This window comes from Aristolochia californica, unplaced genomic scaffold, assembly GCF_029961685.1.
Source record: "Aristolochia californica isolate CCGP_79_NKW_82.1479 unplaced genomic scaffold, dmAriCali1.0.hap1 SCAF_16, whole genome shotgun sequence".
Lineage (NCBI taxonomy): Eukaryota > Viridiplantae > Streptophyta > Magnoliopsida > Piperales > Aristolochiaceae > Aristolochia > Aristolochia californica.
The window spans coordinates 19,796,790-20,031,152 of NW_027181837.1; the positions used below are offsets into that span (position 1 = coordinate 19,796,790).

Genomic DNA, 234,363 nt, shown 5'->3' on the forward strand with positions numbered 1-234,363 from the left:
TCAGGATTTTTTTCTTTCACATACTATGTGAGACCAAAACATACTTCAATATCTAAGAAATTTTAATAGCTTTATTTATACCAAAAACCTCAAAATATTTGGTTAGTCTGATGAACAAACTGAGATTGAACAGGATACACTCCGGTGCATCACCTCTGGGGAGTTTTCAATCGTCCTTCAGCATCTGTTCCTGCCTCCAGAAATGGGAGCAAGAGGCATCAGTGTTTTTTGGAAGGAGAGTCCTACAACAAATCAAATCATGCATGTGAAGTGATGCTAGAGGAAGAAGGTATGAGTGACTCCGGGGGAAGCATGAACGGTGGAGTAATCTCTGGAGTGCAAAGACCAACTCCTGTAAAGAGTGTAGTTAAAATGAATATTTCAACTACTGCAATTCCAAGGAACAGAATGAGATCAACTGGTTTTGTGTGTGACGATCAACAAACTCTGTTCAAACAAAAGGAACGTCAGAACGTGCCACTTGCTCGAAGTTTAGGGATGCAATAAGTGCAGAATGACTCCATATTCACGCCAATGCCCAAAAAGATCAATGCTGTGGTGGGCGTGGAAAAGAAAGGGGTATCCAGGTGGCAGATGCAGCTAGAACTGATCTCCATTCCTTTTCCCGTAGCATTCACAGTAGTAGTGCAGGTAACCTAACAATGCATGAATCTTTATGCCTGAGTCTCTCAAGGCCACAATATTCACTAAATGGAAACAAATGGATTACTGCTTTATCAAAAGAAGCACCAGAGAATGATGGTTGTGGCAATGATGAGGAACTTCAACTGACACTTTGCTTCAGATTGGTGGTTGGCTGCTACTACTGACACTCTGTAAAATTTCTGTACAGTGTTGAGTAGTTTGATCTTTCACAGATGCAACAGGAATACAAAACCTAATCAGGAGGTTAGAATGTCCCAACTAAGAGTTATTGGGTTTTGGTTTCTCTGAGCATTATTTCTTCAGTGTATTCTTTTATTACTTCTCTTGTTTATTTTGGTGCTTTGTACATATTATTGTGACTGTGATAGAAAATGAGATTTTTATTGCGTTTGTGCACTGGCAGGGGTTTTGTTATGCCTGAAAAGTGTATGCTGAAAGTTCATTTTTTCCTTTAGATGTGAATGTGATACAAACTTTTGCTTTTTGAAAAGTATAAAGTTTGAAAGGAAAAACCTTCCTGATCCAAGCTTCCTTTTGTTTAGATGAGATCAATCACATACATCTGTTTACAAATGAAGTATATGCTGATCTATTGCAACTTATTGGGCTAATGATGCAAGTCATTTTGAGAAGTGGATGCACTGTTCCCTTCCACTCGTCTTTTGAGCAACATTTTTATACCAAGGGTACGGGAAACTGTTAAGGTTTTATTTCATTTGAGATCTCTAACTTTAGTGATAACAGATTCCTGGAGAAACCTGGAGAAACATTCAGAAAGTGTGAGCTGGCCATGGTTTGTGAACAGGCTCTCAAAAAATCCTTTTTCCAGTACCATCATTCATTGTTATGCCTAGGTTTGTCTTTTGGCATGAGGGTGTTAGTTTTGTAACAATGCATTTCTGAGAAGGTATTGAGAAACCAGGAGGCAACTCCGGCAAACTCCTATCCATGCCCACCAGGCCACCACAGCATTGATCTTTTTGGGCATTGGCGTCAATATGTAGTCATTCTGTAGTTCTTGCATCCCTAAATTTCGAGCTAGTTTAACGTTCTGACATTTCTTTTGTTTGAACTGAGTTTGTTGATCGTCACACACAGAACCACTTGATCTCATTCTGTCCCTTGAAATTGCAGCAGTTGAGATATTCATTTTAACTACACTTTTTATAGGAGTTGGTCTTTGCACTCCAGCAATTACTCCACCGTTCATGCTTCCCCCAGAGTCACTCATACCTTCTTCCTCCAACAGCACTTCACATACCTGATTTGATTTGCTGTAGGACTCTCCCTAAAATTTCTCAGATATCGAAGTCTGTTTTGGTCTCACATAGTATATGAAAGTCAAAGTTCAGTGGAGTTCTTGCAAATCAGAAGACTAAGGGCTGGAACCCACAGAAAAGAAAAGAAAAGAAATAAAAGAGAGTTATTTTCTGTTGTTTTGCAACAGAGAATGATTGAGAGAAAAGAAATTAAGAAAGAAAATCACAATCTCTCTTAGTTAATAATTTTTTTCTCACGAACTGATAGAATATGGAGAGAAAAGAAAAGAAATATAAACTTGAGACAAAACTTTAGTCATCAAAGTTTTAAAATATAGCTAATTTTCTTTTCTTTTTCATTTTCCACGTGTATGAAACTATATTTCTCTTCCATTTTCTCTCTTATTTTTCATGGGCATCCAAACAAGAGAAAAGAAACCTCTTTTCTTTTCTCTTCTCTTTCTCTTTTTCTTCTCTTGAAGGGGTAGAAGGGATTCCTCGTCGGATTAAAGAATCGGACGTGAGGATTTTATTCCGACATGTGCTCCAGATAAAAAAATTTGCACGAGGAGGGGCAAGCAAGGTCCATGCGATGGCTACAGGATGATTGGTTTGTGGGTGGTTGGGGTAGCTTAGGAAATTATAAGCAGAGGAAGTAGAAAATGTACTTTGGGTGCAAGGTGTCCATATCAGAGTATCAGGCACAATTCGGGGGCTTACCGAGGATAGACAAGCGATGAGGTTGGATGCCACTAGAGCCTTTGAGTCCAAAGCCGCTCTCCGGAGATTTAAGTTCCATCCTCCAGAATCGGTCCATTGGTCTGAGATAGTGGCTTCCATATTTCTAGCCAATTTTGAAATCAAACTATGGCTGATGTTGATACCGTAGGGGCCCATCCACCAGTCTGACCAAAATTATGTCAGATTTCTCTTACCAATGTAGCATCTGACAACCTTTTTGAAACCAAGTAACAATATTACAATTTTTTTCCACACGGGGGGACAACCTATTACATCTCCTACCCTTAGTCCACCTACCAGATAATTTATTTGCTTTAGCAACAACTAAAGTCCTCCAAATCAAATCAGGATCCAAATTAAATTTTCAAATCCATTTAAGCAGCAAGATCGAATAAGTGGTAGCAGTATCACGGATCCCGAGACCTCCAAGGAGTTTAGGTTTGCATACCTCAGCCCATTTAACAAGACTTACTTCCTTTCACCGTTGGGTCCTCCCCATAGAAATTTCCTTTTGAGTAGTTCAATTCTTTTCCGAACAAAAGCAGGACATCGATATAATGAGAGGAAATAAGATGGGATACCGTGCAGGCAAATAAGAACAAGCTTACCTGCTTTGGAGAGAAATCTTCCTCTCTAGGAAGCTAGATGACCTTCCAGACGCTCAATAATAGGATGCCAAGAGTTTTTGGAAGGTAGAGTAGATGATAGGGAGGTGTAACAATTTTGCATCCCAGACACTCCCCCTCACGTGTAGACCATCTTTTGTTGCTCCACAAGTGGATAATTTAGGAGTAGGCAGTTTAGGTGTAGGCCCTCTTTTGTGGCTCTACAAGTGGATAGTTTTAGGTGTAGGCCCTCTTGTGTGGCTCTACAAGCAGATAGTTTTTAGGTGTAGGCCCACATATGAGTACCTGCTCTAATACCATGTTAAGTTAGGTCCAAGGCCCTATCCCAAAATGACTAGCCAACTTAGGAAACCACTTTCCCAACTAATAAACTCAAGATCCTTGTACTCAGTAATCCATGTGGGATTGTTCCTTGACAGAGTTCAACACATTAGGATCAATATTGAAGCCAGTGATGGAGGATTTTGTCCAGCTTACCTTTTGTCTAGATGAGAGTTTAAATAAGTTAAGCAGGGCTTTAATATGAGATATTTCATTCATTGTTCCTTCACCAAAGAGACTGGTGTCATCAGCATACTGAAGGAGGGCAATATCTTGTCTAGGGTCATCAGAGATGGAGCTAAGGCAACTAGAAATTTTTGCAAGACGGACCAAAGATGTCAGATGTTCTGCAATGAGAGTGAAGAGGAAAGGAGATAAAGGGTCCCCTTGCCGAATGCCTCTGGTTGCATTAAAATAACCACAACGTTTTCCGTTAATAAGGACAAAGTATGACACATTAGAGATACAACTTCTCATCCAGAATTTTCAGTGGGTCCCAAAACCCATTTTGTCAAAAAACTGGTCAATTAGTTTCAAGTTGACAAGGTCAAAGGCTTTTTCAAAGTCAAGTTTTAGGACGAATCTAGGCAACTTAGATTTTTTTAAGGAATCTAGGAGTTCATGGGCTGTCATTGCTGAGTCAAGAATATTTCGACCACGAATAAAAGCACTGTGACAATGGTTGATGATTTTGGGAAGGAGGGATCTGAGGCAGTTGGCAAGAATTCGACCTATGATTTTGTAGAAACTAGTGGTGAGGCTGATAGGTCTAAAATCTTGGAGAAGGGCTGAGTTGGCTTGTTTTGGAATTAAAGCAATGAAAGAGGCACCAACTGCTTTGTGAGTGATACTGACTTGGAGGAAATTTTGAACAAATGCATGTACATTATTTTTGACTACTCCCCAGAATTTGTGATAGAACTCATCATTGAAACCATCTGGACCACGGGCTTTGTCCTTAGGAAGGCCAAGAGAGGCCAAATCGATTTCTTCAGGACTGAAAGGGCGTTCTAGTTCATCCGCATCAGAAGAGGAGATATGCTTATATTCAAGCTGGTATAGCGAAGGACAGTTGAAGCATTCCTCGAAGTACAAATTTGAAAAGAACTTGAGAATGTTAGATATGGAGGGGTTATCCGTGATCACCTGGTCTCCATGACAAAGAGATGTGATATGGTTAGCCCTCCTTCTGGCCGAGGCAATAGCATAGAATTTTTTTGTATTTCCATCTCCCTCTGCCAGCCAGCGGAATCTAGCTCCCTGTTTCCAGTGCATGGTATCATTTCGAAGAAGATTTGAAAACTAAAGATTCAATTTATTTTTGAGAAGCAAATCAGGAGAAGAAAGGGACTTGTACTCTTCGAGGAGATCAAACTCAGATAAGCGGCAGCGGATCGAATCTTTTCGAGAGGCAGCAGCAACGCGGTGGTTGAGAGACCAAGTGCGGATCTTCGCTTCAAGGCTTTGAGTTTAAGGGAGAATGACCAACCCTGGTTTGGGTGATGAGAGAGTTCTTGCCACCATACAACAAGATCGAAATTGAAGGATTCATCAAGGATCCAGGAGTTCTCAAATCAAAACGGAGATCGACCCCAAGCTGGGGGCTGTGTATTGATTTGCATCGGCCAATGATTGAAGCCAATTTTATTGAGGACTTGGCCCAACGTGTTGAGGAAAAGATGGAGCCACTTATTATTTGCAAAAAATCTATCAAGTTTGGAGAGGACAGGGAGGTTCAGGCTGTTTGGCCAAATGAATTTTTTTCCAGAGAGTGGGATTTCAGAGAGTTCAAGGCTGCAATTGAGATTTGAGAAGGCTCTCATTGTGGAAAAGTTTCTAATGGCGGGAGGGCATTTTTCAGAACACTGAAGAAAGGCATTGAAATCCCCAGCAAGGAGGCAAGGCAGGTCCCAAAGTTGGGCGAGCAGGAGAATTTCTTCCCAAAAAGAGGCACGGTCATTGTGGTGAGTTGGTCCATAGATGCCAGCTAGGGCCCAGAATGTCCCCAAGGATTGGTCTCGAAAACAGATACCGATAGAGAATAGGCCTGGTTGAGTGAGAGTGGCTTCAACTCAATTTGGGTTCCTGATGACAAGGATGCCACCAGAATGCCCAATCGCGTCAACCTTCACCCATTTAGGGTCCGAGTCATACCAAAGATCACGAGCGATAGAATTATCAAAAGATTGTAACGTAGTTTCAACCAATATTACAATATTTGGCTTACATTCAAAAAGGGCCGCCTTGATAAACGCGCATTTACAGCGCTAGCTGATTCCTCTGACATTCCATGAGAGAACCATCATTGAGGGGGGGTAGGGTGAGATCCTCCTCTGGGCATTGGAGATACTCGTGCTCCTTATCTTTGAGGAATTGGTTGAAATCGTCTTGAGCCTCAGTCTGGGAGATCTGAGAGAAATTTGCTAGATAATCAGGTCTTAGAAGGAGGGAATTGGGTGGAGGGCTTTTAGGAGTGCTTGGTTTTGGCGGGCTATTTTCTTTGGCTTTGCTCTTTTTCTTCGTTTTGGAATAAGTGAAAGCAAAGGGAGTGATGGGGGGCTTTTTTTTCGGAGTTCTTCTGGAGTATGTGAGAGCAAAGGGGGAGATGGGAGATTTGTTGGCGGAACTTGAGGCCTCCATTGGATTATTAGACTTATGTTTAACAGTTGCCAGAGGGGTTGGACAAAGAATGTGGGGGGAGTTGGTATTTAAACAAACTGACAACCGTTTATTTGGCTGGGTGGAGTGACTGTGCCATTCAATAAGATTAGCACTATCCTTGGGGTTTGAGACCCACCAATCCTCTACATCATAGAAGGATCCTGAGTTTGACCTGTCGTCAGTTGGGGAATCATTATTCTAGGTGGGTAACGGAAGGATGGGGGATTGCCAAATGGTGTTACTGAGAGGACTATTTGAGGAGTTGGAGATTTGGTGGCTCAATGTCGCAAAGGTGGCGAAGAAATTTGGAGTGTGTATGAGATGACATGTAGACAGAGTCAGGTTCGGGACAATTGGAACAATCTCCTGTCCATCGTCAGGACAAGAGTCAAAAGGATAGGGTAGGTTTAGATCGCAGAAAATGGGTGGGTATTTCAAAGTTTTTTTCTGACTGGATGTCGGCGGGGTAGGGGAGGTTTGTGTTTTCGGGGAATGCGTAAGAGGCGCAGTACTTGAGTGGGGTAAGGTCACATTGGGAAGGGGGGGAGGGGTCTTTTCAGAGCTTGGGGGAGGGGCATTGATCGGGGGGAAGATATTCCTCAAAATTAGGGCAGGTGGCAGAAGAGTCGAGGAGGTGGAGAGGGCGGTGCTCGAGTGGATATCTGAGTAGGTAAAGGGGGTGCTGAAGTAGGGGGTTGAGAGGGTATGGATGGGACAAGTGTTAGGGGCGTGGCTTGAAGAGGAGGGATTTGTGATCTGATGGCGTAGGATTCAGGGGGGGGTGTAGTTCGAGGACGGTGCAAGGAGAAGATTTTTTCTTGGAAATTGGGCGATATCCTCCCCTTGTCAAGTGGCTGGGTGAGGTAGGGAGAATTAACTGAGGGCGGCGGTAGAGGTTTCAATGTGATAGGTAATGTTGATCTGGTTGGTGACATGTTTGGGATGGCTTGAGTGTTCAAGTGAGGTGTCAGAGCAAGTGGGGATATCGAAGTTGAAAGGGCACAAGATTCAAGGGGGTTGGTGTTCGGGGCATGTGCGAAGGGGAGATTTTTCGGGAACTGGGCGTTGTTAGCCCTGTTGACAGGTAGAGGTATGGTGGTGGGCGGTCTGACCGAGGATGCCGATGTGGTGGTGGGCGGTCTGACCGAGGATGCCGATGTGGTGGAGGGCGGTCTGACCGAGGGTGGTGGAAAGACATTTGATTTGGCAGGTTGGTTTGGTTCAGATGAGATGAAAGGGGGTGATTCTGAGGTTTTTTTTTTTAAGAATTTGAATTTGGGTTCGGAACAGCTTTCCCTGTAGGCTCCTTTGGTGATTCCCTGTTTGCCTTGTTCTAGTTTGACTCAGGGCCAGCCAGGTTCAAAGCTAACTCTGGATTGTTTTGAGTCAACCCAGACTGAGTTGGAATCGGTGGGAGACCTTTCGAGTCAGAAACCATGGCAGGGAGGATTACCAGGTTTTCGAACTCCAAGATGACCCAGGTAGTGGTTTCGCTGGAGATAAGGTTTACATAGTGAGTGCCACTTACCGGAGATTTTGGCCGGAGGAGTGTTTACATAGTGAGTGCCACTTACCGGAGATTCTGCCTAGATGGGCTCGCCGAAGATGCTCGCGAGGCATTCCAGAGTGTGTCTGCATCGCAGCTCCACGAGAATGCCTCAAACAACCACCCAGTGGCTTAAAAGGGGGGTTGTGAGGCCAAAGGTCCAGTCTTCCATGTGTTGGATTGGAGATCCCACTTCTTTCTTCAGTTTATGCATTTTTTGTTCGTTTTCTGCCGAGTTGAAGACTATAAGCCACTATCTAGCCTGAATCTGAGTAGTGGCTTGGACTTCAATCGTTGGTGCTCTTCCATGAATCCAGTGTCTTATTTGTTGGCCAGAGTTGCTTGATGGATGGGCAGAGATGACTACAACTAGGGATAGTTGGCGCACTCCTTCGGTCATAGCTTGGGTCGGGAGGGTAAGAGAATAGAGTTTTTCATGTTGTAGGTGTCAAGAGGCTGGCCAATACAACCTAAAAGACTAGTCGTTTAAGTGCGGAAAACCAACTTAATAAAGAGAGGTGGACCGGAACCACCCCGCCCCTTACCGCTCCTCACGGGATTCGAAGGAGGGACGTGTCGGACTTGGCTCTGATACCATGTCAAGAGGCTGGCCAATACAACCTAAAAGACTAGTCGTTTAAGTGCGGAAAGCCAACCTAATCAAGAGAGGTGGACCGGAACGACCTCTGACAGTAGGATTTGAGGGGGGGTTGAAGAGTGGCATTTGGTTTCGGACTCTGTAGAGGGGGTGGAAGTATGGGCGACTGTGGAGGGTTAGTATTTTTCTGGATGGGGGTAGTGGGAGGGGGAGAGGTTGGAATTTTGAGGACTCGCAGCAAGGTTAGGCGGAAATTTTTCCAACCAAGTTCAAAATTAGGGCTTTGGGGTAAGAAAACCATACTCATGGTCAACGATTCGCGGCGCATTCAACCTGGCCTCAGTGATATTTGGTATGGAATCGAAATTCCAGGTCCTGTGAAAAGGGACCTTCTGAAGCTTCTGCCCGTCTTAACAGTCTGGATCTTGTCAAAGATGGCTAGGAAAGCTTCCGTGGCTCTGATTGGAAGAGAGACGTAGGATTTCAATGGGCCGGATCGGGAGAGCATGCGAATGACATCCCCATTTTCTCTCGCGTTCGCCAGAAGGAAACGATTGTGTTTCCATTTCGGAAATCAAATTCGGACGTTTCTTCTAACCTTATTCTTCGTCTCGAGGTTCGGCTGATGATGGTTTGCAAACCCGGGTCGCAATCTTTTTGCTGTGTTTGATTTTCTTCTTCTTCTGCTTCGTTCCTCTGATGCTAGTGCTGCAGGGGCTGTGCTGCTTCTTTGGACGTGATTGATCGTCTCCACGATCTGAGCTGTGTCCCGCCCGAAGAGGTGGGCCAGAAAAGAGGGAGGGGGGGGGGGGGGACACGGTGCTCTCTGCCTTCCGCGTGGGGCCATGCCAGTGGGGTTTTTCAGTTGGGTTACTTTTTTGGAACTTCATAACATTATTCAGGGCATCCTATTTATTTAGCAGTTAGAATAATAAGAATAACCATAGCTTGGAGGCTTTTGAAGTAATGGATTATTTGTACAGGATGAAGTGTGCAATATTTGTGGTGTCACTGCCTATGCTGAAAAAAATAGCCACTTGTCATGGCTGCAATCTGGTTTTGGAAATAGTAAGTTTTCTCTATGTTTCTTTAAACTAATGAATGAAGTGTTATTCAACATGGAAACTTTGCATATTAGATTGTGTAAGGTGGATGTTAAAACAGCAAATGAGTCCATCATAGACTACTCATGGACCTTAGTAACCTTACAAGAGTTGTGAAATGTTATGGTGGATTTCCCATTGATTTTTGTTCATTGGATAACTTTTTTAACCAGTTTTTCTTGAAGTGGTATTCACTTGTCGGTTTTAGTGTGAATTCCTTGTTGTAGTGTTTGTGTATAATCAACATTCAAAAAAAAAAAAAAGATCATCTAGTCTTTTTGGGAGGAGCCTGCCCAGTTTTAACATGGTATCAACACCAACATGAACCTGTGTTTATGTTTTCTATGGCCTTTGTTTTCGTTCTTTATAATCTGTATGTGTATGGTTTTTATGTTTTAAGCCAAGTCATCTGTTTAGGGCAGGACATGAACGAGAGTTTAGTGGGTAAAAAAGGTCCACCAGTTCATAATTGTATATGTCCTCGCTGTCTTCAGTTGGTTGTTTGAGAGAGAGTTATTATATGTGAGAGAATAGTTGCACATTGGTTTGGGCTCTGAAAAATCTAATGTTTTTGTGTGGGAAATGTACCTTCTAACTTTAGCTAGTCATTTTTTAGGAGGAATCAGTAGACTTTAACAAAACTTATTTTATTCATTTTTATTTTTATTATTATTATTATTTTTTTTGAGGGGGGGTGGGTCACTGTTCTTGTTTTGTATTTTTAGTGGTTTAGGTAGTTCAAAATAAACTAAAGGGCAACAAGAAGAGATGGAGAAAGAAGGCTAGAGAAGCCATAGTCCTAAGTGCAATTTCTTGATCAGTTTTTTTTTTTAAATCATTTCTTGATTAGTATTAAGAATGGTATTTTCTGAAGATGAGGGTGGATACACTGCATTGTTTCATTCAACTAATCTTTGTTTCACTACAGATTGGACACGGTTGCTGTATTAATTTTGTTTGGAGGCATCAAAAGAAGAAGGCATGCAATACTATTTTATTTTGATCTTTTTCATCATTTTGGAACCATTCAATGTCTCTTTGAAAATGATTTGACTTACATGTTTCATATTCACGAGCCAGGAACAGGATATTACTTACGATTTTGTTCTTTATTTAACTTTACCATTGCTAAATATTGCATGAGGGCTCATCTTGTCAATGTTCCAGACATATGGTTCTGTGAAGCATGTCAAAAGAGGCGTGAATCAGACTCACAATGCCTAGCTACTTCTAACCTAATGGACCAGAAAGGAAGAGATCTTAAGTCTCATGCAGTCACCAATTTGGAGTTAGAGGAGAATATGGAGAGAAAATGGAAAAAACAAAAGAGGGTTGAAATTAGTAAGCCGATGGAGCAGGGCTTATTTATTCCAGATAAAAGAACGAAAGGATTTTCTGAGTTACCGTGTCCTTTGTATAAAGGGAATAAATCTTTCAGGTCTCTTGAAACTGGCAAAGTGAATTTCATTTCAGAAGCTGAGGTCACTCACCTGAATTCTAGTGCAAAGGCAAAGTTATCGTGTCAGACACCTGGAGCTTCAGCTTCATTGATGCTGAGAAAAGGTCCAAATAGTACTTTGCATGTGAACTCTGTTGTTTGTAGAACTGCCAAGAGGAGTTTCCCTGCAAGGTCTGATATGATCACATGTAAAGTATTCCAAAACAAGGACAGTTTTGATTCAGCGCTTATAAATGATACTACTGTGCTGCACCATAATGAGAAAAGAAAACAGCGGCATGCTTGTGTACAAGCTTCAGGTATTTTGTGTTTTGTATTTTTTTTTTTTTTGTTGTTAATTATTCATAGTACTTCCCAACTTTGAAATGCATGTCTTTGATGATTTAACGTATTTTATTTGGGAGATGAGCCCACATTTGTTTGCAGCATTGGACTGAAACTTGGTACAAGGGAACTAAAAATGGTTGTGTTTTTTGCATTGATGCTTGGTGTTGATTATTCTTATAACTGGTTCATCTTAACAGGCAGGTCTGTAGTGATGTACCTTATGTTCAGGAAATAGCCCTTCATTCATTTGAAGCATTGGCTAAATTTGCTAACTGTGAACTAAAATTGATCATAACAAATTTTCTGTGAAGGCCTGTGAACTTGAACCGTCTCATATTTCTCTTACAAGTTTGAGGCACTTAGCACATGAGGGGTCTATTGACATAAAAGTTTTATTATAGGTAAATTTGTGTTGTTTCTGCATGTGGATTTTGAATGGCTCTGTGAATACTTAGTTCTCTCTACTACTTTATGGTCACCTTTGGTTTGATGGTCAAATATCTATAATGAAGATTCACATTTAGCAAATTCAGATATGTCCAAAGGATGCTTTTATGTTCATATTGTACACACAGTGTGAATTGGTCCTTTGGCTCAATGGCCATATGGAGGGGATTATAGTTTACGATTTTAGGTTCAAGTCTTACTGAGGGAAGGGGTATAGGGTGTGTGGTTAATCATTATTCCAAAAAATACTAAGAGGGGTTTGAAATTTTCTTTTGTTTTTTTTTGGGTGGGGTGGGTGGGTGGGTTTCAAACCTAAATATTGCTTACTTTGTTAAATGCAATTAATTACCTTGAAAATTCTTAGCATTTCTTAATACTCTAATATCTTTATTGAAATTCTCATCATTCTTATGGAATATCACAACCCGAATCAGTCTCTGTTTTTGTGGCCCATTTATTGTCTTTTTTCAACCTCTTCCCCCTCCTTTTCTGCTTTGTGGTGTGTTAGCATGACAAAGATGAAAGGAAGGAATTCCTCTATAAAATTTCTCATTTCACTTTTTTGTTTATTCTGAATGTTGAGCATGCACACATTGACACGAGTGTGCGTGCATTCACGTGAGTGGATGCAATGTGCTCATTCATGCACACGCGCATGCGCATGCATGCACACACAAACACCAAATATCCCTAGTGAGACTTGAAGCCATGACCTCTTTTTTTATTTCATTGTAGTTCTTTTGTTTTGTTTTACTGCTGTCCTTGTTAACTGTAACATTGTTTCTGTCTAATAAATTTAAGAGCTACAAAAGAGGGCCTACACCTAAAATTATCTACTTATAGAGCCACAAAAGAGAGCCTACACCTAAATTATCTACTTGTAGAGCCACAAAAGAGGGCCTACACCTAAATTATCTACTTGTAGAGCCACAAAAGAGGGCTTACACGTAAGGGGGAGTGTTAAGGAATAGTCCCACATAGATTTGTGAGTACAAATATCTTGAGTTTATTAGTTGGGAAAGTGGTTTCCTAAGGTAGCTAGTCATTTTGGGATGGGCCTTGGACCCAACTTTACAGTTTCACATCTGTTATGTAGTGATCCACAACTTAGTCTCCAGCCTTTTCTCTGGACCTAGCTTTCAAGTATGTTAAAATACCAGTTCAGGGTATTTTGGTCATTTCCTACATTACATTTTCCTCTTATATATAATTGTTAGATAAACAATATCTTATTTCATCTATGGTTCAATTTTCATTCAATTTAGACATGTATTTAGGAGACAGTGTGACTGTTAGATAAAAGATGTCTTATTTTATCTATGAATATTGAGGGGCATTTCTGTTCTTTTGTAAACACTTAAACCCTGATTAAAAATAGGGGAGACGTGTTTTTTTGGCATGTACTCCAAGGCAGAAAGGCTGCTCTTCTCCTAGGTCTCCTTTTTCTCATATTTTCTCTTCTATTTTCTTCCCATATCTCATATTTTTCAGAGTTAGATGCCTTTCTTGATGACATCCGAGCTTGGTTTTGTCCTAGTCTGTGCTCTGTTTGTATTGTCAATGTTCTCAGGTCCAATTAAAGCTTCTTAGTTGGATTTATTAGAGCAGGCATGAACAGGATGACACTGTATTGGATGTCTTTCTTTCATTAAATCGGAGCCACACACAGGGCCCACACATGAGGGGAGTATTGAGAATAGTTCCATATCAGATTTGAGATAATGCATATCCTAGTCTTAGAAATTGGGTCAGACTCCTCCATTCTAAGCTCAGGTTTTGTAGTCATATGCATTTCTTCAAGAGCTTTATGTGAACTTAATTACAATCAGGTGTTTGTGAGAGACTTTGTACCAAGTGCATTAGCATTTTTTATGAATGGAGAGTCAGAAGTTGTCAATAATTTTCTTTTAAAAACTCTTCGTCTACAGTTCTTGGAGAAAACTATTGATAGATTCAAGCTAGGAGAAGGAGTCATGCCTGCAAGTTTTAAAGTATTTCATAATTCTGGATCATGAAGTACTTTAAAACTTGCAGGCATGACTCCTTCTTCTAGCTTGAATCTATCAATATTTTTCTCCCAGGACTAAAGACGAAGAGTTTTTAAAAGAAAATTCTTGACAACTTCTGGCTCTCCATTCATAAAAAATGTTAATGTACTTGGTACAAAGTCTCTCACAAACACTTGATTGTAATTAAGTTCTTCTTGAGAATGATCCAAAGAAGCAATGGTACCTACTGGTTGGCCATGGAAGTTGACCAATGACCGGCGTATAGCTTCCCATGCCTCAGTTAATGCTGGATTTGGTTCAAAGCCATGTTGTGAATTAGGAGTATGAAAGCCAGACCTTCTACCAGGAGAGTACATAGACTCAAGGTGGTCTCCTATTCTTAAATTTTCGATATTCCTGAAATAATGGTGAGGAGATAGACCAGTGGATAGCTCAGTCAGAGATCTTTCATCAAAGGATCTATTATGCTCTATGTGGAAGACTCTAGGCTTCTCAGGTAGCTTGGAGAAATCACATTCTTCAATCTCAACAAAGGTGCACAAGGTGTTGAAATTCCGTACACCTGTACCTTGAGACGCATCTACAACTAGCGTAGACATTTCACTCTCCTGAAGAATTTTATAAGAGTCACGAGAGTTTACAATCATTAATTGTCACCAAGTCCTTCAATGAGACAATAGGAGCTTGAGCGTCACAAAGCTGAACACCATAGAGTCCCAGATCCTTGCACTAGCGTCCTAACATCCGTTGCGAAGGTTAAAACTTAAAAGCGCATAACCAGTGCAGATCTCCGTGAGAGCATCGACGAAGAGAGTAGCAAGCATGGTGGAATCCGCCAAGTGGCGAGAACTTTTTTGGATCCATAGCTTGTGTGGATTTATCTTGCTTGTCTATGAGAATAGAAGTTATTTCTTGAGATTGCTTTTTTATAAGACATTTTTGTGGGATGGATTTTCAAAGAAACAAACCAGTCAATGTGGCAATTATGGTAGCTCCAATGAAGAACCAATGGTTGCCACAAGTAAAAAGATGGAAAAGCCTCGTGGCAAGTTGGTTGATGCATCAACATCCTTGGGATCCATAGTTGCTCGTCCAATGGGAGAAAGGGCCAGCAAGAGAGGTTCTCCATCTTCTACTAATGATCTGGTCAAGGATTCAGATGTTCAAAAACACCACTACTCTTCCACACTCCCAGAAATTTGAGGAGGAAACACCACTTGGAAGTAAGCATTCCTTCATTCCGTTGGTGACACTGAATAGTATGCATTTTCAAACTGTTGATTTTATTATTTTAATATTTGAAATAATTAAATAACTAAATGTTGGAAACTTTCTCTAGAGGAAGCTTCCAAATTCATGGGATGTTTTTTGAAGGAAATATCTATCATGGCATTCAAGCTTATCGTTCAAGTTCGATAGGTCATAAGGCATGTGAAGCTTTGGGAAGAATGCCTAGGAAATTGTTGGCTGAATTGTTACCTCATTATGATGTTTGGCCCTGGAGCTTTCAAAAACAGTCTCCTGATGCTGACGATGTTGCTCTGTATTTTTTACACAATGACTGCAACAGGTTTCATTCTAACCATTGGGTTGGAAAGTTTAATTTTATATTAAAAAAATGCACATGGTTTTTTTTTTTTTTTAATGAAGATGTATAAGCTATGACTATCCTCTTCATTTTTTTTTTTCAAGTTCCAAGGAGAGATATATTCGTTTCTTAAAGAACATTGATACAAGTGATCTGGCGATCAGATGTCACTTGAAAGGTAATGATTTGCTTATTTTCTCCTCAAGGCACCTTTCAGTGGACTCTAGGAGTGAGATTTTGCACATCCATTTAAACTTCTGTTTTATGGCATTAACTTTTTTGAACTAGAAACAATAATTAGAAGAATTTAAATATTTCTAATTTTTGTACATATAAAAGAGACTTGAAAAGTTCTTTCTTTCCTCCTTTTTTAAATGGATGTACAAAAACTCATTTTGGGAGTCCACTGAAAGGTGCCTCGAAGAGAAAATAAGCAAATCAGCACCTTTCATGTGACATCTGATCGTCAGATCACTTGTATCAATCTTCTTTAAGAAATAAATATTTCTCTCCTTGGAACTAGAAAAAAAATGAAGAGGATAGTTATAGCTTATACATCTTCATTCAAAAAAAAAAAACTATGTCCATTATTTTAATATAAAATTAAACTTTCCTACCCAATGGTTAGAATGAAACCTCTTGCAGCCACTATGTAAAAAATACAGAGCAACATCGTCAGCATCAGGAGACTGTTTTTGAAAGCTCCGGGGCCAATCATCAGAGTGAGATAACAATTCAGCCAGCAATTTCTCAGACATTCTTCCCAAAGCGTCATAGGCCTTATGACCTATCAAACTTGAATGATAAGCTTGAATGCCATGATGGATATTTGCTTCAAAGAAGATCTCATGAATCTGAAAGCTTCCTCTAGAGACAGTTTCCAACATTTAGTTATCTTATTATTTCAAATATTAAAATAATAAAATCAATAGTTTAAAAATGCATTCAGTGTCACCAATGGAATGAAAGAATGCTTACTTCCAAGTGGTGTTTCCTCCCCAAATTTCTGGGAGCGTGGAAGGGTGATTGTGTTTTCGGACGTCTGAATCCTTGATCAAATCATTAGTAGAAGATGGAGAACCTCTCTTGCTGGCCCTTTCTCCCATTGGATGAGCCACTATGGATCCCAAGAATGCTGATGCATCAACCAACTTGACAAGAGGCTTTTCCATCTTTTTACTTGTGGCAACCACCGGTTCTTCATTGGAGCAACCATAATTGCCACATTGACTGGTTTGTTTCCCTAAAAATTCATCCCACAAGGATGTCTTAAAAAAAGCAATCTCAAGAAATAACTAAAATAGACAAGCAAGATAAATCCACACAAGCACATATGGATCCTAAAAAAGTTCACAGCTTTTCACAAATAGATTGATTCAGATTATTTGACCTTCCCATAAAGCTCTTGAAGAAATGCAAATGATTACAAAATCTGAGCTTAGAATGGAAAAGTCTGACCCAATTTCTAAGACTAGGTCATGCATTATCTCAAATCTGATATGGAACTATTCTCAATACTCCCCTCATGTGTGGGTCCTGTGTGTGGCTTCAATTTAATGAAAGAAAGACATCCAATACAATGTCACCCTGTTCACAGGCCTTCACAGAAAACTTGTTATGACCAATTTTAGTTCACAGTTAGCAAATATTAGCCAATGCTTCAAATAAACGAAGGGCTATTTCCAGAACATGTGGTACATCACTACAGACCTGCCTGTTAAGATGAACCGGTTTTATAAGAATAATCAACAACAAGCATCAATGCAAAAAACACAACCAATTTTAGTTCCCTTGTACCAAGTTTCAGTCCATTGCTGCAAACAAATGTAGGCTCATCTCCCAAATAAAATACGGTAAATCATCAAAGACATGCATTTCAAAGTTGGGAAGTACTAAGAATAAATAACAACAAAAAAAAAAAAAAAATACAAAGCACAAAATACCTGAAGCTTGTACACAAGCATGCTGCTGTTTTCTTTTCTCATTATGGTGCAGCACACTGGTATCATTTATAAGCGCTGAATCAAAACTGTCCTTGTTTTGGAATACTTTACATGTGATCATTTCAGACCTTGCAGGGAAACTCCTCTTGGCAGTTCTACAAACAACAGAGTTCGCGTGCAAAGTACTATTTGGACCTTTTCTCAGCATCAATGAAGCTGAAGCTCCAGGTGTCTGACACAATAACTTTGCCTTTGCACTAGAATTCAGGTGAGCGGCCTCAGCTTCTGAAATGAATTTCACTTTGCCAGCTTCAAGAGACCTGAAAGATTTATTCCCTTTATACAAAGGACACGTTAACTCAGAAAATCCTTTCTTTCTTTTATCGGGAATAAATAAGCCCTGCTCCACCGGCTTACTAATTTCAACCCTCTTTTGTTTTTTCCATTTTCTCTCCATATTCTCAAATAACTCCAAATTGGTGACTGCATGAGACTTATGATCTCTTCCTTTCTGGTCCATTAGGTTAGAAGTAGCTAGGCATTGTGAGTCTCATTCACGCCTCTTTTGACATGCTTCACAGAACCATATGTCTGGAACATTGACAAGATGAGCCCTCATGCAATATCTAGCAAAGGTAAAGTTAAATAAAGAACAAAATCGTAAGTCAAATCCTGTTCCTGGCTAGTGAGTATAAAACATGTAAGTCAAATCATTTTCAAAGAACCGTTGAATGGTTCCAAAATGAAGAAAAATATCAAAATAAAATAGTATTGCATTCCTTCTTCTTTTGATGCCACCAAAGAAAATTAATACAGCAACTGTGTGCAAACTGTAGTGAAACAAAGATTGGTTGAATGAAACAATGCAGTGTACCCACCCTCATCTTCAGAAAATACCATTCTTAATACTAATCAAGAAATGATTTAAAAAAAAAAAACTGATCAAGAAATTGCACTTAGGACTATGGCTTTTCTAGCCTTCTTTCTCCATCTCTTCTTGTTGCCATTTTGTTTATTTTGAACTACCTAAACCACTAAAAATACAAAAAAATAAAGTAGTTATTTCAACTTGCCAAAAGTTAACAGTCTCCCCATCTCTCCACCCACCCACCCCTCCCCAACCAAAAATAAATAAAATAAAATGAATGAATAACATAAATTTTGTTAAAAATCTACTGATTCCTCCTAAAAAATGACTAGCTAAAGTTAGAAGGTACATTTTCCACACAAAAACATTAGATTTTTTCAAGCCCAAACCAATGTGCAACTATTCTCTCACATATAATAACTCTCACTCTCAAACAACCAACTGAAGACAGAAAGCACATCTACAACAATAAACTTGTGGACCGTTTTTTACCCCTCTCATGTCCTGCCCTAAACCGATAACTTGGCTTATAACATAAAAACCATACACATACAGATTATAAAGAACAAAAAAAAAGGCCATAGAAAACATAAACACGGGCTCAGGTTGGTGTTGATATTATGTTAAAACTGGGCAGGCTCCTCCCAAAAAGACTAGATGATCTTTTTTCTTTTCTGAATGTTGATCATACATGCACACTACAACCAGGAATTCACACTAGAACCCACAAGTGAATGCCATTTCAAGAAAAAACTGGTTAAAAAAGTTATCCAATGAACAAAAATCAATGGGAAATCCATCATAACATTTCGCAACTCTTGTAAGGTTACTAAGGTCCATGAGTAGTCTATGATGGACTCATTTGTTGTTTTAACATCCACCTTACACAAGTAAAATAAGAGAGAAAATGGAAGAGAAATATAGTTTCTCTTCCTTTGGATATGCGTGGAAAATGAAAAAGAAAATAAAATTAGTTCTATTCTAAAATTTTGATGACAATAATTTTCTCTCAAGTATCTATTTCTTCTATTTTCTCCCAAAATTCTATCATTTTGTGAGAGAAAATTAATTAACTAAAAGAGAAAGTAATTTTTAAAAAACAGAAAATAACTTTCTCTCCCCTTTTTTTTGGTCATGTGTTCCAAACAAGCTATTAGGGTCAGTTTGGAACCCTTAGAAAAGAAAAAAAAAATTGAATATTATTATTTAAAAAAATAGTTAGTGAAAATGAGATAATGATCAAATTTTCATCATTTTCTTTTCATTTATGTGGTTCCAATCTCACCCTTAGTCTTTTGATTTCCAAGAACTCCACTAAACCTTCACTTTTCCTTTTCATGTCAGGATTTTTTTCTTTCACATACTATGACCAAAACATACTTCAATATCTAAGAAATTTTAATAACTTTATTTATACCAAAAACCTCAAAATATTTGGTTAGTCTGATGAACAAACTGAGATTGAACAGGATAAACTCCGGTCACATACCTCTGGAGAGTTTTCAATCATCCTTCAGCATCTGTTCCTGCATCCAGAAATGGGAGCAAGAGGCAAAGTTTTTTTTTTTTTTAAGGAGAATCCTACAACAAAGCTAATCATGCATGTGAAGTGAAGCTAGAGGACGAAGGTATGAGTGACTCCGGGGGAAGCATGAACGGTGGAGTAATCTCTGGAGTGCAAAGACCAACTCCTGTAAAGAGTGTAGTTAAAATGAATATTTCAACTACTGCAATTCCAAGGAACAGAATGAGATCAACTGGTTTTGTGTGTGACGATCAACAAACTCCGTTCAAACAAAAGGAACGTCAGAACGTGCCACTTGCTCGAAGTTTAGGGATGCAAGAAGTGCAGAATGACTCCATAGCCAACGCCCAAAATGATCAATGCGGTGGTGGGCGTGGAAAAGAAAGGGGTATCCTGGTGGCAGATGCAGCTAGAACTGATCTCCATTCCTTTTCCCATAGCATTCACAGTAGTAGTGCAGGTAACCTAACAATGCATGAATCTTTATGCCTGAGTCTCTCAAGGCCACAATATTTACTATATTTACTAAAAGGAAACAAATGGATTACTGCCTTATCAAAAGAAGCACTAGAGAATGATGGTTGTGGCAATGATGAGGAACTTCAACTGACACTTTGATTCAGATTGGTGGCTGGCTGCTACTACTGACACTCTATAAAATTTCTGTATGGTGTTGAGTAGTTTGATCTTTCACAGATGCAACAGGAATACAAAACCTAATCAGGAGGTTAGAATGTCCCACCTAAGAGTTATTGGGTTTTGGTTTATCTGAGCATTATTTCTTCAGTGTATTCTTTTATTACTTCTCTTGTTTATTTTGGTGCTTTGTACATATTATTGTGACTGTGATAGAAAATGAGATTTTTATTGCGTTTGTGCACTGAATGGCAGGGGTTTTGTTGTGCCTGAAAAGTGTATGCTGAAAGTTCATTTTTTCCTTTAGATGTGAATGTGAGACAATCTTTTGCTTTTTTAAAAGTATAAAGTTGAAAGGAAAAACGTTCCTGGTCCAAACTTCCTTTTGTTTAGATGATATAATTCACATAAATCTGTTTACAAATGAAGTATATGCTGATCTATTGCAACTTATTGGGCTAATGATGCAATTCATTTAGAGAAGTGGATGCACTGTTCCCTTCCACTCGTCTTTTGAGCAACATTTTTATACCAAGGGTACAGGAAACTGTTAAGGTTTTATTTCAATTGAGATCTCTAACTTTAGTGATAACAAATTCCTGGAGAAACCTGGAGAAACATTCAGAAAGTGTGAGCTGGCCATGGTTTGTGAACTGGCTCTCAAAAATTCCTTTTTCCAGTACCATCATTCATTGTTATGCCTAGGTCTGTCTTTTGGCATGAGGGTGTTAGTTTTGTAACAATGCATTTTTGAGAAGGTATTGAGAAACCAGGAGGCAACTCCGGCAAACTCCTATCCATGCCCACCAGGCCACCACATTATTGATCTTTTTGGGCATTGGCGTCAATATGTAGTCATTCTGTAGTTCTTGCATCCCTAAATTTTGAGCAAGTGCCACGTTCTGACATTCCTTTTGTTTGAACTGAGTTTGTTGATCGTCACACACAGAACCACTTGATCTCATTCTGTCCCTTGAAATTGCAGCAGTTGAGATATTCATTTTAACTACACTTTTTATAGGAGTTGGTCTTTGCACTCCAGCAATTACTCCACCGTTCATGCTTCCCCCAGAGTCACTCATACCTTCTTCCTCCAACAGCACTTCACATGCATGATTTGATTTGTTGTGGGACTCTCCTTAAAATTTCTCAGATATCGAAGTCTGTTTTGGTCTCACATAGTATGTGCAAGTCAAAGTTCAGTGGAGTTCTTGCAAATCAGAAGACTAAGGGCTGGAACCCACCGAAAAGAAAAGAAAAGAAAAAAAAGAAAAACGGATTGAAAGTTATTTTCTGTTGTTTTGCAACAGAGAATCATTGAGAGAAAAGAAATTAAGAAAGAAAATCACAATCCCTCTTAGTTAATAATTTTTTTCTCACGAAATGATAGAATATAGGGAGAAAAGAAAAGAAATAGAAACTTGCGATAAAATTTTAGTCATCAAAGTTTTAAAATATAGCTAATTTTCTTTGCTTTTTCATTTTCCACATGTATCCAAACAAGAGAAACTATATTTCTCTTCCATTTTCTCTCTTATTTTTCATGGGCATCCTCTTTTCTCTTCTCTTCTCTTTGTCTTTTTCTTCTCTTGAAGGGGAAGAAGAGGTTCCTCGTCGGATTAAAGAATCGGACGTGAGGATTTTATTCCCATATGTGCTCCAGATAAAAAAATTTGCACGAGGAGGGGCAAGTAAGGTCCTTGCGATGGCTACAGGATGATTGGTTTGTGGGTGGTTGGGGTAGCTCAGGAAATTATAAGCAGAGGAAGTAGAAAAAGTACTTTGGGTGCAAGGTGTCCATATCAGAGTATTAGGCACAATTCGGGGGCTTACCGAGGATAGACAAGCAATGAAGCAATGAGGTTGGATGCCACTAGAGCCTCTGAGTCCGAAAGCGCTCTCCGGAGATTTAAGTTCCATCCTCCAGAATCGGTCCATTGGTTTGAGATAGTGGCTTCCATATTTCTGGCCAATTTTGAAATCAAACTATGGCTGATGTTGATACCGCAAGGGCCCATCCACCAGTCTGACCAAAATTTTGTCAGATTTCCCTTACCAATGTAGCAATTGACAACCTTTTTGAAACCAAGTAACAATATTACAATTATTTTCCACACGGGGGACAACCTATTATGTCTCCCACCCTTAGTCCACCTACGAGATAATTTATTTGCTTTAGCAGCAACTAAAGTCCTCCAAATCAGATCAGAATACAAATTAAATTTTAAAATCCATTTAAGCCACAAGATCGAATAAGTGTTAACAGTATCACGGATCCCGAGACCTCCAAGGAGTTTAGGTTTGCATACCTCAGCCCATTTCACAAGACTATACTTCCTTTCACCGTTCGGTCCTCCCTACATAAATCTCCTTTTGAGTAGTTCAATTCTTTTCCGAACAAAAGCAGGGCATCGATATAATGAGAGGAAATAAGATGGGATACCGTGCAGGCAAGACTTAAGAAGAACAAACTTACCTGCTTTGGAGAGAAATCTTCCTCTCTAGGAAGCTAGATGGCCTTCCAGACACTCAATAATAGGATGCCAAGAGTTTTTGGAAGGCAGAGTACATGACAGGGGGAGGCCCAGATAGGTACAGGGAGGTGTAGCAATTTTGCATCGCAGACACTCCCACTCACGTGTAGACCATCTTTTGTTACTCTACAGGTGGATAATTTAGGAGTAGGCAGTTAAGGTGTAGGCCCTCTTTTGTGGCTCTATTAGTGGATAGTTTTAGGTGTAGGCCCTCTTGTGTGGCTCTACAAGTAGATAGTTTTTAGGTGTAAGCCCACATATGAGTACCTACTCTGATACCATTTTAAGTTAGGTCCAAGGCCCTATCCCAAAATGATTAGCCAACTTAGGAAACCACTTTCCCAACTAATAAACTCAAGATCCTTGTACTCACTAATCCATGTGGGACTATTTCTTAACAGAGTTCAACACATTAGGATCAATATTGAAGCCAGTGATGGAGGATTTTGTCCAGCCTTTTGTCTAGATGAGAGTTTAAATAAGTTAAGCAGGGCTTTAATATGAGATATTTCATTCATTGTTCCTTCACCAAAGAGAATGGTATCATCAACATACTGAAGGAGGGCAATATCTTGTCTAGGGTCATCAGAGATGGGGCTAAGGCAACTAGAAATTTTTGCAAGACGGACCATAGATGCCAGATGTTCTGCAATGAGAGTGAAGAGGAAAGGAGATAAAGGGTCCCCTTGCCGAATGCCTCTGGTTGTGTTAAAATAACCACAAGGTTTTCCGTTAATAAGGACAAAGTATGACACATTAGAGATACAACTTCTCATCCAGAATTTTCAGCGGGTCCCAAAACCCATTTTGTCAAAAAACTGGCCAATTAGTTTCCAGATGACACGGTCAAAGGCTTTTTAAAAGTCAAGTTTTAGGACGAATCTGGGCAACTTAGATTTTTTGAAGGAATCTAGGAGTTCATGGGCTGCCATTGCTGAGTCAAGAATATTTCGACCACGAATAAAAGCACTGTGACAATGGTTGATGATTTTGGGAAGAGGGATCTGAGGCAGTTGGCGAGAATTCGACCTATGATTTTGTAGAAACTAGTGGTGAGGCTGATAGGTCTAAAATCTTGGAGAAGGGCTGAGTTGGCTTGTTTTGGAATTAAAGCAATGAAAGAGGCACCAATTGCTTTGTGAGTGATACTGACTTGGAGGAAATTTTGAACAAATGCATGTACATTATTTTTTACTACTCCCCAGAATTTGTGATAGAACTCATCATTGAAACCATCTGGACCAGGGGCTTTGTCCTTAGGAAGGCCAAGAGAGGCCAAATCGATTTCTTCAGGACTGAAAGGGCGTTCTAGTTCATCCGCATCAGAAGAGGAGATACGCTTATATTCAAGCTGGTATAGCGAAGGATAGTTTAAGCATTCCTCGAAGTACAGATCTGAAAAGAACTTGATAAGAATGTTAGATATGGAGGGGCTATCCGTGATCACCTGGTCTCCATGACAAAGAGATGTAATATGGTTAGCCCTCCTTCTGACCGAGGCAATAGCATAGAAATTTTTTGTATTTCCATCCCCCTCGGCCAGCCAGCGGAATCTAGCTCCCTGTTTCCAGTGCATGGTATCATTTCGAAGAAGATTTGAAAACTAAAGATTCAATTTATTTTTGAGATGTAAATCAGGAGAAGACACGGGACCTTTACTCTTCGAGGAGACAAACTCAGATAAGCGGCGGCGGATCGAATCTTTCCGAGAGGCAGCAGCAGTGCAGTGGTTGAGAGACCAAGTGTGGATCTTCGCCTTCAAGGCTCTGAGTTTAAGGGAGAGTGACCAACCCGGGTTAGGGTGATGAAAGAGTTCTTGCCACCATAGAACAAGATCGGAATTGAAGGATTCATCAAGCATCCAGGAGTTCTCAAATCGAAACGGAGATCGACCTCAAGCTAGGGGGTGTGTATTGATTTGAATCGGCCAATGATCGAAACCAATTTTATTGAGGACTTGGCCCGACGTGTTGGGGAAAAGACGGAGCCACTCATTATTTGCAAAAAATCTATCAAGTTTGGAGAGGACATGGGGGTTCTGGCTGTTTGGCCTAATGGATTTTTTTCCAGAGAGTGGGATTTCAGAGAGTTCAAGGCTACAAATGAGATTCAAGAAGGCTCTCATTGTGGAAAAGGTTCTAATGGTGGGAGGGCATTTTTCAGAACATTGAAGAATGGCATTGAAATCCCCAGCAAGGAGCTAGGGCAGGTCCCAAAGTTGGGCGAGGAAGAGGATTTCTTCCCAAAAAGAGGCACAATCATTGTGGTGAGTTGGTCCACAAATGCCAGCTAGGGCCCAGAATGTCCCCAAGGATTGGTCCTGAAAACAGATACCGATAGAGAGAAGGCCTGGTTGAGTGAGAGTGGCTTCAACTGAATTTGGGTTCCTGATGACAAGGATGCCACCAGAATGCCCAATCGTGTCAAACTTCGCCCATTTAGGGTCCGAGTCATACCAAAGATCATGAGTGATAAAATTATCAAAAGATTGTAACTTAGTTTCAACCAATATTACAATATTTGGCTTACATTCAAAAAGGGCCGCCTTGATAAACTCGCGTTTAGAGCGCCAGCTGATTCCTCTGACATTCCATGAGAGAACAATCATTGAGGGGGGGTGGGGTGAGGTCCTCCTCTGGGCATTGGAGATACTTGTGCTCTTGATCTTTGAGGAACTGGATGAAGTCGTCTTGAGCCTCAGTCTGGGAGATCTGAGAGAAATTTGCTAGATAATCAGGTCTTGGATGGAGGGGATTGGGTGGAGGGCTTTTAGGAGTGCTTGGTTTTGGCGGGCTATTTTCTTTGGCCTTGCTCTTTTTCTTCCTTCTGGAATAAGTGAAAGCAAAGGGAGTGATCGAAGGCTTTTTTTCGGAGTTCTTCTAGAGTATGTGAGAGCAAAGGGGGAGATGGGAGATTTGTTGGCGGAACTTGAGGCCTCCATTGGATTATTAGACTTAGGCTTAACAGTTGCCAGAGGGGTTGGACAAAGAATGTGGGGGGAGATGGTATTTAAACAAACTGACAACCGTTTATTTGGTTGGGTGGAGTGACTGTGTCATTCAATAAGATTAGCACAGTCCTTGGGGTTTGAGACCCACCGATCTTCTACATCATAGAAGGATCCTGAGTTTGACCTGTCGTCAGTTGGGGAATCATTATTCTAGGTGGGTGACGGAAGGGGGGGGATTGCCAAATGGTGGTACTGAGAGGACTATTTGGGGAGTTGGGGATTTGGTGGCTCAATGTCGCAAAAGTGGCGAAGAAATTTGGAGTGTGTATGAGATGACATGTAGACAGAGTCAGGTTTGGGACAATTGGAACAATCACCTGCCCATCGTCAGGACAAGAGTCAAAAGGATAGGGTAGGTTTAGATCGCAGAAAATGGGTGGGTATTTCAAAGTTTTTTTCTGACTGGATGACGGCGGGGTAGGGGAGGTTTGTGTTTTCGGGGAATGCGTAAGAGGCGTAGTACTTGAGTGGGGTAAGGTCGCATTGGGAAGGGGGGGAGGGTTCTTTTCAAAGCTTGGGGGAGGGCCATTGATCGAGGTGTGTAGTTCGTGGACGGTGCAAGGAGAAGATTTTTTCTTGGAAGTTGGGCGATATCCGCCCCTTGACAAGTGGCTGGGTGAAGTAGGGAGAATTAACCGAGGGCGGCGGTAGAGGTTTCAATGTGATAGGTAGTGTTGATCTGGCTGGTGACGTGTTTGGGATGGCTTGAGTGTTCAAGTGAGGTGTCAGAGCAAGTGGGGATACCGAAGTTGAAAGGGCACAAGATTCAAGGGGGTTGGTGTTCGGGGAATGTGCAAAGGGGAGATTTTTCGGAAACGGGGCGCTGTTAGCCCGGTTGACAGGTGGCGGTATGGTGGAGGGCGGTCTGACCGAGGGTGGCAGTGTGGTGGAGGCGGTCTAACCAAGGGTGGCGAAAAGACATTTGATTTGGCAGGCTGGTTCAGTTCAGATGAGATGAAAGGGGGTGATTCTGAGGTTTTTTTGTTTTTGAAATTTGAATTTGGGTTCGGGACAGCGGTCCCTATAGGCTCCTTTGGTGGTTCCTTGTTTGCCTGGTTCCAGTTTGACTCAGGGCCGGCCAGGTTCAAAGCTAACTCTAGATTTTTTTGAGTTAACCCAGACTGAGTTGGAATCGATGGGAGACCTTTCGAGTCAAAAACCATGGCAGGTAGGATTACCAGGTTTTCGAACTCCAGGATTACCCAGGTAATGGTTTCGCCGGAGATAAGGTTTACATAGAGAGTGCCACTTACCGGAGATTTTGGCCGGAGGAGTGTCTCACGGTGTAGGAACGTCGGCTGATCTTCTGCCCAGATGGGTTCGCCGAAGATGCTCGCAAGGCATTCCAGAGTGTGTCTGCATCGCAGCTCCACGAGAATGCCTCGAACAACCACCCAGTGACTTAAAAGGGGGGTTGTGAGGCTAGAGGTCCAGTCTTCCATGTTCAGGATTGGAGATCCCACTTCTTTCTTCAATTTATGCATTTTTTGTTTGTTTTCTGCCGAGTTGAAGACTATAAGCCATTGTTTGTCCTGAATCTGAGTAGTGGTTTGGACTTCGATCGTTGGTGCTCTTCCATGAATCCAATGTCTTATTTGTTGGCCAGAGTTGCTGGATGGATGGACAGAGATGCCTACAACTAGGGATAGTTGACGCACTCCTTCGGTCATAGCTTGGGTCGGGAGGGTAAGAGAATAGTGTTTTTCATGTCGTAGGTGTCAAGAGGCTGGCCAATACAACCTAAAAGTCTAGTCGTTTAAGTGCGGAAAGCCAACCTAATCAAGAGAGGTGGACTGGAACCACCTCTAACACCCACCCCGCCCCTTACCGCTCCCCGCGGGATTCGAAGGCGGGATGCCGGACCTGGCTCTGATACCATGTCAAGAGACTGACCAATACAACCTAAAAGACTAGTCGTTTACGTGCGGAAAGCCAACCTAATCAAGAGAGGTGGACCAGAACGACCTCTGACAGTAGGATTTGAGGGGGAGTTGAAGAGTGGTGTTTGGTTTCGGACACTGTAGAGGGGGTGGAAGTATGGGCGGCTGGGGAGGTTTAGTATTTTTCTGGATGGGGGTAGCGGGAGGGGCGGGGTGGGTAAGAAAACCTAAATTAGGGCTTTGGGTAAGAAAACCATACTCATGGTCAACGATTCGCGGCGCTGAGTGATGGCGCATTCAACCTGGCCTCCGTAATATTGGGTATGGAGTTGAAATTCCAGGTCCCATGAAAAGGGACCTTCTGAAGCTTTTGCCCGTCTTACCAGTCAGGATCTTGTCGAAGATGGCCAGGAAAGCTTCCGCGGCTCTGATTGGAAGAGAGACGAAGGATTTCTATGGGCCGGATCGAGAGAGCATGCGAATGACATCCCCATTTTTCTCTCGCGTTCGCCAGAAGGAAACTATTGCATTTCCATTTCGGAAATCGAATTCGGAGGTTTCTTCTAAACTTATTCTTTGTCTCGAGGTTCGGCTGATGATGGTTTCCCAACCCGGGTCGCTATCTTTTTGCTGAGTTTAATTTTCTTCTTCTTCTGCTTTGTTTCTCTGATGCTGGTGCTGCTAGGGCTGTTGCTACTTCTTCGGACGTGATTGATCGTCTCCATGATCTGAGTTGTGTCCCACCCGAAGAGGTGGGCCAGAAAAGGGGGGGGGGGTGTTGCAGGGGGAGGAAAGCGCCGTGTCCTCGTGGGCGCAGTGCTCTCTACCTTCCGCGTGGGGCCATGCCTGTGGGGGTTTTCAGTTGGGTTACTTTTTGGAACTTCGTAACATTATTCAGGGCATCCTATTTAGTTAGCCGTTAGAATAATAAGAATAACCATAGCTTGGATGCTTTTAAAGTAATGGATTATTTGTCCAGGATGAAGTGTGCAATATTTGTGGTGTCACTGCCTATGCTGAAAAAATAGCCACATGTCATGGCTGCAATCTGGTTTCGGAAATAGTAAGTTTTCTCTATGTTTCTTTAAACTAATGAATGAAGTGTTATTCAATATGGAAACTTTGCATATTAGATTGTGTAAGGTGGATGTTAAAACAGCAAATGAGTCCATCATAGACTACTCATGGACCTTAGTAACCTTACAAGAGTTGTGAAATGTTATGGTGGATTTCCCATTGATTTTTGTTCATTGGATAACTTTTTTAACCAGTTTTTCTTGAAGTGGTATTCACTTGTGGGTTCTAGTGTGAATTCCTGGTTGTAGTGTTTGTGTATAATCAACATTTAAAAAAAAAAAAGATCGTCTAGTCTTTTTTGGAGGAGCCTGCCGAGTTTTAACATAGTATCAACACCAACCTGAGCCTGTGTTTATGTTTTCTATGGTCTTAGTTTTCGTTCTTTATAATCTGTATGTGTATGGTTTTTATGTTTTAAGCCAAGTTATCTGTTTAGGGCAGTACATGAACAAGAGTTTAGTGGGTAAAAAAGGTCCACCAGTTTATAGTTGTATATGTGCTCTCTGTCTTCAGTCTTCAGTTGGTTGTTTGAGAGTGAGAGTTATTATATGTGAGAGAATAGTTTCACATTGGTTTGGGCTTGAAAAAATCTAATGTTTTTGTGTGGGAAATGTACCTTCTAACTTTAGCTAGTCATTTTTTAGGAGGAATCAGTAGACTTTAACAAAATTTATTTTATTCATTTTTATTTTTATTATTATTATTTTTTATGCAGGGGGGGGGGTCACCGTTCTTGTTTTGTTTTTTTAGTGGTTTAGGTAGTTCAAAATAAACAAAAGGGCAACAAGAAGAGATGGAGAAAGAAGGCTAGAGAAGCCATAGTCCAAAGCGCAATTTCTTGATCAGTTTTTTTTTTTTTTAAATCATTTCTTGATTAGTATTAAGAATGGTATTTTCTGAAGATGAGGGTGGATACACTGCATTGTTTCATTCAACTAATCTTTGTTTCACTACAGATTGGACACGGTCGCTGTATTAATTTTGTTTGGTGGCATCAAAAGAAGAAGGCATGCAATACTATTTTATTTTGATTTTTTCTTCATTTTGGAACCATTCAACGTCTCTTTGAAAATGATTTGACTTACATGTTTCATATTCACTAGCCAGGAACAGGATTTGACTTATGGTTCTGCGAAGCATGTCAAAAGAGGCGTGAATCTGACTCACAATGCCTAGCTACTTCTAACCTAATGGACCAGAAAGGAAGAGATCATAAGTCTCATGCAGTCACCAATTTGGAGTTAGATGAGAATATGGAGAGAAAATGGAAAAAACAAAAGAGGGTTGAAATTAGTAAGCCGGTGGAGCAGGGCTTATTTATTCCCGATAAAAGAAAGAAAGGATTTTCTGAGTTACCGCGTCCTTTGTATAAAGGGAATAAATCTTTCAGGTCTCTTGAAGCTGGCAAAGTGAAATTCATTTCAGAAGCTGAGGCCGCTCACCTGAATTCTAGTGCAAAGGCAAAGTTATTGTGTCAGACACCTGGAGCTTCAGCTTCTTTGATGCTGAGAAAAGGTCCAAATAGTACTTTGTACGCGAACTCTGTTGTTTGTAGAACTGCCAAGAGGAGTTTCCCTGCAAGGTCTGAAATGATCACATGTAAAGTATTCCAAAACAAGGACAGTTTTGATTCAGCGCTTATAAATGATACCTTGTACACAAGCATGCTGCTGTTTTCTTTTCTCATTATGGTGCAGCACACTGGTATCATTTATAAGCGCTGAATCAAAACTGTCCTTGTTTTGGAATACTTTACATGTGATCATTTCAGACCTTGCAGGGAAACTCCTCTTGGCAGTTCTACAAACAACAGAGTTCGCGTGCAAAGTACTATTTGGACCTTTTCTCAGCATCAATGAAGCTGAAGCTCCAGGTGTCTGACACAATAACTTTGCCTTTGCACTAGAATTCAGGTGAGCGGCCTCAGCTTCTGAAATGAATTTCACTTTGCCAGCTTCAAGAGACCTGAAAGATTTATTCCCTTTATACAAAGGACGCGGAAACTCAGAAAATCCTTTCTTTCTTTTATCGGGAATAAATAAGCCCTGCTCCACCAGCTTACTAATTTCAACCCTCTTTTGTTTTTTCCATTTTCTCTCCATATTCTCATCTAACTCCAAATTGGTGACTGCATGAGACTTATGATCTCTTCCTTTCTGGTCCATTAGGTTAGAAGTAGCTAGGCATTGTGAGTCTGATTCACGCCTCTTTTGACATGCTTCGCAGAACCATATGTCTGGAACATTGACAAGATGAGCCCTCATGCAATATCTAGCAAAGGTAATGTTAGATAAAGAACAAAATCGTAAGTCAAATCCTGTTCCTGGCTAGTGAGTATGAAACATGTAAGTCAAATCATTTTCAAAGAAACGTTGAATGGTTCCAAAATGAAGAAAAAGATCAAAATAAAATAGTATTGCATGCCTTCTTCTTTTGATGCCACCAAAGAAAATTAATACAGCAACCGTGTGCAAACTGTAGTGAAACAAAGATTGGTTGAATGAAACAATGCAGTGTACCCACCCTCATCTTCAGAAAATACCATTCTTAATACTAATCAAGAAATGATTTAAAAAAAAAACTGATCAAGAAATTGCACTTAGGACTATGGCTTTTCTAGCCTTCTTTCTCCATCTCTTCTTGTTGCCATTTTGTTTATTTTGAACTACCTAAACTACTAAAAATACAAAACAAGCAAGTAGTTATTTCAACTTGCCAAAAGTTAACAGTCTCCCCATCTCTCCACCCAAACCCCCCCAAACCAAAAATAAATAAAATAAAATGAATGAATAACATAAATTTTGTTAAAAATCTACTGATTCCTCCTAAAAAATGACTAGCTAAAGTTAGAAGGTACATTTTCCACACAAAAACATTAGATTTTTTCATGCCCAAACCAATGTGCAACAATTCTCTCACATATAATAACTCTCACTCTCAAACAACCAACTGAAGACAGAGAGCACATATACAACAATAAACTTGTGGACCGTTTTTTACCCACTCTCATGTCCTGCCCTAAACCGATAACTTGGCTTAAAACATAAAGACCATACACATACAGATTATAAAGAACAAAAACAAAGGCCATAGAAAACATAAACACGGGCTCAGGTTGGTGTTGATATTATGTTAAAACTGGACAGGCTCCTCCCAAAAAGACTAGATGATCTTTTTTCTTTTCTGAATGTTGATCATACATGCACACTACAACCAGGAATTCACACTAGAACCCACAAGTGAATGCCACTTCAAGAAAAAACTGGTTAAAAAAGTTATCCAATGAACAAAAATCAATGGGAAATCCACCATAACATTTCACAACTCTTGTAAGGTTACTAAGGTCCATGAGTAGTCTATGATGGACTCATTTTCTGTTTTAACATCTACCTTACACAATCTAATATGCAAAGTTTCCATATTGAATAACACTTCATTCATTAGTTTAAAGAAACATAGAGAAACCTTACATGTGTTCCGAAACCAGATTGCAGCCATGACAAGTGGCTATTTTTTCTGCATAGCCAGTGACACGACAAATATTGCACACTTCATCCTGTATAAATAATCCATTACTTCAAAAGCCTCCAAGCTACGGTTATTCTTATTATGCTAACGACTAAACAAATAGGATGCCCTGAAGAATGTTATGAAGTTCAAAAAAGTAGAAATGCAGAAGTTAATAGGCCAACATAACCACTTGCATTGCCAGTAATATATTTTAGACATGCTGATAAGTGAAATTTTATTTAAGGATTCGGCAATCAAAGATGGGCCTATCTATGGGTACCAAAAGCAAATACAACATCAAACAGAATTTCAGCTCTAAAGTTGGTCTTTTGGGGATCAGACCATTTTAGTTCATTGATGGAGAAGAATTGATGAGGAGGACAAATACAGCCTCAAAATAATTGGGATAAGCCTATGAAGACAGGCAATACTATTGCAGTTAAAAAAGGTACACAGGGCAAAAGAAGGTTAATAAGCAAATTCTTTTCTCTATAAAATTATTTATGGATGTCATTTAACACCCTCAGCTATTATTTAGCTATGGTACATAAGCCCAAGTAAAGAAAGCAGAAGGTCATATGCTCACATACAATAAGAACTTTGTAAGAAAGCTGAAAAATGACATCAAAAGAAAGCAAAGAGATAAAACTGAAAAGACCAACTTGAAGAATAGCAGTGGCATATGATTGAGCATAATGGAGGAGGATTTATGTGGCTGAGTGCAACATAGGTAAAAGCATACAAGGTTGTGTGAGGTAACATAATGACAAAATTTTAGTGGTTACATTCACTTTTAACCCAGCTAGTTTGTTAATGAGATCACCTTTTTCCACACAGTCATTTAAACAGAGTACAATGGTGAGATATCAATAAAAGCTAATCACTGGGAAGTTGGAAAAGAAAGTGCTCATCAGACCCCAAACAGAGAAGCATTTTTTAGAACACTTTGAGTTCTATAGAATTCATTAATATGTTTTTATTTATTTAACTTTCTACCAATGAATACTTATGTATGATATCAATGATTATAAATCTCAATTTGTGCCTAAAGTAATCTAGAGTATGTGATTGATTTGTGTGTTCTTCTTTTAATATGACATAACTGACAGTAAATTATCCTTGGCATTTTTTCTCATATTTTCAGTGTCATTGAATTCATCCATTTACTTTCATTTATTAAAATTCCAGCAGCCCACTAAACCTGTGGCATAACTGGTAGACAACAGAGTTGGATTTCAATACATTATTAATTATCGCCCTCCCAACATCCATCTCAAATAATTCTAGCCCTGCCCCTGCTCTTGCCCCTGCCCCAGGAAAGGATAAAGGTGAATGATGCCTATAAGAAAGTATAGAACTCTGAATTTATTTAATTACTCATAAGGAAATGTAAACTCTAACAAGCCCAGGTGCAAGAGGAGATTTCGTTTAGGTTATTTGACAGCTTCCACAGACACTCTACCTACACCTACCCATTTAGATGTGAGCCTGCCGGATAAATAAAGCAGATAAAAGGGACTGATGTAAACAACCTCAACATGGTTGTGACAAGACTGTAAAGACCTTTTAAGTAGTAGAAGACTCCAAAGCAGATATTTTTAAAAAGGTCAGACTTTGGAGGTATATTTGAATCCATCTAGTAACATTGAAAAGGTAAATTAACTTTGAGGCACTTTATAGTGCAAAACAGGGTTACCATACCGGAAGGAAAATTGACATTTACACACTCACAAAAGCATAAAACTTCATTATGGGAATCATGAGTTAGAATTATTGTTAGAAAATCTAATCAGGGGCATTTTGGTCATTTCGTCTCAGCATATGTTTTCTATTCCTATGTTATCTTGTTCTGCATGTTTAGTTATATGTCTTTGGTCCAAATTTCATGTACATAGGATATGTAAAATGGGAGATATAAGAATTTAAGTGGTTTTAAGTGTGAGAAGGGTATTTTTGCAATTATCATAAACCCATCGTTAGATAGAGGAGTCTCCTCTCTAATTCTCTCTTCTTCCTCTCAAATCTTTATTTTTTTCAATTATCTTTTTCATCCCTTGTCCGTGATTAAAGAGAAACTTAAGCAAGCAAAATTACTCTTTCACAAAGAAAGAGGAAACCACTGATACGTTTTAATTTTATTTTTTTTAAACAAAGAGATAGAGAGAGTAAAATTTGAGACACTTTATAGTGAAAAGCAGGGTTACCATACACATAAAAAAGGAGTACAATTGTAACTGCTAGAACAGTTATAAGAAAATAGACATTTACGAAGAAAAACAACAAGTATAGAACTTCATAATTAATTTATGGGACTCCTGAGTTCGAATTATCTTTTTCTTCCTTCATCTGTAATTATAGCGAAACTCAAGGAAATATTATTCTTCAAATGAAAGAGAAAAGACGCATGATCTTCTTCTTTTTTCTTTTTCAAAAAAGGAAAGTGCCTCAATCGCCCTATGTAAACCTGTTGTAGTCCCATACATCGAATTTGTAAAAGAAGACCAAGCAAACCAATTAAAGATCACCCAGAAAGCAAAGTCATAACGAGTAACATTATGGGGTATTTCAGTGAGGCACAAATTGCATAATTACTCTCATATTGGCGACAATGCCCTGTAAGATCAATGCAGTGGTGGACCTTGACTGGCATTCCCTGGATATACCTTCAGGCATCTCAGCACTCTCTCAGAAATAAAGTTTTGCAAGAGTACCTCCTCATGCTCAAAGGACCCCAGGCATTGCAACAAAACCTGCAAACGGATTTTAGAGGACCCAGAGCACTTTATGGATTTTCCTCTAGAATTTTCAAAGCCTTCCCCATCATCAATGATGAAAGATTATTGGCTCAATCATGCTGGGGCAAATGTTGTCATAAGTCAGCCAAAACTCCTTAAGCACCCAGTACTCTATTGAACTGGGGTTATGAATTCCTGCTGGTGGAACATGGTCATGGCATTATTAACCAGCAATATAGACTACTTGGCAATGCACCTAAATACCAAAGTATATCTGTAACCATAGTAAGGTCTTTTCTGATTCTATCTCTAACCATAAACAGATGTACGAGATTAATCTCCCCTAAACAAAGGAAGCTTAGATCAGGAAGGTTTTTCCTTTCAAACTTTATACTTTTCAAAAAACAAAAGATTGTGTGACATTCACATCCAAGGGAAAAAAATGAACTTTTAGCATACACTTATCAGGCACTTTCAAGCGGTGCTCTATAAAAAACAACAAAACCCCTGCCATTCAGTGTGCAACAGAATCAAAACCTCATTCTCTATCAGAGTCACAATAATATGTACAAGGCACCAAAACGAACAAGAGAAGTAATAAAAGAATACATTGAAGCAATAATGCTCAAAGAAACCAAAACCTAATAACTCTTTGCAAGGACATTCGAAACTCCTGAATAGGTTTTGTATTCCTCTTGCATCTGTGAAAGATCAAACTACTCAACACTGTACAAAATTTTTACATAGTGACAATTGTAGCAGCCAGCCAGCCACCGATCTGAATCAAAGAGTCAGTTTAAGTTCCTCATCATTGCCACAACCATCATTCTCTAGTGCTTCTTTAGATAAAGCAGTAATCCATTTGTCTCCATTTAGTGAATATTGTGGCCTTGAGAGACTCAGGCGTAAAGATTCATGCATTATTAGGTTACCTGCACTACTACTTTGAATGCTAGCATCAGCCACCTCGGATTCCAACTCCATTCTCGCTGGTAAAAATTGATGAGAACCACCAGAAGTATTTGGCCATATCACCCTGCTTTTTTCATTTTTTATAACATCTTCACCTCTTGCCTGTGTCACACCTGCTTTTTCTCTCACATGAGAACTTTCCTCTTCAAAGCTCTTCGTGATAGACTGATGCAATGCCTTGCATTCCATTTGCTCACTCACCTCAAACAGGCTCACATGCGGCACTACAGGTGGCGATCTACATAATGGCTGTAGAAACTGAGAATCATGTACCTGAAAATATAAGCATGTTAACTAACAGACTAATGAGCTAGGCACAGTATAAAGTGCTGATAAACATAAATATGATTCAGAGATATTTGGGTAACCATATAACCTTTTTTTTTTAGAGTACAATTGTAATTGCACCTCCCCAACATTCAGTCTCAGAGCATTAGGGTCTTATGTTTAATATGACTTTATGTATTCATGATAGAACAGTTTAGTGGCTGTAAATGAAAGGGGTGCTTCTGTTATTGTAGCTTCTTTTCCTTAAGTTAATAACAATAAGGGGTAAAATGGAACGTGTGTCACCCAAGTCTTTTTCTCTCTTTTGCATCAGAGGTTGAAATTTTTTAAAACCTTGAAAGTTTAATAGACATCACAAATGCAACTCCATAATAGCATTTGCAGTATTCCCATGGAAGAACACCAATTGCTAGCAAGGGGCACCCACAATGGTGAATAGATCATTACCACTTAAACTAATTTTGTTTTAACCACATATCCATGTCTCAATGATCAGATACTTAGATAGTCAAGCAGTGATATTTTTATACTTTTCTGGGTAATATCTTTCATTAAATGAATTAAACTACATGTTTTTAAGGTAGGATACCTCAAGAATTAGTGATCAATGACCGAGATAGCAAAATACATATATGCTTCAAAGAAACCTCGTTTAAACATGCATCTTATACAGTTTTTCTTTTACCTGTGATAGTTCAGGAACAGTGAGGGGCGACTGAGTTCCACCATCTGTTTGCTTTCGCCTGCGTTCTCCACCAACTTTACAACCATGTCCAGATAATATATTGTCCCTCTGACCAAAAGAAAGAATGGGTTCACAAGAAGTTGGTTTCATCCGGGAATGTGGTAGTAGGTCCCCATAATCTGTTACCTGTAAAAGGACTTCATATAAGAAATTCCTCATACACACAATAGCTAGAGAAAATCGAGATCAAGTAGACTGCAGATCAGATGTTTAAGGGCAAAACAATTCAGAACAAATACAGCTTCATTCATGAGGACGAAGAAAAGGTGTCAAAATTGGCATTGCAATCCAAGAATTACAGCTGTTAATTGTTGAATGTTTTCTATAAACAATGTCAGCATTTTCCAATATCATAAAATTATTTATTGAGCCGTAAGAAGATCCAGCAAACAGGAAATCAATGCATCTATCCATTTCATTTCATTCTTCAAGAATCAGAAAAGTCCCAATTATGATTTCAGATAGACTCTATGGTATTTATGTACAAAGTCCAGTAGTTAGGTTTCAATTAAGTCAATAATGCCATGCCATGTTCTCTACCCTCCCACCCCCACCCCTCTCCCCACGAACGAAACAGGGATTCATAACCTACAGTTCAAGAGAAGTGTACCTGACGCTTATGGAGCTTTGGCTCAATTCTAACAGCATTCGCCACAGCAAGACAGACCTGAGAATCTTTGGCAATTGGTAATGGGGAAAGCTTAGAGAAACATGGAGAGACATTCAGACAGCGTGAGCTGGCCGACTCCCGCATTGAAGATTTCTGAACAGGCCCCTCAAAAATCCTTTTGCCAGTACCATCATTCATTGTAATGCCTAGGTCTGTCTTCGTGGATGGGGGTGTTAGTCCTGTAGCAATGCACTTCTGAGAAGATGCTGAGAAACCAGGAGGCACCTCAATGAAACTATCCATGCCAACCACAGCATTGATCTTTTTGGGCATTGGCATCAATACAGAGTCATTCGGCACTTCTTGCATCACTAAATTTCGAGCATGTGGCACATTCTGATGTTTCATTTGTTTGAATTGAGTTTGTTGATCGTCACAGACAGAACCACTTGATCTCATTTTGTCCCTTGGAATTGCACCAGTTGAGATATTCATTTTAACTACACTTTGTACAGGAGTTGGTCTTTGCAGTCCACCAATTACTCCACCATTCATGCTTCCCCCAGAGTCACCCGTGCCTTCTTCCTCCAACTTTACTTCACGTGCATGATTTGATTTTCTGGAGGACTCTTCTTGCCAGAAAAACTGATGCCTCTTGCTCCCATTTCTGGAGGCACGAACAGATGCTGAAGGACTATAGAAAACTCCCCAGAGGTATGTCTCCAAAGTTTGTCCTGTTAAATCGCAGTATATTCATCAGATTGATCAAGTATTTTGAGGTTTTTTGTATAAATAAAGTTATTTAAATTTCTCAGATATTGAAGTTTATTTTGGTCTCCACAGTATGTGAAAGTAAAAGATACCTGACATGAAAAGGAAAAGTCAAAGTTCAGTGGTGTTTTTGCAAATCAAAAGATTTAGTAAAGATGAGATAAAGGAAAAATTTCTCTAAAAAGCACTCAAAAGTCAGCCAGAAAATAAGAACTAACCTAGACATATTCCAAAAAAAAAAAAAAAAAAAGAAAGAAAGAACTTTTCAAGTCTCTTTTACATGTGCTAAAAGTAGAAATATTTAAATTCTTCAGATTATTGTCTCTAGTTCAAAAAAGTTAATGCTAAAAAACAGAAGTTTAAATGGATGTGCAAAAACTCACTCTGGGAGTCCACTGAAAGGTGCCTCGAAGAGAAAATAAGCAAATCAACACTTTGCAAGTGACATTTGATCGCCAGATCACTTGTATCAATCGTCTTTAAGAAATGAATATATCTCTCCTTGGAACTAGAAAAAAAAATTAACAGGATAGTCATAGTTTACAGTATCTATGTCCATTATTTTAATATAAAATTAAACTTTCAAACCCAAGGGTTAGAATGAAACCTCTTGCAGCCACTATGTAAAAAATACAGAGCAACATCGTCAGCATCAGGAGACTGTTTTTGAAAGCTCCGGGGCCAAACATCAGACTGAGGTAACAATTCAGCCAGCAATTTCCCAGGCATTCTTCCCAAAGCTTCGCAGGCCTTATGACCTATCGAACTTGAACAATAAGCTTGAATGCCATGATAGATATTTCCTTCAAGGAAGATCCCTTGAATCTGAAAGCTTCCTCTAGAGACAGTTCCCAACATTTAGTTATTTTATTATTTCAAATATTAAAATAATAAAATCAATAGATTGAAAATGCATACTATTCAGTGTCACCAATGGAATGAAAGAATGCCTACTTCCAAGTGGGGTTTCCTCCCCAAATTTCTGGGAGTGTGGAAGGGTGGTGGTGTTTTCGAACATCTGAATCCTTGATCAGATCATTAGTAGAAGATGGAGAACCTCTCTTGCTGGCCCTTTCTCCCATTGGACGAGCTACTATGGATCCCAAGGATGTTGATGCATCAACCAACTTGACAAGAGGCTTTTCCATCTTTTTACTTGTCGCAACCATCAGTTCTTCATTGGAGCTACCATAATTGCCACATTGACTGGTTTGTTTCTCTGAAAATCCATTCCACAAGAATGTCATATAAAAAAGCAATCTCAAGAAATAACTTCTATTCTCATAGACAAGTAAGATAAATCCACACAAGCACATATGGATCCTAAAAAAGTTCACAGATTTTCACAAATAGATTGATTCAGATTATTTGACCCTCACATAAAGCTCTTGAAGAAATGCATATGACTACAAAACCTGAGCTTAGAATGGAGGTGTCTGACCCAATTTCTAAGACTAGGATATGCATTATCTCAAATCTGATATGGAACTATTCTCAATATTCCCCTTATGTGTGACTCCAATTTAATGAAAGAAAGACATCAATACAATGTCACCCTGTTCATGCCTGCTCTAATACAACGAAGAAAAACATCCAACTAAGAAGCTTTAACTGGACCTGAGAACATAGACAATACAAACAGAGATTTCATCAAGAAAAGCATCTAACTCTGAAAAATATGAGATTTGGGAAGAAAATAGAAGAGAAAATATGTGAGAAAGGAAACTTGGGAGAAGAGCAGCCTTTCTGCCTTGGAGAATGTGCCAAAAAAGCACATCTCCCCTATTTTAATCAGGGTTTTAAGTGTTTACAAAAGAACAGAAATGCCCCTCAATATTCATAGATAAAATAAGACATCATTTATCTAACAGTCATACTATCTCCTAAATACATGTCTAAATTGAATGAAAATTGAACCATATATGAAATAAGATATTGTTTATCTAACAATCATTTATAAGAAGAAAATGTAATGTAGGAAATGACCAAAATACCCTGAACTGGTATTTTAACAGACTCAAAAGCTTAGGTCTAGTTAAAAGACTGCAAACTAAGATGTGGATCACCACATAACAGATGTGAGACCAACAGCTCTGCTGCTCTTAAATTTTTTAGACAGAAACAATGACTGCACTAAAACAAAACAAAAGAACTACAATGAATGAGCACGCGGATGAATGAGCACCAGGGATATTGGGTGGTGTTTGTGTGTGCATGCATGTGCACGTGGATGAATGAGCACGTTGCATGCACGCACACACTCGTGTGAATGTGCACACATGCATGTGTGCATGCTCAACATTCAGAAAAAAGAAAAATGTGAAATGAGAAAATTTATAGAGGAATTCCTTCCTTTCACCTTTGTCACGCAAACACACCACAAAGCAGAAAAAGAGGGGAAATAAGTTGAAAATAGACAGTAAATGGGCCACAAAAACAGATACCGATTAGGGTAGTGATATTCCATGAGAATGATGAGAATTTCAATAAAGATATTAGAATTGTCAAGTTAAGAAATGCAATCAATTTTCAAGGCAATGAATTTCATTTGACAAACTAAGCACACCCCCCCACAACAATTGAAAATTTCAAACTCCGCCTAGTATACCCCTTTCCCTCAGTAAGTCTTGAACCTAAAATTGTAAAGAATAATCCCCTCCATATGGCCATTGAGCTAAAATACCAATTTACACTATGTATACAATAGGAGCATAAAACCATCCTTTGGCCACATCTGAATCTCCTAAATGTGAATCTTCATTATAGATATTTGACCATCAAACCAAAGGCAACCGTAAAGTAGTAGAGAGAACTAAGTATTCACAGAGCCATTCAAATCCTCATGCAGAAACAACACAAATTTACCTATAATAAAAAAATTTATGTCAATAGACCCCTCATGTGCTAAGTGCCTCAAACTTGTAAGAGAAATAAGAGACGGTTCAAGTTCACAGGCCTTCACAGAAAACTGGTTATGACAAATTTTAGTTCACAGTTAGCAAATCTTAGCCAATGCTTCAAATAAATGAAGGGTTATTTCCAGAACATAAGGTACATCACTACAGACCTGTCTGTAAAGATGAACCAGTTATAAGAATAAACAACAACAAGCATCAATGCAAAAAACACAACAACCAATTTTAGTTCCCTTGTACCAAGTTTCAGTCCAATGCTGCAAACAAATGTGGGCTCATCTCCCAAATAAAATACGGTGAATCATCAAAGACATGCCTTTCAAAGTTGGGAAGTACTATGAATAATTAACAACAACAAAAAAATACAGAATACCTGAAGCTTGCACACAAGCATCCCGCAGTTTTCTTTGCTCATTATGGTGCAGCACACTAGTATCATTTATAAGTGCTGAATCAAAACAGTCCTTGTTTTGGAATACTTTGCATGTGATCATTTCAGACCTTGCAGGGAAACTCCTCTTGGCAGTTCTACAAACAACAGAGTTCACATGCAAAGTACTATTTGGACCTTTTCTCAGCATCAATGAAGCTGAAGCTCCAGGTGTCTGACACGATAACTTTGCCTTTGCACTAGAATTCAGGTGAGCGACCTCAGCTTCTGAAATGAATTTCACTTTGCCAGCTTCAAGAGACCTGAAAGATTTACTCCCTTTATACGAAGGACTTGGTAACTCAGAAAATCCTTTCTTTCTTTTATCGGGAATAAATAAGCCCTGCTCCATCAGCTTACTAATTTCAACCCTCTTTTGTTTTTTCCATTTTTTCTCCATATTCTCATCTAACTCCAAATTGGTGACAGCATGAGACTTATGATCTCTTCCTTTCTGGTCCATTAGGTTAGAAGTAGCTAGGCATTGTGACTCTGATTCACGCCTCTTTTGACATGCTTCACAGAACCATATGTCTGGAACATTGACAAGATGAGCCCTCATGCAATATCTAGCAAAGGTAAAATTAAATAAAGAAGAAAATCGTATGTCAAATCCTGTTCCTGGCTAGTGAGTATGAAACATGTAAGTCAATTTTCAAAGAAACGTTGAATGGTTCCAAAATGAAGAAAAATATAAAAATAAAATAGTATTGCATGCCTTCTTCTTTTGGTGCCACCAAAGATAATTAATACAGCAACCGTGTGCAAACTGTAGTGAAACAAAGATTGGTTGAATGAAACAATGCAGTGTACCCACCCTCATCTTCAGAAAATACCATTCTTAATACTAATCAAGAAATGATTTAAAAAAAAAACTGATCAAGAAATTGCACTTAGGACTATGGCTTTTCTAGCCTTCTTTCTCCATCTCTTCTTGTTGCCCTTTTGTTTATTTTGAACTACCTAAACCACTAAAAATACAAAACAAGAAAGTAGTTATTTCAACTTGCCAAAAGTTAACAGTGCACACCTCCGACCCCAACCCGCCCCCCCACAGACACACACAACCAAAAATAAAATATAATAAAATGAATGAATAACATAAATTTTGTTAAAAGTCTACTGATTCCCCCCAAAAAATGACTAGCTAAAGTTAGAAGGTACATTTTCCACACAAAAACATTAGATTTTTTCAAGCCCAAACCAATGTGCAACAATTCTCTCACATATAATAACTCTCACTCTCAAACAACCAACTGAAGACAGAGAGCACATATACAACAATAAACTTGTGGACCGTTTTTTACCCACTCATGTTCTGCCCTAAACCGATAACTTGGCTTAAAACATAAAGACCATACACATACAGATTATAAAGAACAAAAACAAAGGCCATAGAAAACATAAACACGGGCTCAGGTTGGTGTTGATATTATGTTAAAACTGGACAGGCTCCTCCCAAAAAGACTAGATGATCTTTTTTATTTTCTGAATGTTGATCATACATGCACACTACACCTAGGAATTCACACTAGAACCCACAAGTGAATGCCACTTCAAGAAAAAACTGGTTAAAAAAGTTATCCAATGAACAAAAATCAATGGGAAATCCACCATAATATTTCACAACTCTTGTAAGGTTACTAAGGTCCATGAGTAGTCTATGATGGACTCATTTGCTGTTTTAACATCCACCTTACACAATCTAATATGCAAACTTTTCATATTGAATAACACTTCATTCATTAGTTTAAAGAAACAGAGAGAAAACTTACATGTGTTCCGAAACCAGATTGCAGCCATGACAAGTGGCTATTTTTTCAGCATAGCCAGTGACACCACAAATATTGCACACTTCATCCTGTACAAATAATCCATTACTTCAAAAGCCTCCAAGCTACGGTTATTCTTATTATGTTAACAACTAAACAAATAGGATGCCCTGAAGAATGGTATGAAGTTCAAAAAAGTAGAAATGCAGAAGTTAATAGGCCAACATAACCACTTGCATTGCCAGTAATATATTTTAGACAAGCTGATAAGTGAATTTTTATTGAAGGATTCGGCTATCAAAGATGGGCCTATCTATGGGTACCAAAAGCAAATGCAACATCAAACAGAATTTCAGCTCTAAATTTGGTCTTTTGGGGATCAGACCATTTTAGTTCATTGACGGAGAAGAATTGATGAGGACAAATACAGCCTCAAAATAATTGGGATAAGCCTACGAAGACAGGCAATACTATTGCAGTTACAAAAGGTACACAGGGCAAAAGAAGGCTAATAAGCAAATTCTTTCCTCTATAAAATTATTTATGGAAGTCATTTAACACCCTCAGCTATTATTTAGCTATGGTACATAAGCCCAAGTAAAGAAAGCAGAAGGTCATATGTTCACATACGATAAGAACTTTGTAAGAAAACTGAAAAATGACATAAAAAAAAAAGCAAAGAGATAAAACTGAAAAGACCAACTTGAAGAATAGCAGTGGCATATGATTGAGCACAAAGGAGGCAGATTTATGTGGCTGAGTGCAACATAGGTAAAAGCATACAAGGTTGTGTGAGGTAACATAATGACAAGATTTTACTGGTTACATTCATTTTTAACCCAGCTAGTTTATTAATGAGGTCACCTTTTTCCACACAATCATTTAAACAGAGTACAATGGTGAGATATCAATAAAAGCTAATCACTGGGAGTTGGAAAAGAAAATGCTCATCAGACCCCAAGCAGAAAAGCATTTTTTTGGAACACATGAGTTCTATTGAATTCATTAATATGTTTTCATTAATTTAACTTTCTATCAATGATTATAAATCTCAAGTTGTGCCTAAATTAATCTAGAGTATGTGATTGATTTGTGTTTTGTGCCTTTACTATGACATAATTGACAGTAAATTATCCTTGGCATTTTTGCTCATATTTTCAGTGTCATTGAATTCATTCATCTACTTTCATTTATTAAAATTTCTACCAATGAATACCTATTCATAATATTACTGATTCTTGATCCAGCAGCCCACTAAACCTGTGGCATAACTGGTAGACAACAGAGTTGGATTTCAATACATTATTAATTATCGCCCTCCCAACATCCATCTCAAATAATTCTAGCCCTGCCCCTGCCCCAGGAAAGGATAAAGGAGAACAATGCCTACAAGAAAGTATAGAACGCTGAATTTATTTAATTACTCATAGGAAATGTAAACTCTAACAAGCCCAGGTGCAATAGGAGATTTCATTTAGGTCATTTGACAGCTTCCACAGAAACTCTACCAGCACCTACCCATTTAGATGTGAGCCAGCTAGATAAATAAAGCAGATAAAAGGGACTCATGTAAACAACCTCAACATGGTTGTTTTTTTTTTTTTTATGAAATGTGATTCTATTAAGAGAGCAAAAAAGATGAGCTAAATCCTGACAACAAGAGATTGCAAGGAGGCTTCTTGCTGATCTCGGAATGAGAGACCAAAAACAATAAAAAAGATTGACAATATCCAAAATTTTAAAAAAAGCATCCCAATGCCGCCACGGAGGTGAAGAGGCATTCTTGCACCAGCCGATCACCTCAACATGGTTGTGACAAGACTGTAAAGACCTTTTAAGTAGTAGAAGACTCCAAAGCAGGTATTTAAAAAAAGGTCAGACTTTGGAGGTATATTTGAATCCATCTAGCAACATTTTTTTTTTTTTTTGATAAAGAGATTCCCGGAAATTTTTAATTTCCATCTAGCAACATTGAAAAGGTAAATTAACTTTGAGGCACTTTATAGTGCAAAACAGGGTTACCATACCAAAAGGAATACAATAGTAGACTGCTGGAACTGATGAAAGAAAATAGACATTTACACACACACAAAAGCATAAAACTTCATAATTAACTTATGGGAATCATGAGTTAGAATTATTGTTAGAAAATCTAATCGGGGGTTTTTTGTTCATTTCACCTTAGCATATGTTTTCAATTTCCATGTTATCTTGTTCTGCATGTTTAGTTATGTCTATGGTTTAAATTTCATGTACATAAGTTATGTAAAATGGGAGATATAAGAATTTAAGTGGTTTAAGTATAAGAAGGGTATTTTTGCAATTATCATAAACCCATCATTAGATAGAGAAGGGGATCGAGCACAACCCCCAACAAACTCTGTTTTTGACTTCTTCTCAAGTCTCCTCTCTCCCTCCTCTCTAATTCTCTCTTCTTTCTCTCAAATCTTTACTTTTTTCAATTATCTTTTTCATCTCTTGTCCGTGATTAAAGAGAAATTTAAGCGAAATACTCTTTTACAAAGAAAGAGGAAATCACTGATACGTTTTAAAAAAAATTAAACAGAGAGAGAGAGACGTAACACTAATAAATGCCTTAATTTTTATTTTATTCTTACAAAAATAAACTTCCTACCAACGAATACCTATTCATAATACTATTGTTGGTTGATTCAGCAGGTCAAATAATTAAACTACTTGTGGTCTAACTAGTTGATAACTGGGTTGGATTCAACACATTGTTAAATATTGTCCTTCCCAAGATCCATCTCCAAAAATTATTGCCCTGCCTCCGCCCCAGGAAAGGATAAATGTGAACAAGGTCTATAAGAAATTATACAAGTCTCATTTTATGAAATTACTCATAAGGAAATATAAACTCCGGAATTAATTTTAAAAAACTCAGTTGGATGAGGAGATTGCAATAGGTTGGTTGACAGCTTCAAGAGAACCTTTACCTGAAGCTACCTATTTAGATGTGAACCTGCTAAATAAATAAAGTAGATAAAAGAGATTCATGCAAAAAACCTCAACATGGTTGCAACAAGGCTGTAAAGACCTTTCAAGTAGTAGAAAACTCTGAAGCAAATATTAAAGAAAAGGTCAAACTTCGGAGCATACGTTTGAACGTATCTAGTAGCATTGAAAAAACAAATTAAAATTTGAGACACTTTATAGTGAAAAACAGGGTTACCAAACACCAAAAAGGAGTGCAATTGTGGACTGCTAGAACAGATATAAAAAAATAGGCATTTACGAAGAAAAAAACAAGTATAGAATTTCATAAGTAATTTATGGGAATGCTGAGTTCGAATTATCTTTTCATCCCTCATCTGTGATTTTATAGTGAAACATAAGGAAATATTATTTTTCAAATGAAAGAGAAAAGCCGCGCAGCCACTCATAAGTGATCTTCTTTTTTTTTTTTTGTCAAAAAGAAAAGTGCCTTAATCGCCCAATGTAAACCTGTTGTAGTCCCAGACACTGAATTTGGAAAAGAAGATATCCTAGCCGAAATACCAAGCGAACCAATTAAAGATCACCCAGAAAGCAGAGTCATAACGAGTAAAGAAAGAAAAGCGCATCACTGAAACAGAGAACAATGAGTCGTTGAGGAGCAATCTCGAGCCAACTGGTATACGTGAGTGACATCCCAGTGGTCCAAAAGATTCACGGCTGGGCTAAATACAGATTTTACGTAGCTGTTGTTAAGCCTTTGGTCGTTCCATGATCGGCTAAAGAGGCCCTGGTCTTGGCAATGGCTGTGCACGGCGATATCACCCTTGGAAGATTGACTAAAGAAAGATCGCACAACTTATTAAACCGTCAGGCCACTATAAAAAAACCAAGAAAACACTCAGAACGAAGACTGATAACCCCTTCTACAGTGAAAAGAGGAACACAAAGCCCCCGCAGCGCGCAGGGAATGATAAAAGAGAAGAAGAAGAAGAAGAAGAGGAGGAAGAAGAAAGATGCACCCATCTCGCGGCTTCAAAACTAACACTAACAAAACCACTATCTATTTGAAAACCAGCAAAACACGGTACAGAAACAAAGAACAACAGAACAAACAAAAAATAAATCAATCAAGAAAGAAGAAAACATTTAGCAACGGCAAGAAAACCCAGTCTACAGAGGAAAAGAATTTTACCATTCTTCTTCTTCCCGTTGGTTTCTTCTTCGGCGCACCTCTCAAACCTCCAATGCTCGCTCGCTCTCTCTATCCGTGACGATAAACCAAACCCCTCGCTCTTCTTCCCGAACGCGTTCTTGTGAGCAACCGAACTCCCGTCTCCAAGCAGAGAGCTCAACCGGCAAGAGTAAGCAGGAACGCAGCCATCCCGCGCTGCCTTTGAAGCCGGAGGATTTGTAAAGAAAATTCCGTATATATGGGCTGTTAGTTTTCCAAAAGGCAAATAAGAAAATGGAAAATACACCTCCTGCTGTAATTGGTTGGCGGGCTACGGACTCTGAAACAAGTACATGGTACGGCCTACGGGTGATGCCACGGCTACACATCAATTACATGTGAATGTACAAGCATATAAGATTAGGGTCCAAAAAATGCACATACACAATACTTTTCATAATTTTCATTACTTAAGCATAATTGCTTTTTTTTTTTTAGATTAAAAATTAATTAAATCCTTTTCGAGCAAAAACATGACCACTTGAGACCTTGATTCAAGCAAATTCGCTTCAAATATGTAAATTACAAGAGCTCGAATCAGGCTCTTTGAACTCCAATTTTTTTTTAAATATTCTAGAGTTAATTCTTTCAAAAATATTTTGAAAAATATATAAATATGATAAATACGAAGTATGTGTTCAATATACATTGTATTTATGTATTTAAAAAAAATTAGCTATTAAAAGGCCGCAACTAATTAGTAAGACACGCGCTACCAACCTTAGGCGGAAAGAATCACATAAGATCACGACGAGCGACATAAACGATGTTCTATAACCGCGTGGTGTATTCACTCTTGTAAAAAAATCCTCCCAAAAAAGATACTAACAACCACGTTGTCGTTAAGCATCGATGAGTTGAGCGTGTAAAATTATTGTAGTTTTTCTCATAAGATGAGGGTAATTTAGTCATTTCATATGAAAGCAAGACTAATTAACCGTTTACCTATTAGGATGTCAATTTTACTCAATTACCCAATTTTTTTGTTTATCAAGTAATTCTAAGTCAATTAGACATTCAAGTAATTTGACCTAATTTTAGTAATTTTTTACTTGAGTAAACAATATGTTTGATACACCTTTTCTAAGGATTTTTTAATAATTTTAAAGGATTTTTAAGTTTATATGTATTTATAATAATTTTTATAAATTTATTATTTAATAAAAAAATATTTTAGCTTTTATTTTTATTATATTTATATAATATGTATTTTCATATTGGAAATTCTTTATGAGAAAATAAACGTATAAGAGTAAGGCAACGGTAGGCGTCTCAATACAACTTCAAAACCACAGCCTCAGTGAGTCCCATGCCCTCACATCAAACACTAGGGCATATTTGTATTCTGGAACAATCAGTCAGAACAAAGGGACCGAATGACTACAGCTACAGGACTTTTAAGAACAAAAATTTAGGTCAAGAATACAACTTCATTAATAGCTTGCAAAATTTTATATAACTAACAAGCGAACAATCTTTTTTTTTTTTTTGAAGTAACATAATTCTTTCCAAAATATCACCTAGCACCTGCCTTGCCTGCATCTCTTTCTGCTTTCTTCTTCCTCTCTTTGAGAAGACTAACATTTGCACGCTTTTTACCTTTGCCAATCTGGAGGAAGACACAATAAACAAAATAAACAAGCAAAAACAGAAGAGCACATGAATCAAAGTAACCTATGGGTTTGAAAGTGTTCCACTTTCAGTAACCATAACAAGTCTAACCAATGAAAGAAGTTCATTTCTGAGAAGAGCTTATATGATAACAATCTCTTCTAGGCTGAGGTAGAGTATAAAAAAACCAAAAACTGATAATTCATCAAATGTGGTTGACCTAAAAGGTATCCTTTCAAACTGCAAATTACCTGCATTGCTTCATACAGTTTTCGCTTTCCACGTGACATCATGACATTGGACATGTCGCGATCGTCCTCAACTAGTTGATTTGGGTCAGGGCCAGGTTCCTCCAAAACTTCTGTTTCATCAGGTGAACTCTTCGCTCTCTTGTTTGACAACATTGAATATGTAACACCTTGAAGTTCCATACTTAATTCATCATGGAACTGCTTCTGAAGGGTTAACATCTGCAAATGTAATGCCCTTAGTTTGCCATGTTTACTAACATTATAACAATTTTCACATGAAAAACAATCTCAAACTTCTTGTACCTTTCTTTTCTTTTCAGCAGCTTCACTAGCCTGGGTTCTATCAATAATGCCCTCAGCCAAAAGATTGTGTGGATCATCCACATCTGGCTTATCCGTGCCCGGCATTGGTAAGAGTTGTTTTCCCACAGCAGCTTGAAGGCGCTTAATTGTCTCTGCATACTCTGGCATGTAGCCTTCGGCTTCATTGTCAACAAATGGTGACAAGTGTGGGGGAGGTAAACTATTGACAAAAAATTAGTGGTTACACATGGCAACTGGATAATACCATACAAGGTTCAGTCTTGTATAGGCTTTCAGAAACCAGGCAATTAATTTCCATTAAAGCCATGAATTGAACAAAAGGAGTAGATACAAGGGGGTACTTAATTATTCCACATTGGAGGTATTGCAATAATGTAATCTTTGCAGTGGTAATTCGTTATGATATACATACTTAGATACCTAGTTGATTATACCAAGAGAGAAGAACTGCCAGATAATGGTAAATGCATTGAAGATCATTCCACTTATAAAACAAACAATTTCTCCACCTTAAGTTGTTAAAAAAGCTGTTCACCGATTTGCTAGGAATATCCCCTTAAAGTCTCTGCTTTTTACTTGTTGCAAGTCATCTAATTATGAATGACATTGAAATTAGACCATAATTACCTTCCAACTAAATATCCTTCTGTAGGTAATATAATTTGTGCATTTACGCAATCGTAGACCCACTGAGGCTGAATATATTCTCTAGAAAGAAATAGATGTTTTTGAGTTGGCCTATCAACAATCTGCAGTGTCACAACCAGTCAAAGAAAGATAGTAAACATGTCAAAGTATATAGCAAATGAACCCAAGAGTAATACACAACTTTGAAACTCAGCATTGTGAGACCATTTTGTTTTTTTGGAATGATAAAGTGATATTCTATAAAGAGCAAGAGAGAATACAGCAAAGGATATACCTTGTAAGACCATGTTTTCACCCAGCCGAATGAGGTTACTCTGGGCTAGGATATAACCGGTTAACCTAAAACACCAAATTCTGGAATGAGGTGGGCTTGATAGCATGACCCGGCCCCAGTCCAACGAATTACAAAACGAGACTGTGAATTGACAATCTCATAAACAGTGGAAAAGTCCTAACAAAAAGCCAGGACCAGGTCCATATGCCTCTTGGGGAAAGCTCTTATACCCAACAAGACAGTAAGATCATTCAAGCCAGTGACCATATGGCTAAGAAAGAAAAGATTGAGGGTGTTCTACTCTGCTCTCTATCTACAAACTCAAATTAGTAGAGCTGGCTCAATCTGATCCACTCATTTAACTGGTTTCATGCCGCAGGTTTTGCATGGTTGCAGGGAAAAAAATGTAAATAGGAAAGTAATGACTACAAGCAGATTTGTACGTAATGAAGGTCCACATTTTCACAATTGCTAAGAGGGTCTCATTCTTCTACGAATTAACTTGCTTACTAGGCATTTCAAGCAGGAAAATACAAAAGATAGTGCAAAAATTTTATTTATAAAAAAGATCTACCTGATGGGTAATACTCTCATCAGATTCGCTAAAGGGAGAGCCATCTCCATCCCATGAAACAGTGCCTCCAAAAGCTGGAATAATGAAAAGCAGCGACTCTCTTGGGACCTAATATTCATTGCAATTATTAGCCACAGATATAAACCACTCTAAAAACGTAGCATGAGTTTTAAGATAATTAAACGTAGTATGGTTGACATGATAAGTGCCACACTTTGGTTTCCACATGCAAAAATAGTATCACTTTTTCTAATGATGAATGTAAGAACATTAGGAGGATTTTTTTAATTAAGGATATGAACTCCCAACTTCCCACTAGGGTTAATAGGCCAACAAAGCATATACCACAACCATGAAAAGTTGTGCAATCTGAAAACGAAAAATAACCAAAATCTAAACCATCATCATGATAAACCCTTTTCCCGACAATACTGAGTCAGGTGCATGAATAATCCCCCTCATTTCTGCTCTCTCATCTGCCAGTCCCATTAATAGAATAAAAAAATATATATAAACGTAAAAGTAATCAGAACATATAAGCCAACTTCTTGATGAACTCACCTCACGGCCCAGGAAAAATTTTAAATCTTTAAAGAGAGATCTGCACTCCCTAGTATCCTTGTCTTCTTCTTCTTCTTCTTCCTCACGAGCAGCTTCCTCAACAAGGTGCATCAGAGCACCTGGTTCGTTAGCACGAAGCTGATGTTGAAGCTGAGCCAACCTCAGGTCAGATTCTTCAGTTCCTGAACCCTTTATTTCTTCTTGCTCTGGCTTCAACTTAGTAGCCCTTGAGCCAGCATCAACATATCTTGACAACGCATATAGATCTGCGTAGTAATTCAAAATTATTTGGTTACAGTTATACGAGAACATTGCCAATCTCTGCAAAATATGTAATGATGGTTGAGATCCTTATGGAACGTTAAAAAAAGAAAAAAACTAGAAAGCTCATACCAGCTGCCAAAGCTTCTAATTGAGGGTCCAGAATAGGTGGATATTTCACATTAATAGAATGATAAAGTTTGAAGTTGACAAAAGCAAGGAGAGTCTGCAAATTCAGAAACAGAAGAATGAAAAGACGCTCTAAAGAACAGTTACGAGAATTATTACCAAAAAAGGAGATTAGGTGTGTTAAGAACATTGCACAAAAAGTAGCCAAGTAAATCAATTAAGGGTTCAGTCTGGAAATTTTTTTAGTAGCCTAGAAAATAAATTTTAAGAGTCATTCAGATGTTGAAATGACCTTGCGTTGTAAATTTAGTTGAAGACAAAGAAAATCACAGGGATGAAAATAAATAGGTAGCTAACTTAATTTTTTTAAAAACATATATAGCTAACTTAATTTTCAAAAAAAATATACAACTAACTTAATTTTCAGAAAAACACATATATAGCTAACTTAAGTTTCAAAAAAACATATATATAGCTAACTTGTAATTAGTAGAAGAATTCAAAGGCATGATAAGTGACTGCTTAAGAACTTGAAGAATTGAAATTCTTGAACATCATTGATTAATAACACAATGAAAAGATTCTCTACATGTTCTAGCAATAACAATCAGACCTATCAAATGCCCACATTTAGAACAGTTTGTGCATAAAGAAAAAGACAATATTTAAGCTTAAGGATTAACCAGTAACTTCATTTTGCAAATGGTTGTCAAATAACTCTCCAACTAACATTTGCTAAGAGTGACCTACAGGACAGTCAGCCCTGCTCTAGGCCAGTTACTCCATAAACCGTGTTAAAGACATGTTTTCTCCTCACAACCAATTGGTTTGCTTGACAAAATGCTATGCTTAAGACACTATTGAAAAATTTATCTGCCGTCCATCACTAAAGCTCTATAAGGAATTTTTGTTTATGAAAATATCACCATTCAGATAAAATTTAGATGATATCAGGTGTCCAGACCAAACGCTATTCAGATAACAAGCTCAAGCATCTCAAGTCGGAATCAGTATCTCGCATCTTGGACAATAAAACATTCTTTAATTGTTGGAAGATAAGATCAAACCCAAACGACCAAGGAAGGCCCACATATGTAAGATTATTATAAGATGGGCCACGTGACCAAGGAAGGCCCACGAGATGGGCCCAAGCCCATAAGAAGTAGGACCCACAATGATTACCAAGAGCTGGCATCCTTATCACGTCAGTTGGAAGATCAAGAAAGACTCACAAAAGTATCTTTATCTTAAGGTCACGACCAAGAAGAGTTTTAGTTTAAGTTATATTTGTCTTTTATCAATATTGAGTTACCAAATTATGTTAGGACTTACCTTTTAAGTGTTAGAGTTTGGGTGTAATTGGGACAAGGGTAGTTTTATTGTAATTGGACTCTACTACCTTCCTTTATTATAAATAGAGGTTCATGTACTCTGATTACAACAAGTTATTGATGTCAATGAAGTATTTCACTTTTTCATAAATTCAACATGGTATCAGAGCAGGTTTTGTGAGTTGACTTGGTCAACTCACGGAAGTAATATGATCATTTTCTCTAAACCCTAAACCCAAGGTCTAGGTTCGTAGTTATTTTTTTTTCAATCCCTACACCTGTAGATTTTGTTGCGAGTTTTCACCTCTATACGTAGTTCTTCATATTGCAAGTTATATATTGACGGAAAGATATTTGAGTCTACTTTCCAAAGAAAAACGATTTGTTCCAATCGGAGTTATCGACAGAGAGATATAGATATTTCAATGAGCAAAGGTCAGTTTGCAAGAAGGTTCGAGCAGCAGCAACAATCCTTAGATTCCGAGGTATTTTTTGCTATCAAGAACTAGACTTCATATGGAGAAACATATATCAAAAGAAATATTTGTAAGTCTATTCTTTTACCTATTCAACCAATTTTTTATCTGAATCATCTACAAAGAGAAATCGATATTTGAAGCAAGAAAGGTTAGATTGAAAAAGAGGTTCGAGCGACAGCAGAAAGCCTCAATTTCCGAGGTATTTTATGCTATCAAGAAAGAGACTTTATATGGAGAATTATATATCAAACGAAAGATAAGTAAGTCTATTTTCTTACCTATTCAACCAATTCTCGGTATGATATTTTTATAAGGAGATATTGATCTTTGAAGGGTCAATGGTAATTCTAGAAAAAACCGGAGAAACGGTATTTATTTCGGCCAGATGACAGAGGCTGAAATATATCAGATTATTTGTCTTCTGAAAATTATATTTTATGAAGTTATATTAGACTTGGATGAAAGGTATTTAAGTCTAGTTTCAGAAGGAAAAAAATTCATGTCAATCTGATCTAATATTGAAAGATATATTTGAATTGGAAGAATCAAAGGTCATGTTGGTATCCTGTTATATTGAAAAATCCGAATTTATGCCGATTGTTTTGCATCACTGTTTGAGTTGATATATCAGGAAAATATCTCACTTCTCCCTGGTTTGAGGGCTTATTTACAAATCTCTATTATTTGGGATTATTGCTACTTCTATGATAATTGGTTCAAACTGGGATCACTGCCATTACCTCCCAACTTGAGGGGGAGAAGTAGAAGAAGAACAAGAAAGAGGTATTTTATTTCTTTTGTTGTGGATAAGTTTATATGACCAAAATAATCAAGAAAGGGGGAACACAAAAGATGAAGCTTGTGCATCAAACAAGAAATTTTTATATCAGATTATTTCATGGGTTCTTTGACAAAGTTTACTATTTGGTTCGTGTTATATGTGTTGGAAGATGGTCATGTTATATTCAACTGCAGCTATTATGTCTCTTTGGGGACATTATTATTGAATAAGAGGTGGCCTCATGTCATCATTTATTTTACCCCGTTAAAAAGATCAAAATTGTTTGTGGTTGGAAGTCCACAACGGAGAAACTTCATCCCAAAAAGATGAAAACTATTTGTGGTTCGAAGTCCATGATGGAGGAACTTCATCCCCGTCAAAAAGATGAAAATTATTTGTGGTTGGGAGTCCACGACAGAGGAACTTCATCCCCGTCAAAAAGATGAAAATTATTTGTGGTTGGAAGTCCATGACGGAGGAACTTATGATTACATCTATGTTATCCCCCCCCCCTTGTAATGGCTTTTATGTCTCCTACCACTTGAGAGTCGTTGCCCTGTGGAGGGACACGGTGGTGGACACTTCAGAGCAATGCCGATAAACACACTATCTATAGAAGTGGAGTGTGCCCTACATCCAGCATTAAGATTAGAGTATGAAACAATGGCTTACCGGCTAAGAGTGATTTTTACTCTCACTTATATAATGTCGCAGGGCCTCAATGAAGGACACAACAGCGTGAGGGGGAGTATTGGAAGATGAAAGCATATTGGAAGATGTGCCATTTTATAAAAAAAATATTCTATACATCATTTGCAGCAAGCTGGGAGTTCATGTTGTTCTCTCACCCCCAGCTTGAGGGGGAGTGTTGGAAAATAAGATCAAGCCCAAACGACCAAGGAAGGCCCACAAGATGGGTCCAAGTCCATAAGAAGTAGGACCCACAATGATTACCACGAGCTAACATCCTTCTCACATCAATTGAAAGATCAAGAAGGACTTACAAAAGTATCTTTATCTTAGGGTCACGACCAAGAAAAGTTTTAGTTTAAGTTATATTTGTCTTTTATCAATATTGAGTTACCTAATTATGTTAGGACTTACCTTAAGTGTTAGAGTTTGGGTGTAATTGGGACAAGGGTAGTTTTATTGTAATTGGACTCTACTACCTTCCTTTATTATAAATAAAGGTTCATGTACTCTGATTACAACAAGTTATTGATACCAATAAAGTATTTCACTTTTCCATAAATTCAACATTAATTTATCAACTCAACTATGCAACTCCAGAAAACATATCAAGCTTCAAGATAATTCCAAAATAACGTTTTGGGAGATAACAACTGGATGTAGCAGGGTTTATCACTAAGCACATGCTTAATGAATTCATCGTACAACTTGTTTTGAGTGCTGGACAAAGAAAAAGAAAGAACATTCCATGGAAAAATAATAAAATTCAAGCAAAATTAGTGAAGACTAACCTCATAAAATTCCAGAAATGTCAGCATAACTTTAAAATCAACGTCATCAGTCAAGACTTGCTGCAAAGCATGTGGAGTCAACCATGTAATCTTTTGCCCATCAACCTCAGCCTGAAGAAAGGGCAAAAAAATACAGGCTCCATTATTGCAATTGAAATAAAAAAAAAAAACCGAATGAACAAAAGAATCTCTTTAGCTATATATCAATCATATCCAACCACACTAAACCTGATAATATATACCCTTCACAGATATGAAGGTCTTCCGTAGCTTATGAGTGCGAGAAATATAGGCCTGCCATTCGTGACTCAACCTAATAAAAAAAAACACAACGAGTGTTGTCAGTTTATATGTAGTTAAGGTTTCAGAAGGTAGCAATAAAAAGATATAAGGTATTCATAACTTTGAAACAATAATAACCAAAATATCATTTCTTTATTATTTTGTGATTGACTACATTAAGTGGCACCGATTGACATGGTTAAGGCTTTAAACCAAAAAACCTCACATTAATAAAGAGCCCAATGAGCCAAAGATTCAATCCACAAGCAAGCAATGTGAGTTTAATTATTGAACTTACAAATGCTAAAAAGATATTTATGTACAGCACTAAAAGTTAAGTAGATGTCAACCTTCGACAATTATGGATGCGCTTTACTTCGATGTGCTCACTATCCACAGCAGGCAATGCTGCAAACAGGTGTACCATGGTAAGACAATCATCCAAATCCCTTAGAGCATCAATGAAAGTCGGGTACCTAATTCAACAGCCATACAGTCCTGGTTAACTACCCTTTGTAACAAAAAGAGGTTTAAACACCATTAGTTTTTAGTAAGAAACAAATACCGAAACAAATAAATATATATTTTTTGAACTCAGACAAATAGATATATATTATGCACCTTTCTTTGATAAGCCTGTCAAGTGTATAAGATGGTTTACGGGTCAACAGACGTTGAGCAAGATCCTTGTTTTTCTTTGCTAAGGCTTTCTTCACCTTCTTATCATATGACCTAATATCCCTGGAGAACAACAAACAGCAAATAAGGCCAAGACAATGATAGGTGCACACATTAAACCAAGGCAATTCAATACACATTCCATATCAATATAAAATAAAGTATTATGGCAGCATCAATAGTTCAGAAATAGGCATGGGACACATAATTGGCAGGAACATAATATAACAGAATTAACTGATTCTTTACAAATTTACATCAAGAGAAACACAGTACATAGCATAGGAAACAGTCCATTAACATTCTTGGATCACATCCAAGCAGAAAAGAGAATCAGAGCATAAATCGCGACAATGATACAGAAATACATATTTTACTATGCATCTTCACACCAGTAGAAGCACTGAATTTTGGCACAATAAAGTGCACTACCTTCAAAAAATAAAAATAAACTATGGAGGCAGTCACCAGTATTCAATTACTCACCAGTGTTTTCAAAAAGTACAACCTGAAACTTAGTGGTCTCAGATGTTTACATGCATAAAAAAAATCCTATAGACAGAACTTGCAGTGCATACATGGATATCAAACAATCCCGGAAATACAACCTGAGGAACTAAAGCTCCAGCCAGGTGAACACTTACTTCCATGAAGAAGTTAAAAAGTGCAGAATGTGGGTGAAAGCATCTACGGATGTGTAAGAATAAGCAGAACATTTGCATGTATAATCTATTTGAATGATGTACTGCACTGCAAGATACACAAAGAAATATATTACACTACCAGAGTACCTGAATTTTTCAAGCAATGGATCATGAGCAAGGAAGAGGATATCCTTCATGTGATAATAAGTCTTGTGATTCCCTTCAACCTTTTTCTTTGGCTCCCTTGGGAAAACCCCTTTCAGAATGCATAACCTCCTATATTAGACAAACAAAGAAAAAATCAGATAAAAGAGAAATTTGACAATTAAAAAGAGCTTTTCAAAGCTCAATGGTAACTTATTCTCATCAAAGCTATTCTCATTATATACCATCAACAATTCAAAGTGGAGCTTTTGAAGCTCACCAGAAATTCATTATGAAGCAACACAGAACAGATAATTGAAGATAATAATTGTAATAAGAAACTGCTAGAAATTATGCCAATACAAAAAAAAAAGATTAATTCAAGTAATTAAAACGAGGTTTTATAGGGCTGAGATAACCAAAGCAATGACTAGACAACCATAAGCACGACCACCATTTTTATGAAAAGCTTCTCCCGGATCCACTAAACTACATTCATCCATTCTGATTTATGGACCACGCACTTCACCATTAGGTCAGCCTTCCGAAAATATTTCTCCATCATTTATATCCATGTCATTTTTTTGTTAAATCCATCCATGTTTATCTTCCCCAACCAACATTAACAAAAACCTTCTGCACTAATATGGTTACAGTGAAATGCCTAATCCATCGCAAACTGTTCTCTCTTACTCTCTTGTTCCTGTATTGTCTGGAGAGAGGAAGAAAGGCCTGGCACAAAATTCGAGTTATGGAATGGACATGTTTATAGAATTGACCAAATAGCTTGTATATCACTCATTTAAAGTTGCAAATCAGACCACTGATTGTCATCATTCATCAAAATAGTGTTCCTCATGTTACGCCACTATCCTTTGATAAAGACAGAACAAGTAAACAAACTTTGAGTAGAGCAGCCAGGAGTATGAGTAAACGAACAAATATCTAAGTAATAATGTGACTTTAGAATTAGAATATGAACAGAACATAAGTTGAAAAGTTCAAACTAAGTCAACAGGTAGATGTGCTAGCACAAATTGCTTGACTTCAGTGCCATAGAAATTCATTTTTAGTAAGCTGGATGTGCATGAATAACTGCTGTCAGCTGTCAGCACCTTAGTATTTTGACAAGCAATAGCTGTATATTCAAAATAGGCTTACACTTAATAACTGTAAAATAGATATTAAGTAGAGTTTAAACGTGCAGTTATCATCTTTTTGTATCTCAAAAAGGATAATCCTCAATTTTCTCGATTCACTTCAAAGATAATTAATTGATAATTTTTATTAGCAACAATTTCGCCCGCTCGAAATCACAAAAAAAAAAAAAAAAAGACTCAAACAGTAAACTATGCAGAAGGATTCAGACCCAGAAATGGCTCTACCAAATGTGGTCCCTGAAAAACTAAGAAAGGTGTATAAAACTTCATGAACTAGGAGAATTCACTAGTGAGTCCCACAGGAGAAAACCTGAAAGTGGAGAGATTAATTTGAAGATAGTGAATAGCTTTTGTCCTCGTTATGTACTTTGCAGCATTCCCCTCCTTTTTCTTCCCCTGGGCAGAAGAGAAACAGTAAAAGAATGATTACTTGACGAGCTTAAAAATACAGAATGGATAATATTGGATAAAAATAGTGTATTAAAGATGTTACCGGAGGTCTGTAATGCTTCGGCATCGTTGGAAGTCCAGAAAGTTAGACGGAGAAGAAGGGGTGAAGTGTTGGACGCAGTAGGAGAAGCTAAGGAGGGAAGAAGAGTTCAAGCGGCGGAGGGTGGGAGGAGTTCGTTATTTATAGGAAGAAGACAGTCCAGACCTAGAGTCATTTGGTGCATTAATGCTGCAGTGACGCGGTCGAAAAATTAAAATGGGTCGGGTTTAGCTTGAACCGGAGGTCGATTTGGAACCCCAAAAGAAAAGAAAATGAGAATTTGATTATTAATATTTCTAAGAATAGTTAGTGAAAATTAGATAATAATAAAAAAAAATTTACTAACTATTTTTGGGAATAATAATAATCAAATTTTCATTTTCTTTTCTATGGGTTCCAAACAGACCCTGAGAGAACTTAAGAGAACTTAATCGCATTAAATATTTTGGAATGAGCATGTCTTGTTCATTTGAACTAAATTGACAAATAAAAAATAACCCGATTAAGTTCTCTGATAGTATGAATTGGGTTTTAATATTTTTATTTTATTTTTCCCAAAATACGTCCCAAAGTAATATATCGACATATGGCATTGGATTTTTGGGGTCTCAATATGACTTGTTAGCAAAATTGACACCACTATTTGTAAAGATGCAAAACATATTTGATTTTGTATTAATTGATGTGGCTCATTACACCCAACCAAATACAAAATTGATTACATGCATGGATTTCATAGTTTCCCCAACCCAGGTTTTTCAAGTTGAGTGGGGTTTTCCATTAAAGCTGACCTGACACCCACCCCTAGAGTCAAACAAACCATTAGTAATATCAAATATGTTTCTAGAAACCATTAGTGACTCATGTATCCAATTGACTGCATTTAGCACCAAAATGTACAAAATTGCATAACCAATATAGCAAACCATCAAACCATGACTATTGTCAAGCTCAATCAAGAAAAGCTTCAGGTAAGGAAATCTCATTTCCAATGAAGCCAGCTGTCTTCCAGCTGCAAATAACCATGCATTTTCAAATTGCATTCATCTTACATTGCACAAAACTCTGTATGGTTTACCAATAATTGTTACAAATCAAGATGCATCTGGTAGTCTATTTGGGTCTTGTGACAAACTTCAAGCAGAAGCCATGTGGAATTACAATAAGATAACATAAATGTACTAGAGGAAACTGTCATTGAATACAGTTTAATGCTAAAGTTTTTCCACATCTGCTCCCAAGAACCAATGAGAAAAATGGTTGCTGATCTCAACAAGATTGGCTTCCACGGGTCTGCGACTCGAACATAATTTTTACCAGGTTAAGGAATTCTTTGACTGTTGAATTTTTGCATTATACGCACTTTCCATCTCGTCCTGAAGCACATAAAACATATATTAGAAAACTGGTAAATGGAATGCTATAGCTGCATAGCAAGTCTATTCCTTTCCTTATAAGAAAGACCAAGGGAAAAATTGGGGTTCAATGTTGACCTTGCAAGATTTTAATAGTGGCTGCAAGAAGGATGTTAGGAAGAAATGGACCGATTTGCTCAGTGAAGTTCTTTCCCATTCTATCATCAACAAAGAAAGTGAGAACAAGTTATTCCAAGGTTAAGATCAGGCAGCATAATTGAACAGTAATAAAACAGTGATGTCATCATTTATATATTCAAGGTAAAAAGAATACCGTTGATGGTATCTCCATTTAGTCCTCCTAAGTTGAGCTCCCCCAAGAGCTGCATTTTTATAATGATACCTCTGTTAATAGTTTGAAGGTAGTGATTTTTTTTAAAAATAAGGTAGTGATATTTAACTTCACATTTAAACGATTTTGCAGTTGCTTCCGTTACTAGAAATCTTAAATGAGTTCAATATTTGACTGTCTGCCATGCTATAGGAAAGACATTAAAGGCAGCCTAGCACAAGAGCAGGCAAATTGAAAAAGTAGATAATAGGATAATTCATGTAGTCAACCCCAAAATTGGCTAGACAATGCCCTATGATGATGATTGACAGAATCTTACAAACAAGCAGCAGATTGCAATTAATTGATATCTATGCTTCTTTGCAGGTTCAGAAAAAAGAACCTTAAAATTCAACCGTGGCCAAAGTTTCCAGGATTTTACAAAGCTTGAGGCAAAAGAAATGCCATATAGAATTTCACTAATATGAATTGGTCAATTAGCAAAGAACTTTACTAATTATCCAACACAAATGACAGCTTAGCAGTAAGTGTAGACATGGTGATGTTTTTCTATCACAATCTTACCTAAAGTAGAGGTCTGATTCTACAAATACAGTTGAGAGCAATTGATGATGCCTTTTTCCCATTCATTGAGAAACATCCGACTAATATAATGAAGAAAGGTCAGGTGATTGGAAAAGGTGCAGTGAGGTCGAAGGTACTATCTATGACTAACAGACACGTTATATACTTCAGTGGCATCTTCAAAGGACAAGGCTGGCCAAATTTTACTGCAAGTCCGTGACTGATTACAATGAGTGCTCAAGTGTAAATTCCAAAAATATGTCAGTTCTGCCAAGAATACTACCCAACACCATTCTTATCAGAGAAATCTGCTTTCAAAAAAATTTATTTTTATATTAGTTAAAAAAGGTTTTAATCAGTAAACTGGAAGAAATATCGAAACCTTCAAGATAATTAATGTCCTTAAGTAGAAGTTCCAAAACACTAACTAATGCAAAATTAAGTTGGAAGCATGACCAGTTGCTCTGATAAAACCTTTAGCCATGATTTTGCTTACCTTGGAAAGTGTTGGTACAGATGTAGGATCAAAATCATCGCAATAGTTAGGATCAATAGGAATACATACACGACCTAAGACATTAAGAGCAGCAAGTATCAATCAAAATTTGAAAGCATGTAACAAAACCATAGAGGAAATAATCCAAAATAAATACAGATTAGAATATATAGAAGAGAAGCTACCAGTTTTTGGGTGCACACAGAAAGGAGCCTTCAGTAAATGATTCATGTGTTTTGAAACCTATAAGAAACAAGAAAAATGTCATCCAAAAAGAAACTTCACTGAAATATTACAGTTTTAATCTGGAAAAGGGTAAAAATGCCAACAAACCTCCATATCTAATCTTGGATAGGTATATGAGAAAACAATCTCTTCAACACATCTACGAAGCCCCGGGGCCTTGAACATTAACAACAACAAACAGAAGGTTTAGGTGTACAAAACAAACTGAATTCTGAGAAAGCAACAAGGGAACTCACCTTCTGCTTGCCAGACTGCAACAAATGTTTTAGCTGGTTCCACCTAACCCTGTTTATGTCTTCTTTGGATGTGGATAATTGACGATTTTCAAGCCACCTAGTCCGAAGTTCAGAAGAAATAGCTGCAAAATAGTCACAGACAATAATATAAAGAAAGGTGTAGTCAGAGTAAAGGTTCCACAACAAGAGACAGTTCTTACCCTCATCAGGAATCAAATCAAGGATCCTGTCCAATCTCTCCTGAGAGGCAAATAAGCTCTGTCTACCTATCAGTATTTCTTCAAAGAAGATCTTCAGCACATCTGTGTAACATTTTCTACAAAGCATAATAGGATTTAAGCAGAGAAGTAATTGGAACAATTTATTAATAGGTAAAGTAGCTCTTGTGATATAGATCAATACTTACTCCAGAAAAGGATGAAGAGATTGACCCGGTAGTGACAACTTTTTATCACTGTTTTCACTCCCCTGGAGCAGACCAGGAACCATTATCAGGAGGTGAAGAAAAAGAGAGATTCAGCACTCAAATTCACATCTCAGTTGAATACTACCTTATATACCCTGAAGTACTCTGCAACTGCTGCTCTCTGCTCATTAGTTAATCTGAAGAAAAACAATGATCTTTACTATCATATTGTTGCCACATCTAATATTTAGACATGTTTCAGTGTAATATACTTGTTTAATACCTTCTGGCTCTTCCATCACAAACCCAACAATGAACCCCTCGACGGCCACTATAGACCCATAGAATGTGATTGAAACCAAAATCCTCTGCACTGCCGATACTTATCTCATAACTTGCACAAATTGAAGTTAATGAAACTCTTAAAGACATGAATAGTGGACTAACAAGAAAATGGTGGCAAAAGAATGTGGCACAGAATGTCCACATCCATTTACAAGAGTCAAACCTACACTGCCTGGTCGGGACATCAGGCTCCTCAACACAAAATGGAGAAAACTCCCAGTCAATCTAAAAAGCCTCAATTGATGTGAAGCCCATCGTACACTGACAAAGACTCCATCACGTTCACCAAAGAAGTGGCAGTTGTTGGTTCTTCTATGCAACAACCACCTAAAGATTCCATGCACTACAAAGCAAAATAAAAAATAAAAAATATTCTGACCTCTGAGAGCAGTATCCATCATTTTAATAGCAATGGTCATCAAAGGCCAGCAATCTAAGCAGATATCTGCTCCCGAACAGCAGTACCGAACATCATCATAATCTGAAATATCCTGTCAGGGAACAAGAATTTAGAAATTAGCTACCAGATCTCTCCAGAAAAATCCCATTTGCAGAAGAAAATAAATTAGCTTAGACTGAACCTCTATGTACAAGACAATTTTATTGAAGGACTGAATGGCTTACTATGTCAAAAACAAGCTCCCTCTCCACTGGCATGAAAACACAATTAGTGCCCTGAGCATAAGCATGTCTTTTTGCTGGCTGTAACATAACCATTTGAGAAAATTTTGTGAGATACCTAAGTAGGACTTTTGTGAAACCATTAACCATCAACTGAATTCCCAACAAAGCAATTTAAAAAAATCATACATCTACACTGTATACAGGTCCAATATCAATTTTAACAGGGCACTTCTCCTTGATGGCATTTTCCATTTCAGTTGCATTGTTGAATGACAGAAATCTTAGGTATATATCATTTTCTAGAGTGAAAGAGAACTCTCTGCGGCCAAAGTATGATTCATCACAAGCTGGATGCTTTCCATCTACACAGTATAAGATCAAAATATTACTGAAATAAAAGAAAAGGAGTGTAAGTTATGCACAGTAAAGGGAAAGTTTTTTTTTCTGTTATTTGTTAGGCAAAGTAAATTTACATCCAGAAAGCATAAGAATCAAGCTTTTGTTGAAAATAGGATAAGAATGGCACAAATTACAACTACCATTTCCATATGACATCCATTTGAAAACTTCAGCATGTGGGAACAGCTTTCCTGTCAAGAAAAAGAAAAACCTTCATCTTCAGCTGTCAAAACAATTCACCTCATTTGTGTCCTATAGAACTAAGTTTTGTACCATAAGGAGCATCTGACAGAGAGATCATTTAACCATAACTTTAGGAAGAATTTGAATACTTTTTACATGAGCATCAATTTTAATCAGCTTTGCTCACATTGGAACTTTTTTATACTTTTATTGGCGGATATGGCAGTCTTCTAGCAATATAAATAGGCTATCTACATTAGTATGTGTGCTGCAAAATGTACAGGAAAAATAAGAAAGAATAGTCTATCCAGTCTAAGACAAGGGGAAAGTAATTCAATTTAGATTCAACAAACAAGAAGCAGATACAGATCTTATCCAAATGATATGTTTATTTAATTCATCAAGAACCATGGAGAAGACTTCTAACCACTTGAAGAACCAATATAAGAATCACAGGGAATTCTTTTTCAATAAATAGAGGGTTCTTTCATATATTCATGAAACAAAAACATGAAGCCTACTTTTGTTGTTCCTACTGAATCTAAGTGAAATTAATTGTGCAAGTCAGGCCAAAGAATAAACGAAACTTTTAATCAAAATCAGAATACCATAATACACTTTCAGATAATCAGCATTAAACCCTTCTTCAAAAGTTTCCTCTTGCATCTGTTCAGGTGCACGTTCATCAACTAACATATCATCTCTTCCATTTTCAGTTTCACCTTTGTTCATTTTTCAAAATCCTGACTTCAGAACAAAAAAAAAAACAGTGAACTTATGAGATCTACTTTATAAATGACATGTCTTTCAATTATGAAAAAACATATAGTTATGCATATAATTGAAATTGAACTGATGATAGGACTAGAAAATAATCCAAGTATATGCAGGATTTGGTAAAGAAAGAAAAGAATGTATGGACAATTTCATCAAAGACATAAAATGTCTTACTGTGTCTATAAACATGGAATGTATAATTGTGGATTTGCTTGTACTCTACTCAATACAAATAGAGAATGAAAAGAAAAAGCAGGAAATGGGGAGAGAGAGACAGAGACAGAGACAGAGAAACAGAGAAATTGCATTCAAAGAATTGAGACCATACTTTATGATACAATTGACAAGAAAAATCTTGCCCAGTAACAAAAAACCCCATTCTGATCAAATACTACGCATTAACTCAAACCCACTCACACCATGCCAATTCCATAAACGCCATTCATGTCATACAAATCCATATGAAACAGCTTAGTAATATCGCTTCTCCACTGCACACAAGCTGCATTTTAAATGCCAATTCCCCTTGCGCAAATGCCAGAGTTAGTGTTCGGAATTTTACTTTCTGTAATCAATAAAACAAGAGATAAAGATGCACACTTGGGTGGGCTTACAGACATGCAGTGGCAGGCGACATGTTTAGATCTATTTTTCATTTAAAAGAAGAAAAGGATTTTTACCTGGAATCTCCTCTTTGAAATCTCCGGATCGAGTATCTGGAAGAAAATAAATTGACGCAGGCCTCTGTGAAGGTATCTTCCAGGGTTATTTGCAGAAAAGGAGAGAAAAATGGGACGTCAACAGGAAAGAGCGAAGAAAAACAACAGAAGAAGGAGGGAAGGAAGATGGCAAATCAACTTTTGCCGAAGGAAAAAACCCTCTTTTATCTGGAACCTCCTCGCTGCAGAGCCCTCCTCCAATTTTATGAGGAAAAATCGAACGCCGAGGGTCGTTCTTCGACTGAGCACTGAACTGATTTGGTATTCCTCTTGTTGCGTAAGAAAATGGCGGGAAAGAGGGAGCGCGGCAGAAAGTGCCTTCTCATTTAATTGCGATTTGCGAAGATATTCCTATATCATTTTAAATTTGTAGTTATACCCCTGTTTTCTAAATTAATGCTAACAGATCCTTAATATCATGAAAGTTGCTTTTATGCCCCTGTCATGAACTCTGCCGGCTTTTCTTATATTTGACAATTATTACAAAACCTGCCACTCACAATAAAATCTCTCCCTTCGTCTTCCGCTCGAGCCCGATGTTCAGCGGTTCCACCGCTCTAGCACCTGCACGCGATCCTTTCTCTTCCTCCTCCCGCAATTTTGACTGAGTACGTTCCCTCTCTTTCTCTTTACCTCTGTCTTTTTGCTTCTGATGGTTAGTGTGGTTGCGTTTCTGTACGAGTTCTGGATTTGTGAAGAATCAGGTTAAATTTTTTCGTATTGTTGAGAAAGGTAGGGTTCTCTAGCCTTGCCGCCGCATTAATCAGGTCTTCTGTCATCAGCTCTTATCTAGACCTCTCGCATTCCTCAACCCTCTTTCTCTTGTCTTTTTTTTTTTTTCTGGATGGTTTACGCTGGGGCATTATTAACTTGGGTTTTTTTTTTTTGTTGATAAAAGAGCGTATAAATTTGGGTTTATTTGATATTTTTTTATATATGTAATGTGATGGTTGTAGCTCTCCTTGTTTTTACCCCTCACGTATGATCAATGAATTAAAGGTCCGTAGACATTTAAAGATTGTGAAAGACACAAATTCACTGCCTTCTCTTCAGGCTTTATGATTTCCTACAGAAAATAAAGCTTTTTTAGAATGTCTGCTCATGGAGCTACCAGTTTTTCAATTAGGGAACCAATTAGATGACTTCAATATGTTTTGGGCATCTTTTGATCATGGAAGTTAATTGCTCTTTTGTTGTGTACCTGTTAAGAGTGTCTTTTGAGTTGCTCCATTCTTCTGCTACTGATATTGTCCTCTACCCTTGACCTTCTAATCATATTCCCTATTTAATATATACTGTTTTTTTGTCTAAATTTTCGTTGGTGAAGGTCAGACCAGAAAAATGTCATCGTGCATAGGTTTAGATAATTCTTTCCAAAAGACCTATTATGAAATCCTCTCTGTGAAAGAAGATGCAAGTTATGACCAGATTAGAGCTTGTTATAAAGCTTCCATCCTTAACTGCCATCCAGATAAACTGCAACTCAAGCTCGACAGTTTCAGTTCCTGCAATGAACTTAATGAGAGATTTCTCAAGGTGCAGAAGGCTTGGGAGATTCTGAGTGACTCAAAGTCCCGTGCAGTTTATGATATAGAGCTGAAAGCATCAAGATTAGATCTTGAAGTTGCGGATGATGTTCAGTTAGAGGAGATGATGATGGAAGAAGAAAGTGGGGAAGTTTTTGAGCTATTTTATCAGTGTAGATGTGGTGATTATATTTCGCTCAGTTCTGGCGAGCTCAGTCATATGGGATTCACATTTCAAGCAAGTGGAAAAAAGGTACTACTTGCTACAGGATCTGGATTGACGTCCATAATTCTTCCTTGCGGTTCTTGTTCTTTAAAAATCCGGTTGAAACTGGACGCAAATTCTTGATATTCCATGTCTATGATATTGTTAATTTGTATCTATCTGTTGAATATCCAGTCATAGATCATTGCCAATTTGGCATTTGGAGCAGCTAGTGCAAGCATGGATTAAGGTTTCCTATATCCTTGCTGAGAGGTTCTCATGTTTTGGTGCTTGTCTTTACATGAAAAAAAAAAAAAAAAATGAATAGAGATGATCAATGTATTAGACTTTGAAGCATTTGTTATTACATGATTGTCATCTGCAGTACCCTGAGTCGAGCATAAATCCATTTGGCAAATTAGCTTCTTCATAATTGAGCCTTTAAAAATACTGAAATATGATTCTCTTTGAGTTGTTCTGAAACCAAACTTTGAGCTAGCACAGAAAGCTCTGAGGTTAGAGAGGAATGACAGAGGCCGAGCTTCTGGCAAAGAATGTTTGCCCATTTCCTGTTTCAGTTGATCCTTGATCTTTTAATCTAGTTCCTCTGGTTCTTCTAGTTCGAGAGGAAATAGAGAGGCACAGTCAAATGTTTTGTGTCGATTCACCCCGGCTGACTCTGCTGGATCAGCTTGGATTCAAGTCTAGGTGAGTCATGGGGCTGACTCAAGCCATCAGACTTGGAATTTCGGTGACCACGGCTCCTTACAACTCGTAAACTTTAAACGTGTGTTTGGGTGGCCCTGTATGTCACATGTGTGACATATGAGGCCATAACAGGATGAGTTTTTTATCAGATCAATCGTACCATTGGGATGGATCAAGATCAGAATTGATAGATCTTGAACCAGATTGAAGAGTTACAAATCTAAACGGTTAGGTCGTGTCGTTATGGATCTGAACGGTCAGATCAAATCAATTACATATCTGGACGGTCAAGGGTTTGGAAGAAAAACGAAGAAAAATTTTTGAGGTTTGAAAAGCCTTTTGAAAATAGGAAATTGTTCTTCCTGTGTTTTTGAGAAAAGTTGAAGCGTTCCTAAAAGAAAATAAGGAAATATCGGAGTAAGTTCGTCAGCCGTACTGCGAGATAGATTTAATTTGTATAGATAATCAATCGACTGACTTTTTATTAAATACTAAAGGAAGAGATATATTTACATACTAATCTCCATAAAAACGGGTGAACTGCGCAAGCAGAAAGTACTAGTTGGACGAGAAGAAACAATGCTCTTGGGCCTTGGCCACAGACATCTACGACGTCTTCCTGTGTCCAGACGAAGCCATGAGAACTGCCACTGCCACAATAAACATGAGCAGCATGGTCACTAGCAAAAAATAAGTTTTCTTCGACGACTTCCGATACTCCCCGAACAGGCAAATACCCCAGAACGTGCTAACCAGTGGCAAAGCCTGTTAAGATTCAACGTAAAATATTACATTTTAGTGAAAGATGGTCATGGAAAACTCTGTACAGGGTATTCATATATGAACACAGAATATCCTATTGGTATATGCAGATTAAAGTTCGTGCACATAAGCCTCATGAAGAAGTCAGATGTAAAGATGGCTGGAAATATTCTCAATTGATGAAGCTAGAACATGTAAGGTCTGAAGATCAGGATTTCTAATGCAACAAACCCATATTTTATCTCATTTTCAAACTGCTTTGACATCTGCGAGTTGGACAATTGGTCATTTATCATATGATTCAGACACTAAGTGGAATCCAAGGACTCGAACATTTCAAAAAATTTATCTAATTAACTGACCTGAACTGCATCAGCCGCAGCATAACCTGCAGCTTGACCACCCATGAACTGAAGACCATTCCCAAAACCACATAAAAGCCCAGCCAAAAGTGCCCAATGTCTACCATTCCAGTCCTTCAAATATGCACGGAATGAAGATTTCGGCAACCCAAGTACAGGTTTGTATAGGAAGTAGATATTAAGGATAAAGGCAGCTGTGAAACCAGCGATGGTGAAGTAGAAAAATGCAGTGTAAACCACCAGATGAGGAACTCCTTCTTTTAGTGTATGCCATTGGTCATTTGTGGCCAGGTTAAACGCTGGGGAGAAGAGTGAGAAACAAATGCCAGCAAAGAAAGTTATACCTAGTCCAACGAAAATGTTTGAGCCCAGAACCTGCATATTATAAGATTGTAAGTAGATATTCATGAAGAAGGCAGAATACTATATCATCGTGTAACTTTTAACTCGTAGACTGTTATGATAGCTCATTCTGGAAATGGAACTAAAGGAAACAGAGTGAGCAACATCAAATAGACGTTTACAGCACTGACACAATCAACTAAAGATGAGTAGACTGAGTCTCCACATGCACAATAATTAAGGTTAGTTCTACTAAAGATGGACCATAGCCTGTCACCCTGATGAATGGTAAACATTAAAACAGAGGAAAAATCCTCTGTCAATAGACTGAAATAGAGACTGAATTACCAAGAAGACAAATTGCTGGATCATACAAAAATGTTACCGACCTTGATTGCTCTTTGGTTCTCAAGCTCCAGTATGAAGTCTGCAGTTCCAGCTTTTGCTTTGATGGAATTGTCCATGGGATCTGTGTCATAATTACTTGCTTTCTCTACATCCCTTGTCACATCTGCATGAAAAGATTCAATGGTTAGAATTTACCCTATCCATTTAGTACTAAATGGTCAAATACTGTGGTTCAATCTCTGAAGGAGTTACTTTTGTTTCGGTTTTCCTTGCTCATCATCCCTGGCTTTTCATTGATCCTAATAAAGGAAGAAAGAGCAAAGATTAAACAAAGAAAAGAAGCGGTATTGAATGACAGCATACATGAGAATTAAGGACAGAAAATAAATTACAGAATACACAATACTAGTTCTAAGATGACAAATTCAGATTGATAAATATTCACACAGATTTACACAGGCTGAAGAAGTATACCAGGTCTTATTCTTATAACCACTCGAGTTAAGTTTTGCTTCATCATCAGCTGCATTGGAGGAGTGAACTGCTGATCCAAGGCAAACTGCAATTAGGAAGAACCCAACCCCAGGGAAAAGAATCTCAGCTCTATTGATCCGATTATCCAAGAAATAGTTCATGGTTGTGCCTGTGATCAATTCAGAAAGTTTTTAAGTTCAGCAACAGTTAAAGGGCTACTGGAAGAATACAAACTAAAAAATCAATAGTCTGGTATCTAAAGAAATGAAGTCTATTTTCTTGTAATGGTAGAACTGATGAACTATAGCTCTTGAATAAGAACAAAATAGTATGTTAACATGTTGGTGCAGATATTGATCTCAATTATACTAACTATGTCTATGGGAGAAACAGTAAGGTCAGGAGAACATGTACCTATAACAACAGTGATGCTGGCTGTGATAACTTCAGTTACCGATAAACCAACGAAGGCCCATGCATATTGTGTAGCAAGATTTCCAAGGCTGAGAAATAAACCACCCGCCATTGCAAAGAGAACAGAAGGCCAATTATCCTGCATGTCAAATACCCAAATAATTCAGAGGAAATATCTATAAAATGGAATAATATATTATAATCCGTTCAATTTTGATTGCATTTGGACCCCAATTTGAAATGTAATTGAAATCTTATCCAACATCTTTCCGGGTCCAGCTCGAATACAGTCAACACTACACACACTAAATTAGAATCCACTGCATAAGATTCTAAATTAATTTCATAGAGAACACCATGAGAAAAACAGATAGATGGAGCCATACGTTCAAATTTCGTAGTAGAGAAACTCCTCATAAAGTAAGATAATAACATACTATTTTAACATTCACTTGATTGTGGTCTTCTCCCACAAGGATATGCATCAGCTTTAGTTACTCGACTCAAGTTGTATAACAAGTAAAAAGAAGCAGGAAAAATCTAAGGATGAACGTACAGATAAACACAATTTGTGTATCTCTAACTTTGTTAATTTTCCATATATTTGCTATTAAAATAAAAAAATCACCGTGTCTTGTTTGTGTATCTATATGAGAAAAGCAAACGTGATTGTGATAATTTAAACAGAGTGAGATTAACTTCAGGGGGTTATTTCTAATTAGAAGTGATTTCAAAGTGAGGAAGTGCTTTGCTCTTTTAGAGAGAAAGGTTTCAGCTACAATTAATCTGACCAATGTGTCATTCTTTTGTCCATTTAAAACTCACGGCCTCAGTTCATAACAATCTAATAACAAAGAAGAAAGGAATCATTTTTCTTTCTTAATAGCTAGATCACAAAACATGAATAAAAGGCTCACCTGAGAAAGTTGGGTAAGGAAATTTGGCATATCAGGTGTGCTTTCCCCAATCTGACCAATTGTCAAAGCAATAACCACTGCTGCCAGAAGATTTGTGAAGGAGTAGTCGAGATAAGTATGTTGAGGAAGCCGACCTCTCCTCTCTAAGAGAGTCAAAACGGCAGGCCATGTACCCAAGAACAGGAGGGCAGCCAACATCAAAGCTATGGCTCCTCCCCTATCTTCCACCACAAACATTGTTAATCCGGATAACAAAGTATCCTCAGTATCCTCAGTTGGGGTAAAAATCAAACTAGAAAACCTGCAAGATGTGATTTGAGAAAACATTCAATCAGTAAATTGTTTCAGGTCCTTCCAGACCTAGTTTACCTCAGAGGCCATGCAATACAGCTAGATATGCAGTTAACTCGAATGAAAGGAGAAAACAACTAAATCTTGTCCTTAAGCTTTCCATATGTAAATCTGTCACTATGACATTGAAAAATCAAGTTACTGTTTTTTGTTGGCTTGGCAAGTTGCAGAGGAATTGAAAGTAAGGAGCCTGTTTTCAAATTTTGGCACCCACTCGTTTCAGAAACTGCTGAGCGCCAACCCTTCTTAACAACCAGAAAATGCAACAAAGCCGGAAAGCTCAGAAAAACATGACACTCTTTTGCAGGCAGATGAAGTCCAGAGACCATTGAAGCGAAGCATTTGTCTTAATCTTTTCAAATTTCACACCAATCTTCTAAATCAGGTAAAAATGAAAATCGTGCCAAAATAGAAAGAACTAATAAAGTAACATATGAAAAGAAAAAATCAGAAAACTCTATAAACACGCTACTGTAAACCAGGGACGACACCTCTAAAATCTGATTCCTTTAAACCCCAAGAAGAACAAACTAGGACTAGAGAAAGTGACTGCTAGCCTCGACTCAGCAAATGAGAAAAGAAATCCAATTGACGCAGATGGAAAAGCATATAAAACTTTCTAAAATGGACCCAAAAAAACAAAAAACAAAAAAGCGTAAGAAGATTAGAAACTGCAAAAAACGACTGATTCGAGCCTCGGTTAACCTGAGGCAGTTCCCTTTTTTTCGTAGTGTTTGATCTAATACAAGAAAGAATAAGCTGAAAATGAACAGGTAAACGCAAATTCCATGAACAGATGCAGATCCGAATCCGTTAAGAACTACAACCGTGAACCCAGAAGAAGTATCAGATGAAAAACGATCGACTACGAAGAAAAGATGAAGAAGATGTCCGCAGAAACAAAACCAGGAAAAAAAAAAAAAAAAAAACAGTGTGTCTTTTAGTGAATTGTTTTTCATACAAAAAGAAAAAAAGACATCCGCGTCAAAGTGGTTTACTCGATAGTGTTAAAAAATCATAAAAATCTCAAAACCAGGAATTAATAAAACAGAGGAATCTCACTAACAAGTCTCGACGAGTTGTCTGTGATATGGCAATAAACACTGTAAAACAGAAGAAAGACCAAGATGCATTACATGACTCCACCGTCTCTCTGCGACTACGAGACCAAAAGTTCCACACAAAAAATAACCTTTGAGTTCGCTCTATTGAATTTAACAAGCACCCGTTTGGTGCCCAGCTCAAACGACACTACTCACCGGTTTCCTCAAAATAATAATTTGGTTTCTTCTGTAACTACACAACAATCACCCCTTCGTCTCGTCTCCGACCTCTCGGACAAGAACTCTCAAACAACACAAAAAAGGAAGAATACCCAATCTGCCGGAGTCCGGATGTAAGAGGAAACGGGCGTATTCACTGAACGAGACTGGTAAAAGATACTTTTGCACGGTAATTATGATCTGGTTTGTTGTTGGAATCTTCAACGACCACGTGGAGGACAGTCAATCATTACGGCAACAGATGCGGGGTCGCCGTTACTTAGTAAACCAAAAAAATGGGACTTGAGTCAGTCTGCTGACTCAAGAGCTTTTCCATCATAGCCGCAAAGCGAACGAATCTCTGGTGGCAATCTCGGTTACGGATCATTTCTTCACCGTTTCTCGGGTTTGTCACGATCTATCTTTGAGATTTATACGAATAAAATACAAAGCCGGCCCTTGCAATCACTGAGATTTTTATTTGAAAAGTTTCATGGGCGGAGAAATTTAGTAACCGCTAGTGGGAACTTGGATCACGCGTCTTCCAGTACAGTCTCCAGCTAGCCAGATGGCTGACAAATAAGAATCTTTGGACAAATAATTGAAAATTGAGATGAAACTTGACGGCTTGAACATCGATTCCCTTGGCCAATTATTGTGGAGGCACGTAGGGCGGCTGCACGATTCATTCCATTTTGAACTCATTCTACAACTCTTCTATATTCAAATCATAGGTAGATGTAACCATCTGTCATTGATCCTATTGAGTTTTTTAATTATAATTATTAAAAAACTAATTTAGAGCAACCAATAATTCATCATTCGAAGCTTGAACCCATAAATGTGGAAGGACAAAATAGATTTTGACTTTCGTTTTTAATCTCTAAAGATTACCGGAATCCCTACTCTCAAGGAGATTTGAACATTAGATCTCCGACTAGAAAATTTAATAAGGGATTTTTTGAAAGAAAAAAAAAAGGATTTCTAACTCGAGAGTATAAGAGAAGTCAGATTGAGTACAAAAAATATTTTTTTGAAAACCAAGAAAAGAAAAAAATAATTTTATAATTCAATATGGTGAGAATAAATTTGTATTTTGTAAGGGTCCACGGGTGCGATCTCAGGTTGGAGTGGATTCAGGGGATCAATCTGCTGAACAGGTTTCAGCGTTCAGCCCACCTACCCCGTCGGAGTGATGATCTTGAAAAGGATTTTCTTCTCTATGAATAATTTCAACAGTTGGAATTTTGCTAACCGCTTGCGTGCGGGCGATGCCCAAATTCAAGACCTACCCAGGAACACAGTCAGACCAGTTCGTCGGGGGAAGTTGCAGAGAAATGGCAGCATTTTCATCGGAAGTGAAGAGAAAGCTATGTTATACCGTTTTGCATAAAATGAATTGAAGTTTGCTTAAACAGATGCGATTCATGCAATGATGATAATCGAGAAAAGAAGACAAGTCCGACAATAAAAACGGAGAGCAAGAACGAGAGAAAGATATCTCCAATCAAGAAAAGAAGACAAGTCCGACCATAAACACGGAGAGCAAAAGAACAAAAGAAAGATATCTCCAATCAAGAAAAACAATAGAAAGGCCATTCGAATTCGGAAGACTGAAGATGGAATTTACTGACCTCAATAGAAACTGCTTCATTTGAGCTGGCAACAGATTAGGCCTGTATTAGTTAGGCTAAAAGGAGCTGAAATTCCTGGTTCTTGCCCCCAACAAGCGTTACCGAAGCGAAGGACGATGAACGGACAACAGAAACACAAAAAAGTAGTCCCCGCTCTGAAAGTGTTGCCACCTAGTCTCCTAAATAGATGTCGTGATGTCACCTGAGATCACAAAGCATGTGTGAGCTTGACACATTTGCCTCTTCCATGGGTGAGCAGCCCAGATCTACACGGACGCGGCGGAGGGTTGAATCAAAAATGAAAAGCGGCTTTAGTTTTCAACTAATGAGAATCTGAGCAGCCCAGATCTACACGGAAGCGGCGGAGGGTTGAATCAAAAAGGAAAAGCGGCTTTATTTTCAACTGATGAGAAGCTCAGATTCTCCGATTCATCTTTTGCCTTTGATTGACGGTCGAGAGGTAAGAATCTGTTTAAACAGGAAGCTGAGTACGGAGAAAGCTTCTACTGTTCGTTTTTGAAATGGAAGCATGAACTGGTGGATGACAAGTGAACAGAAAACTCGTCCATCGAAGTACTTCATTATTTGGATTTTTTTAATAATTAATATATAAATTTCATATTTTTTATTATAATAAATATTAGGAAATAAAACATGCACAAAAATCTCCCTCCCTCCCTCCCTTCTTCTCCCTCTCCTTCTCCTCTCCCCCCTCCTCCAAGTACCTTGCAATTTGAAACTTATTTATAGCCTTAGTGAGACGGAGGATAAAGTCATGGTGTGGCCAAACACCAAAGTGGAAGACTTTGCAAGTCCAGTGCACAACAATAGAAGCAACGGCCAAGGCCAAGTGCAATGGCACGGCACAGAGGGGCGCACACATATGGATGGCCCGGGATCAACTTCAGCAAAAGAAGATACACTTGAACTTGCCAAACGGATGGCCAAGCAACAAGGTGCACAATAACCCCAGCAGCCAGCTCAGACATAAGGCAGCACGCCAGCAAACACTTCTGGCAGGGCGAAATGGAGTTGGGCGCAACCAGGAATCCTGGCGGGGCGAAACAGGGTTGTTGGCGCCCAACTTCATAAAATAGGAAACGGCCTAATCCAACCTCTATTTGATGTCCTAATCTAGCAAATTGAAGTCTGCTTAATTTAAGCGATTATTCAAAAGTTAATTATGACATAAATTTATTCAACAATGTTTCATAGCACATATAAATTTTTATAAAAAACTCATAGCAATTGAACTAGTCCTAGTGATACAAAAACTTACTTAAGTCCAAATTTACCAAATACCCCTAGTAGAGCCCCGTATAACTTTGCAATCATTACAAACCGTATCTTATCATTGATGGGGTCGGGCTTTGTTGACTAATGAACACCTAGACAAACGACTCAACCTAGTAGAATTGCACTCTACTCACCGTGTTGAATTTATGAAAAAGAAAAATACTTCATTGACTTATTGTAATCAATGTACATGAAACTCTATTTATAATAGATAAGGTAGTAGAGTTCAATTACAATAAAATTATCTTTGTCCCAATTACACCAAAACTCTAACACTTAAAAATAAGTCCTAGTATAATTAAATTACTCAATATAGATAAAAGACAAACATAAATCAAATTAGAACTCTTCTAGGACGTGACCATAAGATAAAGATGTTTTTGTGAGTCCTTTTTTACTTTCTAACTGATGTGATAAAGATGTCAGCTCATCGTAATAATTGTGGGTCCTACTTCTTATGTGTTTGGGCCCATCTTGTGGGTCTTCCTTGGTTGTGTGGCCCATCTTATAATACTCTTAGATATGTGGGTCTTCCTTGGTCGTGTGGGTTTAGGCATATCTTCCAACACTTCCACTCAAGCTCGGGGTGAGAGAACAACATTAACTCCCAGCTTGTTGCAAATGATATATATAATATTTTTTTGTATAATGTGGCAGATCTTCCAATACTCCCCCTCACGCTGGTACTCTAGTTCATGAGGCCCAACTAGCATAAGAAAAATGAGAGTATAATCACTTCAAGTCGTATGACATTGCTCTTTAATCCAGTCGATTAACTTTTATCTTCTATTGGTAGTGCCACTCCTATCTTCTATAGGTAGTGGGTCCATATGCTGGATGTTCAACACACTCCTATCTTCTATAGGTAGTGGGTCTATATGTTGTTCGGAAGTGTAATAATAAAAAATTCCTCCATCACTGTGTCCCTCCACTGGACAACGACTCTCAAGTGGTAGGAGTAATAAATACCAATTCATGGGGGTATAACATAGAGTTAGTAATAAACTCTTCCATCACGGTAAAATACCATAGATGTCCTCATGGGTAGAAGATGTAGTAATAAGCTCCTCCGTCACGGTGATGTAACATATATTGAGGTCACCTCTTCTTCAATAATAATGATTCATCTAAAGAGACATAATAGTAGCAACTGTATATAACTCGACCATCTTCCAACTCATATAACACGAACCAAAATAATAAACCTTGTAGATGGACCCATGAAATAATCATAATCCAATATAAATATTTTTTCTTAGATGCAGAAGCTTCATCTTTCGTGCTCCCCTTTTCTTAAATATTTTGGTCACATAAGCTCTTCCACAACATATGGAATAAAATACCACTTTTTTGTACTTCTTCTACTTCTCCCCTCAAGTTGGGAGGTAATGGCAGTGATCCCAACTTGAACCAAATATCAAACATATAGCAATAAACCCAAATAACAGAAACGTATAAATAAGCCCTTAAACAAGGGAGAGGTGAGATATTTTCTTGATATATCAACTCAAAAAGTGACGCAAAACAATGGGCATAAATTCGGATTTTTCAATACAACAGAATACCTTACCTTTGATTATTCCAATGCGAATATTTATTTAAATATCGATCAGATTGACATAAAATTTTCCCCTTTTGAAACTAGACTTAAATACCTTTCATCCAAGTATAACTTAACTTCATAAAATATAATTATCAGAAGATAAATAATCTGATATATTTCGGTCTCTGTCATCTAGCCGAACTAAGTACTGTTTTTCCTGTTTTTCTAGAATGACCATTGACTCTTCCAACATCAATATCTCTTTATAAAAAATTCATACCGAGAATTGGTTGAATAGGTAAGAAAACATACTTAGGTATATTTCTTTTGATATATAATTTTCCATATAAAACATCTTTCTTGATAGCATAAAATACCTCGGAAGTTGAGGTTTTCTACTGCGGCTTGAACCTCTTTTTCAATCTGACCTTTGCTGCTTCAAATATCAATTTCTCTTGGTAGATAAGTCAGATAAAAAATTGGTTGAATAGTTAAAATAATATACTTACAAATATTTATTTTGATATATATATTTATCCATATAAAGTTTAGTTCTTGATAGCAAAAAATACCTCAGAATCTAAAGATCGTTGCGGCTGCTCGAATCTTTTTGCAATCTGACCTTTGCTCATTCAAATATCGATATCTCTCTGTAGATAACTCCAATTGAAACAAATCATTTTTCTTTGGAAATTAGACTCAAATATCTTTCCGTCAATATATAATTTAAAATATGAAAAACTACGTATAGGGTTAAAAAATGCAAAGCAAACTACTTGTGTAGAGATAAAAAAAAATAACTACGAACCTAGACTTAGGGTTTAAAGTTTAGAGAAAAGGATCACATTACTTTTATGCGTTGACCACGTCAACTCACAGAACCTTCTCTGATACCATGTTGAATTTATGGAAAAGAAAAATACTTCATCGACTTATTGTAATAAGTCTACATGACCCTTTATTTATAATAAAGAAAAGTAGTAGAATCTAATTACAATAAAACTACTTTTGTCCCAATTACACCCAAACTCTAACACTTAAAGATAAGTCCTAACATAATTAAATGACTCAATATAGATAAAAGACAAACATAAATCAAACTAGAACTCTTATAGGACGTGACCATAAGATAAAGATGTCTTTGTGAGTTTTTCTTGATATTCCAACTGATGTGATAATGATGTCAGTTCATGGTAATCATTGTGGGTCCTACTTCTTATGTACTTGGGCCCATTTTGTGGGTCTTCCTTGGTTGTGTGTCTCATCTTATAATACTCTTAAATATGTGGGTCTTCCTTAGTCGGGTGGGCTTGGGCATATCTTTTAATACATCGAATACCCTCACTTATTCAACCTACTCATCAAAAGTTGTAGGAAGAAAGGATCGACGAGAGAGGGGAGAGAGACATGGCTTCTAATGATGAAATTTTCGACAAAAGATGCTCGTTGAGAGAGGAAAGAGAACTAGAGAAGAAACTGTGCGTCCTCATGAACGAACTAGTGCACCCTCTTTCTGCCTAATAAAATTTTCTTTGTTGTTTCTATTTTGTTTCTTTTCTCTTGAAATTTCATCATTTGAAAATGGAAAACAATAAAACTAAGAGATAAACTACATTTTTTTTCTCTTCATGATTCTATACTGCCAAACAACAAAAAATCACTTTCTTTCCCCTTTTCTTTTTCTTTTCTTTTTTTTGAACTTCAAATCGACCCGTAGGGCATAGTAGTTTTACCCAATTACTAGTCTAATTGTTTTACTCATCTATTTGATTAAAACATTGAAACAAATCTTTACTCATGTAAAGTTCAACTTACCTATTTATTCTTATAACAGTTATTGATGTTAATGATCATCTCATGTCCAATTATTTCAAATAAAATATTAAACTATATTTGCTAATCGTTAGGCTAACAACAGTTATCTGCATATGGAACATGACTTTAACTTTAATTTTTCATTTAAAATCTAACACAATAATAAGATTAATTAATGTTTTTATATATCATATTAAATTATTTATAATTTATCATAAAATTCTAAAAAAATTAACAACCTGATTTATTTGTTTATATAGAACTTAAATGGAAATAGAATCCAGGAGAAGATTCTGCTAAACCAGTTTCATTTTTTTCATAACAAAAAACGATTTCATTTAAGATTGACGAGTTTATGATATTCTAGCCTACAGGAAGCATGATACTACACAAAAGGAGAGACTATTTACACCCCTTTCCCTTGTTCCTTGAGCACATTCTATAAACTGAATAATAATATTTGTTTAAGCACTGAAAGTTCATCCGGCCGCTTCCAAGTTGCCTATTTTTACCACATCATTCAGAAAATTCCCTAGCAGCCTCTGATCAAATATCATGTTGGGTACCTGCATAGAAAACCATGTCTGATTTCAATGTATACTCGATCAATGCGGCACAAAAAACTAGAAAGAAGATAAAATAATTTAACCATACTCTGTCCCCAAAGAAGATCTTTGAATTGTTTGCAATGGCTTCTATGAACTTGAGCTCCAAAAATTGGGGGGTGAGCTTCATTTTGTTAGCTTCAGCTTCTCTCATGACCCTGTCAAAGAAACATGGAAATATATTCACTGTCATGACTGCCATACACAAATAATTTACCCAACATTAGCGGTCGTCAGCATGGTATAATATGATACTTCATAAAGATGGCTGACCCGATATGAAAGGTTATTTGGTGTGAAACATGCGAAACAGTTACCGCAGCCATCCGATCATGATCAATGGCTGAGATAGCCGTTTCGCATTTTCACACCAAATAGCCTTTCGTATTGGATCAGCCCTCCTTCATAAAATGGTAAAGACAAGGCAATTCTTCTTTAAGAATATGGAATCTCATAACCACTATTCTGAAAGAATTCCCAGTAAGGTATAAAACATGTTGGTTGAATCACTCCTATGCGTCGGACCAGTATATGACATTTTTTGCTTTATTTTGGGTGCCACAGTGATGCAGTGGAAAGGGGAGCTAGGAAGGGTTTACTGATAATGATCTGCATCAGCCAAGCTCTTCTGCCGTGCTAAGTACATTTGATTTTCAATTTCTTGCTCCTTCCTTGAACTATCCTTCTCCAGTAGCTTCTGTTGCATGAGAATCTTGCTCACCAGTGCATTTTTCTCTGCTTCTGTTATGGCCATCTTTTTCTGTGTTTCAGCCTCTTTCTCAGCGACCTTTTGTTTCTCAATGGCAATCAAGACCTACACCGAAAAACTCTCAAATAGAGCCATACAGCAAAAATTGCTTAACACATATAAGCCTACAAAGTGCACAAGAAAATTGGGCAATGGCATTCACCTACTTTTAGCAATTCCACTTCCCGCAAGCAGATAAATTGTCAGGTGAAAAGTAAATCACTAAAAGAAAATGAATCCACTTCCATTCAAAATAGAGAAAATGAACCATTTCATTATGGGCAGAATTATGCTTTCAGTAGGATGGCTTTAACTGTAACAACATGGCATATGTCATCAGTGACTGAAACCTCAGAGTAGGGTTTATAGATTGTGCAGGCCAACATTCCACATTACTACCAGCAACACCATAATTATTCAGGTTCTATATGTTACCGGTCGACTTACTTTGTTCATTGAACCTACCATAGCACAACCCGACTGATGAAGCAATACTTAGAACAGTTTCCTAACTTTGCTTTCACTTCTTGAAAATTTTTTAGTTTCTTGAAGTTGTCTTTCATAATTACAAGTTACCTATTTTTAGAAAATGCCTTTTCCCATAAAGTCACTTCTTTGACAAGTTCCTATTTCACACTAGTCACTTTTCTAATCATTTTCCTATAACGTAATAGTTACTACTTTCTAGTTTTATCATCAGGAGATTCTTATTTTAACAAGGGAGTTTGTAAAAGAGTTTAAGCTGTCTTGTACTAATCTACTTTAAGTAGAGTTCTCAGGCCAGTCAAAGTCCAAAACATCTGTAAGAGAAGGCTCCCTCCAGCCCCTGGATAGACATCTTACTTGGTTTTTTTTTTTTTGAAAAGGATCTTACTTGGTTTATAATTAAATAAATTCTGTTTTCTTTTCTTCATAGCAAGCAATCTTGGATAATATTTGTTTTTAACAGTTCCAGTGCAAACTTAGCAATATTGCTTCTCCTTTTTTTACTAACTAATCTCAGGTTGTCAATCTGGAAATAACTAGATTCATAATTTATTTTTAGAAGTTATAATTTCAAACTTACCTCTATTGCTTCTCCATTTTTCCAACAGCTGCACCACTTGTGATCCCCAACCCACCCCCATCCACAGAAAACACATGTCTCCATGTCTCTACATACTAAGTGTGCCCCATAAAGGAAATTGCTAAAAAAAGCAGTAACCCATAATTTAAATGGAGACACACGAATGAATCTAAATCAATGTAAAATTATGAATCTATCATTTTCCTGAAGACTGAAACAGGTACCTCATTGTAATACCAACAATGTTATAGCATAAGAAGATGAGGGCAAAAAGGTAGAGATGGACATCTGGGATAACTACAAAGATGGAGAACAATTACTGGTTGCATCAAATGAGAAAATAAGAAGGTCATTACAAATGCCATGGGCATGTTTGATTATGGCATGTTATGGACCTAGCTAATACTATCCAAAAGACCGGCCTGTTAGGTAGCGAAAAGCCAAGTACATAACCCAAGACCATAACAATACACCCACCTTCATGAGCTGACATCCACGGCAGCCTAACACTGGCGATCCGGAGGGGTGCCGAGATCTGCGTGATGCGCTCGCATCCACGCCGGAGTCGAACTCGTGACGTAGTGGGATGTGATGTTATGGTCCTGGGTTAAGTACTTGGCTTTCAGCTACCTACCAGGCCGTCCTTTTGGGTAGTATTGGCTAGGTGCTTAATATTTGGTATCAAAGCCAGCACCCACGTCGCAAGTTCAAATCCCGGAGGGGGCGACCTAGCAGTGTCGCTAGAGTGGGCTATCGTGGTCGTCGGCTCGTGAAGGTGGGATGTGATGTTATGGTCTTGGGTTAAGTACTTGGTTTTCCGCTACCTACCAAGCTGGTCTTTTGGGTAGTATTGGCTAGGTGCTTAACATGGCATGATATAGCAATGGTGGGCAGGCCACTAAGGTTTTAGTTGATAGACCAAATATACTAAAATCTGAAGAAGACTTGATGGAGGCGGAGATAAAAGACTTGAAGAAGGGTAGCCTCAAAATGGAGTTCAATGAGTTCTAAAACAGATTGGAGGAAGATTCAAGTTGGAGGCCCCCGTATAGTTGGGACAAGGATCTAATCCATTAATGGATAATTGATCTATCGTTCACCTAATGCAATCAAGTCCATCAGCATAGAACATTTTTAAAAATTAATAAATAAATAAGAGAATCAGTAAATAAATTCAACCATATTTTTCAGTCCGTATATTTCAATATACATACATACGTGTGTGTGAGTGCAACACAAAAATAAAGCCATAAATAACAATTCTTATGCAAAACTAATAAGAAAAAGCACTTTTGTGGTCAATAGCACATTTCCAAATTCTGAAATGACCCCCAAAAGATCCACACACTTCTACTAAATATTGAAGAGGCAAAATGAGATAAATTCGCATGCTTAACCACTGATATAGACCTTAAATTACCTTCGTAAGTTCCTCTTCCATTTGCTCAAAATTCCGTCTTACGCTTTCTGGGATATTAGGTTTAGTTACACGAACACTTATAATTTCAATGCCAGGAGCATAACGAGTACAGTCACCTTGAAGAGCATCTTTCATTTTTTCATCAATCTGAATAATTGCAGACAGAAGTCACAGAAAAGATGATGAAGCTAAACTTTCGTTACTTAGGAACTGGCTCATAGTAAAGGCAAAAATTATTTAAACTTGCCTGATCAAACATGTCAATGTAAACCTGCTGCAAGGTGTGGGCACTGCAAAACTGATTGATTTCATGATGGATCTTATCATATATCCAGGTCTTATCGTAGGTCACACCATAATTGAGAAGTGTCTCATACACGTAATCCTTACGAAGACGATTCACAACCTATACAATCATTACATTCTCAATTATTGGTAGTCATATAGTTATCTAGAATACATATCAATAAATTACTACATCACAAATACTTAAATCTGGCATAAAAATATTTGGGCTGAAAATAAAGCATAATCTGATTAGCAACATAACAGGCTCTTTGTACCTCTATCTTCTCAAAACTAATTATAACACCACCTTTTGTACCACATGGGATATCCTTCACCTGTAGGCAGAAAGGAGGCACCAAAGGTATTTAATAATTGGCATTCATATCTACCACTAAGTATGCACTCAACACATCCAGAATGTGATCCATGGGGGAAAAGAACACCTAGCCTTCAAGAAAGTCACCTTGTCTGTTTGAATGGTCACTTGAATAGGCTCAAAGTGGGTTATCAGAGGCATCTTCAGATGAAAACCTGGAAAAGCAGTTCTATTTTAATAATCTATAGACCCTAGACATGCAAAATATTATTACAGTTGGGCAGAGAGGTAGACCTGGATCTGTGATTGTTTGCAGCAGCGCACCTCCTCTCCAATAGACACCGACATGGCCTTCTGGAACTTGATGCAAGATAGAATAACTACTGTCTGACGCTCTAGATGATGATAGAAGCACTAACTACAATTAATAAGATAATGCAAAATAAGTTTTGAGGTCCAGAGGAGTACATTGTGTTTGTATGTCTGTTTGAGTGAATCTGTGTGTCTGTGAGTATGAGACAGAGCAGCTTCCAAAGAGCATATCAATGTGGCGGCAAAATGCTCTTATCCTCTAAACACATACATTTCTTGATTGATACCAAGACAACCTTAAATTTCTAACAGCTGCGGCTGAATAAAACCAAAAATCACTTGAAGCACCTCCTTGCTATGTAGGTTTGTCGTTCAACCTTTTGATGCAAGACAATTTCAAGTGCAAATATGGTCATAACTCACCTCTTTTTCAAGGCATTTGAACATAAGAGACTCACAGCCTTCTGAGATTCATTTGAATTTTCAAGAAAACTATGCCTTTACGAGAAATCTTGCAAACAAGGCCATGCGGAGATGCAAAGATATAGTATTCAGTCAGTCAATATTGATGACCTTTGTTAATTCTCAGCATCATTTAGTCTAGTTCTTTCCCATGTTACATAGATAATATGAAATTAATTTGAATTCTCCAACAACATAATCATTTGACACCACAACATATACATTATGGACATCCATAGTGCAGATTAGCACACTGAAGCCTCCCAAATGAAAGACTGTTGAAAAATAGTTGCCAAATTTACAGATCACACCACTACATCTCTGAGCCTGTGCCTTTGAAAATGAAAATGATTCAATTCCTAACTCAAATCTGTTAAGGATCAATACAACATAAAGAAAGAAGTCACAAATTTGGTTTATGCATATGGGACATGCCAAATGTAGCATTTCCACTGCAATCAATCCATTGATGTAAGACATTTTTTGTATTCTCTCTGAGTTTTATTGTTTAGTCCTAAAATAAAAGTTTGTGAAAGACATCTTCCAAATTCACTTCAGCCCATGTCATAATAAACACCATCCGATTCAAATTATCTTCTTCCTTTTGTAGACAGACACGTTTGAAATGAGTTACATCTGCAACTTGAAATCATTACAGACTTTTGGAATACATTTAAGCTGATTCAATTATGAATCAAACAAAAAAAAAACTATGTATGTAAACTACAATAAATATGAGTAAAGGGGACGTCAAGCAACCAAAAGCTTCCTTAGATAAGGTTGGAAAAGCTTTTAGGATTTCTACAAAAATGAAAGCAGTGATATTTGAAATCAAACAGAAAAATAGCCAGATTATTGTGAACTCAATCGGAAGTATCATGTCACATTGTTGCCCTATGAGTTTAATACTTGATCGGAACACAACCATGCGACCACCTTGCTCGAATACAAGGTTTCGTAACTAACAAGATCTAAAATAAATAATCAAAAAGTTGATAGTTATCCAGAAAAATCACTTTTATAAATTTGAAACGGTTCTAAGTAGTCACAACGCATCACTTCTCATTTCTGAACGACACCAGCAAATACGGAAATCAAAGTTCACAATGAAGACACCCAAATTACGCAAAAATCCATGAAAATTACATAGAAATAAGTAGTAATTGGAACCATTTCTAGACTGATAGTAACCACACACAGATAGTTCTTATTTAAGTGAAATTCGAACATAAATACGCCAAATGAAGCTAAAGAAGCAATTAAGCGATCAATGAAAGACGAGGAATCAGATAATTCAACAAGATGAGTGAACGGAAAGTACCATTACCAGCACCGTGATCAATCCGATTAGGAGGTTAGTGATCTGGAACGTGACCGGATACTGCGGAGCGGCGCCGCGAGATCCGGCGTTGGTGACGGAGGACGAATCATCGGGTGTTTGAGGCGATTGATCTCTCGCTCGTTGATTCATGGCGACTGAAGTAACCTAGAAGTGAGATGGGACCTCCCACTCTCAGTCTCTCTCACTATGTGCAGTACCCATTCGTTCCATGGCGACTGAAGCGACTTAATTCTATTTACAACGCACTAAAATGGAACATCTAAATAAAAAAAAATGTGAATTTTAAGGCATTTTAATTTCTTTACACATTGTAGCTTTTTATGTTAATGTATCTTCCTATAATGGAACGTATATTTTCTCTCCCAATGTTAACCTTCAAAATCATCTCAAGATCTAAAACATCTCAAACACAAAATTAAGAACATCTACCGAATAGACAAATATTTAAACTCAATTAATTTATGTAAAAGAGTATTTTAACTTGTATTCTTTTAAGTACTTGTGATACTGGAAATTTAGGATATTAAATTGCATATAGATATGTTTAGAATCATCATACATATCACTTAGAAACACGTTAAACTTAGAGAAAAAATCTTATGCTTTATAAATATATACATTTTTATCGGGCATTAGAATGATCGATCATCCAGAATTGTGCATGTTATAAACATAAAGCATGATTGATCAATCATTGAGAACATGGTCATTTTATGTTATAACGTATGAACGATCATCCTACAAATATTGATCAATCATAATTGTCCAAGCAATTTGAATTAACGTTGATCAATTAGACAAAACCTTGCCAATAAGGGACTTCAAGCACGATTGATAAAATGAAAAATCATGAGCAATCATACTTATATTACACAACTAGAGGGAATATCAATTGGTCGATCAACCACAAGCAATGATTGAACAACAGTAAGTTATTGATCGACCAGTTTATTGATCATTAAGTCACTATCTAACAGAAAAGTAGTCGTTATGATCGATCAGTCACTTACCAGTGATTTATCAACCAACGGTTTGATTTTTGCCAACAAGCAAATAACTGTTAGTTTGAATCGGATAAGCTATAAATACCCCAATAACCTATGAGAAAATAAATACAACAATATTTATCAGCATATATGCAAACCACAATTTTATCTTGCAAATTCCCTTTCAAAAGTGTTTTAGAGATAAAGATAGTGATCCTACCTTTGAAAACTTCTATGTATTTCAATCATCCTTGCATGCATGATAGTACAAATACTTTCATCATTCTACAACGTGTTACAAAGGAGGAAGAAGTTTGAAATTTTTGGAAAAAAAGTCTCTCCAAGTCATGGTTAAAATTTTCCCTTTCTTTTATGATATTATGAAAGATTCATCTAAAACCTTATAATCTAAATAGAAAAGTATTGCTAGAGTTGGATTTTAGAAACAATCTCTTAGGGGGATTGTATTGTATGAAAATCATATATTGAGCTACAAGTGACTAAAGAAAGTCAAAATATCTTCGTAATTTTCCAACTATTGGACCATAATAGCATAAAAATTTTGAAATGATGGATCGTGTGAAGTAACTACTACTAGGGTAACATCAAGAACAATTTTTTTGACATATATATACTTACATTGAATTATCAGTTTTATTTTAAATAGTTCAATTCCCCTTCTCTCTTGATAAACCACATATATGAGGGGTTAGTGCACATTGTAAGTGCGGAGGAAAAGTGAATTACAATGTAAAATATTTGTTTGTGTTAGCGTGCATAATGGAAAGTACAGTATAAAGTACTTATTTGTATTAGTGTGCACAATGTAAAGTACAGTGTAAATTAATTGTTTGTGTTAGTGTGCAAAATGGAAAGTTGGTGAAAAGTAAATATAGATTATTTATTAAATAAAATATTTTGATATATCTGATTTTCAGAAAATTAAATTATATTAGATAATACATTTCACTTATGTTGCGCACTAACAGGGCCTATAAGCAATTTAACGTGTAGTGTTAGAATATATTAATATCCTAATTAATGAAAAACTATAATATATTACTTAATGATTATAATTTATTATAAATTAATATAATAATTACGTGCGACTAGAATAAATTATATAAAATAATAATAATAACATAAGTGAATATAATAAATAAACAAATTATTTTTTAATAACATAAGATATGTTTTAACATTAAAAACCACTAATTTAATACAATACTACAAATTTTAATATAATAAATAAATATATATTTATCAATATCATAATATATTTTTATGTATTATTAATTAATAATATATTGTCACAAGATTTAAAACCATTAGTTTACTTAATTATAACAATGGGATAATTAAACCAAAACTATTTATCAAATATTTATTTAATAATATTTTTAATTATGACTATTAAATCACTAATTTAATATAGTAATTATAAAATAAATATATTAAATAAAAAATATAAATTATTATTTTTACGATGATGGTTTAATTATTCTTAACTTAGGAAAAATTAAACTATTGTCTTCCTCACGACGCGTGTCGTCTTCCTCAACAATGGGAGACTACAGTGGCAAGGCAGCAAGCAATGGCGACGAAGGCAGTGGACTAGCGGGCAACGACGACGGAGGCGACGGGCCAATGGGCAACGGCGACGGAGGCGGCGCTCTGACGGTATGCCAAGAGGGAGGCCGAGAGAGAAGAGAAGCCGAAGGTCGCACATCAGAGGGCGATTAAAATCGTCGAAGGTCGCGAGCGAGCGAGAGAGAAATTTTTTTTCTCCGAAACTCTCGTTCGACAGAGCTTCCTTCCCGACAACCCGAGTCTGAGAAGTAATTGACCGATGGTGAGTGAATTCAGAGCTCGACCCCTATGAATTCACTTACCATAGTTTTATGTCTAAAACTATATTTCACTTTCCCCCTACATTGACATTGCGCACTAACGCATTTTGGCTCCAGTGTAAGTGAAATTTTCACTTACGCTGCTCACTAATATAATTTCACTTACGCTGCTCACTAATAGGACCTATCTCTCATTTTCCATAGGCATCCAAACAAATTTATTGAAGGTTCTCGATTGAATCAGGCTACGTTTATTTTTCACTCATCCAACAACAAAATATGGGCAAGTCAACGAATTCTCTATTTTTTCCCCCGAGTCTTTAAAGTCAAATCTAAATACGGGATGAGTCCAATTGCTTTGATTATCTACTTTGAAGCCAAGTCTACTTATAAGACCTTTCCCTTTCATGAGTTTTTTTTCCCTGCCATGGATGAGGGCCATGAGGCTAGGAGCGGTTAGGGACCGACTTGTCCCATATTTGGTGGGTCGGCTCGAGGCAGTTCGGTTTAACCTGCCCCATGTGAATCGCTCAGGCATTGGCTCCCGTGACGTACCCGATGTGAGAGATTTCATGATTTCGCGTGATTGCGCTTCTTCATCCAAACCCTAGCTCGCGTCCAACCCTAATTTCCTTTTCCCTATATAATACCTGCTTCGCTACCTATTTCCTTCCGCAGGCGTTCAATCTTTCTCTCACAGCCTGTTGATTGGTCAGGATTTCAGTTTTCTTCAGCAAGATTTTTTCAACGTTATCTCGTCCCGGAGTGGTCTATGGCCGGTCTACGATCCCTTCTGTAAAAAAAAAAAAAAAAAAGAATTCCTCAAACTCTGCTTTACTGAAAGTTGTTTTATGTATTTGGTTGTTGAAATCAGGTTGTTCGATCGTGCTTTGGATTTTTTTCATACCTGAGGAAGATCTCTGGTTTGATCTTTGCCCGATTTGTCTTTCTGCTTTTCTCGGTGTGTAAAAATTGGGAACTTGATGATGAGAATTGTCGCCCCAGTCTTACACGCTTCTCATTGTTGCGTAATGGTGATAGACATATCTTTTCTGATTCCGATTAATTTCTTTCATTTTTGCGCGAGATTTCTTGTACTTTTTTCCTTGGAGTCCAATACTTTTGTGTAATCGGATGTTTTCTTCACCGTCCTAGCAATTCAAGAGAGGCGTGACGATATTATCCACCTATTCTGTAATCTTTATGATGAATCATAAAACATGCACTACCATCTGATCTCTCTTTCATTTTGCTGTTTATTTTCTAAATTCTTTATCAGCTTTTTTTTCGGTTGTTTGATAAAAGATGTGAATCTCGTGACGCAATCTGTGTCCAATTGCTGATTTGCAGTGATTATCAAAACCTAGATCACCATCTTTCAGCTGAGAATGCACTGGAATTAGTCGTGATTTTATCTGTTTTCACTGATTTGGAGATAACATGTTTTGTTGAAATGACATTGCCTTTTGGTATCTGATGCCCTGCTGCATATCGATGGCTGGGCTTCTCATTGACAAGGCAAAGAGTGAACATAGAACAGGTATTGCGACACGGGCTGCTTTCTGCTGTAAGCTTCCCGTTACTTTAACCCTACTCACATCTTAAAAGACCCTGGTTTAAATCTACCTCGATTTCAACTTTGGGTCATGATAATTAAGGGGAAAGAATTCCTTCCGGCAAATCGAAAGGTGCTCTCTTTTGCTGGGAAATGTATAACCAAGTTCTGATTCACCCAGCTGTTCGAGTCAAATTTTACAAAAAAAAAGGCACCCTTCTTCAGGTACTGTTTGTAGACAAAATCAGAATTCACTGTACTGTTCTTAGACAAAAACAGAATTTAGAGCTTTTCATCGTCAATTATTCCGGACGAATCCTGTTCTTAGATAATCAAACAGGAAATCAATGATTCTCAACAATCAACATTACATTACAGAGTTTTTATATGGCGCCAACTGCCAAGGTTCTTGAGGCCCAAAACAACTCCACCGATAATGTGACCGACGACTCCACAGGCCATTGTGTCTGCAAGAGTGAATCCAGCTGGGTCACCTGTTTGCAAGCTCGGAGACCCAGGCTTCGAGCTTAAACCCCGCAGTAGATTTCCTGTTTGCAGATGGAGCTAACCCGAATCTCCCAGCGAACAGCATCAAGCTTGTGCTTACCACCATTATCTGAATGAATTAAAGGTTCTCTCATGCTTCCACTTTTGTGTGTTTAGGATAAGGACAACTGAGATCTATTCGGAGGTCAGAAAGCTTACCACGTCGGTTGAAGAACCATTGAAGCTACAGAGAGCACCCAATGCTCTATTTCCTTTGAGCCTCAACAGCTGGACGCCGGCCTGTTTTGTTATTGAAAGAAAGAAATTATCTACATAATTCATGAATCATGATTTGATTTCACCAATACGAAGAGACTCGTTTGATCAAACTGATCTTTTCTGGGTTGAAAAAGAACAGTGACTCTATGGAAATAGAAATGACTTGTGAGTGTGGAGACGTTATTTTTTTATTATCATGTCTAAGTTCATCATAATATTTTTTTCAATTTTTTAATTTTTTAATTTTTGTAACTTTAAATGGAGGTTAGAACTCTAACCTGGTTCGCGTTAAAATATTTGAGTTTAAATTCAATTCTAATTTTAACTTCGAAGTTGAGTTCGAATTAAAAGTATTTAGAACAAGCTAAACTTTTAAATATATACAACTTTGAGTTTTGTTCAGCCACCCCTGTAACGTGTCATATTTCCAAACATAACTTTTACACTTCAAATCTAGGTGTGGGCATCCGGTTGAGTTTCACGGTCAAATCCGAAAACCTTGGGATGGGTTTGACTCTCAACTCAGTGGGTTGGGATGAGGATAAGAAAAAAAAAAAAAAAACCCAGGTGGGCGATGGGTTTCTTTGAACTCGACCTGTAAGGTCTTATACCTATAACCCCCTTATTAAAAATTGAAATGATATTTATTTAATGATAAAGTAATGTAATTTTATGACTTTACTCAGGGTATTTAATGAAAAAAATATTAATTTTATTGAAAATATGTACCTTTAAATATCTGACGAGATAAGCTGATTGCTAGGCTTGAATTTTGTTTAAGATAGATGTTGGATCAACGTGAATTCGGGTATTTTTTGTTTCCAAGTCTAATAATCTTCAATTTGAATCATGAATTTGACTAACATCAATTAATTTTTTAATTTATATTTTATCCATACTGGGTTGTGTTTTTAGGGTACACAAACTTTTAATCCTCGTTGAATCAACCTCTTTTCCTTCCTTTTCTCGAGATTTATAAGCGATAATGGGGTGCGAACTCAAGACTAGAGTTCGAAATATTTTTTAATTAAAATACAAAATAACGGAAAATTACTTCTGTCGAAGATCATCGAGAAGAAATATGCGTACTTGTTAAAGAATTCCCCTCCTGATATTCGGTTGAGGAATTTGATCGTTGCCGCTAGCTGAGGTTACTATACCTCCCTGATTTCCCTTATACTTTTTTTTCTTTTGTAATTGTCTCATGGTTTTTTGTATTAGGTTTAATTTTCTGTGTTTATTGTTCGATTACGTTAATTGGATGAATTCTTGTTAGTTTGCGACCTTTGGATTCATCCAGCATTGGTGTTTCAGTGAGATTTTGAGGGTGTTTTCGGTTTACAGTCGTACTGAATTTTTTTAAGTATGTTGGCTTGTTAGCTTTGAGTTTGCACTTCGTGTACTGAATATGGGTTTGTTGATTTTGTTTCGTTATCATTCGTCTATTGTTATTCGAGTTTCTAAATGCTCTTTTCCTTTTCTCTTTTCCAGAATTCAGTGTCTGATCTTCAATTTCTCCTCTAATCTGATCCCTTTTGCAACCAGAGAAGTTTTCTGAATTTAGCCTTCGAGATATAATGGATCCGAATCCCGATTTCCGAATTTTTCTTTAGTCTTGCTTTGGGAGCCTTTATCAACTTCTCAATCTTTACTCATTTAGCATTTTGTTTCCTATACCTGTTTGTTCATTCTTCACAGTAACCTTTATTTTTTCCTAAATTTTTTTTCCGGGACATTGTTGTTGTGCTATTATCATCTTCTAATATTATTAGGACCTGGATGCTTTCTTATTAATGAAAAGTCACAGTTAGGTTTCGTTGGAAGTCTTTGACAAATTACTAATTGAAGTTTGGAATGCTAATGGAATGATTGGATTGTGATTTTCTTTTAAACTTGAATTAGTAACATGGAAGTCAGGTGTGCAAATTGGTTTCTTAATAAAAAATTATAGTTATTTTCAGAAGTGTGAAGTTTGTGAGTTTCTTCTATCTTGTGACGGATGTGCTGTTACAGGATATTAGGATCACATCTTTGGGATCTTCTAGAAAGTTTTCAAGGCTTTTTTGTCAATGGGTGCTCCTAAGCAGAAATGGACTGCAGAGGAAGAAAATGCCCTTACAGTTGGAGTGGCCAAGCATGGGCCTGGCAAATGGCGCACTATACTGAAAGATCCAGAGTTCAGTGGTGTTCTTGCTTTGCGTTCAAATGTCGACCTCAAGGTGTGGACAATCTCTTTTGTTGACAAGTTTCTTCCTTACTGCCAAAGTTGGAAATTAGATTTATTTTAATTCTACTTAATTAAGAAAAGAGAATGGTATTTTTCTTTTCTTAAATTTTGGTTATTCACACACCACATACGGAAGCCAAATGAGATTTGAATCCAACCTATTCCGCCTTCAACATATGGTCATCGAGCCAGAATCGCAAGCCACAGGAAAAGAGAATAGCATTAAACCCTTAACCTAAACAATTAATCATTTAACCAGAGTAGATAAATCACCTAAGATGTAGGCGATGCAGTTGTGAGAATAGGTGTCAGATGGGCAATTTGCTCCATGTTCCCATGTTCCTAGTCCCCACTTGGTGTTTAATGTTGCCATTCTTGTATTTTGCTTATTTACTGTTATTGTTGATTTTATCATTTTTATAGTGTACTTTATCGGCTTTCTTCAAGGAAAATTTGTGTTGAGAGTGCCCGTATTTAAAATATCTCACTTTTCAGATGATATTGCATCTGATTTTAATTTTTGGTGAAGAGAAAACATTTCTTTCTATTGCAAACTGGGTGGAGTGGCTACAAATATTTGCTTCTATTTCTTTTTGTATTTTACCTTTTTCGCTTCAGAGAATCCTGTGGCTTTTTGGCATTTCTCTTCTTCCTTAAAATATAGTTTTTGCTAATGAAACTTACATTTTATACCTAGTTATGAGTGCTTAGATTAAGCCAGATGCAATTTTGGTTTTCCTTTTTGAAAGAGGCTGAATTTATACCCTCTTTTGTGATCCCCTTCCAATTTGAAGTGGTTGTTTGGAAAGGAACCAAAATATGTGCCACTGATCTCAATATCATTTTGGAAATGAATCCTTTTTCTGGTTGAAAAATCATATGATCTGTTTTATATATACTGATCATTACCTACCTTCCAAAAGTTGACACAGAGACAAATTTAACTTGCCTCTACTTTTCTTTAAGTTTTACCAATTTCTTTTATTTCTGAAAGAGGCCACTTCTATGTAAGTTCTAAAAATTGTCTTAAGATATCATATAAACTGTGGATTTTAGATCAATGCCACAGGGTTCAACACTGAAAAAAAAGGTGCCATATAAACTTACGGGGCTCTCTCAAGGATAAGTCTTAAATCACCTGGATTTTTTGTTACTGTTTGTATTATATTCTGTCTGTGTATATTTAATATATATCCACCTTAAGGTAAGATTTACCTTGTGTAATCGTAGCTCATCATCTGATAGTTCCTGGTTACATATATAAATAATTAGAACCCTACATTTAGAACATTTTCCCCTCTTTTTACTGAGAATGAGGCTCTCTTTTTCATCTGCATCATCTCAGATTTTCTCAATATTACCTCATTAAAAATTTCTCTCTTTCTGATGGGCTCCTTGAGAATTAAAAGGGAATGATTTTTTTTTCAATTGCTCTTTGCCTTTCCAGATTTCAGGTCAGGGTGGGGCAGGGACATGGTGGGATGTGCCTTAAGAGGTGTCTTGGTTGAGGGGAAAACCCCATCTCAGTTAGATTTTCTTTTTGGTTGCATCCGGTTCTCCAAATCCTGTATCAAATCTTCTTCACTGCCATCCGAGGATGTTATTTATTTATTTATTTATTTATGTTTTGAAGATAATGAGAATATCATTAATAGGATAGGAGAAAAGGAACAAAAAGAAGAGGGTCTCAAGGCAAAGAGGCCAAAGACCAGCACATCCGCTGGACAAAAACAAGATAAAAAATATTAATTTCCAAAATTAGAAAATTACATTGGATTGAGCTTTTGCCACAGTGGTTACATGATTAGTTTCTAGTTTACCAATCTAGAAAAGAATAAATGGGCTATTATGGGTAGGTATACTGAAAGTACACAAGATATTGTGGTATAATTGTATTGCTTGTAGGGATGCTAGTACACGGATTTTTTTAGGTCTGAAGATGGTGTGCCTGTTATTGTGTTTATTTATTTTATTTTTATGCAGTTTGTCTATTTGTAGTATAATCATCTAAAAGATTCATATTTGTTTGATGTTAGGAAGTGAAATAATCATGGCTCTTATTGCTGCATTTTTTTACATTTTCTTTTTGAAATCATTTGCTGCCATTTTTTTTTTTTTAGAAAAAGATGTCCCCTCCTTTTAAAGAGTTGATTTAAATATTATCTAACATAACCCTCTTCTCTTAATGAAATTTCATTTTTCATCGTTTTAACAAAAAATATTGGGATGTTAAATAATGTGTAAAAGTTCCTATTTTATTGTGGTTTGAAAAAGCAAAGGAAAAGAAAGCCAAGTAAATTTTTACAAAGAAAATAAAATGTTATTATGTGTAAAAGTTCCTATTGTTATTTACCCTTGAAGAAGCAAAGTAAAATAATGCCAAGTATAAAATTTTACAAAGAAAATAAAATGTTAACATCATTCTATAAAAAGAAAAGTAATCATAGTCAAACAAATAGAACATAATATGATATTAATGTGCTAACTGTGTAGAACAAAGTGGGTTAGGGTGATGCATGGTGGCTTGGGGCAGTGCAGGTCATTTGTGGGGCTTGGTTAAGTAGATAGGGCTGGGTGAGTTTCATTTAGTGGTCAAGGTATAGTTCTGCAAACTGCATGCTGCAGCCATTTGTAAATTTGTGGGATAAATGATGATTAGTGCTTATCATTTTTTATTTTTTTACAAATTAGTGTTGAAAATATAATGATGTTCATTTGTTTTCCCTTTTTACAGGACAAATGGCGGAACATGGCTGTTGTTGCGAATGGATGGGGGTCTCGGGAAAAAGCTAGGTTGGCAATGAAAAGGAGTCAACAGATCCGTAGGCATGATGACAATGCTATGGTCCTCAGTACAGTAGGTCACAACTTTGATGATGAAATTGTTGATGCAAAGCCTCTAGCAATTACCAGTGGAACAATGCATATTACTGCACCAAAGAGATCCATTTCAAGGTTATTTATCAAATTTCTACTATTGCACTATACCGCAAGTTTTTTTAAAGAGTGTACCACTTCAATATTATTTATCAGATAAAGGAATCCAATTTTTATTAGGGTTGAGGAAGTGCATACCCTTGAATTATGGTAAGTTTACCTGGGTAGCCTTGCTTCTCAAATGAATGCCTGAATGGGGTTGAAACTTTAATTTTTGTAGTAATCTTCTTGATGATGAGCTTTCTGAAATCAACAACCTTATAAAACTTCTAATGCAACCTATTGCACATTTATTAGTGATGATAAGATTATTTGGAGATGGGATCAGCATGATAACTTCATGGTTTTTCCACTTTATAATGTGCTCCTTCAGACAGATAGCATGAAGCCTCACACAATCGCTCTTGTGGAAATTTATGTGCTCTTGGATAATTCATTTTTTCTTATGGTATGTACCAAGAGGAGGAGTCCTTACTGTTGGCAACCTTGTAGTAGGGGCATGCACAATCACAACCTGACATGCAAGATCTGTAATAAAGTTGATGAACCCATATATCATTTCCTCCTTTTCTGCCCATTCTCTCGTAAGTAGTGAGTTCATCAAGTTGAGTTTAAATCTTTGTTTCCCTAGAACCGTCACAAATTTTATTGGGCATTACTTCTTCCCTCTCTATTCTAGGCTTGGCATAATTATGTAGGAAGTTTGTGTGTGTATGATTTTTTGGCATCTTTGGAAGGAGAGGAACAACAGAATTTGCTCCAACAAAAGTGCCAGTTGAGGGGAATGATTGAGAATATTATTCTTACATGTTCGATGATCAAGTTTAAGAAATTTCCTTGTGCAGTGATCGGTATAGACTGATGGAGCTTTGTTTCTCTCTCTACTCAGCATCATGTTCCTGTTAGCCAACAGTGTTCTTCTTCTTTAGGTTTTTTAAAATTAAACTTCCATGTCAGTTTTAAAGGAACCTGGGGCCAAGGGATGTGATGGTGTTTTCCGGGATGCTGTTGGTAGTCTGGATCTTTCTTTCTTGGATCCTCTTAGCATTGTTGATTTGGATGAAGCTAAGCTTGAAACACTTCTCGCTGGCCTTAAGATTTTCAAGGAGATCTTCTCGGTCACCTCGCCATGGGTAAGCAATAACTGAGTCAAAATCCGACCTCTCCTTGCTATTTCAACCCTTAACCCTGTCTATGTTAAAAGCCATGGCACGGTTGGATTTCCAACCCCATCCTTGCTACCCCTTCTCATCCTCGTTTTATACCTTTTTCCTACCCTAAAAATCAAACATTATAATAATTATTAGAAAAAATCCCAACATTATAGCTAAAAGTATATATATTGACATTAAAAACATAAAAAATACCAATTCATAAAATTGAATAAGAAAATGTGAGGGTTTATAAAACAAACTTTCTTTGCAGTTTATTGAGATGAATCTGACTACAAAGGAGCAAAAACAAAGATGATGAAGTGTAAGCTGAGAGCAAAGAATGTTAGAATCGGAAAAATGAGGGAAACCAGTCATTCTCAATACCTGGTTCTCTGCTAGGAAACACTTCTTGTCTTTTCTTTGTTTCAACAGGTTATGTCTATTTAAAAAATATTATGGTTGTTATAGTAATGTATTGCTGTGAGTTGAGGAACCATTTTCTTTTTTTCATGAATCCCAACCCTGCCCTGAGGGGTGAGGAGTGAACCCCATCTTTACACCAAGCAGGTTGTGTGGGGGTAGGTTCCCACATTTAACCTACCCCATCTTCTTCCATAATCATGAAAGGAAATTCTTCCAACTGCTCAGGAGAAAATTGACCCTCCCTAGAAATTCAATTTTTTTAATGAAACTTATAACGTTACTGCTTATTTTTGTGTCTCGTGGTCTTATTCTTTGATTGGGGAATAATGTCGCTGATTAGTCAGCTAAGATGGGGCTATCCTCCAACTGCTCGTTGTGGTGGATTAGCCCTTAGCCCTTAAGTTCTGTCTTTGTTTCTTTTTTCATAAATTTTAAGCTGTTAAAAAAATCCTGTCCTTTTTAGCGCTTGATTTACCTCCATTAGGGCAAGCTTGAAAACTCAAAGGAGTCTGTACGATAAGTGTTACTAATGTGCTCTTTCGGAATCCCTTGAAACTTGAAACCCTTATTACTATAAAACTATAGTTTGTGACTACGGTACTTATATATATTTAATATGAAGATTTTATATGCACCGTATACTAACATAGAAACAAGTTTAAATTATTGATTTTACATCAAAATTATTCTATTGAAAACAATTCTCCTTTTGAGAAATTGCAAAAGAATCTTACACCAAGATCTTGATGTCTTAATTATTGTGGTCAGTATTCCTTTACATTGAAATATGAAAAGTTGAAGCTTTATATTATGAATCTCCTAAAATGATTTTATTCTGGTGGATTTTTTTTATGAATTTGGAAGTGGTTCAGCTTGTGGCATTTTGTATTTTTCCATGCATTTTCTACACCCATCCTTTTGAAATGTTGGTTTCTTCTATTCAATTTAGAAATGAGACCTAATTGACTCCCCTTTTTGTGTAGACTTGATAATCTGATATTGGAAGCTATAACCAGCTTGAAGGAGCCCAGTGGATCTAATAAGACAGCCATTGCTATGTATATAGAGGTACTTCTGTAAAAAGCAAGTCTCTTCCAAAAAAAATATTAACTTCTCTTGCAAACACTTATGAGAACCTTTGTTTGTTTCTTTGGTTTGAACATGCTCAGTGTGCTTCTGTGTATGTAATAGTTTAGTAATTGCATGTCTAAGCAGCTTCTTCCACATAGTTCAGTAAGTTGTGACTTTTCTACCTTCACTGTCAACTGTTGTCTAACCCTGTGTACTGAACACCTGTTCTATTTAGTTGGATTTTTCTCCTTTTACTTCATATAATCTCTGTTTGTCCAGGATCAATATTGGGCGCCTCCTAATTTTGAGAGGCTATTATCTGCCAAGTTAAAGGCTTTGTCAGAAAATGGTAAATTGATTAAGGTAATTGTTGTGTTCATTAAATTTTTTAATATGTAACGCCATAAGCATGCTATGTAGATGCTGGAGTCTAAAAATTGTCTATGAGAAGTTGCAGAAACTGCTTTTTAGCGTAGCAGTTATATATGACCACCTTTTGTGTTCTTTATTTAGTTATTTTTAGTGAAGTATGGAGGCGCATACTTTTTGAGTTACGAGCTACATACCTTTTATATTTTAAACCTGCATCTTTGTTCCATCTTTGAGACTCCCAAATTTAGGCAGTGGTATAAATTTTTGTAGGTAAAATGTAGGTACCAAATTGCACCAAGTTCTTCTGCATTTTTTGAAGGAAGAATATCAGGGCTGTTCCTTCTGGAGGCAGGGACGCAGAGGGAGCCTCCAAGATTAATTGAGAGAGAGGAAGTCAGTCTTCTTACCAAAACACAGATTGATGCTGAGCTTATGAAAATGAGAAGCATGTCCACGCAGGATGCTGCTGCGGCTGCTGCTCAAGCAGTTGCAGAGGCAGAAGGTGCCATGCTAGAAGCTGAACAAGCAGCAAGGGAGGCTGAGGCAGCTGAGGCTGATGCAGATGCAGCTCAAGCTTTTGCTGAAGCTGCACTAATGACACTGAATAGCAGGCGGTTCTCCAAGCTGGTAATGAACTTTTTCCTTAAGAACCATATTCCTGCTAATCTTCTTCCTTTTCTTACCAAGGACCTTTTACTCATCTGTAAGCAGTTCGCTTAGGAGTTTTCAGCTCTCTCCTGGTTTTGTATCTGTTGCTTGTCATCATCATCTGTGCCATAGTTGATTTCTTTTTAATGCTTGAATGCACGAATTATGCATCTGGTCCTAGGAACATGTAGTTTATGCACAATTGCTCAGTTTCAGACACTTGCTTTCTTCTTTGTTCCTGAGTTTTCATATGAGGTCTCATACATTTTCTTTTGTTACAAATTTATTTTTTGTTAATGATAAAAACATTTTGGTTCTGGTAAATCTGATACCATTTTTTATTTATTTTCTTATCGTGATATATTTGCCTGAAAAGCAAACTATTACATTCTTGAAGATATTCTTTGTGATGATTTACATAAATTTCTTTTCTATGTAATATCTCCTCTACTAAACTTGCAACTATTTGTTTTTAAAGAGCTGATAAAAATCTTGAAATACAGATAATGGATTCTAATTTTATTATGAACGTGGTACCTTTGTGCAGATGGTTCCTGGTTGACTCGATCTTGCTAGCTCCTCACTGTTAGATCTTCACTGGCATTTTTCCATTTCCTGTAGCAGAATGAAAAGTTGAGGGCACATCTTTTTTATTGTGGATATGGTAAGTTATTTTATGGCTATTTTTTTGAGAAAATTGAGAGATTCTTTCTTTTTTATACCAGGGAGAACTTTTGCTGTGTTTACAGCAGATCTTGAAATTTCCAGACTTGTATCATCTCATTATGGAAATGTGTGTTCTTCTGCATCTATAGTAGTTTAGCATCTGTCAGAAACGTGTCGCATCTTGGTAGCTCAGCGTAACAGTTTCTATGTTGTTTGATTAACTGGTTGAAGTACTGTAATGAAATTTTTTTTTTGCCTTTTAAAAAAGAAAGAAATTGGTAATGCATAAAGACCTCTTTATTTCATTTTTTTTTTAAGCACATACATTATCTTCATTATCTTTTTACTTGCTGTTATCCTTTCCCTAGAAGTTCTACTATTTGCTGTTTATTACACTATTCGATTGAAAGTTGCTTTTACAGTAGTGTCTATACATATCTTTTGCCCCACATCTCTGTTCTAACTGTTTTAGTTTGGGTATTTCTTGCAGATGTCATTGGATAGACAGGAACCTTGTAACTTGTTCATTTTTCCCACCAATTTTCACCTTTTCAATGTCCCTGAAAGCTTTTTTCTCCATATATTTTGTATACAAATAAACTATGGGTAATAGGTAGCAGGTATGAGATACTGCTACCTTGTAACTGGGAGTCTGGGAGTTCCGTTCTGAAACACTCAAATACCATTCTAAAATAAGAAAGGCAGCAGAAAAAAACCGGAAAAATGGGGAAAGAGTAGAAGAATTATGAGTTGTCACAGCTTCAGACAGATTATCTAACTATTGTAGTCAGCTCTTAAGCTATTCTTGAAAAGATCATATCCATCTCTATGGTGTGTGAAGGTGGTGGGTTTAGGCTGAAAGCCAGACGCCAATTCTGATCAGGTCAGCAATTCATGAAAAATGTTGTGGAAGGAGAAATTCGATTCGATAAAGTGTTAAAACGATAAATTTTTTAACTGATGTTGTTGTCTTTTTAGGAATCATGAATGTGAAAATATATCCAAAAGCTCTATCCCAATGAATCAATTTTGAAACCATCCAGTCCATTGTCTTGGACGTGCTTTTAAATGCAATTATTTACATGAACTGGTGGGTAGTCCATATTGAAGCGTTTCTGGCTGTTTTACATTCATCTTTTTTATTCTATCGAATTCTTAAACGTTAGATGTGCCTGCAACCTGAAGTACCGGGACTGAGGCGCAACACTGCCTTCCTTAGAGAGAAAAAAAAATAGTTTGTCTTATTTTTATTTTTGGAAGGAGTAGAGGGGTCCATATGGCAGACATGGCTTCCTTTTCTACTCTGAATGTGTTGTAATATATTATTAACTATTTTCCCACTTGAACCTGAAAAGTTATGTCAGGTTTATTGTAAAATTTAATTAAATCTGAAAATGTATTTTCTAATTGATGGGTATTTAAAAAATGTTGAAAGATCGATATAGAAAATTTTTACATGACTCTCACGGTAAGAAGTCTTCTAACATAAGAGTTTTAGTTATATTAGTCTTCTATTTATGTTCAGTTGTTCGATTGTTCTAAAATTTATTTTTTAGTATTTAATTTTGGGTATAATTGAGATAACGGTAGTTTAATTGTAATTATATTTTAATTACTTTTTTATTATAAATAGAAATTTATTATACTCAAATTATATTAAAATAATGAATTTTTTCACTTTTTCATAAATTCAACAAAAAATTGAGTATTTAAAAAACACGTATATGTCATTATTATAAATATGGTTAATTGCATGTCTTGATTTTAAATAAGGCTATATCACATAAAATTAAGTCAAATAAGAGTTTGGAGCCCTTTAACTATAAATATGGAGAAATCATTCCTTATTCCTTAGCACGAAGAGGGGTGATATAAGGACGGTAACATTGCCTCCTATCTCTCCTTCTTCCTCATTTTATACATCGAACAACAGTGGATTTCGAGAGAGCGAGCATTTTTCTCCGTTTTTCCTCGAGGAGCTCTCTAGGGGGTGACAATCTTACCTATTTATCTATTTTATCCTTTTTTATCCTTATGTTTCAAAAAAAATATACCAATTAAAAAGATTTACCTATTTACCCATATACTTGTTATTAAGTGAAACAAGTAGAGGTAAAAGCTATTTTATAGCTAATTATCCAATTACCTAAATAAATAGAGAATTTAAAATCTACATGTAAATAAAATTTTTATCAGGTAAAAATTGGTTTCTAGAACGACAACATATCCACTTTGGCTTCTTGAGCCATTTGCTCACTGTGGGTTCTTCGGTTTCTCTTGAGGTACGTAAGAGAATTTTTTTTTTAAAAATTACCTATAAATAATTTTCAATTTATGTGTTCTTACATACCATAATTATAAATATTGCAAGCTTTGTATCTTAATTTTAAATACGACAAAATTTCATATACATGTGACATAATCCATGAGTACTAGGGAAAATATTTTTAAAATAAAAATTAAACTTTCAAATCCCTTCCTTAGCAATAAATGAGGAGAAATCTTCCCCTTCGTTTTTGCCCGAAGAGACGAATAACAACATTACCCTCGCTCATCGAAAGAGAAAAACGATGGGTTCTTCCCACCTTTTTTGTCGTCAAATCAAAGAGCAAAAGACTTAAGAGAGGAAAGAAACACGGTATAACTTCGTTTCTCCTCACTTGCTTAATAGGAGGAAAAAAAAATGTCTCTTCCTCTCCTTTTCTCATGGCTAAATATGAAATAATTTTTATAAAAATAACTTAATATTTACAATTTTGGACTGAAATTTTAGAACCATAATTCAACTATCGATTCAAATACATGTAATGATATATATATATATACGTATAGGCAGAATCGTATCGGGTAAACTCTTGATTCTGGAACCGTCGCATGTCCACCGTGGCCTCCCGAGCCATTTGGCGATTGTAGCCTCGTCGGTTTCGACTCGGGTCCTTCTCTCTTACCGCCTTTTTGTGGACTGAGTACAGCACAGTCAAGCGCTGTAAACTTGCGAGGGCTCCGCCACCTCTTCGTATATATATCTATCAGCTGTGTCGCCAGTTTTGCGGCGCGGTGGCCAGAGCTGACTTGGTTGTTGGAGCAAGAGTAAGATAGAGAAGAGTTTTCTTCTCTACAGTGTAAGGGAGAGAGAACTGTTGACTGAAAGTGAGAATATCGAAGATGAGTGTGTGGAACTATGTTGTAACTGCTCATAAGCCTACGAACGTTACTCATTCTTGTGTGGGCAATTTCACTAGCGCGCAAGAACTCAATCTCATAATAGCGTAAGAAAGATTTATTTTTTTATCCCATCACGGTTTTTTAGTTTTTTGTTGCAATTTTTTTGGTTCTGGATAATGAGAGTCGGCAATATACTTGATTCTTTTTGTAGTCCTATTTTTCCTGTCTATGTTCCGTTGTTGGGGTTTATTTTAGGGTTTTTGTCATTTTAGGTTCCGTTTTTTTTTTTTGTTTGTTATCACTGGAATCAATTGGAAAGTCTGGGAATTTTGCTTCTTCTGTCCCTTTGTTTAATGACATAAATTTTTTAGGTTAGTTTCTTGTGCCCGTGTTTGAGAACACGGCTGAATCGGTTCTTTTGATGATTGGAATGTGCGAATCTTCTGATTCGTTTACATAGTTTGTTCGTCAAAACGATTTAAGCTTATCTCTTTCGTAGTTTATTGAAGCTCGATTCAGTTAAATTTTTTATGTGCTCGAGGTTTGGAATCTTTTTAATTAGGTGTTATATGGTTCCAGGAAATGCACACGGATTGAGATTCATTTGCTCACGCCGCAGGGTTTACAGGTATCAAAATATGTTTAAGTTGCTTATAAATGCTTCATTTATTTTTATCCACGCGTGTTTTAGCCTATTGATATTGCTCCATACGAAAGAACCCCAATGTGGGTTTGCTAGTGTGCTGATCACACCTTTTCCAGATATGGCATCGGTTATGTATCCATGTGGCTAGTACATTTCAGTTTGTAATGATACATTTGACAAAAAAGGAGGATGTTGGTCTCAATCACTCTATCCTTTATTGAGGCTGACTGTTGTATAACGGCTTTGTGTTGTCTGTTGAGGGCGACATTTCAGGAATTCCTTGGGCTTTTGATCTGCGACTTGCCTACTGGAGATACAAAATTGATAGAGGAGTTCTCTCTTAAGTGCTAGGATTTATTCCAAGACAAAAAAATGGAAAGTTAAATAAGGGAAAGCTTGAGAAGTAAGAGGCAAGGAAGATGCCTGGAAAAGTACTATTGAATTGTTTCCAAAAAGAGAACCGTCGAATTGATTTTTCACTCGAACAATGAACCCCTTTTTATGATTGCTGTTTGCTATCGCAGTTTGTGTACGAATGAAACTTGAGCTTATAAGCGAAACTCAATTGTTTTTTTTTTTTTTTGATAAAGATGTATTTATATTAACAAGAGAAAAATTACAAAGGAAGAGGGAGCAAATCCCTAACAACTCAACTACTGTTATAACACTCGTGATCTGATCGTACCTTTTACTCAATTGTAACATGGGAAAGTTTCTAATACGAGGTCTTAGGTTCAAGTCTCACCAGATTATAGGGTGTAGTCTGTGTTTAAACAAGTATTCATTGTCAGCCTTACAAATAAAAAATAATTGTTTCAGTTAAGATCATACAACTAACTTTGTCACTTGTTGTGATTCTGGAGCATAGTCCTACTTTCTACCTGATCAGGTAAATAAGAAATGGATGCTTCAGGGAGCTAATTCATTTGTGTTCGAAGCACTATTTGACGGTTGTAACTCAAAAGACTCCAAGAATTTTTATTTTATTTTATGAAGGAGTCCGAGCCATGCACCTTCCCTAGCAAAACATCATCTGTTGTTGCTTTTCTCTAATATTTCGTTTCATGGGATATGTATGTGTATCTAGGGTTAAAACCTCTCCCCCATTATTATGTGGCTTTCTTTGGGGATTTGGATATACTGTAAAAGCTTCTAACATGAAATGGTTACATTGTGCTTGCAGCCTATGCTGGATGTTCCAATATATGGACGAATTGCTACACTCGAGCTTTTTCGCCCTCATGTTTGTGTCTCATCTTTGGCATTTGCAGATCTTTTATGCAAATTTCGTCTTTACCTGTTTGTTGCTGTCTTCTCATTGCTTGTTTTTTTCCCAGGGTGAAGCACAAGACCTTTTGTTTATTGCCACAGAAAGATATAAGTTTTGTGTTCTTCAATGGGATGCTGAGACTTCAGAACTTATAACACGGTCTGGGCTTTAAATTGAATACACAGTTCTTTTGTTTTATGTGTTTTTCTTGGACATGTCTCTTATATAAGGGAACTAGGCATAACAGTTTGACAAAAATTACTGTTTAGCATGTTGTTCAGTTGGAAACTTTGACTATTTGTATTATTGATCTTTACTGTGCAATCTGAAAGTCTGTGTGAGACATTTTCAAATTTGTGTGTCAAAAGCATCATTTTGTAAGTGAATATATGGCATCTGTAGTCACTTGTGTGCCTTTTTGTGACATTTAGAGCAATGGGAGATGTTTCAGATCGTATTGGTCGTGCCACTGACAATGGACAGGTAGGTTGTGTCTGTTTCATTCTTTCTAATACTTATATTAGCATGAGAGATATGGTTATGTGAAAGAAAGCAATTGATTTTTTAATTTATGGCACCATCTTTTTGCCATCAAGCTTAATTATAGCTCCTCTTCTATAGTTGCATATATTTTAATCTTACCTATAGCAAAAGGAAAAATGAAGTTATATCTGCATCTAAATAATCTATTAGTAGTTGGATGGTTCGCGCGCTCTTCTGCTTCCCTGGCGCCATTAGGACACCTTTTTTGAAATTATGGAAATTGTACCCTTTATGATTGTATTTGGTCTTGTATCCTGAGATCTGCCAATTCTGTTGCCGATGTTCTTACCAAGCAGGGAGCTTCCCTTCAATTCTTTGTTATTAGGGGTTTGCTTCCTCGAGGTTGTTTTTTTTGTTCTCTCTCTTAATAAAATCACCTTTCATAAAAAAAAAAAGTAGTTGTAATGAAGTCGATAGTTTCTCTTCTTCTTCTCTCATGTTGACAGTGAAGTATAACTTTTGTTTCCTTTGTAGATTGGCATAATTGATCCTGATTGTAGGTTGATCGGCCTCCATCTTTATGATGGCCTTTTTAAGGTATGAGGTTTTTTTTAATGGTTTAAATTAATGTTACCATTTTTGCTTTTTTATTTTATCTTGTTGATATAGCTCAGTATATCTGCTGTGCTTTGTAGTATGTAAAGTTCTTGTGCAATTTTATGTAATGAGTAATTGCGCTATTTGAGTTTATCAGGTTATTCCTTTTGATAACAAGGGACAACTTAAGGAAGCATTTAACATTCGGTACTCTCTGTCTATCTGACTGTCTTGCTTTTATTGTTTTGTTTCTGGACTTCATTCACATAATTAAATTAAAAGAATCTCTCTTTACCATTTGAAACTAAGAATCTGTCTTTATAAAAAAAGGAATCTACTGCTTTAAAGTTGCTTGCACTTTTTTCTTCTCAAACTCAATCTGCGTGTGCTCGCACTTTTCTGAGCATGCTTTGCATTAAAGAGCTTTTAATGTTGACAGATTTAGAAAGCTCACAGGCCCCTTGAGGCCTGTTGCCATGCCACATTAGCTTGGGATTGGGATCTGATATTTTCATTAAATGGTTGTTTTATTTTTTCACTTCTGTAAACTAATCCATAAATCTCCCTTTGAACTGGACTTTCAGGCTCGAGGAGCTTCAGGTTCTGGATATTAAATTTCTGTATGGTTGCCAGAAACCAACAATTGTTGTCCTTTATCAGGTTTGCCATTGACTTGTGGGATTCTTATGGATTTTTGTCGTTACTATTTTTTCTTTCTTTACAGATTTTCTAGTATTGATTTTTTTTTTTGAAATGACTAGTATTGATTTTGAGAAAGCTTATTTTGAACCATTAAATATTTACTCAATAATTTTTAATATTTGATTAATGTTTCTGTTTCAAAGACAAATAATATGTGGATGAAAGGGGTTCTGTTATGATGCTTTGGAAGAACCTTCCTTATGATATAAATGCTAGTCCTTGAAACAGTGGCAATTTTGTGTTCTCTGGAGTAATACTTCTGTCTATTAGTCATCATTTGTAATAGATTAGTAATAACTAAGTTTCCATCCAAATATTGTTTTTATTTTATTGGTTGAGTACATGGCACAGCATCAAGATGAGGATATAGCTGCCACCCAACATATTTTTGGAAAACAAACTTTAAAGATGATATTGATGATGATGATGGTTGGGTGGTGGAGGGTGGTTCACAACTTGAGAACTAAGTTGCATGTATGAGCTTTTTAGTAGCGATGACTGGTCAATGTTGGTTTTTTAAACTTTGCTTGTTTGTTACCAGTTTTTGACAATTGGCAGTTAAATCTCTCTTCGAGTATGCCACAATCTCTGTGCAGCAGTTTAGCTGGAAGATATCCAGTGTCAGTCGACTGGCAACATGAACGGATTATTTTTTTGATATTGTGGTCTGGTTTCAAAATACTGGGTTGGGGTTCATAGACATGAACAAGTGTAACTGGTATTAGTGTGGAGTTCATGAAACATGTGTGAATTCTATGAACGTGAAGTACATTTTTTTTCCTATTAGAGGGGTGGTAATTCTAATCCTGAGGTTGTTTTGGACTCTGAATAGCTTATCTTGGATGTTTTGGAGTAGAAGATACATTTTAAGCGTGTGCTTTTTCATCTTTTCTAACTACAGGACAACAAAGATGCACGGCATATTAAAACCTATGAAGTGGCACTCAAAGATAAAGACTTTGTTGAAGGTTCTTTATCTCAAAATAATCTTGACAATGGGGCTGGTTTGCTAATACCTGTTCCCATGCCGCTTGGTGGTGTTATAATTATTGGAGAGGAAACCATTGTTTATTGCAGCACTACTACATTTAAAGCAATCCCAATCAGACCGGTAATAATACTTTCTTTACTTAAAGAAGTCTTCTTGTCTAAGTGCATTTTCTGATTCAAATTGTGAATTACAAGTTGACTAATGCGCTTCAAGATTTTCTGGTTGCTGTTACTTGATCCATCTTATATGCTTTTGCAGTCGATTACTAGAGCCTATGGGAGGGTTGATGCAGATGGCTCCCGATACTTGCTTAGTGACCATGCAGGTCTTCTACATCTACTTGTCATTACACATGAGAAAGAAAGGTGGGATGATAATATTCTAAAAAGCTTTCTCAATTTGATTGATTATTTGTTAACTGTTCCTTCAGACATCTATTTTGCATGTTGTTCAGAAGTTTTCTAAGAAAAGAAATGAAAGTTAGAGAAGACTGGGAAAAGAGTCAATGTTAAGAAAATCAAAGGGAAAGAGTCAAATGGAAGAAGTAAAACATTGTGTACAAATTTTTTGTGAGACTTGTAAAGCAGAAATATATCAATTCTGAAGGTCTGTTTTTCTAATGTTTTAGAGTAACTGGACTTAAAATTGAGCTGTTGGGCGAGACGTCTGTTGCATCGACTATATCATATCTGGACAATGCATTTGTATTTGTTGGATCCAGCTATGGAGATTCACAGGTAGATTTATGCAGGTTGCATGTGTTACTTTTTCCTTTCCTTGCTGATATCTACACTTTAAAACTTCTCTACTAATAGCAGAACGTGCTATATGTTCTCTCTCTTTCTCTTTCTCTCCATTTCACTTCTGCTGTATTTTTAAAGAGGTGTTACACTTTGATGGATTCTGAACTAAACAATGTGACCATAACAGCTCATAAAGCTAAACCTGCAACCGGATGCAAAAGGTTCATATGTAGAAGTTCTTGAAAGATATGTCAACCTTGGGCCCATCGTGGATTTTTGTGTTGTTGACCTAGAGAGACAAGGTCAAGGCCAGGTTGTGACTTGCTCAGGAGCATATAAAGATGGTTCTCTCCGCATTGTTCGTAATGGCATAGGGATCAATGAACAGGTTTTGGTTTTGATATTTTTTGCTGTTGTCTATTCTGTTATCTCCTTCTCTTTCATGCTACTTCTGAGTTGTCACTAATTATATTTGTCTTGCATAGGCGTCTGTGGAACTTCAGGGGATTAAAGGGATGTGGTCTCTAAGAACCTCAACTGATGACCCTTATGACACCTTTCTAGTAGTTAGTTTTATCAGTGAGACCCGAATTCTAGCTATGAATTCTGAGGATGAGCTGGAAGAAACTGAGATAGAGGGTTTTTATTCTCAAGCACAGACTCTCTTTTGTGCTGATGCTATCCATAATCAGCTTGTACAGGTGGGTTTGCGTAGCACTGATTGTATGCAATTTCTTTTCCCTTTAAAAAGAGAACTTTTGATTTCATGTAAGCGAATGTGTTATATGTCGACCATTTAAAAAAAATGCTATATGTTGTGTAGTCTGTTGGATACATCCATGACCATTTGTTGGAAATTTGTGCGTTTTGATTTCTTTCCTTTTCTTAGATCTGGCTACTGTCTTTGTTGTCTTTCGATCTTATGGAGGTGTTTACTTCTTCTTCTTAAAACAAAAAATCTTATGGAGGTGTTTTTCCTCATGTTTGATATTCGGTGTCTGCCCGTGATAAATCTGAAACAGATGCAAATCATTGGTCCACATTTCAGGTTACTGCCAATTCTGTTCGACTTGTTAGTTCTATGACTCGAGAGAAGCTAGATGAATGGCATGCCCCTTCTGGGTTTTCTGTTAATGTTGCCACAGCTAATGCGAGTCAGGTTATTATCTATTCACTTATATTTATTGCTTTCATTTAATAAAATTGAAAAACGTCCTAGTGAAAATTTACTACCTAAGGAAGTATTTTATTCCCTTTAGATACCTTGTGGCATCTTTGTTTCTATTCCTTTGCTTATATTCAGAATTCAAATGCTGATTGATATTCTGTCTGATGTTGTCAATGAGTAGGTTTTGTTGGCTACTGGTGGGGGTCATCTTGTCTACCTGGAAATTAGTGATGGGAAATTGAATGAAGTAAAACATGCACAGCTGGAATATGAGATATCTTGCCTTGACATAAACCCAATTGGTGAAAATCCTATCTATAGTACACTTGCAGCAGTTGGAATGTGGACAGACATAAGTGTTAGGATATTCTCTCTTCCCAATCTTGACATGATTGTTAAGGAGCATCTAGGTGGAGAGATCATCCCTCGTTCAGTTCTTTTATGTACCTTCGAAGGAGTATGTGGCTTAAGTTTATTATTTTCTTCTTTGATTAATTTAATTTATGATCTTCTAATCTTTGTCCACTCTTTTACAGGTTTCTTACTTACTCTGTGCCCTTGGAGATGGGCATCTTTTCAATTTCCTGTTAAACATCAGTACAGGAGAGTTGTCTGGTAGAAAAAGAGTCTCTCTTGGTACCCAGCCTATCACACTGCGTACTTTTGCATCCAAGAACACGACGCATGTATTTGCAGCATCAGATAGGCCAACGGTGATCTATAGTAGCAATAAAAAGTTACTATACAGTAATGTGAATTTGAAGGAAGTCAGCCATATGTGTCCATTCAATTCTGCTGCTTTTCCTGACAGGTACCATCTTCATTAGCTTCTTTACCAGTGTTTTGATGTTATCTTTGATATATTATGCTTCATTTCAAAAATTATATTCAGTAACCAAGGGAGATTATATAGTGTCACGTATGGCATATTAATTGTGCAATAAAAGCTCGAGTGAGTAATCAATCTCAAAGTGAAGTCAATGGGTTTGAGGCATGGTTATTAAGAGTCTCATGAGATAGAGTTTGTTGTTTATCAAGTATATCAATTGGGACAGGTTAAACCTCTGCCCTTAAGATACAAGGGGGCTTTGACAAACATGGACTGGTTGGATTGTTAACAACCATTACCAACAATTGTACAATGTCTTGGATATGTCCTAGATCATATCCAAGTAGCATCACTTCAGTACCATGGGGTATCCATAATCTGTAGTCTGTTTTAAATACTTCAAAATTCTGAGTAAAAGTAGTTCAATACTCTGTACAAATTTGGAGGTTTATCTTCTCTAGTTGCTTCTGCCTGAACTATATTTGGTCCTACTCCATTTAAGTTGGCAACATTCTTGAACATTTTAATTGAGGAGCACATTTTTTTCAAATCTTAGATTGTTGACATAGGTTATGAGGTGTACCTACAGGGTAATACAACCTATATGCTTAAACCTTTTCAGAGTCATCTCCATAGTATGATCGAATTAGAACCCCAATCTTTTATATCAAAGTTAGAAAATTCTTTTTGGGTTTTTACATCTCAGTATTTTTACGCAAAATAACCTTTGTGAGTCTAAATTACAGATAAGAAATACATATTAGAGAGAGAGTTGCCCACCGTAGGTTGTTCTAAATCTTTATCAGAAACAAAGGATGTTCTATTGACCCTGCTGTTCGGTAAGGAATCAGCCAAGCATTAGCTTTTTTATGAGTGTGCTGTGAAGAAATATTTATTGGTGCACACAGTTCCTTTAACTTGTGACGGACTTATTTTTAATTTTTTTTGAGCTATATTCAGCTCGTGATAATAATGGGTGAGTAATTAACTTCTAATGGAATATGAACTTAAATAACCCAGTAATTGAAAATGTATATGGGAGAGCAACTTCAGCCCAAGAAAGGCTTTTGGACCCTTTGTTACATTGTAATTGAGGATAGCTCAATTTGAGTAAGAATCTAGGTTTACTAGAGCACACGTGTTGGATAGCTTGAAGGAAATGGGTTGATTAGGTTGTAAACATGTTTTATTCTCCTATTATTGTAATACAAACTCAAGGGGTGGAAAAGGGGGATCTGTTACAGGATTGTGAAAAGTAAAAAAGATTTGTAGGATGGTTCATTTGTCTTCCTGTAAGTAGACTTGGCATCTCTTTTGTTTTAGGCATTGTAATTCATTATGAGTGCTTCTAGAACTATTCTTTGGGAGGCAATTATACTCTCAGATTTGAATAAAGCTCTAGGCTAAGGATAGCTTTATAGTTCTCATAGGCATTTTGAGGTGATGGCACACTTGGATACAGAGTAGGCAGGTTTTCCCTCTGATAGATGGTTCACTAGCAGAACTGCACTGTAGTGGGGGATAATCTTGTCACCTGGTAGAATTAAAAAGCAGAGTCTAGTGCTGAAGCTGAATATTGGACAATGAGTCAAGCTACATGTGAACCCTTTTTTTTTTTTTTTTTTTTTTGAAAAGTGACAAAGCTATAGTGAATTTATTTGCTGACAGAGCGTACTAGCAGATTTTGGAATCAGATTGGACAAGCCTACATGACTATTTTGTGATACTCAAGTAGCACTCTTTAGCACTCTTATTGCAAGCAATCCAGTATAACGTGAAAGGACGAAGCACGTAGATGTGGATTGCTGTTTTACCTAGGGAAAAAATCAATCCATATAAGTTGTCGCACTGTGTGTTTCTTCTAAAATCAATCAACTGATATGTTTGCAAAGCCTCTGAATGCCAAAATAATATAGGATAATTGTGGCAATGTGGAAATTGCCAATATGAATTCTGCAGCTTGTGTATGAGATGCTCATGAGTGGATTAACTTTTAATGTAGGGGTAACGCAGGTCCAGCTGGTAGTGGCAGTGCTATTTGTGATTACTTAGGGAGGATTAAGCTTGTACACTGTTTCTCTTGGGATTGTAGTCTCTACTGAGGCTGAACTACAAGCCCTTTCTCTTCCACTTTAGGTTGAGGGCAAGTTTCCAGTGGTTATTAGTTGAATTTCTAGTTACTCATACGCTCTCATGACTATGATGGGGTTATAGACTGCATTGATGTATGGTATTTGCTAAATTCAGTCCCTGCAAAGTTAATCAGGTGGTTGTAATGCTTGGACTTGCAGTTCTCAGCAACAACTTATTATAGGAGATTCATTTCCATTTGATCTGCAATAGTATTTTTAATTTTTCATGTTGTGCTTTAATCTTTTGTTTAACCTGATACATTTTTCTTTATTTGTTTCTCTTTTCCCTCTCTTAATGGATCATTCTCACCATTTTTTGAATAAAATAGTCTAGATTGTGAGAGAGGGAGAGAGAGAGAGAGGGAGAGTTTTGGCATACTTTTACATTATTTTCATACATTGTGAATTGTACTCGATGTTAAAGTTGGGTCCAAGTCTATCGAAAATGTCTAACCGACCATCCAAAATGTCTACCAACCATAGTATTTTTTCTAACACTGATCTATGAGGGACTTTTCCCACTCACACTCTCTTTCACATGAAAGCTTACATAAACAGACAAGGAACCTGAGACGTGGACAACACAAAAAGAATACAAACTAAATGAGGCACAAACTAAGCCCAGTAAGCCATGCATCCTTTGATACCATGTTAAAGTTGGGTCTTGGTACATCCAAACTAGCCAAGTAATAAGGTCATTTCCTAGCTAATACTATGATTTTCTTGACACTTATCTATGCAGGACTATTCCCATTAACAAGGAATTTTATTGTAAATACTTAATCAGTTTGCACAGAGGGTAAATCTTTATTTGATAAGGTCAGAATAGCTGTAAGAGAACTAGGGTCTGATAAATTAATCAGATGAACTTATGAAGTTTAATGAAAAGATCCCTGGTTTCTTTAATTTGAAAGGAATGTGTTGAGGTTGTTTGGTGAATCTGTCTAGGGAAATTTGTTTTTTAATTTTTAAATATATTATTTGTTGAGATTTATTATCAGCTGGTCGTATGTGTTGTTTTGGAATTTTTAAACCCTAAAAAGCCTCTAGACCTACAGCATTTAAACCCACAGACTAGGATCTGTAAATGAGAGAAGTGAAACAATGAGTATTGCTAGACAACCTAACACTTATCATCTGGTCTAAATGTTTAAACTTGGTTCTGTTATCCATTTCTTCTGTCCATTTGGTGATGACTGGATCAGTTTTACCAATCATGCTGAATATCTTTGAACTGTGCAAGAGAGGAACTTTTAATTCATATTCTTTTCACTTAGCATCTTGCGTGATTTTTAACTTGTTTTAATATATGCAACAGCCTTGCTATTGCAAAGGAAGGAGAACTCACGATTGGCACCATTGATGACATTCAGAAGTTGCACATCCGCACGATTCCTCTTGGAGAGTATGCTCGTAGAATTTGTCATCAGGAACAGAGCCGAACCTTTGCAATCTGTAGTTTAAAGTACTGTCAGACAAATAATATGGATGAGTCTGAAACCCATTTTGTGCGCCTCTTGGATGATCAAACTTTTGAGTTCATGTCAAATTATCCCCTTGATGCCTATGAGTGTGGCTGCTCGATCATCAGCTGTTCTTTTGCAGATGATAACAATGTTTATTACTGTGTTGGGACAGCATATGTTTTGCCTGAAGAAAATGAGCCTACTAAGGTAATGTCACTTTTCAGTAATTTATTGATTTTATTTGTACAAGGACAAGGAAGTTGGACTAAGGTCTAGTCAAAGTTAGCTGCACAGAATTACAGTTTAGAAAGGCAGGGTATTGACAAAATCACCTCTTGCTCTCTTATATTTCAAACAACATACATCTATATTTTCCTTCTCATATCTAACCTTGGAAGAGACAAATTTTATGCCATTAATTCCAAATCTAGCTGCTAAATTGGATTGGATGCACTAACGTTCATAGACTTGAGTCCATATTCCTTCTTTCCTCCACAAGATCTCACTATATATCTTGCATAATTTCCCGTTCCCATTGATGTGCTATTCCCTTTTTTTATTTTCGTGAACTCATGTGCATGATGAGCTTTTGTAGTCCATTTCTTCTCTTTTTCATAATTTTTTTTTTTTTACTTTTTGTGTTTGTCTTGATATTATAGGGCCGGATACTGGTTTTTCTTGTGGAAGATGGGAAGTTATCACTGATCACTGAGAAGGAAACAAAAGGTGCTGTATATTCACTTAATGCATTTAATGGGAAATTACTTGCTGCTATCAATCAGAAAATTCAGTTGTACAAATGGATGCTTCGTGATGATGGGTCTCGTGAATTGCAATCTGAGATTGGACATCATGGACATATACTCGCTCTTTATGTCCAAACTCGTGGTGATTTCATCGTAGTAGGTGACCTGATGAAGTCAATTTCTCTCCTGATGTATAAGGTATATCTTTCAATTGACCTTCCTCTTAGCTTAATGTAGACTTCCAATTGTGTAATAACAAAAAAATGTTTGGTGAAAATTTTCTTTTTGCTCAAGAATATTTGCTAGTTTCTTTATATATATATGTATAATATATATTTGCTACACTCTCTCTCTCTCTTGTATGCATTATTGGAATTATGATGTTACATGTCCTCCAGTTGGGGAATGGTTCGAGTTATCTGCAAATGATTGAGTTTAGAAGTTTTTTAAAGTGTCCTTGTACACCAAGTTTTGTTTCTGTATATGCTCATTGTAGTGTACAACATGCACATTATGTTTATCTTTTATCCCATGATTTATGATGTCCTACAATGTGAAGTAAAAAATATATCGTTTTATGCATTAGATTTATGATGCCTTTATCTGTTTATCTATGACAGGTTTGTGATCATGTCTGATATTGGGTCAGATATTGCTTACTTTGATTTGTTTATACGTGGTTTGACCAGTTGAGCCTGTTTGTTTCAGCATGAGGAGGGGCAAATTGAGGAGCGTGCACGCGATTATAATGCTAATTGGATGTCAGCTGTTGAAATCTTGGACGATGACATCTACCTTGGGGCAGAGAATAGTTTCAATCTCTTCACTGTCCGAAAGAATAGTGACGGTGCTACTGATGAGGAGAGGGGCCGTCTAGAAGTTGTGGGCGAGTATCACCTTGGTGAATTCGTAAACAAGTTCCGACATGGGTCCCTTGTCATGCGCCTTCCTGATTCTGATGTAGGTCAAATTCCTACTGTCATCTTTGGTACTGTCAACGGTGTGATAGGGGTCATTGCATCTCTCCCTCATGATCAGTATGTTTTCTTGGAGAAGCTTCAGTCTAACTTGGTTAAGGTCATCAAGGGAGTGGGGGGGCTAAGCCATGAACACTGGAGATCATTCAACAATGAGAAGAAAACCTCAGATGCCAGGAATTTTCTTGATGGGGATTTAATAGAATCATTCCTTGACCTCAGCAGAAACAGGATGGAGGAGATTTCCAAATCGATGGGGACATCAGTGGAGGATCTCTGCAAGAGGGTGGAGGAAATGACAAGGTTGCATTGATAACCTAGTTTGGGGTTTCTATGAGAAACAAATGAGCTCTGTGATCATCTGATAGAGGAAAGTGAAAATGGAAGATTAAAGCAAAAGCTACAGTACCTGATCTTGTATGCTCTATTGGGTTCATATGAGGAGATGATATGTCATTAAGCCTGGTGTTATGTGTAATTAGAACCTGGGTGAGTGTTAGGTCTGTAACTTGTTTTTCTTTTCTTCCTGTTAAATTACTTCGTGAATCGATGTATATCTTGTGAATTCTCCTATTTTTTTCTTCTTCTGAATATGAAAGCTAGGGAGAATAAGCTTTTGATCCATGCATGATTACTCGCAAAAGCCGAAATTTCTGTCTCGGTCGGGAATCATTTCTTCATGAGAAAGACAAAATCAAACCAGAAGTGCGCCATGAAAAGGATGCCCACGATTCCACGTCGCCAGAATACGCTCTAAGCCATTGCAATCTTCACTCGCTTTTTTCAAAATGCTCTGGTGCGCGCCATTTGTATTTTGGATGGTTGGATATATTCCAATCTAGTGGGCCCACTATTTAGAAATTAAAATATTTATTTTACATTTTTAGATATATTCTTTATTAATTTATTAATTTTTAAATCTCGATGTAATAATAATAATAATAATAATAATAATAATAATTTTTAATTTTTATGGACGGCCCCACCTTGCCTCCTCTAGTAAAAATAATTAAACTTGATTTGCCTTATAAACCTCTGTCCTTACATAAAATATTATTATTTAAATTTATAAATATCAATAAAATTAAAAATAATCCAATACCAAAAATCATTTACTCGGAAACATACGAAACGGTTACAATGAGATAGTGGTTGATTACTATATTAATTTACCATAAGATTGAATCAAGTTAGCCTTTTCACTGATTAAACAATAACCCATTAACCTTATTGGCCAACAATGTGATCCACTAACACTAGTTTTTTTAATTAACTAACAGAGCCCTATATTTAAAAAACCTTAAACCCTAAAATCTAACATATAAAAAATTAAAGCTATATTAAAGGTGGTACGGGTTTTTGGATCCTGTCGGTGCCACGTCGAAGTGCGAGTATATCAGTTTGTGCACTCCCACGTGACGCTCCCACGCTCCCACGTGGTTCTTGCCCTTATATCGTGTTTTTATTCGAAAAATCAGCGTATAATCTGTTGATTGGCAAACTTTTTTTTTTTTTAATCCGAATCGTGGTCGTCAATTCACGTTCTTGCTAATGACCCGGATGAAATGGACGGCTACTGTTGAGTCTTTTCTGATGGGTCCCACCGAGTTATAGTTTTCAGCGGTGACCCATATTTGGAAGTCAACTTCTCCTTACATTCTTAATTTTTTCTTTTCGTTATATTTTTCACGCCGGAGTGGGAAAAATGAGAAATCGCTGGAAACTTGGATTTGCTGAACCGAACGTTCCGGCGACTGTGGGGGCCACACTGGGCGGGCTTACATGATAGGCCGGGTTCATGAATTTGCTGGGTTGCCAGGATCAGCTATACCACCGGGAAAAAAGGGTGAAAACAAAGTCAAGGTGACAAGATCCAACTGTTCGGATTCCTATTTTCCTTATTTATCCTCTCGTAAGCAATGACGCTCCGTTGCCGTCTTCCCCTCTTGACTCGGTTCGACGGCTTCCACGTGCTGAGGAAGAAACCGAAGCAGAAGCAGAACAGCATTTAAAAGACACATCGTTAGGTTCTTCCACTGCGACATTCGCTCGTGTTGTCGACGACTCCGTAAGTTCATGTCCGTCTTTTAAGCTACCTTCTCTTTATGTATAGTAATTGTTTTTTAAAATTTTCATTGAAGTAATTTTTGAGGACCTTGCGTTCAAACTCGGATGATTTGGTTGAATAAACATGAGCGAAGGAATTCTGTTTGTCGCTCTGTGTGCTTCGTGGTTTTAGATGGTTTTGGAAGGTCTGCCGTCTGCATACTGGCGCCTTGCTATTGTTTGCTGGTCATAGATCGTATTTTGAGTGGTTGAATGGTGTTTGTGAGTGTGAAAGTTGCATCTGTAGAAGATTTTCTTTGATTTTTTGTTTGTTTTTAGTCATTGGTACATGTGAATCGAGAAACTAATCTACGTGCGTGCTTCATTTGTTTTGGACTTCTTCTGTCATTAGTCTCACTTTGCTCTCTCTCGTTCTGGTTAGTAATTTACGTGTGTTTTTAGTTGAGGAGAGTGGTTTTTATTGAATTTTCCTCTGCAGGTGACAGTTGTGGCTCTCGGTAGTTCACACTGCGATAGCAGCCAGACTATTGATTGAAACGTTTCGCTTGCAAGCCACAAGAAGAGGAATCTATTTGCTTTGAGTTCTGCGGAAATTCTGTGAAATCTCTCTGGACGAAAATGGTTTGGAAATTGGAAAACTAGACGAGTAACTGGTCCATTTCTTAGCAGATTACAAAATGGCTTTCAAGCCGCTAGTTTGGTACTGTCAGCCTGTTAAGCATAGCTTCTGGGCACATGCAGTAGAGTATGCCTTCGGTGCTTATACACCTTGTGGTATCGATACCTTGGTGATTTGCATATCCCATTTGGCTCTATTGGGCTTGTGCTGGTACCGTATATGGCGGATTAAGAAGGATGTTACTGTTGCAAGATTCCGGTTGAAGTCTCCTTACTACAATTATCTGCTGGGATTTTTGGCTGTATATTGTACTGCAGAGCCTCTGTTCCGGTTGATTATGGGCATGTCAATAACGAATTTGGATGGGCAGATCGGCCTTGCTCCTTTTGAGGTGGGTTTCTGTTGTTTTTTCTCTTTTTGGTTGGTTTATCTTAGTTTTCTTTTTCTACTTCTTTGCAACTTTTTTATTTCCAGTACCAGTATTCTGTTAATTGAATTGCTAATCATTAAAAAGTTGTCCTTCTTAACAACATCGGACTTGCTTGGTCTACTCAACGTTCAGTGTATTGGTGCTATCTGGATAAGATTTTTAATGCCTTAAAAAACAGAGACCTGTAATGTATCTTGCAAATAGGTGCAAGCTTTAAATGCTTCTTCTACATAACTTTGTAGATGAAACGATGATTAGCATGTACTAACTTGTTCTATGAAAGTAGGCTTAAGGGTTTTGTTTTTGCTTACATGTATTGAGGATTAATAGAAATTTCTCTTCCATCATGCAATTCTTTTGGACAAACTTACAAAACTATTTGAAATCACCAGCTCCTCAATATTCCTTTGAGGCATCACATGGACTTTAATGATGAAAAGATGCAGGACTAAAAGCTAAGATATGATTCTCAAAGGTGATGTGTGACTGTAGGACTTTTGGAGGAGTTGTAAGGCTTATGCAATTAGGCAAACCTGGTCTGATTTGGACAAAGGGTGCAACAGGACTAGTCTGGAGAAAAAATAATTTAACATATTAAATAATGTCCTCTGAAGCTGATGTATCCGTGAAGATAAAAGCAGCTTTATGGTGTCTCAGGATTTTTTTCTCTTTATTCACATATTCAACAACACACCCTCTTTCTGAGTTCGGTTTAAGGTGTCAATTAGCTTATGTCCTATTCAGGTTTAGAAGGAGTAGATTTCACAAAGGTGTCCATCAAGAAATAACGAAGGGATGCAAAACCAAACCTCTTTTGGATTGATAAAGTCCTGAACTGGGGAAAGCCCAACTTTATGATTTTTAACCAAGCATTGGGGCTTCTTCTTGTACTGGAGCTGTACATGCATTGTTCAGATGTTCTTCCATTTATCAATTAGACTGTTACATATTCTGATTATGGTTCACCGGTTGCTTGTTCCATAGGTGGTTTCTCTGATAATTCAAGGAATTGCTTGGTGTTGTATGCTAATTTTGATTGGACTGGAAACTCGAGTCTATATTCGTGAGTTTCGGTGGTATGTAAGGTTTGGTGTCATTTATGTTCTGATTGGAGAAGCTGTCATGCTCAATCTGATTCTCTCTGTGAAGGAGTACTACAGTCAGTGAGTTCTCATTCTCTTTAAATCTCCAGTATGTTTCCTTTGTGTTGCTGTCAAAGAGAATAACACTTTGCTGGTTATATTCCTGATGCAGAGCTGTTCTTTATTTATACTTGACTGAGATTCTTTTTCAGGTTTGTTTGCACTATACTGATTATTCTTCTTTAAATTTTCCTATTCTTATGTACTCATTTACTTGCTTTTCTTAAGCTTTCACATTATTTCTCCATTTTTTTCCTAACATATATGTTAAATATATGAAGAAAGGATTTTCCAGGGAAAAAAAGTGAGAATGGAGGTCTAGCAAAAGTTGGCTACACCCAATTGTTTTCTCTACTTCTCTTTGATATTTATGCTAGTTTGTTTTATTTTTTAAATGGATTTTTTTATGATAATACCGCTAAAGTTAGGTCTGATGTTTATTTCAAAATGACTTGCCAAGTTAAGAGACCGTTTTTCCCAACTAACAAAGCCAAAATATTTTTACTAATTGATCCATGTGAGACTATTCTTTAACATTCCCCCTCATGTGTGAGCTCTCTTTGTGGCTCCTACACATTGAGAGTCTAGGAGGACAATTGTGTACTTATACCTACTCTGATACCATGTTATAGTTGGATCTAGGTTCATACCAAAATGACTAGTTGAAGCTTGGAGACCGTTTCCTAACTAAATACCATATGATCTTTCTTGACACTTAACACCGTGGGACTATTCCCACTAACATTCCCCCTTATGTTTAGGTTTACACAAATGAGACGTGGACAATGCAAATGGGGTACAAATTAAAGATTGATGACCTGTCTCCGCTTGCCTTGAATGAAATTCACTCTTTAAAAAAAATGAAGACATATTTTAATATCATGTTAAAGTTAGTTCCACGTCCATCTCAAGATGATTAGCTAAGTTATGAAACCTCTTTTGCAACTAGTAAATCCAAGATATTTCTACTCATTGATCCATGTAGGGCTTTTCAACAAACACCATTATTAGCATGTAAGAATCAAGATTTGGGTGAAGGAAGAGGAGAAAATTGAGAGAAAAAGGAAAAAAGAGTAGAAGAACTTTCTCAAGAGCCTGAATGACATTCTTGGAAACTGTACACGAATTCTCAGACTCCTTAAATAAGTGTTTTGAGTTACAAATTACAAAAAATCCCCTATACACCAAATAAACCTTAATCTCCTTATATCTCCTTAACTACACATCCTATGTACATGCAAATTTAACCAGCTATAACTTAACACACAGAATAAGATTAAATAAAGAAAATTAACCACTGAAGTGGTAAAATGACCAAAGTACCCATGGATGTATTTTCTAACATAGCATTTTATCATTAGAAAGGATAAGATAATGAAAATGAAAATTGATATCAGTCAGGGACACATAGTAAAAAAATGGAATAAGAATGATGATTTTTAGTCATTATAATTCACATCTATTGACTTAAAATAGGTGCTCATAATTTACATGAACTAGAGAAATATGGGTCAGGTCTGATCATTTCAAATTCCTTCTGAAAGGGCTTCTTCGGACCATCTATTTTTCTTCCTTTTCTACAGGTTTTGTTTGGTGTCATGCTATTGGTTTATGTACCAGATTTGGATCCTTATCCTGGGTACATGCCTATTGTGATGGACATGTCAGCTGATAACACCGAATATGAAGCACTTCCTGGAGGAGAGCAGATTTGTCCTGAGAGGCATGTTAATTTATTTTCTAGTAAGTAGTAAGGAGGTCGTATGTTCTTACTTGCAGACACACACACACACACACATAATATATTTCTATCTGCTTTCAGAAAGCCATTTGTTGTTTCCTCTAGTACTCAAGGATTAATTGATATTTTCATAAGCATACTGCTTCACCATGTTGCATAATTGATACCTTTCTTTTGATGCGTTTCTGCTAGAAATATTTTTTGAATGGGTGACTCCCCTCATGCGTCAAGGCTACAAAAGGCCCATTAATGAGAAGGATGTCTGGAAATTAGATGAATGGGATAGGACTGAGACACTTATTAGCAAGTAAGACTCTTGCATTTTCCTTGTATACATAAAAAGGATGTAGTAACAGGTCTTCTCTATTCTACTTTTAAAATGATTTGTATATATGTAGGTTTCAAAAATGCTGGCTTGAAGAATCAAGAAAACCTAAACCATGGCTACTAAGAGCACTGAACAGTAGCCTTGGAGGGAGGTATGTTTAATGTGTCAATGCTTTCCATCATTATGGGTTTTTTTCATTTATACACTTGTATAATACACGATAAGATCCAAGTATACTTTTTTTTTTTTCAAATGACTAGGATACCAAATTTATGCATAGTTCTTTGAGTATTTGACATTTAGATTTGGATTTGAGTGTTAAAGTAACCATATTTTATGATTTTTTTTTGTAGATTTTGGTTGGGAGGCGTTTATAAGGTAATGAAAACTTCGTTAGTATTCCTCTTCTTTCTAATTATGTTTTTTGTTTGATTTGAACTTCAGTATCTTACATGTGCTATTAATTTTCTTCTCTGTTTTTCTTGGTTCACAATAAAAATTTTCATCATGCACAAAAAAAAAAAGTAACTTCTTACATGGATTTTAATGTGATAATTATCAACTTTAACGTCTATTGCAGCTTGGTATATACAACCAATTGATATATTTAAAATCTTTTTTATTAAGTAAACCTTACTGCAGTGTTGGCTGTTCTTTGACGGTCACTGACCGCATCCTTTCTTTGTTTTGTCTGATAGATTGGCAATGATGCTTCTCAGTTTGTTGGTCCAATTATTCTGAGCCTTCTGTTAGAGGTAAGCTTTTACTGAGTGTATTGATTGCCATACTATTTGTTTTGCCTTTTTCTTTAAATATTTTGATTTTTCACTCTTTCAAAGATTCGAAGACACAGGTTGAGTTTCTTTAAATAGATCTGTCTTTATCCTTTCTGCATATGCATATTAGGTCTTTATTGAGATTACTATTAGAATATTAATTTAGAGAAAGAAGGTAGTCAGGGAAGAAGATGAAAGAGGAAGGTAACAGGCAAGATGGACAAGAGACTAATTTTGTGAATATAGAAAGGATCTGTTTCTCTAGAACCCCTTGTTGTTGTAAACATCTTGCCAGTTGATTAGTCTTAGTTTGCTGAAACTTGCAGGCTAAAGCGCTTAGCCTGTAGCTTCCTCAGGCCTCATATACAGATCTATAGTGCATTGAACCAAGACTTGAACACCCGAATTGATAAAGACCTTTCACTGAATGGAGCGATTGTAAAAGTATTGGACATTCAGTAAACAATCCCTGAGCTCAGGTCATACAATATTGGGATCAGAAAAGGCACAGACAAAAGTCAACACAACAAAAAGATAAGACAGATGAAGGCCTTATGGATGAGCTGCGTATTGATGGAAAAGAAATTGTGCATGGTTAGAGAGGGTAGGGTTCCCCTATAAACCATTCGAGCTAAAATTGGTCATTTTTCCTACCCAGTTCGAACTATTTATGGGGGATGAGCAATAAGGGACCTTTCGTTTCATTTGCCATTCTATCCAACAGTTGGGGTTATCAAAAGAATTCTCTTTATTAGAAGAACTTGAAATTGGTCATTATCCAACTGCTATATTTGTAGATACACCATTGTTGGGTTCATCATTGAAGCTTTATCCCAAGTTATCAGCTGCATGAATCCACTTCCTCATTTTCCCTTATCCAACTGTACTCAGTTGCCCTTTAAATCTATAAGTAGGTATGGAATAAAATGTCAGATTGATCACTCACTAGTGAAACTTTGTGCACTATCAGTCTTTACTTCTTTAAGACGTTATTTAATGTGTTTTAATTAATTACTCCATCTGTAGTTGCACATATATTATTGTCGAAAGAGTCTTTATGTCAAAAGTTTCACTCACTATTCGGAGTTGTATGAATCTATGATTTGGTGACATGAATATTTACGATGAAAAGCATCAGGACTGCAATAACAACTTTAGGATGGTAGATGGATGTTCCAATCTTGTCGCAATTTATTTGCTGTAAAAAAATGTTAGAACAGAAGTATCTCATGCTGTATGTATTAGAAACTTTGTGAATCTTAAATGAGGGAACTTCTACTAAATTGAGATTTTTTATTAGAATTACTAGTCCAAAATTAAAAAGGAGTTCCCATCAACCTGTATTTCTTTTACCTCTCTGCTTATTTGATTGTTTGAAGTGTTTCACCTTCCTTTTTTACGTCTGTCTTTTTGTACTTTTGTTTGCATCTTTTCACACAAAATTTTATGATGGTTTGTGAACTCATTTACAGTCCATGCAACGAGGTGATCCAGCTTGGATTGGTTACATCTATGCCTTCTCCATCTTCTTGGGAGTGGTATGAATAGAAGCCTATCTCCAATTTTCTTGATCTTTGAAAAGTTATAATCTTTAAAAAACAAACAAAGATTCATTTAATAATTCAAAAATACCTTTATGTCTTACTATACCACATTATTTGTTTATTTTTTGCATATTTAAAGAATCTGCTGAAATAGAAGCTGAAATAGACATCAAGCGGGGAAGCATACAGAATGAAAAATGTTTAGAAGTGGAAGGAGAAAGTTTTAAGTCATTCAATAAATAATGCTAATAATAACTATAATAATAATTGTAGTAGTAGTAATAATAATAATAACAATAAAAATAAAATAATTATAATAACAATAATCACAGATAATAATAATAATAGGCAATAACAGTAATAATGATAATAATAGTAATGCTGATAATAAAAATAGCAATATTAATAACTATAAACATATTGAAGAGAAGGAGAAGAGGAATGTAATCAATTATCATATATTATCTGTTATTGTTGTCCTTATTATTATTCAAAATACAAACCTTTATGAAAGAAAGAAATTCAATATCTAAGAATACGTAGCAAGATATCTACGAGGATATATGTATTCAACAAATTGAATAGGTAATAGGTATCTCTCAGATGCTGAGATTGTTATTTCAGAATCAATGCAGTGGCAGAAGCCTTTACTGCTTACAATTCGGTTTGGAGTCATAAAAGAGCATCTCAACATCATGCTGGAGTAAGAAGCCTGCAAAATTTGAAAAATTCCACCATACACCTGGAGACTTATCAAGATGTGAAAGATGCTAAAACAACAATTAACAAAAAGTGGGAGTCATGTTACTGATATTAGTGGTTATTTCTATTATAGCCTTTCTTTGTTGTACATTTACTGTGGGTGGTAGGTGCAAAAATTTAATTTTCTTCTCCTTTTCAGTTCTTGGGGGTCCTTTGTGAAGCTCAGTACTTCCAGAATGTCATGCGTATTGGTTTTCGGTTACGAGCAACCTTGGTGAGCATGCAATCCATGCTGTCTTCTTCTTGAATGTTTATCAAACACTTTTCTTACATTTAAAAAAAAAAATCAGAATCAAACATATGTCTTCAGGTCATATTGCATTTCGGGTTACTCAGAATTTTCATCTTTGGTACTCCAGGTTGCAGCTGTATTCCGGAAGTCATTGAGACTAACACATGAGGGTCGCAAAAAGTTTACCTCTGGAAAAATAACAAATTTGATGACAACAGATGCTGAAGCACTTCAGGCATGCTCTTTTCGCGATACTAATAATGCTTTTCAGAACATTTGAATCTGGAGATTTTAATTTTAATTTTATTTTGCATACTTTCAGATGGTCTGTCAGCAGCTTCACAGCCTGTGGTCAGCGCCATTTCGCATCATAATCTCTATGGTCCTCCTGTATCAGCAGCTTGGTGTTGCTTCACTTTTGGGTGCATTAATGCTACTAATTATGTTTCCTTTACAGGTGGAGATGCTTCCGTTGCAGTTTTTTTAGTATATAATTGTCATCTTTTCTGTTGGTTACTATGATCCATTTTTTTTTTTATAATTTGGTCCCTTTCAGTCATTATTCTTGTCAAATAAGTTGTTTTAGCATGTTCTGCTTAAACATATTGCTGTAATGTACATTTATGAATGTCCCCTAACTGAACGGGATCAGGTATGTCCAATAAGATACAATGCCCCTTCTCCACCCTTTTGTTAGTGAACTTTTCTGGTATAGTGCAGCTTGGAACTAAATATGTTTTTTTCTGGTATTTGGAATCAGCTAAATGGACTGGATAATTTCTGCTAGACTTAAATATCAGCTTATATAATAAGAATGCCTGTGTGGATAAATACCTACCCATGATAGAGAGACAAACTCGTCTCCTCCTTTTTTGTGTCCACAATGTATTCGATGTAATTTTATTATTGGGTTATATATTAGAGACACTTTTTTTGCAGTCAAGGAAAAAGAGAACACCTCTTTCCTAGATTACTCTGATCGTCATTTCCACATATCCTTTAGTGATCTCTTTCCTACTTCTGTTGTCTTCAGACATTTATGATAAGCAGAATGCAAAAGTTCTCAAAGGAGGGTTTGCTACGTACTGACAAGCGAATTGGCCTCATGAATGAAATCTTAGCGGCCATGGATACAGTAAAGTATGTTTTAGCTTCCTCTTAAGTTCTTTTTAAAGTGATGACGTCTGAGCTATCATACTGACTTCGGGTTGGTGACATAATTGGGTACAGATGTTATGCATGGGAGTGGAGCTTCCAGTCTAAAGTTCAAGCAATCAGAAATGATGAACTCTCATGGTTCCGAAAGGCACAACTACTGGGATCGGTAATGTACAACTACAAACTTGATCATATTTCTTCATCATATGTTATGATTTTGTGTTGCGATCAATCCTATGATAGACCTGTTGATCATGTTGATTCTTATAATCAGTATAAATTAGGTATGCGATTGTATATTGATTTATTCAGGCTGATGGCTTGAACTGCAGATGAATATGTTCATTCTAAACAGCATTCCAGTTGTTGTGACTGTGACATCATTTGGACTGTACACGTTATTAGGGGGAGACTTGACACCTGCAAAAGCATTTACTTCACTCTCACTTTTTGCTGTGTTGCGCTTCCCTCTGTTCATGTTGCCTAATTTGATAACACAGGTGCTATATTCTCACCCCTTTCTTTGCTGTTAAGTTCTTCTTTAGTTCCTTGAATGTTATGGCTCTTTTTTCAGCATTGGAGCTTCAGATGCATATGAGGCCATAGCACACCTATGACTGATTGTTAAGAATCATTTTACTTCATGAACATAGTTTTTTCTTTGACTTGAGGAATATGCATTCAATTACCTTTCATGTTGGTGTATACCAGTAATATATAACTCCTTCAGCACCAGCTGGAATGTCATTTAATGAGTCAATAATCTTATCTTGTTGATATGGGATGTTTCACTAGATTTTTTTGTAGCTTTTGTATTCTTTCATGGCTACCTGAAGTTGCCAGGAAATCGATTATTTTTCTTTATTTTGTTCTACTCCTCTTCTTATTGAAAACTGACCATTTTCCTAAAAAAATAAAAAATTGAACAATATCTTGAATGCTTAATCAATTAAGTAAAAATATCATTTTGTTTAAGTTTATTATTTTGTCACTTGATCTCAATGATATGTTTTGAATAATATAGACCTAGACACCACCTCAACCCACATTGGGGGCACAAACACATCACCATAGGATTGAACAGCACCAGAGGCCATTAACTAACTGGTTAAACCATAACAATTAAAGAAAACACTAACCTGGTTGTTCTGTTAGAATTAAAAATTTAACCTTCAGTCTTCTCCAGAATATGGATGTAGCGCAGAAATTTTTTACCAGATTTATTTAAAATTAAAGAGAATATGGATGTAGTGCTGAAAAACTCGACCAGATTTATTTAAAATTGATCTGATACCATGTAAAGTAGAATAAATTGAGAGGAATGGAATAGAAAGTTAAAGAGAAGAGATAAATTGAGTGGAGATGAGAATATAGCTGCAACAGAATTTTGGTGGTCTTGATTAGGAGTCACACTCGACCTTGATTTCTTTTATATTCACTTAAGCACTTTCAGAGAAAATTACTCAAATATCTCTCCTGATTATTACTTGTTCAAAAGTGTTTTTGGTAAAAAAATACTAAATAATGACACATCTAAGCACCACAAGAGAGGGACTATAGCATCCAATTACCCACAGTGAAAAGTCATTAGTGTCATTAGAACTTTATCATTGAATAATATGGTTGTTTGGTCACTCAAAAGAGAAGAATTTCATAAATTTGTAGTGAAAAGAGGAGATTGATAGTATTACTCTTCTTTTACCAGGTAGTAAATGCAAATGTTTCATTGAAACGTTTAGAAGAGTTATTCCTGGCTGAAGAGAGGTTTCTATTGCCAAATCCGTCTATTCAACCTGAGCTTCCAGCCATCTCAATCAAGAATGGAAACTTCTCTTGGGATCCAATGGTCAGGAGTTGTCTGGTTTATCTTCTTCTTGCATTTGTGGCTTAATATTTGTAACCTCTTCTGTTTCTCCATTTCTTTGTAATATAATTTTGTTCTATTGAACTGTTTCAGGCTGAGAAACCTACATTGTCAAACATCAATTTAGACATTCCAGTTGGTAGTCTTGTTGCCATTGTTGGCGGTACTGGAGAAGGAAAGACTTCTTTGACCTCAGCCATGCTTGGAGAACTCCCTCCATTGGAAGGTTCAAGTGTCATCCTGAGGGGGAGCGTGGCATACGTATCACAAGTATCCTGGATCTTCAATGCTACTGTAAGCAACAATCTGCCGAATGGGAGTCGAGGGTCTTGAAGCAAACTTAATTTTGTAGTATAGCATATATTTATTGCTAATTGTTTGTGTGGTAAGAATTCCCATTTGGGATTCTGTTGGTTTATGAAAAGGTGTGGCAGTAGGCTCCCAAATGACTAATGATTTTGGGATGGAACTGACCCAAACTTAACATTGTATCAGAGATAGGTTTGAGCCTAAGCTTATCCATTTGTCTGTTTTGTGCCCCTTCTGTATGGTTTAAGTAGTAGGTCCATCTATCTTTTCTATCCAACATAGACGTGAGAGGGGTGATAGAGTTTGATATTTTCTTGAGATTCTACTGGTTCATAGGTTAGGTAGTAGGCCTGCTCCGTGACTAGACATTTTGGGATGGAATTGTTCCTAACATTAACACTGATAATTTACATCTGGCTATGGACTGCTCAAAACTTGTTTTCTAACCCAAAACCGTGTGCTCTTACAGGTAAGGGACAATATATTGTTTGGATCTGTTTTTGATTCCTCAAGATACAAGAGGGCAATTGATGTTACTGCACTGGAGCATGACCTTGAGATACTTCCAGTAAGTTCATTTTTCTGAGATGTCCATGCATCAACAGACAACCATAAGCTAATGCCACTGGTTTCTTACCCATTTATGTTAGGGGGGTGATCTCACGGAGATTGGTGAAAGGGGAGTGAACATTAGTGGTGGTCAGAAGCAAAGAGTCTCCATGGCTCGCGCTGTATACTCAAACTCTGATGTGTACATATTTGATGATCCTTTAAGTGCATTGGATTCTCATGTTGGTCGACAGGTATATATGTAGTTCTTAATTCTATTTTTCTTTAGCAAATTGCTACTCACAGTCATAGATAGAGGTTGGTTGTCATAAATATGATGTCAATGCCTTCCCTCCAGTTTCAATGTTGAGGACTTGGGGCTGTATGGCAGAAACCAAGTGTTCATGCTGTCCTAATCTTGGTATCAAATATATTTCCAGGTTTTTGAAAAATGTATCAAGGATGAACTACGGGGAAGAACCAGAGTGCTGGTTACAAATCAACTGCATTTTCTCCCCCAAGTGGATAGGATTATTTTAGTTCATGAAGGTTTGGTAAAAGAGAATGGGACCTTCGAGGAGTTGAGCAAGAATGGGGTGCTGTTCCAGAAACTTATGGAAAATGCGGGGAAGATGGAAGAAAATGTAGCAGAAGATGAAGTAGGAGAAGTTGATGTCGAAAAGACCAAGAAGCCTGTAGCCAATGGTGTCCCCAACCAGGTGGAAGATGGCTTATCAAAAAGTGCAAATGGTTCAAATAAAAAAGAAGGGAAATCTGTTCTTGTCAAGCAAGAAGAACGTGAAACAGGTGTTGTTAGCTGGAATGTGCTTATGAGGTAACAAATTCTGTTTACTAGTTCCATAGGTATTTACAGTTATAAACTTGGGCTCGACATGGTACTTTGCTCTTTTCTTCTTTATCATGCTTTAGATGCAAATGAAGTAGTTGTGGTTCTTTTCCTTCTGAAAGTTTCATGAATGTTGTGTCCATCTTTCCGGTTCACGTTCTTTCTTTTTGTACTCATTTTTATTAAATTTCTCAAAGATTCTATTGAATCATTATTTCTTAGAATTTAGCCAATTCTTTAAATTTAAGTTGTGCAAATGCATGTTTGTTGAGCATGCAATTTTCAAAGTGTACTTCAGGTGATATTGTTCATATATTTTATTTCAGGTACAAAAATGCATTAGGTGGGGTATGCGTAGTCATGATACTTTTCGCTTGCTATATCCTTAGTGAAGTTTTACGAGTTTCGAGTAGCACATGGCTAAGTGATTGGACAGATCGAAGCGCTGAAAAAAGATATAGCTCTGGTTTCTACAACCTGATTTATGCAGTTCTTTCTTTTGGCCAGGTGAAAGATTTGAATTTCTTTAATTTGGCTTCTAATTCTATTACTTTTAAGGTAACCGATGTCTGGTTCTTTTGCTGATTGAAGCTTTTCTTCATTTTTTTTTCTGTATCAAGGTGCTGGTGACATTGCTAAACTCTTACTGGTTGATTATTGCAAGCCTTTATGCTGCCAAAAGATTGCATGATGCCATGCTTGCCTCAATCTTAAGAGCTCCTATGGTATTCTTCCAAACCAATCCAATTGGAAGGATTATCAATAGATTTGCAAAGGATCTGAGTGATGTAGACCGCCAAGTTGCTGTCTGGGTTAACATGTTTCTCAGTCAAGTGGCTCAACTACTATCAACTTTTGTACTGATAGGCATTGTGAGCACCATATCTTTGTGGGCCATAATGCCACTACTGATTTTGTTTTATGCGGCTTATCTTTATTATCAGGTTAGTATGGGTTCTTTTCCTGTTTCCAAAATAAGGTTTGACTTCAGCATCTCATGAAAAAGGAAAAAAATTAATATAAATTGGGGTACTATGAATGATGTTGCAATTTAGAATGATAATACTGAGGTGGCTGCTAAAAATTGGAACTCCTGAGAGAATTACTTTTCCTTTCCCTTAAATCTACTTGAGTTCGTCTATTTTGTTATCTTTATAACTTATTATGATTTGCAGAGTACTTCTCGTGAAGTTAAGCGATGGGATTCTGTTACTAGGTCACCTGTTTATGCTCAATTTGGAGAGGCTTTAAATGGCCTATCAACAATTAGGGCTTACAAGGCATATGATAGAATGGCCAGCATTAATGGGAAATCGATGGACAATAATGTGAGGTTTACTCTAGCTAACATGAGTGCAAATCGTTGGCTTGGTATTCGGCTGGAAACACTAGGTGGCATCATGATCTGGTTAACTGCCACTTTTGCTGTCATGCAAAACCATCGTGCAGAGAATCAAATGGTATTTGCAGCAACAATGGGTTTGCTTCTCAGTTATGCGTTAAATATTACAAACCTCTTGACAGGTGTCTTGCGTCTTGCAAGTCTGGCTGAGAACAGCTTAAACTCTGTTGAAAGGATCGGTAATTATGTAGATCTGCCTTCTGAAGCCCCACTTGTAATTGAAAACAATCGGCCTCCACCAGGTTGGCCTTCTGCTGGGACAATCAGATTTGTGGATGTTGTTCTGAGGTACAGACCAGAACTTCCTCCTGTTCTCCATGGTCTGTCTTTCAGTATTTCACCCAGTGAGAAAGTTGGGATTGTGGGAAGGACAGGGGCTGGGAAGTCTAGCATGTTGAATGCATTGTTTCGCATTGTGGAACTGGAAAGGGGGAAAATTTTCATCGATGAGTGTGACATTTCAAAGTTTGGCCTGGCAGATTTGCGTAAAGTTCTTGGTATTATACCCCAGTCACCTGTTCTCTTTTCAGGTATTTAGTTCCTCTATATGAATATATTATCTATTTGATATGATCATCAGCACAGAAAATGAAAACATGTTGTTCTTTGTATAACTAGAAATCTTGTCTTATTTTAATTTTCTCCATCTCAAAGGATCAGGTATATTTCTGTGATAATATCATTTAGAAATTTGCACGGTGATTGGCTTACTCGGTTAAAAATATATTGTTAGAACTGAATTTTCTTATGGTCTCCATTCTCTTCCTTTCCAAATGATTGAGCCTAGATTTCAGAAAATGTCTAATTGGGGTGTAACCTCCCCATCCATCTACCCTGTTCATAAATTATTTTGTATTTGTCCACTAAATTTTTAGCTTACACATTCAATGTGGGATTGGCTTTTGCAAGCCTGGAATTTTAAGGTTTAGCCCCATATTTTTTCTTGTAGATATTTCTTTAGTGCTTTTTTTGTAACTAGTTTCAATTGTCATTGACTATCTGGTAGGATCTTCTGCTGTTACCCACTACATAATTTCACAGTATTGGGCTTTGGTTTGAGCACCATTTCCTTTATGAATTTACCAATTTATACATAGGAGTAATAAATTGATGCACATCTAGGAACGATTCGATTTAACCTGGATCCCTTTAATGAGCATAATGATGCTGATCTTTGGGAGGCTTTGGAGAGAGCACATCTAAAGGATGTGATCAGGAGGAACGCATTGGGTCTTGATGCTGAGGTAAAAGGGGAACTTCAATAAGAAGTAATTAAACTTTTTCAAATGAGTGCTGGTAAAAAAAAATTATAATCATTAATTAGAATTTCTTCTCTTGGTGTCTAGGTATCTGAGGCTGGTGAAAATTTCAGTGTTGGGCAGAGGCAATTGCTCAGTCTTGCCCGTGCACTACTTAGGAGATCAAAGATCCTAGTTCTTGATGAAGCTACTGCAGCTGTTGATGTCAGAACTGATGCTCTTATCCAGAAAACCATAAGAGAAGAATTCAAATCCTGCACCATGCTCATCATTGCTCATCGTCTGAATACCATTATTGATTGTGACAGGGTTGTTCTCCTTGACGCTGGTCAGGTATTATGATTGCTCACTGTTTTCTCTCAATGAATTCTAGTAGTTCTATTAATTAGCTTCTGAAGATCTCAGCCATTCAATTTTAGCATCCTTTAGGGAAAACACTTTGTGCAGCTACTCGTAGTATTAGCAACCTTCCCACGTGTGAGATTAGATAAGATGTAAATAAGTAAACACTTATCTTAACTTGTCTCTTATGTCAAAGAAAATTAAACTAAGTATCTTCACCATGTATATTTGAACTATAATAATGAATTTTGGCTGTGGCTATCCATAACGACCAAAACTCTCTTTTCCTAGGTTCAAGAATTCGATACCCCTGAAGAGCTTCTATCAAATGAAGCAAGTGCCTTCTCCAAGATGGTTCGGAGCACTGGAGCTGCAAACGCTCAATATCTGAGGGTAATTGTCGCATTCTTTTTTTTTTATTCAATTTGATTTTCTGTTTACTTTGAATTATTTTTATTTTTTCCTAGGGAAGAAATCTTAAGAATCCTTTTCAGTTTCTCGATATCATTTGCATTCTAAATTGTTCAGAAGACTCTCATAGCTTAATTTTCCTATGGCTAATGAAGACAAATAATTGTTGCTAGAAGAGGAATTACTGTATCAATAATTTAATACATACATCTTTCTAATATTTTTTTTATGCTGCCCAAACAATGTACAGAGCTTAGTTGTTGGGGATGGTGAGAACAGATCAAGCAGAGAAAAGGCCAAGCAACAAGAAGGGCAGAGAAGATGGTTGGCATCTTCCCGCTGGGCTGCCGCTGCACAATTTGCCCTCTCTGTCAGTCTTTCATCTTCTCAAAATGACCTTCAGAGTTTGGAGTTTGAAGATGATAACAGTATCCTTAAGAAAACAAAAGATGCAGTAATCACTTTGCAAGGTGTTTTGGAAGGGAAGCATGATGAAGCTATTGAAGAGACCCTGAATCACCACCAGGTCCCCAAAGAAAGATGGTGGTCATCTCTCTTTAAAGTGGTTGAAGGTATGGTTACTGTTGATGTCATTACCAGTGGTTTGATCTAATTGTTCATTAGATACCCTTCTTTGATTTATAATTTAGCAAGTAGCTCAGTTTTTTAGTGTGAAATTTGCAGTTCCCAGCTATGTAATTGTAAAACATTTTTTTCTTCAGGTCTCGCTATGATGAGCAGACTGGCTCGCAATAGACTTGAACAACCTGGAGACTTGTTAGCTGACAAGTCTGTAAACTGGGACAACTTGGAAATAGAGTAGAAAGATAACAATAAAAGGAGCATCCATTGGAAGCAAAATGAAAGATAGGGAAGCCGTGACCTGTCTGGAGGGACCAAAGGTATGAGCATATATCAGCGATCTTTGCTTACATTTCTACTCCAGTTTTAAGGAGAAATCTGTAATGGTATGCAGCCACTTGTTTGTTCTCTCTAAGCCCAGAGCACAAATGGTCGTTTGTGTCGTCGGTGCGTTTGTTATTGTGAAATAATGGAAGTAAAGAAGATTGAGGGAGACGAAGGGAGGGGGCAGCCGCAAGGGAGCCAAAACTCACTTAAACTCACTCGAACCTTTATAACTCCTTCATTACACATCCTAATTACATGAAATTTGAGTTACATAAACTTTCAAACATATTGAATAAGATAAGATTATTACCAAAATACCAGTTACTTAAGTTCCAGCTTGTTACAACAGTTTTCAAATTCTTTTTTCATAATTATATCTATCACAAAATAACAATCGGTTTTTATGTGCTCGGTTCTTGTGAAAAACTAGATTTCTAGCGATGAATCATGTGTCTATTACTCTTATACAATTATGTAATATATTGCTTAAACACTTTAGAATTTCAATTAAAGGCCTTTGGAGTAGGAGAATCACCGGAAAATAGACAAGAGGGCAGGTGCGGGTCCAATCTTGACGGCGTCTGCTCGAGGTTGAAGTTCTCTCATGTAAAGACAAAACACAAAAAAGTAGCTACAACGAGTACACTACTCTATAACGCTCTAATTTGTAAGCATCAGGCAAACAAACTCGGTTTTTACGCCCTTCACCTGCGACAGCCCAATTGCAATGGTTCCCTTCTGTCAACTTTCACTTCTCAGCCTCGATTAAGAAAAACGTTGGTGCAGGACCATGGCAGCTCTCTTGCTTTTGTTGATCTTTCTGCTATATCAGAACTGGGTCCACGAGTGTCTCCTTGTTCCTCTACTACTCTTTTAAGAGAGAATGCCTCTACAGAGTCCACACCTTTTACCCTGTTAAGTCTCTGAAAGCCTCTGCGTCAGTGCAGAATTACAGATTATCCTAAACTGTCCTACAAACACATGGGCAGCCACGAAAAAGATCATGAACTTTGACGGCCCCACCACAAGAAAATCGTCAGCCCTAGCTCGAACAAGATGAATTACTTTCCCAGGACTGAAAATTTTTCCTGATGGGCTAACAATTTTTTCTATTTCAGTATAGAAAAGGGTATTCTCTTCCTGCATCCATTTCGGTTCTATAGACCGCAAACACAAAGCAGGGAGCAGATAAAGGAGTAACTTGACAAACAAACTGATCATCTTAACATATCAAGCCATTACCACCAGAAGTAGCAGCCCCTATTTACCCCAAAACGATTGGCGATGTGGGGAACAACTAATGAATCCATAAAGCCATCATTCACCATTATACTTACAGCCCCAAAACCAGATGACGGGAGGAATAGCAGCTGTTGCAATTACAACAACAACCTCATATGACTTTCAGCAGTCCATTTACAGCCTCAAATGCTTGAAGATACCGATTTCCAGTTTCTTCCCCTTTCTCACCACAGCATACTTCTGAATACTGCTTTTATGTGCAAAACTTGGAACCTAAACCTCAGCTTTGTCCAGGTTGGAGTTGTACGGTCTCATCTTGTCGATTTGCTGGCCGGGCTAGTCCATGGATTGCTTCAAATGCTTGAGCACATACACTTGAGAATCCTGACAAAGCCTGGAAGACATTGGGGAGACATGTGTTTAGATTGTTCAGGGTCATGGCACGGCTAAGACGAACAGAACTCAGATACTTGGACTTCTCATCTTCAACATTTTTCATGAAGGCCTCCACTTTTGCACGTTTAATTGATAAAGGATGATCCTGGCTCAGAATAGAAGAGGGGTTTGCAGATGGGTCTTCATTAAACTTTGTCTCCATCTTGCTTAGCAAATGCAGTTCCTTTTCAAGCCTTCTCTGGAGCTTGTCAGACTTCTTGTGCAATTTCCTTTCTTCAACATGCTGCAAGACTATGGAGTGGATGACTGATAAGAAGCTCTTAATGGCTTCAGCGGCTACCTGTTAAGAATTAAAAAGATTCATGCTATTTTAATCATTGGATAGTTACTCCAACAACGTGCAAATCACTGTAGAGATAAGGTTTTTAAATATTTCATGAAATTGATCCCGGTAAGTTGTTAGGATCAAAGATTTTTTTTTTTAGGCTATTTCATGTAAACAGTCAATTTTTACTTGAATATGCAAACGATGCATTTCCATGTCTCGACGTGTCATCTTTATTTTTATTCTCAGGTTTCAGCATTCCAATGAGTACATGTATTTATACTAGTGATAAATATCAACTCGCTAACCGACCATTCGTGTCATAGTTCTCTCAGGTCAAGATCTGCAAGCTCCATTGCTAGAAATTACAAGAACTAGTAATCAACAATGTTGCCTGCGAAAAGTCACATACCTTGTCAGGTAACCTGTCAAGGGCAAGCTGCCACTCTTCACAGTGGGCATGGATTTCAGATGAGTCTGAAGGTTGGCTACTGGGAAGGAAGACAGTGAGTTGGACCCAACGATTGAGGGCCCGCACATAATCACGTTGAGATTTGAGAAGATTACAGAATGAGTTATACCATGATGTCACCTCAGCTTCAAGTTGGGATGTGGCCTGTATGTGGTAATCTGATGTCGGTTCAGTACTAGGATAATTGCCAATATTGTTCAGCTGCTGAGCAATATGGTTTTGAACCTGATGGCACTCATACATTGTTCTCCACACCTGCATGAGCCTGTAAACTGGTAATGATTAACTCTCAAGAGCATGGAAGAGCCAAAAGGATGCAAAGATTTTTGTATGGCTTTGAGAGTGTTTGGAAACAGTATAAAATCATGCCTATATCAAAATAATTTCACATATCTGCCTTTACCCGGAAGACAATTCAACAAGTTGTGGATACAACTCTTCATCCCTGAGTTTCACTATAGATAAACACGTTCTATTGATACAATGTTGCAGAAAGCTGATCTCAGATTCCAAAATCTCTATACACGATCGGGTGCTCTCAGCCCCTGCCTGATCATGCTCTCCAGCTTCTAGTTTCTGTAATAATAAGGTTTTCTTCTCATACTGCAATTGAGCAATGCCTTCCTCCTGCAAAGCAAACAGTCATTCAGACACCTTGTCACATGTTATTGATAGTTAAAAAAGAATACAGGCATAAATTTGGTTGACAGTTTGAAGAGCTCATCCTTGAGTATTGGGGAATATAAATTGAGTATGGACTGAAGTGCAAAACTATGGAGTGCAATCAACAAACCTGGGGGGTGAGACCAAAACATAATCGAAATGCTTGTTCATCTAGGTCTTTCGCTAGTTCATTGCAATAGAAAATTACCTTAACTCTCTCATAGAGACTCAGCTCCTCAGCGTAAAGTTTGTCCAGTGTTTCACAATGGGCACCAGGTTTGCAGGCCTCCCCAGACGTAAGAAATTCTACAGAATCTCTGCTGGACTGAAGTGACTTTGAAGACCAGCTCCAAGACAATGCACTGAAGACTTTAGCAGATTTACAGCTCCTTCCTGTAGATAAAAGTATAATTCTCAAGTATTTGACCAAATCTCCAGATGGAATCATTTCCCTAATGCTTTCCAAATGAATTCTGTTTCTCCTTTAATTAGTTAAGAAAACAAATGAAGACTTAAAGATGAGCATGCCAAAATATTACAACTAAAGAATTGGAATGAAGTTCCAAGGAGGACATGTGACTCTATATTCATGTGTAATTTTTCAAACTATAATGAATGGCATCATCCATTTTGTGGACCTTCATTACAGTTACAACTAAGTATAAAAATCAAAAGCAAAACATTAAGGTAATAATAGTTATTCAAAATTGAGAGATAAAAGCAAACAAATAGGCAGCTGCAACAAAGATAGCTAATTATCAGCATCAATTCTGAAGGGTCATGGTCAGGCAAGAAGCAAATTTGACTAGACGGTACAATTTGTGCTATTCAAAATAGAAGGAAGAAGCATTTTATTTTGTACATTTATGAACATATTTTTTTCTGAAAGCTGGACAAACAGCCGTCTCACTTCTCAATGAAAAGAGTCCTTAAATTCACAACAAATCCCAAAATGACAAAGCGCAGGAAAGTCATTAGTTTACCAAACATGTTGAGCATTACATGCAAATCTATGATCCTAGAAAACAATCCAGAGTTTTGCCACAAGCTTTTGCACGAGATGGGTAAAATCAGTGACCAACCCTGGTCCAGCCAAGAGAACGGCCAATATCACCAATAGAAAGTTTCACAGCACAACAACAAAGCGAATCAGAAAGGGTTTTCACATAAAATTAGACTATCCACCATTTTACCTTTGACAGCCTACTAATACTGGCCTTGAAAGAGTTTCCACAAACTTCTTATACCAAAAGGTCCAGGAATACATGAGTAACTCAAAGACACGGAAAGACTATCCACCATTATATTTTTGACAGCCACCTAAACTTCTTATACCAAAAAGTTCAGGAATGCATGATAACTACCCACTAATGAACAGAAAACCTGCAGATGCTCCCGATCTTAAGGAGACATAAAAGCACAGTTTTGGCTTCATGTGTCCCCTCAGTGTTATGCTCATGTAGCACATGCTAAATGACATGTCAAATTGATAATCTACCAAACAGATAAAAATAAATACACAAAACTAATCGAACAAATAAATAGGCAAGCATTAGTACAAAGAAGATCATCCTGTTCCCTGCTTTTAGGAAAAACTGTTAAAAGGAAGATACTACAGAGAGTCCAACAGAGTATTAATTAACATCATAAAAAAATCCTGAACAAAGGAAATTTTCTCCAAATGTATTAGATGATTTCCCAAGACTATATTAAAACAAGTCTTAGACAAATGTGCAAACGGATCCAAATGGAGAAAAGAAAGTACCCTTCGATTCTCTGACATTGTTGTCGATCGGAGTGCGGGAGCTTCCACTAGTATCCAAAAGAAGAGCTAGTTCTTTCACCCCCGCTGAAGCTTTAAGAAAATAATCGTCCAGCTCCTTAACAATACCTGCCAATGTCTTTTTACTCCGCCACACCACCATGGCGGTGTCTGTGTCTTTGGTGTACCAGCTCAACATAGAAGAAGTATCATCCATCAATTCTCTTGCCGGGGATTTATCCGGAAGACTTGTCAATACAACTTCCTTCACATCATCTTCCTTTTCTTCCTCGAATTCTGTATTAGTATCCACCCAATCTTCATCCTCATCACATTGAGTACCGTCCTTTTGATAGACCGGAGAAGGGTCGAACGGATCCCAAAACTCTGCAGGTGGTGGTGGTGGACGGCTATTGTTGCCATCAATTACAATGTAGTCTTCTCGGGCTGATGCTGCTATGGGATCATCAGTTACCCTTCTCACATCTGGACTGAAAGGTGGCGGAGGCGGAGGTGAAGGAGGTAATGGTGGAGGAGATGGAGGGATGGCGGGTGGTAAAGACACATTCTCAAGCTCCAGTGATTCTGAATCGGTGAATTGTCTGAGGGTTACTCCTGTATTCCTCAGTGACCGCAAGTAAGCCATCTGAGCGGCAGCAAATTCAACTCTTAATCCCACTAACTGCTTCATTAGCTTCTTTCTCTCCTTGCATCTCTGCACAATCTCGCCCTTATCAATCTTCGATGCCGCACAACCCATAGTTAAGAGTCTTAAGGCACTTACAGTGCACCACTCACTCATGTAACTTATATAAAGCAAACGGAGCCCAATTTTACAGATTCTCCGCTACTAAAACTATACTACAAGATCCAAAGAATCAAACCCCGAGAAATCATCCTCGCGAGGAAATTCTTGCTCCAATGCATCTTGCATTTATAGTCCCTTTCAGCTCACAACAAACTTTACAGAAAGGAGAACAACTATAAACAGAAAATCTTGAAACAGGGGGATCAGCAGCGAGTCTGTGACTGCAGCTTAGTACAGCAGAAAACAACACCCTGCAGATGATCTTCTGCCACAACTAGGGTCCGAAGCAATCCCAGAGGATAATAGAGATAATAAAAAAATTCCAATGCAGAAAACAATTGTGACGTTTATACTTATTAAGTTTGTCTGTATTCCAGCCCTAAAAAGAAAAAACATCGACGTCTTGCCGAAGCTCGAATGTCAAGGGCACGAGGAGAGTCCATTACATATCCGCGCAGAGATGGGCGGGCATCCATGAGGCTCCAATGACATCAATCATGACACGTTGCCACAGAAAAAGGTTCCACATGTGACTTCATGTGCGCATTCTAGCGGTAAGAGCGCAAGTTAATATGAAAGGGAGGAGAATCGCCATTAGAGCAAACATAGCCTCTGAGTTATGCTAAGCATGCCAACGAGGAAGCATCTACAGAAAAGCACGTATCACTGTATCAGCATGACCTGCGAGCCGACGATACTAAAGATTGTGCAACCTACATTCATCTCTTCAGAGCTTTCTCTAACCAGGATTCTCTTCGGAGGGTTTCAGAAGAGCTCTTGTTCTGATTTGGCGCTTCTGATTCGAGAACAGCGAAAACTGAAACAAGAAAACTTTGTTTTAGAGCAGGAATTGGAGAGAAAAAAGAAAGAAGTAAAAAGTGACAGCGTAGGTCCACCAACTTTCTGCAACTTCAAAGCATTTTTTCCTTGGATTCTCTCTTTACGGTTTCTACAGCATCTAAACTGAGATTGTCGGGAACTCTAGGTAGGGTATTTTCCTCTCTTTTCGTCGCTTTAGATCAGAATTCGTTCTACCTGTCGCGAACTCTGGCCATCCAAGAAAGCGAAATTTGAGCAGAAATTCGCCGATAATTCAGTAAAAAGGACCAAAAAACGAGGCTTTGAACTCGAAACCAGCATTTCCGCAGGATTCTTCTCTTTATTAACGTTCTTGCTTCTCACGCAAAGACCCCTCTGATCCCAGAGCTCCCGCCACCGCGGACGTACCTTTCGTAGAGGACGCTGAGACGAGGACGTATACGTATACCTCTAGCCCAGCGCTTACTCAGACATTCTTCCGCAATGCCACCCCATTCCTCCCTTGAAATCCCAATAAAAAACTGCAAACAGATCCGCCGTTACCGGAAAGAGAAGGAATTCGCTGCTCCAGAAGGCAGAGCAGGATTGAGTCTGGTTACTCGAGGAACCAAGTAACAGTACCTTGTGGCGACCGGCGGGAAGAGTAAGGACGCGGGAAAGGCGCCAATTAAAAGCTGCAACGTCCCACTGGCAAATGACAGTGACGAACTGCGCTTTGGATCTTTTATATCATTTCTCTGTCGGTTTTCCAACCATCATTTCACCTGCAGCGACTTTTGTTTTTTTGGGTTTTTTTCCCTATGAACCTCACCGGAAAGTGGAATGAGGGCGGCTTTTTTTCCCGACAATTCTGTTTACTCGGACCGGATCCCGGTGGAGACGATAATGGGCCGGGTTGGAGGGTACTTTTTAGGGTACGTTTAGAGAAGAAAAAAAATAAAATTTTGATCATTATTATTTTAAAAAATAATTAGTCAAAAATATAATTTGATCATTATCTCATTTTCATAATGGTCAAAATTTTCTTTTCTTTTCTTCAAAACAGGTTTGGAAAACCAAACTTACTTTGGTTACCCTAATTTGATTTATTGTCTATCCCTAAATCTCATATGGGACGATTAAACTTGTTCTAATTGATTCGTAAAATAGGTATGAATCAGTTTTTTTTTTATTTTTGCTTGAGTGAATGAAGTGGTGTATTCTAACTTCAATGTAATTCATTCCACATTAATTTAATGAACTAAGTAATACGAGGGGAATTCATTTCACTTCATTGTGATTCAAATTTGCCTTTGTGTTTGGATTGAATCAAACCAAATAGGTGAAACTAGGTCAAAATGTTCAAGGGATTGGTTTAGTTCCTAATATTTAAGTCTCGATATTCCATTCTACCTAGTTTTGATGATAACAAAAACTCCGTATTAAAACCTAATGACTATTTCAAAACTTTAGAACTAAGTTTTTAAATTGATTTTTTTGCCTCTTTTAATGAGAGAAGCTAAACTTTCAAGCCTATTTAGCTTATGATAAGCCCCTTATGGAGTCTAAGCCAAAGAGCTTAATTGGTCGCTAATAAGCCTTGTGTAGGTCAAGGATAGAGTGGCCTGAGAATCTTTGTGTGTGTTAGGCCTTTCGAGTCGAGTTGGCTATTGAAATACAAAGTGCGGGTCTAGGTAGTGTCTAGTTTGTTACTATAAAAAATCTCAATCGTGGATCTAGGCGTACATAGAGTTCCTATGTGGGCAACAATGTAATTTGGCCCTTGAGGTCTTATGATGTAAATGTCCTTACTCTTTATACCTTAAAAGTGGATGTAAAAACCTGAGTTTTGGTTGTGAACTACTATAATATCAAAGTCCTAGGCCAGAGTACTTGACAGGAGGTCACCCATCCTAAAATTACTCTCACCTAAGCTCGCTTAACTACGAAGTTTTGAGTCAGATACTTAGCCAATATAACCCGAAAAGACTAACCGTTTAAGGTACGAAAAGTCAAGTACCTAACTCAGACCACAAACTCTAACAAGAGTGGACGGAACCACTCTGACACCCACCCTACCTATTCTGGAGCCGCTTCTCACGGGATACGAACGCGGGCCGTGGCGTGCCTAGCTCTGATACCATGTCAAAGTCCTAGGCAAGAGTACTTCCCAGGAGGTCACCCATCCTAGAATTACTCTCACCTAGGCTCGCTTAACTACGAAGTTCTGAGTCAGATACTTAGCTAATACAACCGAAAAAACTAACCATTTAAGGTGCGAAAAGTCAAGTACCTAACTCAGACCACAAACTCTAATAAGAGTGGACAGAACCACTCTGACATATAAATCCTAGTATGTTCGTTATAAGATCGATTACTTATGCAGGAATATCGAGTTTAAACTCAAGAATGCAAAATGAAATTTACCAAAAAGAATGCACATCGAAAAAGGAAAAAAATTAAAATTTGGCATTAACGGTGAAAAAACCTATTCACTCCCTCCACTCCCTCTAAATTTGTTTTGTATGGGACATAACAATTATAAGGTCCCAAATTTAGTCCATTGGAGTATGCCAATGCTTAAACCATATTTGTCCTCCAAATTTCAATTATGTGATCATAATCATTGGTCCCAAACTTGGAAGTTATCACTAAATTTATCTCTTCAAGTAGACCCAAGATGACACAAAGAAAAAATAGAATTTTTTTTTATAAGCTTTAAAAAAGGAAAGGGTTTCTCTGAAAATTTCTTCAAATATATTATCTATTTTGATCTAAATAAAAATTTAAATAATTTTAAATAAAATATATTATAAGTGAGGCCTTTTTTTACAGAAGGAAGAAATTAAAAATAGGTAAGAAAAAGAAACAATTAGAAGAAATTATAAACTAAAACAAAATGGAACCGACACAAATAAAAAGATATTAGAATAAAAGAAAAACAATTAAAAAAATTAAACAATAAAAAATTATAAAAAAAGAAAAATATCGGAGCAGAGTAAGTGCCTACGAAAAAACTAAAAGAAAATAGAAACTGAAATAAAATTGAATAAAAACAAAATTAATATCGGAAGAAAGTCGAAATAATATGAAGAGAATATTTCATCACTATTTCATAGGTTAATTTTTTTTCCAATCAAATTCATATAAAATAATAAGTTCAAAGTATTCTTAATATCATATAATATTATTATTATTATTATGTAAGAAAAACATTTTAATTTCATAATCAGGAACGTCCACTAAACCCTCAAGCATTGGGTCCCCAAACAATCCATTAACAAATCCCATTTTGAACCACTCGTTCAAATTCAGCACGATGGGCCCAGCCCGACCCAAATGTCAACTTTTTCTTAAAACTTGATTTGTCTCGCTCGTGATTTTGTTAAAGCCCTGAGAAGGGATAATGATTGAAGATTACTTTCTTTGTTGACTGCTTTAAACGAATTTTTTCTGTCTAATCCTTTTGGTTTTTGCTTCATCTTGTAGTCATTCCAAAGGGGGCGGGGTCCCTTCATGTGTCCCCCCATAAGGGCACATACCCCTACGGCAAAAGGGATGAAAAGCTCATCTTAGAAACCAAAGGTGGTTGATTAACAAACTTAATCCCGTTCTTATTTTATTACTATTTTTTGTCATAATCTCAACCACCTGAGTTAACCCAGTTCAGTTGAATGTTGACTCGCCGGGGCGAAGAAGCCTTCTACGATCAGTGGGCCCACAACTCGAGAATTCACATCAATGTCAAATCTTCTCCATGAGTTCACGTGCGACGCTGAGGATTCGCGTTGGGAAGCCCGAGGAAGGAACTCAACAAGCGGCTTGATTTAGCGACGCGAAGCATAAAGTGCCTTAATTGAATATTTATTTCTAATATTTATATATGAAAATAATATTATCCTATATTATGAAACCGGAATGAACAAACCAAAACCGGGATTTAACCCTGAGTTATTCAAAATCCGTGTCAACTCAGTTGAGTCAAATTAAACGAGAACTAAAATAGAAATTAAATAATAATTAAAATATGTAACTGCGTAAATCCTAGTAATTATTTTTATCATTACTAGAAAAATGCGGGCGGCGGCGTGGGCGTGGGGGAGGGCGTGGCACGCGCGGCGAGCAATGACGCGGGCGTATGATGAAGGGTGAAATAGAAAATGATTCATGGGCGCGTCTTTAGAAGCATCGGTCGCAGGAGAGTGGCGCCAATGTCGGCTTCGCTTACTCCAACGCTGCTGCTCAGTCAGAAAGTGTTGCCCTAAAGTCAAGCAAACATTATTATTTTAATTAATTACTATATATATATATATATATATATATCCAGCTCCACCTTGTCAGCTCTGCCTCAGCTGTTCCGGCTAACTCCAGCTCATTGTCAGCTAAGCCACTTAATCTATTAATTAATTGTTCATTTGTCCTTTATTTCAACCCCTAAACGTGCTTATTAATTCGGCTTCCTTACTTCTCAAAGCAGTTACCTATGGGCCCTAGTTAAAAGTCAAAGCCTTGTGTTATACGATTCCAAATTCACCAGGCCCCACCTCACTTAATGGGCCTCCCCACGACCTGGCGTTACTTATAAAACCCTCCTTCCTCCTTCCTCTTTTGTCTACTTGTCTTCCTTTTTTTATATTTCCTCATCCAAAATCCAAAATGCAATGATGAGTGGGGTCGGGCCGGTTCCTACCCGCGGCCCACAAGCCTATAGATTTATTTTGGCCAGATTTTGGTCCCGCGGGACCACCAAAAGATCACGACTCGTTTCTCCCGTTCGGGTTCAGCTGTCCCGACCAACTTGACCGAGTCCCCGGTCGACCCGACAAATTAAAGAATCGTGTTTAAAACAGAATTTTTTTTGAATTTTATTTACTTATTTGACAGGGACTTAGTTCAGTTGGATTGGATTGGGTTTTATCTATGTGATTTAATTAAAAAATTATATTTAATATATAATTTATTTTATCTTAGTTTAGTTACCACGAATTAGATCGAAACATCAAATTAGTCTAATTTAAATAAATTTATCTTAGTAGCCAACTCCTTCAAATTAGACCCGACCGGAGCCGAGCCACATCTACCCCAACTACCCCGGTGCTTTAATTTCGCCTTTTTCAGTGTGGTCCGAACGTTACCATTACCAATTAAGGCATTCTGATCTACTCGATTTCCCAAGTAATTCACCAGGGTCCACATGAAGCGAGTCGGGCGGTCCACAATAGCGTGAGCCCCACAAAGTGGGCCCTGCTATTAACTCACGGGTCCCTAAAAAGGGACTACCTAAGTTGGTGGTAAGCGGGATTACCGAAGCCAAATAAATTTTCTCTCCCTTCGCTTCTGGTTCTTCTAATTTTCCTTCCCACATGGTCCAGCTGGATGAAAACAGATGCAGCTGTTGCTTCCTACGACCATTGTTTAATTGATTGCAAATTTTCATTTTTCATTAATTTATTTCTGGGTTTTTATTTTTATTTTTTCTGTTTGATGTTTCGGTCACTGTCCTTCTCCAGATTCTCTGAACCGAGTTCTAGAAGGAAATGAGTGGGCTGAAACCGAAGACCCCACTCGTTTTTCTCGTTCTTTGACAGATGGGTTTTGCGTTTCATGCGCTTGCAGAGTGGTGTTCTGTAGGGTAGTTGAACGCTCGATGCAGAAACAGTAAAAGGGTCTGTCTTTTTTTCTACTGTTTTTCATCATTTCAGGTTGAAGTTGGAAGTTTTGGATGTTTTCTCGGGGCTGAAATTGGTGGGATATGCGTTTTCATGTGTGGAAGTGATTTTGGGAGTCCTTTCTTCGTCTTGGTGATTGTCAAAGCGTTTGTTTCTGGCTCCTGATGCAATTCGTGGTTCTTTGTGAACTTCATTGTACTGATTAGTTGAAGAAAAAAACACCAGAAGGCCTTAGTTTTTCATTTGTTTCATCATATCTGCGTTGAGCGGAATCTTCGGGTGATTTTGTCGGCGGCTATTGATAAGGTATTTTGTCTTACAGTAGGTCATGTTGGTGGTTTAGGATGAAATTAGGTGTTTCTGGGTCTTCTCGTTTGTGAGTGTTGACGTCTTGTGGATGTCTGATTCTGTGACATTGCGGGGACTTGGGGTAGTTTTTCTCTGAGTTTGAACGAAATTCTTTGTTCTTTGGTGGTTTAGTTTTAGGAAATCACTTTATTGGTTTGCTCGTCAGCAGAAACGTCTAATGCAGGGGCTGCTTTTTTGTATGTTTTAGGGCTTTTGGGGTGGTTTTGGAAGTGGGATTTCAGTCGTATACATCAGTTGTGCATTTGTTGAAAAATCACGGCATTTTGGATGCGTTTGGGATTGTCTCCTGAGTTTGCAGTTTGGTTGCGGGTGGAAATTTTCCAGGTCCTGCCTTGAATTGGTTCACTGCTTCGGATAGTTGTGAAATGCCTTGCAGTTCATTCTGAGTTAATCTCAGGTCTTATAGTTCTAAGACAGAATCGTTAATCATGCTCCAAACTTAACAACATTGTTTGTCTGATTTCTGCCGTCGTTGGTGTGCTCTGTGCGACCTACTCAGAGTGAGACGTTCTTCGGGGTCATCTCTAGGACGATTTAGGTACTGGGTAGCTCTTTCTGAAAGTGACCATAGTCATTCTTGCTAAATTTGTCGAAGAAATGGCTTGTATGAAGCTAGGATCAGAATCTGACGCATTTCAGCGGCAAGGGCAAGCCTGGTATGCCCTCTTTCCTCATACGCTTATCTTTGTACCTTGCTGGTTCGCATGATATCTCTTCTGTTCATACATCCTATCCCTTATAGTATCAAAATAAAAGTTAGTCTAAATATAGATCTGATTGAAAACACTGCGGAAAGACAGTAATATGATCCTTTGAAAAAGAAAAGGACATCTATTTTGATTCCTTTCTTTTTCCTGTTAGTTTTGTGTTGAGATAGTTTGGAATATGAATTTGTTGTCGATTTTATTGCATAGTTTTGCTACAGTATGTGTAAGTCCCTAAAGATGGTAAACAAGAATTTGCAATCTATGAGTAGATATATCAAATTCAGTTATCCTCCACACATGCATATCTTCATTTGCCATTTTCATGTCTCCATTTTCTGGCTAAAGTGACCAATTGTTACATCTCTTATTCTACTGCATGTTGCATCATTTGGAGATTTTAATCTTCAAATCTTCTCTCTCTCTCTCCCCCTTTCTTTTTCTTTTCATTTTTATTTTGCTTGGGACTTGTGCCACTATTTCTAAAGGACTGTAGAAGCTCTTTGGAATTGGGTAATTCAATCTGTTTGCATAGATGCATTTTCTATGAGGACATCTTTGTAAATATACAGATTGTTTTTCCTTTTTTTGGGGTTTGTTTCTTTTCTTTTTTGTTTTTGAGATTTAGCCTTTCTGCGGCATGCTTGTTTTGATGGTGTAAGAGTTCCCTATTCCTGCATTCTGTTTTCTGAATGGGTTTTTAAAATTTATTGCTTTCTTATTTTCTACACTATCTCTGCAGATTTGGTTTCAGGTCCTTCTTTTCTTGTTTTATTTGTTTCTATTGAAAATTTGCAGTTAGGCTGTACATGTTTTAGCAGGGCACTTGCTCATCACTATCATGTGTGATTCATTTACACTTAGATTTTGTTGATCTTTCATCTAATAGAGTTTTTGGTCAAATTGGTATACTGAAGTTTGTAACATGGGCACCTTGATGAAATCTTTTTCATGGGATACAAATAATTGTTGCATTAGTAATATAAGCAGCTGCATTCCCTTTGTTTAGATAATTGATGTATCAAGTGGCCTTATTCATGGTGTAGGTTTTGTGTTAATGGTCTTCCAAGCAATGTTGTTGTGGAAGTTGGTGAGATGTCTTTTCATCTTCACAAGGTGAGTCCTTTTGCAATAAACTTCTAAGTTGGAGCTGTCACTTGTTGCTGTTTGTTGCTTCCAGGGTTCTGCAACCTGGATTCAGGATTTGACTCGGACCTGTTGAGATTGGAGTCGGGTCACATGGATTTCACGGGTCCAAGTCTGGACTTGGGACGATTTGAGGGGACTTGCAGGAAAATAGGAGGGATGAGTCCATCCCCTGACCTGACTTGTCCCTTCCCAAATCTGGGTCAATCCGCCCGAGTCACAGGTTGGCCCAGTGAATCGGTATTTCCACCTTTCTATATCCTAATCTTATTTTTTATCCTCCACTGCAGTTTCCCTTACTTTCCAGGAGCGGAGTCATGAACAGATTAATTGCTGAGGGTTCTGGTGATGGGGAAAAGGGTTGTGTTATAAGTCTTCCTGACATCCCTGGTGGAGCCAAAGCATTTGAACTAGTGGCAAAATTCTGTTATGGTGTTAAGCTAGAACAAATCACTGCTTCCAATGTTGTTTACCTACGATGTGCTGCTGAGCATCTTCAAATGACAGAAGAGTATCGAGAGGGGAATCTTATCTCACAGTCAGAGGTTTTCCTTAACCAAGTTGTTCTTCGTAGTTGGAAAGATTCTATCAAGGCACTTCAAACATGTGAGGACTTGCTACCATATGCTGAAGATTTGAATATTGTGAAGAGATGTACTGAGGCACTTGCTATGAAAGCTTGTACAGACCCAAACCTATTTGGGTGGCCCATGATGGAACAAGGGGCCATGCAGAGTCCAGGTGGAACTGTCCTCTGGAATGGAATAAGCACAGGAGCAAGGCCAAGAAATGCTAGTTCAGATTGGTGGTATGAAGATGTTTCATCTTTAAGCCTTCCCCTCTATAAAAGGCTAATCTCTGTTATGGAATCACGGGGCATCAAGCAAGAGACCATAGCTGGGTCCCTCACCTATTATGCAAAAAGATATCTTCCAGGCTTGAATAGGCGCCATAGTCCAAGTGAATCAAGTAACCGTCTGGTTCCCGTGGCATCCTCACTCTCTGAAGTAGAGCAGAAACACTTACTTGAGGAGATAGATAGCTTATTACCCATGCAAAAAGGACTTACATCCACTAAGTTTCTTTTTGGTCTACTTCGGACTGCCATGATTCTAAAAGCAAGCCAATCTTGCATATCAAACATGGAGAGGAGAATAGGAATGCAATTGGACCAGGCAGTGCTGGAAGATCTGTTAATGCCAAATTTCTCATACTCCATGGAGACACTCTATAATGTAGAATGTGTTCATCGTATTTTGGAACACTTTTTAGCATTTGATCAGGCCACTGGTGGGGCCTCACCATGTTCTGTTGATGATGGGCAGTTGATGGGTTCTCCTTCTTTGACTCCAATAACGATGGTAGCGAAGCTTATTGATGGTTATCTAGCAGAAGTTGCACCAGATGTTAACTTGAAGTTACCAAAGTTTCAGTCATTGGCTGCAGCTGTCCCTGATTATGCTAGGCCTTTGGATGACGGGCTTTATCGTGCAATTGACATATACTTGAAGGTATGCTTCACACTCATATCCTGTTTGCAGGTGCCCCACTCTATTGTTTAATGGGAAGGATTATTCTCTTTTGTAAGCTAAAAATGACAAAATGTGAAATTGTTACATCGAGCTCCCTAATTTGTCCACTTATGTGGCCTGCAATCCCTTGGAATTTGCAAGGAAAATTCCGGTGTTAAAATCTCTTCTTGAGAGCATCACTAAACAAAGCTTTCTGACTGAAATAAACAACATAGGCGGTTTCTTCTTCTTCCAGTAGCATGTATTGGTTAAAGTCACTCCCAATCTATGATGCTCATTTTCACCCCACTTAGAACATTCCGAGCCCCGATGTAATAGTGGAAGCTTGTTGTCAAATCTTCTCTTCCATAAGAAGCCTGAGAATGGATGCTTCTTGTCAAATATTTTGACCCCGTAGGACCTGAAAATCCTAATACATATAAGCTTATATGTGAGAGAAACTCAATTAGATAGTCAGACAGTTGACACTGTTTAAAAGAATGATGGTGACTTCAATGATTTCATTTATTTAGATCGTTCTTTAATGATTAACTTCTACACTCCTCAGGCACACCCATGGCTCACAGACTCTGACAGAGAACAACTTTGCAGGCTAATGGATTGCCAAAAGCTCTCCTTAGAAGCCTGTACTCATGCAGCTCAAAATGAGAGGTTATCCCTCAGAGTAGTAGTTCAAGTCCTGTTCTTTGAACAACTCCAGTTGAGAACTTCAATAGCTGGTTGCTTCCTCGTCTCTGACAACCTGGAGGGCTCTAGGCCACTGAGGAGTGGTTTTGCTGGGTCGAATGAAGGTGGATGGGCCTCAGCAGTTCGAGAAAATCAAGTCCTAAAAGTCGGCATGGATAACATGAGAATGCGTGTTTCAGAGCTTGAGAAGGAATGTACAAACATGAGACAGGAGATAGAGAAGTTGGGGAAGGCAAGAAGTGCTTGGACAAGTGTATCAAAGAAGTTTGGATTCAAGATTAAGTCACAGATGTGCAGTGCACAAGAAGGTTCAGTTAGCGACCAGAACAGCGGAAAGGGAAAGGCGGATATATTAAAAGACAGACATGGGAAACATAAGAAGAACTTGTCTGTTGAAGGGTAAAAGTAGATGTTTCTTTCTCAACTCGTGATTCTCATTGTATTTCTAATTTGTTTTTTTCTTCTCATCTTTCTCTAAATCAGAAACTGTCGATTCAATCTCCTTATTTGTTGGTAGTATTTGTTTCAATCCCTTGTATCATTTTGCTTTGGTTTGTTTCAACCATTAAAGGAGATGTGAAAATATATCTTGTTTAACTCTAGTCATCTTGTACCAGCAATGACAAAATTTCCCACCTTTGGGAACTTCCTCTGCATGTCTTTCTTTTATATGACTCTCATAGTAAGAAGTTTTACGGAATTAGAATTAATGTGGTGGAGTCTTACAGAAGTCTTATAAAAGAGTTTTAGTTAAAATGTGTTTTAGTATTACTAGTTTTATATTTATGTTTAATTGTTTAATTGTTTTAGGATTTATCTTTTTAAGTACTTTGGGTATAATTGGGAAATTGATACTTTAATTGTAATTAGAATTTACTACTTTCTTTTATTATAAATAGGGGTTCATATCCTCATATTACAACAAAGAAATTCAATATGGTATCATAACAGATTCTATGAATTGACTTAGTCAACTCACAAAGATAATATGATCATTTTTTTATCTATCATAATATCTAGTAGTTTAAGTTATATTCTATCTTTTTTTTTTCAATTCTAATACCCATTATTTTCTGAGTTTTTGCACCTCCATACTGTGTCAAAAAATCATGGTCGGCTCTATACCTCTTTCGCTCAAATTAAAAAAAAAAAATCCTATTTTACGTCAAAGATAATCTCTCTTAACTAAAATAAACTATTTATATTATCTGAAATATAATTATTTTTCATTTTATAATTCAATACACATTTTAAAACATCTAGTTACCTATTTATCTAATTACCACGTGCAACAAACAAATTTCAGATACTGACAATAACATATCGTTACGCGTCACATGTTACCGTCCCTAGCCCGGCGCAATTCAAACCAATCACACAAGAGACGACAGCGACTTCTAAGGGGTTTCTTAAAATGCCTAAAAACCCAAAACAATGTAAGTCGAGACAGTTGACGTTGACTTTATAAAAATATTATGACGATTAAACTTCCACGTAAAAACAGCTGCGTTCACACTGTCAGCTTCTGCCTCGGTCCCGTTTCCGTACAAATTTGACCCAAAAAAAAGATTTTTATCTCAGTCGTTGGTTATCTCAGCGATTCGATCAATCTCAGCCATCCGAGGCTTTTTGGATCTGGAATTTTTTTTTTTTTTGGCATATTTCGGACGAAATGGCTTTTCGTATACAAATCTGCCAAAAAAAACCTACGACCGCATATGTAAACTACAGTCCACATACAGCTCAAGCACACTCTTTTCTTCCTTTCTGCGTTTTCGTGTCTACATTCAGAGTAAGCTTCAGCGGGCGTTTGGCATGAATTTCCTCTTCATTCGTGTCCCCTCTTTTTCTCTCCTCTGCCTCCAGTTTCTCTTTTTAAAGCTCTGACCAGTTACTTTACTTATCCACCAGTTCCTCTCCCTTAATCGACAAACGAATCTCCCAGCCTTTCTGAGGAGATTCCGTTCCGCGACTTTTTAGTTTCTGTAGAATAAAATATTGCTGATTCTTGTCCCTGCTTTGAAGTGCTTATCTATAAATCCAAGGGCATGGAAGCTTCGATGTTGTTAGTTTCAGCGGAGGAGGAATAGTTTTTTTATCAGTCAACCGATTCCGTCAGGTTTGAAATTCTCGTGCGATTCTTACCTGTATCTAAGTTCGTTTGGTTCTGTTTGGAGCCTAGCGGCTGTGCCTGCCTGTTGGAAAGCTTTCCTTATCGTTTTTAATGGCTTCCGTGTAGCGGTGCGAATGTATTTCAGTTTCTGTTTCGTTACTCGTTTGAACTTGGAGGTTTATTTTTTAACGAACCGTGGTAGGATTTCTGATGTTTCTGATGTTAGATGTGCGGTAATGGTGCAATTTTAGTGGAACTATATAGCTGCTGGTCTACTGAAAGTAGATGCTTGATGTATCTTCCCCTATTGAACTGGCTTTCTGCATAGAGATCCCGATCTTCCGGATTTCTCTCCTTGAGGCATCTCTCCGTCGAAATCGGAGATTCTGATCTAGATCTTTCCAAATCGGTTTTCTTGTCTTGTTGAAATTAACCTTCCAAATCGATTCTCATCAGCGTTAGCTTGTCAAATCGAACTTGATATTTCTTGTCGGAATGAATCTTGTCTGGTTTTCCGTTTTTATGCAGGTTCCCACTGTGAAGTAGATACTGATACTCCGACCGGCCAAAACTCGATCTCCTCGACCACTACCCGCATCAGAAAAAAATGGGAGCCGGAGACGGCGGGACCACCGTGAAGAGGCGATTCTGCTCATTCACGAAAGACGATTTCCTGCCGGAGGAATCGTTCCAAAGCTGGGGAAACTATGCGCAGGCGCTGAAGGAGACCTTTCCTCGGCTCAAGGATCGGGTGCTAACGCGCTCGCACGACGACACGGAACTGAACGAGGTGCGAGCACGGAGTCAGCACGACATGAAGAAGAACCTCACCTGGTGGGATCTCATTTGGTTCGGCATCGGAGCCGTCATCGGTGCCGGAATATTCGTTTTGACAGGTCTCGAGGCAAAGGAGGAAGCTGGACCAGCTGTTGTCCTATCGTACGTCGTCTCCGGCATCTCTGCCATGCTGTCCGTCTTTTGCTACACTGAGTTCGCCGTTGAAATTCCAGTCGCAGGTACTTCCAAGTTCTTCCCATCATCTACTTCTTTTAAAAAATAATTTGTTAAAAAATTATGAAATTTTGTGGTATAAGATTTCTTCCCGGTTCCTACTCTGTATATAAGTCAAAAGATAAGTTCCTTCTTTATCCGAGAAAAATAAATAAAAAATAAGCAAAAAACATATTTATATGATTTTCGTTTTCCTTGAATGATTCAAATTACAAACAATCTCTTAGGCTCTAGGTGCTGTTTTTCCTTCTTACAATTGAAACAACCTTTTCTTTCAAGTTCGAGGTCTTCAAATTTAGGATACCTTTTTTAGGTATGAAGAAACAAATAATAATTGCTATCGGAGGCGATGACATTCTATGCAACTTGAAGTTCATTGAGTGGCCTTAATAACCTGTATGACTGTCTAAGAATCAGAAAATTAATAGAAATAAAAAAATTTCAGATAAATTTCAAAAGCAAGGGGATGGTTGTTATGGGAAACACACATGCTTGAAAATATTGAGTTCACATAATTGTTATTTTCTTTTGTCAAATTTTCAATTTTGAAATGCGTACGAAAGGACTAATTGCCTATCTCTTGTCTTTGAGACTGTCTGTAGAACTGTAGAATCTTTATTAAAGGTGATTTAGAATCTTAACCCTCGATTGAGAAAAATTCAATTAGCTGTTGTCTCACAACGAAAATCTTCAAAAACTAGTGTTTACATTTTAATGCGCAGTTGGGGATGTCATCGTAGATCATAGTTTTCAGTTTACGAGAACTAGAAGCGCATCTTATTGCATGAACCCAGCTTACAGCCAAGATCAAGAAAAATCTGATAATTTTCTTACCAGGTGGTTCGTTCGCCTATCTCCGGGTGGAGCTCGGGGATTTCGTGGCTTTCATCGCGGCCGGAAACATCCTTCTCGAGTACGTGATCAGTGGCGCTGCTGTGGCTCGGTCGTGGACATCCTACTTTGCGACTCTTCTCAACCACGATCCGGAGGACTTCCTCATCATCGCCCACCGCCTCTCCGACGATTACAACCATCTCGACCCCATCGCCGTCGTCGTCATATGTGTCATCTGCGTGCTCGCTGTCTATTCGACCAAAGGCACCTCCCGTTTCAACTACGTTGCCTCCATCATCCACGTCGCCGTCATCCTCTTCATCATAATCGCCGGCCTCACCCAGGCTGATACCGCTAATTACACCCCTTTCTCCCCTTTTGGCACCCGCGGCGTCTTCAAGGCCTCCGCGGTGCTCTTCTTCGCCTATATCGGCTTCGACGCTGTCTCCACCATGGCTGAAGAGACCAAGAACCCCGCCCGCGACATCCCCATCGGACTCGTTGGTTCCATGACCATCACCACATTGACGTATTGCCTCCTCGCCGTGACGCTCTGCCTGATGCAGCCCTACAAGAAGATCGATGAGAATGCTCCGTTTTCGGTGGCGTTCGAGGCGGTAGGAATGAACTGGGCGAAGTACATTGTTGCATTCGGGGCACTGAAAGGAATGACTACAGTGCTGCTTGTAAGCGCGGTGGGCCAAGCGAGGTACCTCACCCACATCGCCCGCACCCATATGGTCCCACCGTGCTTGGCTTACGTGCATGGCAAGACCGGGACACCCATCTACGCAACCATGGTGATGCTTGCAGCCACAGCCGTTATCGCCTTCTTCACGAAACTCAGCATTCTCTCCAATCTCCTTTCCATCTCCACGCTCTTCATCTTCATGCTCGTGTCCGTAGCCTTGCTGGTCCGCCGCTATTACGTGAGCGGAACGACTTCGACCGTGGATCGGAACAAAATGATCGTGTTCATCGTTCTCATCCTTGCCTCGTCCATAGCCACCTCCACCTATTGGGGCATCAGTGATGGCTGGATCGGCTACGTGGTCACGGTCCCCATCTGGTTTAGCGCGACGTTGGGACTGAAATTGTTCGTACCCCACGCGAGGAACCCAAGGCTGTGGGGAGTACCGCTGGTGCCATGGCTCCCCTCGGCTTCAATCGCCATCAATGTCTTCTTGCTCGGATCCATCGACGGCAAATCTTTTATGAGGTTCGGCGTGTGGACAGTGTTTTTGCTCGTCTACTACTTTTTTATGGGGCTCCATGCTTCTTATGATACAGCAAAGAGAGACGGGGAGAAGACTGCGAAGGTGAGGAAACTGGAGGAGGGAAATGAAACATTCGTGCCAGTTTCTGGCGAGGGAGAGAAAAGCACGGCTGCAGATTTTAAGGACAACAAAGCTTCCGGTACCTAGTTCTTCCGCAGAGAAAGCGATTCAATTTAGAGTTTCGTGGCTGTGAATGATCGTGAAGGTAATCTATTTGAATTGAAATTAAGTCTCCGTAATTATCTTTCAAGTATTAATTTAGAGATTAGCCGATAAGGATAGATGTGTAGTTGCTTGTACAGTGAATGGGAGGAGCGAGATGGGGTAGTTAAACACACCCGACACCCTATAAATAGACGTCCATTGTGAGCTTTTAGGAAAACTTGAGACAAATCTGATAAGAACCCTAAGAAAGAAATTTGTTTGTTGAGGGAGAAAGGTCTATAGATAAACATTAAATCTTTGAATTTCCTTATAACCTTTGTCGGATATTTGTACGCAGAGTACTAACACACAATTGTTTTCGTTGTTACTTTGTCACTGTCTTCGATCCACTATCGCAATATGGAATCAAATTTTATCGTCAAACACTAAGTAGAGACTAAAAGTTATAATTGATCAAAAGGGTTGCAGTTTAGCAAAATACATATTGTGTTCCCATATGGTGATGGAATCGAAGGACCAAATAAGAGGTTGGACCCTACACCACTTCGGAATTTTGTAATTTTTTTTTCTTCTTATATCAAAGGTCACGTCTATTTGAGGATTGGCTTCCTTTTACATCAACATAAATATATGAATATTATAGTTTTATACGTTAAAAACATTTTATATTTTATAATTATTTATTTAAAATATAAATAAAATAATTTTTTTATAATACCCATTTTAAAACTTTTTATTAACTAAATTGATTTATTTTTATTTTAAAAATAATATTAAAATATAACTTAAATTAAAAATATTAATTTATATAATTTAATATTTTAAATGTTAATAAACTACCTAAATTGACCTATTCAATTTATATACTAATTATTTTACCAAAAAATTTCTTCAATGCTAGTGTAGCCTTTACAAATATACAATGAACTTTAAAAAATTAAAAGAAAGCATAATATTTAACTATTTAAGTAATAAAAAATAATATTAAAAATTAAATCGGCTCGTTTACCTTAACGAGCCGAGCTCAACCGAAACCATGTTCGGTTCGTCAACTCGCAAGCCGGCTCGAGGTGAGACGGGATTGGGGAAGCGGGAGAGAGAAGGGGAAAAAAATTTCCTCCCCTTGTCACCACCCAGCCCCTCCCGTCGGCTGTAGTCGCCGCCTCTACCGTCGTACACAGCTGCTCGTCAGCCGCCTCTATGGCCATCCATTCAATTTTGTCCTCCGATTTCTTCCTCTCCTCACCGTCACCTTTGTTTCTGTCGTCACCGCCGTTGCAGTCGTCATCCCCGACGACAGGTCCTCCCCGGCTTCGTAACCCCCTTCTCTCTGCGTCGTCTCGGCAGAAAACCTGAACAAGTAAGTTCAGGGGAGAGATTAGGGGAGAAATAATCTCCCCCCTCCCCTTGCGCAAAGATGATTTCGCACTTGTGCGAAATCATAAAGTAAAAAAAGAAAAAATTTCCTTAAACTCTCCTTCCTCATAGCTCTTGAAAAAAATTAAAAATACATTTTATAGAAATAAGTTTCTATGATGTCTCATGTTTTTTTAAATTTTTTCTAATTGAAAATTCTTATTAAAAATCATATAATTTTCTAAGTAAGATTTTCCTACCAAGATGGGGTAGAAAACTGTATAGAAAATGTATGTTGAAGCTCGAGCTATGGAGTCTCATGAAAAATTTCATGGAGTGTTTATGGAATGTATAGACAATTTTATGGAGTGTTATGGAGTATTTATGCATGTATTATGTATATAGATTATGCCCAATTTTAAGTAGAGGTCATGCTGAATTTTATACAAGTATTATATACATAGATTTTGTTCAATTTTAAGTAGAGGTCATACCCAATCTTATACATATATTATATACATAGGATACACCTAATTTTATGTAAAATATATGCATAATTTTATATACAATTTATTTTATATATATTTTTTAAAAAAATTTAAATGTAAGTTGAAGCTCGAGCTCGGCTTGAAGCTCAGTTCGAACTTGGTTAAAAATTTTAGGCTCGAATTCGATAATAATTTTAAGCTTAAGACGAGGTTCGACCTTGACTCGGCTTGATGCCACCCCTACTCGCACTCATTATCAACTTGCCATCATGAAGAAAGGATCATCTACCATATTTGAATACTTTCAAAAAATAAAAATCATCAGTAATACACTTGCTGCTACCAAACAACCTTTAAATTCTTATGAAATTGTCTCTTATTTGCTTTGAAGGGACGAATCAAAGGAAAGAGACGGTAGGAGAATTGTTTATAAAAAATAGCGGAATCCGGCGCGGAATTGAGGGGAAATGGTTCAGAACGGCTGGGGCTAACTTCAAAACTAGAATTTGATGGTTCTTCCGCCATAGCGATGTTGGGTATGTGAACCGTGATTCGCCGTGGCTCCCGTCCCGACCTGTTCCGACTATTCGTAGTTATTGTTACAGACTCCAAATCCTGTAAGCTATTTCATTACCCAGTATTTTGTTTCTGTGCAGATTTTCGCTGTTTTTACTTACCGTTAAGGATATGTTGAATCTACGTACCATAATTCAGATAGAGATAATATCTCAACACACGTTTGTATTCAAATATTTATCTGTTATAAACGTTTATCTTATCTTAACAACCTTATTTGTTACCCCTTCGTATATCCATACTGACAATATTACTCACAAACCCTTTTTTCTTACGCAGTGAAAATGCATCTCGACGGAACCAGCTTAGGCGGCACGCCCCGCCTCCGCCAGTTCTGCAGGTTCAGAAACTGCTTCCCGGAGGAGTCGTTTCAGAGCTGGGGAAACTATGTCAAAGCGGTTCGTGAAACTCCAACGAGGCTCGCCAATCGGGTCTTCACGAGGTCGCTGGACACGACCGAGGTGACGGAGGTCAAGGCGAGAAGCCAGCACGAGATGAAGAAGACACTTACTTGGTGGGACATTCTCTGGTTTGGACTCGGCGCCGTTATCGGTGCTGGTATTTTCGTGCTCACCGGGATTGAAGCCCAGAACGACGCAGGTCCCGCCATCGTCATCTCTTACCTCTTCTCCGGTGTCTCCGCCATGCTCGCCGTCATGTGTTACACAGAGTTCGCCGTTGAGATTCCAGTTGCAGGTGGGCTGCGTTAGTTCAAGCGATTCGTTTATCTGGTTAGAGATTTCATTTTGATCCTATTGGTTAACCTAGAGCTGTGTTATGTGAATGAATCTTCAGGAGGTTCGTTTGCTTATCTAAGAGTGGAAATGGGAGATTTCATGGCGTTCATTGCCGCCGGAAACATCATCTTGGAGTACCTGGTGAGCGGAGCGGCGGTGGCGAGGGGATGGACGTCCTACTTCGCCACCCTGATCAACCGCCATCCCGACGATCTCCGCATCATCGTACCCAGCCTCGCCGAGAATTACAACCACTTGGATCCAATTGCCGTTGTCGTACTGTTCGTCATTGGAGCAGGAGCAATTTTCAGCACCAAGGCTTCTTCTCGCTTCAACTACGTGGCCTCCATTATCCACGTCGTCATCATCATCTTCGTTATCATCGCCGGCCTCTCCCACTCTCACGCCTCTAACCTGTCGGACTTCGCGCCCTACGGCCCCCACGGCATCTTCAAAGCCTCCGCCATTCTCTTCTTCGCCTTCGTTGGCTTCGACGCCGTCGCCACCATGGCGGAGGAGACCAAGAACCCCGGCCGAGACATTCCCATCGGTCTCATCGGCTCCATGTCCATCATCACCGTTCTGTACTGCGCCATGGCCGTCACGCTGTGCATGATGCAGTCTTACAAGACCATCGATGCCAACGCTCCCTTCTCAGTGGCTTTCGAGGTCATCGGCATGAGCTGGGCCAAGTACATCGTCGCCCTGGGGGCACTCAAGGGCATGACAACCGTCCTGCTCACCGCCGCCGTCGGCCAGGCTCGCTACGTCACCCACATGGCCCGAACGCACTTGCTCCCTCCGTGCCTCGCCACCGTGAACAAGCATACAAAAACTCCCATAGCCGCCACTGTGACGATGATCGTGGGTATCTCCATCGTCGCCTTCTTCACCGAGCTCGCTATCCTCTCCAACCTTCTCTCCATCGCCACCCTCTTCATCTTCACCCTCGTCGCCATCGCACTCCTCATCAGACGATACTACGTCGCCGGGGAGACGTCCGTAACCGACCGAAACAAGCTGATCTTATTTCTTATCGTCATTGTCTTGTCGTCACTGGGGCTTGCGGTGGGATGGGCAGCCCACGTGAATGGATGGGCGCTATATGCAATTACCGGCGGCATCTGGTTCCTGGGAACTCTGGGTGTGCAAATTTTACTGAAAAAAGCAAGAGCACCCAAGCTCTGGGGGGCTCCTCTGGTGCCATGGCTGCCTTCAGCCTCCATAGCAATCAATATCTTCCTTTTGGGATCCATCGATAAAGCCTCCTTCATAAGATTTGCAGTTTGGACGGTGATTCTGCTTGTGTATTACTTCCTCTTTGGGCTCCATGCTTCATATGACACCGCCATGGAGAGCGCTCGAGAGGAGAATCCGATTGAGAAGGTTGTTGAAGAAGGCGTTGCTGCTCATGGAGAAGAGAGTAGAACTGAATTTTCTTGATTATATTTGTGCGTTTCCAAGATTTAGACTTTGGACACTAGGATTTTCTCTTTCGGTTGATCGTGTTTTGTAAATATTATTAGGTTGAGGTTTTCCTTTGGGGTTAATGAATCCTAATTCTTTTTAATGCTATTTCTTTGAACAATACAAGATATGAATCACCCACAGCTATCATAGTTTATCATGGATCCTGATTAGTAGAACCCAACATAAAAAAAACAAAATCATAAAATAATAATTAATCACAACTACCTACAAGCTTCATGTTACTATCTCCTCTTTTCTATGTTTCTATATTCAGGAGAGAATTGAGGGAGGTACTGTTGAACCTTTGTGCAAAGCCCCTAATCACGAGAACAATAACATCTCGCATATGTCTTGTTTGGACCATCAAATCCACTTCATTCTCACTATCAACGACAATCTTCAACCTATGCTGATCATTTCGAAATAGTTTCACCTGTCAAAGCATTAATATATTATTTGGCAACGCCACCAGAGCCTGCTCTAATCAATCAGAATGACAGAACCTCTTCAAGACTTATCTAGAGTAAGCTTACATGGAATGGAGGAGTGTAAGATCCACGAATTTCGGTAGCTGGAAAAGAAGTCTTTGAACCAGGTTTGATAACCTTAACTCTTTTTCTGTTGACTTCAAGAATTCTTCTTTCCAAACTGCCTGATCCTGGAGCCTGTAGAGACACACAAGGAGAGTGCATTGTCATAGGTTTTCATTTCAAAACGTCTTTTTTCTTTAATTCTCATTTGATAGTATTAAAAGAGATATAGATAGCCAGGAAGCAGGCAGAACCTTTTTCAGTGAGCGGTCTCGATCACATAATGTCTGCTTACAAAAAAAGTGAAACATATACGTATGTTAGAAGTAGAAAGTCTAATGGTACACCATCAGTCACAGATGAAAAGTTAACAGAGAGAAAAAGGAAACTAATAACATACTACATTATCAATTTGATCATCTTCATTAGTCGCGGCCTCATGCCTTTAATCTTAGCAAGTGATGCAGATCATTATGTTCAACCTGCAGTTGGGAACTGACTCAAACACCACGATGCAGACAATTATCTTTGTGGTTCTGCATCTTGCCAAACTGACTCATGACTTGGATGAGTCAAATCAAATTTGGGGCTGGTGGGGGATCTGACCTGGTGGGACCCCATTTTACCCAAGAATTGGTCAAATTCAATCAGATTCAGTTTGATTCAGATATGACTTCGACCATTCCAGTTTGACTCGGTTTGACCCCATCGCATTTTTGGGCTCTAAGATGGGTCACTCGACTCTGTGGAGACAACCGTCTCAGTTGAATCAATACAGATTTTAGGAACCCTGCTACAGGAACGAATTCCAACTCATGGTGCCCTGCAGTTAACACCTTTGAACTTTTTCCACTCCTGCGTGGGCAACAACAAATGTTTAACCCCATCATTATGACAAATTTGAAATCTTCTATTCTGCGGAGAATTCACTGATGTATTTGTTTGTACTTGACAAAACTATGTTACATTAAAACTCAACTCCTTGATTAGGATGGAAGAAGAATCATCATGAAGCATTTTTTTCCCACTAGGTATTTCGGACATGACAAGGACCCTGGCATTTGCATGTTCATTAACACCAAGAAAGGATAATATAGATGACGTCTTCATCTGACTTCAGAGGAAGATCTCTATAAATTCAATAGATATTACCTCAAACTTCACAGCTCCAAGCTCCAATTTTTGTTTCACTTCTTTATGGACATCAGGTTCTGCAAATAGTGAAAAAGAAACTGAAGTCAAAATTGAAATCTGAAGGGAGAGAGAGAAAGAAAGAGAGAGGGATAATTCTAAATGTACCAACTGCAATGGGTTCCGTGGATGCAGAGACAGGTTGCCCCTCAACTCCATCCTCTCTAACTGGAGTGTAGATCGCCACCAGCCTATACCCCACATCATCAACGTTAGCTTCGTACATCCTCCCTATCTCACCTGTAGCACAGGACACTTTCTTTGGTGAAACGTCCTTACATTCAAGGAGCCACAACACTGGCATAATGTCCGAGATCACTACTGACAGTTTTTGCGCACTAGTACCAACCTGGTATTGAGATAAGATCAGGACTTCCAACCATTGACCTAAGCCACTGAATCTGGCTTTTACCTTCTTTTCCACCACGGTAAATGCCACGAACAGCATATAAATTTGTGTGAAAACCTCTGCCCTCAATTTCCAGTTTATCAATCTTTGGAATCCCTGAAAGCAGAAATTGTCATAGTCAGAATGTAATATCATCATGTGACATGCACAATTAGAATAGACAATCAATTGCTTCAGTTAGACCTGGTAAAATAGGAGAGGTTACAGCTGATGCTGGTCCACTTGACCTTCCAAAAACATCAGTGACGATGCATTCACACCTCAAGCATCGACCAATATCCTCCAGCCGCATCTTATACGAGCAGGAACGCTGTGAGGGCAATGGCTCAAAGGATTGATTCTCTGTGTCTTCTAAGGATATGAACCTGCAGAATTAAAATTTACAACAGCCATATGAAAAGATGATAAGTAACAAAATTCAATCAAGAATAAATGAGACAAAGAAGCAGACATGAAGGAGAAGTAAAGCCCTGTACCATTGGTACTGAACATCTTTCTTATAGTTTTGCCATACATGTTGCTGAGTCACACTATTTGGGATCACTTCCACAGCAGCAAGTATATCGCCTTCAATTGCTTTGCCAGTTAAAGTAAGCATCTGAATTTTTGGAAGCTCTACGGGAAAAGACAAGCATATGATTAGAGACCACCTATACCTTTCAGCTCATCTTTCAAACAATATCCTGTACTTGTAAATAGAAAACTTTATCAGGCTATGTAGTTTACAGACTAAGCCAGCCTTTTTGGCAACTAACATCAGTGAAAAAATTCTGTTTCAACTCAAAGAGTAACTTCAAAGAGAAGGCAAATTTGATGGAGTCAGGGTCCCTAATCCAGAATATATATATGTTTACCTGGAAGGACGATATCAGTAGGTTCAGACAATCTGAGTTCTCCCACAACAGAATCCGAGCGAATGGGTGTATAACTACAGGAAATATTTTAACAAGGTTCATTTGGGAACTTGAAATATATACATATGGCACAACAAGTAACTGAATAAATCAATTGTAAAAAATAAAAGAAACACCAGGAACATCAAAGAGCAGGCCATCCATGAGAGAAAGAGAGGAAAATTACTATGAAGCTAATTATTCCCTCATAGCAGTTCATAGTGGAGGCAGCATGGACAAATAAAGACAGGTCGACCTTTACTTTGGTACCACTAGTATTCTATACCACATGAGTAAAGCATCAGTAAGCAACTTGACAGAGACATGCAAGACTAGAAAGTTACCCAAACAATAAGCGGCAATTGTAGTCAGAATCAGAAACTTCATAGGTAGTTGAATTAGCTCCATTTATGAGGTTTATTGTTCCTTCATTAGTTTCTCTGTACCAGCTAAATAGGCTAGATCCTTCATATCCACCATAATATTGCCCTTCTCCACAATATATACCAGCAGACAACTCCTTCACATGAACATTGGAAACTACAGGAAGAGCTGTTTTTTATATTTACAATTCACAGTAACGTTAGAGAAATCCAAGTAATCAAGAAGAATCCTAGTAAAGTAGAGAACCTGTCAAAACATTTTTGACATACCTGCAGCAACTGGGTTATTGCTAATTGTAACAAGTGGATCCCCACATACCCCATCAGCACGTGTCGGCACCCAATACAGCACAATATAAGATCCCACATCTTCGAGTGATGGTGTGTATGTTCTGTCTCAATTACCCAACATACAGTAAAAATGGGCAGTTTGAGGAGAATTACCACTACTGACAAGATTGAATATCATAACCAACCAGGAGATGTTAAACTTACGGTGTTTTCCCAAGAACAACTGTTTTTTGGCATTCATCTGATATGTTCCTTAATTCAGATCCCTGCAGCTTCCTATTGGTCCTGTACCATGTAAATGTTCCAGGACCTTCCTGCCCACCATAATAAGATTTCTGAGGAACCACTTCCTTATCCTCACTGCAGTCTGGAATGAGGAGTTCAAGACCTACAGGATTTGCTGTTGAAAGAAATTGAATGAGGGATACAAAATGGATGAATACATGTAAAACCAACAGTTCTTTAGTCGATTTGCTCTCTTTTTCCTAACAGATTGCCAAAGAGAAATACAGTTCAGCCCTAGACAAGTTTATGTACCCAAGCTACAAGTGTCAACTCATCCTAAACAAAAGCAATTAATAGAGAGAAAGTATAGTACACACAACAACTCGCTGTAAACATATAATAATAACAATAATAATAACTCAAAATATAGAATAAAAGCACCATTCACCAGGACTAATGACATCTGACACAATGCTCTTCTCTTTTCCTCTTAATCCATCTTTTCGCATGGGTATGTAGACAAGCTCAATACGCTTTCCCACATCTTCTAAAGCTAAATCAAGAAACTCTGCAAATAGAGATTTTCCATTATTAGTTTAGTCAAAAAGGCTAAAATTGATTCATGAAGAGGTACTTGAAAATTATCTACTCACCGTTACCACTTATTTTGTCCTTCAACCCCCTCCCCTTCACCCGATACCACTCATAGATACAATTGCCTATCTCACTGAGAGATAAAGAAGATTAACTTCAGATACAGACAATTAGGGAACAAAATATAAATAAAGATGTCAAATATAAAGATAAGTGCAGAGTCTCACCCTCCACTATATGTAGCAATAAAGCCTAGATGCTGTCCTTCCATCATTGACCCATGCAATTCAAGAGACAGGCAAGTCGGGGGTCCTGCAGGTGCACCACAAAGAAAACTTCCTAGTTACAAACAATTTGAACTTTTTCCAAAGAAAATTATCCTCTGAGCCTGACCAAATTTCTCGTCAGAGACTGATTAGGCCAAGTGAATCTGCGGCATGATTCACTGTATCACCTGCGATGCAATAGTAATTGAGGAGACCGATACTGAGACGTCATTATCGGCGTACACATCAGGCACTCGGTAGCTGATAACAATATGGAGAACAATGGTCCAAAGAAATTTCTTGCAATAAAAGTTTTGTTAATTTCACAAGAATTTCCAATGCATACCAGGTAAAATAGGTCCCACTTTCTCAGAAATAACAGCAGGTCCACGAGCCCAATCACTTCTAACAGGTTCACATGAAACAGATATAAAACAGCCGATATCATCCTTTGAAGGGGTATATGAGACAGCTGATGCACTTTTAATTTCTCTGACTGTTCCATCAGGACTGGTCTGTAATCATGAAACTGATTTTATCTACCAAATGAAAACTTAATTAAAAGGACTGGTGCTCAGTAATTCAGTAAACCATGAAATTATTAACAACCAAGTGATTTTTACTATTCCACAAATATTAACCATTTAAAACTAGTTAGACCACTCATAGCTGATAAGCACAAATCCCCATACCACAAACCAACAGGAAACTGAATCTCCTTCCTCTCCTCCCCAATATTTCTTGTAAACATTCAACACAGATGCTTCAATTTCCTCTCCCACAATCTGCAGGGAAAGCAACCTTGGGCTTCCTGCAAGGCGGTTTTATATAATTAGCAGAAGTATTAGAGCAGATCACCAGAATTGGAATCCCACCCCATTTCTAATTAGTTATTAATATTCAAAGTGACACATTAAACAGCCTCATATTACACTCAAAACCTGTCAGAGAATATTCTGTTTGTACTACCAGTATCCACTAAGAACTGTCATTTCTAATTCCTTTTACTGCATGATTTTACTACTGCAAAAATCATCTTGCAAAAGCACCATACTACTGTGTGTTGAACCTGATCTACCACACCCAGGTAAAATCACAAAGAAAAAAAAAGTTTAAAGACTCAAACAGTATTTTTGTATTGTGAAAGGAAATGTAATCACCAGGACGAACATGCTCCTGTCCCAAGCAAGTTCTTGGTTCACCAACAGCTCCATCATCTCGTACAGGAATGCATTTAAATGAAACAAACTTGCCTATAGCCTCTTTAGTGATGCGGTATTGAAGAAGGCCAGATGCCTCAGGTATTTGAACACCTATTTCATTTTCACCCTGCACAACACCATATCATAAGAATATTGCAAGTACACTGCACAGTGTGCCAAAACTAGATCGGAGGAGCTACCTGAGGCTAAATCAAGTGAACCACATAAACTTAAACCAATGTATACTTGTGAGCATATCAGACAGCTAATGTGCAGTATCACAAATGTCACCAAAGTCTTCGCCCAACTACTCTATCCTGATCCCATCATGTGCTAGATCCATTTTAGACATTTAAATCCACGTCATGTTAGTCCTTCAAACTAAATTACATTTTTTTAAGCACATTGGTGATGAAATCTGCTAATGCCTTTTGATAATTCTTCTACATTGAGGAAAACAAACTAGTCTTTTTACTTGATAGCACCAATTTACTTTTGTAGAAAAAAATAAATTTCTTATATTTTTATGACTGCAAAGATTAGCGAAAGACCCATACTCTTTATGACATGAAAAGATTTTTTGCTAATCAGCATTACTGTTGGAGAATTTTGCCTGGATGTATTCAACTATGTTGAACTAGTGATGACCACTTCATTAAATAGGTGTCCGCCACAACAAACTTCAACAATAAATTGCAAAAGGCACTTAAACAGAATGCAGACAATTGGATCCGTCACTGTTTTAATTTGAAATGACTAACAAATATAGAGGCATTTACATTCATACAAATACTTAGAAAATTTGCCACATGAAACCCTAGTGACAAGACAGTTGATTCCGAATTCAATGCTGCAGAAGCATAGATAAAGTGATTCTTTCAGCAACATAAATACCTCATGAAGATACCAATTATAGAGACTTTTTCCTTCATGGCCCCCGATGTACCCATATGATGCTGTCAACATTTCACCCTCTGAGTAATCACCAGTGACAGATAAGAAATTTAAGCTCGGGGGTAAAGCTGCCAAGAGATAAAGAGATAATCAGTATAGAGGAAAGCAGCAAGTGTTGGTTGGTCTAACATTTCTACACAAAGGTAACAATATCTTGCCTGAGACCTTTACAGGTTTCAAGCAAAAACATTTACTTCAGGATAAAAACTTGTTTGTGATTTGGCACAAAAGGTTGCAATGCCAATTTATTCATGTCACAGTAACGGATAATGTCAACTGTATATCACTAAAACCAAGTTAAATAAACTTTCAAAAAACAAAAGAAAAGTTTGCTACGTCCACAACTAAAACCAATTAAAATAAATCTAAAAAAGAGAATATTTTTCTATCCTCCAAGAATAATTTAATGTGTCATCCTTTAGTGGAACTATCAGTCAACATACACCATACCAGTTAATTTATTGGAATAAAAAATCCCAACTAGAAAAGATAGTTTTTATGCCCTTCAAGAACAATATAATATTGTTTAATAGGAACTTCAATTGATGTACACAAAAGATCCATCAGTTAATCCATCCACTAGAAATTTGATTCATGAGCCACCCGCTGTTTCCTTCCAAAGCTACAACTTCCAAACTCTCAACAGATAAAAGTGAAAGACAAGATTTTAGGACGTAACTCATTTTTCACAAAGAAACGATTGACAATCATAACTCAAAGCCATTGCAAATGACAATAGGATAATGTACTGACACAATTGGTGGGATCATTATGTGCACAGTACCATTTGCAGGTAAAATTTGTTCTGTTTCTTGATCATTGTGTTCATACATGGGCATCATCAACAAATTCCAAACCCAAGGATTCCACTTACTTTCAACTGTTTTCTCTGAGATAGCAAATGCTTGCTCACCAGATTCACCATCTGGAGCCATAGGAGTAAACTTTACAACAATGTAATAGTCAGCTGCACTTAATGGAATACGGAATGCCTGTGCAAAAGCCAAGGATCGATCAATTTACTGGAAGATCAGAGGCTTAGAACAAGCTTTATGAAGAAATCCACAAGAGCAACAATGAGTACACTGTCTGAAAAAGGGAGTTTACAAGTTGAGGATGAGGCACCCCTGAGAATTCTCCTGACAAAAAACAGAAGTATGGAAGATCCTCACCTTTGCTATTTTGGATGCAGTTAAGGCTTCAAGACCATTTTCACCTTCCAGATTTGAGACTCTAGTTTTAAACCATTGAACTCTACTAGAACCTTCTGATCCTCCAGTGAGATTAGCACTTACATTCACTTTGCCCCCTTCCCTCAAGTCTCCAACTATCTTCAAATTAGTTACTTTAGGTGGAGCTGAAATTGGGATGGAGACAAACCAAAACAATAAGACAAGATTAAACCACTCAACATAATCCAATCGTTAGAACATAGACATTAAAAATTGGCAGGGAGTATGCTGAATGATGCCACATGTTTATCTAACAAAAACAGCAATCTTGGACAAAGATCTCCAACAAATGGAGAAGAAATAACAGATTTAAAGGTGCCATATGTTACAAAAAAGTTTCAGTCACCAGCTGGAAAGGAAAACAATATTCTCAATCTAAAGATGGTTATTACTGAAATTCACCATTGTGAGTATCATGTAACTAGTACCTCGCAACACAACATCAGTAACAGTTGAAACGGATTCTCCTTCCTGCCCTGGAACAAGTCAAAACCTCAGACTATAATAACAACTATTACCTTTGCCACTAAGAGAGAGAAATGGCTTCTCAGTAAACTGAACAAGGATCTCAGTACCTTCAAAATTGATGGGAATATACACAAAGGCCAGTCGTCTGCCTACATCCTCTTTAGTCAGCGCATACTCAGCAGTTCCAGTTGACACCAACACAAACTCACTGCCACACCCCCAAAAAAATAAAATCAGTGAAATTACAGCATCAAAGAGTTGAGGACTGTCCACTCTTCAGTGTTAAACAGTATCATTGTTTCTCATGAAATATTCTCTCTCAGAGAACTAGTCTTCTATTTCCTATAAGAGTGAAAATAAACTGAGGCACAAATGACATAGAGAAAAAAGAATGAGAAAAAAAAATTTAATGCTTTTAAATTTTCACTTTTTGCAATTAGATACAGATATTATGTTTCAAATTTTTTATAATTTTTTTAATGGTAATTTTGATAGGTCTGGAGCCTAATTTGGCATTGGGACATATACTTGCAAACAACTGGTTAAAAAAATCAGAGGAGAGTTAAGGATGTCACAAGAATAGTTTTAATTTCTTTCAATCTTATTGTTCTTGTACTGAGATTACCAGTTCACTGATACACAGTTATGCTCCCAAAATAACTTTTAATTACCATCACCATCTTAGTATGTTAGTGGAAACAGTTTCACATGGATAAGTAATAAGAAAACTCTAATGTTATTAGTTAGGAAATGACCTCCAAAATTTACTAGCCATTTTAAATTGAACCTAGACCCAATTTAACATGAGCCAAAGTAGGATGTATGCCTTGTTGGGCCCAATTTGTGCCCCATTTAGTTTGTATCTTATTTGTGTTGTCACATCTCAAGCCCATTGTCCAATTGTAAAAGACTGGAGACAAGAGAGTGTCACCGGAAATTGTCCCTCATAGATAAGTAATAGAAAAATGAGAAGGCTTTTATTGCAAAAAAATGAGAATGATACAAAGTTGGGCCAGGACCCAACTTTAATAAGTTATTTAGGATGCTTTCACTTTTTCTAAATTATTTACTTCCAAAGAATGGTTTTAAATTTATTTTAATATAATAAAACATACCAAGGATCTTCTAGTTACAATGTTATAAAAATCGACAAGGATAGGTTACTGCATCAGGTTCAACAAGGTTTGACCATTTGTTACCCAGATAACATCATCATGATATAAATTATAAAAATAAAATTAAAAAATCAATCAGGGGAAGTTTTTTCTTCCCTTGATCGTGTTCCATTTTGCTGCATACTGGAGAGGTTACTGGGTCAGGTTCAACCAGGTTTGACCATTTGTTGACCCAAATGACATCATCATGACATAAGTTATAAAAATAAAATTAAAAAATCAATCAGGGGAAGTTATTTCTTCCCTTGATCGTGTTTCATTTTGCCACATACTGGAGAGGAGGGCTCCAGTAGAGGAAGGGGAGAGGGGCAGGGCTCCACACCCCTCCTCTATAATTCTGAGATGGACAGAGCTCCTCCTCCATGGGCGGTGATCATACCCCACTCCCCCTTCAAAACCTCTGCGTGCATGACCCAGCTGATCCACTAGTTAAACCGCTAAACCAGCCGGGTCAGCCAGTTCACCGGTTGAAATACCAAACCCGGCTGGGTCAGCCGGTTTTTGTTTTCCTTGGGTCTTTTACCCCTACAACCTGTACAAGGGACCAGGTCTGGTTTAACCGGTCCGGTGCGGTTTTATAACACTGGCTAGTCATGAAACTCCTACAGCAACAAACTACAGAAAATACTAAATGTATTTCAAGTATATAGGATGTGTATCGCGTACACATGTAACTAATTATACTGACATCATACTCATTCAGACCCGTGCCCTATGACTAGAACAGTGATGATTCCTCCACCTGTATTATTCTAACCTTATCAGGATCAATAGGTCACCAGATCCCCCACCCCAAATAAAAAGATATACATCCAGTTAATTTGGTGTCAATCAGTCCAATAGGACATAATATTCTACCATATATTCAACCAGCCCATAACTATCCTACCATAATATTCTTAGAAACATTCAAAGCAACATTGGTAAAAAGTTTGATGTTACACAAGCATTCATCAAGATACAATCACTCAAAAAAAGATACAATCATCAATGCCAGCACCATTCAACAAGGCATCATATAGAAGTACAAAATAAAGTTATGGATTCTACCCAGTTGCGGCTTATATTTGTGCATCAGGGAAGAAACTATTTTAGAAGGTTCAACCATATAAATAAGATGAAGTCGGAACTTTTAGTGCATGAAACCAAATCCTGCATTCAATAAAAACAAGACATAATACAAGCAGAGAGTCATTTTCCAATTCTATGCAAACAAATGTTATCTGATGCAAGGAGAGTACTCAATATGCAAGATTAAACTATTGGGATTTGAAGAAATAGAAAAGAGACAGTAGCATTTTTCTAGAGAGTGACAATGAAATGCACTCAATCTAAGCTTGAAAAGAAGTAAGAAAACAGACCTAGACTCCTTGTTCTCACGTAACCATTCAAACTTGCTAGGGCCTTCCCTCCCACCAAAGTAATCACCAACACCTTTGATAGTACTCCCTTCAATAATATCTCCTAAGATCCGTACATTACAGACAGATGGAGGAGCTGGGAATAAAATACCAATATTAACCATTAAAATGATCATAGGAAACTACACTCCTCTGGTGCTATCAGATTCCATGCATAACAGTCAGCAACTTTCAACATACTACAGATATTGATGAAGTTCAACCTGCTTTTACAAAATCCATCATTGCATAATGGGGTTCTCCTTTAGCACCCTCCTCTGTTACAGGGGTGTACATGAAAACCAAACTTGAATCAACATCATCTAAAGTCAAACTGTACTCTTCCTCCTCAGCCCCAACTATAACCACAGGGCTACTATTCCATCTTCGCCTCAACCAGCTGGAGATATTTTGAAACTATATTATATAGTTATCTTCTTGAATAAGTAACAAGAGGCTGATCAAATATGTAAAGATTTCAAGTGATACAGTATGTCCTTGAAATTTAAATTGATGAGAAAATGGAAGCACACACACCTAGCAACACCTTTTCCTGGGGTCCCACCACACCATGCAACCTCAGCAGAGCCCTTGATAACATTTCCTTCAACAAGTTCCCCGTGCACATTCAGGTTGATAACCTTTGGATATCCAGTTCCTGATCCAGAAAACAAATTAAGGATGCCAAACAGCACTACTAATGACGACTATTATACAACTTATTTACAAAAAGGGGCAAAGTCAGCAAATAAAATATAAGTGAAAAAACTGAGAAGAAAGAAGGTTGAAGAGAAAGAATGAAAGGGAGAGAAAGTAGAGAAAAGAAAATTGAGAAAGTGACTAAGTTGGGGGACCTGCACGTCCCCCAGCTTCTGTTTATAATCAGGGTTGAGTACAATTTATAATATTACCCTTACTTAAATTTAAAACCCTAATTCTCTATATCTCCTATTCTACGTATCTTCTTAACATGAAATTTGGTCCATAGACATAGTTTGACATGTAGAACAAGATTACATCAAGAAATATAAATAACAATAAGGTCAAATGACCAAAATATCCCTGTTCTCGTTTTTCAACAATAGGATTGAAAGGTTCAGCTAATTCATGCTTGACTAGCCTATGTACCCTAAGGGAAAGACAACCTACAACAGACTGGAAACGGTGTTCAAGACTAGAAGCAACTTTTTTTTTTTGAGAAAAGGGCATTTCATTAAGGCCCGAAGGCAAACAACAACACAACAAAAGAGAGGCCCTTACAATGAGAGATAGGAGGGTAAGCCCCTCATGGGCTAAAGAGTCAGCAATACCATTTGCTGATCTAGGAACATGAGACCACTTACAAACAACATTCTTGAAAAGGTCTTGGATTTCCAAAATGTGGTATCAGTGGTGCCAAGGAGATTTTCAACAAGGTATGTGACCTTCTGAACTTTTTCTTCTTAACTGTACTCTATGGTGCCATTGCACCAGTAAAGTGTTCTATTTGAAAAATCAATTACATTTTCAACAAGGTTTCTCTTCTGTAGAGAAGCCTATGGCCTCATTTTAGATAATATCAACCCACTTTGGAAATAGAAATCAGTATGTCCAATTAAGCATAACTTTCGATCTCAGCATCAGTTTCCAACTCAGTAGAACAGGGAGAAAATTTCTGTCAAGGGTGGTTACATTAATGAAAGTAGCATAACTTTTAACCCAATATAACATAGTTACCTGGGGAAACAGGTGAAGAAATGGCAAATATAGAGGAGTATTCAGTCCCTGCCACTATGGGAGTGCATTCAACTTTCAAGAACTTTCCAATATCCCCATACTTTGCCCAGTAAACCTAAATATCAACAAGAATTTTTCACAAAATTAACAAGAGCTATCAACATAAGTTAATTCCATAACAGGTACAATTTACATGTTCACACCTCTCCAACTGCATCAGCAATAGGCACAAAATTTGTGGGAGTTCTCTCCCCAATAAACCACTGGAATTTCAGAACCAATTCCGAATCACCATCAATTGTGTGTTCCTTTGTAAATATGAAGTGGCAACGACAGACGTCTTCTTCAAATGGTTGATCAACAGAGGCTTCCTTGAGCATATAGCCCGGTGGCAAATGATCCTTCCATCTTTCAATAAGAAAGCAGAAAGTTGAATCTGTCCAAACAGTAAATAAACAATAAAAGCTATATACAAACAAAATACAAGCATTCAGCTCTTTAACACTAGACACTAGAAGCAAGATCAAATCTGATTTAGAAATTTCTGAACATGTAGGAAAACAGGAAATGAGAAATATCAATTTGAATAGTAAGGTAGGGTGAAGCAGGTAATTAGAAAACTTATGAACTATTACAGAATATGCAACCCACTATTCCAGAAGACAGCATAAGCCTGAGGTACTGTAGTGAGAAGCAGAAGCAAAAAGAGAAAAGAAGATTAGAGAAGACATAAACTTCATAAAATTAATCAGTGAAAATGGCTTGACAGAAGAGGTGCTTCTGACAGGAACCTTATGGGGAAGTAGGATAAACAATGCCAAGCACAAGCAAAACAATGGAGGAAAGTTTCCTGTTTCAGTTTAGTTTATATACAACCAGTAATTATTTCACTCGGAATGGCACCCCAACCCACTTAAACCTATAGTGTGACAACAAGATTATGACCTTCAGAAGATAGATGATCAGGAAAAAGGAAATAATAAATGTAGAAAGCATGTAGAGCATTCCGCTGCAATAAAGTCCAAGAATGAGACTGATAACTATATGGTTTTTACTCAACCACCAATTGTTTGAGCATTTAGTAGTTCCAGAAGACCCAAGGCCACCATATCCACCATTTATTAAATAGTCAAACTAGTCTCACCTACAGCTAGCTCTGGACGGCAAAACTCCCAACCATCTCTAATGCATAAAGCTGTGTGAGCAGGGTAACGTTTTGCAATTTCTACCTCATCACGAGAAAGATCTACATGGGTAAATAATATATACAAGAAATTAGTTCATATGCACCAACAAACTCAATGAATTAATAAAACAATTACATAATAACCAAACAAAACAGCTTAGCAAGTGTTTGTTTAGTAAAAGAACAATACTCCTACCTCGTGGAATCAATTATAACATACCTTTGTCATTGAATTTTTTAAAAGTAGGGCCTGCAAGTAATGTGCATGCTGCTTCTAAGTGAGGCATCTTCAGTATTGGATTTTCTTCCACTCGCAAATGCTGCACCACATAATATGACCGTTAAAAAGTCCATCAATCTGAACAAAATGAAGTCAATTTACAACACTGAGGCATAAAGCCATTATATGACAGAGTAGAGCAATATACATGCAGACAGAAGTTATATCATTATCATAAAACATGTATATCAGCAGGGTGAGCTCGATGTTCTACTTAGGAATTGAAGACAGGTACTACAATAACATGAAAAGTAAAACCTTTCTGAAGATCCTAGGGCATTGTCTACTATATGAAAATCTGGAATGCATAACAGAAACGAAGTAGTAAACAAATGAGAGAGAAACCAAAGCAAACCTCAAGAGCTGGTAAATGTGGGAAACCCTGTAGTGTTGATATTTTATTTTTGCTGGCAGCTAGTACCTGCATAAACGCCAGAGGAACAATAAGTAATTCAATAGATTGGGTAACAAATGCTTGATAAAAATTTGATACCACCAAACCTGCAATCGAGGCTGACTCGCCATGGAAAGGGATTTTAATCTGTTTTGAGCAACTGATAAAAACTGAAACGAAGTGAGACAGTTCTTAGACTATGATACAGAGTTTGATGTCGGGCACTGACATTAAAAATAGCAGCTTAACCATACCTCCAAATTGGGTAACTCAGGAAGACTCATAAGTGAGGTGATTTGATTCCCAGCAAGATAGAGTTGCTGCATAGATAACACAAATAAATAAATAAGTTTACAATGTTCAACTTGTGGATATACATATCTACAAACATACAACCAAACCCTGGGCGATCTGTTAATGATTCCAGGTACAAATTATGGACAAAACAAGTACGTTAAATTTCACACAGCAAACCAAGTTTTGTAATGGTGCTAAAACCTGTCAAACTTATAGACATCAAAAGCAAGGGCTAATGGAGCTGCTCACCCCATGCATCAACTAAATACCCCTCAAACCATCCACGTTTAATTCCATCTTAAAGTGGAAAGCTGAATTTATCTCGCATAGCAGATGGGAGCATCTCAGTTGCCTCATTTATGACACAGCCTTCTCAAATTTTTCAGCTTCTTCCTCTAGACTTTAGAATCTCCTCTTCTCACTTCTCACTTCTCACCAAATCAAAACTCAGGCCCTCCACCTATCTAATTTCTGCAACTGCAGCAGCATTACTTTCAAAGAGACCCATATAAAAGTTGGAGTCATATAGACCTCCAATTATTTAATGAGGAAACTGAAAGAGTTTCTACACAAAATGGGCATCCTTTAGATCCATAATAGTTCAATGGCCATACTTTAGATCCTCAATAATTAAGACTTTTTTGGGGGGCTGCAAGAGCTTAATAGTTGTGACTTCAAAAGGATGGCGTTGTTTGAGCCCTATGACTAAGTATCATAAAACACCTAAAAGATCTAACAACTGATGTATATGTGTGTTGGGTCATACAAACATGTATTTATATGAAGAAACATATGCTATATTCATGTATGATAAAGTTCTTTTGAGGACATAAAGAAACAAGAGTGACACCTGCAGAGCTTTGCAATTCTCAAGAGGCTCAAACCCCGCCCCTTTGAAATCATTGAAGCTAAGGTCAAGAACCTGTTGACGAAACAGAAAGTTCTATCAGCTACAGAAAAAGAGGGAAAAAAAAAAACACTAGTTTACATGTCAACATGCATAAACCCATCAGATAGCTTCAGATTCCTGTAAAGATTAGTTTAATACTGGAGACTATTTGACACAAACACATATATTGTACTGATCAACTGGACCATGATATGGGTTTACCAAAAAAATAAAAAAAGAACCATGGTTATCTGACCATTATGTCTCCTCCAAGGTAACACATCAATAATTTTTCTTTCAGAATATCCTAGACAAACATTATTTGAGCTTTTAGTATGGTCTAGACTAAGTCCAGCTGCTCCACATAACAATCACCAAGATCATGCTGGTTGCAGTTTTACAAGTTTCTAAGCCCACTAAGAAGAAATAACAGCAATACATGCAGCGTATCGTAGGAAACAAGTTTGGATAACAAACCTTAACCCGCTTCAAAATCTCAATTCCCTCCAAGGAAGACAAGAGATTGTCTCTGAGATAAACAAACTGCAGCAGAGGAGTACTATTATCTCAATCAAAACTCAAAAGTAGGCAATATTTCCACATAGTATTCAGTCAACAATTTTTTTCAACAAGAAAAAAACATATGATACAAGGGACTGCCCTCCAGATAACCGGTGGTAAAGATGTATTACCAGCTGTAAGAAAGATGAGTTACTAGCATAAAAATCAATTCCTAAGGGGCACGTATTTTCACAGCATGTTTTGACATATTTTGATGAGTTTATTTCAAATAAGCATTTGGTTTGATAGATTTCCTGGACCCTATTACCCAAAAAAGTCAGTCAAGCAAATAACATATAGGGAATGCATACTCCCTGCCTTGCTAACAACTCCAGACAACTAAACATGAAAAAATCATACTCATGAGGAATATCAAGCCAGATGGTATCAGTATAAGACTACTTACCTCTAAATTTTGCGACAAGTTCAACCCACTGGCTTTAAGACTGCGAACTCTGTGACCCCTAAAATCCAGCCTCTGAAGCAATCAAGAAGCAAAACAGTGTGGCTTAATACAGCCAAAGAGAACTAGCTTAATAAAGAGCAAGTATCTCATAAGCGATTTTCAAGAAAGTATGATTAAGGTTCCCAAGTCTTACAGCACATGGTAATCATGAAGGCAGAAACATATAAAGATTCTTTTTCTTTTCTGATATATGTCTTTTTTTCACTTCTGAAAGCCAGTAATTATGTTGAGAAAGGAAGACAGAACACATAACGAGTCCCCAAAAAGGTAAGAAATAATAGACAAATAGAACCCAAGAGGAACTTAGAACAGCAGATCAGCTGACACCAACAAGGTTTCACACAAGACTTCCTTTAATAACACTCAAATGTAGCCATTCAGCGACAGCTCAATCCAGATAAAAAGATAAGAACGGAAAATGACAAAATACCCATTACCAGAAAAGTAGAGTCATCATTTCATATTTGTGTATGCATTTAATAAAAATATTGTGACGGCTAAACTAGCTTTTCATCACTATTAAAATCATATTCCTGCTTGTCTAAACCATCGGATTAAACTGTTTAGGGTCCACAAAGTTTACAAACACAGAAGTATGGAGAGCAGCGTGTATGGGTTCGAAGATGCCACTACATAGAAACCCAAGTTTCTTCATGCTAAACCAAAGAAACTGAAAAAATATTTCAAATTCTGCACAAAACCATACTCTGAGACAGCTCTCTAATAATTGGAACAATTGGTAAGAAATGTAGCTATTGAAGTGCTTACAACATCATCTCCAGCTTTGACCTCCACCTGTGGGAGCATCATAAAACGAGACTCTCGACTGTCTGGAGTCAAGGTCTTCCGTCTACCTGATAAGGAAGAACCCCTGTCTACTGATGAAGACAACGAACTCAACTTCAAGCTACTAGTAACTGATGGAGAGCAAGCTGAAGGGGAAGCGATCTTTGAAACTATCCTCTTGAGACTGCTACTGCCACTACTATCCAAAGAAGAAGATGGGATCCTTCTAGTAGTCGAAACTGATATTGATGATTTAATGGAGGTCTTCTTTGTGGAATCTAGCGTACTAATCTCAGATTTCAAAGATGTGGCCGAGCTTCCAGTACTGGCTGAAGCAGGTGATGGTTTCTTCACTTCCACAGAAGCTCCTGCAGTAGAGGCTTTAGATAAACTAGAGGGCAGAGATGCTCTTCTACTATCTGTTTTAGCTTCAGAATTGGGCCTAGAGCGTGTGACCAGTTTATCTGCTTGTGCAATACTACCATTGGTCCCAGGTTTTGCAAGCGCTACTCTTTGCTTCTCCAGCACCCCCCCAGCGCTGTTTCTTCTCGTCAGTGATGAAGTTGCATTTGAGCTTGGAGATGATTTTGTGCCTGCTGCAGATTTCAAAGTACTAGCACTTGAACCAGAAACTGTTGAGGCCTCTACTCTTCTTTTGCTTGCAGCAACTGATACTGAAGAGCTGGAGACTGAGGAACCACCAGTTTTCAACGTCTTTGAACTTTTTTTAACTCTTTCGGCTGAATTCACTTGTTTGCCTGATTCCATAACTTGCTGTTTCACTAGCTCTTCAGAACTAACCGAGTGATCCTCCATCCCTGGAGCACTTCAAAACTGCAAGAATCATAAATACAAAAATAAACGAACCGTTAAACTACACTTCAACTTAAAGCCTCAAAGGAAATTCCATATTAACCAGAAGTTAAAGACAAATCTTAAAACAATAATGATAACATTTATAAAAGAGTAGCATAGCATTCCCGTTTTCCAATCTCAACACAGGAATTTCGAGGATATTAAACAGAAACTTGACAATTGAACTGAGAGGCGACAATAATGGGGGCCACCGAACAAAGATATGGCATGGAGACTGCAGGACTCGTTGCCTATACCAGAAATACACTTCAGGATCACTGTGACTCAATTAAACAGACAGCTGCTTTTTCCCTCTACTCCGGAAGGCAAATGCCCTGATCGGAGTTCGAACTTATCCGTCCTTATAAGGGAACTAAGAAACAGAAAGCCACATATAGTTACTCAAAACTAGTAAACCCACAGTCGTCCAAGCTCTCCAACGGGCCAGGGTACGTAAAAATGACAGGCATTTTTTTCGCATTAGAAAGAAAAACGAACACGTCCAACAGACGACTCCTAAACGCGAGACACATTTCCGCCCTAAGTTAAGCAATTCATTACTCTCAACGGAGAACACGAGGCCAAGACCTCTCAAACCCCTCCATTTCCGTTTTAAACTGAAAGCGGATCAACAGAATTAGTTCTCACCGTGTCGGACAACTCAAGATCGGAGACGAAATGCAGGTGCTTCAACTACATACAAAAGCATTTAACAAAGATACACGGAGAATAACAGCGACTAGTACTACACAGGACAGCAACCTTCCCGCACCACCAAAACAAGAAATAAACTCGATGTTACCGAGGTAAGCACTAGCTCGTCGTAACTAGAGCTCTCGCGCACGCATTCGGCACTCCGTTCGCCGATACCTCGGCAATGCACTCGAAGAGGAGAGCAAACGATGCCGGCGACAATCGGTCTGGGAATCACCGGCAGGCTCAGCAGCCCGCTCGATTTTCGCCGTCCGGTCCTTTTCTTTCTTGAATTGTTTAAATTTTAAAAAATCATGACTCAATTTTGCCCGGCCAAAAAATCTTACGGGCTTTGCTTCCCACTAACTCGAACGCAAAAAAAGCAACCGAGCCTAAAAACGATAAAATCTCCCTGTTATTAGCACTCCTTCCCTGGGAATATCAGCAGCAATAATATAATAAAAAATAATTTTGCGGATAGCTAGCGGCTAACAGGAACCTGACGAAAATATCCCCTTCAGCGAAAGAATGATTGGGTCTTTGCGGGTCCCACCGTCACCCAAGCTGAGTACTGGGCTGATCCGGGCCGCTCATCCCACGAGCGCTGTCGTGGTGCAGTTCCGTCTTTTCTCCACGGTGGTTGAAAAAAGTGGAAGATTATTCTCGGATTCTCGTGTTCGAGGCCGACTGCTTATTAAACTCCCCTTAGTGAGTGCTATCCGTCTAAGGTTGACACGTGTCCTAATAATATAGAAATTAAAACAATATAACATTATTACAAGTATTTGATATTAACGTGATTACTAGAGGCATAAATCACCCCTCACCAAACGGGAGAAAACAAAATTCCACAGAGTGTAAATATATTTTTTTTTTTTTTTAATATGACAATTGTAAATATTTTTATTATTTTTTTATATTTTAACCCCAATTAAAATCGATTGTAGTTTTAAACCAAACTCGATCACCTTACTAACCCAACAAAATTTGCCTTATAAATAGAAGGAATAGTAGGTAACAGTTCAATAAATACAAAAAAAGACGACAAGAATCATACTACAAAAAAGTTTAAGACCTAGCTTTTGAGTGGGGGCTAACCGATAAATTATTTTATGCAATACAGGCCCCACTATGTGTCTCCCAATTTGTCTTAGATGGAACAAATAGTACCAACATGTGTCACACACTCTTGTCAAATATCCTAACTTTTCTAACAAAAAAAAAGTTGATATTACTTCTTAGAAGGTGAGATGTCTTAATAGGGTTGATTTTTTATTTAATAGACAACAATAGATGTAAACTCCTATTTGAACCCTACCATTCATTATGCCCATTAAAGAGAAGGACCCTCACCCTCTCCTCCATCCTTCTTCTTACATATGGGGAAGTTGACCCTCTCTCCATTTTTCTTAATTGATTATGATATCATTTTAATTTAACCAATTACTAAATCCCAATTAATCACAATTTAAGTAGATCTAATTGTCTGGCCATCAATTATCAAATTGGTTTCATTGGATTGACTATAATGTTTCAACCACACAAAACCAAATGGTTCGTGCTTGTGAAAAAATCCCAAATTTGGTTAATTCATCATCTTCTTTAACGGATCAGTTCAAATTTCTTTTCAAATGCATGATTGCATCACCACTTATTAGGTTTCTTCAAAGTTACTCTAACTTTACTTTTTATATCTAATTCCACTCGTTGCATGCTCTTATTCGCAAACGTGGCCCAATATCTTGCTATCTGAATCATGGTTTTCTGATTCACCTAGTTGACTCGTAATTTGGAACGATTAGATTAAGTCAAGTCGTGGGGAATATGTTTTTGTTTTAATCGAATCCCTTCCAACTTGTCTCGAGTTTGTTCACCATAATGGCGAATCCCGATCCAACTTGATTGATCTTACTCGAATTTTTATGTATTCGAATTTTCAAATATAAAATTTTCTATTATGAGAATTCAATGTTGAATAATAGATAAACAACAACATACAAACTAAACTTTGATGTCAGCGCTCTCTAGAAAATCTAATAGCAAAGGAATAAGGATAAGAAAAAGTGGTTGAGAGGCCCCAAATGCATGTTTCAGATAATATTTTCATGTGACCGTGACATTCATGAGAAGATAAAGACAATTGCATTATTAAAGAGAGAGGAAGTGGAGAGCACACAATCACCTTTGATCCTTCCAATAACTTCGTGTTTTGTAGTCATGAGAAGTGGCATCCAATGCAGACATGTTATAAAAATACTTGTTGATAGAAAAGTATATTTCGACAAGATGGATAGAAAATGTTAAAGTTGGAGATTATAAGTGATAACATTGTAAATATCATTCAATTTAAAACTCAATTAGCTTTGCCCGCATGATATACCATGATTCAATCACTACAACTAACATAAAAAAAATTATGAGATGAATACTCACAAATAAACCTTGATTCAAGCAGTACATTGAAGACATAAATCATAAACTAATTACATCAATATCAATTTTATAAGATGACTATTTATTTACCATCATGCCACCATTGTGTGAGCCTATGGCCTTCTCCTTATTTTGTGGGCTTGCGCCCATCTTGCACATACTTTGACGTATGGGCCTATGGCCTTCTCCTTGTTTTGTAGGCTTGCGCCCATCTAAAGACAATACAAAATCATATACCAACATACAAGACAAAATTTATTTACGTAAGTATAGAAATAAATTATAATAATATCCTTAAATAATCAATAAATGGATAAATGGGTACATAATAGCTATTTACCTCAAGACCCCGTCTGCATCCACCTCTACTTCAAAACATATGAAAGTGGTGAAGGCTATAAAACAGCCCGTGTGTAATGGAAGCAAAACAGAATGAGTCCACTCAGTCACTACTCTGTCCCTATGGAGCATGGATGATCCGAGACAGTCCCGAGTTGAGGTTTTCACTTCACCTTTACATATACGCCATCTCTATATTTATAATCACACGAATGCCACTACAGACGTTCATAGAGTGGTCACCGAAGAACGACCGCGTCAGGTGCTCTGCACGCTTATCTCTGCCGGCGAGGGATTCCACCGAGAAGTCGAGACTCGAGAATCGAGATCAGTTGCGGAGAGAGATCAGGTAAGATTAGGATCGGAAGAGCGAGAGCTCCCTCGCCATGGCTACCATGGCGGACGGAGACAAGCACCTCAGAAGAATCGCAGAATCTTTCAAAGATCTCGCCGCGACTGTAAATTCCAATTCGGACCTTGAGGTTGGACCTTTCTCTCGCGCTTGCTCGAATGTTTCGGTCCTTTTCAGTTGCTTAGGTATCGCTTTCAAGTTCGCTGAACTGGATTACGTTGCAAAGGTACCGGAAGCTCCTACTGCTGTTATCTTTCTTATACATATGAGCGTTGAAATCTGTCTTCCGTTTGTAATTTAGGTTTTTGGGCTTTTGCGAGACTCAGGATTGACTATCACTTGTTTTCCATGTGATCGATAAAAAAATTTACTTATATTTAAGCATTACGTTTCTTTCATCTTCAATATATAAATATAGGTTATATGACTAATATTTCAGTTATTTTTCTAACTTGAATTAGTTGACTAATATCCTAGAGCATTATGTTTCTGTCATTGTCATTTATGGGGCCAAGTAGGTTATTTGATTAGTATTCCAGTTGTTATTCTAATTTCAGTTAATATTCCAGCTATTCGTCTAACTTCAGAAAGTATGAATTTTTATTTTATTAGGGATAGTAGTTAGTAATTTACCAATATTTGGTGTATCTCTCTCTTTCTATGCGATTTAGCTGTCCAATATCTTCCTTTAACGTGAGAAATATAACATTTTATGAATCTGTTTCAATTATGTGTTTTCTCATTAATTCGCTTTTTGTTTACTAGATGGGAGTTTTCAATTCCTACATTAAATAACTCTTTCAATGCAGCCATCGCAGATTTTTTATGTCAATTGTGTGTTTGTAGTTCATCGGTCTGTCTACCAAAAACACTGAAATTCAAATTATATATAGGTTTCATTTTTACTTTTTTTTTTTAATTTTTTTCCCTACCCATTTACTCCATTTTTTAATCATTCATGGATCTGCCACTTGATGCATAGTTGATATAGGCATTGGTATAGATGTGTCAAATAGTTCTTTCCAGATTTTTATCTGCTGTTACTCCTTGCCATAACCCAATGAGAGATTCTCTTGCCACAAACATTTGTAGTAATTGTGGATATTTATTTATTTTTACTCTTGTAGGGCGTTTTCTGCATTCTCCGGTGAATCTACATCTTAGGGCTTTTTAAGGTGGAATTCATTTACATATTCTGTTTAGTGCTATATTTTGTTTAAGGTGGAATTCATTTATATTTCACAGCATATTAGTGATAGCTTGTTCCTAAATGCTAATGTCCATTTTTCCATTTGGTATACATAATTTAAATACACATGCAGCTAGACGTGGGAATCATTTCTGAAATAGATGACTGCCTCTTTCTCTCTATATTTTAATGGATTATTATGAATGATGCTTTGCTTGCCGTGGCTGATCTAATCTTGGTTTGTCTCATTTTTCTGTGATTTTGGTCAAACAGGACGCAAGTTCATTTTCTGTAGCTCTTTTGTATATTATTGGAATGCTCCCATTGAGTTGACTTCTTTAGCAGAACAAATGCTAAGGTTTTTTCACCATTTGGATATCAGGTTAGGGATCTCTCAGAAGCATCAAAGTCAATTGGTTCCTTAAAAGCCATGCTTGAACGTGATGTAGAGCAAAATCGTGTGAGAGTAGCTGGTAGCCATTCGAGGAACCTTCTCAGAGTGAAGCGTGGAATTGACATGGTCAAAGTAATGTTCGAGAAAATTCTCGTGTCAGAGTATGTTTGTTCATCTTTTAGCAATTTGGTGATAACCAGTTTTATTGCAATCATTGTGTTAGTAACTGTGCTTCATGTAGCTAGGAATGGTCTTTCTTTAGTGTCATTTGTCTTTTCATTATAGGTTTTGCTGTTCATGAAAATATCTTTTCCATGGAGATTCCAGCATCATCTGTAACAATTTTGAAGCATATGCCTTTTCAGGGGTAATTCTCTCAAGGATCCAGCCTCAGTTGCTTATGGTCAGGTTTTTGGTCCTCATCACGGGTGGGCCGTGAGAAAGGCTGTTGCTGCAGGAATGTATACACTTCCAACAAAGTCACAACTCATGAGAATGCTAAATGAAGATGGTAAGCTATGTTTTCATTTGGAAATATAGGGCTGTATAGCCTTATGGGTAGAGCCCTTTAATTGTTTTGGCTCCTTTAATTGGAGCCCTGTTACTAATAGTTTAGTGGACCTTGCTTTTCTGATGCTTTAGTCAGGAACCTAGCCCTATCATCTTAGTAGACTTAGCTTTGCTTATCATTCTGTTAATAACATCGAATTGTTCAAGTTGATTTGATTGAAGACGACACTTCTTAGGTTACCATGCTGAAACTCTTCTTATCCGGAGTTCATTATTTAGTCTGTGTGGGATATAATTTTGAGATAACAAGAGCCAATTTTGGATTGAGTAGACCTAGAGCTTCATCACTATGTAAAATGAGTGTTTCGTTCTCTTTTTCATGTGCTTTCAGAGGCTTCAGCAAGGGTTCATATGCAAAATTACGTTTCTGCATCAGCTCCTGTCATTCTCTATGTTGAGAAGCTATTCCTCTCGAGAGAATTAGGTATCGATTGGTAATCACAGGTTGTGGCTGGTGTCACGCTCCAGGTACCGACTACCCATGGATCCCAGTTCCTCCTAGCAAGAACATTACAGCTGAAAATTTAAATTTATCCCCATATGTGTGTAAACTTGCTTTAGTGCGGATGCATTTCAAGCCAATAATCTGAAACTAATTTGCATTTTTATGTTTGCTAGTAATTGTATCTGGATGGGATTCTGGACTTGTAAATAACCCCTCTCTGCCAGAAACACAAAAACTAAAATTTTAATATTATTTTCATCTATATATCTTTTGAAATTAAAATAGATGGCCTGTACTCAGTACATCAATATATCTTCCACAATTATAACCATATTAAAGCCATTTTTCTTAATTAGCTTCAATTTTGACATGTTTACCAAAGATATCGTTTTAATCTTTTAACGTAAAAAGACCAATGTCTCTACCCAAAAGTGATAGTGAAATTTTTAAGAATTTGATTTATTTATCACATTTCTTATGTGGGTCCATACTCCTTTGTAACTGTTATAATACTTAGGCTCTTTTCGGAGTTATTGATATGTTAGATTAAGGGAAAGAGGAAAACCCAACTGACATAGCCTGATAGTTGGATCACCATTGCATGGAGTCCACTTTGACACAATAAAAGGGGATGGATACTTAGCTCCTCCCTCTAGGCAATGGCAAGACAGGAGTTTTTCACATTGTTGTTGTCATTGTATGTCGAATTTGTTACAAGATTTTAAGTGATGTGATGTCTTATCTCTCTGATTTAATGTCCACACAAAAACTTGATTGGAACCTTGAATAACTTATTAGGAGTCTCCCTTGGTTGACTAGCTTTACTTTTATAGCTAATCTCCACTAGTACTTGATGAAGAAATCTGACTTTGTATAACAATGACAAGTCCAAAGATGGTGACCAAGTAGTGACAAATTGATAGATTGTTGCTACTTTTACGAAGAAATGACTATTTAAGGTTTGAGGCGTGAGGAGAAATGTTGGGGTTGTGTTAGAGTGTCTGTTTAGTGCAAGATTCATAACGATTTTAAAGGATTTTGACAGGGTTGTAGCAGGATTTTAATGGAGTCTACTATATGAAGTTCTAGTAAATTTCTCAAGTGCTTTCTCCTCTTCAAAAACTTTCATAATCCCAAAAAATATTATTTAAACCAAAAAAATGTCCCTATTTATATTGTGGTGAGAGTGGTTCAACTACGCCACGTTTTTTATATGCCTTATCTTCTCCTTCTTCTCCCTCTTACTAGCTACAAATATAAGGGAAGAAGAACATTTAGCAAGACTTTTTCATCTACCTCTAAGAGCATGACACATCACCTCATCCTTTTTAAAACAATGTCACTTTTTTTCTCAAAGCTGCTACGTGTCATGGATGTGATATTTCCTTTGCTTGAATGAAATTCTCTTGCAACACCATATGTCACCCCTGTCATCTCTTTTACTTATGTGATACTTAGGTTACATTCTCTTTTAATTTGATTTTGATAGTGGTCAATACAATCAAGTTCATCTTGATTGTTGATTGAATTTTGATTTGTATAATTGATATAAATCTTAACAAAAAATTTGATCAACTATTAACCAATGTTTTTGACAATATCTATATACTTTTATCGTCGAGAAATTTGACTTTGACCATTAGTCAATTGGTAATTAGGTTCTTTTAATCTTGGTCACTGGTCAATATCGACGATTTGGACAGTTGGTGAGGGTTTTAATTTTGACGATTAGATAGTGATGCCTTCACTTACAAATGGATAAATAAAAAACTCTACTTACCCATTTACTACTTGTTAAATATAAAAGATTTGGATAATGGTTATTTAGTATTTGCTTGTATGCTTACCCGTTTGCCCAAAAATATTTAATTATAATATTAGTTTTAGCAATATAAAAGCTTACAAAACACTATTTAACCCAATTTCATTATTCTCATCACTATCATTTTACAACTTAACACATTTTATGTATGAGGTTATTCCAATTCATCTTTATTTTGAGCTAAATGTGTTAAGAAAGAGAATGGTTTCATTCTTTACTTTACACACCGGCCGCATTTGTTAGACGAATGGTAAAGTAATGTAGGTTTCAATTATTTTGATGATAACAAAATAAATAGCTTAAATGTATGATATTGATGTGTTATCGATATATTTTCAACACATGCCATCCATCACAAGTATTATGAAGTTTGTCCAGAGAAAATAAGATCCAACAAGTTGTCAGTTGTTAGTCAAGACTCGGAGAAAAAACACATCTAAGATTACCATTACGAAGAGGAACTTACGCGAAGAAGAAGATCGAAGACTTGAAAGCCTGGACTCAAAAGTAAAATAACAAATTTCAAGAACTCTAGCATTTAAGTATATAACCAACCTTGATTCTTATTGAATACATATTAATGTTTAAAATTTATTATAGCACCTTACGACAATAAAAATCATTTTAGAATACTGGCAATTGGCCTGATCAATTCCAAACATAATGAACGATATAGCGTGATCCATGTATTAATTTGCTTGATCGATTGAATAAAAGACAGCATGGGCATTCGGACGCTAGTCTAAAACCAATAACGCGGGAAAGAAGATAATGGTACAGAGCTGACGTCGAGGTCAACACAACGGATTACGGATACATCGCTACTGGAATTCACCAGTGGCTGCCTCCTTGGATTTCCAGTTTCGACCTTGGTTTTCAGATCTTAAGAATGTCGTGTTTGCGATTCTTCCTCCCTTCGCCAGCAGTGGAGAAACTCCCTATGGTTTCCCCTTCAATCTTTTACGTTCTTCGTCTCAGAATCCCTATGGCTGTTCCATTTTCCTTGAGGTCAACCAAACAAGTTCGACGCTGCCATGCGATGTCTGAATCATTCGAATCGGTATTATCTCAAGAAACATTTTCGAAAGGTAGTGTGTCTCTCTTTTCCCTCTGGAGATTCAGATGTTTCAGCGTAAAATATGAAGAATTTCCGAATCCTCTAGTTTTTTGTTTGATTTATTTTTTGCTAGTTAAAGTGAAGCGCGTGGTAGTTGTCGGAGAATGAAATTGCTGCTACTATTGATTTTTGTTCATTTTCTCGTTAGTTCCTGTATTAGTATTGTAGTTCTGGAGGTGATCTAACGGTAACCCCAGCCCTCGCGTGTTGTGCATCCGGTAAGCTTTCGCACTACTGCTTTTGTCGTGGCTGAAGGTATTTCTTGATTTTACCACAGCACATGTTATCTATTTAATAGAGCAGTGTCAAGTGGCTATACTGGAATACTGCTCAATACCCGAAAAAGGATACTGTGATTTTTTTTTGGTAGACAACTACTTTCCTCCCCCCCCCCCCCCCCCCGACGTTGTAGGGTTCTAACTGATGTTCGTACTGTCAATCCAGGATTGGAAGACGGTTTTATGGGGTATGTAACTGGCAAGAGAAGAGTAACAGAGCTGGCCCACGAGTAGGTAGAAATCATCTCTATGGTATCTGCTAGTTAAATGGGCACACTTTATTTTGTTCCAGTAATTCAATGATTCTAGATGGTAGTAGATGAAGTACCTAGAAAGAACTGAAGGTGAATGGTTTAATTTAATGCTCCTTCAATGGTAGCTCTGAGTTGACAAGGACCTCCAGGAAAATGAGCATTTTGTTCCTTGAGTTGAATCGTTATCTACGTTACAATTCTGTATTCTGTAGCTACATGACGGGGACGAGTGTTTCTGGAATCTGAAACAAGTTAGCCTTTTAGAGCTTCCTTCGCCTTATGCTTACATTAGACTGATTGTTGCTTGCTCAGTTGCTGTTATTCTTACTAATTGTGCAGTTATTTGATGGTTTAACATTTATCTTTTTCCTATGTGAGTTCTTAGAATGTGGAAGAATATTGTTAGAAAAGGAGATACAGTGGTTGATGCTACTTGTGGTAATGGTCACGATACATTGGCACTCCTCAAAATGGTGTCTGACAAATCAGGAAGTGGTTTTGTTTATGGGCTAGACATTCAAAGCTCTGCAATAGAAAATTCTTCTTCTTTGCTGGATACATCTGCCGATCCAGATGAGGTAGAACCATTATTTGTAGACATGGATGGATTCAATCATAGCTGCCCTTTCTTCCAGTTTACTATCTCTGGATATAGAATGCTTTAGCACCCTTTATGAGCCAAACATGATTTTTCTTATCTAGCTTCATCTCAGGACTCTAATTGTGCTATCCTTGAGTTTTTGTTGACTGTTTGTGTTTTGATTCAGAGAAAGCTTGTCAGACTTTTCTCCATCTGTCATAGCAGAATGGAAGAAGTTATTCCAAACAGTACTTCTGTTAGGTATGTTCTATGACCATTCCCACTATGAATAAGGAAAACTTTTCAAAGAATGTGTCTACACTTTTTTTTTTAAGGATTTCTTGTTGTTCTTGTTTCCATTCATATGATTACATGAAGAAGTGATCATTTTCTCTCTCTAAAACCTTCTCTAGATGTTTCTGTAGTAATTTTATTGTTCAATAAGATTTAGATATCCTAGAACTTATGGTTGTGTGATCATTCTGGCATTTGGGTTCCAGGCTTGTAGCTTTCAATTTGGGTTACCTTCCTGGAGGAGATAAATCAATAATTACAACACCAGACACAACTTTGAAAGCGTTGCAAGCTTCTAGTCAGATGCTTGGAACTGGGGGCCTTATCAGTGCAATGGTTTATGTAGGACATCCTGGTGGAAGGTAATGTTTGATTATGCAGGATACTTTCTCTACCATTTTTATGTGGTCCATTCATTTATCCAGAATCTGTGACTTACTGATGGTAATCAACAAAGAATATTGTAAACACTGGATGTGGAACATGGTCGTTAGGGAAAGACTGGTTGGCATTCACACAAACTTAATTATAACTGATCATTTTGTGTTTATAATCATTAACCTTCAAATATCACCTCTTTATAAATTGCAATGGAAAATTCAGTCCCATTTGCTGAATAAGATTGTTTGACTGCATATATATATATATATCTCACATGGTCTAGTATTGATATCTTTAATAGTGAAGCTTGCTAGTGTTTTGACAAGTCTCCAGCCTGATTCATGTTATGGGTCTGAATCATTCCGGTTCAAGAAATTTTCAGAAAAGATAAAGAGATCAGTATACCTGATATCATTCCCTATCTACATAGATCAAATTCTTTTTTAGTTAGTTGAGTATTTTAAGTTTAAAATCTTAATTTTTATGTGACACTTAAAATGAAACTTTTTTTGCAACTGTTTCTTAACATGTTTGATTAATGTTAATGTGGCTTTGGCATACTTCAATTCAACCTTTTAGTAGTGACTGATACTGCAGGCTAACAGTGCACCTTTTGATGCATCTTTGGGGTGTAAACCAGTGTATCTTTGGTCTGTATGATTCAGGGATGAGCTGGAAGCAGTGGAAGCATTTTCATCTGGTCTATCAGCTGAAGCCTGGGTCTGCTGCAAGTTTGAGACCCTGAACCGGTCATCTAGTCCAGTGCTAATTCTTTTATACAAAAAATAACACCTTTCTGGAATCTTTTGAGAAGGAGCTCTATTTTTCTCTTCTCTGTTGTAGAATATATTGGCAATGGACATTTGGATTAGGACTTCAGGTTTTAACGAGCACAAAAAGTAACAAATATTAGTGGCTTTGAATACTTCAAAGGTCACTCTGTGGCTAGTCTCTAGTGAGTCCCCTTTGACTCAAACTGAGTTCGACCATTGGTCTCATTATTCCTGATACAACTCGCCTAAATGTACATGGAAAATTTGGACTCGGAGTTACTTCTCGTTTTTTACTCAGAAAACCATGTTTCAGAATTCCAGAAAAAAAAACAAATTTACGCAAATTAAACAGATTGAACAAAACTACTGAAAATGAAGGCTAAAGGGAGAGGGAGCCACGGATGGTTGAGAGGGAGGAGGGAAGTAAGCATAAGGATCAGGGTTGGGAGTAAAGGCAGTCTTCCCGTTTTTTTTCATGAAAAGGGAGAGGGTAGTTACTCTACATGATCTGTCAATGGTTTTCACAAAGTTTAAACCTTGAGGGTCACATGTAGGATTGCAATAGGTTGAGTCAGGTCCGGTCAATGAAGGGTCGGATTGCTGAGACCAAAATTTGCTCACCAAAGACGTATTTTTACTAAAAAATTGAAATTGTTATCATTGTCTTGTAAAATATGTTACTAATGTAAAATCATGAGTAATTTCAAGTTAAAAGGGGTATTTCCTGTATTTTTTATTTATGGGGTGTAGAGATAGATGGATGATAAAAATCACATCAAAGGAACTTGGTCACCAATTAACCCGTGGTCAAAATTTAAGCTTCCCACAAGCAAAGTACGAATGGTTGGTCAAATAATCTATAAACGGTCAAAATCAGAATTTTGGTCAAAACTTAGACCTGATTATCAAGATCAAAGCCAATCGAGGGTCAAGATGAAACCAATCGTACTGGGCTACCACCAAAATCAAAGTATAGGAAAATGCTACATAAGTATCACATAAGTAGAGTTGGCAATGACCTTGGGCTCACTAATATGAAATAGCTAAATGGAGAGAAAGTGATTGATTACATCAATTATTGGAGAAATTAGAGCCTCAACTACAAGGAAAGCACAAACTAAAATTGATATGTGCACTGGCGGAATTCAATTCACTAGGGTTTACTTCATTTCCTACGAGCTTTCAAAAACTAGCTAGGAAGAACCAATGTGCAGACCCATAGAAGCAAAAAAGGTGAAATTCCACCATTCTTTCTTGGTGTGACCAATATTTTTAAGCCTTCCAGACCCTGTTTTCTTCTTTCTATTCCTTTTAAGAACCTGCGTTTTTGTTATCAGACATGGAAAGCGATTCCCGGATGGCCTAACTTAATGTCAAGGATCACGAAAGGCTGCGAGCTTGTACTCATTCTCTTTCACGCTACAAGTAGCAATGACTGTAACAGGTGCCTGCTGATGTTCAAACCATTTGGAGAAGAAAAAGAACAGAAAAACATCCGCAACATGCACCATGTTGAGTATTCCACGTGCCTGCTTAGTGAGCAAAAGAAGAAAATAAGGGCAAATGGAGAATTGAAGGAATTAAATTGCAGTCTTTGCAGTCTTGTTAGATCAAACCTGGTAACGAAGATTCCTTCGGTTTCTCAGAGTCATGCGACAGCCGTCTTCTTCTCGCGCGCCTGGCGTAGAGAAAACATAGTCGGCTACTGGTACTGGAAAAGAGAGAAAAGATTTCTAGGTTATTGTTAGGCTTCAACGTTGGCAGAGGGTCGGGTTGGGTTTATTCTGAATAAACCAATAACGACCAAGTTTTAGATATCAGACTAGACAATGAAAGAGCCATACAGTGTCATCCCTATTCCTGCATGTACTCTAGAGGTCAGAGTGTGCAATAAACTATGATAAAGTTGGGAAATTTGATTGTTATCAACAGATATTAGAGATTAAAAGTTAATAACCCAAACAATAATCTACCTTTCTTCCCCGAGAATATTGGTCAGTTTTTCAAAAATCCCATTTCTAGATATTTTAACACTAACAGTTCCCAATCGGTGAACAAACAGACACGATTTCGTTTTCCGATCGCCATATACATCTGCCAGTTTTCCGGTATCGGATGTGTAAATATGCCAAACCAACTAGGCTTCCCATCAAAAGATTGAAATCCTACCAAAAAAATGATCGATAATTGGAGCAGAAGAGCTAAAGTGTCCCTCCCTCAATTTCAGATCACCTTCAGAGAAGACTTGTCTTCAAGTTCATCCTCTGCTTGGCGGTCACACAGCCCCAAGTCTACCAAGATGTTCCGCCGAAATCACTTTTCAATCGAATCGGTACGGGAAGTTTTCCATTATGTTCAGTTCCCACTACCGAGATAAAATCAAACTGAAAACATGTCCAATAAGATCGAGTCCGTTTAACTTCCCAGAACGAGGATCAAGAAAGATCACCACGCTCTCCACCTTCAAGAACACCGATCAGAAATTCAAAAAACTCTGGGCGAAAAAAATCACGGAAGACCTCAAGTCGTCCAAGTTTCAAGTCAGACCAGTTCCTCCACCTCCAAAACGGTAAACGCCAAAGACGGAGAGGAGAGGTCGAATAATTAGCGTTTATGTTCAGGACATCCTCTTCCTTTCGGTAACTTAAAACTCTAAAAAGCTTTTCTTCCCTCGAAAACCATCATGATTCGTTTTGTTTCCTGGCATTGAAACACCCAAGACGTGCATCGGCTTTCACCAGACTTCTTGAACCACAAGCAGCATCGCACGCCGATCTGATCTTGTTTGAAACCTGCAAAAGGCGAGAGAAAAAGAAGGCGAGAAAACAGCGATACGCATGGCAGCCAAATCTACAAAAGCAGAAATAAATAAATAAATAAAACAAAAAAAAGGGAAAATCGTGATATCTACAAAAGAACGGAGCTCGAAGACCAGCGCTTTCACCATTAGCTTTTAAACGCCTCGAAAGCTCAAATCACAGAGAAAACAGAGATAAAAAAAATGAAAAATAAAACCCTAATGCCACTAGCACGGCGGCTTTTAAAAGACTTCGCAACTCGAGCCCCTGCGTGTTAAAACCAACCCCATGTACATCCATTACCATCTCATCAAACACATGACATGCATACCACTTTAGATTACCAAATTACCAAACAATCCCCAAGAACACCAATAACGTAAATGAAAACAAAATAAGGGGCAAAAGAGAAGCGACTCCGAGACCCTTCGTACACGTGGCGCGCCTTTTGAAAACCGTTCGGATCGAGGTCGCGAATTGCTACAGGTGAGACACGTGTACGGAAATGATTCGCACATCTGGTCTCTCTGTGGCAACTTAAGGATAGGGTCCTGGGAGTTACCGTAAAAGGCAATTCGGGTGAATAGAGCCGTGGAAAACTGCTGGAGATTTAGACAAAGATCCGCAATTAATGCACGGCAGGGACAGAATCAAATTTAGGAACACGCGAAAGGAGACATCATTGAGGAGGTAACGGCGAAGTGGAGTGTGTAGGGGGGGGGGGCTCCTTAAATACGTAAAGATTTTAGAGACAATGGCGGGTAGGGGGGTCACATCCGTGGGCGTGTTGTCTGAGCCTCAACAGAAATAAATGCGGTCCCCTGCGTCATGATCGATGACCACTTCTGTCGTTTCATTACCTAACGGTTTCGCTCGTCTTTCCCACTGGAGCCTGGGGTTGTTCTATGAAACGCCGCCGACAAAAACTCGTTCTTTTGAGAGAGGTTCCAGGACAGGACGCTCCGTTTGCTGATCTTCGTTTTGATGGGAAACTCTTACCGATCTAGGAAACAAATGCTCGATAATACGTACCAGGTACATTTTGCAATGAAACCAGTCTTCAAATACCGCCATTGTTGACACTGTAGAATACTGAACAGACATACAGGTTCACGCTATCCTAGGGAGAGATGGTTTACTGAATCAATTGCAAGGACGACGTACAGTTTAGTTTCTCCAGTCGTTTGGTTGCTGGAATCTTATGATGGGAGAAGAACCTGTTTTGGGTAAGAGGGCAGGGGCAAGGGGTGTTGGACAGTACAGAATGCAGCAGCTACGGATGACTTTCAGATGAATATGCAGAGAGAGAACATATGAAGAATACACGTGAGCTCTTTCTGCAAGAAACTGAGAATATTATAAAAAACAAGGAGCTAATATAATAAGGTCTCATTCCTGGAGTAGATCAACGATTAAGAGCTACTTTAGGTTACAATAGCATTAACAAGCCAAAATACTTAAAAGAGTTACGATTCCTGAACTCTTCAGTGCCTTAAATATATGTTTATGTAAAGACAAAACATAGATCTGCAGATTTAACTATATAGATATCATAGGGGCTGCTCAAAGGAACGACCAGTTCACGAACATAAAAGCCAAGCAGTGATTGTTGTCTTCTTCGTTCAGGACCTTCCATGCTATTGCCTGCTCATAGGAGACGGGTCTTCCCATGCTCGACACACAAACCCCAGCAGGAAGAGATGAATAACCCTGAAAGAAAAGGCAAAAAATTTCGTGTACTTCAGTGAAAAACTTTCTATAATTTTGAATTCTGTAGAGTTCTATGTAGGCTTTTTCCAGAAAGAACTTTGCAAAGGTATGGCCTCTTAAACTCTTATTTTCATTCTTGCGTTGTTTTCTCAGTAACCATACAAGGCCCTACTGGTATTCCAGACTGCAACAGTTATCAACAAGGACTATTTTATAAGGTAACATAAACAAGTACTTGCCTGCTGCATGATCTTAGAGAACTCAGCACATAATACTTTCCGGCCTCCCTCATCAAGAATCTTGTCAAGCATTATATCTTGTAAGGCAATAAGAGTTGTTTCAAGCATGTCCAGTCCAGCTTGGTTTGCAAAGGTGAAAACAGGTGATGCCTGTGATAAAGTTCAAAGAAGATATAACACATTTTAAATCATTGAAGTAGACACTAGTTAAAAAAACCATGCAAACTGGAATAAAATTTTCCTACATTTGACTTCAAGGAGCAGCACAGGATTGCATCAGAGTGGTGCCACAGAAGTTTCAGTAAGGAATCACCAGCCTGACTGTCAGCCCTCAGGAGTTCCACTCCAGTATGAAACCTGCATAGGGTCAGGTCAGTACTCTCGTATCACTTGTACCAAACTAGTTCCTTTTTCATTGTACTGAACTATAACTGAAGCCTCTCTCCTGTCACTAGTACCAAACTAGTTCCCCTTCTTAATTATACCGAACTATAACCGAAGCCTTTAAACTAAACAGTAGAGAAAAATGCATCTCAAGACAAACCTGTAGCTCCTACAGATCCACCGTGCCAGAGTAACAGCCTCAGGGGAACAAGGGGGTGGTTTGGGCCCCAAGTGAGAGCCAAGACGTGATGGAGCGATGGCCATAGCAACCCTCTGAACAGACCCAACAACGCTTCGTACATATTGACGAGCCATTGCTGCCACACTATCACGAAGGTGGTTCTCGAATGTGAACTGGAATGCTATTGTGAGAACAGATCTCAGGTTATATGAGTTTGATCCTGTTTCACCAGCTGATCGAGCTCCCCCTGATCCTTCAAGTGAAGACGCCAAATCAAGAGTGCGTGTGGCAGCCGGACCATCCTGCCAGAGGTTGTGGATTGTAATTATACATGTCTTTTATATAAAAAACCACATGGCAATCAACAGCTATCATTAAAAGAATTGTTTCAAGATTAACGATAATAAGCATAGGTTTATAGAGAACTCTCAATAAAAACCATGCGAGCTTGTTTTGGAAAACAGCCAGACCATGTCCTATAATAAAAAAAGAGGCAGCTCCACAGATATCCAACAAACCCATAAGTGCAGGACTGGCATAAAAATATACTAAAGCAGAAAATATGAAAGTAATAACGATATTAGCACATTAAAACGTCACTCAACTGATTTGGCATCCAATGGAATTACACGGAAGCCTGATGGCAGTAGAGGAGCATCATCCGCAAAAGATTCATCAATTGGTGCAAATACAAGCTGAGCACATGAACCAGCAGCATTTTCATCGACTCCACTGCAAAGCTGTGACAATTTTCAAAAACTGTTTTTCATTTGGTTTCAAGTACAACCGATCCAATAAAATTATGCAGAAATCACAATCAACAGAAACTTGATATGAAGTTTGGACAACACACTTGAAGTAAATACATGTCCCTTGACAAAACAGCATCATCTTGAGTGAAGCCATGGCCTTCTAGCCGTATAACCTCCAGGAACTGCAGTTCACCGGTAAAATAGTCCATTAAAAACAGCTCCGAGCATTTATTTAAAAAACTGCTTCATGAGGGACAGAAGACCAACCTCTTCATGTTCCACTGTATGTGCAAGAGGTAAGATCACTTGACTACCTGGAAAACCACCAACCCTTGCACCAGGAACAGCATATGGGCTAGCCTTCAGGGATGCAGCAGAATATGCATCAACTCCACTGTCAGCCCATTCAGAACGGTGTTCCCTCAGAAAGCGGACAAGCAATGCAGGAGGTACATTCTGCAAGGGCAAAAAGTAAATCAGCTTCTTCAGGAGAATACAGCAATAAGGAAAATGATTTTGAAATACAACCACTACACACATAGTAGAGATAAGTACATGCAACATTTCTGGAAACTACATTGTTATTCATACAGATTATAGATAGTATGCATTTAGATTCACAGTGATGAAACATAAAAAACAGATATTTCAGATGCCAAATATGGCCCCAAGTACCCATCAAGTTCTAATATGTGAAAGCAAAGAGTGCCACCCAGGAAGGCCACATTAGAAGTTATCCCGCCATGTGTATTGAAATAACATTACCAGAGGTGTCATTCAATTCTACCAGTGTTGTCAACATCGATTACAGCAGCAGCAAAAAATAACAAGGATATCAATAAAGATAAAAAGATTAAACAGCATCCAATCTATCAATAGAATTAAAACATGAGATAGTAGGCTGGAGTATTCAATACACAAACTCGGTATAATTAGGGCAAGGACAGAAAGTGTATGACAGATTACTGGAACACAAAAACAATAAACTGTAGACAAATTCAGTCCGGCCACAGATTACTGGAACACAGAAACAATAAACTGTAGACAAATTCAGTCCGGCCACCTGTACAGTGCTTACTGAATTGTGAAGTACGTACCTGCAGTAACATTGACGCCTTCGCACACAGGACACCACCTCCTAAAGTAGAAAGCATCGTTGACGAATTCACATGACCACCAACGAGTTTGCTAGGTGAGGAATTTATGGCAATTGTAACATCCTCCATGCCATCACTGTTCATCAGTGACCATCCATCATCAACAAACCCATTTACAGCATCATTAAAGCCCCTGAAGACAATTTTCATGTGAGACCAAGTGGAAAAAAATCAAATATGGGGATACAATTAAAAGGAGGAGCGACAATGGTTACCTGCTCAATCTTTGGCTAAAAGTGCGTAGTACTGCAGGTTGACGTCCCCCACCATATACAATTTCACCACTAGTTTCTTGAGCAATTTGTCTGACATGCCGCAATGCCTAGGTAATGAAAATTTCAGTTGGCCAGCAAAAAGAACTTTCTAAGAAGAAAAACTATAATAAACCAGCCCCTTTCATGAGCTGATTGTAACAAAACTTACAGAAATAGTCATTTTCTGTGCCAGAATTTTTGATGATTCGTATAGTGGTCGGAGGACTTCAGGCACACTCCATACCTGAAATAAAAACAAGGTAATTCTTAGTATGACCCAAAAACAGAGCATCACAGAGAAATATTCCACAGTGAATCACATACGTCCAAATCAACATGATCCACTATGTGTATGATGGAACCACCACCCTCGCATGGACGGATCAGATAGCCACTTGGAAGCATTTCAGCCCTATTAAAATTTGGAGCAGGAGGACCAGGAGGTCCACCAGTTGATGCAGTCAGTGACCTTTCGCAGATCTAGCACATCAAAAGATCAATATTAAAACATAAAAACAATAAAAAACAATCCAGCAGCTGAAAATGGTAGACCAATGATCTATACGTTTCAGATATTTTAAAACATACCACAAGACTACCATCCTCTAGACATGTAGTGTATCTCAGTGTCCAAAAGTCACGTGCTGCAGCCAATGTAGTAGGAGCATATGTCTGGAAACGACATTTACCAAAAAAAAGAAAAGAAAAATATTTAAAATTTTGAAGGCTATACTTCAAATGATTTCTCAAATCAACATGAACAACAGTATAAATATGGCATCGACCTGCATATAGACAAGCTCTATAGTCCCCCCATTACCAGTAGGGAGAACAGTTAACACCTCCAGGCAGCGGCAATCACGGTACCAACATGGACGATCTTTGAGAATCTCTGCGACCTGAAAATCAATCCTGTATTAACAGCAATTCACATCAAAGTTAATAGGAAATACAGTGTAGCTTACCTTTGTGGGCTCTAAACTCACAAGACCGCATGCTCGTGCTGCAACACCACTACAGTTGTGAGAAACAGCAACGATTCCAATAGAATCCGGACCAGGCTACAGTTAAACCATTAAAATATTCAGTTAATAGAACTAATTTTTAGAACATATGCATCATATTCAGCTTTCAAATCTATATTACCTTCATCCCAATCATCTGAACCCAGTCGACAGCAGTTCCAGTAGCCTTGTTAAGGAACTCTGCCAGGGTCTCCTCCGCAATCGCAAGGAGTCTGCATGTGAGAATACACAACATATATGAGACTTCAGGAGAAAGAGATGATAGTATCATACAAAATCTCCCAACAATGTCACAAAATGTTTTCTACTATCTGTACTTACCCAGCTGGGTTGTTTGCATCCCTTTGAGGATGCTGAGGAGTTGGGTTTTGTTGGTGCTGACCACTAGTGACCACAGACTCACAGCTAGTGTCTGTGGTCGCCACTGATGCCTGCGCGGTCAAACTCAAAAATTAAAACAATCACTAATATTTACAAAATCAATGTGGCTGCTAAATATGACTATGAATCTACAGCAGTAAAAATTGACCATGTGTATCACCAGGTTTGTGATGCCTCGTTTGTAGGAAAACATTATTAAAGAAAACCTGAGAAACTATAATTGTTATCTACCAAATTCAAAACTCAATAAATGCTGAGCAATCATACACTTTGCAGTTGTTGTTTCATATATCCATTCTCATATACCAAGTGAGAGACCTGCTTCTGCAAGCGGTCATTTTCCTCCATCAACAGCTTGTTCATGGCAGACAGCTTCCTGTTTACTGTCTGGAGCCGAGAAGCCTCCTTCCTCTGCTTCTCTCGACATCTGAAGGATATAAAGCTCATAAGTCAGTATAGTATTTGCACCAAATACTAAATTGGATTCATAGAAAGGAGAAACAACTACTGACAAAGCAACAGGCAGACTAGCTGGTGATTCTCATACATCACACACAAGAACATTTCCTCTAAAATCAGCTAACAGACATCTCCAATCTTGGAGAAAAAAACAGCATAAAAAATCAAACCAACATACATATCTGGCAAAAACTCCCTAAACTTTATTTTGCTTAAGCTAATTAATTGTGGTTCATATCAACAAAGGTTAGTCAAACTACAAGGACCGTAACAGCCTTATGGTCAACAAAATCAATAAGAGAAATAAAAAAAAAACAGCTCAGCATTAAATATTTCAAAAATAGTACAACGACCATGCTATTAAATATGCCTCTTTCAGACCACTACTACAAATTCAAAGAGAAAACAATAACATAAAGCAAGCACAACTGCTTCTACCCAATAGTTCGTCAATATAGGAACGAGATCATGAAGATGACACATGGTTGAATCCCTACTTTTCTCTTCCAAGCATTCCCTTGATTGAAGACTCAGCAGACCAAAAGCACCACTGACAATGAAATTCTATTTCAGCTGGGTTGCCACGCCAAGACAGCAACAGCACTTTCGCTAAGAATAAACACCTTATAAACTTAACTTTATCAAGCCGTCAAATTTGGACTTTGGCAAGACACCCCACTAGTTTCCAGGGCTTACACGCCAGCAAGAGATACTTCTTCCCTGTGAAACATCATTTTCTCCTCATATCACCAGAAACATTCTCTCTAACTAGTTAACCCAGTATCAATGTCAATTTCTCATCACAACCGCAGGTAGGTCATTCTAATTATGTTTCAAAGATACTGATTTCAACCAACAACAATACCGAAGAGACGACCAAATGAATAATTTAACAGCTAATCATTCAATTTTTTGGGTTAAAAAACCACAACACCACCGCACCCTTCACATTAAAACAATGTAATAAGGAAGAAAAGGTGTCAAAAGCATATAGAAATAAAAAAAAGTATATGAATTAATTGCCTAATAGACACAGCGATCTCCAGCTAAAACCTTATGAGCAACTTTCGTACAAAACCCATCACTTTAAATCAAATATTGTTACCTTATTCAACACATTTCCATCAATCTAACTTCTATTTCGACCACAGAAACCGTCAAGACCAACCACGTTAATCTCCGCCTTATACTCTTTCTCATTCTCACAGGAAAGGAACATAATCGACAGAGAAGAGAGAGAAAGATAAAAAGAAAATGAGAAATTCCATCTGTAGAATCTCCATCTGTAAAACACTACCGCAACTACAACTCCTAATTCCTCCCACTACGAGATGTCTGACGACGCACAGCATAAAGAGCTTTTGAAATAAGCAGTGTACTACTAGCAGAAAAGGACAGGACGCGAGAGAAAATAATTTTTCGCCATATTTCCGAAGCCAGCAACCACACAAAGCATACTCATGCTAAAAAGGGTAAAGAAAAATTGAGCAAAACAAGACGAAACCAACAAAGAAGCACCAACTAAATGTCTTTTCCAAGTTCAAGAACGAGTAAGTGGAGACCATTTCAAAAACTACGGAGCAAAATGAAAAAGAACCTTCGTTTCTAGTCCCAACCACTTTGTCATTCTTACCTTCGGTTCTGAAACCAGACCTTGATCTGCTTGGGCTCGATGTTACACAGTATCGGGCACTCTCTTATTAGCTGCTGCCGACGCAACGAACTTGGCTTTGGGCATTCCGTGTACACCCTCTCTAATGCCTCGACCTGCTCGGGTGTATATCGGACATATTTGCTGCTATCCATCGCCTTTGAATCTTTCTGTTGTTGCAGCGAGAGCGCCATTTCTCACAGGAACTGAAGGACCAAATAAATCTATAGAGCACCTAGGAGAAAACGCACAAGGTTCACAAGAGCGAAAATTTCATGTACCTAAAAAAGCACACAACAAATGACCTAGAGTTGCGCAAATACTACCTAGAGACAACACACAGAAACGATAACAGAAGACTGGGGAGAGACCTTTCACGGAGGACGGACCATACAACAGCGTGAATGACAGAAAAAAACTGACGCAGATTTGAGCTAAAGAGAAAAATGACAGGGAAATGAACCGAAACAGGAGAATGTGAACACCGGACACTACGAGAACCTTAAAATCTCAAACAGACCCGTCAACAGATAAATCCAACCAACAACAACTCAATATGCGCCAGAGCTAAAACCCCCCAGAAACGAAAGGAGAGAGAAAAAGAAACAACCGCTAAAAACCAGCAGGTAAGACGTGCACAGTAGAGTACCCCTTCGCTACTCTCCCTCCTTAAGTCCGAACGTCCGAACCCCTCCTCCAAGTCGTTACCAGCAGGCTCTCTCCTCCAAGAGAGCCCCCTCTCTCCCACATCACAAACGAGCGTTTTTTTCCCCAGTCACCTCTCCGTTTCTTCTCTCCCTATCCCAAAACCCACGTCCGCTCCCGCTCGACGAAGACGACGATCCCCAGTAAATAATCTTCAACACCCATTCCGACACACCTTGAAAGGAAAAGCAGAAGAAAAAAACGAAAAGAGATCAGTCGTCGAGAACGGGCATTTCAATGCCTGACTCGAGAAAAATGCAAATATAGATTGGACAGTGGAGAGCTTTTACTCATTTTCTCGTCTCATTTCCTTATCTTAATATCTTTTTCCTTTCCTTTACCTGTGGCAGGAGAGATGGTTTCGGGAGGAAAAAAGCGCTGTTCGCTACTGTTACTCCTGCAGCTACTGCTCCTGCTCAGCTCTGTGAGAAAAAAGTACAGCTCTCTTCAGCAAAACAAACCAGCTTTCTCTCTCCCCCCGCCCACTCCCTCTCCTTTTTCTTTCTCTCTCTTCACCACTCCAACATGCATCCATCACCATACACCCATCTCATGACACATGTCCCCTCCGCCGTGCCTTTTCGCATTTTTTTATAAATAAAGACGAGGCGTGACGGCGTCTGGTCGGATTCCAGACCTGGCCCACATCCTATCGGACGGTTAATGCTTCTCACTTTCGAGGACCCCACATCTAATCTCTTCAGATATGATATTGGAGATTAATGCTCCTTACCTTCGAGGACCCCACGTTAAAACCCTCCAGATATCGAACGGTGATGCTCCGTAAAATAGTGGACCCACATTAAATCTCTCCAGATATCCAACGGTTGGGATCTCTCTTTTGGTCAACACTCACTGGCTCCTTCCCTGAGACGACGCCGTTTCGGCCGAATCTTGCATCAAATGCTTCGATATCTTTTACCCACTTTTTTACTTTTATTTACTTACCACCACTCACGTCCTCCCAGAAATTTATTACTTTTTTAACTCCGGTATGGCAACGAGATCCTGAAAAGAGGCACGAATCTTTCTCTCTTTTACGGCCTCTATTTTTTTTAATAAAAATAGTAAAAAAAAAAAAAAAAAAGGACCGAGGGTAATAGATGAAATTTACCCCACTCGGCTTTCCATTGAAGAACACGCATTTACCTAACCCCCCTAACTTTCACCAAATTGTCCAATCCGGACACTAATAATTATCTTCAGATGAAAAGACGTATTTACCCCTTTGATTTGACGTCTGGATGATAATCCATCTCGTGGTGTGGGCCCACAGCGGAAGAGGGGGATGCGCCGGGCCAACCGCGTTACCTGCACCAAACTACTCCCAGTAAAGCTGCAACGTACGGCGTGCTGTCGAACACTCGCAGACATCGTTTTCTGAGGCGAGAGGGACGGTGGCGCGTAGCGGCGTAGGGGGATCGTAACCGTGCGTTTTGATCGGATTTTTTTCAAAGGCGGGGAAAGGTGGAGTAACCGAATCCAGAAGTGGATAATGGTCCCTCCGGGTTAAAAATGGACTTGAAACGGACAAACGGGACGGTTGGACCCGATTAAGAAATGACGGATGCCGGATCCGACATGTTCGAACGTCATCTGATCACGACTTTTGATGGCCGCGTGCGACGAGGCCAAAATAGAATAACAACAAATTTTATTTAAAAAAATAAAAAAAATAGATCCCTGTATGGAATTTTTTATGGGACATTTTTTGTGTCATATTAAAATAAAAAAATTATTTTAAAAATATAATTACTAAAAAAATTATTTTAATTTATTTTTACCAATTTCATTATGTGTGTGTCCTTTGAATTAATTATTCTTGTGGTTTCTAAGGGGTCATTTTAATACAAGAACAAAATGAAGAAAAAATTATTTTTTATTATCTAATTTTTCTTGTTAAAAAAATATTTTAATCGGTTTTCTTGTGTTTGGGTGCTTTTTATATGCTATATATTTCCAATAAACCTTCAAATAAAATCATATTAATACCTTACAAAAAGTTACATGAAAATTTTTAGAATTTTCCAAAGAAAAATAAATAAAAATTAATAATCAATCGCATATATTGTCATACGTATTTAATAAAATAAAATATCAAATACAAATCTGCCTTGTACTAAAAGTATTACAACATCAATTGTTAAATACTTATTAAAAAAAATTCATATGAGTTAAGACTCCTCGATTCATATGAGGATAATAAATAGAATCAATTTACATGGAGACTTCCATTATTAATCCTTTCCATGTGATTGAAGAGTCAACACTATTCCTATTACATGGTGTAACAATTATGAACTTGTATCCACCACATCAATTAATATGAACTATTCCTAGTGCTTGATCCATGGCCATATTTTGTGTTTGAATGCCTCTAGACTCCTTTTAGTTGATAGTGAAAAAGAATTTACATATTTTTTAAAAAAACTAAAAAACATGGCTTTCTGGAAGCACTATTCCTAGTGCTTGATTCATGCCTCTAGACTCCTCATGGATTTGCTCTTGGGTTTTTACCCTAAAAAACTTCATACCAATAGAGATAGTGTTCACACTTATATATCCATGATCATCCCCACTTTTAGTCAAAGTGGGACTTTAGTTATATACTTAACAACAAGTATACACTACAATTGTCACACAAAACCTAATTTATTCTCTTCAAAGCTTAACAAGTGGCCTAAAACTCAAAATTGAGTGAATTGAATCAAGAGTAAAATGAAACTTGTAATAATTTATAATTTTCAAGAAAGAAAAGTGAATCTAATGGTTAAAAGGGTGCCTTGAGAATAATGAAGGAATATTTATGTGAACAACTCTTATCTCTAGACCACTTAGGCCACTTAACCAAGATTCTAACCTTACATTCCCTTTTAATAGCTAATTAACTTCATCATGGCTATCTTAAAAGTAGATTAACAACTTAAAATCTCAACTATGAAAAATCCTTAGAGCAAAACCATGAAACCTTTGAGACAATTAACATAAAATGATATATTAATCATCGACTAATCCTATAGCCACCTCTCTTTTTTTTTTTTAATTTAGGTTAAAAAGAGTTTCTAAAATCATTAACGTTCTTACCATGGATTGAACCCTGAAGTAATAAAAATAAAGTTATGCACATTAGATACTGGGTTGAGATTCGTCGAAGAATGAGAGAAAACAAACTTTAAATTTGAAACTAAGCCCTATGATTGGTCTTACCCCATTTTAGAACCTTGTTTAGTATTTTTAAGTTTAAAGGCACTTTTTTTTTGGGGGGGGGGGGGGGGGGGGGGGGGGGGGGGGGGGTCTCTAAGGCACCCTTTCTCTCTCCTCCCTTCACTTCCAAGGATCCAAAAGAGCAGCCTGTCATCAACTTTAACTTCATTTTTGCCCCTCTCTTAAGAAGAAGAATCTGTAAGAAGGCTGTGAGAAAGCACCCAACTTTTAGATTTGCAAAGGTTGACAAATATGAGTCCTTTTGATAACCAAAGCATCCCAAGCCTGAACCCATTGGCCTCCCCTCTCTCTCCTACACAAAATTAATGGCTCATGATGGGCCTTTGGAGGGTCAATGCTTACACAGACTCAGTTGGTGTTTTGCCTGTCCCCTCAGTGGACATTATTATTCACCCCTCTCTCTACATTTCTTTACACCCTTTTGCCCCTTTTCTGTTCCCTCCTTTTTCCTTTATTTGAAAGACAAGTCTGGGCCTGGCCCACCATGAGGGCCCACTTGGTACACCTGTAAGCTCCTGAAATTGTGCAAGTTTGCGTACATTTTACTCTCTCTCTCCTCCCAAAGGAGGCGTCAGGCGTCAGGCGTGCCATAAAAAATACAGCTCGAGAAGAAAAGAAAAAAAGAGATGGGCCCACTTGATAAAGGGTTGAAAACTTAAGAAAAGGGTGGGGCCCAGAGACAGCCCAGGAGATGATTTTGGGTGTCAACATCTTTGTCTTAATTATGACAAATGTTTGAAATATCAGCCATGATTAGATGCTGGATTAGAATAATATCACAGACTTTGCTTTTTCTCTGTTAAAATAAGAGACTGAAATGGGGGAGAGAAAGAAAGAAAGCAAAACAGTGGAGCTGGGGACGGCCATGACAGATTCCATGCTTTAGACTTTTGAGAGCGGGAAGAGAGAAGAAAAAGTGGAGCGTTGGCATAGCCGACATTCCCCTTGCGTGCGCTTTTCTGGAGGCGTGCCGCCGAGGAAAAGCGAACGGAGGGATGAGGGGATTGGAAGAGTAATTTAATCGAACATGTGATGTGCAGATGAGGACGACGGGGGTGAGGTAGGAGACGATGCGGAAACAGAGAAAGGTGTCTTACCTCTGATGCCGATCTTCCTTTGGGTGTTTTGGGCTGCTGGGTAGATTTCTCATTCATCATTATAAGAGCATTCCCAAGCTTTCTCTTAATCGAAACAGAGATTTATCTTCTTTTTTGTTTACATCGTCCCACACCAGTTCCCTTTCTCTTGCTGCTAACCTCTGCATCTCCTTGAACCACCATGGATGACACCTGTTTGGCCAAAAAAGCAAGCAAATAGAGGGTGATTTGAGTGTGGTTTTCGAGAGATCTGTAACAGCTAAAAGGTGCTGGTTCCCCTTTCTCGCTTTTAGACTAATTATAATAATCTTTGTTTAAAAAATATGTCACATATAGTTAGAAATTTGAAATTTGTAGACAAAAGCTACTTTCCAGTTAGTCTTATTATGATATAGAAAATTGTGGCGGAAGGCAGCTCGCTTCGATTCCCCATATTTGATCCTTCTAAAAACGGGTGGAAAGGTGGATGTCTTGGTTTGCTTGTGAATTCTTTTATATTTTTATATTTTTTTTAATCGTTAAATCTTTTCGGGAAAGAAAAAAGAAGAGAAAATTAATAATTTATTATTTTTGTTTAAAAAAATAATTAATTATTTTATCATTATTAAATATTTTTTAAAATGATCAAATTCTCATTTACTTTTATTTTCTAGGGTTCAGGTTCGACTCTTAACGAAGATAAAAACAACTCCAATCCATTTACACCTTCCCATTTTGTAACAAGAGTCTAGTGGTTCTGCTTTTTTATGCCTTCTTCTTCTTCTCTGTCACTAACTGTAGTTTTCCAGAGTTCACTTCCCCCTCCATGGCAAGAACTGATGATACATGCAATCCCGTGTGGCACAATAATGAAACTTTAACCAACTTAACTGAGAGGAAAACCGACTGTGACATAACCTAAAAATATTTGCATTTTTACTCATGAACAAGCTCATAGCACGGCCTGCAGCAAAGGGGCTTAACCAACATTACTCTTTACACATCATGGGCAACTGGATTTCAACCCATGAACAAGTTGTTTGTGAAAACCAGTAGGCAAAATAACGAGCAGAAATCATAGGGTACATAACTCATACATACAAAGACTGTCGGCAATGGCACAGCAAACTATTATAATCAGAGAGCTTAGATTTTACTCGATGAATTCCAAAAGGAGCTACTCAAATTACAGCTTCTACCTGCTATGATGGAAAGAGCAAGCACAGCAACCCACAGCATCAGTACAACCTACTCTGGACATATTGCACACCCTACCTACACTAACCCGAAGGAGCTCATCCTGGATGTTATCCTTGTTCAGTATTCCCTGCACTCTGCTACAATATTTCATCTATCTGAGTATTAGAGGGCTGCTATATCAGAGATTGTGACCTGCAGGTAAGTAACACTGCCTATTGAGGTATGGCAGTTTGAAACCTTTGATAGCAAGAAGAGTTGGAATTTTGCCTCTGGGATATCGCATGCTTCCATTTCCATGTTGTTCCAACATCAGGGGGCCTGTTGTGAGGGAGTTTCTTGGTTTTGGGTCTCGGTTTGAGTTACACACTGCTGACCCAATTCATTGGACACAGTTCCACTGGCAGGATTCGACTTGTCACCTCCTGCCGAAGCCTCATTTTGTTCTTTGTTTTCGTCAACTTTCGCATTTAGAAATCTGCCTCCACACCCTCTAGCACGTCTCAGAGCATGCAAATGACGAGATTCATGCAAGTAGGGCTACAAAACGAAGCAATAACTTATAAAGTTTGAAACTGAGAAACAACAATTACGGAAATAAAACAAAGCATTTCCCATCTCCCCATCTACATGCACAGAAATACAGAAAAATTCTAACAAAAATTGAAAGGGAAGCAAAGGTGCACATCACAAGGAGTAATTTGAACAAAAAGATTGTGACATAGCATATTAAGTTCATCACATATTTATCCTCTTTAGAGTGACCCACGTGCCTCCAGGAGGTAAAGAGATTAGAGTAGAAAAAAAAAACTTCTATAAAGACAGCTCTGAGAGAGAGGATCTCTGTCATCCATTAACATTAAGCCATTTTCTCACAGGAAACAGTGAACAACTTCAAGCATTATGAATAGGTTTATCAAATATTAAGGTGATAAAGTTCATCATGGATAACCAGAACATATACTAAAAAACACAAAAAAAAACAACAAAAGTTAACTAGCTACAAGTAATGCCAAAGATGGAATAACATGCACCGGAGAAAAATAAATAAATACTTATGTGCAAAAAGTAGGACCACAACTTCTTGGAGGAGACATACCTTTCGGCACTTGACCAATTTATTTTCAGATTCGGCTTTTGCACGTGATTGCCGACGCCTCAAGATGCCATGATATTGCTTTGCATTGACATATACAGGCTCTTCAACTGTATCTGAGGGTAACGGAACTCCTGCTTGAATCCCCATCAAGGGAGGATGGATCTGCCATGGTCATCGTAACAGTAACATTGAGATGAACTTAAAGATAGGACAAACAATAATAGACTGATAGAATAAATAGTAAGAACAATTTTCCCAATATTTTTTTCTTTCAAAAAGAAAAGAACAGTATTGCTTTCATTAATCATGATATGGGAATAGAGGCACCAAACATACCACTGCCTGTGCTCCATAAGCTGCAATAATGTTTCCATAGTAGGGATCAGCATATGCATATGTTGTTTGTGCCTGAAATAAAAATTGAGGGCTGTTTCAACACTTACACCCTTCTCTTGATAAGTAAATAAATACTTTACAGTCCAATATTTTAGACAAGACTACAACAAAGACAATGCATAAGAGTTTGCAAGGGAAGAAGGTACTGAAAATTTGAAAAAAAAAAAAGAGTTTTATAATAATCTCTATCAGTTTTCTTACTAAAAAGCGGATCTTTGAATAATGGCTCCTAGCCGATCCTCTCTCAAATACCACAAAATCCTACAAATTTCATGAGCCTAATCTAAGCTCATAGACCACTTTCCTCAATGCTGAAATACTCAGCCCACTGTTGAAGGCATCATCATTTCCCTAAAATGTTATAGTCTTGAACATTTATGAGAAAAAAATTTCAAACTAGAGTAAGCTTATGCCATCTCTAACAAACTAATGAATTTTCTTCCAGCTAATTCCAAATCAATATACTTCCACCATAATGACAAAGGTACAGTAATAATCATCTATCATAACAGTAGGTAACCTAGGACTTGCAATTTCCAGCCTCAGGGTTTACTGTATGCCACAGACCCCTAAAAGAAGTTCTTTTGAGTACAATAAACTTCTCGAACTTTAACAAGAAGTTGTATGAGTTTTTTAGCTACAACGTTTCCCTTATTTATATAAGAACTATAATATTTTTATAATTTTATAAGAAAATAAGGCAGTCAAGATTACCAATATAGTGATTCTATCAGTCTTCCTGAAATGCATATAATGCATATTGACCATAATCTAATACATTGAAAGGAATCATATTCAGAGTCTTCTTAAATGGAAAACATTCAGAATCATGCCATCAAAATGCACAACATGTCAAATATATGTTGGAATTTTCCCAACAATATAAACATTCTATCTTAATCCACAACCTTTACAACTAGCACATTTAATTCTATGAAAAACTCACTTTTCATTACTAAAAAAAAAAACTCTTTTGCTACCAACTAGAGGAAAATTTCATTGCAAATGGTTACGTGCATGAACAATCCAGCATACCTTTTACATTGCCTAACTTATCAGCATGAGAATTTTAAGGAATAGGAAAACACTAATTGACAAACGCAGCGTCAACATTGCTCTTCAAGACTGGGACTTTAAACAGGTAAAAACCTAAATAGATAAGGTCACTAGATTACAGATTTCAAATAATATCCTTTCAGTTACCTATCGTTAGAAATGGGTAAAGGATGTTCAGCTACCCACTTATTTACCCAATCACTCACAGGTAAACAGGTCAGCAAGTCACCTTTATAAATTAAAAAATATATAAAACCAGTGAAATAACATTAAAAATTAAAAAAAATTAACTAAAGAGTAATCGAGTCACCTTTATATTTTTTAGACTTACATCACGAAGGTTTAAATTATAAATTGGTTCTCTCCATATCCTGCTAATCAGTCTGGAACAGCATTTACCGAAGTCCAGTCAGTTTAATTAGTGTATCTTGCCAAAGTTTTAATCTCAACCGAAATCCAAACACAGACAAGGATTTTTGTTCCATCTCCATTTATACACGGATTGGTAAAAAAGAAAAAGTAGCAATTGGGTAGAAGTGTCTATTTAAGACGGGTTCCACTTCAACCATTTTTAAACATTTATAGCATTTGGAATAGTACCATTGTTTGTCCCACTTCAACATGAGAAATAGGAACAACATAGTCTGTAGCCGGTGACGTAACACCAATTATCCCAGTTGTAGGAGGCTGATATTGGATCTGAGGTTGTGTCTCTTGAGATTGTTTTTGCTGCTGCTCGTCAGCTCCATTGTTATCTGTTTGAATGCCATGGTAATGCACAGACAAAAGTCAAAAAGAGTAATTGGAAATTTTTGGAACAAAAAATATGAAAACATGCAAAAGCCAAAACTGACACTCCATGATGACAAACAAAATCCACAGTAATAAGTTAGGACAAAAAAATCCCACAAATATTTGACAATAAAAGATCTATGCCAGTAAGATAAATCTTTTAGACCCTGTTTACTTTGAGAGGAAGTCAGAGGACAGAAAACACACTAAAAGAAATGAGGTTTTCAAAAGCAAAAACTCTCATTTCCCTTATATCACAACCTCTAAAACCAAAAAAGTATGTTTCGATCTCAAAAAGGGAAGTAAAAATTAGTAAAAAAAATCAAACGTATGCCTGAAGGACACGGCAATCATAAATCATAAGCAAAACAACTGTAAAAACATACTGTGATGGGTCTTAAAGTTTCAGAGCCCATATCCAGTATTCTGCTTAGTCTTTTCAAACATTCAAGTCTTGTTTAATGTATACTGAACCAATACACGGAAAAGAAAACAAAAAACGTAGAGATCCATATTAAGGGACATTGGAGCCAATACCCATTCAACACTAACTGTAATCATGAGCATATGTATGATTACTGACCAGGCAGCTCCCCCCAATTACCAAATCCAATTCCCATTTAAGATTTACTCTCATAGTACTCACACTGTTGCATTTGTTACAAGGGGAAGAGCTCAAAATTCAATGACAAAGACAAGCAAGAGAAATAGATCGACATGCAATAAGTACAGGGAGGCACTATAACATATACCTGAGTGTGAGGAAAGATCATGCACTGAAGATGTCATGATGTTAATCGGATTTTGCGGTATAAACACGAACTACGAGTGACATAAACAATAGCCTCCGGGTCAAATGTATGAATGAGATATGCTAACAGAACACTTGGCCAGGCATTTCATGCTCCCAACAGCTACAACTTGTCATTATGGATCCACAACATAAATGACTAACTTGACTGCCAGCTTTTTTAGTAGCTCAAAAGCATTGACATACCTGAAATACCACTAACATTATGCTTCAAATTTATTCAAAAAATTACATTAATATGAATAAAAATTAAGTTCGCCGCATAAGCATGTCATAACTGAGGAAAGCAATTTCAGTAGAACAGACAAATCAAGCAAAAACTTTTCACGACTATTACCACGAGGTTCAAACATTTTCGCCAAATCTAGACATTAAAATGACCCAACAGTGAAATGGCTACCACTTGTTAGGACTAGCACTTATCATATCCTTCAATAGACCAAGAACATAACATTCCCTCACGAGAATGGACTTTATCTGCCGCCGACCACTTCTTATGACAAAGCATTTCATAACTTCAGTAGACAGAGAATAATTAAGTTCAGTTGATAGCCCTTGTCACAAGGTAATACACAGCCACTTGTGCACATGACGAACCGGGACCTTAACCAAGAGGACAGATGGAGACACAAAAGGCTCCAAATTAACACAGACACAGACACATAATCCTTAATTTCGAGGGTGCAGCAAACTTACGGAAGCAAAACCAAATAAAACAAGTATATTGCTTCGCAATACGAGAAAATAATTCTACTTTTTTCCTTAATTTTTTGAAAGGCTAGAGAAAACGCAATCACTCAGACGACAGCCCCAAGCTAAACGATTAAAAATGAGAAATTTCCAGATACAGATAGAGAATTTTCTGTTGCAAAGAAACACGACCTACCCCAAGTATCGGGAAGTACCGCACTGAAGGTCTGAAACACACCGTACCGACCACAATTTGAGTAGCATCAAATCCAAATTTACCGTCATCCTATTCGGTCCACCGTAAGCGAAAGACTTAAAAAAGGCAAGAGGACGGAGATTTTGCCAAAACAACTTGCTAGAGCTGCACAAAGAACCCTAAACTGTCCCATAGCCAGACGAATTTCACAACTAAGATAGCACTCTAACAGGCAGATCTACTCGCTTACCAGTTCGAAATTCAGACACCGACAACTGAAAAACACGCAAAGTACAGATCATAGTAGAAAAATGAATATGTGAGAGACGGAATTGAGCATGGTAAATTGAGGATAACATCATGACCTTCTCTTACCAGTAAGAAAATAATCTTCGCCGCCGTCGGAAAGAAACAGAACGAAAGGAAGAGAGAGAGAGAGAGAGAGAAACGGCGGACTTCGAAATGGAATTTTTCTTTAACAGAATACTTTCCTAGCGCTTATCTTCCTCCCGTCTTGGTTTATTTACATTTTACTTTTTATTTTCCAATTTAAGAAACAAGAATTCAAATATTCGCTTCAGTAGCCTTCTGACCACCCAATCAGGTGGTACTCTGGCTCTACTAGTGATTTTTTATTTTAAAATTTTATATAATTTTTATTCAAAAAATGCATTTTATATATTATTTTTTACAACGGTATCCTATATCTTCTGGCTAAGCTTTTGACACGTATAAACTGATAAAAATATACTAATTAAAATAAATTTTAATTCATATAGGCGATACGCCCTCGAGTGGTTCCAGTCAGAATAGTACATAATGTTATCCACCAATCATTCACAGGTCACAAAAAGGTCCTGTCTCACGCCCCATGTCACCGGCAATGCAGCAGCAAAGTACGTTGATGGAAAGAAGAGCAGCAACAGAGTAACATGGTCTTGCGGACTACGAACAGATTCATTTTACCTTCTTTATGTCCTCTTTTCCCTCTTATTCAAGCGAGGCCCCTCGTGAGCCTTAACCGGTAACCACCACCATCAATAAACGGAGCCTCCCCCGACACATCCACACCGTCGAAAGCGACAACATCTCAGTCTCAGCGGGACCCAGTCGCCTCTATCCGGAATCTCCCTGCCCGGGGCTCCTTGCCGGGCAGCACTACGGAGCGCTTTTCAACCACAAACTCGGAGTCACCCCCCCTGGAGCTAACTGAACTCCGTGGCCGCTACTAGTCTGCCCCCTCTGACCGCGGGCAGATTCTGGCCGTACGGTCAGCTCAAAATCTCCCCGACGATATTAACCCATAAATAATTAATTATTAACTTAGGCACTACAATTTAAAATTTAAAAAAAATAAGCGGTTTTAACGTGGCCTCGCACCGCGTGCTGGGAAGGGGGAAGAGAGGGATTCGGAGAAGAGGACGCGTGGCAGGCCATGTGACGAGGAATAATGGCGCCTCGTGGCCGTAGGTGCCACGAAAGGGTAGGAAATGTTAAATGTAACATGTGTAACAGGTCCACGATTATGTCAGTGGTTAGCCAACATAGCCAACAGTGTTAATTTATTGGAGGAATTATAGATTTAATACACTTGGCAAAAAATATGTTATTAATACAATCAATAAGAAAACAATTAAATAATATACAAATAATTAAACTATTATAGTATTTATTTTATTAATAACTTTATCGGTGCTTAGCTGTACGAACTTTAACGCCAACTGTGTTTTGATCTGTCTTGTTTGAAAACATCTAAGAAATGACAAATATTATAAAATGATCTAATATTTAAAAAATTAATAACGAAAGAAAGTGAACTCCTATCAAATTATTAAAAAAATAAAAATAAATTAACATTAATAAATTAAATTAATATAAAATTCGATATTCGAAGAACCAAATTAATTAAAGTTAAAATTTTCATAGTAAAAAAAAATAGATATTACTAAAATTAACATAAGGTTTAAACATAAGTAAAATATATTAAAATATTTATATTCTTAAAATTTAAATATAATTTTTAATTACTTTATTAATTTTTTGAAATAAAAAGAAACATGATCTTATGATAATAGACAATGTAATGGTACACAAATTTTAACATGAGATTTTATTTTTAGGGTATTAATACTCGAAAGGCAAATGCCTTCTTGGTAGCTCGAAAGTCTCAATATTCCAAAAATTAATAAAAATAATAACAAAGAAATAACCAAAATAACCAATTAATCAATCGATACCATCACAACTTGCAAAGGCAAGTATAACCTTTTTCTTGACCAATTTCAATAGATAAAATTGGGCAAAACTATCACATACCTATTGGGCAAAACTCAGGAGTGTGGTATAAAATCCAATGAAATTTGAGAGACGGATCAATAGGAAATGTCAAAAAAGTAGTGATGTCTCTCAATATAACCAAGGCTCCTCAAATATCATTGGACTCCCTCTCTTTTTCAAATTAGATTTTTACAAGATTCAAGAATGCTTAAAATCTAGTTGAATGCACTACGAGAGAAGTCTTCAAACACGAGCAAGACTACAGGGCAAGTAACCCTATTTTTGTGCCATTACGAGAGCCAAATCTCCTCCCCTAGTGGCACAAAACAATATGGTGGTCTCTTAACTTCATTGAGATAGGGCTGAGATACTCACACTTACCCTTTTTGTTAGCACATTGATAGTGAAAAGCTAAAAAAATATTTTTAAGAGGAAATAATTTCGAATAAGTATTAGGCCCGTTTAGTGCTCATTGTTAGAAATTTATATCTCAGGAAAAGCTATAAATACTTTTCCTAAGATACACATTTTTAAGAAACTTTCAGATAAAATTTTATTAGTGCCTTACTAGGAAATCATATGGAAAATTTTAAATTTATAAGAAAAATTAAATGAACCTATTAGTGTTAGGGAAATAAATAAAAATTAATAATCAATCTCATACATTACCATACTTATATTATAATTTTTTAGCAAAATAAAATATCAAATACAAAATTACTATGAAAAGTTGTTTTGTGCTAAAAGTACTACAACATCAATTATCAAATACTTATTCAAAATGTCCATCTTGGTCGGAAAATGTTACTTGGAAAATTATATGATTTTATAGGTAAGAATTTTCAACTTAAAAAGTATTTCCATGAAACATGGAGCACTAATGGTTGTTGAACTTTTGACCTCTATCATTATTTCCCAAGTACTCATCCCACACGAAATGGCCTCCATGCTCCACCCTAGTAGAGCACACTTCTCTACCAATATTTCACAAACACTCTTCCCAGTCACTACTAGTGGCGTTGCTTTTCTTAGCCGCTACCATTGTTGTTGCTCTTTTCAGCCGCTACCAATGTCGTTGCTCTTACCAGCCGCTACCAGTGTCGTTGCTCTTCCTAGCCGCTACCAATGTCGTTGCTCTCACCAAACCACCATCGCGAATGCCTCCTCTTTTTTAAGATACAGATTGGACTCTCCTCTTGGAGTTCCATCTTGCGGGGGTAGATACAAACAATATGGAGATAATGCTAGTAAACATCGACACCCACCAATTGACACCCCAGCAAGCACTCAAGGAAATAGCAATCCAAGGTAAACATTTTTATTACTAATGAAATTTAAGTACTACAATATATAATTGTCTTTTTTTTTATATTCTATATGTATTAATCAGTCATTTTAAATTTTTACATTGTGTAGTAATTCTTAGTGGAAGTTGTAGTTAACGCCTATGTAGTGAAGCTAACTGGACTTCAAGTATATATCTCATCCATGTTTTTTATTATATTTCTTGTGAAGATTGTTTTCATTTTTTTTATGGTTGGTTGATTGGAGTGAGTTTTCAGAGCTAGAGCAGGGGGGAAGATAGAAGAAGAACAACATTTGAAAGCAAGGATAGGGGATTGATGACTAAGCAAGATTTGGATAGGTGATTCTTTGTTGCACACCATGATTGTTTTGTAATGTACTATGTTTTCTTTCTTTTTAGTTTTGGCTGATATGTTACAATTTAATCACCAATCTTGGTTTGGATTATAGTTGACCAAACGTTCTGGTTCCTCTAATCGTATTATATAATCGCAGGTTAAACTTTATGCAATTTATGTTTCACGTTAGTTATTGTAGGTTTTCCATCTTTGCCAATGAAAGCTCTGTATAGTTTGCTTGGATTATGGTCGTTGTTGTCAAGTGACTTTCTCTCATGGTAAGTGTAAAGTAGGATGTCGATCAAATTCATTGAGTTGTTAATCAAATGCATTTTTTCACAAAGAATAACGTACTAATAAAAACATGTAATGGCTGCAGCAGTTTACCCATGACACAATTTATCTTCATGTGGCTACTTTATGGGGCAGTAATGATCAAGACTCGCGTCTCCAAGTTCTAAGACCAGGACACCATTGAAAAAACTACTTTGATTTGTACAACTGTGTCATTGGCGAAATTGTTTGGCACAAAGATTTTATTTTTTTCTTATGGAGTGTGAACTTTTATGCGTATACTAGGCAATTGTTCTTTGTATTTTGCAAATACTTTGGATGAAAGAAATCCTTGTATACCCCAATATGCTAAGTTGCTTTTTGTTTTACAAAATCTTTACACGTTTGTGCGATTTTTTAAAAAACCTAAGTATTTTTGTGATATCTTATTAAAAAATTGGATCTTTTTGAGCTTTGCATTAATTTGTAAGTGTGGGTCCTTGGTCCCACTTAATAGACTAGTCTTTTCGGGTTGTATCGGTTAGGTATTTACATGGTATCAGAGCAGGTTTCACCCGACTTGCCTTCGAATCCCTGCGCATTCGTATGTTTGGCGCGAACACTTTATATTTGGAATTTGTCCTGGGTTTAACTCGGGGGTTTGGTTTGTAAGGGAGTGTTTGAACATGTTGGTGGTCTATGTTAAGACTTGGCTTTCCGCACCTTGATTCACATTAACACAAAAAAATATATTCAAATAGCAGACATTAACATCAAAATCTCACTTTAACACAAAACAAATATTCATGGGCCATGTATTATATATTATTTATAAGATAATAAAATGTGTACTAACAAAATTTTGAAAAAGTGTTAAAGAAATACGAAGATGTTTTTTTTAAATTAAACAAACAAATTTTATATTTTATTTCAATAAATAGAAGCTAATAAAAGGTGTATCGATAAATAAGATATTTGAAAACTAAAATAATAATTTATTATAATGTTTTCGATTAAAAAAGTCTTAAATTGATAATTAAATGTATTAACTACATTAGAAATTATTTTCCGAAAAATTAATATAAAATTTTGATATTTTATTACAACAGATAAAATGAAAAGAAATATGTTTCAACAAATAAAAATTAAACCCTAAAATATATTTAATTAAAAATTATCTTCTATCAATAATGAAAGGTGTTAATAAAATTAAAAGTAAAGTTTTTACTAATTTATACATAAATATTTTTTTCTTTGATAAAAAGAAGGAAATAAAACATGTTTTGATAGATAAGATTTTAAAAAATAAACAAATAGAAATTATTTTTAATATTAAAAATACCTTCAATCGAGAATGAAAGGAATACAAAAATTAAAATTATTTGTTAGTCATTAATAAATAAAAATTATATTTTGTTACAATAAATATAAGATAAATAACTAGTACACATAAATAAGACTTTTATAAAATAAATGATTATTAAAAATATTTCTATGTCTTCGAAATAACTAAAATAGATAATGAAAGGCAATAAATTTATTAGAATACAAAATTTAATAAGTTAATTTTTTTTAATATTTTATTTAAATAACTTAAAGTTAATTAATCACGTTCTCACAAAAAAGATTTTAAAAAACATTTTTTTTAATAATATTAAATATAAAAATAAAAATAAAATTATTTTATTTCTATAATGATATGTATTAAATAAATTAGAACATTATTTTTATTAGTTAAAGTATAAATTTTTATTTTATTACAATAAATAGAGGGTAATAAAACATGTACCAATCAATTATATTATTTAAAAAATAAATAAATTTTTAATTCTTTTTCTAAATTTGACAATATCTTTATTGATTACAATATGTGTTAATTAGATTTGGATAAAAAAATTACTAAATATTCAAAAAAATTAATTTAATTTAATTAATTAAAGATAATGAAACATGTGCCAACTAATAAGATTTTTGAAAACTAGAAAAAAACTATAGCTATTTTTTAAATTAGAAAATTTCATGAATGAATAATGAATTGTGATAAACATATTTGAAGAATATTTTTTAATTAATTAATATAAAATTTTCATTTTTTTATTATTGTAAATATAAGATAATAAAACTTGTACCAATTAATTATATTTTTAAACATTATTTTTTTTCAAATAATGTTTCAAAAAAATATATTTTAAATCGATATTGAATGGTGATAAATTGGTAAAAATAATTTTTTTTATAAATTATTAGTCATAATTTTTATTTTATGTTATAAAAGAGAAGGTAGTAAAATATGTAAGAATTTTAAAAACTTTTTTTTAATAAAATATTATTTTGAATTATATAATATCTTAAAACAATAATGTAAAGGTGTTAATTATGTTAAAATATTTTTAAATAATTAATAATATATTGAAAATTTTATATATTAAAATAAAATTAATGAAATAAAAAAATTTAGATTTTTAAAACCAGAAATTAATTTTTGAAAAGTACATTTTAATTAAAAAATAACTTAAATCGATCATGAAAATAAAATAGGACAAAAAGAGTTATTCTAAAATGGATGGCTCATGTGGCGATCGATGACGAATTATGATGATGTGGCTTATACGAATGAATGATGACATGGCTTTTAGATGATGGGACATATGAGTAGGCTCTCTGTGTGTTGATGTGGCACCGCTTAAGTGTCACTAGTGATTATACAATTATATAGTTGAGGAGTCAAAGTTAGCTAATTATGATATTAAGTGTAAAACTTGGTTAATTTTGTAATTATTTTAAGTAATTGGATTATATAGTAAAATTCCAGTAATACTATGTTGAGAAAGTAGTATAATACTGTCTTCACTTTCTAGATCCTTCTACGCATGTTGACTTAAAACTATCTTACGATAATTACAGTTATTGTTGTGAGAACATTCTTACGATAATTAAAGTTATCGTTGTCAGAACATTCGAGAACACTCTACACAATTCGAATAAAACTACGAGTTCAAAAACGCTCTTCCAAACTTAATAAACACTAGCCGATTTTTATATTTGACAAGAAGAAGACCGCTTCCAACGTCGGATTTTAAATATTTTTAGTAATATATATATATATATATATATATATATATTAACTAATTAAAATATATTCTAATCTAATTAATACCCCTCATTATCGTTACATGTTTTATTACCTTCTATTTATTATAATAAAATCAAAATTTTATATATTTATTTTTTAAATAATTAAATTTAATTTGAGCATAAGAAGAGTGAGAAGTTCAATTCCTTTCGTCTTTGGGGGGGTTAGTCCACAATGAACTTGAATTGAAGTAAAATGAATTGATTTAACTTCAACTCATGTTTGGGTGTTAGTATAGATGAGTTCAAATGGCTGGAAAACAGATTCCAGTGTTAGTGCCCCCAAATGAAAAATATGATATAAACAAAAGAATAAGTAATATTTTATAATATACTTAAATAGAACATATACCTAAACATATAATTAACAAAAATAAACGTGGTTACTACACTTATAAGTGATTTAACGTGTAGTATTAGAATATATTAATATCTTAATTAATAAAAACTATATTATATTACTTAATGATTATAATTTATTATAAATTAAAACAATAATTACGTGTGACTATAATAAATTATAAAAAATTAATAAAAAAATAACACAAGAGAATATAATAAATAAACCTAATGGTTTAATTAATTATAAAAATTGGATAATTAAACCAATTAATGATTATAGTTTATTATAAATTAATATACTAATTACGTGTGACTAGAATAAATTATTTAAAATAAATAAAAAAAGTTAAAAATAACTTAAGTGAATATAATAAATAAATAAATTATTCTGTAATAACATAAGATATAGTTTAACATTAAAACTCACTATTTTAATAAAAAATAAAAAATACATAATAAATAAATAAATATATTAATTTATCAATAACTTAATATACATTTTAAATATTATTAATTAATAATATATTAACAAAAAATAAAAACTAATGGTTTAATTAATTGGATAATTAAACCAATTATGATGTTGGTTTAATTTTTCCTAACTTAGGAAAAATTAAACATCTTCTTCGTCTTCCTCTGCGGCGGGCTTGGCAACGGCGACGGCAGCGGGCAACGGCGACGCTCCGACGGTACGCCGAGAGGGAGAAAATAGGGAGGCCGAGGGGTTCTGGCCTGCCGTGCTCTGCGACGGAGGTCGAGGGGGGGGGGGGGGGGGGCGCGGAAAGAGGGGGAGGCCAAGGGGCTCTGCGACAGAGGCTCGGCCTCCCGTGCTCTGCAACGGAGTTGGGGGCAGAGGGAGGACGGCAGACGGGGGTAGGGGTAGTGGGAGGAAAAAATACTTTGCGGAGAGGCCGACGAGAGGGTGAGTAGAATAGCGGGGGGGGGGGAGAAGCAACTCGCGTGGAAAGCTGATGATTTGCAAAATAGGTTTTTGCCTGAGCGAGTGAATGGTGTAATCTTACTTCAATTCAAGTCTTTCTACACTAACGCTATTTTTTAATGAACTAAGTAATGGGGGGGAATTCCTTCCACGTAATTGTGGATTAACCCCCCCCCCCCCCCCCTAAAGGTATTTTTAGTCGGTCCCTGAATTAATAATATTGAGGTTTTGGAGGACGATTTGCCATTTGTTATAAAAGACAAAATAGGGATCAAAGATGAAACTTTTATAAATAACAGATGGGGATCAGTCGGGGAACTTTGACGTTTTGCAGGAAGTCTCTCTCCGTTGTTTATAAGTTTTTTTAGCTGTAAAAAGGTCAGGAGGTGAGCGAAGAGGAAACGCTTATAAAAAGCCGGAAAGACCCATTCTGCTCATCACAGCAACTCCAAATTCTTTCTGGTTTTTAGTAACCGGATAAGCGCCCTTCCCTCTTCTTCTTCTTCTTAATTTTTTCTCTGTTTTCAGCGTTCTATGGACCTCGAGGCTGGAGGGGTATTAAGAGACTCTCCATCTGCAGAGTTTCCTGCAGCGTCCAACACTTTCCGACTACTGGTGGTAATAATCATCGACCTTCAACTAGTCGAACTATACTTGGTTAATGTTGCCTTTTGTTTTTTTTTTATCTCCTTAAACGCTATTGTTTCTAACAAACATCTCATCACTACTCAACGAAAGAGGAGAAGAGCCATGACGGTGATGACGACGGAGCATCCAAGAAGGCCAGTTTTATTAGTACGAGTTTTTCAAAGTGATTCTACCGTTGAAACAGATGATCACTCTCAAATTCTCGAAACGGGATTCAAGATCGGGATATGGGCTAACGGTATCTCAACCACTGGCTTCGTCAATTGTTTCATGGGAGCATCTGGCTTTCAACCCTCAAACCTGGTGGAGAAGCTTCTGGTAGTGACGGCTATATTGGCGATGGTCACCTCCTGTATCTCTGGCGGAGTCCTGCTGATACTACCTATCTTCCGTCCAGATCCTCCTCTCCCGATTTCAAAAATTAAAGCTATCATTGCTGTCGCCATAGCCTCAATGGCAATTGTTGTGTGTATCGGCCTCTTGCTCAAGCTCTTCCGGATTTAGAAAGAACGGCTGAACTCTCCAATAGCGTTTGTTGTCTTCTAGATACCCGATAAGATCCAGTCCGCTTTTTCCCTCTCGTTGTCTTCTCGATACCCAATAAGTTTCGGTCCGATTTTTCCCTCTCAGTTTGGGTATCTGATGCCGGTCTGATAATTGGTTCGGTCGGAAAATTAGTCCTTTCTGTTCGTTGGGTTAACCCGATTTAAGTCTCTGATTTCAGTCCCGTCTGTCGCTAGGTTAACCCGATTTGAAATTACAGTTATTTAATTCTGGTCCGATCAATTTTACCTACGTCATTAAAGATTTGTTTTCCGTCACGTCATCGAATGCCCGGTCAAACAACATGTAAGCCCTTTTTGTTTTTTCTTTCCTTCGCCCTCTCTTGCCGTGGCTGCCGCCGCCTGCAGATAGGCTTCGATCAGCAGAGTCCCGTCAGCCATTTTATGTAACAGAAGTGGCAGATATTCTCCGGGCTCCTTGTTCAGGAGGTAGTCGTTTCAGTTAGAATATCTCGGAAAGCGGCTTGGCTCAGTCCTCCGTGATTGCAATCTCTCCGATCAGCATTTCAGTCCGCGACCTGATCGAGGCTCCCTGCCTTGGGAGCTCTAATGCGTCTCCGTCTCCGCCTCTGTAAAGGGTTTTAAACTTCTGCCCTTTCTGAATTTCTGATCTGCCTTCGAAAAATATTCCGGATTACGGAATTTGATATATTTTTTATTAAAAGTCGATTTGCGTCTACGGAGTACGGATCAAGGGATATTGTGGTTGATTCAAGCTGATGCGAATTGTGATACTAATTCAGTGAAAAGAATTTTAACTCCTCGTTATTCACGTAAATATTATATTATATTATATTATATTTATTTATTATATTAATTGTTTTTATTTCCATATTAAATTAGTGATTTTATGTATAGTAATCAAAATATTGTTAAAGTAATAGTTGACCAAATATTTTTTTAATTATTCTATTTTTATAATAAATTAAACTAATGATTTTTTAAGAAAATATTTTATTAATTTATGCTACGTAAAAATCTATCACATATTATTATTAAAAGACTATATTAATTTTATTATTATTATATTAAAGTAGTGATTTATGAGTGATAATTAAAATATTGTTAAAGTAAGGATTTGATAAGTATTTTTTATTACTTATTATATTTTAATAAAATAATTATTTTTTATTTTTGGAAATATATTATTAATTTAAACTACATTAAAACCCATCTTATGATATTAATTAAATACTATATTAATTTATTTATTATATTTATTCCAATTATTTTTTACTTTTTATTTATCTAATTTTTTAATAATTAATTAGTGCACTAGTTAATTTTTACACATTTTTATTTTATTAATTTAGACTGAATCGTAATCTATCTTAATTTATTATTCAAATATCTTATTTAATTAACTAGTATACTAATATATTTTAATACTGTGTTAAATTACTTATTAGGGTAGATACCATATTTGTTTAGGTTAATTATCTATTTAGGGATATTTTAAAAAATACCTCATTCTTTTGTTTACACTACATTTTTTATTTGGGGCACTAACATAGGAAAGTGTTTTTCAATGCATTTGACATCTACTACACGCCGGTGAGTGCACTTAGGTTTCAAGATACAGTAAAAGTGAAAGTGAATCACATGATTAGAATAGATTATGATATGTATTAAAAAGATTAGAATAACTTTTTATTAGTTAAAGTATAAATTTAATATTTAATTACAATAAATACAAGATAATAAAACTTGTACCAATAAATTAGATTATAGAAAACTTAAATAAATTTTTTAAAATATTTTTAAAATTTAACAATATCTTAAATCAATGACATAGCTGTTAATTATACTTGAAGATAAATTTTTAATAAAAAATATTCAAATTTTGTATTTTATTTTAATAAATTAAAGATAATGAAACACGTTCATATAAATAAAATTTTTGAAAAAAAAATTATTTTTTAGATTAGAGAATGTCTTGATTCAATAATGAAACGTGTTACACATATTCAAATATTTTTTTAATTAATTAATATACTATCTAATTTTTTATTACTTTAAATATATGTTAATAACAATGTACTAATAAATTATATTTTAAAAGACCAACATTTTTTAAAATAAAATTTTAAAATTAAAATATATTTAATCTCTATTGAATTGTGTTAAATAGGAAATAATAAGATTTTTTAATAAACTAATATACGAAATTTATATCTTTATTATAAAAAAAGGTAGTAAAATATGTACCATCAAATAAAAATTTTAAATACTAAAGTATTTTGTTAAATTAATAGTATCTTAAAATGATAAAGTAAGGTATTAATTAAATTAAAATATTTTTAAATAAATAAAACTTTTTATTTATTAAAATGAAATGTGTAAGATTTTTAAAACCTGCAATTAATGTTTTAAAAATAATTTTAATTACAAAATTTCTTAAATCATTCATGATAAGAAAATGGAAGGAAAAGGTATGCTAACTTGGATGGCTCTTGGTAGGGGCGGCATCGAGCCGAGTCGAGCCCGAACCTGCTTATGTTCGAGTCGAACTTGATTTAAATATTTCGAACCGAGCTTCGAACCGAGCCTAAAATTGTTATCGAGGTCGAGCTCAACGAGTTCGAGCCGAGTTCGAGCCTCAACATACATTTAAAATTTTTTTAAAAATTTATATAAAATTATGTATATATTTTACATAAAATTAGGCATGACCTCTACATAAAATTGGACATAACTTATATATATAATATGTAAAAACAGAAACAAGAACAAACGCCAAAAGCAACAACACGGATTCTAATGTAAATAAGAAAAAGCAAAAAAAAGTATTTCTCTTAAAAATTTAGACCATTTTCCTACATGATAACCTCTTTTATCTCAACCACTGGCTTCGTCAATTGTTTCATGGGAGCATCTGGCTTTCAACCCTCAAACCTGGTGGAGAAGCTTCTGGTAGTGACGGCTATATTGGCGATGGTCACCTCCTGTATCTCTGGCGGAGCCCTGCTGATACTACCTATCTTCCGTCCAGATCCTCCTTTCCCGATTTAAAAAATAAAAGCTATCATTGCTGTCGCCATAGCATCAATGGCAATTGTTGTGTGTATCGGCCTCTTGCTCAAGCTCTTCCGGATTTAGCAAGAACGGCTGTACTCTCCAATAGCGTTTCTCCAATAGCGTTTGTTGTCTTCTAGATACCCAATAAGATCCAGTCCGCTTTTTACCTCTCGTTGTCTTCTCGATACCCAATAAGTTCCGGTCCGTTTTTTCCCTCTCAGTTTGGGTCTCTGATTCCGGTCTGAGAATTGGTTCGGTCGGAAAATTAGTCCTCTCTGATTTCAGTCCCGTCTGTCGCTGGGTTAACCCGATTTAAAATTACAGTTATTTAATTCTGGTCTTCAGGTCTCGTACGGTAAATTCTCAATTTTGACCGATCAATTCTACTACGTCATTAAAGATTTATTTTCCGCCATGTCATCGAATGCCTGGTCACCATTATCAAACAACATGTAAGCCCTCTCTCTGTGTCGACCTTTTTGTTTTTTCTTTCGTTCGCCCGCTCTGGCCGTGGCTGCTGCCGCCTGCAGATAGGCTTCGATCAGCAGAGTCCCGTCAGCCATTTTATGTAACAGAAGTGGCAGATATTCTCCGGGCTCCTTGTTCAGGAGGTAGTCGTTTCAGTTAGAATATCTCGGAAAGCGGTCGGCTCGGCTCGGTCCTCCGTGATTGCAATCTCTCCGATCAGCATTTAAATCCGCGACCTGATCGAGGCTCCCTGCCTTGGGAGCTCTATTGCGTCTCCGTCTCCGCCTCTGTAAGGGTTTTTAAACTTCTTCTCTTTCTGAATTTCTGATCTGTCTTCGAAATATATTCCGGATTACGGAATTTGATATATTCTTTATTAAAAGTCGATTTGCGTCTACGGAGTACGGATCAAGGGATATTGTGATTGATTCAAGCTGATGCGAATTGTGATACAAATTCAGTGTAAAAAGAATTTTAACTCCTCGTTATTCACTTAAATTAAATATTATATTTATTATATTTATTTCCATATTAAATTAATGATTTTAGTATAGTAATCAAAATATTGTTAAAGTAATATTTGACCAAGTATTTTTTTAATTATTCTATTTTTATAATAAATTAAACTAGTGATTTTTGAGGAAATATTTTATTAATTTATGCTACGTAAAAATCTATCACATATTATTTATTTATTATATTCATTTTTATTACTATGTTAAAGTAGTGATTTAAGAGTGATAATTAAAATATTGTTAAAGAAAGCATTTGATCAAGTATTTTTTATTAATTATTATATTTTAATAATTAAATAAATTACTTATTTTTTATTTTGTGGAAATATATTATTAATTTATACTACCCATCTAATGATATTAATAAAATACTATATTTATTTATTCATTGTATTTATTCCAATTATTTTCTACTTTTTACCTATCTATTTTTTTAATAATTAATTAGTGCACTAGTTAATTTTTACACATATTTATTTTATTAATTTAGACTGAATCGTAATCTATCTTAATTTATTAATAAAATATCTTATTTAATTAACTAGTATACTAATATATTTGAATACTATGTTAAATTACTTATTAGGGTAGAGACCATATTTGTGTAAGTTAATTATCTGTTTAGGTATATTATAAAAAATACCTCATTCTTTTGTTTACACTACATTTTTTATTTTGGGCACTAATATAGGAAAGTGTTTTTCAATGCATTTGACATCTACTACACACCGGTTAGTGCACTTAGGTTTCAAGATACAGTAAAAGTGAAAGTGAATCACATGATTAGAATAGATTATGATATGTATTAAATAGATTAGAATGACTTTTTATTAGTTAAAGTATAAATTTAATAATTTATTACAATAAATACAAGATAATAAAACTTGTACCGATAAATTAGATTATAGAAAACTAAAATAACTTTTTAAAAATATTTTTAAAATTTAACAATATCTTAAATCGATGATCATATGTTAATTAGACTTGAAGATAAATTTTTAATAAAAAATATTCAATTTTTGTATTTTATTTTAATAAATTAAAGATAATGAAACATGTTATGATAAATAATATTTTTGAAAAAATAAATTATTTTTTAGATTAGAGAATGTCTTGATTCAATAATGAAATGTGTTAAACATATTAAAATATTTTTTTAATTAATTAATATACTATTTAATTTTTTATTACTTTAAATATATGTTAATAAAAATGTACCAATAAATTATATTTTAAAAGACCAACATTTTTAAAAATAAAAAATATTTAATCTCTAATGAATTGTGTTAAATAGGAAATAATAAAAGTTTTTTAATAAACTAATATAATAATTTGATATCTTTATTATTAAAAATAAGGTAGTAAAATATGTACCATCAAATAAATTTTTAAATACTAACTTTTTTTTTAAATTAATATTATCTTAAAATGATAAAGTAAGGTATTAATTCAATTAAAAATATTTTAAAATAAATAAAATTTTTTATTTATTAAAATAAAGTAATGAAATAAAATGTGTAAGATTTTTAAAACCTGCAATTAATGTTTTAAAAATAATTTTAATTACAAAATTTCTTAAATCATTCATGACAAGAAAATGGAAGAAAAAGGTATGCCAACTTGGATGGCTCCCGGGCACTCCTAGACTAGTTATAATGATGTGGCATCTTGCATCGATGATGACATGGCTTTGAGGTGATGTGGTAAGTAGCATATTGTTTCACTATTTGAGTGTCGACGTGGCATGATGATGTGGCACCAAGTATACTATAAAAACTTACTTGTCCTTTATTTCTGTACACACATGCCGTTGACAGGTCAAAGTTAATGTGAACACATTCTAGATCATTCCTACGAACAGCTAATAGTCAATAATCTTCAAATATTGGAACGTACGTGTTCCACTTATGCGTGAAAGCTGTCTTATTATGATCAAATATAAAAGTGTTATTCTTATGCTTGATCTAATCAAATTATTTTTTATTTTTTTACAAATGAATATATAAAAATTATATTTTATTATAATAAATAGAAGGTAATAAAATGTGAACTGATAAATAAAAAATTTTTAAAAAAATTATTTTGTTAATATTTTAAGTTTTTAAAACATATTAAAATTAAATAGATTAGAATATATTTGTAATTAGTTAATATATATATATATATATATATATATATATATATATATTAAAATAAATTGAAGAAAACACATACCTACAAATAAGATTTTTTAAAATTAGATAAAAATAATATTAAATTTTTAAAATATATTATTTCAATACGTAATGATATGATTTATTATTAGTTAATATAAATACTTTATATTTTATTTCAATAAATAGAAGGTAATAAAACATGTGCCATCAAATAAGATTATTAAAAAGTATACATTTTTAAAATTGATAACATCTTTAATCAATAATCATAGGTTTTAATGCGATATGAAGATGTTTTTTTTTAAATTAATATTCACTTTTCTATTTTATTTTAACAAATTAATGGTAATAAAATATATTTAAATAAATAAATTTTTTGAAAACCTTAAAAAATTTAGTAATTTATTTTTTTAATTAGAAAAATGTCTTAAATTTATAATAAAATGTGTTAAATATATTAGAGGAAGATTTTTAATGAATTAATTTACTTATTTTATATTATATCATTGCAAATACCAGGTAATTAAATGTGTACCAATAACTTAAAATTTTAAATTATAGAATAAATTTTCAAATAATTTTTTCAATCGAAAATATTTTAAATCGATGATAAAAGGTGTTAAATAGGTTAGAATAAAAATTTTAATTAATTAATATATGAAAAAATATATATTTTTACTATAAATAAAGAAGGTAGAAATTTGTACGAGCAAAAAAGAAATTTAAAAATTAAATTATCCTATTAAATTTAAATAATTACAATAAGGTATTAACAAGGAATTAAGTAAAAAAAGTATTAGCTATCTTAAAAAAATTATAATAAAATTTTATATTTTTTATTATATTAAATCGAAGGTATTGAAATGAAATGCGTAAGAATTTTTAAAACCAGAAATAAATGTTTTAAAAATATTATTAATTACAAAATTACCTAAATAAATCATAAAAAGATGGGAGAAAAATACAAACCGATTTATAGTGCTTGTGATATTAAGTTGAAATATTGGTTATTTATTTTATTATTTTTAAAAATTGGATAACGTTGATTAAAATTATTAATTTATTTACTGACCGTACGAGTACGGAAGCAGAATATGCTTAACCTAGAAATGCAGCCCACGGTCACGGCGTTCGTTGAAACCCAATCTGAGGTTTACGTGTCGTCTTAACACAATCTGGCGGTGAAAGCTGTGTTATTCTGGTCAAATATAAAAGTCGTCTAGATATTTTTCTTGTGATTTTTGACGTTTTCGAGGTCGTCTCTCCCAACGTGGGAGATGAATCTGTGTCTTTCCTTCGTTGATATTTTTTTTGGGTGTAAACAGCTCAGTTCATGCGGTTAGGTTACCCTAGTATGGTTGATGAGTCAAAATGGGGAGTTATTATAAAAGCCCAACTCTGCTCCATCAGAGCAACTTCAAAGTGTGTTTTTGTAACAGGATAAGCGCCGTTCCTCTTCTGCTTCTTCTTCTTCTGAAAATTTTCTCTGTTTTCAGCCTTCTATGGACATCGAGGCAGGAGGGCGATTAGTAGACTCTACGTCTGAAGAGTTTCCTGCACCGCCCAACACTTTCCGACTAATTGCAGGAGGAAATTATACGGTAATCATCGACTTTCAACTCTTCGAACTATACTTTGTTAATGTTGCCTTTTTTTTTATCTCCTTAAATGCTATTATTTCAAACTAACATCTCGTCACTACTGAACGCTAGAGGAGAAGAACCATGGCGGGGATGGCGCCAGAGCGTCCAATATTGCCAGTTTTATTATTCCTATCAATTGTTCAAAGTGATTCTACAGTTGCGACAGATGATGAGTCTGAACTTCTAGAAACGGGGTTTAAGATTGGAATATGGGCGACTGGAATCTCAATCCCTGGTTTTATATCTGTATTCATGGGAGCACTTGGCTTTCAAGCCTCAAGCCTGGTGGAGAAGCTTCTGGTAGTGACGGCTATATTGGCGATGCTCACCTCCTGTATCTCGGGCGGTATCCTACTGATACTACCTGTCTTCCGTCTAGATCCTCCTCTCCCGATTCCAAAAATAAAAGCTATCATTGCTGTCGCCATAGCATCAATGGCAATTGTTGTGTGTATTGGCCTCTGGCTCAAGCTCTTCCGGATTTGGCAGGAAGATTAGCGTTTGTTCCCTCTTCCGGATTTAGCTTTTGTTGTGGAAAGCTGGTTCTGGGAATTTTGTAGTATTACCCTATCTTTTTGAAGTAATGGTTATTTTTCAATTTAATATCGCAAATGCTCAATTTTGACCGATGAACTATGGTACCGCGTCATTAAGGACTTGTCATCCGCCACGTAAGCGCTCTCTCTCTCTCTCTCGGCCCTCTTATTTTTCTTTCCTTCGCCCTCTCTCTCGCCGTGGCTGCTGCCGCCTGCAGATAGGCCCTCCTCCTTGCAGACTGCAGATAGGTGTCGATCAGGAGAGTCCCGTCAGTCATTTTATGTAACAGAAGAGGAAGATATTCTCCGGGCTCCTTGTTCTGGTGCCAGTCGTTTCAGTTTTAGAATAATCTCCGACAACGGCTTGGTTCTTCTGTTCTTCCCCCATGATTGCAACCTCTCCGATCAGCATTTAAATCCGCGACCGGATCGAGGCTTCCTGCCTAGGGAACTCTCATGCGTCTCCTCCTCTTT

General features: G+C 37.1%; 18 protein-coding genes, 1 long non-coding RNA gene, 2 other non-coding genes and 1 pseudogene across 42 annotated transcripts; 11 read left to right on the forward strand and 11 right to left on the reverse strand.

The window, feature by feature from the left end:
- Positions 1 to 35,511: 35,511 nt before the first annotated feature.
- On the reverse strand, positions 35,512 to 47,864 carry LOC137953323 (uncharacterized). Of its 2 annotated transcripts, none has more exons than XM_068800665.1 (9): positions 47,723 to 47,864; positions 43,576 to 43,661; positions 41,744 to 42,334; positions 39,410 to 39,674; positions 39,063 to 39,293; positions 38,839 to 38,963; positions 37,685 to 38,418; positions 37,015 to 37,200; positions 35,512 to 36,314 (listed from the first exon to the last, which is right to left on the reverse strand). In XM_068800665.1, exons 2-9 carry the CDS (start codon positions 43,601 to 43,603, stop codon positions 35,853 to 35,855), a joined length of 2,622 nt encoding a protein of 873 aa, XP_068656766.1. In that variant the 5' UTR covers positions 43,604 to 43,661; positions 47,723 to 47,864; the 3' UTR covers positions 35,512 to 35,852. The 2 variants fall into 2 exon arrangements, with proteins under 2 accessions (XP_068656766.1, XP_068656765.1); XM_068800664.1 differs by having other exon boundaries at positions 41,744 to 42,369.
- A 1,160-nt stretch (positions 47,865 to 49,024) lies between these two features.
- On the reverse strand, positions 49,025 to 59,994 carry LOC137953033 (pescadillo homolog). The gene is made up of 14 exons (XM_068800217.1): positions 59,868 to 59,994; positions 59,685 to 59,770; positions 58,218 to 58,346; positions 57,370 to 57,489; positions 57,099 to 57,224; positions 56,695 to 56,779; positions 56,467 to 56,577; positions 52,398 to 52,491; positions 52,005 to 52,270; positions 51,444 to 51,551; positions 50,575 to 50,696; positions 49,927 to 50,146; positions 49,624 to 49,842; positions 49,025 to 49,370 (listed from the first exon to the last, which is right to left on the reverse strand). The coding sequence occupies exons 1-14, from the start codon at positions 59,889 to 59,891 to the stop codon at positions 49,278 to 49,280; spliced, it is 1,803 nt and encodes a 600-aa protein (XP_068656318.1). The 5' UTR covers positions 59,892 to 59,994; the 3' UTR covers positions 49,025 to 49,277.
- An 846-nt stretch (positions 59,995 to 60,840) lies between these two features.
- On the reverse strand, positions 60,841 to 66,861 carry LOC137953311 (uncharacterized). 2 transcript variants are annotated; one of them, XM_068800650.1, is made up of 17 exons: positions 66,528 to 66,861; positions 65,679 to 65,813; positions 65,028 to 65,078; positions 64,675 to 64,850; positions 64,489 to 64,566; positions 64,244 to 64,355; positions 63,803 to 63,887; positions 63,665 to 63,716; positions 63,520 to 63,581; positions 63,314 to 63,429; positions 63,114 to 63,235; positions 62,965 to 63,033; positions 62,817 to 62,874; positions 62,632 to 62,705; positions 61,554 to 61,602; positions 61,358 to 61,437; positions 60,841 to 61,240 (listed from the first exon to the last, which is right to left on the reverse strand). In XM_068800650.1, the coding sequence occupies exons 2-17, from the start codon at positions 65,800 to 65,802 to the stop codon at positions 61,178 to 61,180; spliced, it is 1,371 nt and encodes a 456-aa protein (XP_068656751.1). In that variant the 5' UTR covers positions 65,803 to 65,813; positions 66,528 to 66,861; the 3' UTR covers positions 60,841 to 61,177. The 2 variants fall into 2 exon arrangements, with proteins under 2 accessions (XP_068656751.1, XP_068656752.1); XM_068800651.1 differs by having other exon boundaries at positions 65,679 to 65,817.
- Positions 66,862 to 67,079: 218 nt separating this feature from the next.
- On the forward strand, positions 67,080 to 68,721 carry LOC137953894 (uncharacterized). Of its 2 annotated transcripts, none has more exons than XM_068801442.1 (2): positions 67,080 to 67,174; positions 67,894 to 68,721. In XM_068801442.1, exon 2 carries the CDS (start codon positions 67,908 to 67,910, stop codon positions 68,439 to 68,441), a length of 534 nt encoding a protein of 177 aa, XP_068657543.1. In that variant the 5' UTR covers positions 67,080 to 67,174; positions 67,894 to 67,907; the 3' UTR covers positions 68,442 to 68,721. The 2 variants fall into 2 exon arrangements, with proteins under 2 accessions (XP_068657543.1, XP_068657544.1); XM_068801443.1 differs by having other exon boundaries at positions 67,899 to 68,721.
- A 731-nt stretch (positions 68,722 to 69,452) lies between these two features.
- On the reverse strand, positions 69,453 to 76,349 carry LOC137953249 (ureide permease 1-like). 3 transcript variants are annotated; one of them, XM_068800550.1, is made up of 8 exons: positions 75,872 to 76,349; positions 72,625 to 72,925; positions 71,708 to 71,846; positions 71,294 to 71,462; positions 71,072 to 71,118; positions 70,861 to 70,982; positions 70,130 to 70,504; positions 69,453 to 69,770 (listed from the first exon to the last, which is right to left on the reverse strand). In XM_068800550.1, the coding sequence occupies exons 1-8, from the start codon at positions 75,889 to 75,891 to the stop codon at positions 69,612 to 69,614; spliced, it is 1,332 nt and encodes a 443-aa protein (XP_068656651.1). In that variant the 5' UTR covers positions 75,892 to 76,349; the 3' UTR covers positions 69,453 to 69,611. The 3 variants fall into 3 exon arrangements, with proteins under 3 accessions (XP_068656651.1, XP_068656654.1, XP_068656653.1); XM_068800553.1 differs by lacking the exon at positions 75,872 to 76,349 and adding an exon at positions 74,235 to 74,365; XM_068800552.1 differs by lacking the exon at positions 75,872 to 76,349 and adding an exon at positions 74,112 to 74,210.
- Positions 76,350 to 80,831: 4,482 nt separating this feature from the next.
- LOC137953039 (uncharacterized) lies at positions 80,832 to 87,296 on the reverse strand. Of its 2 annotated transcripts, none has more exons than XM_068800227.1 (9): positions 87,070 to 87,296; positions 85,263 to 85,386; positions 85,116 to 85,183; positions 84,928 to 84,987; positions 84,612 to 84,770; positions 84,365 to 84,511; positions 81,730 to 81,944; positions 81,180 to 81,288; positions 80,832 to 81,091 (listed from the first exon to the last, which is right to left on the reverse strand). In XM_068800227.1, exons 1-9 carry the CDS (start codon positions 87,211 to 87,213, stop codon positions 81,005 to 81,007), a joined length of 1,113 nt encoding a protein of 370 aa, XP_068656328.1. In that variant the 5' UTR covers positions 87,214 to 87,296; the 3' UTR covers positions 80,832 to 81,004. The 2 variants fall into 2 exon arrangements, with proteins under 2 accessions (XP_068656328.1, XP_068656327.1); XM_068800226.1 differs by having other exon boundaries at positions 87,064 to 87,296.
- Positions 87,297 to 90,896: 3,600 nt separating this feature from the next.
- Positions 90,897 to 90,979, forward strand: LOC137954069 (small nucleolar RNA U31b). The gene has a single exon (XR_011112500.1). It is a non-coding gene; the product is annotated as a small nucleolar RNA U31b (small nucleolar RNA).
- A 104-nt stretch (positions 90,980 to 91,083) lies between these two features.
- On the forward strand, positions 91,084 to 91,162 carry LOC137954059 (small nucleolar RNA Z195/SNORD33/SNORD32 family). The gene has a single exon (XR_011112491.1). It is a non-coding gene; the product is annotated as a small nucleolar RNA Z195/SNORD33/SNORD32 family (small nucleolar RNA).
- Positions 91,163 to 91,847: 685 nt separating this feature from the next.
- On the reverse strand, positions 91,848 to 92,303 carry LOC137952702 (photosystem I reaction center subunit psaK, chloroplastic-like; annotated as a pseudogene).
- Positions 92,304 to 93,225: 922 nt separating this feature from the next.
- On the forward strand, positions 93,226 to 102,686 carry LOC137953313 (telomere repeat-binding factor 1-like). The gene is made up of 8 exons (XM_068800652.1): positions 93,226 to 93,390; positions 94,254 to 94,459; positions 97,202 to 97,422; positions 99,965 to 100,049; positions 100,332 to 100,415; positions 100,695 to 101,051; positions 101,620 to 101,736; positions 102,229 to 102,686. Exons 2-7 carry the CDS (start codon positions 94,310 to 94,312, stop codon positions 101,632 to 101,634), a joined length of 912 nt encoding a protein of 303 aa, XP_068656753.1. The 5' UTR covers positions 93,226 to 93,390; positions 94,254 to 94,309; the 3' UTR covers positions 101,635 to 101,736; positions 102,229 to 102,686.
- A 2,034-nt stretch (positions 102,687 to 104,720) lies between these two features.
- LOC137952955 (DNA damage-binding protein 1a-like) lies at positions 104,721 to 118,275 on the forward strand. The gene is made up of 19 exons (XM_068800094.1): positions 104,721 to 105,007; positions 105,483 to 105,531; positions 106,733 to 106,792; positions 106,887 to 106,978; positions 107,251 to 107,302; positions 107,837 to 107,899; positions 108,057 to 108,106; positions 108,484 to 108,559; positions 109,503 to 109,712; positions 109,851 to 109,957; positions 110,221 to 110,329; positions 110,523 to 110,723; positions 110,821 to 111,036; positions 111,384 to 111,494; positions 111,685 to 111,960; positions 112,040 to 112,314; positions 115,783 to 116,137; positions 116,590 to 116,874; positions 117,385 to 118,275. The coding sequence occupies exons 1-19, from the start codon at positions 104,904 to 104,906 to the stop codon at positions 117,964 to 117,966; spliced, it is 3,273 nt and encodes a 1,090-aa protein (XP_068656195.1). The 5' UTR covers positions 104,721 to 104,903; the 3' UTR covers positions 117,967 to 118,275.
- Positions 118,276 to 119,609: 1,334 nt separating this feature from the next.
- On the forward strand, positions 119,610 to 136,605 carry LOC137953720 (ABC transporter C family member 2-like). Of its 2 annotated transcripts, none has more exons than XM_068801200.1 (29): positions 119,610 to 119,731; positions 120,199 to 120,730; positions 121,754 to 121,932; positions 122,024 to 122,063; positions 123,495 to 123,654; positions 123,845 to 123,959; positions 124,051 to 124,131; positions 124,334 to 124,358; positions 124,679 to 124,735; positions 126,229 to 126,294; positions 127,202 to 127,276; positions 127,422 to 127,523; positions 127,611 to 127,751; positions 128,328 to 128,434; positions 128,525 to 128,618; positions 128,785 to 128,952; positions 130,158 to 130,298; positions 130,410 to 130,610; positions 131,095 to 131,193; positions 131,276 to 131,428; positions 131,615 to 132,009; positions 132,348 to 132,528; positions 132,642 to 132,965; positions 133,197 to 133,953; positions 134,546 to 134,667; positions 134,770 to 135,015; positions 135,316 to 135,417; positions 135,686 to 136,007; positions 136,158 to 136,605. In XM_068801200.1, the coding sequence occupies exons 2-29, from the start codon at positions 120,398 to 120,400 to the stop codon at positions 136,256 to 136,258; spliced, it is 4,887 nt and encodes a 1,628-aa protein (XP_068657301.1). In that variant the 5' UTR covers positions 119,610 to 119,731; positions 120,199 to 120,397; the 3' UTR covers positions 136,259 to 136,605. The 2 variants fall into 2 exon arrangements, with proteins under 2 accessions (XP_068657301.1, XP_068657302.1); XM_068801201.1 differs by having other exon boundaries at positions 119,610 to 119,721.
- A 940-nt stretch (positions 136,606 to 137,545) lies between these two features.
- Positions 137,546 to 143,515, reverse strand: LOC137953721 (protein ALTERED PHOSPHATE STARVATION RESPONSE 1-like). 5 transcript variants are annotated; one of them, XM_068801204.1, is made up of 7 exons: positions 143,453 to 143,515; positions 142,913 to 143,352; positions 141,208 to 142,829; positions 139,651 to 139,835; positions 139,183 to 139,406; positions 138,720 to 139,044; positions 137,546 to 138,322 (listed from the first exon to the last, which is right to left on the reverse strand). In XM_068801204.1, the coding sequence occupies exons 3-7, from the start codon at positions 142,004 to 142,006 to the stop codon at positions 137,867 to 137,869; spliced, it is 1,989 nt and encodes a 662-aa protein (XP_068657305.1). In that variant the 5' UTR covers positions 142,007 to 142,829; positions 142,913 to 143,352; positions 143,453 to 143,515; the 3' UTR covers positions 137,546 to 137,866. The 5 variants fall into 5 exon arrangements, with proteins under 5 accessions (XP_068657305.1, XP_068657308.1, XP_068657306.1 ...); XM_068801207.1 differs by having other exon boundaries at positions 141,208 to 142,658; positions 142,757 to 142,829; positions 142,913 to 143,511; XM_068801205.1 differs by having other exon boundaries at positions 141,208 to 142,658; positions 142,730 to 142,829; positions 142,913 to 143,511.
- Positions 143,516 to 148,277: 4,762 nt separating this feature from the next.
- LOC137953241 (BTB/POZ domain-containing protein At1g30440-like) lies at positions 148,278 to 153,446 on the forward strand. Of its 3 annotated transcripts, none has more exons than XM_068800532.1 (5): positions 148,278 to 148,785; positions 149,036 to 149,504; positions 150,599 to 150,668; positions 150,989 to 152,209; positions 152,778 to 153,446. In XM_068800532.1, exons 2-5 carry the CDS (start codon positions 149,446 to 149,448, stop codon positions 153,318 to 153,320), a joined length of 1,893 nt encoding a protein of 630 aa, XP_068656633.1. In that variant the 5' UTR covers positions 148,278 to 148,785; positions 149,036 to 149,445; the 3' UTR covers positions 153,321 to 153,446. The 3 variants fall into 3 exon arrangements, with proteins under 3 accessions (XP_068656633.1, XP_068656634.1, XP_068656632.1); XM_068800533.1 differs by having other exon boundaries at positions 149,348 to 149,504; XM_068800531.1 differs by having other exon boundaries at positions 148,278 to 149,504.
- Positions 153,447 to 154,742: 1,296 nt separating this feature from the next.
- LOC137953179 (cationic amino acid transporter 1-like) lies at positions 154,743 to 158,568 on the forward strand. Its single transcript, XM_068800438.1, has 3 exons — positions 154,743 to 155,036; positions 155,559 to 156,046; positions 156,879 to 158,568. Exons 2-3 carry the CDS (start codon positions 155,638 to 155,640, stop codon positions 158,297 to 158,299), a joined length of 1,830 nt encoding a protein of 609 aa, XP_068656539.1. The 5' UTR covers positions 154,743 to 155,036; positions 155,559 to 155,637; the 3' UTR covers positions 158,300 to 158,568.
- Positions 158,569 to 161,216: 2,648 nt separating this feature from the next.
- LOC137952704 (cationic amino acid transporter 1-like) lies at positions 161,217 to 162,917 on the forward strand. The gene is made up of 2 exons (XM_068799765.1): positions 161,217 to 161,433; positions 161,533 to 162,917. The coding sequence occupies exons 1-2, from the start codon at positions 161,232 to 161,234 to the stop codon at positions 162,915 to 162,917; spliced, it is 1,587 nt and encodes a 528-aa protein (XP_068655866.1). The 5' UTR covers positions 161,217 to 161,231.
- Positions 162,918 to 163,069: 152 nt separating this feature from the next.
- Positions 163,070 to 182,543, reverse strand: LOC137953956 (187-kDa microtubule-associated protein AIR9-like). Of its 4 annotated transcripts, none has more exons than XM_068801530.1 (38): positions 182,416 to 182,543; positions 180,715 to 181,566; positions 179,887 to 179,958; positions 179,397 to 179,462; positions 178,881 to 178,952; positions 177,988 to 178,053; positions 177,841 to 177,903; positions 177,695 to 177,760; positions 177,280 to 177,379; positions 177,018 to 177,119; positions 176,077 to 176,309; positions 175,874 to 175,988; positions 174,695 to 174,815; positions 174,382 to 174,557; positions 174,119 to 174,254; positions 171,690 to 171,790; positions 171,543 to 171,590; positions 171,055 to 171,239; positions 170,757 to 170,874; positions 169,823 to 169,950; positions 168,887 to 169,055; positions 168,419 to 168,537; positions 168,073 to 168,241; positions 167,688 to 167,772; positions 167,520 to 167,593; positions 167,315 to 167,434; positions 166,846 to 167,041; positions 166,621 to 166,742; positions 166,312 to 166,519; positions 165,929 to 166,002; positions 165,551 to 165,689; positions 165,258 to 165,439; positions 165,015 to 165,170; positions 164,774 to 164,905; positions 164,627 to 164,685; positions 163,729 to 163,761; positions 163,478 to 163,609; positions 163,070 to 163,377 (listed from the first exon to the last, which is right to left on the reverse strand). In XM_068801530.1, the coding sequence occupies exons 2-38, from the start codon at positions 181,546 to 181,548 to the stop codon at positions 163,201 to 163,203; spliced, it is 5,148 nt and encodes a 1,715-aa protein (XP_068657631.1). In that variant the 5' UTR covers positions 181,549 to 181,566; positions 182,416 to 182,543; the 3' UTR covers positions 163,070 to 163,200. The 4 variants fall into 4 exon arrangements, with proteins under 4 accessions (XP_068657631.1, XP_068657633.1, XP_068657629.1 ...); XM_068801532.1 differs by having other exon boundaries at positions 166,846 to 167,029; positions 182,390 to 182,543; XM_068801528.1 differs by having other exon boundaries at positions 182,390 to 182,543.
- Positions 182,544 to 185,284: 2,741 nt separating this feature from the next.
- LOC137953730 (accelerated cell death 11-like) lies at positions 185,285 to 188,284 on the forward strand. Its single transcript, XM_068801220.1, has 4 exons — positions 185,285 to 185,630; positions 186,976 to 187,148; positions 187,353 to 187,498; positions 187,889 to 188,284. The coding sequence occupies exons 1-4, from the start codon at positions 185,439 to 185,441 to the stop codon at positions 187,993 to 187,995; spliced, it is 618 nt and encodes a 205-aa protein (XP_068657321.1). The 5' UTR covers positions 185,285 to 185,438; the 3' UTR covers positions 187,996 to 188,284.
- Positions 188,285 to 190,593: 2,309 nt separating this feature from the next.
- On the forward strand, positions 190,594 to 193,636 carry LOC137953934 (tRNA (mnm(5)s(2)U34)-methyltransferase, chloroplastic). Its single transcript, XM_068801496.1, has 6 exons — positions 190,594 to 190,912; positions 191,386 to 191,449; positions 191,859 to 192,051; positions 192,241 to 192,314; positions 192,554 to 192,709; positions 193,394 to 193,636. The coding sequence occupies exons 1-6, from the start codon at positions 190,714 to 190,716 to the stop codon at positions 193,515 to 193,517; spliced, it is 810 nt and encodes a 269-aa protein (XP_068657597.1). The 5' UTR covers positions 190,594 to 190,713; the 3' UTR covers positions 193,518 to 193,636.
- Positions 193,637 to 194,455: 819 nt separating this feature from the next.
- On the reverse strand, positions 194,456 to 196,529 carry LOC137953663 (uncharacterized). Of its 2 annotated transcripts, none has more exons than XR_011112403.1 (3): positions 195,475 to 196,529; positions 195,118 to 195,212; positions 194,456 to 195,030 (listed from the first exon to the last, which is right to left on the reverse strand). It is a non-coding gene; the product is annotated as an uncharacterized lncRNA (long non-coding RNA). The 2 variants fall into 2 exon arrangements; XR_011112404.1 differs by having other exon boundaries at positions 195,671 to 196,528.
- A 1,107-nt stretch (positions 196,530 to 197,636) lies between these two features.
- LOC137952538 (homeobox-leucine zipper protein HOX32-like) lies at positions 197,637 to 205,706 on the reverse strand. 2 transcript variants are annotated; one of them, XM_068799620.1, is made up of 19 exons: positions 205,539 to 205,706; positions 204,475 to 205,372; positions 202,650 to 202,809; positions 202,323 to 202,432; positions 202,123 to 202,213; positions 201,942 to 202,037; positions 201,762 to 201,875; positions 201,565 to 201,648; positions 201,301 to 201,456; positions 201,146 to 201,220; positions 200,938 to 201,044; positions 200,663 to 200,855; positions 199,833 to 200,021; positions 199,667 to 199,747; positions 199,419 to 199,553; positions 198,793 to 199,115; positions 198,494 to 198,605; positions 198,249 to 198,398; positions 197,637 to 198,009 (listed from the first exon to the last, which is right to left on the reverse strand). In XM_068799620.1, exons 2-19 carry the CDS (start codon positions 204,684 to 204,686, stop codon positions 197,863 to 197,865), a joined length of 2,535 nt encoding a protein of 844 aa, XP_068655721.1. In that variant the 5' UTR covers positions 204,687 to 205,372; positions 205,539 to 205,706; the 3' UTR covers positions 197,637 to 197,862. The 2 variants fall into 2 exon arrangements, with proteins under 2 accessions (XP_068655721.1, XP_068655722.1); XM_068799621.1 differs by lacking the exon at positions 205,539 to 205,706 and having other exon boundaries at positions 202,701 to 202,809; positions 204,475 to 205,507.
- Positions 205,707 to 210,417: 4,711 nt separating this feature from the next.
- LOC137953258 (nuclear transcription factor Y subunit A-7) lies at positions 210,418 to 216,199 on the reverse strand. 4 transcript variants are annotated; one of them, XM_068800568.1, is made up of 7 exons: positions 216,111 to 216,161; positions 215,986 to 216,010; positions 214,791 to 215,035; positions 213,847 to 214,001; positions 212,131 to 212,202; positions 211,795 to 211,956; positions 210,418 to 211,235 (listed from the first exon to the last, which is right to left on the reverse strand). In XM_068800568.1, exons 3-7 carry the CDS (start codon positions 214,825 to 214,827, stop codon positions 211,008 to 211,010), a joined length of 654 nt encoding a protein of 217 aa, XP_068656669.1. In that variant the 5' UTR covers positions 214,828 to 215,035; positions 215,986 to 216,010; positions 216,111 to 216,161; the 3' UTR covers positions 210,418 to 211,007. The 4 variants fall into 4 exon arrangements, with proteins under 4 accessions (XP_068656669.1, XP_068656667.1, XP_068656670.1 ...); XM_068800566.1 differs by lacking the exon at positions 215,986 to 216,010 and having other exon boundaries at positions 216,111 to 216,199; XM_068800569.1 differs by lacking the exon at positions 215,986 to 216,010 and having other exon boundaries at positions 216,101 to 216,184.
- Positions 216,200 to 234,363: the final 18,164 nt, after the last annotated feature.

Excerpts from the sequence above, each read along its gene's own strand:
- LOC137953323 (XM_068800664.1), bottom strand. Across the intron at positions 39,675-41,743 it reads TGCTTGTGTGCAAGCTTCAG|AGAAACAAACCAGTCAATGT; the intron begins GTATTCTGTATT and ends ATGGATTTTCAG. Across the intron at positions 39,294-39,409 it reads GGAGGAAACCCCACTTGGAA|AGGAAGCTTTCAGATTCAAG; the intron begins GTAGGCATTCTT and ends AACTGTCTCTAG.
- LOC137953033 (XM_068800217.1), bottom strand. The coding sequence starts at position 59,891 with ATGCCGAAGCATTACAGACCTCCG. Across the intron at positions 50,697-51,443 it reads ATGAGAGTATTACCCATCAG|ATTGTTGATAGGCCAACTCA; the intron begins GTAGATCTTTTT and ends GTGACACTGCAG. Across the intron at positions 49,843-49,926 it reads CTGCTGAAAAGAAAAGAAAG|ATGTTAACCCTTCAGAAGCA; the intron begins GTACAAGAAGTT and ends TTACATTTGCAG.
- LOC137953311 (XM_068800650.1), bottom strand. The coding sequence starts at position 65,802 with ATGAACAAAGGTGAAACTGAAAATGGAAGAGATGATATGTTAGTTGAT. Across the intron at positions 64,851-65,027 it reads ATGGATGTCATATGGAAATG|ATGGAAAGCATCCAGCTTGT; the intron begins GTAGTTGTAATT and ends TATACTGTGTAG. Across the intron at positions 63,034-63,113 it reads TGCAGTCTGGCAAGCAGAAG|GCCCCGGGGCTTCGTAGATG; the intron begins GTGAGTTCCCTT and ends TTAATGTTCAAG.
- LOC137953894 (XM_068801442.1), top strand. The coding sequence starts at position 67,908 with ATGTCATCGTGCATAGGTTTAGATAATTCTTTCCAAAAGACCTATTAT.
- LOC137953249 (XM_068800550.1), bottom strand. The coding sequence starts at position 75,891 with ATGAAGCAGTTTCTATTGAG. Across the intron at positions 71,463-71,707 it reads CAGCATCACTGTTGTTATAG|GCACAACCATGAACTATTTC; the intron begins GTACATGTTCTC and ends AATTGATCACAG. Across the intron at positions 70,983-71,071 it reads CAAGGAAAACCGAAACAAAA|ATGTGACAAGGGATGTAGAG; the intron begins GTAACTCCTTCA and ends CTTTTCATGCAG.
- LOC137953039 (XM_068800226.1), bottom strand. The coding sequence starts at position 87,213 with ATGAATCAACGAGCGAGAGATCAATCGCCTCAAACACCCGATGATTCG. Across the intron at positions 84,512-84,611 it reads ACATTGACATGTTTGATCAG|ATTGATGAAAAAATGAAAGA; the intron begins GCAAGTTTAAAT and ends GCAATTATTCAG. Across the intron at positions 81,945-84,364 it reads TGGAAGAGGAACTTACGAAG|GTCTTGATTGCCATTGAGAA; the intron begins GTAATTTAAGGT and ends TTTTCGGTGTAG.
- LOC137953313 (XM_068800652.1), top strand. The coding sequence starts at position 94,310 with ATGGGTGCTCCTAAGCAGAAATGGACTGCAGAGGAAGAAAATGCCCTT. Across the intron at positions 94,460-97,201 it reads GTTCAAATGTCGACCTCAAG|GACAAATGGCGGAACATGGC; the intron begins GTGTGGACAATC and ends CCCTTTTTACAG. Across the intron at positions 97,423-99,964 it reads CCAAAGAGATCCATTTCAAG|ACTTGATAATCTGATATTGG; the intron begins GTTATTTATCAA and ends CTTTTTGTGTAG.
- LOC137952955 (XM_068800094.1), top strand. The coding sequence starts at position 104,904 with ATGAGTGTGTGGAACTATGTTGTAACTGCTCATAAGCCTACGAACGTT. Across the intron at positions 105,532-106,732 it reads TCACGCCGCAGGGTTTACAG|CCTATGCTGGATGTTCCAAT; the intron begins GTATCAAAATAT and ends TTGTGCTTGCAG. Across the intron at positions 108,107-108,483 it reads AAGGAAGCATTTAACATTCG|GCTCGAGGAGCTTCAGGTTC; the intron begins GTACTCTCTGTC and ends CTGGACTTTCAG.
- LOC137953720 (XM_068801200.1), top strand. The coding sequence starts at position 120,398 with ATGGCTTTCAAGCCGCTAGTTTGGTACTGTCAGCCTGTTAAGCATAGC. Across the intron at positions 124,359-124,678 it reads GGTTGGGAGGCGTTTATAAG|ATTGGCAATGATGCTTCTCA; the intron begins GTAATGAAAACT and ends TTTGTCTGATAG. Across the intron at positions 136,008-136,157 it reads TCTCTTTAAAGTGGTTGAAG|GTCTCGCTATGATGAGCAGA; the intron begins GTATGGTTACTG and ends TTTTTTCTTCAG.
- LOC137953721 (XM_068801204.1), bottom strand. The coding sequence starts at position 142,006 with ATGAGTGAGTGGTGCACTGTAAGTGCCTTAAGACTCTTAACTATGGGT. Across the intron at positions 139,045-139,182 it reads CTTGTTGAATTGTCTTCCGG|GCTCATGCAGGTGTGGAGAA; the intron begins GTAAAGGCAGAT and ends ACCAGTTTACAG. Across the intron at positions 138,323-138,719 it reads TTGACAGGTTACCTGACAAG|GTAGCCGCTGAAGCCATTAA; the intron begins GTATGTGACTTT and ends AATTCTTAACAG.
- LOC137953241 (XM_068800531.1), top strand. The coding sequence starts at position 149,446 with ATGGCTTGTATGAAGCTAGGATCAGAATCTGACGCATTTCAGCGGCAA. Across the intron at positions 149,505-150,598 it reads CAGCGGCAAGGGCAAGCCTG|GTTTTGTGTTAATGGTCTTC; the intron begins GTATGCCCTCTT and ends TTCATGGTGTAG. Across the intron at positions 152,210-152,777 it reads CAATTGACATATACTTGAAG|GCACACCCATGGCTCACAGA; the intron begins GTATGCTTCACA and ends TACACTCCTCAG.
- LOC137953179 (XM_068800438.1), top strand. The coding sequence starts at position 155,638 with ATGGGAGCCGGAGACGGCGGGACCACCGTGAAGAGGCGATTCTGCTCA. Across the intron at positions 156,047-156,878 it reads CGTTGAAATTCCAGTCGCAG|GTGGTTCGTTCGCCTATCTC; the intron begins GTACTTCCAAGT and ends TTTTCTTACCAG.
- LOC137952704 (XM_068799765.1), top strand. The coding sequence starts at position 161,232 with ATGAAGAAGACACTTACTTGGTGGGACATTCTCTGGTTTGGACTCGGC. Across the intron at positions 161,434-161,532 it reads CGTTGAGATTCCAGTTGCAG|GAGGTTCGTTTGCTTATCTA; the intron begins GTGGGCTGCGTT and ends ATGAATCTTCAG.
- LOC137953956 (XM_068801530.1), bottom strand. The coding sequence starts at position 181,548 with ATGGAGGATCACTCGGTTAGTTCTGAAGAGCTAGTGAAACAGCAAGTT. Across the intron at positions 179,463-179,886 it reads ACTTGTCGCAAAATTTAGAG|TTTGTTTATCTCAGAGACAA; the intron begins GTAAGTAGTCTT and ends CCTCTGCTGCAG. Across the intron at positions 178,054-178,880 it reads AGAATTGCAAAGCTCTGCAG|CAACTCTATCTTGCTGGGAA; the intron begins GTGTCACTCTTG and ends TTATCTATGCAG.
- LOC137953730 (XM_068801220.1), top strand. The coding sequence starts at position 185,439 with ATGGCTACCATGGCGGACGGAGACAAGCACCTCAGAAGAATCGCAGAA. Across the intron at positions 187,149-187,352 it reads GAGAAAATTCTCGTGTCAGA|GGGTAATTCTCTCAAGGATC; the intron begins GTATGTTTGTTC and ends ATGCCTTTTCAG. Across the intron at positions 187,499-187,888 it reads GAGAATGCTAAATGAAGATG|AGGCTTCAGCAAGGGTTCAT; the intron begins GTAAGCTATGTT and ends ATGTGCTTTCAG.
- LOC137953934 (XM_068801496.1), top strand. The coding sequence starts at position 190,714 with ATGTCGTGTTTGCGATTCTTCCTCCCTTCGCCAGCAGTGGAGAAACTC. Across the intron at positions 190,913-191,385 it reads TCAAGAAACATTTTCGAAAG|GATTGGAAGACGGTTTTATG; the intron begins GTAGTGTGTCTC and ends CTGTCAATCCAG. Across the intron at positions 192,710-193,393 it reads GTAGGACATCCTGGTGGAAG|GGATGAGCTGGAAGCAGTGG; the intron begins GTAATGTTTGAT and ends TGTATGATTCAG.
- LOC137952538 (XM_068799620.1), bottom strand. The coding sequence starts at position 204,686 with ATGGCGCTCTCGCTGCAACAACAGAAAGATTCAAAGGCGATGGATAGC. Across the intron at positions 202,810-204,474 it reads GTCTGGTTTCAGAACCGAAG|ATGTCGAGAGAAGCAGAGGA; the intron begins GTAAGAATGACA and ends TATATCCTTCAG. Across the intron at positions 201,045-201,145 it reads CACAGAAAATGACTATTTCT|GCATTGCGGCATGTCAGACA; the intron begins GTAAGTTTTGTT and ends TTCATTACCTAG.
- LOC137953258 (XM_068800566.1), bottom strand. The coding sequence starts at position 214,827 with ATGACATCTTCAGTGCATGATCTTTCCTCACACTCAG. Across the intron at positions 211,957-212,130 it reads CTTATGGAGCACAGGCAGTG|ATCCATCCTCCCTTGATGGG; the intron begins GTATGTTTGGTG and ends TGACCATGGCAG. Across the intron at positions 211,236-211,794 it reads AATTGGTCAAGTGCCGAAAG|CCCTACTTGCATGAATCTCG; the intron begins GTATGTCTCCTC and ends TTCGTTTTGTAG.